The 288,358-nt window shown below is 40.3% G+C and overlaps 1 protein-coding gene across 1 annotated transcript; it reads right to left on the bottom strand.

Annotated features, from left to right (window-relative positions):
* Positions 1-80,141: 80,141 nt before the first annotated feature.
* On the bottom strand, positions 80,142-286,296 carry DISC1 (DISC1 scaffold protein). Its single transcript, XM_074899344.1, has 14 exons — positions 285,624-286,296; positions 264,265-265,247; positions 260,663-260,732; positions 223,489-223,639; positions 220,037-220,166; positions 215,951-216,186; positions 200,191-200,245; positions 195,614-195,716; positions 184,179-184,367; positions 129,112-129,172; positions 106,657-106,900; positions 100,819-100,863; positions 90,841-90,957; positions 80,142-82,882 (listed from the first exon to the last, which is right to left on the bottom strand). Exons 1-14 carry the CDS (start codon positions 286,294-286,296, stop codon positions 82,733-82,735), a joined length of 3,207 nt encoding a protein of 1,068 aa, XP_074755445.1. The 3' UTR covers positions 80,142-82,732.
* Between the last annotated feature and the right edge of the window lie 2,062 nt (positions 286,297-288,358).

Below are 288,358 nucleotides of genomic sequence, written 5' to 3'. Positions count from 1 at the left end.
AGACAGACATTTCATCTGGACCCCTGACAGCAGCAGCCATCAGGACTGGTGGCCGCAGCTGAAAAGTGCGGGGCTGTGTGGGCAGGGGCAGGCAGGCGGGAAGCTTGCCAGGCAGGGAATAACGGCAGCTTGGCTGGGCTAGGGAGAGGGGAGCAGGGCTCCCTTTGCTTCAGAGTGGGGATCACAGGTTTTCTTTGCTGGAGAGATGTGTGACAGGTCAGAGCTGGAGAGAGAGGTTAGGAGTTGGGGTAGGGAGCATCAGGACAGGCCAGAGCAGACAGCAGATGTAAAGAGCAGAAGAAGGGATGAATGCGTACAGAGAAAAGGAAACACAAACTAAAAATGTTACAAACCACTGGTACAGAGAAAGTATTTCAGGGCCTTCTGTTCTTTCTTTTTATAGCAAAAAGGAAAAGGGACAGGCTCTGGAAATAACAAGCCACGTATTCCTGATGGAGGAATCAATTTCCAGCCAGAGAAATCAATTTCCAGCCACAGCCTAATGAAACATGTGGATGTGCTGCTGCAGGAGCTCCCAAATGTCAGGGGTACCACAGGTCTCAAACAGGATCTAGACTTCTGCACAGCAGTCAAGGTGGTTCATGGGGAACTTCTGGCCTTTTAAGGAGCAGCCATGTCAGAAATTTCACAGAAAAGCTTACTGTCGTGGGACTTTCATCTAAACTTGCAGACACAAGAGGCTGAGGTGTTTCATACATACATTTCAGAGGAACATTAGATGTTTGGATACTTATATATATATAGCAGCCTCAGCTGGGCCTTTGCTCTTCTCCAGCAGAACTACTGGGATGAGGAACAGCTTTCACCACTGCAGATATGCAAGGAAAGTAAACAAGATCAGATTCATCAAGCTGTTCCCTTAGCACGTCATGAACTTTAGCTTCAGAATTTCTGAGAAGAGAATTGATCAGTCAGTCTCTTGAAGATAGAAACCCTTAGGTAATTAGGAAGATGGCATTATTCAGAAGCCTTTGCTTTTAGTACCCTTTACTGAACAGTTGGGTTTGGGTAATTATAGTCCCTGGGGGATAGGTTTCAGTGACTGACAGCCCCCAGCGATGCTTAGGCCTCATCATCCTCCCAGCTGCACAGAGAAGTGAAACTGCACACAGAAGCAGTTTTTGTTTGAATTTGCAGCAGCAGGGATTTGTGTGCCTGTGCATGTGTGTATCTGGGCTTTTTTCAGGTTTATCAGTTCCAAATATAAGAGATAGGTTGCGTGCACAACATTTCCCTTACATCAGCACCAACACCATTTTTGAGTCCATGAGCAATTAATGTACTATGATTTTTTAACTGCTTTCTCCTGGTAAGCTGCTCTGAAAATTCACCAAGTGAAGTGCAAAATCGATTAACCTAGATGTATGATGAGTATGGAATATGAACAAAAGGCCAGGCTTTTATTCACCTGTTTAAAGAAAAACATTTACCAAAATTAATGGATGTATGCAATTATGCAAGACTCATGTATATGAGAATATCTGAAACTATTTAGCAATAAAGTCTTTCTCAGCACAGTTTGTAGAGCTAGAAATAAAGTACTACTAGATGATGCTGCTCTGCAGTTTACTAAGGAGAATTTTCATTTTGGGCAGAACCAGCTACATTTCTTGTTCTGAATAGCCCAAGGTATTTCAGTATTTCTGGAATTTTCCATGTCCTTTTTCTGTGAAAGAGCTGGCAGTTTCCGTGTATTTTCTGTTGAGTTATTTCGTGTTCTTTTTCTTTTTAATTCAATCTTAATTCTAAATTTCCGAGATTCCAAATATCTTTCTGACATTAGATATTACCCATCAGGTTACTGATGTGTAAATCTAACCTGAACAGCAAATTAAGTGAGAGGATTGATTAGATTAGCAGCTGTTCATTAGACTATCTTTTCTCATTTTAAACTAACATCTGTGTTTTCTTATGTAAGATTTTATAATATCATAAACAGAGCAGTGTAACTTCTTACCATGAAGAAGTTTTAGATGGATGGATGACAATTAATTGCGATCTGCCTCTGGAGCCATTTTGAGGTTTTATATTTTAGTCTAACCTATGTGATTAAACAGTCATCAAAGTGAGAACCAAGGACTCAGATTCATAAAATAAAGGCAAAAAATGCCTCAGAAATTAAGTCTGTGGAGAGGTGGAAATCTGCTTGTGGAGGTGCTTCGCAGGCTTTTGTTATGTATGGGCCTGGCATAGGGATGCATCAGGCAGAGGCAGCTCTGATCAAGTGAGCTTAAGCCCTGGGAAAAATCCAGCCACATGAGTAAATTATATTAGTTTTAGCAGAGCAACTGGCTGCGAGGGCAGTATAGCACTGTGTGAAAGCATCCTAAAGATGTGCTCCATAACAGCACAGAGATACGGAAGGTGAGGGTTAACATTTTAAGGGAATGAGGAATTTGATCTGAAGATGAGTATTTAAGGTGAAATACTCTTTTGGCAATTAGGGTGAAACACAGCGGCCACACAATAAACTTTACATGTGTGTCAACCCTTCAATCCATACGCAGGGCCCATATTCAGGTTTCTCTCTCTCTGTGATCTTTATGCTTCAGTCAGCCAGCATTCCCTTCCCTGTGCTGCAGAACACCACTTCTTCCCACCCAAGGCAATTTTGTCAGATTAACAGCCATCAGTACTGCCCAACCAAACACCTCGGGGCTTGCTATAGCACCTCCTGACCATGTGACATGGGAACGATGTATTACAGAAAGCTGTAGACAAGCCAAGGGACTTGCATATGCTCAGAGCTCAGCTTCCCACAATACCATTTTCTCTGTATCCATTTATCCCTTAATTAGTGTGATGCCACATGAAAGCCCATACTCTCCTATATTTTCTCTCCTAATTGAAGATGTTCCCAGTGTATTTAAGTCCTTCTTACAAGCACAAGCACAGAAATGCTTGTTTGCATTTTCTCCACTTGAATGGTATAAGCATGAACAAGGGATGCTTGTTTGGAGCCACAACAACAAAGGAGCAGGAATGGATGCTGTAGCAAACGGTCAGTTGCCTTTAGGCTCACAAACATGTTGCAGTTATTTGTACCTGGTGGTTTCTGACTTTCTGAGGCCACCAAACACTAGGTTCATATTATGTTGCAGGTCTAGCTGTAGAAATTTTGTATGCATATGAAGGTTCTTCATGATGTTGTGTATGGTGATGCATGTTGTGGTGCTCAAAAGGTATGGCTGTGGTCATTGGAACCACCAGAAAAGGCAAAGGACATCAGCAAAGAGTCAGAACAAGATATCAGGAGATACTGTGTGGGCAGAGGGTAGGTAGCATGTGTAGCCCCTCATGGGCAGTAGCAGCTGAAACAAAGAAGTGGGTTCCTGTGCAGGTGCTACTGTCTCCAGCTTACAATATCTGTATCTCCTGCTTGAAGAGCTTTATTATATCTTCTGACATCAAACTTTCAGTAAGCTTATAGGACTGATTTGTCTCTCTCATTTTACTTTTTGTCTGGTTTTGTCTCTTTAAAAAAATCCTGCTTTTTGGTCAGAAAACGTAAGACACTTCTTAAATTTGCAGAAGTAGCACAAAGGGAACTGTGAGTACTTTAGCAAGGTTTTGCTATGCAGTTTTAACAGCGACCACACTGAGGTCAGGGTTTGCAGGGAAAACTGCTGCAGAAGGCTGCCATGAAGCAACTGAATGAGGCAAGAGTGCCAGAAACTTAACTAAGGGGCAACCAGAAGGAGGACCTTCATGGCAGGAAGACTGACACATGGCTACCATAGCCCACCACCATTCAAAGGAAGTACCATGGCAGATGTGAGATTCCTAGGTCACTATATGGCTTGGGTATTAGCAGGAACAAGACCCACAGAAGGCCAGTGGAGACTGGACAATGGCAGCAGCTCCAGACCAAAAAACCTGCATGTACTTTCCCTTTGCTCTGTGTTTGAAGGACCCTGGGGTTGAAACATCTTTGTCAGGCAGAGAAAACAAAAACTAACAGTAGTACTGGAGTTTCCCCCCCGCTTTGCTTGCTGTGACAACTGGGAGATGGTGGGATCACTGCTTGGAAAGATGTGAAGCTCTTGTTTCCTGGGTACATCATTTGGCATCTCCTGACTTTTCTCTGGAGAGTGGATCTCTGATCGAGCTGGTGTTGACCTTTGTACTCCTGGGGTTTCATAGCCTCTGCTGATCTTCAGAAGCCTTTCTGTTCCTCCCCTTCAAGGGCAATGGGTTTGCACAACTCTCTCCGCAGAGGCTGGTGACTCCCAGCACCTCTGTCCCAGCCCAGCAGAAGCACCAGGTTTCCAAGCATGCTCCTCCTGTTGGGATGCCACCACCTGGCTACTCACATGCGTGTACAAACAGCAGGGAAGGTGCTTCTGAAACAGAGAGATATGGAGTGGCAGTCTGAGTTTCAGTCAGTTCAGTGTTGCCCACTGAAGCTCACAGCCAAGACCAGAGCAGACACCGCAACACACTGCAGGGTAGGAGAAAAGCTGTGCTTTGTGTCACTAGCTGCAGGAAGTGTGAGGGCTTGCTTGTGACACCGAGGAAGGTGGTGGTGCTCAGCCAAAGCAGGCCTTGAGTGTTAGTGGGCCACAGCCACCATATGTGTAAAATAAAATTTCTATTGGCAAAACTTCCTAGAGCAGGGAAGACTGGAGAGGAGGCAAGCAGAGAGGTAAAGGGGGCGTGGGAGAGAAAGAAGGAGGCAAGACAGTGCAGGAGAGAAAAAAACCTCCAAAACCTAAGTAATCATCCAGGCTACACAGGAGGAGAGAAAGACCGTCTCCAAACTAGAGTCCCACCAGTCTGCCTGGTGTCCTAGATGCCATCTGAACCCACAGCTGGATCCCCTCACCCCTAAGCAGAAGAGATCAGCTCCACCTCCATGCCATCACTTTTCCCTAGGTCAGCAGAAAAGAAGAACTAAATTACTCAGCTGCCAGGCCCTGCCCTGAGTTTGTTGGCTGCTCTGATTGCCATGACACATAGTGGCAAGTGCTCAAGCCTGCTCCTGTTCGAGACAAGCTCCCACTGCTGAGATGACCCAGGACTACATGGTGCGTAAGCTTTGAGGAAGCCCAGTGGATCTCCCTGATGAGTAATTTTGTTCATGTGTTTGTACAATTGCTAGAAAACAACTTTAAACCTCAGTGTGCTGCACTGTCTAGTTTAAGAGGCTTCCCACTTGCATGTAAATTTGGTTGTTTACTTCTGGTTTTCTGTAACCATCCTTTCAACTTATTCCATGTCTACAACAACTAGCTATAGACCAGTGAAAGTTAAGCTCCTAACAATGTTGTACAGCTCATTGGGAATGCATTGCCCCACATGAATCTGACATCCCATTTCAGAATACTAATGCTGAAATGCAGGAATTCTCTTCTGATCAACTATTCCAAGTCCTACCTGACTCCTATTGATAACGTCTGGGATCTAAACCACCAAAAACTGTTATTCATCCCACTGCGTAGACAATGTTTCTACTGACTGTGACTTAGCAGTGCCAGTCAAAACTGAAACCTTAGCTTTTGCTCATGGTCCAGTCACCAGAGGTGGAGCAAGAGCATTTGGGTGCACCTTCAGAAGAAAAAGCCACACTGCACAAAAAGCAGATGCCTTTAGCTCATACAGACATGCAGCAGAACAGGCAGGACCACTAACTCTCCAGCCAAAGTGGGCAATCTCGTTTTACTCATCAGAAGATGGACCAGAAATGTATCCCATTACACTGATTCTTCCTTAGGCTATTGAATCGTGGTGTTTACATACTCTAGTGAATGGTGGATCAAAATGTAGAAGATCAATAAATACAGTGATTTCAACTGACATGGAGACCTGGATAGTGTTCAAAGGATTTTGAAGAACATCTATATATTGAAATAAATAAATGGGCAAGAAAAACAAGGATTTTATTGTTACTAAATGGACTCTAGCTGTTGCTGCTGTCTGCAACAAATGATGGGAACTGTGAAATTAATTTAAAAGACAGTATTTTCCCTGTCTAGATTAAAGCTGCACTATTTCTGTCAACTTTTCTGAGTTTTTTGAGAAGCAAGGAGTTTCTTGTTAATCACATCCTGGAGAAGTGACTTCCCAAGGACCACATACACAATTATCTTAAGCACATTACATTGCATATCCTAGCCCCCAGCCAACTCATCTGTGTATCTAAATGCCATTTTCTGTCCCTCCTGTATAAATCCAGGCCTGGTCAGGCAGAAGCCCTTAACCCTCTCTCTGGTCATTGTCCTGGAGCCCTTTGAGGGCTCATGTGGAGCAGCTGTGGGGCCGCAGCCTTGCTGTGATGTATGCAGGCACCAGTGCAAGCTGGCAGCATGGGGCAGGAACAGACAGAGCTGTGACCCAGCCCCAGCAATGCCAGTCAGTGCTTCAGGGAGCAGTGAGGAAGCAGGTGAAAGCCCCTGGAGAGTCCCAGCAGGGTCTGGTGTTCCTCTAAGGCAGCGGTCCTGCTGTGAGCCGTTGGGAATGGGGGATCCTGGTGCCAGGGCAATGGCCTGCCACACACTGGAAGCAATTTCGATTGCCATGAGCAGCAGGACGCAGGTAAAGTTTAGCTGTCCTAACCCCCCTTTTCTAGGTTCTCAGTGTTACAGGTGCTCTGGCACCACAGTCCCACTCATGCCCCTGCCTTAACACTGTTTGCACAATACCCTGCATTTTACTGGAGCACCTGTGCCTACTTATGCCCCTGTCCATGTTTGCTGCTAGCTCCCCTGCAGCCAGCCTTGCTTCCACCTTCTCAAAGCATAGCCCCATTCCTGTCACCACCAGCCCCTAAATGAGCCTACTGGATCCAAGCTCTACTTCTTTGAAGTGTTCTCCTGTACCATCATGACTATGAGAGCAGCAACTCCTCGTGTGTGCCTCATGCCTGACACATGTCGTCCTTTTCCTCTTCAAAAATAGATTTTTTTTTTCTCCCAAAGTCTTCCTTTATTCTCTCTGCTACTATTTATTCACTTATTCTGTGTTTGGAGAAGGACACAGCAGAGGAATAGAACTGCATTTGAAAGTCTGTGCAGTGTTATGAACTAGACCCAAAGCATATAAGAAATGCCTTCTTCACTTTCTATCATTGAATGGAATCTTTACTAACATTTTTTAGGAGGCATTTAGTATTTCCCATTTTAGTATTTTAGCCTGGTACAAAGACCTTTAGCACCACTTAACTAGAAAAAAAAAGTGAATCAGTCCCTGTGGGAACCATCTTTCTCTGCCTTGTTCCTCCTATCTCCTTGAGTTTCTACACCATAAAATAGTGTCCCTTGCTATGCTTCAGATTCCACACACCAATTCTCCTCCACCATGTTTCAGACAGAAGAAAGGACTCTGAATGCTAAGTTTTAAATTTGAATACTCTCTTCAGCACCGGCAAAGTTGCCATTCTGGTTTTTGTTATATGGAATTGTAGTTAAATGTGTTTGCGCATATATATCTCCCATGTTGTTATGCAAAACTTCAGCAGAAAAGTTTTGCTCTGCTTTTTGTCAATTCTCAAGTCTATTTTAGCATCTAAATTGATGAAAAACCTGATATGATTTAAATAAGATTGACTTGAGTTGGAATCAAGATTATTAACACCACAGACTTTTTCATCTCTTCAGGGATAAAAGGATTTTTCATTTACCTTAGCATCAGTCCAGTCTACAGAAAAAAGATTTTTTTAAAAAAAATTATCTTGCTGCTTCTCTGTTCTAGGTCTTGTTATAATTCTTGTGGTTCGGACTACAGGGAAGCACAAAATCCCTTCACCTTTTCCAATGCTGTCAGTCATTCACCATTACTACTTTTCTGCACAGGCTCCCACAGATTTTGGTCTTTACAGTAAAGGTTCCTTATTAGAAGTTGTGCACATAAGGCACTGTACACATCAGCAGTGTGTACATCAGCAGACACATCTGACCATCAGCTCGATAAAATCCTCCAAAAGAACAGTGCACAAGATTTAAATGAAACTGTGCTGCAATAGGCCAGTCCTGGCAAGATATGGCTGTCTCTTGGCCTTGTATCTGTATGTGCTTGTATACATCACCAGCTCCAGCTGCTGAAGTGAGTAGTGATAAAAGATTTATTTTGAGACAGTACGTTACCTTGAATGTACCAGTCCTGGATACCAGTGACAAATGAATAATGGAAGTACTTTTTCTGCCAGTAGCCTGTATATTTGTCTATTGCAGCTCCTGCCAACAAGTTTCTGAACTACTGTTTGCATATCTAGGGCATGAATTTACATAGAGTATGAATAGATATTATTTACTATGGGTTGTTTTGCAAGTGCAATACATTTTGAACTTTTATGTCTTAAACTGTATTCTTCAGAAACCAGAAAGCAAGCAAGCAAGCAGTCTTTCCTTTGATTTTTAAATTGATGAATGCAAAGCTGATCAGTCCTATAACTCCACAGTAAATCTTCTTTGAGTTTAGAACTTAATATCCTTACACCAGTGGTCTGCCCCTTTTATATGCAAATCAGCAGCTAACTTGCACACAAGAAGGAAGTAACTGCTGTTTCAGAGAGGCTACATTTAGTTTTGTGCTGTTAAACTTTTGTATCAATCCTTTATCATCCAGCCTATGCACTGAATGAAGATCAAAAGGTAAATGACTGGTTAATTAAAGATAAGACATAGATACTGTAGGGTGCTGCTTAACCTGGCTGAGGCTGTATGATGGAGACTGGAGCTATACCCCTTCCTGAGGCCTGGATCATAAGGTGGAGGCAGAAGGGAAAAGATTAAGACCAGCTGAACCTTGGCCTACTTCCCATCTCTTTCTGAAGAGATTTATATCTTGGAGAAAAAAAGAGACAAGTGGTCCTTACTTGAGGGGATAGACGTTGGCAAAGCCAAAGAACAGGTTTGGGAGGCCACTGTGTGCCCAGGCCCCATCCTGTGTAGTCTGCACAAGAACTGCCTGCGCTTCAGTCCTCAATAATTGAGACGGACAGAAACAGGATTTTTAGAAATGAATCTGACATATCACATTCCCTTGGCGATGATCAGTGCCAGGTCACATTGACTGCCACTGTTTCCCTTCCAGACTGGACTTTACCCCAAGGTTATCTCAAGGTTGGAAGGGACCATGCTCCTCACTTCTCCTGGCCTGAAAAGCTGATCTCTGTTCATGTTTGTTTGTGAAATTACTTCCTCCCTGGTTATAGCTGTCCTTGTGGAAGGGTGCCATGTTCATTTTAATTGAAAATTATTGGCTAAAAATCACCATATTGTTTGGGCTCCTGCATTTACTGTTAGCTATCAGTTTGTGTTGTATACCCCTTGATGACTTCACCTCTGACTTCCAAACCTGCAACACTGCCTTTCTGCTTCCTTCTCCTGGGCCATCAGCTTCTAGTTTCTGGTTCGTTTCAATCACACTCTGTCCCTTTCCCAAATGTCTAACCTGAGGCCCCAACATTTTCACTCCTTAACTAAATCCCAAAACAGACCAGAAGCAGCTCCACAGGAGAGAAGCCACAGGCCACCCCACAGGGATGAAGTGGGCAAGTGGCTGTCACCGAGCAGAAATCTTACCCTACATGACTGGGCAGTGCTACAGTCTGGTGAGGAGAATCTACATGAAAATTTGTGTTAAAATCCAATCCTAACCAAGGCTGTCTGCAGTACACGAGTCTTGACTCATCTCAGAAGCTTTTATTACACATTTCTTCATTACTGGGAGAGTTGCTAGGTCAGGGGATCATGAGACGTCTGATTTACTTGCCTAGATCTGCAGAGCTTTCCAGCTGCTGTGCAGCTGTATTGTCTCACGTCCCCTGGATTTTGTTTTTTTGTCTATGGATTTTGATTACACATGAAACAGCACACTATTTAGAAGACAAACACTGACAAAGAAATCAGAACATCAGTGGATCTGACTGTACTACACATTGATTTCAAAATTCAAATTTTATAGTATAGCAGATTTGTGCAGGTCTTTCTTACTCCAGTTAGACTTCCAGTTATAGTGAGCACTGTCAGCTGAAAAGAAACGTGTTAACAGTTCAGCAAATGCTGAATCACAGTGGACACCTTATAACTAGCCTATCTCATTCTAACATACATAAATTGGCTGTTGTCATTTTCCCTGTAGTGTTGAGTGACATAATATACTAACATCAAGACACAACTGTAAGAAATTCCAACTGAGAAGAACACAATCTTACTAAGTGTTAGGTTTGAGGAAGGATTTATAAAACTGCCGCAGCAAATTCATTCAAGATCTTCATTCAATCATTGCTCACAGAGAAAAGCATGTCACCTAATATAGCAATGCCTCAGCCTCCACAGCAGTGCCTGATGGCAGAGAATAACCCTGTCTGCAAGCTACGTATTAGTCACCAGGCACCTTTATATTTGAACTGTAGATCTATGCTCCATTTTTAACAGCAAAGGAGAGAAATAGTAACTGAAAATGAACAATGCTGCATGCATTTTAATCTGCCTGGCACCAAAGACCTCAGCTCAGCTGTAGACTGATAAAAAACCAAGTGTATTTGCTGAGTAAATGTTCTCAATTAGTAGTGCCACCCAGAGCAAAGGAGTGATACTTCAGTATCTGTCTTAGGCCTTCAACATAGTCATCATTGCAGGATTTCAATTTGCAGAGAACTAAGGCACAGAGCAACTAACTACCAAGAACTTGTTTGAGCTGAGGCAAGTTTCAACCCTAAAGCTTGCACTGGTAAGAAGAGGAAAAGAGTTCATATTCAGACCATCTTCCTTAGGTCTCTGATCTAACTTCATTCACTGGCAATGGAGGAAAGTTAATATTTGTTATCTCTGCTTGTCCCATGTAAAAGATGAGGCAAAGTGCTTCTGCGAAGAGACTTCTTCTGTCAGAAGTGCCCTCTTACGCAGTGGCAATGTGGCCTGGCCTACCCCTGTCTCTGACAAAGGATTCTGCACCATCTGCCCTAGAGCAGCTGGCTCACCCGGGCCCAGGGCAGCCAAGGGCTCTGCAGCCCAGCTACCTGGGTCCCCCTCCTCACAGGTCACTACACCAGGTAAGCCCAGGTACCTCCTAAACTACATTTTAAACCAGCTCAATCTTTGGCCTTCCTATTTAAAAATTCAGCACAGAATTTCACTGATCTTATTTCATAAAACCCTTCCCGTTTCTCAACAAAATATATTCCTGACTGGGAATAGGCGATGACCAGGCTCACGTGGTTCCCCTGCCCGCTGCCTCCTCTTGCCCTGCCAGATGCAGAGCGCTGGGTTAGAGGGACCTGACTTTGTGCAAAATGCCAGGGATTGCTGGGAGAGAGCTGATAGTGGCTCCATGATGCCCTACAACAGGACCGCTCACAGATCTCTGGAAAAGGGAGCCTGTCCATTTGCCAGGACTCAGCTGGTGTGTAGGGGCTGCTGGGCCCTGGGTGTTCCCTCCCCAGCCCATCCTGAGGTCCCATGGGGCAGCAGGGTAGGTAGCAGGGACATCCTGGGGGTTGGGACAGCCTGTGACATGTTCTGGAGAGGACAAGGGAAAGCTCTTAGCACCCTTATCTTCTTCGCACATTCATTCAGGGATCTGGCTATAAAGCTGCAGATCTGTGTATCTGTTAATGCATCTGGAGAAAAGAAAAAGATACATTAAATTCCCATTAAACTGACAAAACAGCAGAGGCAGAGCTTCTGCTGAGAGTCTGGAACAAAACTTGAAGATACTTTATCCTCTGTGCAAACAGTAAAATAACAGGCAAGATCCTGATCCCTTCCCCCCTGTTTTACCCAGGGTTGCCACTGGGAAGCTCAGCTGTGCTGCTGCCACCAGTTTACTTCAAGGCAGCGGAGATCTGCATGAGATCCAGAGTGTTTTTAAAGGCTTAAAATAGGCCACAGCTTGGCCAAAAATCTAAATTAAAAATCTGTTTCCAAGGTTTTGGCCAGCAGCTCCAGCCGTCACGGCGGCGGGCTGGAAAGCCAGGCACGCAGCTGTGCATGGCTTCCCACGTCCAGGGCCGGAACATTTTAATTGGGGAAGTGTGGGGAAAACTAAAGGGCCAGGAATCCGTTAAGAAAGAGGAAGGCTTGAGGATTGTGGGAGGGTCTGATGGTTTGCTTTTACAGAAGCAGAGTTGTGGGCTGCTGAGACATCCTGGCCCTGTTGTTAATCAAAGGGAGCATCCTGAAAAAAAGACCCCTGCAGTAACAGACACTGTAGCATCATTTTATTTGCTGCAAGGCTGTCCTCTTTAAAACATATATGGAGTGAATGATGTATAAAGCCTACCTAAGTACTTATACATTTAGTTAATTGTTTGCTCATTCCTTCCCAGTGTTGTGCCCACAGCTGAGCTTAGTCGGCACCAATTAAGTTTTGCCCGCTTCCCAGAGCAGTCAGTTTGGCCTGTTTATTGCTCCTGTCCTCTCCCAAATGCTGCCCTTGAACAGACACTTTCAGGCCAATGTCAGGCTTCAGTATCATACCGGCTGATTCCAGCTAGAGGAAGTGACTCAAAGTAATGTTATGATAAGGGAACAATGTACACAGAGGAACTAAATTCTAAGCAACTGGTTTTGGTTTGCTTTTAGCTCTGAAGTCAGCTGCTGCGTTTCAGACCTAGCAAAGGTGCTATGTGCTAGAAATCGTGTCTAATCTTTTCCAGCCATGACATTTAGTCTAATAAAAGACAGTCTGTGGCAGAAAGTCTCAGAGTTACAGAGAGTAGTAAGGTACCCAGCTCCCACTGCTCCTAAACGCCCCTTCACTGTGGCCGGGTGGCTCTCAGATAAAAGCTCATGGGAAGACATGAGCACAAAACAGGGGTTCTTATTTTGTAGGCAGCTCTAAACAAGCGCCTTGTCTTACCCATGTCCTTGTACTACCATGGTTATAGCAAGACTCTCACTGGTTATTTCAGTTATGTCATCCACTTGCCATTATTCTGGTGAAAAAGGAAGAGAGGACTCACATTTCCACTGCATGACTGCAGCATGGGCAATTAGAAATACCTGTGTACGTATCGGTGGAAATTTCCAAGGGCAATACACAGTGCTTCCACTTTCCTTTCATAACAAACCTATCTCTGGCAGCTTCCAGGATCAAAGATCTGTGTGAAAATCTAAACAGTCAGTTTTTAACTCTCGTATGCTTTTCTTTTAATATTCTCAATAAAAGCAAAAAAGAATCACAAAAAATCTTCAATAAGATGTAAATAATCCTTATAGCATATGAGAACATATGTCTTTAAAAGTGTAGAACTCTTACAATTAATCTGCTTCTCTAAGAAGAATCCCTGAAAAGCAGTAAGTCTGTAAAATGAATACTAGTGCTGAAAAGTAGATCAGTTCAAAACTTATGATTTGATTCATGGAGAATTTAATCTATGTCAGTCCAAATACACACATGCATGCACATGTAAACACACACAAACCTAAATGCTTTTGTTAAAAAAATATTTTTATGACTGAGTTTTTCAACAGAAATATTCTGGATTTCTCCACCAAAGAGCTCTTTTTTAATCAAAGGAAATTGCGGAGATCCTCGACAGTATGAACTGTGTTTGCAACAATCCTTTATTATTAACTCCTGATGGTGCATCTGTTTCATCCTATTCAATAAAGCCTTTTATAGATTTTGATTCTTTCCTTTCCAGGCTAACACTTCTTGCGGTAGGCTCTGGACGTGCACCCTTTTGTTTCCTTGTCCTTCCATGTGCTGTTGCTGTCCTGGAGCCTTCTATCCAGGGACTGCTCTTGTTCCCTGCTGCTTTGGTAAAGTTCAGGCAACCTGGGTTTTTTTCTTAACTTTGCTCTTGACTTTGTGCCCTTAGAAATGTCTCTAGCATTTCACTTTACACCACAGCCCAATTTTGTAAAATCTTCAAAGACCAGTGGGGTTTTCAGCAGTCACATTCACACTTCAGACATATATCTAACTGCCTTCCATCTTCTCTTTAACATTTCTTCTCAGCCATCCACCACTTGATGCCACCTACTTCTTTTGCTGTTTTCACATGCTTACCTTTTCATTAGCTTTAAGAACTCTTCAGGGGAGATAAGGAATTAAAATGATTCTTACTAGTTGTTTAACACCTTTGAAAATCTCTATGTTGCCATTGCACCCCATAAACACTGCCTTTGAGATAAACTGCAGCTATTTCCTCATTATATACCCATCCACATGCGGGAAAACCCAAACTTCCGCCAGTGAAGGTCCACAATATGCACAGGGTAGATCCCCATGTACTCTTGGTGATAAACCCCATGATGAAAAGAAACTTTAGCCCCATCCCTGAAAAATCTTGAACCTTTAAGGGCTCTGCACTTGCAAGTGGATCTTTCTCCAGGAGGCCAAACTCCCTGCAGAAAATACATATGAACTCTCCGCTTGCTGCTTCGCTGATAAAGTTATGAATGTGCTAATTACTGTGGAAAAAACCCCCCATGGTCACACTGTTTGTGTAAGGGCAGATCTTGCTGATACAGAACAGTTCCCACTCAATCCAGTCCTCTTCAATATTGTGAGAGTCATTCGAACATGGCAGAGGTGTCAAAGCCTCATACCCATATCTAAACACAAGTATTTGTCCTGAACTACCTTGCGGTGTCATCTGGGTTGCAACTAATTCTGGGGACTCATCTGGGTCTCTTAGCCAAACCAACCATAGTTTTCCTTCCCTGACCTAGGCTACTGTCCATACATCTCATGCAGGTTTTTGACACAGACACAGGCATGCTGAGTTATCAACTTTTGACAATCGTGAATTGTTACTGTAATTGAAGGCACCTTTCCTACTGTGAGCTGCAGTAAAGGTCTTTGCCACCAGAAAGGAGATTAACTCATATTTACCCAGTTCACAGACAGCCACATCACTTGAATGATGCTCAGTATCTTCACTGAAGGTGATGTGCAAATCAAAGGAGCCATTTACAAAGAACTTACAAAACAGTTCCAAGAGGTTGTTATAAATCTTAAGTCTCTCTCCTAGACAGAGCTGTGCTGGAGATGAATCATCCCAGTTTGATAGAAATGTCTGTCAAAATCACAGCCAAACTAGCTGTTAAAAACCTCTTTTTGCAAACTCCATTCCCTGCCACTGAACTCCAGTCTCCCAGAGGCAATGCTGTTACCCTTTCCTAGTAAAACTGCTTCTTCCTAGCCCACCACTAAATCTCTATCCTGGGAGTCTCTAGGTCAACTGCACCAAAGGAATGGGAGATCACTTCACCAGATCACTGCTCCATGGTCCCACTCTTCCTCCCACCACAGTCTCTTTGGGTGTCCCTGGCCCCAGAAAGAGCTGTTCTTCTTCTGGCAGTGCCCTTTGCATTCAGGTGAGGAGTGGGAACACCCTTTCAGGCAATATGAAAAAAGTGGCCATGCCTGCACATTGTAAAAGTATTTTCCAGAGTTACCAATGCTGACATCAAGTAATGTGTCATGTCATAAACTCTGGTCTTTTTTTGTTACCTTTGATGATGTGTTTTATCCCCTGAACCCTGCTTTACCTCAAGAAACTGTTCCTCAGTAATTCTTTCAAGAGTCATCAATTTCAGTCACAGATGGCGTTCTAGAGGTCAGGAATAAGCTTTAAATACAGTCAATGACTTTCACCATGAGTCCAGTAATTCATGGTCTTAGTTCCTCCTTGGTTCCCTTCACTTCTTCCTCACTACTCCAGCACAAGGTTGAAATCCAACTGCTTTGCACGCGCACTGCATAGACATGGTGCCACCAACTGGGAGCTAGACTTTGGTGAAGAAGGAGATCGCAGAGCTACAGGAAGCACCATCACCAGGCAGGCTCACATGTGGGTCAAGCAGCTCTGACAAAGTGATAAATGGCTAAGACCGTCAAGCAATATGACAGTCTGTGCTAGGGAACTGTGTAGACATTGACGAAAAACAATTTCCAGAGTTTGTGTTCTGCATATCTCTAGGAGCACTCATGTCTTTCTGCAGCATTAGAAGCCAGCCCTCCATGTTCAGACAGAAGGGGACCAAGGACAGGGTGTTTCTAATGACCCATGTGTCACCGATATTTGATATTTGTTGTGGCTGCTCTCAGAACACATCTGTTTTTCAAGTGCATTGCATTCAAGCAGCTTTCTGAAAATGAAAATGTCTACACAGAGGTTTCAGCTTATCCTAGTAAACTCCCCTTTCACAGAGAGGCAGCAATTCTGTGTCTGTGTATGTCAGTCTGTGTCTCTCCCATGTAAATGTGTCCCTCTGGCTCTGACCCCAAGTTTTAGCTGCCACAAGCACCAGGCAATCTTTTCTATGCAGTTTCACAAAGAAACTGTGCTTAAGTATTCCTGTGGGCATCTGATGAATTTGGCAGTATTGAATGGTAAAAATGTTTGTGTTTTATAAAGAGCAGAAAGAAGCCTTAAGGAATATCCTCGCAGGAACTTTTGCTGATGCAGTTTGTTTTATTGCTTCCTAATTGGAAGGAGGCCTTGTTATCAGCATTTATGCCCAATTGCACAGATCGTTTACCTGCTGTGAGGGAGCCACAGCTCTCTGTATTTTAGTCAAAGCTGCTAATACCGTTATTTTCTGAGGACACAGCCAACAAAAATATTAAAGTTGCCTGAGGTTAACATGATGGTACCTCCCCTCAGCTTTGGCCTCCAGCTATAAGAAGCTTTGTGGTTACCCAGGGAAAATCTCCTAGTTCTTCAGAATTTAAACTTTAGTTTAAGTGGAAATAAAAGAGAACAGATTTATGCTTATTTCAAGAATGATGACGGTTTAAAGAGCAGGGCCCTGGTTTTGCTTCCCTAGCCCTTCTGACAACCTCTGCTTAAACTCCAGGTGATTTTTTCTCAGAAGCAGCTCCAAAGGTCTTGGGAAACACTAGGCAGCACACACCAGTATCGGTAATGAGGACCAACAAGAACTGGATTCTATTTCCAGATGTTACCCAACATCTTCAGCAGGGTCCAGAGAGGCCAGGAGCCCTCTGACCTGAGGCTGAGTGGAACACGGTCAAAGAAAAGTCCCTGCCCTGGAGGACAGGTAGATCTCAGACTGCTAGGCAACAATGAACAAGGGTCAGTGATTCACTACATTTCCTTGGAACAACTCAGCTTTATTAAGCCCATTATAAGAAATGAAAGAAGTTATAGAAAGACAGGGAAGAAGGAGCTCATACTCTCAGCAATTGAAACTATAGGAAAAACTGGAAACTCTTGTTTAAAGGGTGTCTTCTCAGAAACCTTTATTTAATTTAACATGAATGCAATAATCAGTTTCTTTTTTTAATGGACAATTCTCAATTAATTGATAATATTTTCCCCAAAGCCCTCAGGAACATTCCTGTGTTTACATATTCAATGCTTATACATGAAATCAGAAATATGTGTTTACTAACCCATTACATTACACTTGCAGAGTGAGGGTATTTTTTTCTATTTTTTTCATTTATCATCGGACTGATTGCAGCTTTTTTTGTTTAATTGAGTACATGTGTGTTGTCTACATCTGTGATGGCAGAGCCCCAAAATGGGATGTGAAATAGGGAAGTGGCTGGAATTCACCAAAGACCACCTCTCATTCTCATGCTTCTGTCTGAAACAGGTGGATCTGGGGGGAGTTATTTTGAGCTTAAGTTAATGCTGACCTCAGCTGAAATAATTTGCCCTCTCGCTCTTCCTCTGATAGAGAGTCAAGAGGGAGTTGTCTGACTGCTGCGTGTGATTGTACACATCTGTCAACAGAATCGGAGATCCAAATGCAGAATGTAGCACTCGGGAATGCTGTGTGGGTTTCCGACACTCCCTGAAGGACATGAGGACCATAAACCAGTGAATGGATTACAATAAGGCATAAAAAGAGCATTTTTATCTGTGACAGATGTAATCCTGCTCCAGCACTGCTTATGTTATTTAAAGGAGAGCGGTCTCTATTTTAGACCAGCTCTCTGAATTTCAAATGAGAAAATAAGTTGTAAGCATTTTTCCATGTGGATAATCATCAGCCTCCTTTGGAATTGGTTAGGCAGAGTTGTTTTGAAGGGGGCTGGCCATTACCTCTCACAGAGCCCTCCTTCCCCATGAGCACAAGGCCAGGGAAGGAACCGCAGGGTTTTGCATAGCTTGCCACCCCGAGCAAGGAAAGGCTTGCTTTGCTGTCCCGGCTTGCCATTCAAAGTCTGCAGCACCACAAGCCAGCCAGGCTGTAAGAGAGTTATGAGGAATAATGTCCCAAAGCCAAGAAGCAGGTGTGAGACATGCTTCTCGCTTGTGCAGACATATGCTCCAAAATGTTGCAACCTTTCCTGCATAATATCTTAATGTATAGTCATTAGGCAGGACTGAGTGGAGAGCACACATATGGAAAATGTCTCTTCTTTCGAGACAGGAGCGTGTACTTTCCCTTTGATGCTGGCACATGCAAGGAAATACTGATACACCAACTCCAAACTGCTGATCACAACCAGATAAGGATACAATCTTGAAGAAGGCAAGAATTTTACCAGCTTTTAGGCTAGAAACACTTTTTTATGGATTATTCCCACAGATGGATTCTGGATGACTGCATCTGGATTTCAGTGCACCAGTAAGACCTACCAGGGAAATAAATTGAAAGACGAAGACTGGAAGTTAAGGCTGTTCTAAGTTCAAGTAACGTGGACATACAACAGTCAGCTCACTCCTTTGGACAACCTCTAACATCCTTACAGCTTTTGAGTCAGGAAGGGAAATGTGCATGTCAAATAGCTGGGCAAGGGGCTGTAGTTTAGCAGAATATTCATATCAATAAATGGCCAGATTCCAACACCTTTGAAGTGCTGGATTATTTTAGTTTTCCCTAAAAGTAGATCCTGACGAACTCCAATGAAATGTAAGATATTCTAGAATCTTTAGTCAGCCAAGAATCAATCAAAGAAGCTGACGCCATGGGAAACAAACCCGCAGAGTAGCTGGTGTCTGAGGTTCAAGGAACTGTTGCATTGCATTACCAGGCAAAAACTGGTAACATTCAAGCAGGACAACATAGTTCTGACACTGGAAAGTCTAATTAAAAGAACCATATTGGTAAAGGGCTGCTTATCTTCAGATTTTTGAAAGATTCAGGCATTAAGTGAGATTAAGAATGATGTGTCTGTTGGCACTGAGGTGAAATTAGGATTTAAGTTTAGGTGAAATTTAAAATTTTGGTGAAATTTTAAATTTTGATTGAACTTTAAAAAAAAAAAAAAAACAAAACAAAAACCAAACCCCACAAGTCCGGGCAACATGGTCTGTAAAATAACTTTTCATGGGAAAAGGGGAAGTTTCAGTTCTTGGGACATTAAAAAAATAGACAAAAACTAGGAAATGAGTTGCAGAAAATGGACATACATTGTCATAGAGATGAATTAGATGAACTGCATGGCACAACTTGCATTTTTTCATCTCTGTCTCTGTTCATCTTTAGCTACAGAGACATATCATACTGGTATAACAATCCAGTGATTTTGTAGACTTGATCTTTTGACACAGACACATAAATATACCTCACCAAATTCCTCTCTCTCAGCCACTGTAGCTTAGATTTTTATAAAGAACACAGTAGTTCTGTTCCCAGCTGGGGAGATGATCAGTGACTTCCAGGTCAGATAAATTCAGCAGAGTCCAACAGCAAAAATAACACACTGACGCAAATCTGTGCACATTTATTCAGCTGCCGTTGAGTCCATGCTCAGGCTCGGTCCATTGCTTGTACTGTCCTTTCCAAATGCTCTGTGTGCATGCAGGGACAGAGACACAGGCACTGGAGTCATGCTGCCTCCAGTTTTCATATTTCTTCCCTACTTTCTTAGCCTTTCACCTCACAGCTCACACCTGGACATTTGAAACCTTGGACTTTCCCTCGGTTGTGCCTGGAGAAGCAGAGAAGATATTACCAAGGAAGCACATAGCTCTTCTACTCTCCAAGGGAGCCAATGGAGACAGAAGTGCATCATTCCTTCCCTTTGCACTTTCCAAAGTCAGGACAACTTGCAAAGATGGAGTTTTCCTCATGTCTACTTATTAAAGATTTGGTTTGTGCAGGATGGGCTATAATTTATGTGTTTTCATGGTAGTGTTAGTTCGGTGTTACTGACTGTGAAGCTTTGATACCTAGTGCAACTATGAAATTTCCGCAATGAAATAGCTCATCCCTACCATACTTGTCAACTGCAGAAGCTACTTCCCAGAGTGTATCTTTAGCAAGTGACACCCCAGTGGCTTGTGGGACAAGGAATTTGCTGAAGAATTTTGTGGATGGTTTTGAAAACAGGAAAAATATGAGAACACTGTTGTTGCTTCAAGGACAGCTGTCAAGCAGGCAATAAAGGAAGATGAATGACACAAACTGGCCATGGAGAATGATCTCTCCCTGTCCCCTGCCACCCATGCAGCATAAAGTACACTTGCATATCTGTCCTTGTTTTCCCCACTATGAGTGTCAATGCACTGAACTCATCCCGTAACACTCTGTTGTTTACAGTACTGGTGCATCTTCCCAGTCCCCGCCAGGGAGGAAAGGCTCACTGGACTTGCCACAGTTTGTTAATGGCACAAAGCATCTGATTTGTTCCAAGCATGAGGACATAATCAGTACAGCCAAGACAAGCTGCAAAATTCTTCTGCTTCTCCCATGACCTGTCATCACCTGCCTTCTAGCCAAGACATGGTTTGGAAGAATCAGTGGGTAAACAGCATGTGGAACAAATTATATCTGGAAAGAGAAGAAATCTGAAGTAGTGCTGCACGCCTTGCTGGCTCTTGTGCAGAGATCTTCTTTGCTGGTCTCTGCAGGCAACTGGTGGACAAGGGCTTTTCCTTTATTGACTACCCTATGCTCTTTGCTTTTATCTCCCAACTGTACCTGCTAATAAGCAAGTGATGATTTTAGCACACATAGCATGAAATCAGGTTTAGCAGGGGGAATAAAAATTAATCTCTCAGAAGGAAAACTCCAAGCCCATGACAAGTTTCCTTTAGTTTATTTTCTGTTTGTTGCTATGTGGTTATATGTAACCTGTGTATATAACACAGTTACATGTAACGCAGGAGGGATCAAACTGTTTTCAGTTGTATGGGTGAAAATAATACGACTTACACTCATATATTTAAGTAATTTATATACCCATATTACAAATGGCACATACAAGCTTCTAAAAACAATTCTCTTTGACTGATGATGTTTCTTTCTTTTATTTTATGAGTGCTGAGCGGTCTTTTTTTAGCTTGGACAGTTAAGACAGAGTTGTTTTGTTTCCTGCTTTTCTAGTTCCCATATGCCAGAGAAAGAGCTGGCTTTGATTTCAAACAATGTAGAAGAACATTTCAGTTCAGAATTATAGCATCAGGATTTTAACTGACATGGTTTTGTTAAATGTTATACATTAAGATCATAGACTCGTCTGCAAAACCTACTTTAAAAACCACTTAACCTATTTAAACAGCTCAATAGTGGCAGTATAATGGAAAAGAGGAAAAGAACAAAAAAGATCTGTGTCTTATTTCTCTTGCCCCTCTGGGCAGGGAATCGTAGTCACAAAGTTTCCCATCACCATCCCACTACTGGGCAATGCTTCCCCCCTCCAAGCACAGCACACCAGGGAAGGGGTCCCGGACTTCCCCCCTGTGCCCTGCTCCACTGCAGGGTGCACCACTGAGACTGCAGGCTGTCAGGGACCAAGTGGATGCCAGGCTAGGTAGGAGAAATGGGATGGGATGGGACGGGACGGGATGGGATGGCATGGGATGGGACGGGATGAAGGACCTGTGTAGGGCTCAGAGGGAAGTGCCAAGCTCCATGCAGCATGTGTCACTCAGGAGGACAAGGCTGGTGGGCAGCTGGTGTAGTCCTGGCCCTGCACCCAAAGGGTTGCGCGTGGGGCTCAAAGGAAGCACGCCTGGTGCAGGAGGAAGGAGGGGACGAGGGAAGAGGGCTCCTCTCCACCACTGTGCAGGTGCTGCACCTCCTGCTTCTCATTTTCTGCATGGATATTTGGGGCCAAATCCTGAAAAGTGGTAGTGTTTTTCCGCAGAGCAGGGATGGGAGCTGGGCCCTCTGTTCCCCCCCAGCTATCAGTTCCCCCCTCCATTCACTTGTAGTGTCCTCACCATGCACTCATTTACAAGGAAAGTTAATTAAGTTGCTCAGAAAAGGTGAAGATGCACTGCTAAGCTGAAGTGCTGGTCTTTCTCGAGATTCAGCTTCTTCCTTGCCCAGTTAGGATTGCAGTGGGAGAGTGACTTGCTCAGCCATGCTCAGTGGTGTGTATGCAATTGTTCCTTAACCTCCCCCTGCCTCCAGGACCACGCAACCGACTAATATTGGATCCCTGGGGAGAACTTGCTCTATGCAGATTTGTCCTTTTAACCTTTTAATGCTCTCCCACTTCAAGCTATTTGTGGCAAGACCCAGACTTAAATTGCTGAACGCAGATGTCACAAATTGCTTTTCAATATGCTCTGGCAATGCCTGGAGCTGCTGACAAGATCTGAAAGGGTGAATTTTAAAAGAACGTTTTAGTTTGGACAAGCTTTAAACTGCTTTCCCCTAGTTCAGCATCTGGTCCCACCTGAGTGATGAACCGACTAGTACAAAGAGAAAATGAAAGTGCTTTCCCAAAGAATGGGCTCATGGCCTGTGAAACTTTGCCAGAAGATGAAAGTAAATGTTATAAAGAAACAAGGAATTCTGAAGAAGGTGGGAAGCCTCCTTCCACAGCAATGTTCAAACAGAGATGAAGAAATATGAAGCAGGGCAGTTTGTAATTGTCTTCCACAGGATTACTGCTGTATCCCTCCCAAGTGGTCCATGGCAGGAACTGCCAAATATGGGGACCTGGGCAAGATGGATGCTCCCTCCAGTTGGTTATGGCATTCCTGTCTCCTGAGGGATCTTTGATGGCTCAGCCACGAGAGAGGCGGCCTTCAGAATGCCACCTGGAAAAGGCACTGTTCCTGCAGCATTACCATCGCCAAAAACAACAAACGAAAAACACGTTTCAGAAAAAACGTACCTCTTTGGTGCTTACCACCAGAGTAGCAGAGAACTGAATGGAAAAATCCTCCCTCCAGCACTGCAACACATTCCTCACAAGTACTGCCACAAAAATTCTCCATCAAATCCTCTGGGCTCTAATGCAGTGAAGACATGTGACAAAAATGCTTGGAGGCAATTACATCTTTATTTGTTTATTATCTTCTTTATAAGTCTGTTCATCCGGGTGTTAATGTCCATGATTGGATATTCAGGCTGTATTCCTCTTTAATTATGGGAATGTCTGAATCTTATTTTACAAATACTGTTTTTCTTACTTCCTCCCCCTATCCTCCTCCTTTCACTCTAATTTCTGGAGATGCCTGGGGTCACTGGTCTGCAGTTAGTGACCAGAAGATTCTACTGTGTTAATTATATTTTATATTTAATTTTTGTACTAATATTGGTATTCGATATAAATCTGCTAAGCATGATTCTAGAGCAGGTGTCTAGATATTTGCCATTCTTTTCCCAAAGTGTGCCTATCTTGTTAATTCCCTCACCATCACAAGCAGACCAGTCCAGACTGGGAAAACACCTTGGTGATAGGGCTGAGTGGGAAAGCCAAAGTTTTTCCCCCCTAGCTGCTGCTGGTTCACTGAGGCTGTGTCTGTGCCACCAAACCCCAACTTGTCCTAAACATGATGGAGAAGAGAAGGTGGAGGACATGTCCACCGGCTTGCCACCTCCCAGTGCTGGCATGGCCTCTGACGACAGGAGAAACAGCATCATAACACCTCTGTGACTTAAGAATTTAGGACCTGCTGGAGGGATTACACTTAATGAGTTTGGGTCACCCAGATCTAGGACTGTGAGAGGGACACAAAGTTATACATCTGCCCATGCCCAGCAGTAAGAGGCAAATGTCTCTGCAGTCACAAATTCCCCAAGTCACCAGAGGGAATATTTGGCTGCTTATCTGCTCAGTTTTCAGAAAGGAGACCCAGATCACCCTGTAGATGCCAGGTCAGGGAAAGGGAGGGCACCCTGGCACACGCACCCTGCACCGCAGATTACAGCTGCACTCAGGCACCATCACCTCAGGGGCCGGAAAGCACTGCAAACTTGAAAGCAAATAGCTCAGCTATGGGGTTCCAAGCAGAAGGAAAGTTGGGGATAAAAGGAGCTGAAAAGAGAATACCTCCACATTCAGGTAGGCTACCGAGCAGAGGAAGGGAGCTGCAGGCTAGCAAAGGCATTGAAGGGAAGGGATCTCCGCAATAAAGTGCATAAATTGCATTGGCATAAGCAAGACAGGTCTCCTTGTCCCTGATATAACCAGGCCTCTATCATTACTTTTTAAATTCAAAATCTCTGTGATAAACACTGGGTAGCACACAGCACTCTGTTTACTGTCGCTTCTCCTGTGAGCAGATTTCTTAATTGTCTCGAGTGATGACTGTATATTGCACTAACGCTCCCAGTTCCCCTGAGACCTCACGCTTGCCTGGCTTTCCTGCAGGGGTTTTCTCAGAGCAGATGGTTTTGCTCTCAGAGGCTGCATTTTTTCTAGCAGGAGGAACTGTTATGGCCCAGCAGCTGAGTGGTCCCCAAGGCAGGTGTGGGACCATCTCTGCAAAGAGCCTTCTGGCAGAAGCAGGGACAGATCATAGCTGGGACTGCTGCCTACCAAGAGAGTGAAGGCCCACAGGACAGAAACAAAGCACAGCAGGCTGGGCACAACCCATTCCTGCAATAGCACATCTGAACCTTCAGCTTATTTTAAACAATATTTTGCAATAACAAAAAATCTTGATGAGTTTCTCACTCCATCCAAGCACTCTGCCTTCCTATCCTTCACAACAGTGCTAGCTAATCAGGCAATTTTTATGTATGGCAATGAACAACCCTTTCCTGTAATGATTTCCTGCTCTTCTGGTGCACTTTGCTTTGTTATATTGGACAGTACTTAGAGAGACCATTATCCCTACTCTGCAAATGAGGAAGATGAGATACAGAAAAGTTATAAGGCTTAGTCATGTTCACAAAAATAGGTAAGAAAGGCCAGAAAATCTAGACAGCTGTATAAGATCACTTATTTTTTCATGGCACCACTACTTCATTACTTGACATGCTGCACTGGCTAGGAGCATTTTATTACTGGTAAGATTCATCTTCTGTCCTTAATTGTTCCTTATAAACTGAGCACTAACAGAGATCCACCAGTCTTGAGAAGGCACTATGCAAATAATTATTTAATCTATTACCAATGCTTATGGCCATTTGGGCTCATACACATTTGTACATCTGACATGAAATCTGCATATGGAAACAGCTTTGCGAACACACAAAGCAGCTGCTTTTGAAGTGTCATATTTTAAGGCATTTTTTCAAATAGCAAATGTCAAAGGAATGCCCCCTCAAACCCCTAAAAAAATTCAAGTGCACATATTTTGACTAATGTCTTGCCAAAGTTTGGTTTTAATTGCAATTTTTTACATTTAATTACCATATATAAGTGCAGAAATGCAAGTCAAACCACAAAAATCCCCCCATTTTATTTCGCACTCATAATAAGTTACAGTAAAATTGTCAAATGCATACATTTTTTAACAAACTTGGAAACCCTCTGTCTTGAGCAGAGACAGTTACATTTCTGCATCAAGGCAACTCTGCAATAAAGCCATTTCCCTGAAAAGCTCCTATTCTTAGACAAGGGGAAGAACTTAGCGAGATGCTGTTTCTCAAAAATAGTAACAATATGTGCTCAGTAAAGCAGCAGGGGTAACCATGAGGGCTTCCGCCAAAAAGATCTGACTTGTATGTGGCAAAGCATTTCCGCCAACATTTTGGAGACAAAGTTTTGGGATTGAGTTCAATCTCTGAGTTCCACAAACTCAAACTTGAAACGCCTTTGGGTGCTGACCATTACAATCCTCCTGGGACTCATTTCAGGAGTGCCAAACATACCTCATTCTTGCTGGCACACTGGGAATTAGAGATACTTTCTGAAGGTTGGGCTGGCAGCATCTCAAAAATCAGTTGCCTCTAATGAGTTGACACCTCTGATGAACTGATCGTGAATTTTTTAAGTCCTTTCAATTATGAAGCTGTTGCCCACCTTACCCTGTCACTGCCTACAAGGTATCTTTCCACTAACTTTAATGGCCTTTAGAGTAGCCCGAGGGAGTGGGTTCTGATGTTAATACAAAACTGCCCTCAGGGATGGAAAGGCACAGCCAGTCTATGAGTACATTAGAGGTTTAACACTTTAGTAGCTTGAAGGCAAAGCTTGCTACGGAAGATTCCATCCCATGGCTCTGTGGTAAAGGGTGTATTATAGAGGGCAGTGGGATGCCAGTGAGGGTTAAACCGATATGAGAATGATCTGAGAAATGATAAAGTGATAAATTGTGAGCCAGGGCCTTTAAAGAGGTACAATATATGCTAACTTAAATACACCCAAGTGAACAGCCACAAAAGTTGTTGTGAAGTGGCTTTTCTCTGACTCCTCCATAGCCCCCTGCCCTTTCTATTTAGGGTGCAGAGTGAAAGCATCACACAAATGTGGACTTTAAACTGATTGTGATGATCAGTGCTCGGCAGCTACAGACAGTTACCCCACCACAAGGAGGCAAAACCCACTGTTAGAGATAGCAGGTAGCACCATGGCTGTAAGCAGGGTGGAGTATGCCATGTGCAGATGGGAAGGTAGTGGCCTTGGTGGCATGCTTGCCTTGGAGCAGTGGCTTGGTCTCCTGCCTGAGACATGGATATAAAAATAGGCATATTTTCCTCAGGGCCTCGCTAGCAGTGGACGAAAAGCTGTGTCAAGCACCAGTGCATTTATTTTTCTCCCCAAGGCTTTGAATGTTTGTTTATTGTCATGGTATGCTGCATGAGAAGAAGTGTAGTCTTCTGGCAACAGGACAAAAACATTGTGGGTAACAGATAAGCAAACTTGCCTGTTCCATCCTCTCCATCCTTTCTGAACAGATGAGCGTGTCTCTAAACCTGTTTCGCTCTCACCATGCATGCAGGAGATGAGGCCAAGACAGCTTTGCTGAAAGGCACTGCACATAGCCTGCAAGATGAGAGGATTTCTCCTCTTGCTCTGCAGCATTTTCATTGAGATTGATGAGAAATGGGTTTGAGCCACAGGGTCTGCCAGAGGTTGCAGTAATTCCTTCCCCTCCCTTCTGAGGCGCAGATCCCCAGCATGTAACACAGCACCCTGAATGGAGAGTAGACCCTTCCCAGGGTGGGTGCCCTCGAAGGACTCATTTGCAACTGCCCTGTCTAGCCTTCCTCTGCCAGCTGTGATTTAATGTGATTTAATGTGACATCTCAATGTTGCCAGCCCCTATCTTTCATTCATAATCTTGTGATAGCTGATGATTTAATCAGTGCATAGCTGTGGAAACAAAGGGTTACCTGAACAGTTGAGAGCTACTTTTTAATTTATTTTTTTTTTTCATAAACACATTTCTGATTTTCACAGGAAAAGAAAACCACAAAACAACCAACAGACTATTTTGAAAAGAATGCAATCTCTTGGTTTGGGTTTTTTTTAAGCATTCTGATTATTTGGGGGAGAGAAAAGGCTGGGTGCCAAGGCAGTTGTAGGGTCAGGAGGAATGCAACTAGAGAGAAAGACCCCTCAGGGTTCTGGGGAGAACTTCAGGGATTTTGAGAAACAAGCCCGTTTCTCATTAACTGTCTTCACACACTGGTTTTATTTATGCTACAGCTATGTTTGTTGACTCATTGGCTATCTAGTCTGGCCAACTGCTTAATCTCAACCTATCGAATGTGGGTTTGTGGAGATGTAGCAGCAGATGGATACCATTGTTCCAGTAAATCTTTTTTACAGTGTTTGCCTTTGTTTATAGTGTGAAGGAAGGGACTCTGAAGGAATCCAGAAAGCCCAAGCTTTCAAAGACTTTGCAGATTACTCATGGAATAGATTTACCACAAATCTGACTGAAACTGGTGGGTTACCCACCATAGCTTCTGTGGCAGTTTATCTAGGGAAGTGCACCACAGGAGGAGGTTTGTGCTGCTGTGCTGCTGGACTCTGTGTTGCATCAGGAGGGATGAAGAAGAACAAGCACAGTGCAGACAGGTTGTCCAGACTACCTGCTCTGTTCAATTTAGACCTTTGTCATTACATCGTAACCAGTTGCTTAGATGTGATTTTTCTACCTCTAAACATTTTGAGACTGGCTGGAGGCATCCATTCTTTGCTCTGAATCCACCATCCATTTCTTTGAGATCTATGCAAAAAAGGCATCAGTGAATAGACAAAGATATATAGATAGATAAATGAGAGCTGATTGCAATCGCTTTAGTATGTTTTTTTCACTCTTCAGACTTCTTAAAGGATTTAAAAACCAAGGAAAGTAAATCAAGCTCTGCAAAAGGAACTGAAATCTCACAGCGGAATGGCATCAGTCTTAGCTCAAACAAGATGTGTTGTAACAACTCCCAGAGAAGCCAGAGAAGATAAGAACTGGAATACTCCCCTCTTTGCAGCCAGGTTCATTCTAGATCTGTGATTCCAGCTCCACAGTCACTGGTGTAGCATGCCCTTGGGGCCACCAGTACAGGAGATGGCACCTGGTCCTGGCCATAACAGCCAAGAACCTGAAGTACAAAACCAAGAAATCTTGTGGCTTTGGAATCCCAATTCCAGAAAGACAAACACAATTTCTGGATGGCGTTCATACGGCCCTAATTCCAGTTAGTATATGTACAGGGAGTGAACTTGTCTTTTTCAATACAAAAGCTGAAGTTGGTATGGCCAAAGCAAAAGGCATTGGACTTCTTGCTTAGAGGCAATAACAGTCTGTAGAAACACTGGGATATCTCCAGCTAATCCCATGCAGACTGCCACATCCGTGATGCAGACAGCCATGAAGCCATGTCCCAAAAGCAGGGTAGGCTGTTGGGAGCTCCCCTGGTCAACAGAAACATGAGTATCTTTGCAGCATGTGGGTCCCCGCACTGCAGAGCATGCCCCATTTCAGCACGTCCCAGCCACTTGTGGGAGCCAAGAAGCTCTCTGTGGCTGCACAAACTGCATCTGCCATGGGCAATGAGCTGGCAGAAGGTGATATCAAAACAGAAAATGCCGTTCAGAGGCCCAGTACTCTTTCTGAGTGGGTTTTCTGCTTATAAGCAGGTCACACAAATTCTACCTCAACATGGCCTCCCTCCAAGAACCTTGGAGGCTCATTTTAGGGAGATTAATGAGTGCTTTTACAAGTTGCTGAACTTGTCTTAGTGTGTCCTCGAGCTGGTCACGTCCTTTAGTTTTGTTGGAACTGAGACAGTTTAGTCCCTCCACCTGTGCTTGCTGAGAGCAACCTCGAGGTGTCCGACAGTACCACCATTGGCTGGTGTTTGTCATTCCCTAATGCAGCTGACACTGTGATACATTTTCTGTCAGGTGAAATTTAGAGGCACATTAACCTGCTTGACAAGAACAGTGAGTCACAAACAGCTCATGAGGAGAAATGTCCACACTGTGGAAAATGTTTCAGGTTTTTTTAGGCTCCAGTTTGATACATTTACTAATTATATTTGCAGTCTCACACATACCCACCCCCACCCCCCAAAAAAACCCCAAAGCATAAAAATACATAACCTTCCTAGAAACACAGCTGACTTTGCTGCCAGAATTTTCTAAACATTTCCGTCTTCTTTAAGTAACCAAAAGCAAAATCAGTTATAAGAGTCTCCATGCCCACTATTCTGCAGCCAATGTCAGAGTTGTTTGTTCTACATCATGAGGGCTACTGGTGGCCAGTGCATCTTCTCCAGAGTCAAATCAAGAGACAAGAAGAAATTACCTTTCCCTGGCTGTGTTTGCATATGTCTGTTTGTCCCGCAGTTTCCTGCGCTCTTGGTGCTTGTGGTGGAGCTGTGTTGCTGTTTGGGGCTGTGCAGGGGCCTGACCTGGCAGCTTTGCTCTTATCAGCTCTGCAGAGCAGGAGGAGAGAGGATGTGGTGCCATGGGGTCCTGGCTGTGGCAGAGTGCAGGGACTCCTGTACAGTTCTTCATCAAGGACCAGCTCTTTCTCAGTTGGTAGATGAGTGAGGCATCACCACTCAGCTGAGCAGGCTTCCTGGTACACAGGTTGCTTCCAGTGGGACCTGAGAGGAGCCTGGGAGTGATTTGAGCATACCAGGCAGCTTGGGAAAAGCAATTGGTACTGGCTATCTCTAGTCATTTGCTTTAGGAAGAGTCATTCCTAGCTGGTGGTGATGGCTATTGTCAGATATGTTTGAAACCAGGGTTAATAGTGCTGCTGGTATCTTTCACTTGAAAGTGACCATAGCTAGAAAGAAATTTTTCTGTCAAAATGTTGGTTTTGCTGGTTCAGTTTCATCTTCTGGCTAGTAGTGTAGCCCAGCCACATTAATCACTTCTTTCCTTCTCGTGCTCTCTCTCACTCTATGTACTTGTATGGCTCGTCACACTCGTATCTGAGGGCCTCTCCCTCAGAGGAATTTAAGAGTAAAAATAACTCTCTATCTCCTTTCCCAGGCTGGAGAACTGCTTCCAGTTTATAGTTTCCTAAAAGAGCATTGCACATACTTTATCCCCAAAGAGCTCTTTTCCTCAGCAGGAGTATGTGATGGAAAAGTTACAGCAAAGAACAGCTGAAGGTAAAGGGAATAGGGAGAATTCCTAGGACCTGGGTCTGGTCCCAGACATGTAACAGAATGTGATTTCTGTTATGTTTGTGTAAGCTTAAATTACACCACAGAAGGAGCAAAGGAAATAGACATTTACCTGCAGTAGTGTACTTCATTCAAGTGCAGGATGTTTTGGGATGGATGCAATAGTTAATGCTGTCGGCCACTATGAAGATGTGAAATGCTATATGTGTGCTAAGTATTATTATTATTAAAGCTGTATTGAATAATGTGGTAAAGATGCTGCAGAGTAATTAAAAAGAAACAATTTCTTCCAGTAGTTTGAGGGAACAAGCACAAAAAGATTAACGCCTCTAATAAAAAATTAGCAAACTGTTAACTGCACTTGCCTTAGGGAGCGAAGTGTTTGCTTCCTGGCAAAAGACCTTCTAGACAGCCACTTCCATTAGATACTTCCAATTAAACTGAACATGTTTCTTTTAGAGATGCTTTATTGCCTGATACTGATGATAACAATTTATATGAAAAGAATTGTCAATCCTAAATACTTGAAAGTACTGCCACGATAAAGGAAGTTATTTGTCTATAAAGCCACCTGGTAAGATCTTGAACAGGAAGATCAGGAGGCATTCCCAGCTACGCTTCCAATGGAAGTGCACTTTGATCAATTTATACAATTTATACCATTTTCTATCTTTACAGTTCTTTTTGCCTTGTTGCCCTGGCTTCCCGGGAAGTAATGTAGGCCTTGATGCTGATCCCATGTACAGTCCCATGTATGCCAAAATTACAAGCCTCTATTGGCATTAGTAGTATGTACAGAGGGGGAAAAATATCATAAAAACTTAATCTGTGTAGCCAGTATTCTGTACTAGCAATGACACACTCTTCAGAGGAAGCTGCAAAGAACTGCTAGTCGGGTGTTTGAAACATTATCTTCAGAGCCACTGAAGAGACAGGCCTCTAGCTCGGATTTTCAGATGATCCTTGGTGAGAAGTTAACAGAACAATTAACAAATGCTTTTGATCACCCATATACAAAAAGGGCCAAAGAACCTTAGAGTACTTGTTTAGAACAAAACATAGCTGGGCTATTACTATTTTATCTATAACAGAAATCCTATTTAGAAAAACGTGCCCTTGTGTGTACTCCTACTTGCTAAGAGAAAGCTTACAGCACATGGAAGAAGAATTTTCCTTAGACTTCTCTGATATGTAAATGTCTGGTAAGTGGCAACATGCATTGTTTATGGCCAAATCCCCAGGTAATTCAAATTTTAAGGATGCATCTGAGCTGACTGATGTGTGTAAGAGTGCATCTGAAATCAAAGACCTCATCCCGGAGAGCTTTGCCATGTATCCCTTTTGGGGAAGGCAAGGAAGCGTCCGCATTATTCTCTGGGAGTTCACAGCAAGCTCACCGAAATGGAATTAAGCCTTTGAAAGCAATCTTAAGCCTGTTACATCTGAGTGGCTGAACTCTGTGTGAGGTTACATACAGAAATAAGTTATTTTGCATTAGCAAAGCAGATGAGATTTTCATATTTTTCTCTTTGTTGTGACCTTGGCTCTGCATAAAATGACAGCCAGGTGAGGCCTCATCGGGGCTTGCTCCTTAGGAAGAAATAGAAAGAAGTGTGTGATAAAACTCTTGATTCCACCATTATCTGGGAGAAGACCCTCACAACCAGCAGTCCCCCATTCCCATGAGTTTTGGCTGTGGGCCAGAACTCTCTTAACCCCTTTTCTCACTTAGATCACTTATAAAATCAGCATAACACAACACATTTTCAGAGTGGACTTGAGCCTTAATTAATGTTGGTTCAGGGGTCTTGAAAAATGAGTTTTTGCTATTTGCTACTGAACTGACTTGGTGCAATAAATAACAGAAATACATTCAAGAGTAAGGTATAGTCTGAAAACTCTCCTCAGGACTTGTCTACAAAAAGCTGTTGGCAATTTATTGCACCAGCAGAAAAAGCAGAGCAGCCTCAGAGTACAAGGGTGGCTGGACTGGCATGAAATTGTTAGTGTACCTGTTTCTCAACAGCAGCTTTTACTGAGGCTCTTAGCACCATGCTTCTGTCTTCCCTCTGCCAGCTCCAGTCATGCTCTGGATAATCCAGGACAGCAAAGGGGGCCCTGGCAGCCAGCTCAGGCACCAATTCTAGTGGTGGGACTTCACTGCACTGAACCACTGGTAATTGCTTTTTTCATATATCTTCATGTCACAAGTATTCCATGCACCTGATCCTTCACCAACAATTAAACCAAAATTCCCACTGAGATCAGAACTCATTCTTGCTTTAGCAAGAATACATTTGTCTAGTGTTTCTGTGTATGAGTATTCCTTAAAGACATTACTACTTGGCTCCATAAAATTAAGCATGCTTGCTAGTTAATAAAAACTGACTCCCTCAAACCATATACTTCTTTAGTTTAGGAATGCTCTGGTATCATTAAATGGTGGGGGACTTGGCTGACATCCAGTGTCTCTCATTTTAGGCGAGCTCTTAAAACACCACACTATTTAAAGTGAAGTTGACTGAACTGCTTCAGCATATTTCATTGGACATTCAGGGTGGGGTTCATCTCACCTAGCATTGCATAATGAAGAGACACAGGATCCACTACACTAAGATCCTAAGGCAGGTCAAGACCCTTCCAGGTCTGTGTGTCTCCATGACAATAGAAAAGAACTAAAAGACTAACCCAGACTATGATGTCTGCTTTTTAGACTGTTTAAGTTACTGTACTCAGAAGGTAAGAAAAATACTGTGTGGTTTCGCAGTTAGCTGACATCAGTCTGAACCCATGTTAGAAGGAGGCAACCTGCCATCTCTCGCTCCCTACCCTGATTTATCCTTCCCCAAAAGGGAGAAGAGGAATCCTTCCTCTTTACTCCCACCTTTTTTCCCCTTAATTCTTTACTTGTAAGATTATTTTAAATGTACCTGATCTGCCTGGATATACAGCCTGACCAAATACTACTGCCATCACCAAGGGCAGTGGCAAGATGAATCTAGGGCTGCTTAAGCCTACCATGAAAATGCACCATCTGTTTGAATCAAAGTTTCATTTTACCTAAAGCTTGTTTATGCAACAAGATTTTTTTAGTTACATCGGTAAAAAAAAAAGTAGAGTTAAGTAACATAGTTTACATCTGATTGGACTTCTTGTGTGATCATTCTTGTTCAGGAATAAGAATGGTAGTTTCTGATTTATCGTAAATTAATTCTAAAATATTATTGACTAAACTGCAGGACAAAAAAAAGAAGGGAAAAAGGAAAAAAAAAAAAGGCAACACAAACAAAACGTTCCAAAGAAATATATTCACAATAGGAATTATTGTAGTAAAACTAAATAAGTTTGAATTCAGTGTATTCATTGAATTCAATGAATTCAAAGTACCTTTGTTTATGCCACTGTAAATTTTCCACGTAGACAAACCCATATAGGGAAGTTACATTTTACATTATAATGAGGTTACAATGTGCTAATCCCCTTGGACTGAAGCAATTATCACCTGCCTGCTAGGTGTTAAATGCTGCATTACAAGGGGATTATTTTCTCTTTTGTTCTGACTGAGGCCTGGTCTACCCACAAATTCACACTGGTTAAACTAATTCAGGAGGGAGTTTGCATTTTGCCTTCTCTGAATCAGTTATGTATTGCATTAATAAAACTGGACTCAATGACAATTCCCTTGATATGTTGTAATTCAAAATAGTAAAATGATTATTTCTGAGCTACCTAGCTATTAACCGTTATTCTCTAGCCTCAGTTATTTGATTTTATTTGTAGCAGATTTTATTTATAGTTCTGCATTTTCTCTTCCACTGACCAGCTTTGAACCTTGCGTTGAAGCACCACGTTCAAATACCATGAACGAGGCAAGTTTGGGACTTTCTCAGTCCTTGGAATGACACACAACAAATGTAGGTGCCATGAGAAGTAGGTCAGCATTTGGCCTCTTTTTTATTCTTCTCACTCTGTGCAGTAAAATAGTTCCCGGGGACAAGCTGGCTGTCAGAGGTGCAGCCTTTTGAACAAGCTATAAACATCTAGCCATTAGTAGAGCTCTTCCAGCTCTCATGTCAGTCTTCACAGCAGTAATGAAAGGTTGCTGCCTTGACTGTCCTGGGTGAGTTCCAGTTACATTATTACGGTTTACATGTCTCATTTTCCTTATAACTTATTTGTATGAAGTACTGATCATAAACCTTTTGTGTAGACATGCATCCAGTTTAGGCACATCTGTCTACCACTTCAGAGCAGATTGTGGTTTAGTGATAGTTGAGTGATCTGTACGTTCGCACACATTGCACCAAACACATCTCATGCCTCGTCTACAGTCTCACTGAACACAGACAAGGAGAGAATACTGACTCCAGTGAGTGCCTCGGATCTCATATCCTGAGCTGGCCCTTTGCTGCTTACTTCAAAGCTGGAAGATGGTTTTTGGCATGAGCCATTGCTCCTCGCTCTGCTGGGTATGTTCATAACGCTGCCAGGCACAGCCCAGACCCACTGCTCTGGGACACAATCTCCTCCTACCTTTCTCTCCACACTTCCTCATGGGTTGCAGGACAGACAGTATTTCTGTAGCCAGGCAGTTACGACTGTGTAGAGTTGTACTGGACTTGTCCAACATATTGAGAACATACTGTATTATTTGGATGAAAGACACCATATAGTACCGATGTCCCCATCATTTGTTATTTGTAATGTATCCAGAGAATCCTTGAAGGCCAATTATATTGTGCCTATTGTTTCAGGAACTTGGAAAAATGTATGCAAATTATCTCAAATAAAAATAGAATTTATTGTGGCTGTGTAAATGCTCTTCATGAGTCTGAGTCCTGCAGACTTTGTCAAGAAGAATGCTGATGCCAGAAATCTTTGTGAAACCATCTTGAAATCCACTTCATTTTCTTACTGGTAAACTCAGTCCCACACTTAGTGCAATTAGTGTAAGACCAGCACATTTAAAAACGTCTTATTTCAAATAAGTCAGTACTCAGCATTTACGTCACATTTTCCTACTGATTCCATGGTGTATACAACCTCGGGATGCTACAGGCGCTGGTTTTCCCCACTGGATGAACAATATGGCAACACTCAGCAAGACTTCCTGACACTGCTGTTCTATGTGGTGACACAAAGGAAAGGCCACCCCAAATTAGACAGCAGATGAAGATGCGTTTGCAGTTGGTTTGTACCAGAGGAGTACTGCAAGCCTCCTGCACTGGCTTGTCTACTATCCTGAGCTGTGGCACAACAAAAACAGGTACATACAAAACCCCAAACAAGCTCCAATGCCTGTGAAGCCCTGAAGGGCGCAGGGTCATTCAGAGGGAATGCAGACAGTGTTTTGAATAGGTGGTTTAGACATAGAAAATGTCTAAAAGAAAAGGGAGAAGGGATTCTGGCTGAACTCTCTGTCATCTTCCAGTGAGCCGCATCATGAAATAAAGCAAAGAGTGTGGCCAGGACTGGGTGTCATCACGGTGTTTATCTATGGTAGGTGTCTGTGAGTGTGCAGCAAAAAGACTGGCCCCATGTCCTACTCTGCCCATGGCAGAGTCCCAAGGAATTATTGCTACTTCTGTGGAGGAGAAGGTGGGAAGAGGGGAGAGGAGTTGCAAACACTGAAAAGAGAAGGGTTACTCAGTTATCATTGCAAGCCCCCAGAATTCTTGTAATGGAGGTCTTTCAGACTCTCCTTCCTAGGAGGGTACAAGCAGTACATATCCTGCCCCTGGGGAGTAACCTGAGCCACCTCTGGCCCAGGGTGAAGAGCAAAGGGAAATGGTCCATCTAAATTAGCCATTGACTGAGCTAAAGTTACTGAAGGCATGTGGCAATATACAGTTGAGAACCAGCAATCCATCTGGATGTCTCCTCCACCTGTACACTTCACTATCACGATTATTTAATTAGGAACTGAGCATCTGGAGGTTTCTCACTTACAAAATAAGAAGGAACGGTTATTGTTTTTTCCACAACTGTCTTGTTACTCAAGTCACATCTGGTCTAAATCTAGTAGGAAGCCAAAACTGGAGCTGTCAGCACTGCTGAAGGATTTTTTCTTCTGCTGATTAATGATGGCAAATGTAACCCTGATGAGATCCCTGCCTATTGTCTCACAATAAAACCCAGAGTCCTATATATCGTGTGCGGCTTCCTGAAGTGCTGCCCACTTGTGCATTAGAGATGTTCTTTGGCAACAAAGCACTTAACCAAATCCTTAACTCAGATAGATAAGAGGGAAGGGAGAGAGTGGAGAAGGAAAGTCATAGAGCCAGCTGTGATGGCGGTGGGATGGAACAGCATCTCTAAGTGATTCACACTCCACTAGTTCAGGTCTTTGCTGGTTTCCCTTCTGCCTGCTCTACGTGTGACACTACCCTGGGAAAACAGACTGGCTCCTGGTGCTCCTGCCAGGAAGAGAAACTAAGAGTGTATGAGGCAGTGGTTATTGCTGGGGCAGCCCTTTTCACAAGGGCAGCCACTGTCCTCATCCTGCCTATTTCTGCAGCGGCAGGAGGAGCAATAAGACTGCTCTTATAGATCCCTACATGCCTGGGGAGCCTTTGGCAAGTGCTGACTCTGCACCCTCCTTGTGTTCCCTGCTTCTCCAGCCATCCCTTAGAGCTGCTCCTTCAGGGACAATCTTTAACTTCAGTTCTTGTAAACTTCATGCAGGCTTTTGAGCCCCCAGCACTACTCAGAGAGAGGCCATTGTGCCTGAAATTGGGACTGCACAGGTGACAATACTCCAAAGGAAGGATTAGGCACCCATAGAAATGTGACTATAACTGTGCAATGAGCCTTTGTCCAGGCATGTGAGAATAATGTGGCAGAAACCCTTGAATGCAGAAGTTCTGCCTCTGTGGTGGAGTCTCAAACTTGAGTGCTGAACGTAAACTCATACTGAAGGGTATTTGAACTTTGTAAGTTTATTTATTGTTCAGGCAAAACTTGTCCTTGCCCTTTTTCCTTCAAAACTTGTAATGATTCAGTGTTCTGCGACTGTAAACCTTCATCTCTTCAGGGTCATAAACTCTCTGTGCTGCTGCAATATTATTGAAAGAAGCAGTTTTCCTTGCTCATGTCATCTCTTGTGCACTTAGGTCTGGGTGAGGTGGCTTGCAGTTAGACAGCAAGGTAAATGATACAACACTAAAACAAGGAGATCATATCTAGCCATTGAGGTAGAAAATGATCTGTTTTGAGACTGAAAATGCTTTTTTTTTTTCTTCAGTATTGACCATTACAAAACAAGGCATGCTGAGGCAGAACCATAACTGCAATTCATATAAATGTCTAGAGTGATAAAATTGCCTTCAGTCAGACAGCAAAGAAGAAAGATTAAATCCTAGGCTGCAGGTGCCCCAAATATTAGTTGAATCAATAACTGGTTTGCATTAAATTTCAAAGGCCTATCATATCACAGTAGGCCTGAATTCAGATCTTTTTTCCCATGTTATTATTCCTCCTGAAGTACCACCCAAATGCCTACATCTAGAGCCCTTTTGCAAGAAGACAGCCCCTAGCCAGAAGGATGTAGATAGTCTTTAAGGACACAGTTTCTCAGAGGTATTGGCTCTTCTGCAGTTGTTACAGGAGCAATGCCATGGACCCTCTTCAATTTTTGCCACAGAAACTGGGAACTTCGATGTGGTGGCCAGCCTTGATCTTCTTAAGCTCTGGCTCAACTGTGTCTGTTCTACACCATTGCACAGCATTTAGATCTGGTCTAGGTTTAAAAGCAGAGAAGCCCGGAGAATGAATGGGGAAATGGCAAGAGATAAGACATTGTTATCACCTTGTCTGGGACTCGCAGGGTTCAGGAGTGCTCCTCTTCAGGAATGCCTGAAGTTTTTCTTTCATTCACGCTTTCAAAAAGGTCCTGCTTCCCTGGTGAGCCCTGAGAAAGCAGATCCTGGAGGGGTCAGCATAGCTTCTATGATCTTGAGTTGCCTTCTCTTCCTGAAAGGGCTGTGTTGGGAAGCAGGGCACCCATACCAGGACCCTTGCTCTATAGATCACCAAACCTTGGCTGAGGATCATGTTGTCATGTCACTGAATTCTGGGTAAGTTTAACTATTAGACAAAATTTAAGGGAAAAGTATTTGCAATAATGCAACAGGATACAAACAGATAAAGTAATAACAATTCCACTGTTAAGATTATACTTACCGGTAAAGATCCTTTGTGGATCTTGTCGCGGATGGAAGTATTGACACAATAATGATTTAGAAAAATAATCTAGATTTATTAATAACTAACAACTATTTGTCAATACAAAATAACTCAGAAAGAAAAGCGACTTATTCAGGTTCTAAAATGACAATATTCACTCTAACTTACTTAACAGTACCTTAATTTATACACATATGTACATGCGCATACACAAACCAGACATATACATACAGAAACAAGGGGGTTTGGGTTTGGTAAAATGAACACAAAAAGGACAAGCACACAGGAACAAGGGTAAGGGTACGTACCCACACACACGCACACCCACTAATAAACAGGTGAAATAGAAGCTAGCTCAAAGAAAATTTCCCTCTCGAGTTTAGAGCAAATACTCACAATGCCTTGGCATTCCTCAACGGGCGATAATTGAGACTCGAGCGGGGGGACTTCACCCTGGCCTTCCATCTGGAGCAGACGACACCTTAAGGGTTTTGGTACCTGAGAGGCGTCCCAGCTCAGGGGAGATGCTGGTCACAGGCCGCTGCGACCCAGGAGAGCTCAAAGGGCCTCTCTGGTGGTCGCAGTTTATAGGATCCAAGATAATTGACTTTTGTCAAATGCTATCTGGTGCCTTCCGGCAGTTGCACAAGAATTTGAATAACATGCAACCCTGTTATTGTTCCATCTGACCACATCCCAGGCACAGGTGTGTCAGGCCATCAGGAGATGATGGGCCATTATAACCTTTTCCAAGCAATTGGGAGGGGCAGGAGACAGACTCCTCAAGGTTATTCAGTCCTTATCTCCATAGATTGGTGTATGGCTCGGGGGAATGTGGATGGAATCACACCTGGCACCAAGCAGCCCAACAAGGACGGCAGGGAGGGGTAGGAATTGCACCACCACAGATCTCAACCATTTTATGTTTTTCTTTTAGCTTATGTTATGCAGCAAAATATCCTTTTGTTGACATAAGATGGAGTTTCTTTGCCAGAGATGGCTTTCACTGCTACTGTCTCCCCTGTTACTTCCCATTCTCCCAAGGGAGGGAAGAGTAGAGGCAAAAGCTAAGACTCTTTTTCTATGCCATCCAAAGCTCAAATACCCCAGTTTTCACATAGCTTACTTGAGAAAACTTTCTTCTGAACATCTGTGATTAGTTTCTGGACTCCACATTGCATCTTATAACAAATTACCTTACTTCTGTCTTCCTTGGTCCTCAAGATCCTTTGATCAACATTTTTGATCTATATCCTAATTAGCAAAATCCTAGCTCTGGAATACTTGTCTTTGCCTTCTGCAAAGTCTTCTGCAGACAACCAAAACATTGTGCCTGCGTAATGATGCCTCACAGTGACGGTCTTCTCACTAAACTTATAACCACTGTTTTTTAGTGACCATCTTGTAAAAAAACAATGCAATACTACAGACGATGTTGAACAATACCGAACACTGCTCTCTACATTTTACAGGGGCATATTTGACAGACACAGTTACAGATACTCTGTGAAAAGCCATCTCAATTTACGCTACAGGTAGGAAAGAAGAAGCCATCTTATTGTCTGCAAATGGATTCTTAAATAAGATGTTACCCCTGACATTGCAGTTAGGCAAGAACTGATTTTTATGTGAATAAGAGTTACTAACAAGATGGCAGAAATTAAAATCTATTAATACTTTTTCAAGTGAGATGTGCAGTCATTGCAGCCCTCCACTCCATGCTCTGACAGCTTCTCTCCTTCTCTTGAATAATCTAATAATAACTTAAGTTTCCACTCCAAACAACCCTCTGAATTAATCATTGGGTCTGTCAAAATCTCAGCTCAATTATTGTCAGCCTGCATTTCTGCAACTAGGAAATTACATTCAAAGTTACTCCAAAGTGGTGTCAGAGTGCAAGAGTTGAATGGAGAAGGGGTAGCTGGGCTTCACTGTGTAACAGCAAAGCATCCTCTCTAGGACACTGCTGAGCTGTTACGCAGTACTTTTTCCAAGGAAAAAAAATAAAATTAATGCAATCAATTTACTTCATGTTTCGCCTTGTCTCAAAAATTATTGAGTCATTAATCTTAGCAATGTCATGGTGTTGTCATTCACTGAATTCAATTAAATAGGAACTCACCATTAGAAATCTGTGTGTTCTTCACATGCATTAATACCTTTCTTGGCCATAATGAGTGCAGTTCTCCTTGTTGAATTAGGGGGAATTTAAAGGAAAGGAGTTAATGAAGATGAATAGGGTAAACTGCTTCAGTATACTGCATCTTGTACACATCTAACCCTGATAGTACTGAGACAAATTTTTCTTATATATGCACAGTCATTAAATGGAAATGGAAGTTCACAAGCTCCATTTCAGGGATCTTATCTCTTGTGCTTTTCCATTCTCTAATTTCTCTTTTCAGTGAGCTTAATGCAGAGTTTCTGGACCAAGAGGCCAGGGTCTTTCATGCACCAGGGCACCCACCTGCCTTCCTCTGTGCATAAAATGGCTTTGTGCCCTTGTGTCATAGTAGCCACTGCTGAAACAGCACAGTATTGCAATGCAGAGGAGTGTTCACCAAAGGAGCCAAGTGCTGATGGTCTGAAGGAAAACTAGCAGGTCTGAAAAGAAATTGGAAAAAACAACATATGTCAAGAGGTTAATTGAGCTGAAGCTAATTTACACTGCATGACCAAGCAAAAGCTTCTGTGATGCCAGACAAGAGTGGAATCAACATGAGAATATCAATGAAACTGCAGTATATTACATCGATAGATCATCAGGAAAAAAAAAAATCTGATCATGTCTGAGGGAACTACCAGAACAAAAAGTAACATAGGAGACGTAGTTTTGTTCACCAGATTGAAATTATGTCACTGGGAATGCTATCATCTGAGTCGGGTACCAGCAAAAGTTGGTACCCAGACTCAGATGAAGAGAAAGCATTGCTGCTGGATACTAGGGAATACCTGGGGAGATCTTGGGGTTGCTTCTATTTTGCACATGAGCGTGGTGCCAGGAATCCCAAGTTACCATTGATTGGTCTTAAGCCACCTTATGACATGGGCTGCAGCTTATTAGCAATAACAAATGTTAGTTTGATCCCCATAGGATGTATAGCTGAAAGATCCCACAGCATTCTCCTGGTGAAACTGTCTGCTCATGGTTTGGATGGGCACATGTTTCACTGGGTAAAAAACTGTCTGGATGGCTGGGCCCAAAGAGTTGTGGTTAATAGAGTTAAATCTGGTTGGCAGCCAGTCACGAGTGGTGTCCCCCAGGGATTGGTTTTGGGGCCACTCCTGTTTAACATCTTTATTGAGGATCTAGACAAGGAGATTGAGTGCACCCTCAGTCAGTTTGCAGATGACACCAAGTTGGGTGGGAGTGTTGATCTGCTCGAGGGTAGGGAGGCTCTGCAGAGAGACCTGGACAGGCTGGAGCCATGGGCTGAGGCCAACTGGAGGAGTTTCAATAAGGCCAAATGCCGGGGGCTGCACTTGGGTCACAACAACCTCCAGCAGCGCTACAGGCTGGGGGAGGAGTGGCTGGAGAGCTGCCAGTCAGAGAGGGACCTGGGGGTGCTGATTGACAGCCGGCTGAACAGGAGCCAGCAGTGTGCCCAGGGGGCCAAGAAGGCCAATGGCATCCTGGCTTGTGTCAGCAATAGCGTGGCCAGCAGGGACAGGGAAGGGATCTGACCCCTGTACTAGGCACTGGTGAGGCCACCCCTCGATTCCTGTGTTCAGTTTTGGGCCCCTCACTACAAAAAGGACATTGAATGACTCGAGCGTGTCCAGAGAAGGGCAACGGAGCTGGTGCAGGGTCTGGAGCACAGGTCGTACGGGGAGCATCTGAGGGAACTGGGGGTGTTTAGTCTGGAGAAGAGGAGGCTGAGGGGAGACCTCATCGCCCTCTACAGCTCCCTGAAAGGAGGGTGCAGAGAGCTGGGGGTGAGTCTCTTGAACCAAGTAATAAGCAATGGGACAAGAGATAATGGCCTCAAGTTGCGCCAGGGAAGGTTTAGACTGGATATGAGGAAGCATTTCTTTCCAGAAGGGGTTGTTAGGCGTTGGAATGGGCTGCCCAGGGAGGTGGTGGAGTCCCCATCCCTGGAGGTGTTGACATAGTGCTGAGGGATATGGTGTAGTTGGGAACTGTCAGTGTTAGGTTAATGGTTGGACTAGGTGATCTTCCATGTCTTTTCCAACCTTGATCATTCTGTGATTCTGTGATAACAGGGCTGCACCTCAGGTAATGAGTCTTGCCTGTCAGCAGAACTAATCAGCTATAGCAATAGCAATAGTATAACGGTATGATGATAAGGCTTCTGGTGTTGGAGCTAGTGTGGATGAGTGTATGTGGTCTACCTGCTGTTACGCAGCACTTGTGCCATCTCACATGCATCAAACTCAGCCTTACCTCCAGTCCTTATGCTTGGAAGTATTATATACAAAATGAGTGCTGGATACCATGTGGAACACTTTCTGACCTGTTTCCCAAAATTACTAATATGAAATAGGGTTGCCACATGTATTGGCTGTACTTCTGTAGTGTCACAGGGATATATAAAGTCAGTGGTAGGCAGTGCAGATGCACATGTTAAAAGAGGGTTCTGGGGTTGATACTGAACTGGAGGAAGAGACAGAGGACACAGGTACACACACGGAGCACATCATGACCAGGTAAACATGGGATACAGACAATGTCTACAAAGTGTTTCAACTCAGTGTGTGATGTTAATGCACCTAAATTACAGGGTGTAGAGTGTGTTAAATCCTCAGGAGAGTGGACTCATTCAGATGTGTATTATATTTCCATTGCAGCATAATCCTCTTTAGAGGATTATTTTATTCCCAGATGAGAACATCCGCATGGAAGTTTAATACAATTTAACTTGTGCTTATTGACATTGTGCCATTAACTGGCTTTCTTTCACTATCCTGAATGGACCTGTGAGACCAAAGTTTGTAGCACTGCAGTTCTGATATTTACAAATGTCTAAAGACCCACCTGCCTTTGGTGTTATGGACTGAAGAGATGAGAGCAAGTTATTGCTCACACTGTGCTCCTGTGATCAAGAGGTATGACTTCAGGGTTGCAAAGGCAGTGTTGTTATTGTCACTGATACTGACCCAGTCCTGTGTTGGGAAAGGATCACCAAGACTTGAGGAGCTTTGGTCTATCCCTGATCAGGTGTAACTATTGGAGTGGTACCCAAGAAGCGATGTATGTCTTAATCTCTGGTGATTTCCTGGCTTCCTAGACCAGACACAGCTTCCTTCAGAGGGCACATTAGTCTCTCACACAGTCTAGCCCTGTATCAGTTACTCAGTGTGTGCTTTGAAGATTCAAAGTGTTTTATCAGGCTTTGTAATAACTCAGAGCACTGATTACTGTTCATACAGTAAACAGTTGTAGTGACTTAACTCCTTACAATTCCCCATCATTTCATTAATGATCCTTTCTTGAAAATAACTCCTTCATAAGAAGAGAATAGGTGTCTGACTTTACAATATCAGTTCACACCACCTTTCTTAGTGCAAGACAGCCTACCAAATTTTGAACATCAGGAGGAAGATGGGTGTCTTGGCAACAGCTTGCATCAGAGCCCACTAAAGTCTCGACTGGCTCGGGTCTATCCACCAGGACTATCCACCAGGTCAGAGTTCTGCTGTCCCAGTGCAGCAAGTGATCAGTGGCTGGTACTCACCAGGAAAATAGTCTTGCAGAGAGCTCTGCACTCTGAAGTCTTTGCTTTATTAAGAGGAGGAGTTCTTTCCCTATTTAAAACAAAATGTTTTAAGAGCATGTGGAGCTAATATTGGTTAACTTCTGCTTCATCAAGTTGTTAAGATGAAATTGGAAAAGTCAGTGAAAATGCTCACAGACCTCTCCCTCAACATATACACTCTTGTATCAACTTTCTTCTTTTTTTTCTACACGATTGTGCTAATTTCATTGCCTTTTTCACTTCTTGTTGGCTATTTTCGGGGACTCTTTCAAAACTGGAAACTGTTGCAAAGTCTTCTGCGTATGGGGGTTTTTTGGCTATGGGGTGATTTATTGTTTGACAGAGTTTTTTTCTATTTTAATAGGGGGAGAAAGTATTTACAGAGAGAATAATGGGGAAAAGCATGCAAGCATCAGGGAATGATTCTGAGACAAGAGCAGAAAAAGAAAAAACAAACATTGAATGTAGCTAAAGGAAAGTTCAGCCATAATTTGCAGTACAACCTGTAGGGAGATGAAAAGGAGATGACAATTTGCTGAGGGACAAAAGTGGTCTTTATTCCGATAGATGAGTTTATTTGTAGTTCATAATTTTGAACAGATTTTTCAAGTAATGGAAATACTAAGTCATGTATATTGTTGTCCTTATCACCTTACACATTTTTTCTGATTTCTGCTCTTGTTTATCATTGATAAAATATCTCCAACTAGGAGAATGACTAGAAGGAAACAATCAACAAATGGCCACATCTTAAAAGTGAACACATGTTTTAGTTTATGTCTTGCACCTTCCCTTGAACTTCTGGGAGGTTCTCAGTTTGCAGCACAACTACCATAGACAACTTTTACTATTACTGAAGCAGCCTTTTTGTACGTGTAACCATTTTAGTTATTTAGCTAATTTACTTTGACTATTAAGTTGCTAACAGTGGCAGGGAACTTCCTCTGTCCTATCCTGGGCCCACTGTGATATTTCAGATGCTGAAGCCAGTAGTCCATGCCCAGCAAAGGGTATCATCTCACCCCAGCATCCCTCGGGCAGGCTCACCCCACACTGCCTTTATGGTGGGAAGCGGCTGGTGTGATGGCTGCTGCCTCTGTCCCACTATGGGACCCCATCTGAGGTGAGGAGCTGGGGAATGAAGTGGGCAAGCTGGGATGGGGAGGTGGAGGGAAGGAAAACTGGCACTGAGTAAAGACAGGGCTGGCAGAGAGAACTGGAGCAGAGCCGGAGAGGGGAGGGATGGTCCCGCAGGTGAGGCGAGGGCACCAGGAAAGAGTGAGGCTTGCCAGGACCTGGGGAGAGGGGAGATGGACTGAAGAAAGGAAGCGTCCTGGGCAAAGGCACCAGCACAAGGAGAAACCCAGGGGCCAGAAGTTGAGGTGGAATGGGATGGAAGGGAAAGTGGATCTGATGGAGGGGAGAAGACTGGGGAAGAGAAAGAAGCCTCATCTGCTGCAGAAATCAGCAGGTACAGGGTGAATTAAACACTAAAGTACAGGCAAGGTTGAAGCAACTGATCACTTCTCTGAAAAATGCAGTTCTGTCCTTTCAATCATCAAAGAGATCCTTTGTTATGCCAGTTAAACCAAATTTGGCATCGGTGATCACTGAAACTGTGTTTCTTTTTCTATTTTTTTGGTGTCTGACTTGAGATGCTGGAGCTCTCCCAGCTGCGGAGGCTGACAATGGACAATGCTAGTGGGTGTGTTTCCTGATCTAAATTGCCAAATATGCCCAAATCATCACACCCTCATTGCTTCAAACGAGGTGCTGAAATCAATGCTACCTTTTGACCTCATCCTTTCTATGCCTCAGCTGTGAAACAGGGAACAGGCAGCCTCCACCCCTCATAGCACTGCTGTGGTGCAAAGTCAGGCACAAAACCAGCCAGTCCCGAGGTGTGAATCAGTCTGCAGGGAGGCGGGTGGCCCCTGGGACATGCCATGAGGCCAGGAGCCTGGCCACAGAGCTGGCAGCAGTACAGCAGAGACGCAGACTGTGCACAGACTGTGTTGTCTTGGCCACAGTGTAAAGGAAGGGGGGTGTCATGGGGCTCGCCAGAAAGGTTGTGCTGGGAAAAGCATCTTGGGAATTGTCAGACCAACATTTTACATGGATTCAAAGACTGTAGTGCCCAGCCGGCAGACGGCCAGATGAGGAAACACCCAGCTTTCTGAGAATAGTTTGTACAGTACGCAGAAAAGTAGGTTTCCTTTGCAGAAAGTTGCATTTGAAACAGAAAATATTGAATATCTACCCATCAAGGGAGAACAGTCCACCATGCATAATCACTGCAATAGGCTCTGTGATAAGAAAAGAGATGTGGGTAAGGTGATTCCAGACATGACGCATTCCTAATTGCCTAATTTTTTGAGCATATAATTTGGCAACCTTAATAACGGTTTTCAGGGTTGCTTTCCCTGTAATGACTGGCATTTGGGAAATTTTCAGCACCTGACTAGGACAAAAGCAGAATATATTCAGCCTCACTTAACAGGACTCTTGCAAATAGTGAGACTTCAGACAAACAATGCCTGCGCTGAGCACAATTAGTTATTTATCACCTTTGGGATGGAATGAAGTTAAAAGTATCAGTATTGCTGAATTCCACATTAAATGATCTAAACTCCTAAAGGAATTATTCTTATTATACTGCAACAGGCTTTAAGCTGCAAAGAATGCTGATGGAAAATGGAGTTCAAAGCTGACATCTTTGGAGACCAAGCAAAAACCAATCTGAAGCATCATCTTATAGAAAAGTAAATGTTTTTCTCCAGATCCTTTTATCCTGTGACCTTTGGTATCTGGCATTAGACATGAAATTTCTTCAGAAAGTTGCGTCTGTCTCACAATAGGGAGAAAGAAAAGGACCAGTAGATGGGAAACCTCTTCTACACAACTAAGGTAACAAATTCTAATTGGAATAGTGTAAATCAGGATAATTTCAGATAAAAAGTAGTTGGGTCAGAGAATCTCTGATCTTCTCCAGCCATTTTGTCTCTGTACAGCACAGGATGGCCAGCTAACTAGTCTTTGTGGCATCTGTATGCACAGTTCCTATTAAATGCAGAAAAAGGAAAAGTGAAGACCCAGCCAGTGTGGCAGCAGTATGAATGTCTTTCAAAATACTCATTGTAGGCAAAGTCAACAAAAGCTGAAAACCGTAAAAAACAGTCAAGTCAGGGGGGAAAATAGACTGGTGTGCTCAGGCCACATACTGAAGTGATGATATTACAATCAGAAAGTAAACAAACCAAAGTTCAGCAGTGAGGTAAAGAAGCCAGTCATCATGACCATGGTATGGCACAGACAGGGAGAGAAAACAAGTCAGAGAAAAAACAAGGAGAAAAACACTCCTCTCACTGTACATTCTTCAGCAGGAATCATGGTGTCACCTCTTTATCAGGTAGCTTCCCAGGAGCCAAGGGTGAGGCACGTATGAGAAGCCCCCAGATTTGTAGGTGAGTGGGGTTATTTCTGAGCGCCTCACTGGGGCACGTAGCTGCTGTAGCTGGGCATTTGTCACCATCTTCCTTCCTGAGCTCCCATTCCAAGAGCAAGGGTTCCAGTTTCAGCCAGTCATAAAATGGGAATGATCCAGCATCACTTTTTTTTTTTTTTTATTTTGAACAATTTATATTTATAGTTTGTGAATAACAGGGAAAACCGAGGATGCTACCATGCCAAACAAAGCAGTCGAAACACTCTGCTCATCTTTCCAGCCTAGAGGAAAATAAATATCATGGCATTTAGTGAAGAAGCAACACAGTTGTAATAATGAAGTACTTGGTTTTTTAAAACAGTGATTGAAAATAACAGGTTCATAAGCAAAATAGGTGGGACCAAACCATTAGGCACACAAACATAGTAACAGTAATTAAGTTTATGTTCCTGGGAGGAAGAGTGTGTCTAATACAGATGACATGCAATTTTTTTCAAACAATAGCAAATTGTTAAAAGGCCTTTAAGTGGAGTAATACAGTACACAAGTGATTCTATCTCTTATTTATTGCCTGGCAAACTGGGTTAAGTTTAATAGATATGAAAGGCTGCAAGAAGCTACATGACCTTCCTTTATGGTTACGTAAGCAGATTTTGACTTTGCAGTAACCTGTGTGCTTCAGCAGAGAACAAGCAAAATTCAGCTTCGATTCCATTTAGAAAGAAAGGGGAAAACCCTAGAAAACCAGTGAAGAATGCTTTCCATATTAGCCCCCTTTGAAATGAAGAAGCCTGGGGCCAGATCCTGAGCTGTTACCAAGGGAGATGGTTTCACTGGCTCCAGCTGACCTCTCAGTTTTCCAAAGGTTGCAGACCCAGCTGTGAGTTTTGCAGCCCATGCCTTTTTTTCAAACTGTATTCAAAGTTCTAAATAAAAGCAAAAGCAGTAACTATAAAGCCCTTTTCCCTGCCTTTTTAGGTGCTTCAATTTCAGTATGAGCAGTGAGATGTATGAATAGTGAAGATCAAAAAAATTAATTTATTTTTCTAAAAGTCAGTGGAAAGATGCTGGTGGCCCATGTGAGGTCTCGTATTGGAAAGCCAGACTGTCTCAGAAGCTGGGTCACAGGGGAATATTTTATTGTTGAAGAGCATATTTTTAGTGAGTCTGAGTCTGTGACTTGCTCTTGAAAAAAACTGAGATGGAAAAGTGGAAAGATGCTCCTGTATTCGTTGCTAACACCTTTGGTTCCCCTGCTACAGATACATGACCACCTAGACTGGCACTTGCATTTGAATGGTGCCTGCAAGTTGCATCCAAGAGCAGAAGCTGGCCTTCTGGAGATTGGGCCATTGTCAGCGTCCCAGTGTCCCACCACCCCTCAGTAAACTGCCAGGGAAGCTCCGTGCTTCCTGAGGGTAAATTTTATCTCTGTAGATTCCTTAGGAAAACTTCCCCTGTTTATGCTCTCATTCAAAGGCACTGAGCTAGAAATACTTAGGCTTCCTCTATAAATTATCAGGACAATTTAAATTACTTTCTGAGAGGAACAAAATCAAGAGTCTGTTTCAATCTTAAATGCTTCTGACCCACATATTCTGTATTCAGTGCAGACTCTTAATTGATAAACATCTATTCCACAGAATCATATCAGAGAGAGATCTGACTGTTCCCATTTTTTTCTTAGCTAATTTCTAATAAAATGTATCGAAGTCATGTGCCGTAGAACTTCTGATTAATGTGTACAGAATAGTTTGCCTCAGTGCCATAAAGAAAACAAAATAAATTACAAAACAACTAAATTAACACTTTAGCTCTTAGCTAAATAAGTAAATGCAATTCCTTAATAACATGGGAACTTCAACATCTCATCCCAACTGCCATAACAACCACCAACACCTGCAACGTTGTTGTGCCTAGTTTCTATAGCAGGGGCCCCTCTATGACCTGGCTAGGGAAAGCCTCCCAGTAGAAAAAAAATCACAATTGACGGATAAACAAAGGCTTTCTCCCTCCTTAATGGTCATGGAGGGGAGAGGGGAATCTGGCGACAGGCTCGCTGCTGTCATGAGTGAGCTAATGTAAATACCTTGACAGGCAGAATCAGAGATTTTGACAGATGTAACATAGCTGCAAAGCAAGTAATAACCGAGTGTTAAACCCCTGTAGCGAGGGCACAGCCCATCTCTGCTGGCATTCTCCTTACCCCTCTCCCCCACCCCTCCTTTGTAAGATCTTCTTTGTATTTTTTAGCTCTTTCTTCCACCTCCTCTCCCCTTTCTTGTTTTTGTGCTTTTTTTCCCCCTCTTGGGATCCAGCAGTTTGGGCCCTGAGATTCTTCACGGTTCATTGGTTTTGCTTTGCAGGGCTTCATTTCTCCGCATCAGACAAAGATTGCGAGGAGGAGAGCAGAGCTATAGAAAGGAGGTTACATCAGGCATGTTGTAGACAGCACTGAAATGTGTTTGTAACCTTGCCAGATGGATGGACAACCCCTGCACAGCAGGGGCTCTCGAACACAGATTCAAAGTCATACATACCAGAGGGTGGGGAAGAGAGGGTTACGAAGGGGTGGGATGTCAAATTTCCATATATTTCCATGAGCTTACTGTCATTTCTGCCTAGCGTGTCACTAGCAGCATATTACAAGGCTTTCCTGCACTAGTCTTGCCTATTAAAAGAGTATGCTGATCTAGATGCTTCATTTACCCCCCAAAACAAACACATACTGTGGAAAGATTGTAGACACTGCCTGGAGCTGGTAGGAAGCATCCCTTGTCATGGTTTGCTTGTTTGTGCTTGTTGCAGTTGCTGTTCTAAGCCATGCAAAACAATTAAGCAACTGTAAACAGGGATATCCCTGTCACTCTTTGAAGGTATCGAGGATTTGATTCAATGTCATCCAGGTACAAAGGCGTGTTGTGTAAATGGGAAGACGCTTGTCACACCGGCAAGTCTTACAGGTGTTACAGTCTGCATCACGGCAGTGCCTGCGGCTGCAGCCCTTGCTGGAAACCCACAGTGCCAAGCTCCATCCAGAAGGCAACAGGGAAAAGCCTGGACTGGGGAGCTTACATTCTAAACACATCTGAACAAGTGGCATAGTTAAAAATATCAAATAAGAGCATTAAACACTGTTTATAAAAGGGGCTTACAGCAATGGCCAGTCCTCGATACTCCCCCTCTGTCAAAGCCCCAGGGAAGAAGCAGCCTAACACATAGCGCATCCCAAACGCAGTCTATCTTGGTGGGCAACCCAAACCCAGTCCTCCATCCCGTTGATTCGTGGAAAAAAGACTCTATAACTTGAATAGAGCTATAAGCAGGTATGTTTACCCATGCGTCAGGGTACAAGGGGATCTCTCCACAAAGGTTGCACACCCAATGCACTTATAGAGTGTGGATATCCATATTCATTGGATTACATCACACAAACATACATATGCATGAGTAATGCTGGGTTAGTTCGAAAGGCTGATGTCAGCAGTTTATGTCATCTTTGCACCTGCGCATTGCCTCCTGGTGGTCATCTTCGGGGGTCTTTGGGAGGAAGGCTCAGAGTCTTTCTCACCTTGTTTTTTTTGCTGGAACATGCACAGATTCTCTTGGCCAATTTCTTGAATAACAAGAGTGTTTTTCAGGCGGTTTATTCCTTCTATCTCATCTAAGAGAACCAACAGAACTTCTACCAACCGTATATGGCTATCTTTACTCGTTACTAAGATTCCGATTAGTTAGAATACACCTGTTGCCCAAGGACAAAACCATAATATTTTGCTGAACATTATAGTTCTTGGTAGATTTTCACAGTGAACTGCTTTGTTTTGATGAACACAGTAGTCCTTGGTAAAATTCCACAGAACAGTCTGGGCAAGCAAGATTCTTAGCAATATTAAAAAATACTATAAGTAATATTATAATTTGGTATAAGTAAGTAAATAAGTTGCTAAGCAGTTTTCTATAAGTAAGTAAATAAGTCTCAAAACAAGTAATCATTTCTCTGTATCACCGTCACCACCATCAGCACTGCTCCACTGAAAACCAAAGGGATAGATCCGTCCAGGGAGCCTTGAGGATGGGATTTTCAAAGCAGGGCTTACTCTAAACATGCATTTTTCCATGTTTCAAAATGTTCTGTAGCAACCAAATCCCAGGCAGACAACTGGACTGCTTTGCAGCCTGCACTGAAGGCTGAGCAATGCCCTGCCTGCCCCAGCAGCTGAGGTTTGCAAGAAACAGACAGAAATCTCCTTTTCCTCCTGCCAAGTCCATGACAGTCTCCTCACAGAGGGCAGGTCTCTTCTGTCCCAAGAAGTCAATGTCAGCAATGCTTCCTATCACCACAGTGACTCACAGCTCCTTCACTGGCCTTTCAAGGTAGAGATTAGGGAACCAGTTTTTCTAATTCTCATTCCCCAGAACAATATAAGGCTTGTCCTAAATCACACCCACCAACCTTAGCCTACAGGCTCTTATGTCGACTGAGCCTTACTGAGTTGTGATGCCCAGAGGGAGATGGTTTAGCCGGTTAGTTGAAATACTCCCTGCGCTTGGAAAGGGTCAGCCAGACTCTCAGCTGCCAAATGCTGCCCTTAACTGGAGACATGTGACAGGAGAATCCAGCCTCACAATACTTGTGCCCAAGCAAGGCAAGGCACTTTTGGAGGAATTCCTGGTTTAGAAAGATTTTAGCAGCTTTTAAGTATCCAAACATAGTATTATATCATGCTTGTTTAGTATCCACTTTAAAATCAGGTCCCTAGCCCAACTCCCTTAATTTAGATACTTACAAAAGGTAAACTGCTTTTGAGATAACTTTTCCTATATTTTGTTTTATGACAGCGACAACTATATGCGAGGGCATGTGTGTGTGGTTTTGGTTTAGCCAAAGTCAGCCAATTCTAAGAGGGAAATAAAAAATTTCTTTCCTCCTGTTATAATAAGACAAAGCCAATTTTTATAAAAATATATAATTTTATTTGGGTTCAATCAATTTAGGGTGGGAAGCAATAGGCAAAGCAGCGCTGGGTGCATGGAGAGCCGCAGCTCTGCCACACGCACACCGAGTTCCAAAAAGCAGCATTTTTTATACTCTTGTGCCATTGTCTTTAACCAATCTCCTCCCGTCAGATAGTTGTCCTGCCCTTTTCCATTGGTCATTTGGGTTGCTAGGGTGCATGTCCTCCTCCTATTGGGTTTTTTGAAAGTCTCGAAGCCTTGGTCTCCTGGCGCGCTTTTCTCCTATTGGATTTTTTAAAAGCCTCATGATTTCATCCTTTTGGCGGGCTTTTCTTCAAACAGCAGTTACATGTCAGCTCTAGGTGGGGTTTCTGAGACAGGGTTACATAGTTCCAATCCGAATGGCCCACTTTACATTTAACTGTTTAACATTCACAGATCATTCAAGTGTACCTACCCACCTTGCCCAGCCTAGCAAATTAGTTACAATAGTTTATTACAGCACCCGCCTTGCTTAACTTAACAAATTAGTTACCATAGTTTATTACACTCCCATTCCATTGCCTATCTTCCTGCTCCTACCACTGCTCCCTGCTCCAGCAGCCGAAGGTCAGAAAATTTTCATAGAACTCACAGAATCTTCAAAAATCAACAAGCTGTCCCCAAAGACAACAGGTTTGGTGGCCTGAGAGGGGTCAGCTGGGCCTCCAGCCTGTTCTGCCGCTGTGTGTGACACCACAGACTCCAGCGTGCTCTGGCATGCTGCAAGCTGCCTAGCTGTTAGACCACTTCAAGGAGCTTAAAATAGGACCTTCCCTTGGAAGCAAAGGCAGTGGCTTGAGAGTGAGCAAGAGCCTAAGGATTCATCCCAGAGAGTCAGAATGAGCCTGGTTTTGCTCTTACACGCAGTGGATTTCTATCCCTTTTCTAAAGGCATTTATTCTGTCCTTGGCACTCTGTAAAACAAGGAGTATCGTGCACCTCAAGTGTCTTCAGATGCCACTGAGAAATTTGTCACCGAACCTTAAAGCTGTTGTTTAATCATTTCGCTGACCGTCAGATTCCTTCTTTTGCTTATAGAAATTTCTGCAGTCTGGTATGTGTTTTCAGGTAAGATCAAGCAGTTTTCAAGCAAAAAGGTCTTTTCAAATCTGCAGTCATGTCTTACTTGAACTCCAGCTGGGCTCCTTTCTGAGTGCAACTTGTTATGATTTACAACACAGCTTCTCTTTCTGTGGCTGTTGTTTTACCGTTTGCGTTTGAGCTTGACTCTGAGCTTCTGCCATCCTGTGCCCTCATCACCTCCTGGTAGGAAGCACTGGGAAATGAGGGCTGCCACCATACCATGCTCAGTCTGGTGTAATGCAGCAAATACATAAAGATGTGACATTATGTTATGTTACATTACAAGCAGAACACTGCAGCCATCTATGCAGAGATACATCCATCAATTGTATGATACCATGCCTGATAGAAGGCTGGTTTACCCAAATATCTGGTGAACACTTGACAGTCTACTGAGACAAGTTACTGTCCAACCACTGCTTCCTACCACCATTCATTGGTTTCATACCAGTCATGAATAAAGGCAACATTTCAGGGAATTACCATTTCTGAGAATTTTTTTACTTCACAGCTCAATATTGTGTGATTTTGCAAGTTCAGTGATCAGTCCAGGATCTCTCTTAATCTACTGTCATAAATGCGAGATGCTTAATCTTTTTTAGTGGCTTTTTTTTTTTTTTTCCCCTTGCCACTTAAAATAAGAAAATTCAACCAAAATAGCTGCCTAGGAAAGGTTAAGTTAAGAATCTTTCAAGCATAGTTTAATTCATCGTTTTTTCCTCTTCCTGATTTCTATATAATAATTAAAAAATCTTTCATCCTATCCCAGTGGGCATCAAGTGTAGAAGTAAACTGTCACATTAATGCTTATAATGAATGCTGCCTAGGAAATGACAACTCTGTCTAGTATGGCTCGTGTGAGAACATTACAGTATTCAGAGTCAGCAAATGTAGACACAATAGCCTAGGTCCATCCCAAATATGAATATAGTAGTGTCAGCAACCTATCTATGTTTAGGGGCTGTGCACAGCTCATTTTCACTGAACACAGAAGTAGTCTGCAGAAAACTATTTGGTCAATTATCTACTATTGCCCTGTTTGGCTGCATGGGCAAGGGAAATAAACCAGACAAAAAATAATTCAGAACACAAACCAGTTAGATATCACTGCAGTAACAAGACGTGTAGGATGACTGTTAACAGTAGCTAATTTCAGAGCTCATAGATAGCATAATCTGTTAATTTGTTTATGGCTGCTATCCAGCTATAGTGGTAAGTGTGGCTGGATGGAAACATACAATAGAAAAAAAATCTACAAAGTTTACACTAAGTTTGGCAGTGTCAGGCAAAAAAAGGGACCCAGTAGAGAGGGCCACAGGCAGGTGCCTGAGAGGACTGCCCAGCACCCAGCTGCTGCTGCCTCCCACTGCTGGGACCAGGGGTGACAATGCAGGAAGCAACATCTCCTTCCATGTACTGGCAGATCCACATCTCATATGAGAGGATTTTTTTTCCCCCCAAATTTTGGTGAATCCTGCCTGAAAAAAAAATCATGGAGTCTAACAATTCGTTCCTTAGGTAAAAATTTAAATCTCTCATTTAGTTATGTGTACAGACAAGCTGGTCACTGGAGAGGGAAACTAAACAGGTTACAAAGACCCAGAATTGGAAGATCACAGCTCCTACTAAAATCACTGGGATTTAGGCACCTATTTTCCTTGGAGGTGATGAATTGAAGTACATCCTGCATCTCCTGCAGTGAAAGGAATTCTAAAAGAGGAACAGGGCTGGAAAGCTTAATTTCTAAAACCAGCAGTGTATCCCATTAAAAAACTCGTCTTACATTTCTTTCAGTGGCTGCTCCACAAATACTCTCAGCAGCTGTTGCGGTGTCTTAGTTGGGATTCCTCTCACCTAACTTTAGTCTTCCCAAGTGAGGCCTCCAATCTGAATTTGATCCCTTGGCCTCCCCTGCAGCTAGGCGGCTCCTCCAGATGGTGATTCAGCACTCCAAAAATTTAATAAGGGGAATTTCTGTGGCTCCGTAGTTGAACTTACTTTAAACAATCAACTGGTTCATAAAGTCCTGCTCTGAGAAAACACCCTTTAACCCATTAAAAATCACTGCATTCTCTTACATGGAGCATGAGACACATGGAAACCTAGATGTAAAATAAAACAATTGCATTTACTCTTTGAGATTTCAACTGCTCTTGTAAATCAGAAATGGTGAACCAGCAGGGAGCTGGCTGGGGATAGCCTCTGAGAGCAGGATGCTGAGCTCCAGAGAACTCCCAGGGACTCCAGAACAAAAATTAGTTAATGGTTTTGGCACTGATTCTGTCTCCAAGAGGTGGCAGGGTGAGAGGCTTTTATTTCAACAATGTTACTTTCAAATTGATGGTGACAAAACCTGAGGTATCCCCCTAGCTAGAACTGCAGTCTTCAGCATTACAGTAAAAATGCCTTTCCCGGGCACAGGGGAGAAAAGGAGCCAAGGAAACTGCTCTCTGGAGCCCACAGCAGCCTCCTGGCACTGCAGAAGCAGCTCTGGGGCAGCCATCAGAGCTGACACAGCTTCCAGGCAGTCTGTAAAGAAATGTAGCCACTTCCCCAAGGAGCTGGTGAAGTCCTTGGTGCTACAGCTTTGTCACATTAGCAGGCTTTACTTAAAAGCAGCTCATCCCTCCAGGTAAAATACAGACCTTCCCAAAACAGGGAGCTCCTTCAGGTGTGGGTAACAAACAGTATCCAGAACATGTAGAACTGAATCCTTGATTACTCAGAGGCATTGAAAAAAAAATGGGATTAAGACAAGCACCAAGACTTTTGGTAGAGTAATAAATGGAGCTATTAACCTAGGCTGCTACTGTTGTCCCCTCTCTAGAAGGTTCTGTTGAGGGTTTTTTTTTTAATACGTTGTGCATGTGGATCGGGGCATTTCTCCTCATTCAAGCCACCTGAAGGAGGTAATTTAATTTGCCAGTGTGGTAGCCAAAGATGTCATTAATCTCATGACTTGCAAACACTAGAGCCTCCATCAGTGGTGAGTGTTCATCAGCTGTGGCTAATGAATGAGGTGCCTCTGTAAGGACCCTTTGGCCACACAGCCTAGGATAAGGGAGTTAGTCTTGCTCTGTGGTGAGGTGGGGCCTGGTTGCCTTTGGGTGTTTACTATAGGTGCTGAGAGCAACAGAAGCAGTTTTCTGGACTGAGCTGCATAGATCTCTGCTAAAAATTACTGGTGAGTGTTGATGTCTACCTGCTAAGACCTTGTGAAGCAGCTTGGCTACAATTAGCAGAGTAGAACATAGTAAGAGCTGATTGCTGAAAGTGTCTGTGTCCTTTTTAATTATAGCTGAGCATTCTTATAGCTATCTGATTGTCAGGGTCCTTTGAAAAGTGTTGTTTTCAGGGGAGGTAGTTGTATATTTGCATGTTAAAGCTTTGGTACTCTGATACCTGAAGATTGCAGCAGAGTTAAATCTGAGAGGTTTTTCTCGACCCTGCTGAGGTCTGGGCACCCCCTCCCCTTTGCTCAGAGGGACTAGTCCCAGCTCTGCTGAAATGGTCCTGTGGGAAGAGCTGCTCTTGCTTTGGCCTGGGGTGACTTCTCCTTTCTCCTCTGAAAAAGAGAACTGTTCCTTTTGAATATTTTTTTAATCTCAGCTTTTAGATCTGTTTCATATGAAGAGCCTGCATCCTCCTGGGATGTGATATTTCCCTTTCTCTCAAACCCTAGCTCCTACGGCCTCTCTAGCTGGTGCTGCTTCCAGAAACCAGCTTTGTCCCTGTTGGCACAGAGGGGTCTCAATCCATTTTTCAGAAAACAAAACTGCCCCCTTGTACCTGGGGGTCTGCCAGCAAAAATCATGTAAGCCCCTGTGCATTGGCTCAGGGCCATGTGGCAGAGGGGTATTTCCAGAAAGGCTTTAATTTGGGAAGGGGAGGCATTGAGCTGCTGGTGTATGACCGCTGTCGCAGCTGTGCTGTGCATATCTCGGCTTTGTGCTGTGGCTTCTACTCTGTTGGTAATTGAATTGAAATCAAAACATAACCATATCTCTCTGATGCTCTGGCTGCTAAATAGCAGTATTGTGAATAAATCAGAGTTACTTCAGAGAATCGCTTTAATGTGGCAGAATTGCAGCAGTCAGGGGATAAAGTTAGATTTAAGGGTATCTGGTAAAGGAGCTGATTGGCATTCAAAGGAAAACTGCTTTTGTTCAGTCTTTTTGCAAGTGGGGGTAAGCATCTCTAGAGGAATTAGCAGTGCTTGAGGGCCAGGGTAACTCCTCATTCCTGCTCTACCCCTGATTTTTACCCTGTGGCTTTATGTAGACAATTTTGCTTCCTGCCATTTTTTTCCTATTTTTAAGAGCACTTTTTTCCTCAGTTCTTAGTGCTGTGTGAGACTGCTCACCTTGCTGTATTAAGAGTTATATGGGCAATAAGGTGGCTCCTCCTCCCTGATTCCAAACTAGCCAGGCTGAAGTGCAGGGAATGGAATTTCTTTATAGCCAAAACTGCAGGGCAATGGTTGGATAGACCTAGTGGGATTTCAAACAATTAATCCCTTGAGATAACCTTCTGTCTTGCCTTCTACTATGATAAATGATGCCACAGCTCAGTATCGCTGCTATTCAGTGCTTCTTTGTGTTGATCTCATGTGCATCCTACTGTCGTTGCTGTTATTCCCATAATGCATCTTTGCCATCTACACCAGCCTTTAATGAAACCATGTTCTACAAGCCTTGAACAAAAGAATTAGCCTACCAAAAGAGGGGGTAAGGGGGAAAAAAGATAGACCAATTTTAAAAACCACTTGAAGGCTGCTGTTACTGGATGGCTTATGAAGGAAACTTGTGCTACAGGCACGATAGGTCGGGCTGAGCAGGGAGGGGTGTTGGCTCTCCTGGCTTACAGCAATGATGATGGGAAACAGGTGAGCATTTGGTGATGAAGCCTGAGTCTCAAGGGTCTCACCTACAAACTTTCTGGCTTCAGACTGCCACAGCCATGCAAACAGTGAACAGGAAGGTGCCTGGAGCAGTACCTGACCCGAGTTCATAAAAACCAGGTTGTCTTCTAGGTATTCTGTTTAAGATGCTAGTTTTTCCAGGAGGTTGAGTGTCTGTGACTTTAATGTAATTGAATTTTCCAGGCTTTAGAACCTCTGGAAACTTTCACCCTAAGTCCATGGGTCAAGGTTTTGGGTTTTTTTTCTTTATTAAACCCATGAATATTTTTTTTTCTCCCGAGTTTGAAATGGGCACAAAGACTGCATGTAACAAGAATTGGCACAGGGAAAGAAGTCAAGGCTCAGCCATGCTGTCTGGGCACTCACATTTTAACGAGCTCTAGTAAATGGTCCTGTGAACAGATAATAAAAATATCTGTTTTTCTAACCTCTTTCGTGATGGCAGAAAAAACAACCCTCAGCTTGAAAATTTGAAAATGTTTTTTCTCAGCTAGCATATGCAAATTAGGATTTTGCAGATTATATCAAGAACTATTCTAGTTTTACCCAGAACTGCCTTCAACTACTCAACAGTCACATTAGCATTGCAAGTCCAAAATAAGATCCGTGGCTAGATGTCCCCCATCAAAAATCATACAATGTCACTTTTTTTATTTTAGAGATGAGACAATTTGATTTATACATTCATCAACAAACATGTGGATAAACAAGTATTTGGTTTCATTTCTGATTTATATTAGTTGAATCCACATAGTTGTATGAAAGAACCTTTCCATGAATGCACATACAAGTTTATTTCAGTTTTGTGATAGGATAGCCTGTAGTTTGAGTTCTTGTTGAAGTATGTTGGTGCTTATCTGATTCAGTCAAGATCAGGACAAATGAATCTACTGTTTCTATAGGACAAATCTATTGCCTCTTATAATTGCCTATATGACAATTTCTGTGTAAAAGGCCTTTATGCTTCACAGGCTGGTTAAAGACACTGAGAATAAGTGTTTGGTTCTTTTCTTTCTTAAACCAAGAACTTTGATCTGTTCTTGATCTTGCTATCCATGACACTAAGGCATTTCTCTCTCTGCCTGTAGATGTTAACCTGTTTGTACTGGAGCATTATATGCTTTAAGTATGCACTGTTGTCCTCAGTGCTATCCTTCAAGTTATAAGGGAAAGGTTTAAGGCAAAAGTGGTAATTATTCGAGTGCTATGTGGGACCAACTACAGAAGTCTTTGCTCCTGGATATTCCTGGCATTCCCCTCACATGAGTAAAGGAGAGGGAGAAAAGTATATAGGGAAGTAAAGTTCTGCCTTGCCAGTTTCCTGTACAACTACAAAGTGATGTGAAAAATAATTTCCAGCACTCTACTCATAGGTCAGCAGTTTCAGAAGCCTTTCCAAAACACCTTGGTTATAGTAGTAGTTGTACACCTTGTATCTCCGCCTCTACTGTTTCAAAAACTCCTGCCTATCAATACAGCCATTTCCCTATGCAAAACTGCCAAACTGGTTTTGTCCTGCCTGTGGAGTTCAATTATTTCAGTTTACAAAGCCAGGCATGAGCTGAGTGAATCTCTGAATTTGTGTGGTGTGAAACTCCCTCTCGAGTTTCATAAACACGATGAATACATTTGGACTGAAATACAGTGGGAGTAACAGGCTGGGGCACTTCCTTACCTGACTATGATAAGTTATTTCCTCATGAGATGCACGGTATTTTGCATAAATCTGGTGATCTCTCACACTTTGTTACCCAGGACATGGTTTACAAGGAATCTAGAATTGCCTTATCAGCACCACGGAAGACTCTTTGATTTTTTTTATTTTTTATTTTTTTTTTTTTTGCTTTGATGGTTTCCATGGCTCTGAGCTACTCACAAGAGGTGGTCTGTGAACTTCCACATTCCAACTCAGCAATGTGTGTCAGGCTCCAAGTGCATCCTGCAGGGTATCTCAGGCTTTCCAAACTCCTGAACATACTGTCAGTGAAGTATCAACAGCCTAGAGAACCATGTGATTGTCAGGGATGTAGAAAGAGCAAGACTAAAGTCTCCGATTTGGGGAGGTTACAGGAGAATCAGGTTCAAAATCTTACTCCAAGGAAGTGCACAATTGCTTGTCTACTAGCTATGGTGGGAAGTAGAGGTGGTTTCTTAATTGCTGGGGGGTGTTTTGTTTTGCTTTCCTTTCCTTGAGTAAGAAGACTAACAAAACATTATTTCCTCAGCAGGGATACAAAAGGAAGGCTTCTTCTCATAGGATAGGGAAAATATTTCCTATCCAATCCCAATATCAACATTCCATTAGTTCAGACAGTACTTCAGATAAGCAGCATCTCTGGGAGGTTGGGAAACTTCTAGGAAAAAATATTTCCCCTTAAAACCAAGTTTCTGGTATTTTTTTGGCTCCTGCTCAAGTTTAGAACTAGTCAAAGATGGTCTCTCCTCTGTGTTCACCCCCTATTCTTGCAGGACCCAAGGGGAGGCAGAAGGTGCACAGCACAGGAAGGGAAAGCTTTGTCGGTCATATTTGTGGTTAACCAGACTTGAAAGGCAGCTCAGACTCAGTCTGAGCTGAACTTTGTTTTGGCCAATAGCTTATTCTGTCAACACCAATTACCTTATCTGAGTCCATCAAAGCAATTTATAGGAGCCTGTATCTAGGTGCTCTTGCTAGTGGAGAAAAGAAAGCCATCAGCTCCCTCAAAGATGATAGGAATTTGGCTCTTGCCTCTGGGTGAGGACAGCAAGTACCAGCAAAGCAGAAAGCTCTCTGAAAGGACAATGAGTAACAGGGAGGAGTGGGGATTACTTGGCAGTTGGGGCATATCGTTTCCTCTGTCCCAGACTTCTCTGGAGCTTCTCAACATGCTGGTTTGCTGCTTGATGCTCCTGTGCCACTGTGGGAACAGCCTACTGTGGCACAGGCTGGGCAGGGTGTCCTCTGGCCCCTGCTGGGTTGCTCAAGCCAGGAAGAGAACAGTCTCTGTAGATGTTCCTGTGTGTAGGTTGGTCAGCATCGGCATCCTATAAACCTGCAAACAAATCCTGTGCCTCAGTGCTTAACTGCTGGGGATTCTCCTTAATAGAAAGCCCTGTTGCTCACAGCATTACCCCAAGGAAATGTGTTTTTTGTTGCTGGTTTCGTTCCCCCCCAACCCCCCTTGGATCTTAGTCCTGCTAGCTTTCCCCCAGATAGCAGCTCCTAGTGCACAGCAACAATGAATGTGGAACACAATAGATGTCATCAAAAAGAGAAGTTGGAGCCTTTGCTGATCTAAGCTGAAGCATTAGATGACAGATGAAAGCTATTAAAACTAGGCCAATTTACATTTGTATTACCAGTGAAATTCAAAATGCTATCTGCTGCCTCTCTCATTCCGTATAAATTGTCGTATGCACCTACCTTGTAAATGACAATACTACTGGTGATGTACATGTTGGTCTTGGTCTTTGGTTGTTGTTTGTTTGCTCTTAATTGGTCACCATGAGCTTTCTCTGCAGTTGTAAGAGGACAAACATCTGCACAGGGTTACTTCTTGGCCTGCTGGCCCTGGCAAAGGAGGACAAAGCCTCTCTCCTCCTTATGCACTAAAGTTTTCTGCCTGTGCTGCACTGTGAAGTACTGGGTGGGAAGGAAGCCCCAGATTATGCAAGGTTGTGCTGGAGAAACAGCCAGGAGGGGCAAATGTGTGGAGGAAGCATTTAGATAGCAGGGAGGTTTTTGATAGTGGGAGCTGAGACTCTGCACATGCTAAAGGTGCAGCATGGTTCTTGAGTTTGTTAGAGGAAAAGCTATGATAGCTATCCCAGGCCCATTGATTAATGTTTGGGCTTTCCTGTCCAGGCTTCTTAATTTATTTCAGGCTAAAGTAAATTTAAAAAGTATAAGCCATACTGGAGTCCTGTAACAATCTTGAACAAATTATGATGCTCCAGAGCAGCAGTTCACAGTAGTGAAAACTGAACCTGTGGACAAAAGCAGAGAGGAAGGGAATGTCCCACAGTCCACCCCACCAGCCTGGGGGGTTGTGTGCCGAGCTCTGGGCCCACACCAGCTGGGGGGACAGGACCACAACAAGGGGTTCCTAACAATCAGGTTATCAAGGCCAGCTGGTGTAATGCCCAAGAACATCAGTTGGTTTGGTGTGAGGCCAGGTACTAGAGGCAGCTCTTCCTCCCATGTGTTTGGGCTCACAGCCCGGGTCTCCAAAGGGCTGCTGCATGCCACTGTGGCCTTTTTGCAAGTGAGAACTCTGGTTTTAGTTTTTGCTTTCCTTTCCTGCCTTCAGGACTCTGCAGCTGCCTCCTAGTGATGATGGTGCAGTGATGCACAGTGTCCCCTCTCCTGGAAAGGGAAATCTCATCCCTCTGGAATGTAGTTCTGGATGAGTTAATTCCTAGCTGGAGCATGTTTACAGGGTGTATTTGGGTTCCTCTGAGCTGGTGACAAAGGAAACCAATCAGGAGATGCTAACGAAGGAGGAAAGGCCTGTCTGCAGCAGGAAACTTTGAGAGGGGAATTTAAGGGCTGAAGAGTCACCTCTGACATGCTGTAAGTCATGTCAGTCTGGCAGTTGTGTGTTTATAGATCTTACATTCTCTTTCTGTTTACATCGGGTTCATCTGAGCTTTGCACCTTGCATGTGAATGGATCTTCAAAGGTTGACATCCTCTCTGAAATTTGTGCTTTAAATTACTCTTGGGGGGAGGGTTAAGAGAAAAAAATCCAAAAAACTTTACTCAACAGTGCTTTTGGTGGGTTTCTAGTGTGCAATTTTAAAACCATTTTTCCCTCATTACTCATTACTTCTTCTCTGTGGTAGCAAAAACATGTAGTACATCAAAATTGTTTACATCCTACCTTGGGTTTGAAATGGTAAAGAGGAGTATGTTCAATAAAACGGCATTCCACAGTACGGACTTAACCATCCAGCCTCCTTAGGAAGATATAATGCTATGGCTTTTGAAAGGATGTGGATCCTTTGAAGTTTTGAACCTGACTCTTACAAAAAAAAGCTAGGTACAATTTCTCATCTGGACAATGTATGAAAATTAACTTACTGGTCCTGTCTTGACTTTGGGTTTGAAGACCCATCTTGTAACCAGTTGTAAAAGCCTTTGAAAGTCCACAGCTGTAGGCACAGTGACGGCTGGCTGAAAGCATGCCACGAACTTGTGAGGAAAGGCAGCAGATGCTGAGCACGCAGTCTGTGTGCAGCCAAGAGCCTGCAACACACCAAGGGAAATTAATTTGTTGCAGATGCTCTATCTGTGACTGAGCCAATGGAGGAAGGGGGAGAGGGTCATATTGCCTCTGACCTGCATGTCACAAATACACTTTTTTTTCTTTCCCCCCTCACCGGCTGCATTTGCTGTGTATGGTTGGGCTGGATGCAAGCTCTCACATGAAACCTACTACTATTCTGTATGGTAAAGAATTAGATATCCCTTGCATCTTTTCTGCTCTCCCCCTCTATCTTCCCCTGATATCTATAGAAGTAAGACTGACTATTCAGTGTTTGAGAGCTAGCAGCTAAATAAGGGAGAAGGTTGCTGGAGTCCTTAAAGCTGTATAACAAGCACGTACTTTGCTAATCTTAGGTGGGCTTTGATGTCAGCATTTCAAAAAAGGCTCCAAAGGATCTCTTGTCACTGTAATGACAATAAAAGAGAAAATATTGGAGATTACTTTTGAGATGGAACAAAAGCCTGTAATTGAAGATCTTTCTGAGGTGCCACAAACAAGTACAACAATACCTGGAATTTCAATCTGAAGGGACTCAAAGTCAGATTAAAAGGTTGCAGGCACTTGCAGAATTTTGCCATCACTAATTCATTGAGTAACTTCTATGAAATAGTTCTTAAAAACTGACATGTTTTCAGTGCGATGCTGGATGGTCAAAAATGGGAGCTTGCACTCCACTTGATTCTGTTCTTTCCAGCTCGTCTGGGGGATGACTCTTCCTGAGACTGTCAAGCATTTTTCTGCCCTGCAGTCATTGTTCCTCCTGAGTCCTGATCCAGGCTGTTGCTAAATTGAACAAACCTGACTCAAAGTATTTATGTAAGCACCTGACCTGAAAGATCATGATCTTCACACCTGCAGCTTCCACAGGAGTTGGTGGGAAGCCTGAGCACTCCTCTTCTTGGAAAACCAGCACAGCCTCTTTCATGACAATGGAAGGAGACAATACAGGAGAAACATAGCTGTTGTCCATTTAAGGGATAGGATCTTGGACTCTTGGACGCTAGTGAGATGCAGCTGAGACAAATCTAATCACAGGTTTTTAGTGCTGTCTGGAGTTGGGGGAGGAGTGCTTTCCTATTCTCTTCGATTTTTGTCTGTGCAGCACCACCTCCATGAATAAAAGATAAGTAGAGTCTTTACTCCAGCCCCCGGGTCATGCTGTTGCATTTGGCAGCCAGGGGTGTGGAGAGTAAGAAGCTGCAATGTAGGACACTTGAAATACTACTGGCTGAGTGAGTTTTGGTTTGTGGATTTTTGTTCTTGTCCATGCAAGATTTAGGAGGTGGTAGCAGCTGAGAATATCAGTGCATTCTGGTGCTCCTGGGTCCATACATGCTACCTGTGCTCTTGGACACGAGTGTTAAGTTCATCATCATGGGAAAAACTACACTGTTCTGGCTTACAGAACTATATGGTTGTCTTGACCTAGCTACCTGGAAAATTGGCATCCAACGCCTGCTTTTCAAAACAGCAAAGTCCTGCCTCAAAGGGGAAAGCAAACGTTTTTCAGGTGTTGGAAGACAGTGAATGGAGATGAGTCTTGAACTGGAAAAGAAGGAGCTCTTCAGAGACCAGAAGCGTTTTCTGTTTGGTTTGCCCTGAATGGCTCAGAGGGCTGGTAACTAATGAGCTGGTACTCAGATGTGGTCCTCACTGATAATGCAGTGTCAGCTGTTTGGGACCTGGCTGCTCAGTGAAGGCAGGCAGGCTGTTTGGTTTCTGTCCCAAATGCACATGTTCACATCAGGAAGAAAAATCGGAATTTGCATTAATTGGCACAGCAGCTGGCCATCTGCATGCAGATTGAGGGTGAGTGGGCCATGAGCACACAGGCTGGGAGAGGACAGGCCCTGAGCTGGGGATGCTGTCTCTGTTGCTGACTGGGCTGAAAGCAGCTGAGAAATCAGGCTGGCACTGAATGGCCATTTAATGGCCATTGAGGCTTGCTGGAGATATGATTCTTCAAGTGAGAACTGAAGCCCAGAGGACAGTGGAGACTAGGAAGGGCTAAACTCTCTCCAGCTGGGACAGTATGTCATAGCCTGTTGAAATTAAGACCTTTCTGCTTGCAGAAATGCCGGTGGTTTAGAAGAAATTTTGTTCCTGTCCGGCATGCCTCAAGAGCCCTGTTCTGAGCTGAGGTTTTAGGACTACTGGTATCTGTGCAACAGAACTGCAGCTCTGTTGTCCCCACATCTGAGCTGTGAGTCTGTGCTAAAGAAACACTCTGCATTGCATAAGCTGTGAGAGAATAAGGCCAGTTGTTACTGGCTCCCTACCTCTATTTCAGGTGAAGCTCATTGCAAGTGAGGAGTTTATTAGCAGGACAGGAAGGTGGGAACACTGTCTGCATTTACAGCCATTGGAGTATGGAGAAAAACTTTAGAGCTGAGCAAGTAACATTTGTGGTTTACTTATTTCCAGTGAATGCATGGCAGTTCTTCCATACATGCAACTCTACCTCATCTCCTAAAATCCATCTGGGAAAATAAATGAATAATTTCTCATCAGGCTACAAGAATTTCAAAGCTCCTCTCCAGGGTTCCTTTGACACTCTTCTGCATACATCTTAATTTCCTGTAACAGTCCTAATCTTCTTCCCATAGGTACCCATGGGAGCCTTGTTATCGACCTCAACTGGAAAAAGGATTGTTTCTCTCCCTCATTATAACTGCCATTAACTGGCATAGTTCTTGTCTGTCTCCATCATAGGAGCCATTAACATAATAGGTCAGAGAAAGTGAGCTCTGCCCATGCCCCTCAAAGGTGTCCCTGCAGTGTGGGGATGGAACGTGTTGGCTGTGTGAGAGGGAGCTGGCCTAGCTTCCCGTCTGCTCTAGGAACACTGAGACCTGGGGCTGTCAGAAAAGGCATCCTTTGCCAGCATTTAAACCCCCATGCACATGTCTGGGAGAGTGATATGGGTGACAGGCTGGAAACTTCCCCCGATTGCTGTTTTTTAATTGCCTGTTCCTGAAGCAGCCTCTGGGGTGAACTGACACTCTGTAGCTTGTTACCTGCATGGCCTCTGTAGGCTTTCTGCAGAGCTGGTGGGTAAAAAAAGATGCTGAATTGCCCTTAGAGCTTGCCTTTCTGCCTTCTCAGAACAACTAGGCACCAGAATTAGGGCGAGCTGCCAATTTAAACAGCGCTCTCCCTCCTGCAGTAGCATGACAGAGGATGCTCAAGTCTCATCTTCCTTTCCAGCACTGGGAATACCCAGATATCAGGGCAGAGCTCAAGTTGAGAGACTGGAAACATATTTGGTGGAGAAAATACAAGGATAGTGAAGTTCCATGTGCTTGTTCTAGGAGCAAGTAACAGGTCCTACAAGGAAGATCCTGGGTTTGCTGTGGCACCTGAAAACGCCACAGGAGTCTTAGCTACTTAAACTAAATGCATGTAGAACCAGAGGTGGGTGTAGTACAGGCTTGTCCAGGTCTTGAACTGGATGCTGGAAGCATTTCAGATGAGTGCCCTCCAGGCAGTTTTGTTCCTTCTGGAAGAGCAGCCCCTTTCCTCCCTGACTGTAGAAGAGGAAAGGAATGCTTGTTCTTCTGTGCCTGTGCTCTCATGTTTGCAGTGGCTTGAGCTAGCCTTTGCATAAGGCATTTGAGGTAGGAGAATAGGGCAAAGACAGTCCTTCTGTCCTGTACGGCCTACTGTCATGGGCTGGCTACAGCCACTTCTGTTATGGTATCTGTCCCAACATCCTGGTCTTGGCAGGTAGATCCACACATGGCACTTAACCTGAGAGGAGCCCGCTTAGCCTGAAACAGGCCTTTAGTTTAAAATTTGACTGGCATTACAGGCCTTGTGGCCTGACATCTGCCCTGAATGTTTTCTTGTGACCATACAGACTAAAAAGATTGTGAATGAAGAGATAAGAAAAATAAACTTCTGTGCCTGGCAGTGTATAGTCTTCAATCCCAACAAATCAAAAGCATCAAACTTCAGTCTGGATAAAGGAAGACTTGGTAATATGCTTTTGGGGGGAAAAAAAAATCAGAAAATGAGATTAGAAAAGTGCTTGTAGCTCTGCGTATGGCCAGTATGCAGAGCTTGTTAAGAGCCATAAAGATCTGTAATTACATTTGTATGGATTATACTAACCATGAATTTGTAATCCATGGGACCTGGCCATGTTGGACTAGAGAAATACAGAATTATCAGACTCCTTATGATGTGCTAGTACATGTCTTGTGGCTTCTCTTAACCCCAGTAGGACCTTTCTAATAAGGTGGTGCTGCCCTCCCACAGTTTGGATTCTGGTTGATAGTGACAATTTTTCTGTCTTTTTGGGAGTGTAGCCTCCATTGTACATTTAGGAGGCACCCTTTAACCCTCACCACCCTTTAAACTTGCCTTAAGGGACAACCTAATCAGAAGCTGATTTAAATATAATCCAGGAATTTATGGAAGTGTTCTTATTTTCGTACTGTGGTGTTGGTTATGCAAATGTAAATGATCTTAAAATCACAGTTTACGCTTGCTCGCCTTTGAGAACAAACTCACCCCATCTTCATCTGTTTGACTTCTAACATTTCTCATTCTCTAGCTTAACACTGCAATTTCAGAGTCCTGGTCCTCACAGGGGATGGCTCAGCTCAGGCTGCTCACTGACATTTCACAGTTTGAATCTTAGCTTTCCCTCTTAGCTTTGGCAATTGCTTGGGTATCCCTGACAGTACTCTTTTAAAAATGTTTTATCTGACATAACTCACTAATGTCTCTGCTGGGACAGAGGAGACACTATTTCATATGCTCATCCAAGCCTTTTCAAACTACAGACGCTATTGAGGAATGTGACTACTTAAATATTCACCTGCAACCTGTACTCGAAGGAGATATAATGTGTTCCAACTTGACCACAATCTACATTATTAAGTGGGACTAAGATAAATTTTAAAATCACCCTCAAGGGATCAGGACATGGGTTAAAGTATAACTGACTCTTCCACTTGAGCATCCTCCATACTTCCTGAAACTGAGGATGCTGGAGAGGCTTGTGATGTGAATATCTAACACCTGTAGTATTGAACACTTCATGCTTAACTGAGGAACAGCAGCAAGATAACATCAGCTGATAACATCAGCTCAATACTTGTCTAGAGGATGTTTTGTGTTAGAGTTTGCATTACTAATGTGCACTGAAGCCAACATGGGGAGGTCACATTCCTGTGGATTCTGCAACCATTACTTGAGGGACCCTTGATCTATTCAATGTGTTTTCTTTAAAGATGTACAAAAACAGACAACGCAGATGAGTTGTGCTGTGGAGTAAATCACAATGCGGAGCCCTTTGGAAAAGTTACATGTTTGTAGGAATGAGTGTTGGGGAATAGAACACATAAAATGCATCTTCTTGCTACTGGGGGCAGTGAAATAGCAATATAGTCATGGAGGGGCAACAAAGCTCACAAGTGAAGTTTGGGAAGTGTTGGAGCAGCAGTAAATGAATTTCTGAACTTCAGTACGCTTGTGAACTGCTAACCTGATGTGACTGCTTCCTGGCACATAAAGCACTTTAAAAAATGCTTCAGCATGTGATGCTGCCATCTGCTATGAGATGGAGGCATCTTCATAGTGGCTAATTACAGGGTTTCTCTCAGCAAGCTTCATGTGTTTCTGTGCAAATGTAGATGGGCCACCAGACTCCCGCAGCCTCCTCAAAGGTCCTTTGTCAAGCTAAAAGTCAGGACCTGATCCAGAGTATGGCCAGCCTTTGTCCATTGTAAACTACCATTATTTGTTGTAAACTATCATTAATTTCAGTGGCACTGGCATGCAATACCTCTAGTGATGGGTACAGGAGGAAGGGAGAGACAGATGTACCTGCACTGTCTCGCATGTCAGACACCCAGCACAGGTACCCTGCTTGGCTTAACGGAACCATGGGTGGACCTGTCTGTGCTTAATGGTCTAACAGTCACACACCCTAATTCAGAGTAAGTGGACTGAGGGGTTTAGAGTGGATATCAGTCTTTTGGTCATGGCTTACTCTAAGATAGCTAATGTTCTCTATCCTGATAAAGTTAAGTAGTATCTTCCCAAAATAAAACATTCCCTTAGTTTTAGTCACACAGTGCGTTTCTGCTGGGCAGAAGATGGTGTCTGTTCCACAATATTATCTATCCATTGCTGACCAGAGAGGTACTGAAGCTTCATTAAGTAGTCTGCAAGCTGGAAATAGAGAGGATGGCAATATGGCCCTGAGGGTGGGGAGTGGGGGGACAGTGAGGAGAAATATCATGTTCGTGTGGAGCATTTGATATTTAAAACTCAGTAGCATTTTCAGAGTAAACTGATATCTGTGGTTCAAAATGGCATGTGAAATGATGCTTTGCCAGCACTCCTGGGGATGTGCATCCTGTTCCCTGGTTCAGTAGGGCTCAATAGAGCTGTTATTTCTTGTCTGCAGACTATTTGGCACCACCACCTGTGACATGGCTACTGAGTGAAAACAGGCTTATAGGCTCTGTGACTCTCACAGAACTACTTTAAAAGTGGTTAAGCATCATCTGACACAGCTATGGATGCACCAGAGCTCTCATACAAAACATGTCTAATGTTAAAATTGTGGCCCAACTCAGTAGGATGTCTGGGATGTACCAGTGGAGTGATTTCCAAGGCAGATACAGGCTTTCCCTTGGTCCTGCCATGTCCCCTTGCCTCTCCTGACAGAGCACCGTGTCGCTACATGCACAGCAGCTCTTCAGCATCATGGAGCAGTGCAAATGGGATGAGCTACGATGTAGGTGGTGGCACACCAATATGTGCCTGGACACTGTCTGCAGCTTCCCTGGCACAAGAACCACGGTGTTTATGTGTTAGATAAGAAAATGTAGACCTACTTTTACCAGTTAATTATCGTGTCAGAATTAGTTAATTAGCCCATGTCATGATGAAAGCAGGGTCTTGTTTGTGCAGATAGGACTGAGTAGTACCAAAGGGCTGAGCGGTGGGTAAGGACAAAATGACCCTGCAGATTAGCTGGGGATAGTGTGGTCTCCAAAGAGAGAATTGCAAGGTCTGCCAGCCAGTCCTGATCATGTTCCTCTTGTCTAGATAGTCCCTGCCCTAACTGCTGCATGAAATATGGTATGTCTGTCCTTGAGCTGACCTTTGCTGATTTCTGCATTCAGTTCTCTTGGTCTCAGCTGGTCAGTGGTGGGACTGTCCCTCCCTTCACCTCTTGGTGTGAAGCTGATGAGAGCCAGTGGTGGAAACAGTGAGCTGTTTACTCCTGCCCCTGAGCAGGTGCCACAGAGGGTTTCTTTGCTGCCTTGTAGTGGGCCGCTGCTTGGCAAGTGCATGTTACTCATTTTGTCAACTGGGCTAGAAGGTATCTAGGGAGTGAGAAAGGTGTCTCTGATGTGGGGCACAGAAGGGAAAGTAGAAGTAGATGGCCTTTCAGCAGGAGCTCCCTGTGAGGACCAGGCAAATGGTGGGGGACCTTTGTTTGTTTGGATTAGCTCCACATGTGCAGACAAGTTTTTATGTCTTGGTCAGTGAACCTGGGTGAAGGAAGCTGTTTGGCTATTTTATACTAGGTTTGAAAGACTGCAGATCCTGTGAGGGAGAAAAGTTACAGTCCTTGGTTTGGCATAAAGCACAAAATTTGTTCCACACACAATAGTCTGGCATGAATAATACTGCTACTAACTCCAGGTGTGTGAGGAGATGGTGGCTGACCTTCTTACCTCACATGCTCTTTTTTACCTCCCCTCCTCTTTGCACCAAGAAGGCTGAGGTTTTTGGGTTGTTTATTATTTATCCTTGTAATGCAAGGAATGGGACATACGCCACCTTCTGCACTGTCTTGCTGTTGACATAGTGATGCTAGTGACTCATGCTGTGGACCAGAGTGGGCAGGCAATACATATGAATATGTAATCAGGGCTACTGAGAAGATGGATCTGTACCCTTTAGTGTAGGTCAATATTTAATTAGGCCAAATTATTATGAAAAAGTAAACATCTTGTTCTTCCCAAATGACCTTTAGCATTGCTGACTACATCTTTCCTTCTCTTTTAAAAGTTGTGCAGCATCATTATGTTAGAATGATTCCCATGCCCTTTTACAAAAGGGACTTTGTTTTAGCTGGGGGGAAAATGTTCACATCATTTTTTGTGTGAGAGGTGGAATAAAAAAGTCTAAATAAGGTAGTATTTTCCTTAGCTAATCCAATGATGGCAGTGCTGCCACCTTGAAATGCTTGATGGGCTCTGAGGTCTTACAAGCCCTTACGTAGAGGGACCCATGAAATAAGCTATGCTAAATTGTGTCCTTTGAAGGGACCTACCTCATTTCTCCTGCCTTGCTGGATGAAAGGTGTCAGACTCATGAGTAATTTGTAGAAAGTCTGCAGTGTCTGGCCTGAGTCTGTTTTCTGTTTATTCCAAGAAGAGCAAGTTCCTATCACTCTCTGAAAGCTTCACATCTGTTCCTGAGCTGGAGAAGCCAGGCTTGTACTTTACTTCTGCAATGTCTACCTTCTGGTGCAAAGTTTCAGTGACAAATGTCATCATTCCTGTTATTTTATAAGCAATAAACAGATGAACTGAGAGGACTGTCTTATACCAGTTTCAAAGGGGAGAGACACACGAGGAGCAGAGTTCAGATGCTGTAGGAATGTGGCTGCAGACATCAGAGCTCTTTATCTAGTTGTCACCTTAGGTTAAGCTTTTCTTAAGCAGGTCAGCCATTACTCCAAAAAGGGCAGTAAATTGTTCTTTGTGCTTAAATCTTATGTTTGGGCCAGCGCTGCTTGTAAAGATGTAATTCAGAAATGAAATGCACTCACTGGCTGCCATTACAAGCATCCTGTGTGAATATCTGTCTAATCTCCGGTTTCTCTAATATTTTAAGAGCAGAATTTGGAAGCCATGTCAGTGGCATGCCTCTTGCCTCTTTTTTTTCTCCTGATATCACTTTATAACTCTTTCTGGAGAACTCTACATGATCCTGTGCTCTGTAATGTTCCCTCCAGCAAAACCTCTTAGAGGATTACTTTGACTTGTGATTAAAAGTGGCAGGGAACACTTGGCAGATCTGAGATTCTCAACAAAGCAGTGCAGCTTGCTTTCTGGGCTTTTCTTGCCTCTTATTTATGTTTAAAAGCTGTCAGTTTGCCTACCAGGCCTGGGAGGGCAGGTGGGTTTTGGCTCAACATTTAGTATGGGAGCGGGTGGGGTAGGAATCTGCATACTGAGGTGAAGGTGGAGTTTTCCTTTCACCAGCAGCTGATGTCAATTCTTTATACCATGTCTCCTGCTAGAGAGGCTGAATATCTGCAAAGAGAAAGCCTGAAAGAGGAGGCAGGGTTTCCAGAGAGCATCAGCAGGTAGAAAGAGCAGCTGAAAATCAGTGTCATGCTCTCAGAGTGGCTGGGGCTGTGGGAAGTGCATGTTGGACTCGCCCATGTGAGTGCTGCCTCCCAAACTCAATCCAGATCCCTCCCAGATCAAGATCTTTTCCAGAGCAATGTTGTTCCTTTATGTGAGCTGTAGTAGAACTTGCCAAGTCCTTTTACCCAAACATAGCATGGGGGAAGTTGTTTCACCTCCTGGTGAGAGTTAGCACCATAACCTCTTGGTCAATGGCTGGGGGTTGGCATTTGATGTTGTATTTGAAGCTCCTGCTGGGTCAACTTTGTTCTCTCTGGGCAAGAACTAAACTGCATTCAGTGACACACAGAGAGATTTACAAGAGCATATGGTTGACATCTTGTCACCGGGTCACAAGGAAGACTTGACCTCTAACAAGTGCTGAATTTTGCAGTTTGTGTAGTCACACAAAGTCTACCTTTTCTTAAAGCGTGTGCTTCATGGAGGATGTCTTGTGAGCATCTGGCTGGGAACCCTGATTGTCAGAAATAGAGACAAATGAATTTCATTGTGGTATTAGTGAAGAAAGACTGACTAGAGAGCTCAGCATGGACAGCCTTTCCATCTAGCATGTGATGTTTTTATAGTAGGGATGTTGGTAACATTTATACTAGAGACTTTGGTTTACATCCTCAAAATCACTGGTGTGCTTAAAAGCCCTGAGGTACAGGGACCTCTGCCCTTTCATTTCACTTTAGTGAGGATAGTGCTGAGCAGCACTACTAAATATTCGAGATAGTTGGGAGTAGCTCATGAAGTATGAGAGGTTCCCCTCTCCTGGTTCGCTAAAGCCCTTTGCAACTAATAACTGAGCTACACAGTAACCACGCAGGAACGCAGGACTCCAATCTAGTGGAGTATAATCAAGTTTGGTACAGCAACGTGCAGAAAGCCTGTGATCACACAGCCAACCTTCAGAAGGGCCAGATGGATAACCGGACTATCCTTGACTCTTGAATTTGTTTTTTATTGTGTCTCCAGGCAGGTGAGTTTGCTTTGCCCTTGCAAAGATGGGAAGAGGTGTATGAACACGTTACTGCAGCTGATGAGCCCCTGTGAGAGCCTAAGCTCAGTAACTCAGGCTTGTGCAGTGCTGATGGGATCCTGCATCTCTTCCTCCTTTGGGGGAACTGCCAGGGCAAGCCCCTGCCTGCCCAAAATGTACCTTTTGCCTCCCACTTCAACCAGTGGAACTAAACTTTCTTGCCTATCTGGTGGTGTTTTGTCAGTGTTTTTTGCAGGACAGGGAGATTTGTAGATGCCTGTGGTGTGTGGTTAGAGACAATGGTTGTGCTCTGTGCCTGGCTGGCCTCAGCCTCTAAAGAGGCAGATGTGTGAGAGACTCGGTTGGAAACAGCTTTCTCAGAACTGGCCTCTGGGGGTCCTTAACCCCTGACAGCCATGCCTGCCTCCCCTGAGCATCAGGCTCTCCACATGCTTCGATCCAAAGGAGTCAGGGTGAAAGCATCTGGGTTCTGTTTATTCCCTTGGACAAAGTGTGTGTGCAAGGAGGCATGTGCGTGCTCAGGCACATCTGCAGAGTGCAGGGGTGAGGACTGCCACAACCACCTGTGTCTCAGAGCTGAGGTGCCAGCCTATGCAGAGGTAGGATGCTGTGCAGGGATATCAAAGAGACGAGCTGAAGTGGAAAACTGACTAGCACTGGGGAAAAAAAATCTAATTACAGTATGAAGTTGGCTTCTTTCTTTTAAATCTGTGCACTGTTTAGGACATGCATAAACCATATGTTTAAGGTGTTAAAGGGATGAATGTGGAGCACATGTGTCTGCCTGAGCCTTCACCTAGGAGTGGATGGGCCAGAGGGAAGGATGAGCATCCTGGGAGCTGCTGAGCATGAGACTTCAGCTGACTTTGCTTAGGTTGCTGTAGAGGACTCTCTGTACACATGAGTTGGGATTATTTTCTTCTATTGATTCAACTCCTAGAGGTAAATGCCACCTCCCATAATAAATGGTCCAGTTGTTACAGTTTTAGAGGCAAAACTTGAAGCTTACCAATATCTGTTGCAAAAGATAAGCAGGCTCTGTTACCAATTTATAGGGAAAGTGAATAAAGAAATCCCTGAATGATTGTCCCCCTGGCCTCAATATATCTTTTGGGAAGAACTTTCTAAAGCCTGAGAACTAAGGCTGCAGAAGAGGAAACATTAACCAGGCCTGGTGATTTATTTATCTTTCAGAAGACCACATTACTGCTTCATTTTTTTTCCACTACAGATGATCTTCTTTATTTTAATAGGATTATTAAGCATTGACATCTAAGCAGACCAAATCAATAGTATATTTCCAATTCAGGATAATAAAAACCATGCACAGTAGAAAGAAGGAAATAAAGCTGGTGATGCCTTACTGTTCCCATGTCATAACCAGGGAACATCACTGTGCTGGAAGAGCTGCTCTGTGTTGCTGCCTTCTGTTCATGATGCTAGGGAGAATTTTCAAGAAGAGTTGGGGGTTTGGTACAGCTGTAGCACATATTCACTCAGTGAATTTGGGGCACTTGATGGGAAGACAAAGAAGAAACGTTTCCCATCAGAATTAATGGACAGAGACTGGTTTCACTTGCTACAGCTCATTATAGAAAATTAGCAATGACAAATCACGTATGGCTGTGAGAGGCAGAGTGCTCTTTTCACCTTTTCCTTCTCATTTAATGAAAACAAGTGGCAATAGGTTGATCAAATGCCAGCACCATGAGCCAAGACAAGCAGTGCCTGATGACTACAGTGCTGGTCGGGTTTCTTTAGGTTTCTTTTGCAGAGGATGTTGCTCAGTGCTGCAAACAGCTGTGTTGTCTCTAAGGCTGGAGTGCACCGCAACTGCTGCAGTGCTGCCTCGGCTTCACGGCCACTGAGTCTGTCACCCCGTCCTGTCTGGTGCTGCACTGTGAAACGTGCCCCAGCTCCATTTAACCTGCCTGCCCCGGAAGGCAGGAAATTTGTCTTGAAAGCCCAGGCTTCTGCCTAGTCAGGCTCTGAACCATTTTGTAATAGCTTCAGTCTTGGCATCCCAGGAAAGATTTACAATAAGCCCTTCTTTAACGTTTGGTTTCGCTTGCCCTTTTGAGCTAAGGTCAAGATCAGAGAGTAGGTAAATAGGCTTTTCCAACTTGCAGAGACCTAGCTGCCCTGCCCTCCAACTCCACCTCTGCAGCTAAACAACACCTTATCAAAGTATTTCTTCTTTCTGTGCCTTTTCTTTTTAAGCCGCTAAGGAAAATGCCTATATTTAAGGTAAAGCACTGTGACTATTCATCAGTCCATATTTATCATGCAAACTATACAAACCCGTGTTGCAGTATTTTCTGAAGCAAGTGTGTTACATCTGGGATGCAGGAGTGCTTTCTTCATAATTTCTGCTTTAAGTTTGAGATAGTTCCCTGCTCCAATGGTCAATTACTCTTCCTGCTAGAAATGTCTGTTGTTGTTGTGGTAGAGGATTCGGCTAGATGAAACAGCCAGTAGGCACTGGAAATCTTTCCCCATGTAAATACTAACAGACATGAGAGGGTCAACTTTGGTCTTTAGTTGGCAAAGTTATTTGTCCAGGCTTTGCTGGTCTTTTGTTGTAAGGAAGTTAGTTTTTCCTAATCTCCAACCATTCCTGTTTCTCTTCTCCTGAAACCTTGTCTGCTTTTACTTTAAGACAGTGGAGTTGGCAGGGCTTTGTAAAGACTTGTCAGTGCTGTGTGTGGATGGCAGTGCTGTGTTCCTACTTTTCAACGTTGCCCATCTAAGTGTTGGAAATAGCCTGGTCAACCAGTCAGCTGCTGCTCCAGGAACTCATGTTATTGAAGGTAAAGGAGTAAACTGTGATCCAAACTCATCAGACAGTAGCTAAGAACAAATAGGTATCATTGCTTGACCTTACTGTACTTGAACCAGGATAAATTAAACAATCCTGGTCCTCTTAAATTTCAAGTCATGGAGGATTCATGAGCAACTTTCTGAAAATACACTTTAAAGCAAAAACAAGAGGAGAAGAAAATTTTAGAAGACCACAGAAATAGTAAGATGAATGCATCCCTATCGCCCCTCCAAAACCCCCAAGGAGTGGAAAAGATTGGCCCTGGTATCTCTAGCCAGATCCCTGTGACACTGCCTCCCAGTACAGTCCTGGAGGAGCTCCTACATGCAGAGCTGTGCCTGGCTCCAGGCTGCTGCTCCTGAGTCTTGCACTGGGGCTGCTCCTACAGACAAGCCTGAGAGTGGCCACAAAGCTCTAGGTTTTGGGATCAAGCTGATACACTTAAAATATTGAGCCTATTTGGCAAGAAAACTCAGAGGTGCTTCCTTTGGTGTTTTACAGTCTCATTGTCAGAGAAGTAATAAATTTGAGGTTGTTTTCTTCTTGTAAATTGGTTTGTCACTGTGGAAAGGTCTCTAATTTTCCATTTCATCAGTAAGATCTATCATGATCTGTCTCCTAGCTGTGACTCTGGTTATTTTAATATTCTCTTTCTCCACTTAGTATTCCCACGTGGCTGCTTATTATAAACTATTTGTTCAACTTTGCAGGCAATTATAAGATGTATTGACTTTGACAATGTCCCAACACCCCCTTCTCTAAGACACTGCTCTTCCAGACAAGAAAACAAGGAGTGACTGAATGCCATGCATGTGAAGAACTCAAACATTTCCTCACTCAACCCCAGATGTTCTTTTCCCAGGCCTCATATGCAAGCCTTCACTAGAAATTTGAGAGGAGTGCTTTACTGTGGCTGCTGGCTTGGCTGTTTTTCGGGTTCAGAAAGAACCTCCTATATTCACAGGCCCTTCTTTATTTTTTTTAATATCTCTCCAGAAACTTGTATTATCTTCCTTAACAGTGCAGAAAAATATCCACATGTGCATAAAATTTTAGAGCTCCTCTGTAGCATGTTAATCTCCGAGACTAAAAAAATCTCTTGGTCCCAGTCTCATTTTTAATAGGATAGTAAACTAAGAGGATACATGAGGATTATTCTAATCTCACCCTGGAGCTCTCTCCAGCACTACTGACTATCTGAGACCCATTATTGAACTGCCTTCTCCAGTGCTCTAGAAAAGATGTGCTTATCTTGATTTAACAAGTAATGATAGCAAAAGCAAAAGCCTGAGCTGTCACGCTTTAGAATAGATTGACTAATTGATGGCAAAAAGAAATATTAGGCTGGATCTTAACAGCCCTTGCGGTGCTGTCCCCTCCTTGCTATCTTTTTTAGTCCGTTGAGAATACGTTTGTGCACTGGGAGTGTATGTGTATTAAACACAACAAACTACTTCTCAAAAGCACATGCAATGGACTGTTCAACATGAGCTCCTTCCTTGTCTTGTAGCTCTTCTCAAGCAGCCCATTGCATGTGCTTTGGAAGAGCAAGGAATCTGGTGAAGGTTCTAGAGCACAAGTCATATTAGGAGCAGCTGAGGGAACTGGGGTGGCTTAGCCTAGAGAAAAGGAGGCTGAGGGAGACCTTATTATGCTCTACAACTTTCTGAAAGGAGGTTGTAGCAAGGTGGGAGTCAGTCTCTTTTCCCAAGCAATAAATGATAGGATGAGAGGAAATGGCCTTAAGTTGCACCAGGGGACATTCAAATTGCATATTAGGAAGAATTCATTCACTGAAAGGGTTATCAAGCATTAGAACAGGCTGCCCAGGGAAGTGGTGGAGTCACCATCTCTGAAGGTGTTTAAAAGATGTGTAGATGTGGTGCTTAGGGACATGGTTTAGTGGTGGACTTGGCAGTGTTAGGTCAACAGTTGGACTTCATGATCTTAAAGATCTTTTCCAACCTAAATGATTCTACGATTCTGTTGCTGTGACTAAGGTTTCCTCACACAAAGCCTACATATCCCTCTATGTGCTCTTCAAACTTTTGAGGACTGGGGTCTTAGATGGGGAAAGCACATGTCCCAGGCAGGAAGGGGGCTTATTGCTGGTGAGATTCATTTTTGCAGGTGGTGGGAGACCAGTCCACCTGGAGGTGACAATCCTAGCAAGCATGTGTGAAACTGGTCCTTGGGACACCACAGGTCCTCTCCTACTTCTCATCATGGCTATGAGGGTGTGTGTGGGGGCATGACTTTGCTGTAGCTGGTACACAGTCATCCTTCCCTCCACCCCTCTCCATAGGTGAGGAACTGAGGGAGGGCCCACAGGAAGGATCTGGCTGCGCAGCAAGACTGGCTGAGTCAAGCCAGGACTCAAGCACAGGTTCTACCTGTTTATATAGCTCACTGCAGGGTATTTTTCTCCCTTTCACACTGAAAATAGCTACATTTTGCTGTGAGACTTTAGTCTTGAATGTGTCTTTAGACTGTTTCTAGAAGGCATCACTTAATTTCCCAAGCAGAGGAATCACTGCTGTCAACAGCACAATAATAGTCACACACATGACTTCTCCTTTCTCCCCACTCCCACCCCTCGATGAAACTTCTAAAATCTTGTACGCTGCACAGAATGCAAACAGGCACTGGGTTTAGTTAAAACATACTTCTCTTTATTTGAGACTTCTATCCACAGATAAAAAAGGCAGATGATACATTACACAGTATACTTTTTTTGTATGCTTATTATTCAGCATGTCTGAGAAAAGGAATGATTACTGGCTCTAACTTCCCACAACAAACAGTGAAGTTAATGGAATAATAAATTAGTAGTAGTCCACATTATGTATAAAATAAATGTTAACAAATACAAATATGACATGAATGATGACTGATTCAGTTTCCCTTCTCAGAAGTTCAGTGTCTTATTAGAGTGGTTGCATAAGTTGAATTTTTATTAAAATGCAGTGGTGCTCTGAAGCTGTGAAACAGAAAAGCCACACAGTTTTGTTTTTTTTTAATTGAATGGGAATGTCTTCAAGAAACCTTGTTAGTGAGAATGAGGGTGCTGTTCTCCTGCACCTATGATGGTTGGTCACTATCCTTGTTGTTGAGCCCTTGCTGCTTCACCCAAGAAGGCAGACTTCAGCTTCAGCTGTGGCTGTTCCTGGCTTTAAGGCGCTTACAGGGCCAATCAACCATTTACACTGCAGACCCTACTTATTCAAAGGATAAAACTCCACACATTCCTCAGTGTGTGGAAGAGGGGGTCATGCAACCTTAGTGTACTGGTCATCATCTCTGGGTGTGTCCTTGTTGTCCTATATAAATGCTCATTTCTGGAAACTCTCTAACCAGGGCCTCTGGTGTCAATGAACAGAGAGGTTCTACAGGTCTTCAGGAAACAGATTAAGAGATCTATCTTGTCAGTGTGCTTTCTTTTCTGTTTACCTGAACCGATGTGGGTTTCCACGAGTGCTTTCTGGCAGCCAGGCTACCATCCCCAGCCAGGGTATCCAGGGGAGCCAGTCCTGTGCATGGGCTGAATGTCAGGGTGCTGCAGGCTGCTTCCTGTGCTTGTCAGGCTGCCTTGAGCTGGAGACAAATGCCTTGTTTGTCTGTCCAGGGGAGTTTCAGAAAGTGCTAAATATACTATGGAGAGGTAGGTATTGAACAGGGACTGTCCAGAAAAACTCGGAGAAAGAAACTTGTCAAGCAGAGCAGCAAGAGATCTCCATTTGAGACTGGGAATGGGAACGGAGTAGCAGAGTCCATGTGAGGTGAAGAGTCAAGAGTCTTTACCACAACACAGATGCTGGTCCATATATTACACAGTGAGAAAAGTCAACCGTGTTCTGAATTACAGGGTTGTAATTCCACCCTGAGGATCTGATGACTACAGAAACCACCTGAGCTCTGCTCCCCTGATTTGACAATTGTATACTCCTGGATGCAATTATAATTCTGTTATGTCTCAGCTGCCTGGCACTTTTTTCCTCCCTCCTTATGCATTTAACATTGAGGTAGAAGTTTCAACTAGTATTAAAACACACAAAGAAAATGAACACAATCTTAGTGGGCTAGTAGTCCAATAACCTTCAAAATTTGCAAAAACCTTCACAATGTGGCTATAAAAAGGAGTGATAGAAGTAGAATAAAAGTCATTCTAAAAAGTCACAAAAATAGCATAGAAGTACAGTACTGAGTTGCAAGATGTTTTCTTCATCTATTTGGTTTAAAAAAGAAAATCAGATTTTTAAAAAAAATTCTCCCTCTGCAACAAACGGCAGAAGAATAAATTTTTTTGTAACATCAGAGAGATATTAGTATCCAAGAAAGCACATGATGAATTCCTAAAGGCACTAACTGTTTCGAACAATGATCTAAATATAGGTCATTTATATTAGTTGGCTTCAGTGGAGCACTGCTTTTATTTCCTATAAAAATACATGCGTAAGTATGTATATATACACATACGTGTCTATTGCAAAAAAATCTTGCATTCCTTCTGAAGTTTATAAGGAAGATCAAAGTAATATAATAGTAGTAATAAACTTTACAAGGAGACTTAAATGACTTATTGTTCATACAATATTTAAATATAAAGAATATAAATCACCAACATAGGTTTTTTTGTGCTTTACAACCCCTGTAATACTAAAGCCTGTTTATATTAGTACCTAAATGAAGCAAGTTAAACTACTGCTATAGGGGCTGCTGTTAGTTACCTCCACTATACTCAATACCACAGAGTAAATGAGGTCCAAATTTCAGTTGAAAGAACTTGGTTAGCTTGAATTTCATCCTATTGATTTAATTATTGGCAGGAATGTGAAAATACATTCAGTGTAAGAAAGCTGTTAAAGCCAAAGGAAAAAAAAAGTTAGTATTCTTACAGCTATTTTTCAAGAAATACTAGATGTTCCAGCTTTAACACTACATTTTTAAATCAGGGAAAAAAATCCATGAGTAAGGAAGACAGATACTGTTTACAAGTCTTCAAGAGAACATTTCACTGACATTAAAGGCAACTTTGCAGACTCACTTGAAATGTATCAATTTGTAATCCACACATTTACAGGGGCTGCTCTGCTCTGAAAGCTGTTTCCCAATCTGTGCCAAAACATGTAAGGCAGTGTAGAATACTTCTGATGATAGACCTCCAGGCTCTGTTTCTCCATAATTGATTTAGTTATTAGTTATGCAGGGAGAGAAGAGATCCCTGAGGCTTGGTAAAACAGTATTCAGTTACTAAAAGCAGCCCTTTGTGAATTAATGTCATCCTACCAGCTTTCTGCTCATTATTCCTTCAAGTCTTGTTTTCCTGGACACCAGCTGTCACAGAGGAAGTCTCCAGCCTTTTCTTCTCCTGCCTCCCTGGCTGGCTGAAGTTGCACCAGCACGGTCTGGAGTGTCTCCTTCACCACCTGGATCTCCCTCTGCAGAGACTGTGCAAGCTTTATTAAGGAACAAATCTATAGGTGATTGGCAGTCCCTCTTTTCTTTCCAAGTTATTAAATAAATTCTTGTTCTGCTGCTCACAACAGATGGCCATGGCTATCTAATTGTAGCTTCAAGTTCTTCCAAATTGTTTGGATTAAATATTAATACATTCCTCACACTTGCTTTCAAAAAAAATCCAGGCAAACTGAAGTTCTCAAATAGCATTATTTAGCACTTTTAAAAAGGGAGGGGATGGGGAATACTGCTTGGATACTATCATGGGAAGGAAGAAAGGAGATGAAGAAATTGTACCATGGAGGCAGCGCCACTAGCTATGAGTTCCCTGCTGGCTGGAGAGTGGACTTTTAAGCCAGAGGTGCAGACCTGGGTGGATCAGGCCCCAGGTGAAGGCAACGGGGCAGTGGGACCAGTTTGAGACATAAGCCAAGTGACCACAGCTTGTGTGGCATTAGCTGGGATGGGAATTGAGGCAAGTAGCAAAATTAGTTTATAGCAGATAAAGTGTTTCTGCTCTACTTACCTCCAGAAGGCTTTAATCTTAGCTGAATTATCAGTATAATTATAGTGCAGAAAACACACATATAAAGCTATATGAGGCTCCACAGTGAATGCTTTGAAAAGTTGAAAAGCAAAGAGATTAGCAGTAACAAGGTCATGCTGTCATGCATTAAAAGGAAAAAGGCCCCCTGAAAAGCATCTAATAATTCAGTAAAAGTATTTCATTTGGTTAAGAGACTTTTCCACACTTTATTTGCTGTTGCCTAGTTCAGGTTTCCGGCAAGGCACTCGGAAAGAAAATGATGGCTAATGGCTCAGCCTTTTAAAAGACCTTCCACTTCCCTCTTTCCCCAGCTCCACAAGGTCAGGGGAAGGTGTCAGGTGGTGGCAACAAGAATATGAGGGGTGCAGCAAAGAACAGACTGGCAGAGAAAGGTAGGGCATGCATGGAGATAGTGCACAAGTTTTTAAGTGTCTGGGCTTCCTAGGCAGTACAGCTTTTTGTTCTGATGACTACTCTCTCCTGGGAATAAGCAGTTTGTACTATCAATACATCAGCCCTTCTGCTGATAATCTTAGGTCAGTGAGACTGTGCAAGGACTGGGTGTAGCTCTGTGAGACAATCAACCTTACCTTCTCTTTCCTAGCTTACACTATGTGGAGAGCAAAGCAAGCTTGAGACAAGTCAGAACCTGCTGAAGCTCTAAACCAGTGACCAAGTCTATGTGAACAAGCCCTAGGGCCCACCCCATCCACACTGAGGCTTCCCATACAGGTATGGCTGAAGGGCAAGGACTCCAAAAGGCTAACCCAAACAGGTCAAGGGAGAGAGAAGTAAGTTCATTTCTAGCAGTAGGCTGTCAAATGATCTCTGAGAGAGCCAGAAACTCACTTCAAGGGAGATGAAACAGGCTGACACTGAAACAACTCAATTTCAAAAATACAATGCACAGGAAGGATAACACACAAGGACAGGCTTATCCTTTACAGAGCTCATCCATTATGAAATGCTGCTTTAGTGGACCATGATGTCAATGCAATGTCAAGAAAAAAAGACACCCTCAGGTTATGTGACTGTAAAAAGTGAGCTGCTACTTTTGAAAAATTGCAATTGGAGAGGACTATGGGAAAGCTATACAAATCACTGCTATTTCAGACAGCCACAGTTACACCTTTGAAAAGCCTTTTGACTGCTTTTGATTCTGTTACCACTTCCTCAGAATTTCATCTTTGTGTATTTACATACATTTACTACGATGTTTTACTCTTAGTACATTCACCAGGAGTACTCAGGCATACTTCTAATGTCTGGACAGCTCTACTAAACTAAAGGGATTCTATCTCTGATTACAAGTAATAGCAGCACACACAAAACTTTAATCCTACAATCTCAAAGCACTGTACAAGGACAAAATAATTATGCTTTGCACCTCCTCTGAAGTAAGAAACATTACTATCCTCTTATAAACAGTCCTGGACTGTCCACCACCATTTAATTATGATGCTCTGCTGAAAATCTAACTGGTAAAAGAGAAATTATTCAGTTTATGAACACTATGAAGCCTCTGAAATTTAATTACTTCTGACGCACAGCTTCTGACTACATGCTGTCATTTGTAATATCCCAAGCAATTACAAAATTCTTTTCAGGTAGAGAAAAAAGCAAAATTAAAATATTTTGCTGCCAGTGGATCAGAAATCTTGAAGGATAGAGGAAAATGAAGGAGATGGGGAAAGAAGCTCTTAACTAAGACAAAGATGGAGCAACAAGAAAGATGACTGCATAGTCTACTTCCAGCAAGTTTCAATAACCTAATAAATAATATCACAACAACTGTAGACCAGTAACTGTCAAATAAGCCTTTATGACTAGACAAAATATATGGTATAAGGTTGAGCATGTAATCTCTCTATACATACAGAGGTTATGTCTGGATGAACAGCTTCATCCATTTTAAAAATGCAAAAAACTTAGTTTTGCATGGGTCCACAGGCAAATGTGTCCTTTATGCTTAAATTCTCTATCCAGTGCTGTAAATAGAGACAGTATTAAAGGCAGGAGCCAAAACAAGTTTCAACTAGGAACATTTTCTAGTTCTGCTCTCTTCCTGTGAAAAACTGACAAAATCTCTCCAATACAGTAAATTGAAGTACTTGGGAACAGCCTTGCACAAACACAATCCATGTTCTGCAACAATGCTGCAGCTCTAATGTTGTCTTGGTTGAAGGTCTTCACCTATTTGACTTCCTCTCTTTAAAAAACTCGAGCATCATGACAGAGTCTATGATTTACAAGGAGATAAAAAGCAGATCTAATAACTGTAGACTTAATTTTTTCAAAAAAATGGGCTCATCAATGTATCTTCTGTTCTCTCAGCACAGATGTTTATGGAAAGGAGACAAAAAGTAGATATTACAAACCAGTTGCCTTCCTCTAGGAAAGGTTAGAAATTAAGAGTATATTGTAATAAGGAAGGCCTTGGAAGGAAAGTCAAGGACTATCACAGAGCTGGGGTAAGGGCCTATGGGATTTTGGAGATTGGAAGAGGAAATTAAGTCTTGAAGAACAAAAACAATCAGAAAGGGTTTTGTTTTGTTTTTTTGTTTGTTTGTTTTTTTTTTTTTTACCTGGTTAACTACTCTGCTTGTTTCTAACAGCTAAACATTACAGTGGCTGGAGAGAGAAGCTCAGCTAGAAATCCCACTACATAACTGCATGTGTCTCACCTAACCCCAGGCACCAGTACGCATGGAGGGGGGCAGCCAGCTGGAAAGGACTTTCAGGTCACGGTGGACAGCAAGCTGAATGTGAGCCAGCAGTGTGTCCTGGGGCAAAGGTGGCCAACAGCTTCCTGGACTGGATTAAGAAAAGCATTGCCAGCATGTGGAGGGAGATGATCTTCCACTCTACTCAGCACTGGTGAGGTCCGATGGGGAGTGCAGGGTCCAGTTATGGGCTCCACAGTACAAGAAAGACACAGACTTCCTGAAGCAAGTCCAGCACAGGGATGGTTTAATGGACTGGAACATCCACTGTACGAGGAGATGCTGAGAGAGCTGGGACTGTTCAACTTGGAGAAGAGAAGGCACAGGGGAATCTTACCAATGTGTATAAACAGCTGAAGAGTGGGAATGAAAAAGAGGGAGCCAGACTCTTTTCACTAGTGTCCACTGATGGAACAAGAAGCCACAGGCAAAAATTCCAAAGTAGGAAATCAAATCTGAATACAAGAATTTTATTTATTTTTTTTTTTTTACTGTGACACTGATCAACACTCAAACATGTTACACAGACAGGGTTGTGGAGTCTCCATCCTTGGAGATTTTCCAAACCTGACTAGACATGATCCTGGACAGTCTGCTCTAGGTGACCCTGCTCAAGCAGGTGGTTGCACCAGATGAGGTCACTCTCAACAAAATGATGCTGTGATTGTGTGTGCCACATGCCAAAGGGCCAGCAAAGAGGCAAGACAATTCAGTGTTTATTTGGAACGACCTGGGGTTTGTCCTCTTAAGTACACTCTGGAGTGAAAGACAGACAAAAGTCCCTATTGCTCCTATATAAGGCCTGTGTGGTCTCACAGCAAGAGAGCAAAACAGCATTTGGAAATCCATCATGTACTCCTTACAAAATACAGGGATATTTGTGGTAGTGAAACCAGATTAGAAATTTCCCATGGCTTCCCTCCATTACTGTCTCCATCCTTCACATCCATGAATGTGTTTCTACAAATTAGCCTGATACTCCTCCCATGTAAAAACCAAAATACTCCCCCAAAAAACAACTAAACAAAAAACTCCAACAGAATGATTGCAACATTTTGAAAAATGCATCACTTCAGTGGTCTGGATACCAGCTGTCTCCAAATCACTTGTTCCAGCAGAAAACGGAAGACAAAGAAGCTGCAACACATGGGAGGAAATACACTGACCTACCTCTATCATGGCACGAACAATACAAGTGGAACCATGTTCTCTCAATGTGATGCACACTGGGAAGGGCTCACCCTCCTGTCATTCAAAATAAAATCAAAAAGGGCACCACTGCCACCTCTCACTCTTGTGGAATCCCAAAATTTCTTACAAGTTCACCCAGGATGAGATTCCTCAGTGAGGTACAGTCAGAGCTAAATTGTACATTCCTGATTCTGTCGAAAACCTACACCGGTGTAAAGGAAGGCTTATATGACAGCCTGCCATATGACAAGGGTGAAGGGTTAGCAAAGCGACCTGCAGTGCCTAATGAACGTTTTAGGCACAAAATTCTATTGTCAAAATAACTTAAATTGCCCATTTTAGGGCAAGGAATGGAAATTACTTTTATAATAGTCCCAGCCAGGTTTTCTTCCAACAAAGGCATTTTCACCAGGAGGAACTATTACAAGCATTCAAATTGTCTATCAAAATGTAACTGCTAATTAAGAACAAAAATGATGGTGAAATTGCAACATAGGCTCCATTTAATTTTACTGGGAATCCCAGGCCTTTACTACCAGGAAAGTAACACCTCTCATCAGCTCTGTAGACACCAGAATGAGTCACCCTTGTCCTTTGGTTTTTCCAGTTAATGATGTGGACTGTTTTCATACACTTGCCAATGACTAACCATAATTGAATGTTTTGTGGGTTTATTTGGTTATACTACATAGATTTTAGCAAATGTGTCATAGTACTACAGAGGAGCTCTTCCTCTCTCCACTGTTTGATGCTTTTTACACAAAAGTACAGTTTAATGTTTGCTGTGAAAGACTTCAGTAATAAATGAGAATCTCAAGTGAGTCTGTGGCTATCCTCAGGACCCAGAAGTATCACTGGATTTCTCGTTTGTTCAGGTCGTGCTAGCAATTACAACAAGCAGCATGGTTGATTTAAGTGTGCTATGCCATCAAAACGTAAAATGAAAAACAATGACATCTGGGATTTTTCTCCTAATACAAACTTAATTATTAATCAAAGCTATGACATACAACACTGGCAAATGGCTCGAGAGCATCACGAATTTATTTTTCTCAGTGGAGTCTTTAAAAGTCTTTTAATAATCAGACGACAGGACTAATTTAAATCTGTGCAGCCCCCAGTTAGATTTTTGACCTAATACAGTTTATAACATTCATGTGTAAGGCAGTTTTCTGGGGGATGAGGAGAAGGGCAAAAAATAACCAGCAAACATGAATTTGTAATTCACTTTCACTACAGTTCCAGATAATTAAGCTTCTGCTTTCAGAAAGTTCTACAGATTTTTAATGAAGACTGTATAATTGTCCAATATTTGGGATAAGCTGTTTTATTTAAAACCAAATAAACTACCATGCAAACAATAGATCCATCTATTAATTATAAATTCTTCTACTGAGACTAATTATTGACACCAGTCCCAGTGCTCATTCCTGCAATATAGGCAAGTTACCAATGAGTGAAAGTTTATTTTATAGGCACTGAGCAGTTTTTATTTAAAAAAACAATCTACAGGTCTGCAGCACTGTGGTAGCTATTTTTCTCATTCCTTTTGGAAGTACAGCACAGCGATTACATGTACCAGATGGTAACATTTTATGCACATTGATCTGGATTACCTCTGAAATAGCAACTGAATGTTAAAGAGGGGTAGCTGAATTGCTGAACTGTTTCCCTGTATGTCCCTGTGTTTTAAACATGGTCTCTTATTTTGTGACTGATGGTCTGGCTAGGACCAGGATATCACACAGTGTGCATTTCTGTATTTAGATTAACATGAGCTGAATTTCATTGATAGAGAATAGATCTGTATCAGACAACTGTGATTTAGAATGGGACTATCTACAACTCTTCACAGACTTTCAACGATTAGATGTTATTTTTTTAACCATTCTTGCAGTTTCAACAGCTACATAGAAAATACAAATACTACTATTTTACATACTTGTAGTGTATTTTCTTCAGGAATTAATAAAACAGTTTTTCAGCTTATTTTCCCTTACCTAGTTAACTATGATCAGACCTGACTGGTTTGAATATGAACTTAAATCCACTGGAAAGAACCCATAACTTCATCCATCAGTGTTCTTCTATTAGGGTCAATAAGAAAAGCTAATTTGAGAGCACATATATCTAAGAGAGGAAGGAATTAGATGCTCCACACACACAACACACACATCCGTATCACTCTGAAAAGAATGCTCACAAACAGCACTGGGGAATCACAACTGCAACTGAGCACACATGCTGTAAATATAATTAAAAGAATATTGCAAACTGGCCTGTGGTAAATACAAGGAAGTAATCTTTCTGTACACTGAAATGCTTAGAAAAGAAAGATTTGAAGTAGTAAAAAATCAGCAATAGGCTTTCTCCTCTCTGATGCACCCCCCTCTAGCACTTCCCCCCCCCCTTTAAAATTTATCATTCCGATACCTTTAAAGAAATCCAAGTTTCCAGAATAGGAATTTTGCAATGAGCTGGCAATAGTGCCCCATTACCTAAAACACAGTGGTATTTTCCACACACTCCATTTATTATCCTTTCTCTAAACTCTCTCCTGCATTTTAGGAGGAACTGAATCCTTCCTAGCACCATCGTCACCTGAACCCACTTTCAGGTGTCTGTAAGGGTTCTTCTGCTAATCTCTCCAACCTGAATTTATTCATCTTTCTTCATTATCCCATTGCCTGACACCTCCACTAAAACCTAACCAAGTACTCTAACTTCCTTAGCTTCACTGGTTCTTGTTCTCTTTTCCCTTTCTTAGAAGAACAAAATGTCTTTTATGGTAAGTTTTTCTATGAAAGTTACAAATGAAACAGTATTCTGTGCTCTTAAATTTTGAAAAATGTCTGTAGATGTAGGCCCAATGAATGCCTTGTAAAAGTTAAGCAATCTTCAATCAGATACTAAATGACAGATGAAGCACAGAAAGAGATAAGGGTGCTTTATAAGACAACATCTCATCTGGTTACTTGCACTGGAGTGTCAGAGGCAGATTAGATGCCACACGATGTGTCTAATGGCCATTTTTTTAAAAGGAAAAAAACCCCAAACTACATGTGACAATATACACAGTCTGAGTCTATAATGTAGCATCCAATTTAGCTAAATCATGTTGGGAAATGCAGGTGCATGGATGCTTGTATCCATGCAGCTTTTTGGTGCACTGGATATTTACTTAGATGAGCATTACAAACAAAAGGATTTTAACAGTAGAACAAAGGCTTTTCAGTGCCTAATCTCAGTTTACAAAGAACTAACTTCTGTTTAAATCAGTTAAAGCTGGATCAGACCACAGTGAAAATGCACTGTAGGAAAACTTGCTACAACAAAAACACCCACTTCATCAAGACAATCAATTCTTCCCTTCTTAATGTATTTAATCTGCATTAAGAACTAGTATTCCATATGAAACCGAAAGGCAAATATTTCCCATATATACTTACGCAGATTGATACATAACTATAGCTATATCAAAAAGGATATGAATAACTCCTTCATCAACTCTACAGGCGGAAGTTTGCAATTGATCTTCCAGATGCACCAATTTCTCACTTATTGCTTCACATTTTTCTCCCAACTCTGCAGAAAATATGAAGAACTCCTACAGGAAGTTGAAAAAGAAAAGAAAGCATGTTTGCTGCTGAGTGCACTTTTCTACATCAAATTTGCATCAAATCAAGGGGAAAATAAAATATTAATAAGGGGATATGATACTTTGCTGTGCTAAGACATTGCCTGAAAACAAATTCCCATTAGAGAGAGACAAAAAGTTGTTACTATATAATAAATTGGTGATTTATATGAAATGGAATGAGCTTGTGGTCTCAGCCAATTTCCCAGCAGAAAAAAGTAATGATCTCACTTTCAGCAGAGGATTAAAGGGGTGTGAAGACGGAACTGCTCTCCCTCTTCACCATTGTCTCACTACAGCAGGGGAGGGAAATCTCATGCTGACTACACCATTGACATTCCTAAATTTTAAGTTTTTCATGTAAATATGATTTACACTTTTAGGCCATTTAAATATTTCAAGCTGCATCACTTTTGGTATCTCTTATAAACACAAAATATACTTAGTTTTTTGAGGAAAAAAACGGCTAGAATACTTAGGCAATTTACTCAATTGATTAGAGAAAATGCATCAAAGTCTTAAGAGATTACAAAATGAAACTACGCTTTTTTACTGTGTAATCATGAAACAAGATTAAATTCTCAAAAATAATGCTTCTTTACTTAGGACTTACACGGAAAAACACTTTTTCTAATTTAAACTGAGTATTGTAAAGCAGTTGCAAAGTGTCCCATAAGTTTGTCTGTTTTCAGATATACTGCAAAACTGTAATTTATATCCTTTATAATTTGTATTGAGTACTTCTTTGAGAAACAACCCAAATAAACTGTGAATACAAGAAAAGGAGGGAAGGGAAAAAAAAATCAAACAATTTGTGCAGCACTGAGACAAGCCTCTCCTCTCCTTCCCAAGGCATCATAGTGCTTTTCTATAGTGAATGACAGGTGTTACTGTAAGGAAAATACTATGGTGCCAAGGTGAAGTTCTGCTGGAGCCGTGTTGAAAAAACTAGTCATTCATCAGATGGAATCCAGAAAACTAGATTGTCTCTAGACATAGTCTATGCACTCGTCCATAAAGCCAGATGCATATGTGGCCATATACAATCATCAGAAAATTTTCCTCCTTTAAAAAAGTACTTGGAGTCCTTTGCACTGATCTGTTGTTACAAGAGCTGCTACCAGCAGTTGTTTAAGAGAAATCAAGCCTTCAATCAAAGGCCTTCCAATGAAATCATGCTAACACTTGTTGGAATACTGCCCACTGTGAAACAATCTGATTTTTGGTTAACACATTTGCCAGACCTCAGTTCTGTGTTGTCCTTACACTGTGTGTCACACAGTGCATACACAGAGTCAAATGTCAGAAGAGCTCTGCTTCTGGCACATCCTCTGCTACAGCACAGAGCTTTGACCTTTCTGCTTTCCTTTGTCTTCTGCCAGACATGGCTATCCAGCAGATCGCATGGGTATGTGACTAGCTGCAGCTCGAATCCTGGACAAGAGAGCTGGTGTTGAGAGGTTATGTTGCAAAGACTCAGCTTACACACAGAGAAGCACCACGTGAGAACCAGCTGGCTGAGTCCCCGGCTCTCTGCAGGAGACCTGAGCACCCGTCTTCAGAGTGGTTACCAAACATTGGAATCTGCAGCAGCACTCCACAAAATTTATAGACGTAAAAATGACCCATTGTTTTTAAAATGAAAACTGGGGAGAAAGGTACACATTCTCCCTGTGGCAACTAGGAATGTCCTCTTCTCAAGAGCAGGGACAGAAGATGAGAAACAAGTCTTCCATCCAGCTGCTAAATCATTATTCAGTACACCAGCAGGACTCCATATGCTGTTAGGGAGTGGGATAACCCAGGCAATTTATATCAATAGAAAGCTTTTAGGGAATCATTCTGTGACATGCATACAAGAACAGATGATAGCTGTCTAACAGAACTTAGGTCTCGGGCTAGAAGAGTCAGTAAACTGCAAAAACCTAGTACTCTGAAAGCACATCTAAAATTGAGACCATCTAGAGAAAGCTCCACCTCTGAACGCTGAGTTTTCTCTTAACAGCTAGTTACACATAAGAAAATCAGGTGTTCACATAACCATCATCTCAAACACAAGAAAAACAAGACAAAAACACTCGGTGCTATACAATCACTGAACGGTTCAGTTAGGAAGAACAGCTTTTAATCCATGCACAAACCCCTAAGTGTTGCTCTGACAGACAAAAAACGTAAGTGAAAATTTCAGACCAGACTCTTTCTACAGACTGTATATTTCAATAAAATGAATTAGTCCTGTACAGATCCTGAAGAACTGGTATCTTATAGTGACACATAAAAAGCAGGTTCTTGCTCTTATACCATCAAGATATTGAATACTTTAGTCTGATCCAGTCACTGCTTTTATCAAGAACTATTACTATATGAAATTTTGGATCACGTTCATGCTGTCAGAAAGGATAACACTTCTAGTCCTGATTTGAAATCATCAGTTACTACAGACAGCAAATAAAATTAAAAAAGTACATTAAAGTACACTCCTGAATACCTATGCCATTAAATATATTTAAATATAAAAAGCATTATAAAGATACACATTACAGTAGGGTGTCCTCTTCCTTTTTTAGGGTACTGTTGATGGCAGGAATGTTTATCCAGATAATCAGTCAGTCAGCACTATCATCAGATGCTGTAAGAGAAGATCCATTGCTAAAACTGCCTTCACATTTCCTGTCTCATATATGCATATACAAGGAGTTCGCTGGGCAGCTAATCTAAATGATAAGCAGAGTGCCTGGATTTGTCTAGCCCTGTTGTGAAGGTCCACAGGGAAAAAAATTTCCCTATTCATTATGTCAGTGAATGTACAGAGTAAAACAGGCCTTTTAGACCTACCCCCTCACTGAACTTCAGGTGGGTTGAAAGATACTGGAGACAAGCTTTAGATACCTGGTTGGCAAAACATGCTCCGAGTGTGACTTAGCACAGATCCTGAAAACCTGAGATAACATATAACTACAGCCTGAAATCCACAGTAGCAATGCAGCTGGATTACACTTACTGGTGTACTGCTACAAAATCTGATTTCATGTCTGACATTTTCTTTTCCCTTTTAAAATAAAACTTTACAGCCAAGTAAAGAAGGTCCCAGGAAGGATGAAGGAATCCAGCAAACAAGCCCCCAAGACCCTAGCACTTAGGTGAATACTCACTCTGCAGCAAAGGTATCTCACAGTGCTTTGCATCAGTACTAACCTGTATTTTGAGGTTCTAAGATTTGGCTAGTAGCTTCTACTGTGCTGCAAATCCAGGCAAGGATTTTATTCATGTACTGGTCTCGTACACATGCTTAGAAATGAGACACTATCGTTTTTAACTCACTGGTTTGAATTCCTTTGTCAACTGAGTACTTAGAGTCTCACTTAAAGTAAAATGTCCATTCCATCTCATGTGAAAAAAATAGCATATTCTTTCTGAATGATCACATTTTGAGCACATAATGAATTGTCTAAAAATGAAATAAAAATCATGTCTACTTTGGAAATTAAGATAAATGAACAATGAGTACCAGGAAAATGTGCTCAATGCAGAATTTTTACAGCAATATGGGAAGGCAGGGAAATTTGAGTAAGTAAAAATTGGATCAAACTTGTTTAAGATCTTTAAAGACCTGAAACCCATTTAATCATAACTATATGGCTATGGTGGCAGTGCAGTGTAACTAAAATAGCTCCGTAAGGTAGAGGTTATATTCTATTAATTTTAAACTCCTAATAGGTATTTTGCAGCTTAATTCTTCTTTAACACACCAGTAATAGTGTATAGCTAAACTACTTTCGTGCCTACATGACACAGCTGCCTTTTTAGTTGAGATGAGAAGTTCTTCCATAGTTTAGACAAGCATCATCTCTCAGAAACTTACTTGCAGGCATCACATAAAAATGCAGTAGGATCATCATATAAATTATTGTTTTCCAGAACATGTATATATATATGATCTTTCTTATTTCAGATTGGAAAGATGTGGTTGTGCAGAGAACTCTTTAGTTTAACATCAAGAAGTGATAAATGAAATGGAAAAAAAAATATATAGTACACTCAAAAATATACAAGAATAATTCTAAATATTCAACCAATTCCACAGCTTCTGCCCCTAGGCCCTCAATTTGAAAAAAGTTTGATAACACAGAGAAGTAGACAGGAAAGATTTCTCTCCGTGCCTTTCATGCCTAGTAATGTCACTCGTAACATTTTTATTTGACATTTGTCTATGTAGGCAGGGAAACCGCTGTCAGTGACACACAAACTATTCAGAAGAGCTCCTGGTTGGAAAGCGGCACTTTACACTGATCAACAACATTTCTGAGAGGAGAGCGGACTCTGCCTCCAGCTCAACATATTAATAAAATACAACTCATCCAAGCTTGTAGGTTATGTCAATGCTACAAGCTGCTGTAAGTCTTAAGACTACTTTGGTTATTTTTGCACTAACAGCACTCTTAGGAAGCAGCGAGGAGAGACTGAAGGAGTCAGGAAAGACTGAGATGCAATATTGCTTTATGGATTTTTCTGTGAACAGGGGATGTAGCAGGTTGGGATTTTTATTTTTTTTTCCCCCCTCTAAATCCTTAAACAGGTGAAAACAGCATAAATGTGGGTGTGATTTGTTGTTTTAAGGTGAAATTCTTCTGCCTCCTCATGCAAAGTAGAAATTCTCCTTCTCTCCCAGAGATGTAAGAGTCTGACGCAAGAAACAGGAAGAACAGACAATGTTCCAGCTGATGCACAGCTGGAGCATCAGCATATTGAATTATGAGCAGAGGGAATGGCTTCCACTTTAGTCTTCTGCATGTCGTTTTACCCTTTTACAAGTTATTTTAGTCACCTATGAGCAACAGCTCCTCAACAGAATTACTCAAGAAAAATATTTGATCAGCTTTACCAGTGCAAACACCTTCCATGCTGTCTTGGATCTAGTTCAGCAGTTTATATAAAGAATTGGTATTGTAGTAGCTAGATTAATCTAACCCTGTTAGGGATTAGAGTCTCTTACAGAGTCTTTGGTGGTTGTGCTGAGAAGCAGGATTCGCAGACATATCCTTAAAATTAATTCTTCCTACAGAGGAGCTTTTGTAAAAAAGCATTGCCTTGCTTCCAACTAGCAATATCATAACGCTAATAAGATAAAAGCCTTAGAAGACCTTCTGTAGAACATCAAAGCCAGATTTCTTTCACCTGTGCTAAATCCCCTCTCTCCCATAATAGTTAAAATCATTCAAAATAAAATAACAACTTTGAAAAGTTGCCCTTGCAGACATGTACTTCACATTATGGCACCAGGTTTAGAACTGTAACGACTTGTTGGCAGAAGTGCTGCATGCTTACCCTCACCCCTTGCAGAAGTTAATGGAAATTGTGAGCACTTGAAACTCCAGCATATCAGGCCAGGACATCTCTTAAATCATTTCTAGAAACAAAATGCAACCATCCATATGTTTGTCCTCCTTGAGCAGATGCTTCAGTCACATGCAGGCTAAGCACACATGCCCTCAAATAATGACCTACATGGCCACAAAGTGTCCAAAGTGCAGGTGGAGGAAGCATTTGTCCCTGCTCTGTGACCCAGATTTCCTGCCCTGTGTGCACTGTACTGGGTAGATGAGGAAGGCAAAGTGGCCACTGAGAGAGAACAGGCCTAATTTCTCGCTCTGAAAACAATGCATGTTACTCATGACCAACACCATGCTAGCATCACGGCCGGGCTGACCAGGAACCAACCAGGGATCACCAAAGCCCACACTGACACTTGGCAGTGCGATCAAGCCCACTGTGACTGTCCTTGGCTGGTGTCTGTTTACACAGTTCTCAGCAGCTGAGAGGGATTTTGAGGGTAGAACCTGCTCCAGGGCTAAACCGCCCTTGCAGTGAGCAAGTTTTCCTACTGCAATCTTCCTTTGCTACAAACCAAGATAGTTACATTTCATTCTACCTTTATATAGCACACAATAACTAACAGTTGTCATCTTTACCATTATTTTTAATGTGATTAAAGACTTTGACTTTCAACCAGACTGGGATTTCTAAACTTATTATTTCTATTCCTTTCCTTCTTTTCTTCAGTGTGTTCCTGTCTTCTACAGAGCGAGGTGCCCAGACCAATGCTGTAGTCCTCTGGAGGCTTTGACATTCTCAGCTAAGCACAGTAATTATTTCTGTCTTACAACTGACATTCCCATTAATGAGGCTGCGAATGACATTTGCCCCTTCTTGCAACAGGATGAAGTTAATGAATCCCACTCTGTTTGTAGTCCACTATAACCCTAGATCCTGCTTCTGCAGTATTGTCATCTTAGCTGCTATTTACCATCTGTATACATAAATCCGACTTTTTTTCTTCCTCAAATGTAATTTGCACCTGTCTTTTAATATATCCCATCTTATTGATTTCAGGCTATTCTTTCAATCTATCAAGAGCATTTGGAATTCTAATCCTAATTGAAATTATGTTGACTGGCACATAAGCTCCTGGCCTACCTCCTTTTTAAAGGCAAATACCAAGTTTGCCTTTTACTGATCCCCTGGGACTTCAGTCTTCGTCTAGGAGTTTTCAAAGAAGCTTGTTAATGGTTTGGATATTGTTTTTCTTGTCTCCTATGCACTCAGAAGAAACTTCATCAGTCTAGCCTGAATTGAGCACACCTTACTTGCCTTAGGATCCTTTACTGTGTTTGTCTCTTTGCTACCTTGTAGTGAATACTAAGAGCATTACGTACATGGACATAGTTTATCATTTTCAGAAAGACCAAAAGCAAAGAAAATAAGGAAGAAAAGTTATTTCTGCCCTCTGCTCTCATTTCATTATTTTCTCATTCACCTTTCTTATTAGAAGACACACATGGTTGTTTTCACCTATCCTTTACATACAGCTTATCCCTGAACTCCCCAACCATTTTGCATGTCTTCTGTTTATAGTAGCTCGGTGTGTTCAGTGGTCTTTTTGGTTCTCTCCTACACTATGCAGTACCCTTTTAGGCTCATCCTTAGGAACATTTTAGTCCTTTCCTTTTTGAAATTCTGTTGGGCCACTGAAGAGTTGCTGACATAAATATGTAGTCTGTTACTGTGTTTGCACCAAAAGAAGATGGTGCTGTTACTATAAACATGATGTCTTCTGGAGGGCACCAAAGATCATCTGCTGATTCCTCCTCCTACAAAGTTTGTCCCACAGAAACTCACCGGTTGCCCTCCTGATTTTGTTTAGGTGAGTTTGCCTTTCATGAAAGTAGTTAATCCATCTTTTCTCAGAAGAAGGATTTCCCAATTACTTTTGCCCTTATCACCTTCCACTTACAGGCTGCTAGCTTGTTCCATCAGCCCGTTTATGTATATTTAGGAGACTGCAGCACTACAACATACTCCTCAGTTTCTCATATGCAACATTTCAGGCATAAAGCTTTCCAAACAGCTGTTTTGCAACTGTGACCTACCTCCTCCCCACCATCACAGGCTTTTCCCACATTCTGTTTGCTTGCACTGATTCCCTTCCCTCCTCTGCAGGGATACAACAACACGTGGGAGTGTTAAATGACTCATCAGAATTACAACCCGATGTTGGCAATTCTTCCCTTCATGTACCTTCCATTACAGCTATGGAGCAGTGCCCTATGCAGAAACAGAGCTCTCCACTGCCTTCCAGCATCCTGCTGGGGTCTGGGTGACAGCAGCCTTCTCATTCTCATCTCTAGTAGAATAAAGATCTTCCCCAAGTGCAGACTTCCTAAAATCAGTGCACACTACTGCATTGGCTCATTTAAAGTGGGACAATGCCAGTTCCTGCTAGGGGAGGATGAGGCTATTTACTGATTCAGCAATAAAAATTCACAGTGGGCCAGGACTTGAAAAAGAAACAAAAGCACCAAACTGCTTACTAGTGTCCACTCACTGCTGTACTAGGAGTCAGCATAGCTGGGTATCATTTATAGGTGGTTCCTAGCACTGTTTGCTCCCACCTTTGCTCCCAAATCACTAGAATGCAACAATCTGGAATGACTAACAGAGTGCTCTCTTGCAGGCAGTGAAGAGACTGACAAGGGTGGATTAGGGGACCAGAGCGTCAAAGGAACATTTAGGCAAAGCCTTGACATGGTACAGGGTGCTGACAGTTTCACAGAGCTTTTATAGAGCTGTCTACAAGTCAACATCAATCCAGCTGTGGCAGTGTGGTAGAGCCCAGCTTTCTAGCAAGTTTCCATTTCTTTATTTGCATCATTGCTCTCTAATCTCTTTATGCATCTATTTTTCCTCAAAATTCAAAAGGCTTGTAAAGTACCTCTGCTTGTGAGGACTCTAGGGTATTAAGCTCTTAGCGAACACTTCTGCAATGGCAGCCCTCTATGCCTGTGAGCTCTGGTGCATTTGTAAACCCAGCACACAGACCACACACTTGTGCTGAGCACACCTCCTGTTAAGCAAAACAACAACTTCTTCAGTCAAGGGCTGGGCTGTACTACAGCTTTCAGTGCAGGCCACTGCTGGACACAAGCATGCAGCTGTCCTCTCATTTGCATTGGTCCAAACCATATACAATTTTCAGTTTTCAGCAAATATTCTGCTGCAGCTGTCACTACCAACGTGCCCACAGTATTTTGCCCTGCTGGCAGTAGGGCTTTTCTCTACCTTTATCCCATGGGACTACTTCCCCCATTTCATGTCATCTGTGGACACAAGCATCTGCACAGTTTTGCTTTAATTCACAGCAAAAGTCACTCATAAGAGAAAGGCTATTTGCATTTTATGCAAAGTTCACCTTCATTCTTAAGGCTTCCTGTTTTTACTTATGCTGAACTCACACACAGCCAAGCAGTCTATCCTAGGCATGCTCTCATGTCACAGTCTCCTTACACACAAGGTCAACAATCTGAGTTTGGTCTTGCAGTTAGATTATCTTTCCTGGAGTATTCTAGCTGCTCCGCAGTCTTTGGACTCACTGGTGGGAATCCAAAGAAATGCATCATCTGAACAGTTATCCCAAACTGCAACTTCATTTATTTATTTATTTATTTATTTAATATTTGCTTGTCACTTGTACTTGACGTGGCGTATGTAAGGTGGCATGTGTGCTGTTAGGGGGTTACTTACCCATGTAATTAATTTGCTGGCTAGATGCAAGACTTGGATACTAAATTTCCTTAATATGTAAGTTGCAGCCCAAGGCATACCAGTATAAAAATGGACCAGACTGAATCAGTACAGATCTTAGAACTAGTATAATTCCCCTTACACATATATTACCTAAACTCTTAGTTCATGTGTATGTAGATTCTCATCACTTACTCTCCTAGGAAACGCCTCTCACGTTGCTCAATTATCCTAGACTTTCTTATAGACTAGGTTCTGTATTTTTTTACACATTATTTATGAAAACAGTGTAAAACGATAAACATCCAGTATTTTTATTTAAATGAAATTCCTCTTACCCTGTATTCTGCTGCAGTATGCTTTTATACTTCATAAGTAAACTCAAAGGCATTTTTAGTGGTACACAAGGAAACAAGTAAAGCATCGTGATTTTGTTCCCTTCCTAAGCATCATTACAGTGCTACAGTGAACGTATTCATCCTGTTGTTGGTATACAGTATGTGCTAGTATGCACTAGCACAGGATTTAACTATAAACTCCCCGAAGTACACAGCCATTTTGCCATTATATTCAATGGAAAAAAAAGAACAGGGCCACTCTAGTTGTGCCTGTATGGCTTTTCTAAGTGCTAACACACTCTCTAGCAATTTTTACCCAAAGGTAACACTATAAAAACAACCATCATTAGTTCTAATTGAGACCCAGAAAAGTCTGTATAATATCACCACTTTATACCACCTAGAAAACACTTACCTCAGATAAATGACCCTCTGCTCCAAATGAAATGTCTTCCGTAACCTGTTAGAGATAAATTATGAAGTATACGGTAGATACATGCTATATAAACAGTAAGATTTCAATATAACTTTTAAGAACCATATAGCACATTAAAAAGTCATATAAGCTGAACAACGCATCATTTTGCTTCACATGCATGAAACATTTAAATTGCATTTATAATGGAGCATGGCAGGCACCCAATATTTAAAGCTAAATTTGACTACATTTTATTAAAGCCTGCCTTTGGCTTTCCAGTTAAAGCCCACAGGAATACTGCTTCAAACTGAAGGACTAACTATAGATTGAAACAAACTTTTCTATCAAGCTCTTACAGATTTATACACCATTCACGACTCTACAGAATTTTTTTTTGGCACAAACCCCAATAGTGACTTTCAGCAGGAGAAACAAGAGACCCCACTGTTGTTTTACACTGGTAACATGTGCTAACTAGTCAGTTCCTCTTTCAAAACTTGCTTCATCTGTGAAGTGTGTAAGAAATTAGCCAACATTTCACTGATTGGCTGAAGAGCAAAGAAATTTGATGTTAACATTATTGGGAAATCATTAATACTTATCACACATAACAGTATTGATAATCTTTAAATAAATTGAGATAGGGATATTGCTTTGGTAGGGCAATGTTTAATATCACAGGTATGTACATGTATACATAAGAAAGGGCAAAATCATTACTCTGCCATACAATCATTATTACTACATACTATTTTCAGTAATCTATCTGAAAAGAGGTTGCTTAGATTTCTTTTACCTGTAATATTTCCTCGCTATATTCTTACTGCAAAATACATGTAAACATTAAGCTTACTGAGATGCTACGATCTCTGACTAGAGAGTTAGCATTTTTATCAGTAGATACTACACAACAGTATCACATGAAGCTAAGGAGCGCCTTACTGCACAGCGCATGTGACTGTACAACAATGATCTGATCACTGTGTACAAGCCAGCTGCCTGTTACTACAGAAATCCTTTCCAGCTTGGATTAATACACAAAACATTCAAACACTGACTTTCACTGATTCTTAATGCTGACATTTAAAACGAAGATTAAATTTAAAGTTTCCAAATTTTTGAAGCTCTACAAATACAATGTTTAATTAAAACCCAAATGAATGCATAGTTTATTTATCTTTCTAAAGGCTTTGTCCTTTACACATTGCACATTTGCCTCCTGAACCACAGGCTATCTCAATGCACAGTAATGAGTTACAGCTTGCCGACAGAAGCTTTCTTGGTATTTGCTATCGCTAAATTCTGGAAAATGTTGTGTCATATCCTGTGATGACTTCTTTTTAATGACAGACACAACATTAAATATTAATTATTATTTTTCCACGATTATCCACTTAGTATCACTTAGAACATTCAGTATCTCAAAAAAAGTAAATCACATTAAGGCTTTGCAATTACAGAACGTCTTCCCGACACCAGAGTACTCTACAGAAGACCCCAAAAGATCATGCCAGATAGAAAAAGTATGCAGAGGTGAGGAAAAGACAGCAGCCCTTACTCTTATCCTCGCTCTCTGCTTTTTTTATGGTGAAAAAGTGACAAATGACCTACAAAGAAATGTGATGGGATAACTACTAAAAATGCTGACTCACAAAAGGTGACACTACTGAATTTGGGGTTTTACCTTGTAAGTTTAATCACCTCAGTTTTCTTGAAATCTAGTAGGTGTTTCTTTCCTTCATAGTGATTAAGAGGGAGCACTGCACAGCATGCCAGATAGCAGAAGAAGAAGAAAAAAGGATAGGTCAGGAACTCAAGCCCGCAGGTGCACACATACTCATGTTCATCAAGATACTTGGTGTTAGGGTGGTCCCTGCACATGTCTCTTTGTTATCATTGGTGTTTCTGAGGTTATGAAAAGGTTTTGCTTACACATACATTATTAACAAGCAAAAAATAAAGCAGGATATCATAAGGAGTGGAACAAGCAGGTGTTAATGTCTGAAGAGAAATGAAATGTTACTGTATATTTTAGAAATCACACAGATACATATCTAACTATCTAATAATAATCATAGTGACTTCCACCTCACTCACACGTCACCTGGGCAAAATAATTTGCAGTCAGTTTAAAAGTAGGGAACATTTCTAGGGTGAAAACTAGAACCCATCTTTAATTCCTCAGAGACTCGGGAGAAAATTAAGCCCAATTAGTCATGAAAAGACAAACTAGAACTGCAATGATGGGGCACCCTAATTTCATCAAGATAGCTACCAGCTGGAGAGTACACGCTTATATGAAAATTCAAGAATCTCTCTCAAATACATTAGACAACAAGTTGACTTTGACATGATTAAGGCTAATAATATTGTCTGTAACTTTGCTTCAGCATTTTTTGAAGATACTGTAATCTAATGAATTATCTGTAATTGAGAGGAGTACATCTTAATTTTTAAGTAACTCAGAGTGTTCCACAGGATGATTTTTACTGGCCACACTTTAATTTAGTTTTGACCAAAAAATTAGTAGTGATGTTTCAACAAGCTGAGCTGACAAAGCGTGTGATTGTCTTCCCTGGGTAACAGTCAGTGTTATAAAGGAAACCTGATTTGCTGGATTATTTTGGGATGTCACAGCCTACCACATAAACAAACTGGAAAAAACAAATCTGTACTGTCTTGGAAAACACAGTTATGAAGACTATAAAGTAACTGTTGACAGTTAATAAACCTGTGCTCACACATGACAGTAAAATATCTGAACTTTCAATTAATTTATACTGTACATATTTTATACCAGAACATGTCATAGTTTATGATCTAGTGAGGATATTTAATTAAAAATGAAAAACAGCCCCTCTGTGAAGCAGTATCTGAGGATCTAAGTGAAGGGTTCTTTCCATTCATCTATTTTGCTTTTCTTATTATTGGTATGTTTCTTATTTGTTTTCTAATGAAACCTATACAGTAAGATACAGTTATATGCAAGAAAACTGGATTTATAGTATACACATCAGCAGAACCAATATCCACTCCACAGTAATACTCAGCCACATACATAAATGACTGTAGAGCTTCATTTATAGCATTTCACTGTAAAGTAAATCAATCACCTAGGATGAAGTGTACCTTCCAAGACACATATGCACAGATACTATTAATTATCCTTTGCTATACTGTTTTGGAGCAAGCAATTCAGTAACCTCTCAATACAAAGAATGCCAGTATTTCCTTCTGCTTCAGTGACCAACAGCTCTCTAGAAATTCCCCAATGGGAAACAGAGGTGACACAGTTGAAGAGAATAGTCATTCCAGAAACATGGCAACCACATCAAGCTACTCCTCTCACAGGGACACCACAGCCTTGTTATAAAATATCAAACTAAGAATTTTGACAAATACATGAACTTTTCTATTAGGTAACCCCGCTTGCTGATAAATGGATAAAAAGAGGTTCACTACTAATGGACAACAGTAAGTTTTTCCATGAAAGTCACATGAATGGCCACGTTGGAGACTAAAAGCCACACCACTATTTACTTTTTGCACAAACATTAAATTATTTTTAAATAAAAAAGAATACAATACCATACGACAGAGCACTTAAACGCTACATAGGTGTTTTTTCTTTCAAACAAGCCTATTTACAAATCAAGACAAATCTCACACTTCAACACATTCAAAACTGGAAGTTAGCATGATTTGTAAGTGATGTGTCAGACTTTGTTTTTATATTCTGTCTTGTGATGAACTACTAGGAGATGTTGGGGTATGTTATGCTATAGCTCTTCTCTAACAGTTTAAATACTGCCTGTCACTCCTACTGAGATCCTATCAGCTTTACTATCTAAAAGTGTACTCATTTGGGTAAAACTTCTGTACCCCAAGATGAGGAAAAAATCCCAGCTCCTGAAAGTATAAAAGCAAGCAGACCAACCCTAATTCCAGAACCAGAATAATCTGTATGTTGGGGTTTTTTATGGTTGCACTGGGTTTCAGCCATCACTGATGCTTAAAGTTGCCTCAATGGTCAAAGCTGCAGGCAGCACTGAGCAGAGGAAGGCTAGTTGAGTAAGCCACGGTAAAACATAGCTGGGTTGCTCAACTCCTCCTAAAAGCTGGAAAATGAATGAATGGTCTTATGCTAACAAAACTTTTTTCTTTCTTTCAAGTTTGTCAATCCTAGGAGTGCTGTGGGAATAGACGTAGGAATACCTCCACAGGTCCTTCACTGATAGGCATTTTCACGTTTATATTTACACATCAGCTTCTGAATGGATTTTGGTACATTCTCAAAATTGAGTTTATTCAGGATACCAGCTAAGGCCAGACCCTAGGCAAAGACATTTATACCACAAAGTTTAAACACCTAGATGAAGAGCTTAAGTTAGGGGAAGTAGTGTCCCTAAGTTCCCTCTGTGGTTGATAAAGACAGATGGGAAACTATCAAAAAGCAAGTTCAAAAGGAGAAGAGAAGCTTAATGGAAGCACTGCAAATATACTTTCCTCTTCCATTAAAGATATGGGGAACCTGTACCTCTTGAGTTCTGCACCTCTCTCCAGAACCAGAAGTCACCTCACTTCAGCTGCCTAGATGTCATTCTAGGATAGCAATGCTGATTTCCAGGGAAAAGATCTGGACTTGCAGGGGTGAAATAGGTCATCATCTACAGCACAAATCTCAAAGAGGGCTACAGAAACAGTCACAAAACCCCAAAACCTCCAGAGCTTCTCAACTGCACTTTTGAAAGGGGAACACAGCTTCCCATAACCAACAGAACTCCTCATATTACTTCAGCAGACTCATCAGGAATATGATAAGAGGGGGGGGAGGTTTGGGGGAAAAGGAAAGGGAAAAAAAAAAACAAACAAACCAAAGCCACAACTGACCATTTCCAATAAAAATGGTCTTTATGTGGAGTCAGACCATAAACGATTTTCCCTAGGAAAAGGCTGCAAGTACTGTTGAAGGCCAATTTGAAAACAGAATTTTACTAACAAGAGGAGATTTTACAGTAAGGTAAGGGCCAGCTTTCTACTAAGTCTCAGCCACTATAAATGCAAAATTAGACATCAGCTTTCAATGTAACACATAGTTCAATGGCTCTTAACATCAGGTGCGACTAAGCACACTTTTAATTTTTGTCAACCAAATACCAAGGTAATAAAAATGACAACTCCCACTGGAGGGTCTTTTTGTCACAGCGGTGCTGTTGGGTGATGAAGCTTTTTAACAGCTTGTTTAACTTGGCAGTGCAGTTATAAGATTATTGGGTACCTGTACATTTTTCAAGACAGGATCGCATTCCAGAGCAGAACATGAAAACTTAGAAGAAATTTGTCAAGCCTTTTAAGCTTCATTATTTTTTTTCTCCATTTAGAATTTGTTGGATGCTGGAAGCCTACCAGCATCTGAGCTAGGAAGTCTTTGACCATTTCACTAGGAAAGGAAAACTTACTCTCTCCCCACTTCAGCTAACATAGATCCAGGCTAAGAAGTCAGCAGAACTAACTCAGAGTGAAACTCATAAGTGAGATGAGGAACAGCAGATAATTTGTGTTAAATACTTAAACATTTTTCCTTCAAATCCTGATGTACATTCCGTATTTATTGCCTGAATAATTTCCACATTTTAAAAAGATTGATGGTGAAAGGAAAAAGGGTTGAAGGGCTTCTGAGAAGCTAATAAGCTATTTTATTCATGTCCCAGATTGGAGGCCAGATGTTAAATTCATACTTAACCTGCCCTGCTGACCCATCACCCAGATTCAACTTCTCTCAAAAGAAAACCAGCAGTATCAACTTGAAATGCAGCTGTAGAATATTTCAGATACCTCTTTTAGCTCACTGTGTTTTGGGCAGGAAACAGTGCCCCATTCTGTGCCCTTTGGAAAGTGACCTTCTTTTCTTTTTTCAGAATCAGATGGGCCATCAGCACTCATCTCCATCTCATCCATTCGGTTCTCCTCTTCCTCCAAAACACAGCAACTGGTTTCTTTCAGTTGAAACCCTCGGATCAACAGCTGACAGGCCTCCAAGTCAGCTTCCCACACTCTTTGGAGCAGCTGGCTCCCGCAGCTGAAATAAAAGCCAAAAGAAAATAAAAACTGCAGTTCAGGGAGAACAGTTGCTATTTCAAGTAACTTTTGGGGTGACTGCTTATTATTAGATAGGAAAATAAAAACAACAAAAAACCCAACAGCAGCTCAAATACTTCCGCAAAGATAACAGAAGCTATTTCATAAACTGAAAAGCAGTGAAATTGTGGCTCTATTACAAATCTGATGCCATAAAAACACCTTCGTGCTAAGATTGTTCCTTCCAACTTCATGGTGTACGCTGCCTACACATGATCTTCTGCTGATCAGACCCAAGTGCAGGGGTCTTGCGGTCACAGCCAGAGCTTCCTTCATGCTACTGGATACACAGGCCTGTCGTCCTAAAAGCAGTCATGTGGTTTTCCTGAATCTGATACAGAAGATCACGTATGAAAAAAATCACACTATTTACTGCATTAAATAAGCTCTAATTTTTTGGAAAACAGGTACACTAAATTTCTTATTAGACTGAAACATGCTTGCTTCAACTCTGGTGAATTAGATTAGATTAAACTATAACACTCTTCCTTTCCTTCAGTTTTTTACTTTGGAGCGTTGCCTTATCTCTCACTAATGTGCTTTAGGTTTTTTTTCTATTTTGTTATCCCACCAAAGAAAAAACAAAAGTATTAGGAAATTCAAAATACTAAAACTTCTTCATACTTTTAATCCATTGATCATCTCTCAGAGATGTCCAAGTACATTACAAATATTTTCATCTGACGTAAATGGGAATTCTAGGCATAGATAGTTTTTCAGAACAACACAATGAACACTAACATCACATTGCTCCTAAGAGATGGGATCGCATCTCCGTTTAATACCTTTTGTCTCTAAGGAACCAAAAGGTTAGGTTGATTCCTAAAATACAACAGATCAGAGGCAGAGCTTGGGATAGGATTCAGAATTGCCAATTCCCATGGCAATACACACTTCCATACAGATGTGAATGCTAGCATCTAATAATGGCAATATTTTTTTTGCAGCACTTTTCAAATTATGTCATTTTCTACATAATTGTAAGCAATTATAAGTGACTAAAAGAAGAAAAATAACTATTTGATTTTAACTTTTCTGACTAAATTAAATACCAGCTTATGAAGGATAAAGGAGCTGCACTGCTTACAATGAATTAATTAATCTAATAAAGTTACATTATTAACTCTACAAACTCTACAAGATGCCAAGCTGAAAAATTCACACAGAAATATTTTGAGAATGAGAGCAAAATTAAGGTCCAAAAGCTGAGCTATTTGATCTGTGCTTAGTCAGTATGTATGCTTATTGAAGGCAGAATACAGCATGAGGTCCACAAATTGGTCTCCCCCAAGGAGTTCAGAGTATCACTAATTAGAAAGGGAAAAAATCTTTACCGGTTTACACTTCTGTGTTCCATCCAGGTAGCATTTCACTTAGCCAGAAAAATAAAATAGCCCCCACTGTTTCTCTACTTGTCAGTCACATCGTCATGGTTACACAAGCAAAACATTTCCTTGCAGACATACATAAGTCCATTTACTTGTTTTTTGAAAAAGTTTGTTTGCAGCTATATATAGCTTATTATTAAAGGCTCAGAAAATACACAAGAGACCTAAATCATAATTTCCAGTGGATAGCTTGTTTTGGCTATTCAGTTTAATGAAGAGCAATATTGACAAAACTAGGGCAGAGATAGTGATGTATGTAGTATTCACAGTGGAGAAGATGAATAGCATATATAAAAGTACAGCGTAACTGTGCCTGGGCTGCTGTTGCTCAGCCATGACTCGGCTCATCGGTCAACATGCTTTTGGTTGCATCTAAGTTTTACACCCATTCTAGTAATCAGCAAATTACTGAACATATTGTTAATGGCTTGCTTTTATTTTAAGGACATCTTTGTTTAATCATTGTATCTGTAAAACTCTGATACATCTTGAACTAAGACACTAAGATGTTACGTTTAACTTTTCATCTGAAATCAGCAAACACACATATACTTAGATATTTTGTACATACCTAAGTCCAAGGACTCTGCATCTTTTAGTCTGTATTTTGAAATTCAGTGCCTAGAAGCATTTTTCAAACACACTTTTTGAACAAATAATACTTGAAAGCTGCAAATAGCTGACACAGAAACACATACAAAAAAATTATTAAAAATTATGTTGTCCCCAGAATGCAAAAAATCTTTAGCCTTTACACCAGGTGTAAAAATCAAGCTCAGCTGAATTTCAGAGTTTGATTTATTCGTGCTTAATCCACACTAAAAGTGCATTTGCAGTCTGCATGAAGCCAAAAGTATATGGATGCCTGTACTGAATACAGTGAGTTTTTTCAGGCATGCAACTTTTCAAAATGACAGATCAAGACTGGATCGGATTTTATATTATTCCTATACTTATAAATATTTTATGATATATCAACCTCTAGGTGTTATACATCTGTATATTACTATCAAAGTGGCATATGTGTCAAGTTCAACAGAGGTGCCAGGAACAGTTTGCTGGAATCCACAACAAAACACTATCCATCAACCACGTATACAGACCCAGCAAAAACAAAGCAAACCTTAATCATCTACTGACTGTGAACTTCCAAGTGTCAGAGTGTTCATGAGTCCAAAGTGCCAGGCTTTGTACAAACACCAAACAGATTACAATGATGGCCCTTTCCTCAGAAAGACTTTTAAGTTTAAAACAAGAAACAAGAGCTAGGATACAGACGAGGATGTTCTAAGAAACACTGAGACATCAGTGGACTGAACATGGCACATTAGTTACAGTACAATAGTTTAATTAATTAGTAACTAACTAGTCTAATCCCTGTCAAGCACACAGGTATCACAGTGAATGAGCATTTTAAGGACTTGCAGGAGGTCAGTGAAACAGGTCAATGGATATCCAAGATCTCCATCCCTCCACTGAGGAATCATGTAAGAAAGGTAAAAGATTCTAGTATAAAAACAAAAATGGGCAATTGATTGATACCAATATAATTTAATATCTGTAGATGGAATTCAGTCTTTTGATATTAAAAAAAAAAAAAAAGAAAAGAAAAAAAGACTGAGTAGGTGGGTAAAAGATTGTAAGAAGCCTTGACACTGAAGGCTAGTAGTTATCTTTGATGTGACAGGACAGAGGGAACCAATGGAGAAAAGAAAACAAAGTGAAATGATCAGACACACAGAATTTGAGAGAGGAGGAGAGAACAGTCATTGCAGTGGCAACAGCACTCTTGAATGCATGAGAATAGGGGCAAGACTGTTTTTGTCAATTCACAGCCAGGGAAATGGATGTTGAAGTGACTGAGATGCAAGACTCAACCCAAGTAATTTTTTAGTTGTATGGATAGCTGGGACAGGTCTTATCTCAAGGATACAACACTGAAAGAATCTACAAGAGCAGGCCTAAGTTGACATAAAGAATGGCTGAGACATCCACAGCAATACAAAAGGACACAGCAGGGAGAATTCTGGTTTAGGTCAAGTTGATGATGATGGAAGAGCTGTCAGAGAAACAGAGCTATTTATGGACAGGAGGAAATTAATGTGGAACGGAGAGGTTTATCTTTGAGTTCTCTTCATAAAGTGGCAATTGAAATTGTAATTTCAGATGCCTTTACAAAGTCTCATGTAGTTTTTTAAGAAACAACACCAGAGACCAGAGGGTACAAAGAAACAAGAGGGTATCTTCAATCTACAAGTAACAGTGGGTGAAATTCATGTCAAGAGTCATATCCAGCAAGGATTCTCTCTCTCTTCCTTGAAGTCCAAAGAACATTGCTCCTCTGTCTTTTCATAAGATTCCCAGAGACATCAATGGGGGTTCTCTATGGGGCTCTCAGCACAACATTATTCTAAAGCTATTTATAGTGCTAACTGGAACTACGAGAACATGACTTTCCTATTGAGGGCCCTGCATACACACAAAAGGCACATTCAGTTCCTGAACGTTACAGCCTAAATGAAAACATGCCTGTGTAAAAATAGCCAAAAATTTTATACTAAACCCTATTTAAAAAAACCCAAAACAAAGTCCCCCAAATTTTCCTCAAAAGCAAATCAGAATCAACATATGGAGGTGTCAGTGCTTGTAAATCTCATCATCTCTAGTTTTTAGGAATGCACCTTGGTGAATCAAAAGTGGTTTATAACATCCTGACCTATGACCTATAATGCTGACAGACATTGCTTATTTTAAGGGAAATCCCCGTAAAAAGCCACATCTTGAAAGCCAAAGAGACTGAAGCTAAAAGGCTACATAGTAAGACATCTATTTAGAAACTGCATTAAAAAAAGCTAACTTACGAGGGGAGGTTAACCATCACTAAGAAGAAATACTGTAGGCAACTTCCTTCTAATAGGTGAGCCACACTAAGGTGCAGATTCAGGAAAGCATGTACTTAACTTTTCCCAGTACCTGGCACATATGTTAACACCGCATTTGCTGACCCTAAAAGGCAGTTTTCTCTGACAAGAAAGCAAACAAAATGCAACAAAAATAGTCTGGCAGAAACAACAGGGATTTTCACTACAACCATTACAATGATTGGAAAGTTTTGAGGCTTGCAGAAAATGGCAATGTGAATCTAAAGACTTTTGCCCTACATTCCAATTCTTTGTTGATCTATTGTACAAACTAGGGAAAGTTTCTCTATATTTTGGTCACTCGCTTCTATTTATATTGCACCACAGGGAAGGAACTAGCTTTTTTTACTCTACATTTAGTTATGGCTTTGTTGCCTTTTCTTAAGGCAACAGCCATGCAGTGAACAAGGGAGGCAAGTAAAAGAAAGTATGAAATAATAATACTTAGAGGAAAGCAGGCAACCATATTGCTTTACTGTTAGGAGAAATCCACCCCTCTGATTTGGTTTATCATATTAATTCAATGTCATGCATTAATAGCCATTCCTATATTTAACAAGTATTTACTAATTCAGGAGTACGTTTTGCTTCTCTCCTTCATAAAAAAGGGTTTTCAGCCTGATCAGTTCTTGATCGTTAAACTTAGCTGTTATACTTTAAGATGCTTACAACCAATCTGTTGAACAAACCAAGGACTACAATGTTCCTCTCAGTGGGTCACCTGAGGCTTTAAGGACAGGGAGGCACATAACCGTGTTTTCCCCATCTGGCTGGTGCGCCACAGCAGACTGATAAGGGAGAAGGTACAGCTAGGGCTCATGAGATCACAGCTCTCAGCTGTGAACATGAAAGAGAGAAGAAAGAACATGCAGGAAAAGGGACAAAGAAAACCTGGACTCTGCCTGAACAAGAAAAACTTTTTCTTCCTTTGCCTGTGAACTAGAAAAATCACCTTTTCTAAACATCTGAAATCAAAACCTTTTGTGTTTTTTTTTTTATTCTTGCAAGTCTCCCTAATCCTATAAATCTCTTCACACAACCCCAATTTTACAATTCAATTCCTTGCATTGTGTCTCTTCTCTCCAATATCCTCAGAAGCTGAAAATGACAGAAATTGACTTCATATTGTTCTGACCATGGGGTTGTCCCTCAGTGCAGGAGACATTCTTCCTACCCTCTTATTTCAAAGCTCACTGATAACGCTTGGTTGCTGTTCAGCACTATTATTGCACTTCTCCATATAAAAAAAAGACTCTCTCCCAGAAGATCAGGAGATTTCACACTCCCCTGGTCAGATGACAACCTACCCTGGAGACTAACTAGAACTCCTACACAAGTCTGAAGCATGCAGTACTTTTCTCTAGCACAAGAAATTTGCTTCTCTGACCTTGCCTTCTCCCTTATAAAACATATAATATCTAGAAAACAAGAAGTAGCTGACCCTCTTTAAATGTGATCTTTGACCTACTAGAGAATACTATGGACCAGAATCATAAGAGCCCAAGAAAGCAATCCTCACAATTCTCATTTAACTTTTAGACTTCTGCATCTAAAAATTTTGCTCTGGGCTGACTTTTCTAATATCTAAATCTTATGAGCCACAGCCAAGTCCTGTGCACAACAGTCCTATCCAAAAGACATCCAGCACACTCAGACAGGACATGATAGCGCAACACAGAGATGTGGACACTACTTTCATGCAGCTGGAAGAATGGGTGAGAGTAGTGGCTCTGCTTTCTACAGCACCCCAGGAGCAGAAGCAAACATGCAGAAAGGGACAGATTTGAGGCAGAGCCCCCAGACCAGACTAGCCCTCAATGTAGTGGCTATGGCATCCTTCTCTCCTACTCAGGGATGTAGATAGCAGGACAGACCTGGAGATGCAGTAGACAGAGTACCTGGAGCCAGGTCTCCTGCGTTTTTGTTGAGTGATCTAATCTCCATTATACTGCTAGGGAATACCCACCACAGTTTTTAAATTATGGTGGGATTAGAAGCTATTGCTTCTTGGCTTTGTGAGAAAAAAAAAAAAATAGCAACAGTTCAATTACCCCCTTGTCCACAGCTGCCAAATTTCAGAAGAGTCCTAGGAGTCCTAGTGGAGAACCCTAAATATAAGCAGACACCTGCTCATCTCCAATACTTAACGCTGTAGACACCCTAGGCCGAGTACAAAAACCACTTACCAAATGGAACTGAAGCATAACAAAACCACTTTAGAAGGAAAAATGCCACACTAGAACACAACCACTCAAACGCTGCACAATCTCCTTCGGGCTGCTGCTGCCTGCTGCATGGGCCTGGCTTCTTTCACATTTCTCCTTACCCCTCTCTGAACTTCCACCGCAGTGACAGTGTATTTGTGCAGGTCTGGCTGAAGGGACAACCTCCACAGGTCTTTATACTCCTTTCAGTTGAAAACTTAACTATTTTCTTCCCTCTATGCTGTTACCAAGCAGGTAACACTGCCATATGACAGATCATGCACAGAATAAATGTATGATGCACTACAGAATTAACTAGCTGAGAACATCTAGATTACATGATTATGTAATTTTTAAACAGTTTTAATTGTATTGTTTTATCCTTGTGCAAAAAGACATTTTCACAGTATGTGAAAATGGATGTAAGTAGTGAAGATGTATGTATATGAAGGAAATAAGCCTTTTTAACTTCTATAAATATTTTCCTTTAAACATTAGTAACATTGAAGCACAATCAATGTACCATGTAACTATTATATATTTCACAGTGTTATAAAATGAGGAACAGAGTTTTCAAATGTGCATGTCAGATTTTCAAAGCCAGGTAAACAAAGGTGAGCTGTGAGTGTAGGCAGTTTCCTACTTTGGATTTGTAGCTGAATGATTTCTATCAGCAGCTGAGATACATCATTGAGAATACAGTCTTCAGTGCAGAGGGTAAGACAAACCATGTGTTACGAGGGAGGGCTGGGAGCAAACCACCGCCCAGGGCCAATGGCAAGTGGGACTAGCATATCTGAGCTCCTTCCAGAATTCCGGTTTTCTCTCTGGTTCCATATATTTTGATTTATTGAAGCATTATGTTTTACAGCAATAATTGTATGTTAACGAAGTGATGAACCAGATGCAAATTGTACCCTCTCCCATAAATTCCACTCTGCTCCCCTTAGCAAAGAAAATCTAAATTATATGTAATGCAACAAAATGTTTCTCACATGAAGAGTCATCACACTCCCACATTAATATTTTACATCAGTTTGGGGCATTTTGTAGATATGTATAATGAGGTTACACCACAAATTCTATACATTGTATAACTAAAAAAAAAAAAGGATAAACTCATTCTATTATGATGGATGGATGCTAAGATTACTATGGAATTTTTCTCAGACCTTTCAAATGCTATTAACTTGAACTGATTTCATAAACAATTCTTAAAAATCTCCTTCCCATTAAGACATTCAGAATTTTTAATAAGAAAGAGTCTAGTAACAAATAAGAAATAATATTTATGTAAAAATACATAGTCCCTTACAGTGACCTCACTAAACAGAAAAAGATAAATATCTGGCAATATTTTCAACCAAATGTTTAAAAAACATTTAAGCCTATCAGCTACACTCATTATCTACAAATTCTTCCATTCAGTAAAACATTACCTACTGCATCTAGGATACTGAAGGATTAGAATCTAAACTGAAATCTAAAAACAATCCAGTAAGGATCATGACAGCTTTCCCTTGCCCATAGAAAAAAACCCTGACATCAGCATTTTAAGGACAGAACTACCACCTTGTATTTTATGTGAAATGTACATATTTTACATCTGCTTTTTCTTTCTTGAAAGGCCTGTTCAGAAACAAGGAGGAAGAACAATTTTTCTAGTGCTTAAAAACAGTAATGGACATTTGATTAGTGTTATTAGAAAACAAGATACCGTACAATACTGAACAGTATTTTTGATGTTTTCTCTTCAATCCTCCAGCCTTTTATTTTACCCAGCAAAAAACTTTAATCATGGCCTGTCATCCTTCTATCAATATTCAATGTCACGGTGTTATACTTAAATTATATCCACTGTAAACACAAAATGGTAGACTGCTGCAGCTGATGGTTTTCACTTTGATTCTTAATGCAAGGTGGATGCGGGAATGGGACTGACATGTTGAATGCAGGAAATTAAGTAATTTACAAGAGAAGAAGGAAGGCACCTTGTAGTAAGAATTTACGAGTCAGTTTTGTCCCTACATTTACTGTGCAGTTTACTTTTACTATATTAGCTAATCTATAATGTAAAAATTTACTACCTGGTTCAGGGCTATTTATTTCTCTTTAAAAAAAAGGAATAGAGTAATGGTCCTCTGCCCCTACCTCCATTAAAACATCAATTACAAATAATCCATTCTAACTTTGATAGATGAGGAGAAAGCTATTAGGGAATTCTTCTTATTAAGCAGTTCACCTAACGCCAGCTTCTCAACCCTAGTTTATCATTCACTTCTTTCATAATCTGATAAAGCACCTTCAAGTTTGGTACTAACTGATAACTCAGTCCACATTCGGCTTGCCTTTGGCTCCTGCAAAAACAGCAAAGCCCCACAACATCATTAAACAGTTGGGTTGCGGTTTTTTTGACTGAATGGGAATTTCTAGAATTAGGTATTTTTTCTGCACTGTTTAATATTTGAACCCAAATCAGATTTAAAGAAGAGGCATAAATTAGGCCATGGTTTGGGAAAACATGCATCTCAGGATCTATGTATTCATCTAAGCTCTGTTCAAACAGTTGGGCTGTTGCACAAGCCTAAATACTTCATGAGCTTGAACCCCACAAAGGATTCAACTTCTAGTGACTTCCTCTGAAACTGAAGCAATGCAGTGGCTCTCCATGTCACAACACCAGTTCTAATCCAAGAAAATAAATTTGTTTCCAAAAGTATGCCACAAGAAGAAAGCACAGCATTTACATTGAGGCCACATTCTCAGCTGCCACAAATCCACACTGCTGCAATAGCAGCAATGGCTATTTATACTGAGAGAAGAATGAGTTCTTATTGCAAAGCAATTAGAATAATGAGCCTGATCTCTTATTGTGTATTACATTCTCTGTCCACAAGTGTTAGGAAGCATACAGAAGGAACTTAAAACTCTCCTGTCATTTTCTTTCACCTCTGTTCTCCGATATAAAATTCAACCATTTATAATACATTCCCCTCTCTGAAAGGATAACAGATTTAGACTTTCAGTGTCAAGTGAATTTGGGAACGTGAATCATCCTCTGTACTACTGAGCAGGAATTAAGCATACATAACAATTAAAAATAACAGGACAAAGAAATGCCCTTTTAGAAGAGATTGGGAGAGATGACATACTGTCATCATGTGGGAATGTACCTTGAAATTCAACCTTTGTAATCAGGAAGACACACCTGGAAAAATGAGAGCGTTGGCCAAATACTGATGTCAACAGCCGTGTGCTTACGGAGTTCCTCTGAAATGTCTGAGGGCATGATATGACCCGCTGTAGCTGCAGGGTCAAACAAGGTCAGGAACCAAATCCTGTTCTGGCTCAAAAAGAGCAAGAGAGAAAGGGCAGGGTCTGTAGATCCTCCCTGTTTGAACCCTGTTAGCTACAACGAACCCTGCACTGCTGTTGACAGCACACTTCAAATTGCCAGGGCCTGCATGTCTTCCCAAACTGGCAGAGTATGTTCCCAGCAGTATGTACATTAAGTCATTAATGTTTTCAAATGCTAGTGGGAAAGACTGTCCCAGTTGCATGCCAGATAGAGCTATCCTACATCTTCATACTCATGCTATGTAGGTGGTGATATTTTATTTATTTTCTACTTGTTTAATTATCATGATGCTTGTATCTAATTGGCTGGTCAGGACTTTGTGCAAAGTATTGTCCAAACACAGGACAGGAGGATTTAGCAGCACTGCTGGACAGCAGGCAGATGATGTCAGACATCCATCCTCATCCTGCTTAATCCTACACCCATTACTATGGTTAATGGCAATCTTGCTCAAGAGAGATGAGAAAGCTTCTGAGAAATGCACAAACTGGTTTCAAGTCTTGTCTTCAGGGATGCACTCAAAACCAGTAGCAGTAGAAAAACACACATCCACCTCTCAACAATTTTCCTGCCAAGTTCAGAAGGGATCAGGATCTTTGTCACTATGTATATGCACCTACATACAGCCACCAAGGGGACCTGGTAAGAGAGCAAAAGCTTAATGCCATGGACACAGAGGTGACAAAAAGCTTTGCACCTCCCTCCCCTCACTGTGGAGTCTTACCTCCACAAGTAAGAGATGTTGAAGTTTGCATGAAATCAGCTCACAAAGAAGACAACAGTAGGGCAGAGCCAGGCAAGGCACAGGTGATGCTGATGGGCAAAGAGAACACAGCCACGATACATTAATCTTTTTCTCAGTAAAATAAGACCAGGAAAAGTCCCGTGAAATTACTGGAAACAGTCTTCTATTTAAGCAGGTATCTTTCTATCAATTTTTCAAACTCAGTCTCTAGGTTCTAGAGTGCCTCTCACCTGACACTACACTCCTACTAAACATCTGCAAACAACGCTAGCACCTCCTCTTGCACATTCTCTCCATTATCTGGATGTGATGATGAAATCACTGTCCTTTAGCTTGCCAGAGTATCCAAAGGTAACTCCTCGACAGCTATAGCACACTGCAAATGTATCCTCATGTTGATGGTCTTGGACCTTACCCTCGAACGTCCTCTGAAAATTCTGGGATGAGGTCAGTGGCTGAACACTCTGAACCACAATAGATCTGTGAGATAGAAATATCTCACAGCCAAAGCATTTTTTCATAGTAGATGGAAAACTATAAAAAGCAAGTGACCAAAGCTCACTGTATCAACCTTCCCTTCATCAATGCAAACATATATTAGCATAGATATCTACAAGAAAAATTATACAGGCTTCTAGATCAAAAAAACCACACAACCTACTCTCAAGGAAGAAGCAGCCACTATGACTGATGTCAGTCGTTAGATATTCACCATTCAGAAAACGGGATCCTTTCTGCATTCACAAGTATCACTGATTAACAAACAATAAAAATTATTAATATGAACTTCAAACTCTTAATAAAATTCATGTCATTCAATCAAATATTAAGAGATGAGAAAACAGGGAAGAGCACAATTAACTGAAAAAAAAAATAAGGAAAACATTACTTCTGGTCCAAAATAGTGAAATCTCAGCACACCAAAGCAGCAGTGATGTAGAATTACTTATTCTTGATGAGGCAAGAGTTTGCAGCAGAGAAGACTACCGTGACACTAATGAGTTTCAGCAAAGTGTTGAACTCTGGCTTTGCAGGCATGGCTGACCAGCATCAGAACAATGCAGCGTAAGAAAAAGGCATACAGAATAAGAAAAGATCCTAACAAAACACGCAATTACTAAACAACTAGAGAGGCTGTGAACTTTCAGCACATTTTCTTTTTAAGCAAGGGCAATACTTTGTTTTTAGAAGGGGAGACCCAGCCTTGCCCTCTGATGATTTTTGCTATGCTAAGTATAAAATGAATGGAAGACAAAGAGCCTGGAGGGAAGGGGGGGAAGTGGGCAAGCTTCTCCATGAATAAGCAGCAAAATCCCCTGTCACCTTGTCTTTGCCAATGCTGCACACTAACTATTGAAGTTAATTCAGTAACTTTGAAAAAGCCCTAGCCTGTATGAAACCTGAATTAATAAGGACAGAGAGTTACTAAAGGCTGTGTGACCGTGTGCTTTGCTTTTTCTAAAGCTTTAAAAGACACTGGAAACTGACCCCAAATCTGACCTCTTTTTTTTTCCCCCCCCCCCCCCTAAAAACATCTAATTTCAATGCTGAGATGAGATTTAAGAACAGAGCTTTCCCCTATTTCTCATAAAACAGTAGAGTCACATGCCACAGTTCCCCCTCCACCCAATTAAAAAGAAAAAAAAGAAATCAATATTTGTGACCCAGCATCCCTGAGCAGGCAAAATGCCAAAAAAAGCAGAAGACAACAACAATTGCTAAGCTTATAATTCTTGTGCACTTCTTCACTACCATCTCATACAGAAGCCAGCAGTCATTAAAACATTTTCAAGACACAATATGTACCAAATATGCACTGGTGCAATACTAACTCTTTACTATGACTCAAAGTGGAGAAGAAAATTCTGTGTTATGTCTCCTTCCCCCAGACAACTGCTGGACCCAAAAGCCTCCCCATCGCATCTGTCCCTTTCTGCAAAAATCGCCCTCCACACCTTCAACCAGCAGATGGTTCCTCAGACATGAAAATAAAAGTCCTCCTCCCCTTGCAGCAAGCATTCATTTTATCACTGCAGACTCAGGTGATCCTTGCTACACCCACAAAAGACGTGGTTCCATCAATGCAATTATCTCCTATCTTGTGGAGGCTACAGACAGAAGCAATAAGGGTTTTTTGTAGGTTTTCTGTGTTTGGTTTTGGGGGTTTTTATATTTTCTCACTTGGTGGAAGAAGTAGATTGCATTCTTTGCCCTCCTCCATTTTTACTGCTTGTGCAGCATGCTTTCATCTATAGATGGGTATAATATTAGTTCTGCCAGTGCTGAAAGACACAAGTTATAGGTTAGGAACCAAGGGTTGTACCTGGGCACGAGATGTGGGTTTATCTATCAAAGGATCTCCACTACCACATGGCACCAGGTCACCCTGAAGATGAAATTCGCATTATGCTGCAGATACATGATTACAAACTCTAACCTGCTGCACTTCCAGAGAGATGATTTCAGTTTCCACCCTCCGTGGGCATTAGCTACACTTTCCACATCCAGAAACAAAAGGAACAGAAAAGATTGTCCCCTTTCCTCCAGACCCAGTTAATCTAGACATCCATTTCCATGAAGTAATACCATCAAATTTCTTATGAGATTATTTAAATTTACTAAGAGCTTCCAAGATACTATACTCCATCAGAACATTGCAATCATTTTCAAATATAGTGCAAGTAAAGACAAGAACATTTAATGAGAACCGACACTGTGGTCATGCAGTCTAAGATATCTTGAAAAATAATCTGCTGTGTTTTAAAGGTGAGAATAGGTTTTCTGTGAATCAAGTGGTTTCTTATATTCCTACTGTCCAACTCCTTCGCCTCTCCCATATACAGAGAAGAGATACCCAAAAATAGGTTTGCTAAGGAATACAATTAGAACAAAAGTAAGAATGTAAAAATTTACAAAGCAGAACAAGTGGAAGAGAAACAGAGAAGCCACAATAAAGGAAAGACGAGAAGATGAATCAAAAAGCCCCCTCTCTAAGAATGCTAATTTTAAGATAGATCAGTTAAAGAACAACAAACAAGAAAGCACACAAACATTCAAAGCAGAGGAAAAAAAAAAGAAATAGAGCAAGAAAGGACACTTAGGTTTTTGTTCTTTGTTAATTGGATTCACCATTGTAAAAATTAAGGTTCCAAAACTATTATAAAAAGAAGCTGTATCTCACAAAATAAGTCTTGGTCAATATAGCAACCAAAAAAAATCACCTGTAATTTATTAGTACACTTCGCAGTTTGGCTCTATATTCACAGCTCCTTTCATTCGTTAATATTTTGGGCAAGTAAACTTCCCTCACTACAATAGTACCAATACAAAAGAGCAGTAGGATCTTATCAATTCTTCCCTCCCCTACAGAAATCTATTTAAAATGCTATTTTTGTTCATGAGTTCCTATTCTCTTGTTACCAGTTACACAGCTGAAGTGATAATCCCTCAATTCATGATATCATAACCTTTCCACAGCAAAGTAAGTGCTGTGACATAAGGCTGGAAAAGAGTATCAGGAAAACATAAGCCTTTAAGAAATAATAATCCTGGTTTTATAACAGTGTCTCTCATGTAGACTGAAGAATAAGGTAACCGAAACAAAGTGAATGTATTGTTCACAACAAGGAGAACTGATTCTCTAAAGTAAAGTGTTTGAATGTCCCCGTGTGGGTTTGCTGACACTGTAATGCTTTTTCAACATTACTGAAACCAGACAAGTGTTTTGGTGGTGGTGGTGGTTGAAGGCTTTTTGGGAACCCATCAGTATGATAAAACTACACAGTATGTTCGAAAAGAGGCTGTTTTACTCTAAAGAACAGCAAACCACCGTTGAAGCAGAATGCCTTCAGATATCATAGAAGCGTGTAAAAATTTCTTTCAGTTTTGCAAATCTGGTAAATTATTTACCATATTCACTTTCAGTGGCATCAACTTGTAACCATGTTCCAAATTTTTAGTATTTAAGATAATCACACTGGGCATAGTCCTGCAAGCCCTTTGTTGCATGGGCAGGAAACTACAATTTCATTGCCATCCAAGGGCACTTTTTCAGGGAGATAAGGATCACTCATTAGCAACAGCTTGAAGTCACAGGCAAATATATTTTGGGAAACTACTCCTATATAGTCAATGTTACATTAAAAAAAAAATACCCCACACACATAGGAATAGTAGAGAAGTTGTAACCAGATGAGAAAGAGCACTATGCATCTGCAAGAACACACAGGCCTTTTGATGTGCTCCGAGACCATCTTAGACCAGTTTTGAAACGATCAGCAGTACGAAACACTGTGCCGTCAGTGTGATACGCCATTCAGAGCATTCATACCCAAAATACTCTGCTCCCAAAAACATTTCTGAAACTTAGTATGTTATAAAGGAGACTCGAGACACATGGTATGTGAGCTAACAGCATGAATAATGAGGGAAGAGAACAACTATTTTAAGACTGTTCATTTTCTTATATACTGAAATGCGATGTGGTGGCAATTAATCTTGACTTGTCCTCTTATGGCATGGGACCCTCAAGACACTGGATGTCCTGAAGGGATGGTGCTCCGTGAAGATGACACGTTCAAATGCATTAAAAACATTGTCTGCATAAGAAAACCACAAGTTTCTGGAACAGAATGCATGCGTGCACTAGCAGCCTGAGCAACCAGGTTGCAGACACATTTGCTCTGAACTAGTCAAGTGACATTTGACGGAAACCCTTAAAAAAAAAAAAATCACAGATGTATGAGATCAGGTAAAACACAGCTTGGGCTCAACATTTGCTTCTTCAGCAAATGCAAGTTGTCCTAATCACACACAATCCCCTTCACACATAAGTGAACAAGGAGGTGTGCAAATGAGCACACCTTACATCAGGGTAAGACTCCACTACATTTCCTGCACTGTGCATCCATGAGTTGAAAAAAAGCCACCATTAACGTGAAAACAAACATTGTCGAACAGAAAATAAACCAAGACAAACAGCAAAAGAGAGCCAATTAAAGAAGAAAGGGTTTGCATACATTTGCAAAGTTACTAGGTGCTATATTATTCAACAATGGCAAAGCACAGTCATTGCAATACTCTCTTACTAGCAGGCATATTTATTCATTTCCCCAGTCTTGCAGAATAACACAGAAAATAGCTCAATAAAACACCTTTGTGTAATTGTCACCAGTTATTCTTGAACAATATTATTCCCTCAAAATAATTTAAGGATTCCTATCTGAGAATTAGCAAAAGCAACTAAAAAGTCTTGGGTTTGTGATGAATGAAAGTCACAGCATAATCTTTTGAGGCTTGGAGAACAGTACAATCATATTAAATTCCATCAGCTCAAGAAATGTCATCTTTACATCAGCTGGTACAAAAAAAACTGTTTCCAGCCTGAGGCAGTTATGATAAGGGATTTAGAAGCCATCACCATGTGGGCCATGAGATATAAAGGAATGCATCACTGCATATAAAGTGTCTGCTGCTCACAATTTCGGAGCTAATATTCTCACAGCTGTGTATGGCTTAGACCAGCTGGGAAGAAGAAAGGGACTAAATGAGTCACTAGAAGAATCTAGCATTTTGGCTAACCTGCATTTAACACTCCTGCAACAGAACTGTTGGTAAGCAAAATAAGATCAGATCATTATCCAGCAAGGGACAGGGCTGTATCCTCTCGAAAGAGCGGTAGAAAAGACACCGTCTTGGGGAGAGGTAGGTAAAGATGGCATTTTAGTCCTATCTGTGCAGTCCTAAGATACTGCTGGCATCTGAAACAGCCCTCAGTTCAACTGAGGCATCACAGGTTACAGAGAATTACCACAGGCCACCTGGCAGTCCCAAGCACACCTGCTCTGCTGTCTATAGGAGAGGGAGAAGCTTTTGGGAAGCCTTACTCAGCAGCCTTAGCACAGCAGTTCTCCTCTAGCAGCCATCAGGCTTTCTACCAATGACATGCAAGACATTAATGGGCCCAAGATGCAATCTTACCCTTACAGAAGAGGAGAGTCTGTAGAGAGCCACACAGGGATCTTTGTCATTAAGACGCTCAATATTTGCAAGCTTGTACTAGTAGGCTTGGATACCACAGGCTGCTCTTCAATAGCACAGTGTCAGACTTCAAACAGGACTCTGGGTGGGTGCAGGAGGCTAAAAAGCTCCAGTTGGATCTCACTGCACTGCAGAAAATCTTTACAGTCTTGAGAAACATTTAAAAGCCTAATTGTTTAATTAGCAATGAAGGCAGCCCCTTCTGAGGTTTCTACTGCTTCAGGGTTCAATTCTTCATGACAGGTCTAGCTCTTATATTCTGAGTGCATGCAGAAGGATGACCGATGATCCCAAGATCTTCAGTTTCTCCTGACTTTTATTTGCTCTCTGCCTCCTTTGCCCTCAAGATGTACTTTCACTTGTGAGATGGCTCCTTCATTGAATATCATATCTATCATTAATTGCTCAGGCTACGGTTCAGGCATAACTTCCATGTTAACATGCAATTCCACTCAGGAAATATTTGGTATGCCAAAAACCCCAGTTCTTAGGGCAAATGTCAAATCATTCACAGCTTACAGAAAAAGAAATCCTCAGATTACAGTCTCTTCAAACCATTCTGCCACATTTACTCCATCTGCTTCAGAGTGCAAGCTTTCACAGATTATCAGTTTCTAATACGTTTCACAAGGGCAATGTATTCCCAATATGTTTCCATAGATATCTAGCAGATGGACTCTTGAAAAATAAAAGCATTGTTATTTCATCCTAAACATCATGAAACTGATTTGCACCATTAATTTGATCTTTGTTTTCTTTGGTATAAAGAAATGTAAAAGAAGTATAGAAAGAAAAGCATAAAGAAAGGTTGGGGTTTTTTTAATAAAGTGGTTTATTTCCCTCTACTACTGCAATAATAGCACAGCACTGTCTCCAAAGGTAAGACTGAGGTGAAGGAACCAAAGCCTTTTGCTTTCATGTTTCAGTGGTGTAATCAAATTCCTGGTTTTGCACAGCACTTTATAATAACTGTATTTACTGTGCAACATTTACTAGCTTCTGCAAGGCCAATGGTCTGAAAGATGATTTTTTTTTTTTTTAATTTTACCTTGTTCCACACATTTGTTTTTGTTTCTCCAACTACCAAATACAGTTCTCACACAGATCAATCTTTCTATGTACACACATTCTCACAACCACCTCTTCAATGGAAGGGAAATAGACTGAGGCTAGGACAGAGATTTAATGAGATACAAGGCACATGTAAAATGTGACAGACACACAATTGCTCACGTCACATGATTTTCATCGAGATATGTAAGAGTTAGCAAGTAGCTCAAAAGCTGATGACTTTTCATGCAGAAATACCTATATCAAAGTTTTCTTACCCATTTAAAAGGCAGGTGATTTTTTTGGCATCTTCAAAAACAAATGAATATTTACAAACTCGAAGTCTAGACTTGGATTCTCACAACACACGTAAGTACCTCAACAAACATAATTTGGTTACATCTCCATTGATTTCAAAGATGCTTATTGGTACCACACACATTTGGCAAAATCTGGCCACTTTTATTTAAGTACTGATTTGGGAGACAGCATTTAAGCACAAAATCCCAACCTAAGTGTTCTGCTCTTATGGCTTTATAGCACTTTCCTGGGCTCAATTCATGACCCTCAACCATTTACATGACTTAAACTCACAGCAAGAACTTGGTGGTTCTTGAAAGAGTTGGATTGTTGAAGCCCACTGTAGTCATGGCAATGATATAAAGTCCCAGCAGAGCCTTCACTTATAGTGTAAAGAAGCAAGATTGAGAAATACACTTTCTATGGAAAATCAAGGGTCCCATAAGAAGATGCTCAGCTGACTTTCAATAAGCTAGATCAGACAACTATAGTGAACTCCTGTACAATCCCTCTTAAATGGCTCAAGTGATGAGCTGAAGTTATCTAAGCAAAAATCCTTGCACTTCAGATATGCATGCAGACAGATGTCTTCACTGAACACAGTTGCATTATCCTAACTCTGACCATTCTAGCACATTTCTGATTTACTAACAAAAGGTAAGCGATTTTCAAGGTCTGCTACAGAAGTGATGGTAATGGTATTTACACTCTCAAAAGAGCAGCTAGTGATTTAATGTATAAACTCTGGAAGTGGCTTAATGGATATTCGTGACTGGAAAAGAGACAGACTACAGGATTATTAAAAATGCTATTTATTTATTCTTTTCTTGAAGGATATTGTCCTCAATAATTGTCAATCCACTGCTCAGAATACAAGGTATATTTTAAAAGGAAAAAACCATATCAAGCAATCTGTATTCTTAATGGGTGATAAGCCTTCTTTGGGGTGAAAGTAATAGACACTGAGCCTATTTCCTTTTTTGTCGATGTGTATTCTCTCTTTTTCTATAGGTGCAAGGCTATTAAAAGAGTACTGTTCTTAATCAAGCACATTAACACTAAACAAGCTATTAAGCTACTTTAGAACAGATGCATTTTGTAGTCTGCAGTCAAAAGTACTGCATTGTTGGGTTTTTTTTAAAAAAAAGCACCACACCAAAAAAAAGAATGATACTTTAGTGAATAAGCTAGGTTCCCCCCACACAACAAAAGGAACAAAACAAAAAAACCCAAAAAAAACCACTAGAGGAATATAGTCCAAACTTTTCTTAAGAAAATAAACAAAAGGGGGGGGGGAAGAACCATATTATAATTGATAAAATTGATACTTTTAAATTTTAAACTTCATTAAAGCTGTTTTGGTCTGAGTTTTCTTCATTAATTCTCTTCTATTATAAAAGTGGTCAAAAATTACATTTCTAACAGTTCTACCTTATTTTGAAGTTGTATCTTAAATTGAAGCGTCTGAATCTTGGTTGTTTCTATTTGAAACTCGCCAGCAAAATTATGTGTTTCATCTGGAGAAAAGCTTTAGAAGCTTATTTGAATTCATGTTGTGCAGACTTGATCCTTTATTGGTTTCAAAGGCATCCAAAAAAGTGCATCCATGATCCAGATGCAAATTTTACCTCTGTCTACAACGCAAGCTTAAAACAGTCTTTAAACTTCCCTTAGAGAGCCTTTCCTTAGGTTATGATATGTAAGTAGTAATCTGATCATCTATGTGAAGACCCCAAAAAAAGAAACAGTCTCTCAAGTTACTTCCTTAAGAGGTTAGGGAAAAAAAAAAAAAAAAGCTTCTCAGGCTCTTGCTTACTTTTTTTAATTACTCAAGCTGTAAAGCAGATGGAGTTAATTACTTAAAGTCCAAAGAACCTTTAAAAAACAAGTATCTATAACCACTTTATTAGCATAAATATAAAGATATTTTAAAGATGTAGTATCTTAAGGACTTATTTCTGGTAAAATCATTAGAGATTCTCTTCCAATATTAAAAGAAATTATTAGCCCTTAATTACTATTTTTAGAATAATACCATTTGTACATATTGCAAAACTATCACTGTTTCAGGACTGAATCTTCACCATCTGGGGCCTTGGCCAGCACTACAGTGGGGTTTGGGGGGGGAGTTTTTTGTTGGGTTTATTTGGTAAGTTTTATGGGGTTTTGTTGTGGGGGGGTTTAACTCTTAAGGACAGGAAGGGAAGTTTTAGAAGCCTGGCAACACCAACAGTCTGTTAGAGACAGGGAAGCTGATGGCAAGCTCTAAAGTGCATGTTAAAAGTCCATGCACCAGTACAACTGCAGCGATATACTTAGACTTCATGCATTTGTGTCTTTAGCAAAGGCTGGGGAAAAAAAACCAACTTATCTCAACAGCAAAACTTTGAAGCCCTTGGCCAGGTTGCAGTAGAGAACCTAGAGTGAAACAGGCCCAGGTCTATGTTGTAGTGAGGAAGGCAAGCCCTGCATACGAAAGCAACAGATAACATTACACTATTCAACAACTCTTAAATCTGGCATGGGAGGTTTGAAATGGTCAACTACAGTTCATAAAAAAACCACTTCCAAAATATAAAGCTGTGCCAAAAAGAGGGTTTAACTTTTAATCCTTCCCCTGAAAGGATACTCCCCACAGAAGCAGGACGAATACCAGCAGTTCAGCCCACAAATAGCAGGAAAAGGAGAAAAAAAGCATGCTGCAAGCTCATTAAGAACACCTATCAAGACACATAAAAATGTGTTGCAATTTAAGAAACTGATGCAGAAAAGTCCAAGAAGACAACTCAAAAATTACACAAAAAAAGCACAAATAAATTTTTAAAAGCCACAGCTGTGAATTCTATATGAAAATTTTTAGAAGGATAAAAAAAGTCTATACAGATTCTCTAAGTATTTAATTAAGATAAATTTACTACTTTCTGGGAGCCTGGTATGTCAGTTAAATCCATACAGCCTAGAAGCATCAGTACATGTTATTATACCTTATATTTTTTAATAAAAAGTATGTTTTTCAAAAAGACAACCCACAAAGTTCTTAAGGCTTGTCTTTCTTACTTATGGATTGGAATATACAGAGTATAAATGTTATTAAGGGGAGTTAGGCAGGGCACACACAGCTTGATCTTTGAGGTCTGTTTCCACCATTTTTCACTCAGCTCTCTAACTTACTTTAAAATTTAGGAGTTATGCAAAATAAATCTTTCTGTATTCAAAAGTATGAGTGAGCAAACCAAAAGATCTAGAACCCTCTCTCTATCAATACAACAAAAGATTAAAAAGGAACCAAATTTATTAATTATACCTGCTCAGTAATAGAAAAGGAAGTGGCACTAATTTGGTGGCTTTTTTTATTTTATTAAGACACAAGCTCCAATTACTTCATATGAAATCTTTTTTCAATATAAATATACTTGTGCAAGGCCAAGTCCACTATAACAGAAGACTACATTACAACAGCAGAGCAACATTTACTAACCATACTTCAAGGAACAGCCTAAAACTTAGGATGATCTAGAGCCCCCTTCACACAGCAACTGAAGGAAATATAAATGCTATTATTTCTTTAAAAAGAAAAAAAAAAAAAAAGAGTATCAAAATAAGTGTATTATGCATTAGGATTCAGGTCTTAAAATATCTCCATTGTTGTCTTGGTTTCTCTTTGCTTTCCACAATCCCCCAAAATGGCATTCTTTCAAAACTGTTACATAAGGAGTCATTTCTTGTTAAAGATGCCCAGAATTGTGGAAAGGGATCCCTTTTCACCCAACACTTAGGGGCTTCTGGGTGTTCAAGAGCTCACACCACGGATTACAGCACCTGCAGGTGGAGCTGGAGTGATGCACACCAACGGCACACATGCTCCCTTCTCTCTGGCCATAGCACCACTGCTCCAGGGTAGTCCTACTCACCAGAGAGCACAGATTCTGTTTTTTACCTGCATCCATGGCAGGCTGGTGACAAAGCTGCTGAACATAGCAATGAACAGAGGTTTTAACAATAACACTTAGGAGATTTCCAACTTTGAACTACTTTTGGTATTATTTTAATGCAAGTTCCAAAACATTCCCTAACACTTTTATGTATGTCAGTGCTGCATTAACAAGCATTTTTGAACTTTCAAAGGTTTCCATGATATTATCCTTACCTATGTAGTTTGTCCTCCAGGATTTCCATGTACTTTTCAGCATTTTCTTTTACACTGGTCACTGCAAAATAAAAGTCAAAGTTAAGTAATGGCATAACTGTACAGTTTTGTTTGTCTGGGTTTTTTTTTAAACCAACTCATCTCTTACCCACAAATTTTACATATATCAGTTAGAAATGAGAATTCCATTCATCTTTTTTTATATCCAAATTACAGTGTGGGTGTCTTCTCCCTTTTTTGTCTTGAAAGTCGATTGTATCTGTATTACATTAATATATCTAGTAATTAATGCATTAACCTCTTGGTTGTGCCAGAAAAATGGTAAGACTAACAAAGGCACAACTTATAGAAGTTTCAATTTGACACACAAAAAAAAAAAGAAAAAAAAGAAAGAAAACCCACACAGCTAGGTCCTCCCCTTTACCTTAAGGAGAAGCAAGCAAGTCTAACTAATTCATCAGTCTATGCACAAAAGTCCTTGAAAATGTTATGAGTCTTGTCTCAAACTTTGTCTGATAGAACTGAAACAGTATAGAATGAAAAGAAATACCACTCAAGATTGTTATGAGATTTGGTGTTTTTAAGTTTTGGCATATTTTGTTTGTTTTAAAAATGGGGACCTAGATATTGCCTGCATATGAGTCCCTAGAACTTCTTAATTCAGAAAAAACTCCAGTAAACTACTTACCATATCACACAATGATAAAGCTGTTCTTTTGGATGACCCTTGGTACTCCATCATGAGTACAAATGAGGAAAAAAGTAAATTCCCTCCAGGAAAATGGAGGCTTTTAGAGGATAATAATTTTCATATTATGATAACTTTTTTCCCCCTCCCTAACAGCTGTTTGCCAACTCCAAGTCTAGTAGGACTGTTAAATCAGTTGGTCACTTTTAAACTCTTAACTCATTGTAAATCAATTAAATATATATTTTATATGAAGATGCATTCTAGAGAGCATCACTGTCTTCAAGGGCGAAGCTTGCTACATGGATCAAGTACCCTGTGAATTTACCCATCTATCTCCCCCTATCTTCCCTGCAATACAGTGCCTCCAAGCACAGCTTACACATATTTCTCATTTTTCTCTTTTATTTTTTGTATCTTTTTGTATTTCATGAAGTAGAATGCCACACACTAAAGACTAATCTGAAAACTCAGCATTAATCAAATGAGCTGTGCTGAAGCTGTGTTCATATACACACAGAGGAGTTCACTAACTGAAATCACTTAGGTAATACCATTAGCAGCAAACATCAGGGTCAATGTAACATTGCCTGCCTGCAAAGGTGGTGTTCACCTGGTCAGACAGCATTCACACATCACTGAAGCAGACTGCATCCTAATTGCAAATATAGGGCACATTTTGCGGTTGATTTACTTATTTACTTTTTGTGAGGTTTTTTGTTTATTTTACAAGAGAGTTTATCAGATTAGCATACCTCCCCTCCCCCCCCCCCAACCCACACAACAACAACAACAACAAAAACCCAAACCAAAAAAACCCTCACAAAACCCACCACAACCCTAGCACTCTGGAAAGCACCACAATTTTGTTCCTTAACATCTTTCATCCAAGTTCACCATCAGAACAGTTTCTGTACACAACACCTTGACCCAGCAGGATTCTAGAAGACTATATTGTATATAAACCGCATTCATTTATACATTTACAGACCCATCTCACCATTAGAAGAGTGGTGGCGAATGTTACGTAAAAGGTTATATAAGGATTTTTGCAATGGAAGTGGAGCCTAAATAAATTTCCTCAGCTTGTAGCAGTTCTGTAACAACTACAGTGCTTAGCGCAAGTTCTGTTTCCTTACCACACTTTTATTCCCACGCTTCTTGCAGAACTGTGGAGAGCCTGCAAGACTGCAAGTCCTCCTTTAATGACACACTACAGCTTTATATGAAATAGCACCACTTTTTCCAAACTCCCTATCCGTCAGTCCCCCATGTGCTGACCCAAGGTCCCATGCATGCTTTGATAGCACACAGCTTAAAGGTGTATGGCTGCTGTACTTCCCCTTCTCTTGCCATTGTCGTAATATTCTTCAACATGAGCTGTTACAACTCAGGGGCTTATTCTTTCAGATAACGAAGTCAGCAGATATTATTAATTTTTGGAGAGGGATGAGAAGAGGTAGAGAATCTGTTTCACACTCACTTTGTTTCTAACCGATATAGTGACTTCTTACGTTACATGAAAGATAAACCTTGCTTTCAATTTCTCCTGCTGTGCTTGTCACTTTTTAATTGGGTATGATCTTGATAGAGTAATTCGCACTTTCACAATTCAGTCCTGCCCCTACATGCAATTTTACAATGCCCTTGAAGCACACAGCTTAATATATCAGCATTATTCAATGACAAAAAGTAATGGACAAGAATACACCACTAGTCAAAAGTAGGTCAGTAAAAAGCTAACACTCATTTGGAAATCACCTCACATCACTAAACCCTACTCTCTCCTGTCAAATGCTTTAAGTACATTAAAAGAAATGCAAACTTTGCTGCTGAAAGAGAAAGCTCCCCAGACTAGCTTTGTCTCCTTGCCTTATTCTGCATGTAATTGGAAGAGCTGTGACCTGGAGATTTTGCTGGAAGGAAAACACCGCTTAAAAATCTGATGGAGGTTACAGCCCTCGTAACAAACTCCAAGCAGCACTGCAACAAATACAGAAATACTTTCAGCCTTTAGATCATCCATTTGAAATAGAAGACAAGAACAAATTAGCAGATTTTTTTTGGTTCTAATTTAATAAATCCATTCACCATCCCATCAAAGCAAAAAAATGCAAACAGGAAGCTGTGCATGCCTTCAGTCTTGCTAAGAAAGTACTAGATGACAGAGGGGGGGAAGAAAAAAAAAGTAATAACAATTTATGAGATTCTTTTCTGCATAAACATGCTTTATTTTACATTTAAGTGAATGGGATTGCTTTTTTCATCAGTTCTCTGGGGATTTACGTGTTTAGCTCATATTGGCCTTGAGGGGAGTTCTTAAAATAAAGAAGTATAAATACTCACAGAACATCAGACATCAGGGTATTTGCTAAGACTAAAAATAGACTTTCCTTGTGAAGCCTTAATTGAAGAAAAGTGATTCAGCATTTCTTTCTCTTATTTTATCATATATCTTTCTTCCTCCTTACAGCAGCAAAGTCTAGTCTTGGAATCAGTCCTGGTCAGCCAGAGCTGAGGGACAGCAGTGAGCTCCTGTGGTGGCCTTTTAGTTGCATAAATCTGCCATTTTAGAAGCTGCATAAATATCTTCCAATAATTAACCTACATAGTGTTATTTTAAAATAACATCACATCTTGTTGTTTCTCATCTGAAAGCAGTCCCAGTGGGGTAGTGCTATTTCTATTACTTACAATTACTTACAAATATCATTTGAGCCTGTATGTGAAGGTGTATCATCATTTTTATTCTTCAGTCTTGGACATCATAAATTGAGCATACAAAGACCTATGGACCACGATGTGTGCTTTGGATTCTATGACAAAGATTTTCAAAACCCTTCTAAAACTGAGTATCGGACTGGAGACACCTTGAACCCAGTGTCCACATGGAAGTTTTCAATGTGGATGCTTGACACCTCAGAAAAAAAAGTCTTTAAAATTAAATTAGATACCTTAAAAAAATTGGTAGCCAATATCACAGCAGTTTTTAATGGCTAGCCTACAGGTGTGTAGTTCTCTATCAGACACACCTTGAGTCCCAGAGATGCAATGTCCAAAGTTAATTTTTGCCTTCCACTCTGAAAGGCGCTTTTTTTTTTCCTTTTTTTTTTTTTTTTTCTTTTTGGGAGGGATGGGTGGACAGTAGGGGTGAACAGTGACACACATTTTTTACACAAAATTAAAGGCTGGAATGGCTGCTAGCAGATCTAGACTCAGCATGAAAAGAACTGCCAGATATTACCTGCCTGCACAACAAACCTGAAGCCTAGATGCAATTAGCCTCTCCAATCCACAAACATTACATTCCTTCTCAAATACTTTATTAGTCAGGTAGAGCAAAACTCCTGCTGGCTTCAATGACATTTTTGCCCATTTTAAGGATCTGGGATGAGATTTGGCTCTTAAGAACAATGTAAAAATAGAAGTAACTCCATGGACACACATTGATCCACGTGGGGTAAGCTCCGAGGGCAGAATTAGGTGTGAACAAGATTGCTTGCCCTGTCACTATTCTGTAGTTTTTGAATGTAGAAATTATTATTAAGAGAAAAGCAAAAGCAGAACATGATGAGTTGAAAATATTTAATCTTTTCTGTTGTGAAAGATGTGCTGCATTAATGTGTGAAGCTGAGGTCTGAAAAACTGCAGAATGGCTTTGAAATATTGAAAGGTTAGCTTGGTAAACCAGTCAAACTTCAGAGATGACACCTCAGCTGCTAAACTACATGTCAAGATGATTTATCAAGCCCCAGTAACAAGATTTTGGATTACAGAATGGTAAGGAATTTTGCATCATGCAGACAGACAGGGGAAAAACCCAAAGAACAAGCTCTGTGTAAAGAACAACAGCCTCTCTCCAGTGCATTATTCCCAGGAAACTCAAGCAGAAAGAACAGAAACAGCCAGGATTAAAGAGAGGAAAATAGGTGTCTTGAAAAAGACATGCAAATACTCCAGAAAAAGCTAACAGTCTGGGTTAAGTCAATCAACCAAATTCTGTACTGGTTCACTGACTGTCTTCCAGTAATAAAGTAAATGTCAAGATATGTAGTTATTATCTGTTTCTTCCAGCAATGTGGTTTGTTCTAAGGAATGTGCTAATCATCTAAACATCATTGCAGGACGGCATAAAGCTAGCCTGACGAAATTACGGCCACCAGAGATGAGGTGGCCAAAATTTAGGAAGATTATAGATTGGCTATTCTGTGACTAGGAAGACTACATAAAGATGAAGTGGCAAGACAAAAATTGGTAACAAACATCTATGAAATTAAATCCACACATTTAAAGACATAACCCAATCTTACTTGACTGAGTTGAAGATACTATCTGCCTAATTGGAGATGATTCGGCAACTCAACCACAAGACCTTTTCCTCCTTCTGAAAACAGCTGGCCTGCAGAAGAGGATACTGTCCTGCCACACAAATGTAAAGCTGTGCTTTGCAGTGACACACAAGCACAGCAGCTCTGCTAGGACTGAGCTGTGCATATTCAGCAGGGGTGCACTGTGCAGGGTTGCTAGACAGCCTCAATCCCTTTGGATGGAAGAGAGTCTGCAGGAACTGCTGGGTGATTTGGTAATGTTGATTTTATCATAATCCCATCCCACGAGAGGACAGGGGGCTTTCAGGAATCTATTGTCAAATGCCACTCCACTGCTTTCACAGCTGTCAGAGGGATGCTGTATGTTGCGTCTTGTCCATAGGAAGATTTCTGCCATCAGCTTCAGCTCTCTCTCCAGCACTAGATGGTCAACTGCTCTGATACCATAGGGTAACTCTTCTCATATATAAAACCAATTAAAGTTCTAGCTTAAGCATCACTGTCTTAAAATTCTTTGCTCACTCTTACATGTAAAATCTTATAGTATACTGCCACTTCATACCCTCAACCTTTGTAAAAATATGGGAAGTAATAAAAATATATGAAGAGTAATAAAGAAATACAAAATTGGCAGAACACAGGACAGCATAGCATTTTCCCACCTATGCTGCCCTGAAACAGGAAAGAGGAAAAGTACAGAGTGAACAGCAGATCTTCCTCAGGAAGTTCCCTCTGGGGTTGTTAATACAGAAGGTCTACTTTTAACTTTCTCTCAAACACGTAGGTACATCCTGAAGAGGAGGAAGCATACAGTCATGCTGGGAGTGGTGGGCATCACAATACCCAAGACACCAGCTTCGTCTCTTTAGGAGACCCAAGAAAGGCCAAGTACCAGCTCATTTGGGGAGATGGCAGTGTTTTACACATAGCAGAAGCAGGCAAAGAACCATGCTCCATCTGCTTTGTCCCTCTGCCTACAAGGCTCCCAACATACATACAGCTGACTTAATTTGTAGGCCTTGGTGCAACAACGAATTTGAGACTGCAATGAGTCAAGTGATACCTTGCCTTTGACATAAAAAATTACAGCTAAACATATACAGTATATAGAAAATACTGACTTTAACAGAGAGGCCATGTCCTGCCCTCAAGTTGGAGGTCAGGGAAGATAGAAGGTTTAAAAAACCTCTGCATGAACAGAAGTTTGACAAAGAAATAAACCTCTGTAATAGACCTTAAAAAAAGAAATGACAGGAGGTACCAGCAGCTCTGCCTATAACAACTTAGAATTCTGTCTCTCTGGGCATGGCACAAAAGGTTTGCAGAGCAGAAAAGCCAGGGGGAAACACACACCACCGTGCATAAAAAGGTACATTGAAAAACAGACATTCCCAGAATTTACCTCCTGAACATTCTTCACTGTATATGGTACTTCTCATCCAAAGAGACAGGTGACCCTTCAAGTTCTGTGATGATTAAATTGCCTAAATTGAAGAGAATTACCATACTTTCACAGGGTTTCTAAGCTTCTTTAAGATTTCTGTAAAATCTGGTGAGCCTGACACAGTAATTCCTCCCGTGCTACACGTGGGAGACAGCAGGGGGAAGGAAGCAAATGACTTTCTAAATACTTTCAGTAAATAATCTACCTTTTAAAAAAAAATCAGCTGAAATCTTACAATTTTTTTATTAAGCAGTATCATAGCAAGCATACTGCTTCTAAATTAAAAGGGCACTAAGGGAAATGTCGGCCCAGCAGTGACCAGAGCACTGAACTTACAGGACAACAGACCTGCCTTGATGCTTTAAGAAGCTATATAAAGTGTAGGGAGGGTTATAAAGTGATTAGTGCAAGACCATCCACCTGTCCAGTCACTGGTCAAGGATCAGCCTGCAGGCCTTCCAACTTAAAACTTCTCTCCTGCACATACCAACTCTGCAGTATCCACAGGCCAGGTGCAGATCCCCTATTACAGGTTTGGTTACTTTTCCACGAGTGATTCAAAAGCTACAAATGTTTAGGGTGCATGAAATAGAGCTTTAAATTGGCTGCAGATGTTAAGAAAACCATTCCTACTACTTCATGTGCTTGGTACCGGATGGCAGTGTTCTCACTGCAGGGAAATCTGAACTCAAATCCAACCTCTCTCTGCTTTACACTGCTGACATAAGCCAGCTTCTCCCAGAAATGTTTTATTCATTACAAACAGGTTTTATTGTATTTAAAATTAGTTAAGACATGGAACCATGCACAATTTTTTTGCTCCAGAATGGCTGCACAGCACCGCTTCTGGAGATGGAGGACTGAGATATGCTGGAGATATGGACTGAGAACATCCTTAGGGGATGAAGGCTCCTAATTCTCCTACAGGCAAGGGCAAGGGTTGAGTCATACTCTCCCATCCCATCACATGGATAGGATTCTCTTGTTTTGCTAGATTCTCTGCAGCCATCCAAGTCACTATGTACCTTAGGATTGATAGTATCATATCCTTTCCAAAAACCATGAGGAAAGTTTCCTTTCACTTTCCATTCCTATTTCCCTTCCATTCTTCACTGAATAATTGGGGAGAAATGAAGGGGAAGGCTGAGGGAGAGAGAGTAATCTGCTTATATTTTCTTCATGTTTTTTCTTACCTGGTTTTCCTCTCTGCCTGTTCGCAACCTATTGCTTTAATCCTCTGCTGACCATCTGTTCAGACACCACCACCGCACCCCCCCAAAAAACCCCGTTTTCTTTTTTCTCATTTCTCCTTGCAAAGCAAAGCCTGAACATCAAGGAGAGACATGTGTCCAGCTTGACCTCTGAGACTGTCAGCAGTCACAAGAGATCATCTGGAAACCATTAAACAAGCTAACAAGGCAACCAGACTTGACATGTGCATAGGCATCAAAAGAGTTTAGACTTCTTACTTGAATTGCCACAAGTTTTTCCTGAAAGTAAGATTTATGTTAACACTGTTAGGTAAAACAAAAAGACCCAGAATTAACCATTTTATACAGCTATCCAAGACAAATAGCAAAGAAAAATTATGCTTTATGCAGGGGCTAAGCTCCATGACAGTAACTGACAACATCTAATGCCTATATTATGAAAAGGAGGAACAGTTCAAATTTTTTTGTCTGAGGAGACAAACTTTAAGACAAATGAAATCTTGATTCAGTTTTGGGCTTAACAGGATACCTTATGGCTAACAAGGCGACATCGTCAGAGGTGGTTCAGCAACATCAAGGCTTCTAAAATACACAGTAGATAGCTAGTTTAATTTCTCCCACGGTGGTTGTTCTGCTGAACTTTCAAGCATTCAGTATTAAACCTAATGTTTTAGTCCCTGAATTGCAACCAAAAAATGATATTAAATGAGTAACCCATTCTGGCTTTTCAATTTAAGGTCACAAAGGGAAGGTGGTCAAAGACTTCTTTAAATCATTCTAACCCCTCCAGAAATTTTATTCCAAAAGGACTTTACAAAATTTCATGCTACTCTTAATATTGCTAATTATCTTTTCTCCAGCTCAACATGTTGGCTAGTCAGGCTATACAAATTAGCAAGAACCCAGGCACCTAGAAAGACAGCCCTCATGCAGAGGATAAAATACATTTTATACTTCAACAAATATAATTATTTAACGCATAAGATGTTTGTGCTCAAAACTTCTTTATGGAACACAAACACAGCACCACAGCACAGCCAAAAAAAATAAATTAGAATTTGCTCCCAAATGCTGCCATATAATCTGGCTACTAAAAGAGATGAAAGGGAGAGATGAGTACAAGCATAAGAGCTTTGAAGTCAACAAAAAAGAAAAGAAGTGTTAAAAAAAGGCCAATGTTACCACTGACAAAGGAAAATGACAAACACTTATCTTCACTCCAGTAGAACAAATGGCTGCTAAGGCATCAGTCCTTCAGATTATTTTAAAGAAAGCAAAGCGGAGCTCAAAGGTATATACCAAAGGTTAGAAGTAATACAAATTGCGATAGCATTGAGAAAGGGGAATATTCAGCATTGCAAGCTATTTTTTAACAACCTTGAAATGACATCAAATAAAGCAGTGACTTTCTGTACCAATGCTTATAAATGATAACTGCAAATAGCTCTAACTTGCGTTTTTGCACTGCTCTTCTCTCCAAGGATCTAGAACAGGTCTTCAAACTATAGAGAAGCAGCAATTTCTCTTTTAAAAAATAGCTGACAATGAGCAGCGATATAGAGAAGCAAAGTGTCCCACATAGACCAATACATTGCAGTTTTCAGAAACCCTTTGTAAACTACTTGGTCACTGTTGGCTATACCAGGCATTTTTTTCTGCAATGCAATTACAGGGCTTCTAAACAAGAAAAAATGTGAAGCTGCACAGCACAGAGGCTGAAATAGAGCCTGTTCTGTAGTCATTCCAGAAATAAGGAATAAAGCAGATAGCCTTAATATGTAACTTTCCTTAATCCCTAATAATCTTTGCCCTGGATGCTGCTGCCTCCTCCTCCTGGCATTATGCAACCTGCACCCAACTGCTTATGAGTTTCGTTAAACACATTGGTAATATTTGGTTATACTTGACATATCAATATAAACATGATGCTTTTGACCATGAACATGCAGTGATGCCTTAAAAGCCTCTACGCTACTAATATACAAAGCTAGAACAGAGATTTACAAAACGTAATTGGAAAAACCACAGCAGCTGAGCAAAACAGATGTAGCTACAAGAATGTATGTGTACAAGTGTTCATACTAATCCTGAGCACCCAAAAGGGCAGTCACAGACACAAGTGCACACTGTTGAGTGGGCATCCTCTGAGCAGCTTTCAAGACAGGATCATTAATTTAACTGGCAGATTTTAAAACATTGCTTACAACATAAAATCTTTATTAGCTTTCTTGTTAACTTCCAAATACAAAACTCTGCTAGACATCTTGAAAGCAACATCTTTAATATCTCTAAACTAAGGTGGTGACAGTGAAGGCATAAGATTTCCCTTAAGATGATAAAGTACATTTTATAAATGAGATACACACACTACTTCCAACTGCACAATAAACAAGGGATTCCAATGACATTCCAAAGGAAGACAAAACCTACTACATTGCAGATTACCATGTAATTTCCACCTTTGTTACTCTGTATTTCATCTCTTTTTTTCCTCAATGCCCTCTTCTGTCACCAGAGTCAGACATAAATCTGCATCTTTCCCTTGTCTGGATAAACTATGAAATATTTGAGCTCCCTGTAACCTTTTTTTGGCTAAAAAAGAGACTTAATTTATACTTTGCTTAGAGAGATGATGACAAAATCAGCCTTATTACTAGTTCAAAATCACTTTCTAGATTGAAGCAGACAGTTTCAGCATCAATAGAAAAATCTTTTATTTGAATTAAACCCTAAGACCTCTGTTTGACAATGTCCATAAAAGGAGGGAATTAAAGACCTCGCCCTTCACATGGAGTGTCAGCACTGCTATATTGTAAGTAGGATGAGTGGATTCATTCTTCAAAGCAGCACAATGCTTTAATGCAGTGGCTTCTTTTATATATATATATATATATATATTTTTTTTTTTTAACTGAAAAGAACCATTTCTGGTGGAGCTGATGCTTTTTCTTGACTTTTGACTACGATTTTCTTTCTTGTACATTTTGTCTGCCATATGACCCTAGCTGTCTCCCTCCCTGACTCCTAAGTCTACATTGTTTGTGTCTCATTTTCTTTTCCATTCTTCTTTTTTCTTTCCACTCCTCTGCCTTTCAAATTCCTCTTTTTCAGTTCTTGTCAACTTTGCTATTTCATTTAAGCTGTAAATCATTCATTACCACAGGGAATTTTACTTTTGGTTTTGCCCTCCATACCAAACTTGCCGTGCTTAAGTTACTGCCAGAAAAGAAAAGTTCTAGCACAATCTAATAAGGACTCCCAAGCTGGTAGTTTGTGGACTCTTTACTGGTCATTCTGGTGATGTTGAAATAATTTCCCAGTGACTGATGTAGACTCCTTCTACAGTAGCTTAATTTACCATTTTCTAATAGAAAATGTTCCTTAGGTATGAATTCACATGCTTATTGATCTAATCTTCATGACCAAATTATTTTTTGAGTGGCTCCTGGGAAGTTTTAATTTCTGAAGTTTTGAAGACATGAGCTAGAAGTCTAACTCTGGTAAAAGTCGAGGTCCATGTCTTCAGGACATCCCAAAACCCACAGCAAGAGCAGTATTATGAGGCTGCTCCAAAAGGTACAGAATTAGGATTTTATGATTCCTCTCTCAACCTTCTCTCCTCACTAAGGTGCAAGAGCAGCAGTAACTCTTACTTCTTCTGGCCAGGAGAAACTAATTAGCTCTTCAGACAACATCCACCCGTTTCTCTTCACTCCTTCATGGAAAAGGTAGCCAAGTAGATGGAATTGTCTCGTAAGCCACCAGCTGAACCACACCAAATTTGATCTGCCATGCCTAGGGAATGAAATTTTCCACCAGTCCCACAGCCTGAACACAGAGGGCATTTCCTGCTCAGGTATCCTGTCTAATTATTGGGCAGTTAACAGTTTAAGAGAGACAATCTGCCCAGGAACAGACCAGAGTAGTGCCAGAAAGAGAAGTAGATCAAGTCAAATAGGGGAAAAAAAAGTAATAATGAAGATCAGGTTGGAAAGTGCTGCTGGAAGAACTGAGCCCAAGGGGAACTCCATTGGTCTCAGATGGTCTGCAGCTGATAAGCACATAATAGCCCACTTCCTAGGGCATTGTTCAAGTCTGAGTAGAGCCAAGTGCTACAGAGCACCAGACTGGACAATATTTTTTTCAACTGAGCTACTACCTCTTTGCTTGGCTGACCGACTGATATGTCAGTTGAACAGTCAGAGATGGCTTGCCTGGCTTTACCCCCACCCCAGTTGATTTCAAAGGTTGGGCCAAAACGCCCACAGTCTAATAGAAGCAGACTTGTACCAGCTTGTACATTTATGCAAAGTTGAAGAACATTCAACAGTTTTCTGAACTTTAAGGTCTCCCATAGATTTTGCTGCTCACACCAGGTAAAGTTGTAGAAATGAGAAACGCTTACACAGCAATACTTCCTCAGTGTTGGACGGCAAGAGACTTTTTCAAAGTGCTGTTTATGCATTTTAGCTGTGAAACTTCCAGTGATATCAGTAGGAGTCACACAGCTAAATCCCCAAGCAACACTTTTGGAAGATGACTTATATTTAAAGGAGGATTAGAAGAAAATACTTCTTACACTATTTTCCATGTAACATTATCAGTCTTAAATTCAGAGAAGTATGGAATCATTTGGGGGAAATACACGATTCACTGGGTATCAATTTTTCCATCCAATTAGGTTGGGCAGCTATGCTGAGTGTTTAACACATACCCATGCTTCCCCCTCCCTTTCCACAGAGTGTATATATTAAACACAAGTTAAGACTTCTGGGTTTTCAACTTTGTTGATTTTTACATTCCTTTTGGGATTTAAAGTACTATTTTGTTTAATTATTTTTCCTCTACTCATCCACAGTATAGAATGACAGCAATAATGAGCTCAGAATCATTGTACAAATCCCAGTAGGAACCATTCGTAGTTTGCTAATAGGACATTATATTTGCATTACCAAGTTCAGTTCAAAGCACATTGTGTAAATTAGCTCTGAGAGTTAGGACCACAAATCTAAAACCAGAACATCAGGTCAATTAGCACAGCTCTAAAGCACATTAGTTTGGGTGAAAACATAAGGGGTATGATTAAAATTCTAGGAAATCCTCTCCCTTCTTGGGCTAAGCGCCTCTCAAAAGAAATCTGGTTTTGTCTCTGGGAGAAACCACAATGCCTTATCTCACAGCAGTGTGGACTGATGTTGGTGACCCCAATACCTGATAAGCAATACTAGCCTGTTCTAAAGAGGGGGCAAAATTAAGTTGCAGGAGATGTGGAAATCCTCAGAACCCCATAGAGACATTGTCTTCCCCATCCAAATTAAAAAGGTGAGTATGAAGAAGACTTGGAGGATCTGGGAATTTAACACAGAATATATTGCTTACGAGAAAATGCAACTAACACAGAAAAGCTATTTAGTTTCTACCACAAGAGATAAACCTAGCACTGCCAAGCCCACAGCCACAGACCAAAACGTCACAGTTTAATAATGAAGAGAGGACACCCACAACAAATTACGGCAGGGAGTTCCCAGTAACAAGTACTGTAGGACTACTTACCTTTTGGACAAATAGCATACATATATATATATACACACACAACTGTGGAAGTAGTTAATGAACTTAATGAACTTCAGAGACCACGTACAGCATCTTTGGATCAAACTTCTGTAACAGAAGCATATAGACACAACAGGAGAAGGGCTATCCTAATGAAGTTCTACCTCAGGACCTCAACTCTGAGGAAGCCAAAGGATGTCAGATAAAAATAAAAGAAAGGGCCAAGGGATACTATTTTGGTCAAGCCAGTTGATTGGTCTAAACCCTCTAGTCCATTCAGATCAGTCTTATCAAGCCATCAAGTCAGAGGCCATACCTCTGAACAGCCAAAGATGACCTTAAAATAAATTCCTTGGATCATTTTGTGGTTAGCTTCTGAAATTTTACCTGAACAACTGCCTCATAAAGCTGCTTATTCTGTAAATGCTGACCCATAACACATCATTATTCTCTGCAGAAATATACTTGAAATAACAGCTAGGTGACTTCACAGATTAAATAATTTTAAACCAAATGATGGGATTTCAGATTACACCACAGAAACCATTCAATAGACAGGTTTCATAGTTGACTGCATAAAAATGGTCATTCCTCATATACTAAAATGGCTATAACTGTGTCACAGAGGAGGATTTAATTATTAATAATTACTTTTTTTGTACTGCATACACACCTGTTTGACAACTGCCTAATGGGTCTATAGGGGTTGAACTTACCAAAGCTTCTGACAAGCCCTGGAAGATATATGCAGAACCAGGTAGAAAGGTATAAAAAAAAGAGATACTGGAGAAGTAATTTGGATGTTTGAGTCCAGTACGTCTGCAAAATGTTTCCAGGTCCATGAACATGACCAGCTACATAGCTGTAACCTCCTCGTGGATGAAGTGGTGAGAATAAAAGGATTTGACTATTTGAGACACTGGGCATGCTTCTGGGTAAAAACCAGCACATAAATACATAACAGATTCCACCCTACCTGCAATGCAAACTGATGTGTGAAACATAAAATAGGCTTTTAGTGCATTATAAATAGCTGGCAAGGACTTACGAATACTCATCTGGGTAAAAAATGCTTTATAAGGAAGACAGTAACACATGAAAGATCAGAAACCATATGTAAATTGGAAGAAAATTAATATATTGTCAGAATGCCAAGAAAAAAAAAGGCATATTTCAGAAAGCAAGCACTATAAGATGCTTACTATTGCATGAAAACTCAGCAGCAAAACAGATGAGCTAGAGTGCCCAGCAAAGTAAAAGCTATTTGGTATAATAAGTGCTTCTGAAACCAGGTAGAGTAACACAAATCAATAGACTGCTTATTATATCTACCTATTCAGTAGCACAGGAAGGCTTAGATTAGCCTTAGAAGGATTAGGTTACAAGCACAAATGAATTTGCAGAGGCAAGGAAGCAACATATTATTGCAAGATGCAATAGGATCTACTGTGAAGAAAATTCTGTCTTTAAAGGACTATTCAGCTGAATTTGAATTCTCCAATTTTTTTTTAAAATCAGCTCATGAGTTATTTTCTTTCCTTATTTCAAATACAGCTGTTCACTGCAATTCGCCGTTCTTTTCTATTGGGTTCTTGATGGCTAATGTTTCTTTGGTCATATTTTATATCTATTAAAGAGGCAGAGAAACTGCCAAATATTTTATTCTGGGAGAAAAAAAATTTAAAATTCTGTCATTCTGCATTTCTATAACCCCAAAGAAACATCAATTAAAAGTTTCTCTTTAACATATTCAGACGGGCAAATGTATGGGAATTTGTGTCAGACTTTTCTTCAAGATGCATCCACTCAGGGTCAGGGCAAGCACAGAGGGGGAATAAAGCTTCTCTGCTTTCCCGGTGTTTCACATGAGACTGTCAGTCTGCTATCACTTCCCTAATGAGTGGCGTAACTATTATTCTTAATTGTGCATTATGACAATTTTCAGCATTTTAAAAACTAAATTACTCAAAGAGAAAGGAGATGTCCGAAGGGAAACCATTTCCTAAGAAAATACATTTGAGCACTAGCAATTAAATACTCACTTTTGAGAAAGTTATGAGGCAGAATTGCTTAATAATGATTCATTTCAAATGATCCCAGAGAACCTCAGATTTAGGGGTTTTTTAATAGCTTCATTCTCCTTGGCCTTCCCCAGAAGATATTTAAACAGGGCACAACACTGCAATCAGCAGCAGGAAGCAAGCACTGCTTCACTAAACCAAAATGGAGCATGTCAGCAAAGGAAGATACAGCTGCCTAACCTTGATTTCTGACATTGCATCTTTGCTCAAAATATATTATTGTGGGAAGTTCTGTGGCATTTGGACAGCTACAATTCTTTGAAAAGCATTAACTTATTGACGTTTTCATTTTTTTTTTTTTAACAGTGTTTTGAATACTTGTTCTCCCTTCAAATCAGACAATCTATAAGAGTTATTGGCCAGCTGAACTGGTCAAACAGACAACAGGGAGCCAGGTACGGTAATTTCAGAAAACTCTGACACTTCCACTCCCACTGCCTGAAGTTATCACCTCTTCCTCCTGGGGTTCTTAACGATTTCTTAAAACCCACCTTCTATGGTTTGAGAAGCTCTCCTCAAAACTTTTTCCATCCTGCCTTCAAGTTACAACTGTAGTCATCCATTTTCTACTTGGAAAACAGGAATTTCTCGTTCATGAAGGTTCAGGACCAGGAGTGCATTATGCAGCTGGCACCCGAGGGGATGGTCTCCAGCTGGGAGCACCCTGGCAAGACTCGAGCCCTACAGAGAGTGAACAGTGCCATCTCCTGACTCACTGCCCTGAGTTCCTGGGGCACGCCAGCCTTCTGGAGTCAGTCAGGCATATAAACATTTACCCAGATTCAGATGGCAGGACAGACCTGCCGAGCTTGCACGGTGCAAGGATGGGCGGAGAGGAAGACAAAATGAAGGAGAATGGAAAGAAACCCTTCTGTAACAGTTTCTGTCACCCCACCATAAAAATCACCTTGTAGTTTAGTAAGAATCATCTTTGATTAACCTTTTACCTCCTGGCCTCCTTAGCTAAGAAATGAGCAACAAAGGCATTAAATGACATTGGATTGCCTGTATTTGATTTGTCCTGTTTTGAGATTTCATCAATTCTGAAAGGTGTTGATGTAAGCTGCTTTCTACCAGAGCACAGGAAATACAAAAAAGATTTAGATTTAACTCATCTCATACATAGCAAAAATTAAAGTCATTATCCTGCTTTGTCAATTATTTGAAGTATATTTGGTTTTTTGACCTAGACTGTCCGAGAAACAGACACTACAGTTTCAGTGTTTACCTGTAGCGCATCTTTTATTTACAGTGATTTCTAGGAAATTAATGCTACTCTTAAGCACATTTTTATGATGGACTTCAGTTTTCCCTGAGGGCAATTTCATCCTGAGAAACAACACAATAATGCAAAGGTTCTTTAGACAGAGAAAAAAATATACAGGCACCCTAATAGGCTATAAATCCTTCCCACAAACTTCTGCTGGTTTTTTAAGACTCTTAAATTATCTCTGGTGTTGTGGATTGGGTAATCATGGCATCCCAGATGTGGGGGAAAGGACCAGATGGACAACAGAGAAAAAAATCCTTCACTGTTCAAAAAAAAAAAAAAAAATCATCTATTTCAGGAAAAAACTTCTTAGAAAAAGCACGGAGGCACCAATGTACTTCAGCTACCACAATGGGAATTCAGCTGATGGGAACCACAACTATTTCAAGATCAAGGACCTTCAGAGTAAAGTGACAGCTTGTATGTCTGGACTGTATTTAAACGCAAATCTCAGCCTCTTGTGCTTTGTCTACTGCAATTGCTGAAACAACATTTCTCATTTTTGCCTAAAACAGTGAGCAGATGAAGTGTCTTCTGGACTAGCCAAGATAGTTAATAGAAGACCGCTTTGGGAATTTTCTCCTGGCAAAAAGAGAGCAGCTCTCAGACTACTGAGGCTTCTGCCCAGCATCAGATGATCCCTACCCAGCAGCCTCCAAATGATGGCTGCATGTCACCTACTCCACGAGGAAGTTCCTGTGCCAAGGAACTGCTCAGCATCCTGCCTTTAAATGAGCATCATTCACTGTTCGATCCAAAAAACCTAAGTGATGTTCTTCATGGAGAGAGAAACTGTTTCACCATTTCAGTTACATGAACAGACCCAGAAAGACATGGGTAGCAGAGACAGGAGCTGATTCCAAGCATTCAGCTGCTCAGTTCGTTGCTCCAAACTGTACAGACCCACAGCCTAAGTCTGTTAAGGCTATTTCTGCAGTTTCACTTCTAAAAGCAGTTTACCAAGGTGAAACTAAATCCCACCCCTCAGCTGTAAAGAAGGATACACTGCATCCTGCCAATGCACATTTCACCACAGGTGATGGGCCAGATCACCATGTCACCTGAAGGACCAAAATGATTCAGAAGCTTGGTAGGGATACCCTCAATACCAGAAACAGTTAGTGTTCAGGGAGACTGCTTTCCAGCCTCCTGCACAGGGATACACCACACCTCACCAAAGGAGACCAAAGACATGCCAACAGTTTGTGGAGGACAGGGCGCCCTAAGTGGCAGGTCTGCCAACCGTTTGTGATTGACAATGCCTACCAAGGGGGCTCTCAAACTCTCCTCAAAGGAAGACTGTAACTTGCAGAGGTCAAAGCAAAAAGTTAATCGGCTGGTATGTTCCACAGAAACAAACTCTCACTCCTCTCATCCTCTCAGCAGGGCTCTGCTTCTGATCTGCTTTTTTCCTCTTTTCTTTTCCACTTCCATTCACCCTTCTTCAAAAGACTGTTAACAAAGGTATTTCATCTATCTGCAGTCACAGCTTTAAGTATCTGCATCAACTGTCTACGTTCCTATAGTGTCAGCATTCACCTTAATCCAGAAACCACACGCAGAACATTTGCAGCTAAGGTGGGCTGGTAGGGAAGGCTGCCTTAGGGGAAGGAGGTATGTCAAGGCCTGTCATAACACAGGAACTGCTGCAGAGACAAGGGTTAGGAGGTACCGGGGGCTTAATTTTGAAACTGATAGATAGCTATTGGAAGAGAAAGGGGAAGACAGCAAAACAGAAATGGGAAAACCCCCCAGCACAAAACAAACTTCCCGGTCTGGTTTGCATGGACATTAAGGACTCTGTGTCTTTGAAAGAATAGCCAATATAAGTAATTTCAGCAAAATCCTGGTTTAGCTGCATTATTTAATATGCTTCCAGCTCAACCCTACTATCCCCCCACATATTTAAAAGGCCAACACATACAAAGACCAATCTCAATGTGAACAGCTGTTTCTAGTGCTGCATCAGCACAATTCATCACAGGCAAGTTAGTTTCCATAGGGCATAACAGGCAACACTCAGTCCAAGAACAAGTCAAATGATATTTCAGTTCAATGCTTTTGTTTAGATTTCTTCCTATTGCTATCATTTTTCACATGTCCCTTTATAATTTTAGCAGAAATTCCTCCACCCCCAAGCACAATGTTTTGAGACTTTCTAATAGAATTAATAAAAAAGAGATCCCTCAAAAAGCCCTTGAAAAACTTACTCCTTTCCTGATCAGCTTTAGCTAAGTTGAAATATTTATTGTTTTATCACTGGAATGAAGAGATAAGAAGAAAAACATAACGTCCTCAAGAATCAATGCAACACAAAACACAAAGAGCAGTGGGGACCCACCTTAGCAAAATCAAGTGTCTTCACAACTGACTTCCCTTAAAAATACCAAAATCTTTAAAAAAAACCCACAAACCAAGTCTGAGATACAAGCTTCAAGCACTTCTATGTTATCTAGGTGTGATATTCCTCACGAGAGACAGAAAGCCCCCTCCTTCCAGAGAAGGCATATGCACACTTGGAGAAATTAAGAAAAAAATCACTTATCCCATTACTCACCCTGACATTCATTTTTAGTAATTTCAGTTACAAATTCTCTCAATGACAGTGTTCCACTATGAACCCTTTTTCCTGGTCATCTGCTGAGATCTGACCTCCAGCTCTTGGGGAGTAAAACTGCAACTCCAAGACCTCCCTTTAATTGCTCTTCCTGAGCAATTAAACCTTGTCTCCAATAATAATGGTTTTTGAGTTCAACAACCTCCCATAGCATTCGTGATGTTACTAAAGCTCTGCTTCAAAATAGCTCCAAAACATCAGCATACTGCATAAAAATAATGACAATTAAAGACAGCATCCTTTCTAAATTGTTGTCAGGAACAAGGAATAAAACTGAATTTCTAAAGAAACAAAATCTTTTCATTCTGGGATTTAAAAGGAGTCTTCTCTTCTCTTCCATGAAGATTGTATCATTTTGACAGAGAACACCAGAACAAATTACCGATGGGGTGAGGCATTGCAGATTGAATCAAAGAGTTCAAATAGATAGTGCTCACAATACTGCCACTGGAAAAAAGAAGCAGAAATCTCTTTGCCTCAATCACAGATCCTTTGTCCACCTGCATAAAACTCCCAGAGTCTGGAAGCCTACTGCTTCAACTCCTGATGAGCATTCATGGTTCACAGTAGGTAACTGGCACAAGAAGATGTAACAAGGATAGAGCAAGGGGTCAGAGGGTTGAACTCCTCCTAATGACAACCCGTGTGGAAGGCAAAGTCAAATACAAAATGAAGTGGTTCTGGGCCTCAACTGGAACACAAGGAAACAGTTCAAATGAGATAGCAAAGATATGGCAATAGTTTTCTTGCATAATACCCTTCATGTTACTCTCATACAAGTAATCATAAGATAGATTTATGTTCATAATAATTTTAAGAAGTAGGAAGTCACCATTTTCTTTACTGAATAACACTGTTCTCTGATGAAACTGAAAAATGTATGAGTCTCAGTACCATTAATCTGTTTTTTTGAAAGAAAAGCACTATTTTATTAATATTACCTTTACTTACAGATGTGTTTTAAATTAAGCAATAAAACACAAAACATGAAGATAAAATTATGCTAGTGTCGTTCAAATATAAATGATTTTTCCACTTAAATGTTTTAGAAGCATCCAGAAAAAGTACAAAGAAAAAATTTCAGGTCAAGTGAGGACAACTTTATGCTTCTTGCTGATAAACAAGCCTTTGCACATATTGCCTCAGAATGTGTTTTATTTAGTTAACACAAACAGCTTTGGTATGGGAATTAGGGACAAAAATCATTGCTTGCTAATCATAGAATAGTTTGGGTTGGAAGGGACCTTAAAGATCATCTAGCTCCAACCCCCCTGCCATGTGCAGGGACACCTTCCACTAGACCAGGTTGCTCAAAGCCCCGTCCAGCCTGGCCTGAACACTGCCAGGGAGGGGGCGGCCACAGCTTCTCTGGGCAACCTGTTCCAATGCCTCACTTTACCCTCCCAGTGAAGAACTGCTTCCTTACATCTAATCTAAATCTACCCTCTTTCAGTTTAAAACTGTTACCCCTCATCCTATCACTACATTCCCTGATGAAGAGTCCCTCCCCACCTTCCCTGTAGCCCCCTTTAGGTACTGGGAGGCTGCTATAAGGTCTCCCAGAGCCTTCTCTTCTCCAGGCTGAACAACCCCAACTCTCAGCCTGTCCTCACAGGGGAGGTGCTCCAGCCTCCTGATCATCTTTGTGACCTCCTCTGGACTTGCTCCACCAGGTCCCTGTCCTTTTTATGTTGAGGGCCCCAAAGCTGAATGCAGTACTCTTGCTTGTTTTCAATTGAGATAAACTAAAAACTGTGATGGGAAGTTTCAAAACAGTACCATTTTCTTGTAGGAAACATATCCGTTTCCATCTAAAAATAATCTTGAAGTTGCACTTAAGCAAGGAGTATTTAATAAAGTTTTTTAGAGACCACATTTTAAAGAAAAAATAACATGCTTTGAGAGTACAGACACACACACAAATAATATCATGGTAATGATTCAAAAGTAAGGCTACTTCAAAAAAGCTAGATTATTCTTCAAGAAAATAAGTAGTATATCAATCAGATTTTCTCATCCTAATTGAGTCATTCACTGTTCTGGACACTATTAATAAATCAGTTTAGCCCAACAGCAGAGGTACATCAATCCGAATTAAATATTTCTGTGAGTTCAAATCACCTTGTCCAGACTCATGCTACTCCAGACTTCAAACACAGGAAAAAGCTTCCAAAAAAAGAAGTCTCACCAATTCAAAAACAGCACTGCAGGGATTTCAGGTTTTAAGGAAATGACAGTTCCTTCTGTATAGTCCTAGAGCCATGAGACTGGGATAAGCATGGTGTTAACCCATGTGATTTCTGACACCATATGCAATGTTGACGTCGCTTGACCTCAAGATATCAGGCTGGAGATGGGGGGGTCAGAAATGGCATTTACATCTTTGTAACAGACTGACTGTGATAAGAAGACAGCGTGAAGGACAGCATACATCTCTCACCAAGATGAACTATTTCATTAGCCTGCGGTCGGAGGCCAAGGTGAGCTGGTTGGTTCTGCTGACCTCAGACATACAAACTGCTCTGAGCACTGTTGGTAGATGCTATCCTCAATCCTTCACCAGCATAAGAGAAATGGATCACCATGGTACATTCACATCTAGGACACAGGAAAAAGGAAATGAGAGGCCTGACTTACATACCTCTGGAAGGCAAAGAAAGTGGACGAAATGTGACAATACCTGCTATACCTGGTGAGGAACCACCTGACTTCACACAGGTTTTTACCAAAGAGAAGAGTAATAAGAGCTTTATTTTTGCGGTTACAGTTGTGATTGCAAATGATTATGCCAGCACAGTGTTTTGAATCAGAAGCACAATATTGCATACCAAGTGTTCTCCAATCACAGCATTTAGAGATAAAACAGGGTTTGTTTTAATGCTACCCTTTAATACCAGAAAGAAAATGCTACACTTTTCCAAAGTAAAAAATGGGTCCTGACAGAGTAAAAGATGGAATAAACCAATACAGGCAGCATACAGATGAAGTAATTTTGTTGTTAAACATTGGTTGCCTGGAAAAATGTACAACTGTATTTTTGAAATATAGATTTAAAGTCAGTATCAAAAGAAAATCAGAATTTCCAGTTCACTGTTTTAGAGCCCTCATAATCCTCTAGTCCTAGTCAAGATACAAAATGTGAGCTCTTTTCTTGCTATGTTACAGTAATGAATGTAGTTTTGTAGTTACTGTACTGAATGCAGTTTTGAAGCATTCACTGTATGCTATAAGAATCTAAGCAGAAGGTAAAACTGGACAAAGAAACCAACCACTGTTATCATGCAACACCTCAGAGCTAAGCAAAGACCTTCCTCCTGCAACTGAAATTAAAGCATCTCTCTCCCTTATTGGTGATCCTCATACTAAAAAAGAATCGTCTCAGTTTATCAGTGTGTAAGAATGCTGGGGAGGTTTTTACTTGCACTATACACTTCTCCGTTATTCAGTTCTTCTGAATCCTAATATTGGCTGAAGGAGATCCAATTAGTATAAAATTCAAATTTATTTCTTTGTAATTATACAGGCCATAAAATCCATTGCTTTCAGGCACACTTTTACACATGCATGAGTGAAGTGCTATCACTCCACCCTCCTTACAGTTCCTTTTCCTTATAGTTGTGGTATCACTGGCCAAGCTACAAAAGCTGAATTTTCACTAAATTGTAAGACAATTCTCATTTCTTCAGAAAAGGAGCTCTATAGTTTTAGTTCAGTTATAATAATTATTATGCAAATCCCTCAACTCTGCATGGTTACCCAGCCTTAGAACTCATTACAGATTCATTAGAAACACAGTTGCTCCATCCTCTCTTTCAGATACTTTGAAATTTAATAATTACCATGAACTAGGGAATAATGTTGCTATATGAACATTATACTCATCACAAAGCTTTTGTGCCAAGCAACATGAACTGACCACCTGATGGAGCAGAAGGAGAAAGAAAACCAAAGAGCTGCTTGACACAGGATTCTTTCATGCTTAATTTGTTATTAATCATACTTCGATTATAGTCACTGTTGCGGGTTGTTTAAAAACATTGAAAAAACTGCTTATTTGAAAAAAATAGCCTGCATTATTTTCCAAGTAATTCCCACTCTGTTCACACATTTTACCAAAAATATTAAGAGAGAAATTAATTACTCTTCACAGAACTGGAGTGTCAGACTAATGTTTGAGGTTTTTTTAAAATAAGAAGACAGTAAGCCAATTGATGGTGAGAGGGCAGACAGCCTGAGACAGGGCAACATCAGCAGCTGTGTTAGTTACTTCTCTAAGGGGTGCAGATGCTGAGGTGAGGGAAGCAACCAGGATACAGGACTGACAAGATGAAATGCAGGACTAGAACATTGTGCCTTGAGTTATGGAAATAAGAATTATGTACTAGCCTAAACAAACAGGAAGTACCTCCAAGATCTTTAAGCACAAAAGGAAACTGCAAAGACATCTCAAAAGTATAAAAAGTTATAATTTGGGTGCTCTTATACTGTTTAAATCTGGAGAAGTACCAAGTTTCATTATTTTTAGGTTATTACTGACTATTAACATTATTGCATGCAGCAACAGTTAAATCTCAAAGGTAAATAAGGAGTGGGTGATTCAAACAAACCTTCAGAGTAAAACTTGTGACGATACAGTCTTTAAAAACGGAGGGGATTTTAATTAGGCATAACTGACAGTGATGAACAACAAAGAGGAAAAACAGATTCCTGCTGTGGACATGAATTCTGCTTAACTAATCAATGTAATCAAATGCTTTAAAATTTTTCACACTGAAGCTGCACACAGCAATTTCCTAGAAGAGGAGTAGGGAAATTTTCATTTAACATAAGGGAAACAACAAAAGGTTCAAAAGAAAAAAAAAAAGCGTGTTACTTTACTTCACTGTCACTGGGGCAGGCAAATACGGTGATGGGCTTCACCTACCACATAGTTTGAACCCCACAACAGCTTCTCTTGTTCCAGATAAATGAAGAAGATTATCACAAAAGGTACTGAAAACCATTACCACAGCAAACTGGAGAAGAAGAAAAGCAACCACGGCAAGTTCACTGCAGAATGCTGACAGCAACGCAAGCTTGGAGATTATATAATGAACTTCTGCAAAACTTCACAGCAAGGCTGTTTTTCAGGCAATACAAATATGCTGAAGACTGGGGGGAAAAAAAAGAAGAGGGAGAAAAGCAGGATGATTCATTCAGTGCTTTTTGTGTGCAAGTGGCGGACTGTACATGTTCACTAAAGGATAACTCAAAACGCATCTATGCCAAGCTGCGCAAGGAGGGAGTGAAAGCAAAAAAACCCCTACTGCTGCTGTTTAAGAGTAACAGAATTGAGGATAAAAATAAAGCAATCAAAAAGAAAACCAAGACATACATACATACAAATAGATATTCTTCTTTTTTTTGTGGAAAAAACAAGGGAGGGTCTGCAAACAATTGCTTGGTGCATGATCAATACAGTGCATGCTGCAGCAGTAAGCATCCCAGTTCTCTCAGTAACTTAGCGAAGCATGTTTCTGCATTAACAATTCAATTCTAATCTCCTCCTCCTCTAATTTCCCCAAAGAGATTCAATAAAGCAACTTCATCTGAAATATGCCATCTAGAACAATGACTAAAAAGGGTACACTAAAAACAAACTAAAATTGCAGTTCAGAGGCTGATCTGACCATTAAATGTAAAGTATGAGAAGATAATTGATACATCCATTTTGAAGTGATAGCAAAGCAGTCACTCACATATTAGAAGTCACTTGATAGCCCGACTACTATAACAATAAACGACCTATCAGATGTGAAGCAAACATTTCATTGAGATCTCCTGACACTGTTTCTCTTCAGGAGTGATTGATCTGAACACACTTCCCTAAGCCACATATTGAGTAGTTAAAACCAGCGGCATAAGTCTTTTAAGTTATAGTTAGGAGGGAAAAAAGCATGGGAGAAAATTCAAGTATGAATCTCTCTTCCATAAAATCTAATGTTAAACTTCAGTGTTTAACAGGAAGCTTGATCTGTTTAGAAACACTCTCCTACAGATCATGACAGCTACTTTTTTAAGAGATCATTTTGTAAGTCCTGATTTTTGCTTTCTTATGGAATTAACTGGCTGAAATTGGTCATTTACCTTCTGACATGCCATCCTTCACTTACAATGGAATTGATATTTCCGCTACACCACTCTTCAGTATCACACACTGGAAGTAAGCAAGGGAATAAGCAGTAGGGATCAGCAGACTTCAACAGAACCACAAGATCAATTTTGCCACAAATCTCATTTAAGTTACCACAAAGAAAAGAATTACAGTTTGCCTCTTCTGGAACACTACAAAATCATTATGTGACAATTCAAATGCTACAATAATAAAGGAGGAAGCAAAAAAACCACCTTAGATTATGATTTTTGATGCAATACTAACAACGTTTTCAGACTTGGAAAGCTGAAACATCAGTTGTTGTCATCTCAAAAAGTGATCCTGTAATGATCCCAAGTCCCAGAAGTCCCCATTTCTTAACTATAAGAACTGCCTGCTTGCCCAGAGGAACAAATGAGAAAGCAGGGAGAGAAGGGACTGGTACTGGAAAGGAACCTCAGCGTCATGCCAACCAACAGAGTGTTTAAAAAAGTTATTCAAAGGTATAGGGGTGAAACATAGCATTCAAAGGAATGAAAACCAGGGTTCAGATTTTCCACAGGATGCCTTATTCACATTTAAAGTGACATAGGTACAAGGGAGTCTAAGCTACACCCACATCCAAAGAGATACTCAGAAGTGCCAAAATTGTTCAGCATACATGACTTCAGCTTCCAAATCATACTGGACCTTTTGAAACCTCTTTGCTCAGTCACTAAGACATGCTTTTGTAAGACATCCCTAGCCAGAACAAAACTCACCTCAGGATAGACGATGTGGTTGTGGTTAAGACAAACCTCCATCTCTCCCCCTTTCTCTCTCTGCCTCCACCACTATAGCTAAGTTTTTTTGCCATGTAGTTTAACTGATTTTATTGAGAACATGGTAACTTTAATTCCCAAGAGAGGTAAAGACAAGCCTTGTGCAGTATATCCTGATATCGAAGTCCTGTGTCTTACATTAGAAGTGTCCTCTTTACAGGGGATGTTTTCTACATTATAATTTTATTTTCTTCCACAATTTTTGCAGTAATTTGTAGATAGGACATTAGTCACATAAGAAATACAATGCTATCTTAGCAAAAATGATAGACAGTGCTGACTCACAGTTGGCAAGAATGGAACAGATCCAAAAGTAATTTACCATTCCTTTGCACTGTAAGTTTTAATGATGTTTCAGTAGAGATTAATGGGCAAAGGTTTTGCTTTAACAACAAACTTGAAAAATATTTTCAAGAAAAAGTCTAGGGGAAACTAACCTTTTGCAAATGTATTCTCTGTGTTATTACTTTTTGTTGATAGTATTTATTTTATGTTTTTAAAAATCTAAGTGTTAAACTGGAATTAAAAACTTATGAAACCTGTAGCACATAGAAGGCAGAAAGCCTTCTATGCAAATTATTTGACACAATACTCTGTTAGGTCTTTCTAACCAAGAGGAGTCAGTTCATGGCAAAATATAAAGGGCTCTTTTTAAACAGTTTCGTCTCTACTAAAATGTAGCCTACATTACACTACAAAATTTACACAAGCTCTCTGATGACACAGAATATATCAACCTGGTAATTTGTTGGTGGTCTAAACCACTCAACACGCCTATGAGTTCACTAACCTCGGAGTTCCATCATCAACTAAAGACTCCTGGGTTTAGTAACCCTGTTTTGGCAAGGGCACAATGCTCAACATCTATCTCGGGTATTAGCCTAGCCAAAATGTTCCACTGCTCATTAGAGAGGAAACAGACATCACCAGGAGATATCACTGTCTGTCCTCTTGGTTGGAGACAAAGAGGACTGGCAGTAAACCCAGGCTCCCTTTCCTTCCCTGGCAGTCTGGGTATTCCCCAACAAAGTGAAATCTGTCAATCTTTATCCCTCCAAGTCATAAGAGAAATTAAATACTGCATATACTTTAAAGGACAACAAATTTTGCTTGGGGTTTTGGAAAAAAATTTTTTTAAAAAATCACTTTGTCTTGTCTTCAGGAGAGGGCTGCAGGCTATGAACTCAAATGGTAAGAAATATTTCCTCGAAGGTCTGGGCTAAATACCTACGCTCTGGAGAGACACAAGGCTGGGGACTCATCTCTCTCCTTAGCCTATCTTACTGGCTAGCTCTAAGCAGTTGCTGCAGATCCCCATCCAAGGCACTAATTGTCCCAAATGCTGCAGAGGATGCCCATACACATGACAGTATGCTGTACCATGCATTGGAGGGTCCGACATCTAGAAGCCAGTAATCTGCCTTGTAGCACCCAGGTCTTTCAGATCAAGTCCTCAAAAACTTATTAAAGACTGGTAGGAAAAGCCACATTACGTTGTCCGTGAGAGACATTAAGAGAGCATTTGCCTGGCACACACTAAGGGCAAAGTAAGACTAAATGATGTAACAGTCTCTCCTGGCCTCAGCCTGTGTAAAAGGATCTTTATCTCAGAGGGGCTGAGAGACTAATTAATTTGTGCTTTAAAAAACCCTTCAGAAACTTGGAAGAACGATCCTACTCTGCTTGCAAAGCATTCATTCTTCTTCAGTTAATTTAATTCAGACTCCTTTTCCCTTAGCATGTATCATTGTATCCCCCAGTAAGATACACTGAATAAAGCAAGAAAGTAGAAGACACTTTACAGTTCAAGGCTAATGATTCCATATATTGCTTCAACATATTGTTTTTATATTCTGTATACACTAGGCTGACTGAAAAACTAAGGAATAAATTAAAACTTCAGACTGTAATGAGGCAAGTGGTTTTGCCTTTTGTTCCTCTCTGTTGTCCTCAACATGCCAGAAGGTTGGGAACAATACATGCCTACTCATCTGTGGCAGGTTATGATCACCCACAACAAAAAAAAAAGAACTAGGTACAGCTGAGAGGCTTAATTTCCTTTCATATTATCAGGAGATTCAGGCTTGCTCCAAATTAGGGTAAATCATTGGGAGTGTCCTCCCATGCCTCCGGCTCAAAACCAGGATCTGCTTCCAACTAGGTACTTGAGAAAGAGTACTAAACACTGAAGAAAAACTATTCTAGATACTGGGATACTAACCCAGACACTGGGAACAAACTATCTCAAAGCAATGTTAACAAGGACCATGGCTTGTCAGTCTGGGGACAAGTCAGATACTCTCCACCAATGCATACATGCTGAATCGAATGGTACAATTTATCCTGACAGTCACCCAAGACCATAGGCCTTGCATGGGAATGCAAGGACCATAGATACAAATCCCACTGCATCAAATACACAACTGGAAAGCAAGCAAAACTACCACGTTATGCTCTGGGACTGTCTTAATCTTGGATTATAACTAGAACAAAGTCTACCTTTAAATTGGTCTTAATCCACACTTCTACTTTTTACCCAATCTTCAAAAGACATGACTCTTTTTGAATAGCAGTCATTAAAACAGTATCATCCAAAACCCACTTACACTGTATGTCAGAATATATACTATATGTTCTGAGAGCACACAACACAAACACTATTTAAACAGTTAAAACCTACCAGAGTTGTATCTTTATTATCTTCATATTTATTTTATTAGAAAATAGTAAGGTAAGTCTCTATAGTGACTTCTAATATATTTATACCAAGCTCAGCTTGAATGAAAGTGACTTCTTGTCAAAAGGTACAAAAAGAACACTGAAAAATGGTATTAATTCACTATATAAATTACTTTCAATGACTGGTGTACATATGAAGGAAGCTAGGTTTAACCAAAATGGTATTTTAAATTGACTGAAAGGAAATATTGCCTCAAATTACATAGTGGACACAACCAGTTCTGGGCCCCTAATTCTTCCAAGATTACAGCCCTGGCAGACGTGTGTGTCCAAACTATTTATTTGCAGATTGGAAGAGGGGAAACAAGTTTCTTACAAGTTTAACTCAGTTCCTCAGTGTTCAATAAACCAGCTACTAATCTGAATCAGTCAAACTGAAACAGAAATTGATCTCGCATCTCCTGTAGGAGAGGCAGGAAAGATAAGGTGATATCAAAAGTTTAGTTACAAACAAACTGGGATTCCAGGTGCTTGGAGTCCAAACTCCCTTCAGATCAGTGGCTGCACTTTCCTGTTAAAATTTTAACTGGACATAGTTCCATTCTGTGCATGAGCAGCTAAATATGAAAAAATGTGTTTAACATGTCATAGCAAGCTTAGTTCTTTGCCGCGTCACAATAGCAAACCCAATTTCAGACCATTTGTTTTCACCTTTGGTTCTAAATTCAGCCTGATTTGTTTGTTGGAGGTCTGTAGCTGGTGGCTGGGATCAGCAGCCTGATGCGGTGCTGTGCTGCACGGGGCACCAGCCTGGAACGCACCACTGGGACGGGCGGCATTTCACCAGCCTCTTCTCCCTCCCTGTTGCCCTTTTATCTTCTTGGATCTTCTGTTACACAGAGGATATGGACCACAGCTGCAATTCCCTCAACACACCTCAAAATAATGAGGGTTTACTGCAGAAGCACCCTTGCTTTATCTTTCCCAAGGCCTCATATCCTGACTGCAACCCTCCCAACCCTTTCCAGTGTGAGGATTTATTTATTTTAATCACAAGCAAATAAGGCACACTTACAGAGCACTGGTTCTTCTAGCTGCCACTTCCCCAGGGACATCTCCACTGCCAGTATATTCAATTTGGTGTTAATAAACCATAATGAGTCAGCAGAAATCGCACCTATCCCAATCATTCCCCCCTTCCCGAGGGTGCCAGCAGATGTTCAAAGGAGAGATCAGCAGCAGGGCACTGCCAATCACCTTGGTGTTATTTTAACCTCACTTGCCTGTTCAGCTTTTACCTGTCTACATTATAAAGAGGGGATAAAAGAAACAAATCTTTTCAGTGAATATAGTTCACTCCTGTGGAGATAAAAATCTAGACAATCCCATTTACACTTGCATGGAAAAACATAAATAATACCGCTTTATCACCTGAAATGATACAAAGCCATTGTCACATCTGAATCAATTGGTCTCCTGTTTGCTACACAATATAGCACAATAAAGCTCAAGGGGTTTTGTCCACATTTGCAGATGCATCAATTCTCAGTGCAGAGACCTGAAAGCCCCCCTCCTCAGAGTTCTGGCACAGGCTCATATGAAATATTGCATTCAGCTCTGGACACCTCATTACGAGAAAGATAACACATTAAAGAGAGTTATTAGAGAAGCAACACAAATGATAAGTAGAGATTGAAGAGATTGATTACATCAAGACATTAAAAGAAAACTGCATAAAGGTTAGCTAAGGAACAACTTTCTGGGGGACACAGTAACAGCCTGTAAATATCTGAAGGATACATACACCAATAAGGCAAATGAATTCTTTAGGATGGCGAAAACTAGATACAATTACGAATAACAAGATGAAATTAAGAAAGGTCTGACTCTTGAGAAAAAAAGAAGGGTAATAGAAGGAAGGCTTTGAGAAGTCTGTCTCCTGGATGACTTAATAGGTCTTTTGTATCTGTACCTCCTGTAACTCCATGATAATAATGATGGAGTGAAAGAAAGGACTCAAACTGTAAAATCCAATTAATTCTTTGCCACTAGGCAAACCATCTTTATCAGTTATTTTGGCTTAGCAATAAGCTTAAGCTTGGCATGATAGATCCTACCTGTCAGTTATTCAGATGTAGCTTTTTGTAAAGTCTTCGGGGAAGCCAAGAGTATTTTTATACTTTCATTAAAACACAGACTACATCCATCAAAGGAGGAAGTTATATTAAAAAGATATGAGGCATTTTCAGACTTATCTGTGCATCTGACCGGTGCCATATTTAGCATTATCTAATCTGTTTTGTGTATCTAACAGACTGCAAACCCTTTGGGGCAGAAATCCCGTCCTCCTCTTTCTTTATATTACACAGTGCTAAGTGTGTTGACAGCGCTCAACAAATAATAGCCAGTTCCAAGGGAGGGAAGAAGTCTGTGCTAGCACACACTGTGCAGTGTTATTTTCAAGGGATGATCCCTTACATTAGTAATAGAGTTGTGAGTCTTCACATACATTCCAGTAGAAGAATAACTCCTGTTTCTCCCAGGAAGAAAAAGAACTTTACAAACACAGAAAATGCCTCAGAACGCTAAAGAAAAATCGATCATTTGGATAGGTCAGAAATTGTCAGGAAGCAGTGACACAGAGGATACAAATTATTTAGAAGGAAATAAAATTATATATTGAGACTAATATTTAACACTTGTGAGGAAGGACTCTCTTTAAAGACACATACAGACAATTTGCATTCATCGTGATACCATCTTTAAAAACAGAGTCAGTCATCCCTTCTCAAATAACAATTCATCACTAGGGGCACATTTAAAACAACCTGTATCAGTGTTCTTCTCTATTTCCCAAGCAAATGATTCATCCAGAGCTCATACTATTTATTGACACTACTTTGGCTCATGCGAAACTCTTGTAGAAGCAGGTCCTGTCTGAGGAGCCAACAAGTCTGCTGCTCTCCATTTTAGTATCTGCCAAAGTTAATTTTTGAAAGAGCATATAGGGACATACATAGTTATATATTGATATGTTATGTTGCTCTTTAAGGTGTTCTGATTGAAACATAACGAGCCACAGACTATTTGTAAGATCAGTAGGAGCAAGTTATTGCTGGCAGCCTGCATGACACACCTGGCTACCCCTCTGACCAACTCCTTTTAATATTGAATATGTAATCTGCATATTAATCTATTACAGACTTCTCATAGTTATAAACTCCAGCTTGGAATCACATATTGCTAACAGCTCTACTCTCCATCACCTTGAACATCTGGTTTTGGGCAGAGGTGCTGCCTGTGCTGTTCTTAGATGAACTTTCTTTTGAGAAGCAATGCTAGTGCCAAATGAAATACTGATGGCCAAAGAAGGGACAGGTTTTGCAGAGATGCTTTGTTTTTTAAATGATCCTAGTTAAGCGTATGAAGCATCTGTTGTGTACTGCTCCCTTTATGCGAAATGGATATTCAGGAAAGTAATTTACATTAAAGTAGTACAGTGAGGGAGATGAACACTCCTACCTCATTCGCCACAGCCTTCAAATGCTGTGTGCATTTACAGAGTTACCAACTTCAGAAACATTTGCACTGTAGCTTTGCTTTCCAAGGATAACATTAGCTAGAAAAATTTCAAATACATGTTCAGAAAACTGCACTTCTCTGGCTCAGTTTAATAATCCTTAATATTCAATCAAATGAATCCCAGGTTTTGATGGAAAACTCATAACTTTTTCTGTCCATAGAAATTTATTTTTGCTGTCAAATTTTCATTTAGTATGAGAACTACACTTTTTTTACAAAAATACTGCAAGACTTTAGTGAGATTGAAAAAATACATTTTTTTTAATCACTTTTTCATTAAACAACTAGTGATCCAAGTTTTTTTTAAAAAAAATCCGAAAAATATATTGGAAGCTATATATAGAAAATTAGATGTGGATCATATTTTTATAATCAAATTAGATGTAGATCATGTTTTAATAATCAAATTAGATGTAGATCATATTTTTATAATCACTTGTGTCATTAAACGGCCTAAATTCTAGTCCAAGACAATGTAACTTGGACTAGGACTTCAGCACTTGGGGTAATTTACTCCACTGGACAAGCCAAGCAAAGGGAGACTCTCGAGACACATGGTGGTATCCCAAGCTAGCTTGCTGACAGCTTCACCACCTCAGTAGTCAAGTAGCACTTGGAGGCAGATACATTTTTTTGAAAAGTCGGGGGCAAAAACGATGACAACGACATATTTTTGTAATACTGTTGAGAAACAAGCTCTAAATAAAGAAGGATCGGAGTGATTTTAAGTATTTTTAATAGCATTTGTCCAATATTAGCTAGAAATTTCATCTACAGTGGTTACGTGGCTGCCAGAAAAATTAGCAACCCAGCTGAAGATTAAAAACTTCTAACCTTACATTAGTTTTGTCAAACCTAATTGAACCTTTCACATTGCTCAGCAACTGATTTAGACATTTGTGGTAACAACGACTCAGAAAGCTACAGACTAAGCTGATCTTCTAAATAATTTTCTTGCTTTTTAAAATACTTTTTTCGGGTGCACCGAAACCCAAAACTGGTAGCATACGGCTACCACAGCAACAAGTAAAGGCATAACTGCAACAAATCCCATCAAACAAATCCGAGACTGGGATTGCATTGGAAAGCCTGTCCTTGCAAGATTCCCAAAGCAATTTTTGTTTCTTTCTTTAGAAATCGGTTAAAGACACAAACAGGATCATCACTGTCTGAATGAGCCGATTATCAGAGGAAAGAAGGGACAAAACAATGCAGGAAGGGAAGGTGGGTGAAGGAAAAGAGAAGTGGCAGCAATTGCATAAGGTACTACAGACAATGTACAACTGAAACTTTCTCCCTATGAAGGCCAATATTATTCTGTTTCTTTCAATTCAGGATCTTTTAGAATTAAACAAGGAAACTGAACATTGCACATGGCTCTCTGGTTTGGAGCTCAAGGGACAGCCCTGCGCCCACCACACTGGATCTGTCTGAAAACCAACATGAAACAGCTGCATTTAACACAAACTCAGTTTTACCACAAGGGAGCCTAAACCAAAACCTACTCATGGTAAAAGGATGTAGTGACCAGCAGCATGGAAAAAAGAGATGCTATCTGTTCTGCTCTGCTGTTCTTCTTTCAAAAACTAGAAGACAATTCAGAGACAGGGGGAAACCAGCAGTGCCCCACACAGTGCCTACAAAACCCCCACTAACACTACTGTTTTGACAGCCTCAGAGACCCTGCACACACAATTTAGCCCTTCCAAGTTCTGAGCTATAACACCAACTTCACAATTAAAGTGACAAAAAACCAGAAATTAATTTGTGTCAATGGAGTTCTCTGGGCAAAACCAAGCATTTTCCACAAGAATTTGCAGCCCTTCAAACTTAGCATGAAAATCAAATCATAATTTTTAGCTTGACTATAACGTTACAATTTAGTATTTTGTATGAACATATTACATTACATGCTAAGATAGATTATAAGACACATTATTTATTGGGCATAAACTCTGGACACCCCATAAACTTCCTCCCCAGAAGCATTTTTGTCATGAAAATCTTTCAAGAGAAGTTTAATTACATTCTGAATTCTAGAAATCTCTGTAAATAGTTTCACAGCTTTAATCTCATCCATATCTGACAGCAAAAGCAGTAACACAACTCTTGGAATGACTTTTCTAAATCTTTACACAAAACTAACCACTTGGGCAAACTATGAAAGAGTGCTGTCTCCACAGCAGCTTCCACAGGAACTTGGCTTTGCATTGTGGTCCTGAAGGATCAAACCGAGCTGAAACAGGGACTTAACACAGTAACCTGCTTACTACAGGTTTTCACAAGAGACTACCAACCTCTTTTTGTATCCCCTTCTAACATTTCCATTCCACTCATACTCAACTCCCTCATTTCACCCTGATGCTAGAAGTTCCCATCGTCTCCACACAAATCCATAGCAAAGTGTTTCAGGGGGTCACATTGTAATTGAGGGTTGATTCTTTTCCTAAACTGATCTTCAAAAATTGATTTCAGTGTGTTCACAGCACAACATTTGAAATTGAGATACAGAAGAACAAATACTGGTTTCTATGATCCTGGTAGAAATTGTGCTGTTTGTCACAGGTCCGTAAGCACACCTACAGATACCTACAGAAACCCCTGCTGAAGCACCTGTTTTCCTCAGGAAAGAACAGTTAGAAACAGGCAAATCTGTAGAATTAGGTTCTGAAAAAAACCCACAGTTTTGCATGGTATTGCTGCATCAATAATTGCACTCTGACCCTGAACAGACATAATTACTTGCATGTACACAGGCAGGGATGTGGATGTACACTTTCCAATAGCCACACATAACACCACAAATTTGGCTTCATATTCCCACCCTCAGTCCAACCTCAGAGTGAACTAGAGACACTGGGACACAACAGGGTAGGGATTTTCAACACGCTAGATTAACTGTATGCATGTACACACATCAAACAAGCACATTTATAGCAGCCTTTTAAGGACAATCGCCTAAACTAATTTCTTTCCACCTAGATAACCTTTCTGGATGGAAGACAAAGATATGTCCCAGCACACACAGACCAAGCGTATTGTACTGAGCAAGACAGATCTGTATTCAAAACTCAACAGAAAAAAGGCTTGATGAGAAGTCCTTTATAAAGAGACTTAAATAACTCATGACACATCACACAAACCCATGGGAAAACAAATTGCTGACTGCAAGGCTTTGGGTTCAAAAAACCACAGAGACTCTAGATCCTATCCACCATTTTGAAATTTTTGAAATTCTCTTACACATCTCCAGGATAGCTAGGTCGTGATGATTTAACTTCTAAGAACTATTCTCATTCTTTCCTTAGTTGTCATTTTGATTGTGCATAAAAGGGGTTCAGAAACCTGTGTTCATTAAAACTGTATACACTTCATCATATACCAGGTGGTGTTCTTCAAAGAAGAACAAGAGAAGGGTCCAGAGAGCAATGCAATCCAACTGCAAGTCCAATGGCAGATTTTTGCACCCTCCATACAACAGAATTAGTAAAGTGAACTCATAAAAAAATAAAATAAAATAAAAAAATAATCTCAGTATGGTCGACTATGAACTTCACATTTTCCTGTTATTGCTAAACAAATGGCTATACACTAGCAGTGAAGGGAAAACAGCTGCATACCTCAACATAACAAATCCAATTCTGAAACAGTAATTCACCTGCAACGTTTGTATTGATTCTCACAGATAATAATATCTCCCCCTAAAACATATTTCACGTTGTCTTCACTCCATTGATCAGGAGTGTTTTATAAATGTTTCGATCAGTCTGATGAGGCTTTTAGCTACACATGCGCATTTTGCAATCTTGTCGAGCTCTGAAAACACACAGATAGTGCGTGTTAAGTAAAAAGAATTTATATTTTTGTTACGGGCTGTTTCTATCTGTATATCCACTACCTTGCTAAGAACATGCTACACTAGATTTATCAGGAGGAATCAGCTGTCTGTGTCTTCTACAAGAGACTAACTATATCAAAAAGAAAGGTTCTTCCCAGCACACACTTTATATGTGTTTCATTTCATTATGCCAATGAACATAAATCGTGACTTCAGGGAACAAGCCTGAGAGAAAATTCAAGTACCATGCTTATCATACAGTGCTGGTTCTCACTGCAATTCCCATCAAGGTCTAAAATACCACAATACATTGAGCTGTAGGAAAGTGGACAGTGACCAACAACTCATTTTACCTAGACCACCAACAACTCAGAAATCTGCCCTAAGCGGTTCCATCAAGATGGAAATCAAGACATAGAAGGGCCTGCCTTTCATTACCAATTACTTGAAGCATTTGGCTGTCCTTCTGAAACTAAACTCAAGAAGCTCAAATCCCACAAGCAACAAAGGAAAATGGCGCTTCCACCTCTGTCAGTAAAAATTATAATGGACAGAAGGCTAATTTTATGCACATAGTGGCTACACAGAAACAAATCTACAGCAGTGTCAATGCACTTGCTTGTTTCCTCCCTGTACTGACATTTGAGGAGATTTGTCCTGTATGAAAAAGCACTTTATGCAGCTCAATCACTCATTACTATACAAACATCTTAAAAATTTGCTTCATTACATGTCACAGCATCACCAGCACTGATCAGTTAATAATTCAGTTTCAAAGCAGCATTCTGGTAATTCGAAGTTAGGTCAGACAATGACCAAATTCGTCTAGTCACTGTTTCAAGAAACATTAATTCTCTCAAAGTGCCTGTTTACAAGTGAGAAGGTGGATCCATCCACCCCAGGAAATCTGGTGCAGAGACAGTGAGGGCTAGAGGCTCAGCTTAACCTCTCTACTCCTCCACCACCTCATTCTGTGAAGAAACCAGTATCCTCGATTGCTCTGAATCAACCCATGCACGGACCTGTACACATAGCTATGCCGTTTCCCAAACCACCATATTTATGATCTGTTTTGCACCATTTGCTTGAGGAAGTTTTAGTCAGAAGTCTCAGCAAAATATTCTGTGATGCTCCAACACGTCAAAAAGCTTAGCAAAATTTTTACAAGAAGTCTTCTCACAGCTCTACTTATTATACAGCCTGTACCATTTCTGTTCAGCATCTAAAAGGAAAAAAATGTCTCACACTTCTTGGTACTCTGTTTTGGAATGGGTATATAGGAAATGCAGAATATCGTTATTCAATATACAGCAGAAGTAGCACAAAACACGTTTGGTATGTTCCCTCTGTGCTCCTATGATGATTTTAAGAGTTTGTTATTAGCGTGATTAACAAGGTTCAGCTCAGTGATATTGCTTTAGCAACACACAAGAGGTCTGTGAGCATACCTGTCTGTGACTCTCTCCCACCCAATTATGTAAGTTGGTCTTTTCCTCTTTCAGAATTAACTCTTTGCTTGTAAGTCCAACTTGAACAAAATTTTGACTTTGTGAGGCATCCTCCTCCATGTGAAACAGCTCCAGCTCTTCCATGCTGCACTACTGCTTTAAAAATTTACCATCAGGAAAGGTGCCGACATAATATCCTAATTCAAATGGTTATTTTCCCCCTTGTTAAATCCTCAAGTGCTTTGAATAAAGCACCAGGGTATAATAGAACGTGAATAAATAATGAAAGATAAAGAAGTGGATTTAAATAAAATATCCCCTATTACCATTCTTAATTCTTATCTATTGTTAAGACGACAGTCATCGAACATTACAGCAAGGTGTGCAGTCAAGAAGAACCTGGACAGAACGAACTGCAATTCAACTCCCGAAATAACAGCCGTAAATCGGGTTTCAAGAGGCCGCCTGGCTACCGAGGAACACCGCGGCCCTGCCCGCTCACCGCCGTCCCGCGCCCATCCCGCGGGATGCCAGGCTGGCGAGGGGAAGCTGAGGGCAGGAGCCTGCGGGTCGCCGCTGGGGAAGGTGAGGGGCTGCGGCTGGAGGGGTCCGCCCCACTCACACACACACAGACACACGCGCGCACACAGACAGAGACACAGACACACGCAGAGACAGAGACACACAGAGAGACACACACAGACACCCACAGGCACACGCACGCAGAGACACGCACGCAGAGACAGGTACACACAGGCACAGGCACGCGCGCACACACAGGCACACACACAACACCCCCCCCCCCCCCGTCCCCCCGCCGCAACCGCGCGGGGCGGCGCGCGGCGTCCCTCGCGGCAACACCGCCCCCTGGCGCCACTAGTGCGACAGAGGAGGCGCCCGGCGCGGCCCGGCCCTGCCGCAACGGCAGTTTGGTCACAGCCCTCTGCCGAGGTCAAAAGGAACATCTGAAGGCAGCACAAACGGTATTACGTGGAAAACGCATAACGTTACAAAGTTTGGGTGGTGGTTTTGTTCTTCTAACATCAAACTTGACATTTGCCGCCTTAATGAGTGCAGAGCTTGCCCCTCGCAGTGTCAGACCCTGCAGCGTACCAAAACAGTGGCCCGGTAACGCACCCACCAAACAAAATTCAGCAAACACAAGGCTTTTTTCTCCAAATTAAAACATTCTGAAAACACTTCCTATTGAAATTAATTCTTTCCCAAACGAGACTAGCCAATAATGATATGCTACCTGTAATTATATTTACGTGATATTTGTAAGATCAAACTTTTAAATGGATCCAAATTCAGAAGTATTGGAAACAGCAGTGCAGAGTGGCTGTTGAGTGCAAGCAATAAATCATATAAATTGCATAATTACAACTTCCCATGGCTCCAGAGACAGTTTGCACTAGGAAAAGCAATGAATGATAAAAAGCAATGAATGAGCGGGATGCATTTTATAACCCCTGAAAGGAGAAAGCTCTACTATGGTAGTAGCCCCTCCCCCAGAGCACATTCAACTGCTGGGGACTCATCCTCCCCTTCCAGCCTTGCCCCTGTCCTGTGGGTCAGTGGGAGCCAGAGAGTTGGACTCAAATCCCAGGATTCAAATCTCAGGAAGAACCAAATCTAGATATTGCACACTGAGACAGCGCTCTAACCATTGGGCCACTGATCACCCACCTTTTCTTTAAGGAGAAAAAAATTGAATTCACCCAATTCTGGAGGTTTGCAAGGGGAGAAGACTTAAACTTTGCTTTTGGCTGAAGGAAATATTTTGTGCATGACTAAATCCAGAGCTTCTTCCAATCTACAATACCTTCTCTTCAAACATACCCTCAGTTTTCATGCCTCCTCCCTGCTGCTGCTTCAATTCTTCCACTGAAGCTTTCTTTTTTTCCCTCCCTCAATTTTCCAGTTCATTAGACAAAATGAAAAATAAATTATTTTCAGTATCCAAATCACAGATACCCCCTCAGGAAAACGGAGGAACAGCCCCTTCCCTTCATCTTCATTGCAGCTGATTTACTACCAGTCACAGCTGAGCCAGTACCATACCCTGCCAGGCAGGGAAGAGCCTTCTTGGTGCTCTCTGATAACGCAGGCACAGAGTAAGTGGCAGACAAGAACTGGCTTCGCGTAACACTTAGTTAAGCTGGCATAGCTGATGATACAAGACTCCAGTGAATGCTACACAGTTTAACTTAATGTTACTTTCTCTCTGCTAGCAAATTGCTCCCGTTTTCCAACCAATTTACAGCCCACATCCCTACTCTGCTGTTATAGCTGTTTACAGTAAATCAGATTTGCCTGTGATTGTTGAAGCAATAACTCTCAGCAAAGGGGGCAGCAAGAACATATTTCAATCTAATAAAATAAATGATGGCAGATTAAGCTCTCTTTTAAAGAATGCCTTATCAAAACCTACAGAGAGACTGTCATTTCACAGAGGCAGGAGGGTGGTTGCCAAAGCTGGGGAGAGTTAAAGAGCTTGCTGTCACTCACACACAGTGTGCCAAAATAACAACAATAATGTGTGAAGAAAGCAATCACCTACAGTAGGAATGGGAAACAAAAGCTAAATGAGTTTTGCCTGTGCTAGTGACCTTTGACTGCTAGACAATCAGATAACTTCTCCCACCTAACTCCTCATTACAGTTATTCTTGACAGCAACTCTTCTATTACTATGCTTGTTACCCTTTTTATAACATTAAAATCTCACAATACTCAGACCCAAACTGTTCCCTGAAGAATACCCTATGTAGTCAAGCAGAATTCTTCATTAAACAATCATTTTAGGTAAGTCGTTTCCAGAAATGTATGTTTTTGCCTTTTTAAACTTTATGGATAATATAATTTCCAGAAATATCTTGGGTATACAAGTTTATGACCAGCTCTACTGTTCAGCAGCAAAACACCATGGAGGAAATCAATAAAGAAAGAAAGAAAAAATAATTCCAAAGCAAAGTCATCTGGGGAAAACTAAAGATAACAACAAAAATAAATTACAGAATAGAAAATGAAATTAACCACAAAGTCTGTTCAAGCAGCTTACTTCAGGAACCATTTGCACCAGAAAAAACTATTAGCAATGAGAGAAAAGCATAATAAATTAAATGAAATTATTTTGCACATACATGGATACAAATAAAAAGTCTACAGAAGATGCAAAAGGTCTGAACAGAGATGAGGAAAGAAAAAATTAAAAAATAAAGGAAAAACACAAGTCAATTGGATTTAAGAATTATGAAGGCTTACAATGAAAGTAACAGAAGTAGGAAGAACAATTAAGGGAAAGAAAGGAAACGTTGTGAAGAACTTAACGACCAGATTTTAGAAGTTAAAGCCTTTTTTCTGCTGCAGAGATGCATGGCATTTAACAGAGATGGAGAAATACTAAAGCACATGCTTTGCAGAATGCTTAACACTAGAGAGTATAAAATAAATATAGGAATGCCAAAGAGAAACTCCGGGGGTTCAGAACTTTTAAAACAACTCCCAAAACCCTAGAGAATTTTAAGAGACAGAGATTTTCTTCCTACTTTATATTTCTTTGAAAGGATGCCTGGTACCCTACCTAGGGGATGCTACAGAAGCACAACTAACTAATAAATGTATATACCCTGATGGTTCTCAGCTGCAGTTCAGAATCGTAGCACTGTGACAAAGTATTCTAACACAGGAAAAGATTCAGGTGTCCTGGTACTTTATCCTGCGAAACTGTACATACATCCTCTTCCATTTAGACCAGTGAATATTGGTTTTCAAGGTCAGGCGGACAGCTTGTAAAATGCTCTACACTTTTAGAATGTTCTGTGTTTTCCTGCAGTCTCCATTTCCCTAACCAATCCACTCATATGCTACATAAGTAACCTCAGCAAGGGTCACCATGAGAGGCAAAATGCAAGCAGCATAAGAATGAGGTAACACCTACATACTGTGCCTTTGAAGAATTAAACAAGTCAGAGAAGATTTGGACATGGTAGCTTTTTTTTAAGAATAAATATATCAGGTAGAGAGAGTGGTCTTGGTGAATTGTGCACTGACCTGGAAAAGGTGTGAAATTGTGCTCCATGTGATTAGGAGCTCAGATGAACAGAACTTCAGTGAATTACTGAATTGCAAGAAAACTATTTCATATAGCATAAGCTGGGCAAGAGAATAAACCATGCAGAGATTGAAAAAAAGTATTGGGAGCTAGTGAATTAAAAATTAAAGAAAAAAAAGGGGAAGGAAGAGAACCAGAAGTTACTACAAAATCCAGTGAATTGTAATACTAACAAAAAATGTTAATAATATTCTGCATTGGGTAAAAAAAAAAAAAAAAAAAAAAGTGTGGTGGTGGTAATACTTCTCTAGTTATCATATTGATAGAACAACAGTTACGGAATGCAAGTCTAACGGATTATTGCATTCACTGATTCTGATCATCTGCAAAACACAGAAAATAAGATTTCTCTGAACTAATTCCAGCTGGAACTAGGTATAAAATAACTAAAACACAGTTACCAGGAATTTACAACAATCTTTGCTGAACTCTAGCAAAAGCTAATTGTCCTGTCAGTTTCTAAAGTTGTCAAGCTTCAATTGCTAGCCATTAGAAGTGATCACTTCTGCTTTTTTCTATCACCATACATATCTTTCCACTATCAAGTTCTGATCTCTGAGCATACAGCTGCAGACTGCCATCAAGTGATCTCAGACTTATGTTCATTAAGCTGAGAAGACCCACTAAGCACATTGAGCCTTCCATGACTAGGCCCATGTCCCAACCCTTTAATCTCCCACAACTGTTCTATAAATTCTCTTTAATTTTTTAAAGTACTGACTTCATTCCATCACTAAGCGCCATCTATGACATTCTGAAAGACAAGAAAACAGAAATACTTTCTAAAATTACAAGTTCTCTCTTTTGTTGACATTAGGGAAATTACACCCAGTGACCCCTCCCCCCCAAAAAAAAAGGAAAAAGGGTTGTGATGAAAAATTAAAAAGACTAGTTCAAATGGCAATCTAAATTTTTTTTTTCTTCCAACTGCTGTCCAAACAAATCCTGTGATCAGTGCAAATATGCTCACATTCCACTCAAAACCAACTCCAGGCAATGGAGAATGGAGAATAGAAGTACAATACTGTCTCTCAGGCTTCCTGCGATGGCAGAACAAAGAGGGCTCCTACCTGCAAATGGTTTTAACCAGCCTCACTGGCAAAAACTATTCAGATACATGGGCTTTATTTTTCAGTTTCCTCTGGTCTGCAACCCATGCTGCAGACATGTTGTTGGCAAAATCTTTTTGAGTATTGGCCAATTCACTCATGAAGCATCTTCAGGCTACAACACTGACACACCATCCACACTTTTTTGGACTGGCGAAAGTCTAAGCCAAATACTTGCAGAAACTGTCAAAAGCTCTGTTCAGCACCAGAAAGTTGCAGAAATAGTTGTGTCCCTCTCTAAGAGGTTTTTTTTTTTTTAAGTTTTCCCAAGACAATCATTACTTCGCACATTAAAAGAAAGCACATAAAGAGCTAAGCTAACAAATATTCACATCTATGTCTTCGTAATGCCATCTAAGGTCCTCAAAAGGAGCATACCATTTTGGATATTTCAGCCAGTGTATAAGGCTTATTTAGAGGGCATCTCTTCCACTGGAATAATATCCTCCCAACTAAGAATATGGCTCACCACTTGTTGGGCTAATGAACGATGGTATGTTACACTGGTACTTACACAGCTTTTTCACGGGTACTGAATAGAAGGAATAAATGTCATACCGGGGTTTTAACATGCAAATTTTTATTTTGATCACTAGATAAGAATTACAGGAACGTTTATATACCCACAAGATTGTATACTGGAAACCTGAAAATATGAGTGTAATACATTTCATTCAGGTCATTCTTTTACTGCAGGAACAAGAATAAATGCTAGAGATGATTCTGTTGTAAATGCCACATTGCAAATGCTCTGACTTGTAAAAAAAAAAATCTCCTAACTACAGAGAAACAGCATCTTAAAATAAAATTTTCATTGCAAAAGTAAAAGTACTATAAGTTTATTGAACTAAAATCAAAGTAATTAGCTTTTAGATTAAAAACTCCAACATAAAATACCTGTTTTTTCTTTAACAAGAGAGGCCTACGAACCGCAAAATGTATCATGTTGTGATAAAACTGAAGGATTTCCTAGTTAAAAGAATTTCTGAACAAGTTCTGCTCTTTTACGTGGACAGCACTTCCAAAGCAAGATGACCGGCATCCAAGCAGCTCAGGTCAGAAATGGACACCACAGCTTCAATATAGCAGAATGGCAGAGGTAAAAACCCCGAACTCTGCTGAAACTGGAGGCAAAACTCTTACTGATATCAATGGATCAGAATTTCTGCCTCCATGTATTTTCAAAATTCTCTCTCAAACAAAACATTTAAAATCAGTAATACAGGAAATCTTCGATTACTGCTGTTTTCTGCAGCATTTCCAAAGGTTCTTAAAGTCAAGCCCACAGAAGACATGGCTGGTGCCTATTTGCTTTTCTCTGGCACAGAGCACAGACAGTTTTTCTCCGTACAATGTTTTATAATACAGGAACTGGGAAAAAAATTACTAGAGAAAATGTTACTATGACTTCTGATCTAGATATAGGATTGTTTATCTGCACAAAAATACACACGGTTTCAGCCTGTTATTTCCAGCTCACATTGTTAATTATATTTCAATGCACCTCACTAGATAAGAGGTATAATCCAGCCAAGAATGTATAAAGGTTGTAGTCCAAATTATGCAATGTGTCTTCCAGCTGATAATTCCAACAGGTAATGAACTGTCTAATCTTCTGCAGCTGGCAAACACTACCTGTTTATCTTTACCCAAGCCTTCAACACACACATTAAATGAAACATATCTTCCACAAATATGAGGGCTGAATCTTCTTTTCAGTTAGCATCATTCAAAGTTTTAATTATATTCTGTCTACTACAATATTTCTGTATAAAGAAATAAATCAGGGTTCAAACAAAAAAGAGAGTAGTCTTTCAAATACCCAGTTTGATGTATTTCTTACATTTCGTACATGATCTCAGCCTATCAGTTGAAATCTGGCAAGCAAATCAGAAGTAATGCTAATCATCAGCACTTGCTACACATTGACCACAGATTTTTGTGCAATTATAAGTGACAAAATCCCTGGTCTTATACTACAGCCTGCTACTACCGTCTCCTGTGCTTATGTATTGAGTCTGCAGACCATAAACTTTGCAACATAACTGTAAGAGAAATAATGGTTACCTCCTCTCCTCATACAAGGAAACCATGGCACAAATAACTGAAATGAGAAAACTCTCTTTGTCCCTGTTCCAGTGAGAAATCAAACTGAAGGATACAGAGTACCAGGTCCTGACTCCAGGCATTAACAATTCCTCGGTTTTCTGCCTTTTACTCCAGTGTATGTTTCCAAGGACAGAGGAAGGAAGAAAATTGTTGGATGAAAACTTTAAATTCCTCAACAGGAGCTACAAGGTACTTAACTCTGCTCTAAATAAGATTTCCATTGCCTCAGAGTAATCAGTTAGGATTTAATGAAAGTACAGAAAAAGACAAAAAGCTTACAGAAAAAAAACCCAAGAATTGTAGATTCATCTTCTCTGGGGAATCATAGTCAGAACAAATAATCTCTCCTTCTTCCATTTAAATTCTCTGTATTTCTACTTTTGTACCTTGGTAAAAGGTGTGAATTGGAAGAGGTTTTCTATTGTTAAACCTTCTTTAGGATAATACATGCAGCATTAAAATAATTTTGGGGACAAAACACAGCTGTTGTAGAAAGAATTACAATTTCAGTGGTTTTATTCTGTTTTTATCATCAGATATTATATACCTCTCCCATTTCTCAATAAATATTTTCCATTACTCCAGATTTGGTTATACATCTGCGCATCTGTGGGTATAAAGCCTGCACCATGCTTGGAACCCTGCAGTGACTAAAGTAACAAACTAGACAGCAGAAAGTCATTTCATTCATTTGAAGTATATAACGTTTCAGTGAAAAGTCAGGCGAGGATGATAACATCCCTATTTTAGAATATCTTAATTACAGAAACCTTCCTTTAGCTTGTATATTTACTACAGTATTTGCAAATACCTCAAGGAAAACCTTAAACCAGTAACAAGAAACAATGAGGCAGAAAGATTTAACTACATCTGACAATCAACAGAAACAAAAACTGGAAAAAAAGCCCTATTTCATGAGGAACGTCTTGTATTCCAAATGGAATGGTATCTCAGGGGTTTATTTTGTTTAGATGTTCATATTCCTACATGCTGTATCTGAATATTGCCAGCCAATATCAAAGCAAAGATGAAAAGTAATGTCTCAGAAAATTATCTGACTTTTCATTCAGTCACTGAGGTGAATTTACCATCAGTGTAAGGAGGTACATTTCTTTACAAATTGCATGCATTTATGCAAGCATAGAATTAGACTTGTGCACTGTAACTCGAGAACACTGCCAAAACTCTTGAATGAAAACTTTTGGGTGGAAATGTATTAATGTGCTAAGCTTTTGAATCAAAATACATACATCTGAAAAAATACCTGTAACTGCAAAGTTAAACAGTATCTTCACTCTAGTTCTGCTGCAGTATAATCCTTTTCTAGGACATCAGTTTTACATCAGTGATCCCAGATGACCCAAATCAACACTTACTTGCTTATAGACCAAAAAAATAAATAAAATCCAAAACATTAACTGAAAGTAAAATGCTGTACTATTTTTATCTTCAATCTGCAGAAAGCCTGAACCTTTGGAAGGATAACTGCCTGAGATTGGTTTCACCGAAGTGCTACTTGAAAACAAACTGACACTATTCCTTAAATACCCTATCCATCTCTATACTCATCGCAAAAGAAAAGTAAATGAAGAAAAGAATCCTAAATAGCCCTTCTGCACATTTTGGCGACCTGAAAATACCATGCCATGTTAACATAACTTGAACAATGTCAGAAAAATATATACCAAGAAAACAAAGCAAAACCCTACAGTATGACCTCGGGAATAAAACCTAGAATGAATATAACTTAAAGAAAACTGAATGCTAGGCCAACTGTTCACTGACTTTTTCAATAAAACCTCGGGTTTTTAAGAGGCCAAACACTGTTTTCGTACTTCCAACCTGTTAATGTTTCAGGATCGAGTTGTCAAATACATGCTGTAATCCCATCCAACAGGTCTTGAGCAAATACATATTGGTGGTACCTATATGAAATGGCAAAACCAATTACCTGAGTGTCTCAGTTACCTCATCTGTGAGACAAGGAAAGCAGTATTTACCTTTCTTTGAAAAGTATTGCAATCCTATCTGTTAAGTATTAACAACATACATCAGCATTCTTCTTGGTCCTTTACTGAGCACCCCACTGTCCTCAGACAGGCTACACCTTTCTTCCTGCCTCTGAGCAGCTCCAGTCAGATGCAACTTTACCTTTCCGTCAAAACTAGAATTCTCTTAAAACAACATGTAGAAATGGCAGCTGTACACCATCAGAAAAAAAGAGAGCTTCACAATGAAATAAAACAGAAAGTACAGTAACATGACAGTAGTATCTGCTCAAATTCCAGAAATGGCAAAACTTAAAGAATGTTTGTTGGTCATCACCCGGCCTAGTGTCATGCTAAAATAGTTATAATTGCACACAGGAACCTGTTCCATTTGTCTGATGAGCAGAAGACACTTTATTTTTTCTTTCTTTTTTAATCCTAGCTTTCTGGCATCTTAGTATCTCATTCCTTCTGAAACTAGCTGTAGTCATTAAAAAGAAATTGTGAAAGTTCAATCTGAGCCCAGTATTTCAGAAGATGCAGCTGCAGAATTAGGATCTAATGAAGAATGATTAAAATCAGTGGTATACACTTCCAAATTTATTCCCAATTCACTCATCTGTGTTGCTTCATATTTATCCTGTTGCAACTCAATCAGCTGAAGCAGCTGAACTAAGAAGTGGAGTAATGCAGAAATCTAGAGCAGAGATGTCAAACCAGCAATAATTTGATATTACACACACCCCAAAAGTTGAATGCACTGTGTAAATAGCTGGCAGTAGCATTTCATATGTAAAGGAAGAAGCTGCCTGGCATACTATCAGACCTTTCTGCTTGCTTGTTTGTTTTACTCCAGCACATTAAAGTGTGTATGTTGCATTACAGGCTTGAGGTTGCCCTTTTCTCATTACAGCAGAAGGCTGTTCAGTAACACGCTTCACCATCGGATTGCACTTCCATGATTCCAGCAGAGCCACTCCATATTTCTGTAGCCCTGCAACTTAGGAAACCTTGATGTCTTTACTGCTTATTCTAGTTAAAGATGAGACGATCATTTTTCCTGAAGAGATCCAGCACAAAACTTCAGACCAAGCTCTATTTCTTGGACCTGGTACATAACCACCTCTATGACTCCAAAACCAGTACCAGGACATTTCAGGAGTAGTTATTTTGTGTGTAATTAGGTCATATTGCTGTCTACAAAGAAAGAATATTACACAGGTATATGAAACATTTCAATAAAGTTAATACCATCAAATCTCAGAAGAAAGAGATAGAGGAGAAGCTCACTTTTGAGCATCAACAGAGAAACGCCCTGATCAAAAGACCCCCACAGATACCAGTTGGCTTTGAACCAAACTGCTGCGTCAGTTCAAGTTGCCTGAACACATATTTCGTATTTCCTGCATTACCGATATTTGCATCTAATTATACAGAATGTCCAGATTAAATTTAATACCTCCATTGCATTTATATAAATGAAACCTCTATTCTCCAAGTGAAAAATCATAAAATAATTTTATATATTTAAATGAACACCACAAGACAAGATGACCTTTATAATCACCCTTTATAAGAAATACAATTACAAGTGATTCAAAACATACGGCAAACCTAATTATGCTAAAACAGACTGGTTCCTAAGCTTTTGAATCCTGACAAAAACTGATCTCTAAAATAAAAATGTATTACACATTTTAGTTAGAGGAAATACTTAGCAGAACTTACTCTTTATGTGTTACTAAATTCTGCAGATATTTATCAAAGGTGGCAATTCCATAACACAAAACCCCCTCAACTACTTACGATTAAATGTTATTTAACAGAGATGATGTTACTAAAAAATGGTTTTAGTTATTTTATATAGATTTTGTGGAAGCATGACTTGGAATTAATACAATTAGTCTGAATTTGATCCTCAAAGCTCAGTAATATTTTGAAATGCAGTGACTACCATTACAGAATTATAAGACCAAAAGATGTATATGGGCGTACTTAACCTGAAAGATCCCAAGCGTTTTAAAAAATGATCCAAGAAAATGAGAATCATGCTCACAATCAATGAAATGCAGACAAGCACGCAATATGCATAACAGTGCAAGTCCAAGCAAATGCAGAAATACCATTTTTTTCAAATGAAACATCAGAGAGAATACTGATGAGCAGAATGCAATTAGTCATGCTGTATTTGGCCATGACAACACAAAAGCAGCTCTGCAAGGTTGGGCTTCTTGTGGTTTCTGTTGTTGTTGTTGTTTTTACCTTTTCTTTTCTTATGTGGTCCTGGCTTTTACATGCTGCCTGACAGAAGGCTGCTGAGTGCTACTTTGGAGAATCCGTTGAATAAAGGATATTACCAGCTGCAGTGCCAGCCCCATTCCTGCATCACCACAGAGGGTTTTATACTTTATGTGAAAGCTAAATAGAGTGAACACTGGCTAAATCTGACAAGATCACTGTTTAAATAGAGATGGCCACAGACACAAGCAATAAGCTGATCCATTTCACCACTCACTTGAACGACAACAAGCATCTCATATAGGTATGACATGCAGAAAGTAATGACCTTGCACAAATTAGAAGTGGACACACAGTGAGACTCAGAACAGCTTCTTCCTCATGGAAACCCATCTGTTACACACTGTGTGGTTCTCCTTTAATGATTTATTTAAGCAGAAGCAATCAAAAGGTTCAGCTTTTCAGTTTAGAATCAGATAATCACTCAGACAGAGAATCAACTGTGGAAACAATACGGAAACCCTATTTGGTGCAGAAAAACAGCACTGATGAAAAAAATTAAAACCTTGACCTGAAAAATCAGTAAAGCAAAACATGGAACTATTTTTGTCATGTCATAGGCAGATATTGAGTTGGTTTTTTTTAAATAATTAAAAGCAGCATAAAGTTTTTAATAATCTTTAGACAGTTTCAAAAAGCATTATAAAAATCAGTTACAAAGAGAAACAGAGAAGCTTTTGTATAACAACTGTTATTAAAAACAAACATTTAAATTAAAAAAAATAAGGGTTTCCTGGTGGGAAGCGCTTTTTATGTGCTTCTATTATTATTATAAGACTTTGAGTGTTGAATTTGTCAGAATAAAAGTGTGTCTTTGAAAGAGAATAAAAATAATTTCTAGTAAATGGTCATTAACAATTTGGTAAGTCACATCCTATACAACTGTATATGAAACACAGAACCTTCTTTTCATAAATATTTCAGTAGGCAAAGCCAGTATTACTTTAAGCAGCACCACTAGTGGTTTCTGCTGTCCACGTGATATTAAGCTTTCAGCTAATTAATTGCATCCTCTGTAACAGCCTTTTTGAACAATGACTGTAAAAAAGACTAGAAGAATTTTTCTCATTCTTTGAAGTACATTCTGACACATTTTATACTTAGATAGCTAAGGCAAAACACATTTTTAGAAAAAGCAAATTTTAAAAAGTGGACTTGCATAGATTTCTGTTCTTTCAGCAATAAAGGCCAAAAATCTATGAGATATTCTGTGCAAGCAGGCACAGTATGTGCACTGAACAAGAGAAAGTAAAACTAAGCATGAAAGAAAATTCCAGCTTCCTAAGAAACCCCTCTGCTACATCTAATTCATTATTTAATAAATGTATGTGTTCAACTCCAGAAGCTTCACTCTACCAGCAGGCTGGTAAGAGCTTTAAGACTTACACAGCAATTTCTAAGACAATAAAACTCAATGATGTCAATGAGAGTTGATCAGCAGAGACTGAAGTATCAGCCTCCAAACAATAGTTTTAAAAAAATGGGTTAAAAAGCTATTTTGATGTGCATGATAGCCTTTATTTTATATTTCCCCTAGAATTTAATTCAGTACAGAAATTGTACTTAACATGACTTGGCAAGCACAACCTAGCAATTAGATTGCGAAATACAGTCCCCCCTAGTTTTGTGCATACATACATTATTTACCAGGTAATGTTCTTCCGAAAGTGTAATAAGGGGCAGAAAAAGGCTGAGAGCAGTCAGAAAAGGAATTCAGTAAATGAGGCAGGAAAACCTGCCCATCAGTACTGGTAATGAGGAGACCAAGACAAGAGGGTAGGTTTCATTTCCAGCCCTGGGTTAAAAATGCCAATCAACCCAAGCCAGGATTTATAAGCGCAATCCAGCAGCTTGGCAGACAGGCAGGTAATTAAGCTTCACTTGTCTCAAACACAGGTTGGGTTGTTTTGGATTGCAAAGAGGTTCTCTTCCTCACCATAACAGAACCTTCTGACTTTATAAGGTAGATCTGCTCAACAGTAAAGTACAAAACCGTCAGTGATTTTTCCAGAACGATGTCGTCTTAGGCTACAGCAATACCTGCAATCTAGAAGAATATAAAATTCACACAGAGTATAACGTGATTTCAAATCTGTTTATTGAACGTGATTGATTAAATCATGATTTAATTAAAGCTAGAGCAATCAGGAAACTCTGATTTACCACCATTTCAGGTAAAATTACACGACCTGTTTGTCCCTGGCTTTCCTATCTGTAAAATGGCAATAACAGTTGATGACTTTTATAGAAGCGTTCTAATGCCCTTAGAAGAAAGTTACTGTCTAATGGGCATATTAGTACTATTCATCCTAAAATGCTAATAAATAGCATTACTTGTCAATGCTTCTATTATCTAATGGGAAAAAAATATTTTTGAGCATCTCCAAAAATATGAAAGGATTTTTGTCAAATTTCCTTTACAGGGAGCATTGACAGCTCTCAGCACAGTAAGCCAAGCCTGATTTTTGCACTACATCTGCAATATCTTTTATACTTGGGCAGCTGGCACAAAGTGAGAAAATTCATTAACATGCTAATGATGTGTCCTATTTAAAATTCCAGCTCTGATTATTGTGTGATTAAGTCTCTTCCCTTGACGTCTGCTTCCTTATATCTGCATTACTGTGAGAAATCAACAATTAATGAAGTAAAAAATAGGTGATCAATTTATACACAAGAGAAAGACAAACATACACACATATTTTAGCATTCCAGTTTCTTTGTTAATGTCTTCCAGACAAAGTGGAATTATCTTCAGTACAAAAAAACCCCACAACCAAACAACGACACAACGTTTCAAAATAAGTTTTTGCTAGATGATGTTGAAATAGACATGTATAGGAATACCTGCGCAGAAAGTTTAAAGGTGCTATATTAAAAAAAGAGGGAGGGCTCCTGATGCAGAGAAAGAAGATTATTCCCTGGCAACAACATAAAAGCAAGAATGAGAGGAAACAACAGCTCCAATTGATCCAACTACTTTCCCTGGAGAAAAATGAAGCATCTCCTTTCTACACTGAAAGACATATAAGCCTACTAATTCATTTAAACTAGCATAAGCCTTCAAAGACAAGAAGACTAAGGGACCTCTTTCTCTATGTTGCTTTTGTTAATCTATGTTTAGTATATTGGTGGAACCATATTTCATAACAAGTTGAGCTAAAGCATAGTACAACTGTGCCGTAAGGAGGAATCACAGGTACATCCCTACTGCACGCCAGGACGTGGATCAGCCAGCCAAGCCCTGATCATTTTTGCTGTTAAAGTTAGCATGGCTAATTTGGCCTGAAGGGCTCCCTTATGAACTCTGAGCAGACATAGTAAAAAAAAAAGCTGGAGGACAGTAATATCCTCAATTAGTAGAGTTAGATGGAAAAAGAATTTCTCTCCCTGGATCATAGCTATAGAGGGAGAAATCAAACTAACCAGGAATGGGCTTCACCAAGCAATGGGACCAACTACTCACACTGATTTAACCCACAGCATAGAGCAGCTGAGCCCATGCTGCACTACTAGTTCAAGCAGGAGAAGCGTTTTAGGAGCCATTTTTCTGTCAGACAGCAGCGGGGCAACACATTCCCTATCACGAGCCCCACACCCCTGCTGCGTCCCTTATGCCAGTGACAGCATTCCCACCACATGCTGGTGGGTCTCACGGGTGAGCTAACACCCTGCTCACATCGGGTTTCTGGTCAGCACTGAGCTGGCTTATGGGATGGGGCAGGAACAGGAGGAAAAGGCAAAACCACTCATTTCAGCCACAACACAGATTTTACTGGCTTAAATGAACCACAAACCCTGAGGCCATGCAGCAAGGCAGCTTGGCTACCCTGACACAAATCACACCTTTCACAGTGCAGACAAAGCCAACACAATTATCTCCAGTTCTTTTAAACAGCAAAAAGAAATGTTAACAAAATCATATTCCAATTCTTTATGCTTTATTCCCCAAACAAGAAAGTACTGTACAAAATAACAACTAGTTTGTAAAAGTGGATGCTGTCTTTAAGATACAATCTGTTTATTTTTTTCTAGAGGGTATCAGAAGGCTTTTATTCAATTAAATGTATTGGTACCGAACTCATGCTAGTGTTCTCAAACCTCAGTGAGTTTCCATTTGTTAAAGGAGAAAACTGTGTATATTACACGCAATGGGGCAGGGATGAGGAAAAGGAAAGATCTCAGATATCGATTTATGTATTTCTGACTAGTATGTGCTTGATAGAGTTTTAATTTACACAAGGATAAATTTCTCCTTTAGTCTACAGAATCGCAATAAATTAAAAGAACAATCCACACAGTAAATATACAATGTTTTGCAACTTACTCTCATAAATTATAATGGAACAGGAGAGATCAGACCAAGAAGACACCTCATTACAGCTACATAAATGTAAAGAGGAAAAAGGAATCTATGAACTGCAACCAATTCTGTTGATTCAGCAACAGTCTTGCACAGGTTTTGTTTAAAACCCTGCTGAAATGCAAAATGCATGTTTATTCTAGGAAGTTTAATTGTCCTAGAAACAAAGGAGCAACAAAATGGACAGATTGAAATGTCAGAACCCTCTTCAACTCACTTGCAAATCCAAACAATGAGGAAGTATTGCCTGATGCGGGTTAGAATCACACAGCTTAGGTAACAATGGACTACTTTGAGGAACCATTTTTAAAATTTTTAACCATCTAGTTTCTAAGAAAGTTCTTATCTAGTAGAGTGTGAGTGTGTGTATATATATATATTCCTCTATGCATCTTGAAAATATTGTCTTTCATGTATTCCATTGCCTACAACAGCTTTGATTCTAGAATAGCTCTTGCCTATCCACTTGCCTATGAAGAAACTTCATATACTTTTAGAGCAAAGGCACTTTCCTCTCTTTAACCAACCTACTGCTCATAAGATCCTGAAAAAAGAAAGACATTTCAAACCCCTAGAGCTTTAAAGTAGCTCTTATATTTATACTTAGCTGTTTAGAGGTAACTATAGTAACTATACATTTGTAGTCAAATAAATGTTATTCAGCCTTTTCATTTAATCAAGCAGTAAGGCCACTTTACCCACTTAACTTCAGGAGAGGGTATAGCAGACAAGAGAATAAGCCAAGTCTAGGAATGTCTTTGCTATTTTATTGTCAGTAGCTTCCCCAGCGATTGCATAGAACTTTCCCAATTCCACCGTGACACCACAACCCAAGCACACTGCTTATAGTTACAGGTGAGCTGTGTTTGGCAAGCTGTTTAACCTCCCTCTCAAGCATAAATTTTACAAAGAAAACTCTTGCCTTCAGAACCAGGCATCCCTTGCACCTCAAATGTTCAGACTCATCACCAAATGTGTTACATATACTAAATATTTAGTTATATATACTAAATATGGTTCTATCGTTACAGTCAACTGCATCAACTGCTTCCACAGAAAAGACTACATATGTTTCTCTGTATCTGAACAAATGCACAGTATCATCATCATTATTACAAACCTGGGCTTAAAAAATAAAGTTTTTGAGAACTGGGCTAAGATAGATCTTCAAAAGTTGTATATTGCTGGGATACCCCTTCTCCCCCTCAGTCTCCCCCACCCTCCAGTGGTAACAGCTGAAAGCATGTTCAGCATACTGCTTAGCTAGGTCCAGGCCAAACTTTCCACAGGAAAACGTTATGCTTTGTGAAATGCAGGATGGCTCATCAAACCCAGTAAACTTCTAGGTGCCTATGACTGAGCAAAAGATGAAAAAGCTTGTGAACTACTTACCGAAGTAAGCTTCTTCTTGTTCAAGTTCTTGTTTCAGTCTGGTGTAATCATCTTTAATTCTCTCTAATTTTCGGACATTTCTGGCACTCAGAACCAACAGCTCATTGAGCAGTCCTTCCAGCCCCTCCTTCTCAGATGTTAATGACCTTATTTCTTCTGTCAGATCCTTCGCAGTACCGAAATTACTTCCTGCATGTTTTGTGGAGACAGGCGGAAGGGGGAGGAAAGGGACAATGAAGCAGACACTTGCAACATCAGTAGGTTACAGAGCAAACAAGGGAAATTAAGCAACTATATCTCCCAACAGCAACTGAAAGACTCAATTTTTTTTTTTTTTTTTTTGGGGGGGGGAAGGAAAAAAAAAACCCTGCTTTGCAAGCATCCATTTCATTAGCATAGTACAAAAATAATCATAATCACAGCACATTTAACCTTATACACACAGAAATATGGGGGGTTTATTATTATTACTGATACAATTTACATTTTGGAGAAAACCTTTTCCCAAGGTCCACACTTCAGAAAATATCATACTGTAATTCATTGATCATTGCAGTGTGATGTGTCAGATCATTTTCCTGTTTTGGAGGACACCTCAACTCACAATAATAGCATCTATTTCAAAAGTAATCTTCTAAACCCTGAAGTATTTCCTCCTTAAGAAAGCGGCACTATGCTGTTCATAACAAGCACCAGAAGGTTGCTTATAAAGGACACGCTGCATTTCTTAAATGGCATGCACCCTATGCAATGACCATCAGGAGATGTTCTTCCGAGAAAAGATATTTAAAACTCCAAACTTTTAACTTCTGGCTCTCCCTGAAGTGTGAAACCTGAGACAGGCAGAATACCTCAGTATCACCAGCTCACATTGCTCTGGAGTTTTTAAAAATGTTTGGCTCCTTTGGTCAGGGATCCAGAGTCAAAAGCTCCATTCCCAACTAGTTTACAGTGTAGCTGAGTAACATTTGCCTAATTAACCTTTCAGAAAACCACTTTTATAAGAACTTGGAGAGGAACATTTCCTTACTTCATACAGAAGTCTTGAGTATAGATGCACAATGGCAGTGAGATGCTCAGCTATTAAATGATTTTTAAATAGCACTAGAACAACTATTACATGATACATTTATATAGCTGTGCCTGTGTCTTTTCAGTGATGCAGCTACTTGTCTGGGAGGAAAAAAAAAAAAACAAAAACAAAAACCAAACACAGAAAACCTACTGTAATCTAAAGAATACTTGACAAAAATAATTTCCATGTAGACTTGACCAATACAAGAGATCTCTAGCACAAGATCTATAACTCCAGCATCATCCTAATTTAGCAAAAATTTGGTGGCATGATCTAATAAGTAAAGGCATCTAGTAAATAAAGGCACTTAGAAAATTAGTCTTGAAGCAAATATTAATGTAAAGCACATACAGTCACACATTCAGATGTCTCATCAGCTTCTGAAGTATGTGCAATGACTTCATAGACTCCTGATATAACTTTATAATACCACCACCTTATTCAGATATAAAGGTCTCCTTTGGCTTTTGTTTCAGGAATATAGTAAGTTGTTGCTTATACACAACAGATCAATTAAAAAGTTTATTTTAGAAAATTAAGACATAATCCAAAACATCAAATCCACATCAGAGCATCCTAAATTGTGGTATTACATTGTTTTTACCTGGTGTCTCAAAAGCATTAGTTACAAAGTCTTAAACAGGAATGTTTTGGCTGCTGTTAGGAGCAAGAATGGAACGCTGTTTGGAATATTGTAAACCACCACCAGCTGCTGAGAGTGGCTTCATTCTTCCAGAGCCTAAGAGTGAACGAAAGCACTTCCAGCAAATAATTACAACCATCCTCCTGGAGGAAAGATGCTGCTGAAAACTCAAGTGGCCATATGAGAACAGGTGTGCCAAAGGGAGATCACACTTTCCAAAACTTTGGAAAAGACTGTATCAAATAAATGAAGCTTAAAAATTGAACACTTCTAAGTATGGTAGCCTTGTTTGGTTTTGGTCTTGTTTTTCTGTTTTTTTTTAAATTTAGTCACAAGGCTATGGTAGTTTAGTCAACCCCTTCTCCTTGCTTAAAGCTGACCTTTTTTTGTTTCTTTTTAAGAGTTCAAAACCCCCTTATTTCTAATTCTCAGCTAAAACCCTGTTTGCCAGTTCTATCTTACAAAGAAATATACAGTTAAATAACTATAAATATGCTTTACAAACAGTAGGATCTTATGGCTTACCAGTGCATTCATTGGGAAACAACAGCACAAATGTTATCTTAATCTGTCACATGTTTCCAAATGGGCAAAACACAGCAGTAAGATAAGCAAGACAACATCACTGGAAAAATAGTAGATATTCAGATGCTTCTAAGGCAAAAAGACTTAAGCAGTGAACCTTTACTTCCCCTGAACTCATCCCAAGGATCAACACACAAGGGCCTTAATAAAACATGAAGGCAAGAGTTTCTTCATTAGAATCTGGAGCCTGCTCTTACATTTCAGAAGTTAGCAATGAAAAAGGTATGATATAACATATGAAAATTTTATAGATATTGAATGGATCTGAATTCCCAGAGGGGAAATTTATATCAAAACTGAGGCTGTGAGGAAATGGCATCAGATATATATACCCAAAAGCCAAAACTACCTGACGCAGCTCCCTCTTACAGCAGAAATGTCTAGAAATCTGCAGTGAAAATTCATCAGAGTGTATACTAACTCATGCCCCACAGGTGCCATCAGTGACCTCAATCACAGCAACCAAAATAACTGATGTATGCTGTAAATGCTGTAAGAAAGTAGATACACAAAATTAATATATAATCCCATAGCTGCCAGTATTAAAAACATGCCCTCCTGGGGTTTTCTGTTTGTTAAGAGACACAGTTACATTGATGCCGTAGAAACACTCTGAAGACATGTGTCAAAATATTTTACTCTGCTAATATCCTGAAAATATTAAAATTCCTCTTTTTGATGATAAAATAAATATTTTGCCTAAGTGAACACAATAACTGTTACTTTGTCAACCACTCCGAGCTATGCTTTATACAGCCATACCACTGGGAGGGTTCTAGTTGGGTGACATTAGATAAATAAAGTCAGTCCTAGCTCTTCCCAGCAAACTCAAAAAAAAAAAAAAAAATCACTGAAGTTAATAGGATTGCTCACTCAGAAAATCTGTACAGAGACAACAAAACTAAGGAATTAATAATCTAAGACCAAAGCTGAATTTCTGGTCTAAACCAAGAAGTGAGGCAGGAATTCTGTGAAGGGGACTGAAGGGCAAACTGCCACTTTTCCCATCCTTCCTCCTGTCTCACAGCGATGCTTACTAGCAATGTGCAATTTTAGCCACTGCATACATCTACTTATAAACATGCTGGGGACAAACTGGCACACCAAATGGGAAAAGCCACAAGTTGAGAAAACTGTTTATAAATGTCGAGGCTAGAAAATCTGTTGCTCTATCAGAATCTTAAATTCATTCCATTTAAACTTGAATAAATACATGGAATCAACAGTGTTTTGATAAAACGGGAGGAAGGGGAAGGGGAAGAATAACCATGTGAAATAAAGTTGGGATTATTACAAAATCTGAAATCATTTCACATGAACTTGGCCAAACTGATTATATTTCTACAAGTAAAACAGTAGTTGTAGTTTCACTTTCCAGCTAATTCAGAGCATCCAGTTCTTTGAAGAGGTTGAATAACGTACTTGCAGTACACTGTCATAAGGAACTGGGTATGTACACTTAACTTTGAGGGGCTTAAGACTGCATTATCTCAAAAGACAGCAATAAAAACCCAGTTTAAATTTCCTCCTTAATCTTTCCCTCTAGGGCTTTCTCCTCATGTACATCCTTCATTCCCTGCTCTTTACCAACAGGTCGGCATGAAGGCCAAAAATACCAGCCAAATCAAGCAAAACAACTCAAATTGGCAATTTGTTGTGGTTTTTTTTTTTTATTATCCTCAGGCACAAAGTAGTTATATAATTGCTTTTACTCACTGTAAATAGAAATATTATATTTACCTTATTTTCCTCTTTTCCCGAAATTGCCCTTATATGGCTTAGTGCCCTGCATACCAAGTATATTTTTTCTATACACAGTTACATGCCACAAACTCACGTCCCTTATAACAGCTCATTGACAGATTTTACTATATTGGGCAGATTGTTGCCCGTTTAGTAGTCTCAAACTAACATATCAGTATTTTGGTATCACTTGCCAGCAACAAATTGACTAAAAATATGGTTTGAAATCAGTCCCATTTTGTAAAAACCAACAAATGTGTTATTATTTAAGCTTTGTTAAATATTTGCCCTTCAAAAATACAAGACAAAGTTAATGGCCCATAAGTTTTTTACTCCCACTTTTTCTCATAATTACACCAGAAACTACATACGTTCACAGTTTCTATTATCCATACTTGAAGCTGAGAGGTATGTCCCATCTCTACTGAAACTATGTTGGTTGTAGTGCAAGCAATTTTTCCATAACAGTAAAGCATACATACTGGACATTGGCTTGAATGTAGTAAAGAATAGGTTGGTCATTATTTATCATTATCTATAAGCTAATTCTTCATAGACTAACACTACCTTTAATAATACATAAGAAAGTTAAAATTTACATTTTAGCTTAGGGCATTTGCCATCATGGTATTTATCAATGGCACTGGAATTCAAGGGTAAAAATCCTCCAGCCTGTGATTAATGAGAATACAAACTGATTCCAACATCAGAAAAGAAACTGAAGAAAATAAATTATCATTCAGCTGCTCACAAAAAAAGAAAAAAGCTAAAAACATGACAGAAATGTAAGATTTTGAAAGTGCTGCCTGTGTGTTTGCACCTCTGAAAAAAACAAATAGCAAATGAGGGACAGTCTATCATCTCCTGAAACATTTTATCAAATTCCAGCATATTTGAATCACAATCATTGTTTTTAAGCAATAATACATGCCAACAATTTTATGAAGCATAATGCAACTGAATGATTGATGTGATCCTGAAAGGTAAAGTAAGAAAATCTATCTAGAAGCCATCAAGAGAGCCCACAGACATATATCCGGAGGAGGAATTCTCTGCCACCGAAAGCCTCTTGTACCCAGACTGAATCAGTCACCACGGAGCAACACAGAAATACAAAATAAAAAGAAAAGAAAAAAAGGGGGCGACAGGGACAAACAACAATAAAATTTTAAACCACTAATATATAACAACTCAAAGGCTCAAATGAAAATTACCCATGAGAAAAGGCACAAAAACCCTGAATAAAAAGGCAGAGGTCTGGAAGATGGCAATTCAGCAGTACTCAGACACAACCTGTTCCAAAGAGCAATAGCTACTGGTGGATGCTCTCAAGTGTCTGCACTGCGGGTGACAAATATAGCCGAGGAGCAGGTTTTTACTTTACCAGTAATTTACTACACGCATTAACCAATAAATGGTTATTGCAAGTCTTGTATAATCCTCTTTCAACATAGTAAAGGATGCCCTACTAAAAGTGACTCCAAGGCTCAAGGGTCACCCAATAGCAGACGTATGCACACAGGCTTCCCTACATAATCATTTCCCCCTCCCTCACAGCTCCCACTCACCATATGCCTTTCAATCTCTGGTTCTTTTACATCTCCTGTCTTTGCCTCCACTCACTATTACTACCACTGGAGAGGAAAGGACATGATGGGAGTAGGGAAACAGCCCAGACCTGATCTCCATGATCTCGATGGCTGCATGAAATCATCAACCTCCTTTCTTACTAACCAGGCCAGGAAAGAAAACCAGAGAACAATCAGGGAGAGAAACATTCAAGCCACCTGGGTTTAGGTACCAAAAGTACATTCATGAGGTTCAGAGATTTGTCACCTTGGCCCTCTGGACAGTCAATGAAAAGAGGGACATCACTGCCCCCTTCTGCAGACTGCACAGGGGTTTTCTCATGTCCTCTCCAGACCACAGCATACCCTTTCCCTGGGGAGAGAGCATCTTCCCTTGACAGCTCTCCCCATCTAACATTTCTCCTTTGAGCATAAAACCCCAGAAAAAGAACTGTCAAAGAGATTACTTGACCTTCTCTCACACTTCAGGGATACAGCTTCAGTAACAGAAGAGAAAAAGAGTAAGTTGTTACATGACTGACTTCTGCAAGGGAAGCAATGATTTTCTGCTGTCTGGTCACATATGCTGGAACTTCAGCTACAACAAATTATCCTTGAAGTTCACCGAAAGCCAGTAACATCCAGCAGTCTCATTTGGAAATGAGATTAAAAGACAAATAGCATAGCTGTCTGAGGTCTGCGTGACTGTTTGAGAGCTTGTTTAGAGGGGCTCTCTGGCATTATTTTTTTAAATGGGTTAATCAGCTTGCCAGTACATCACTTGCACCAATACACAAGTGGCAAATTTTACTTCATGGAGCATAAAGTGACTGTTTTGGGAAGGCATGCCAATACACAGCATTGCATACTAGAGCCAGACATTGCGATACAGGCACGAAGAAGAATTAATCTCAATATGCCTCTAAACCATCAACCCAGACCTCTGCTGGAAGCAAGAATTTGAAAGTAGGGAAGCAGCTATGTCACCTGACAGGACACAGATCCCTACTGGTCTCCAATTCACCAAAAAACCCTAAGCCTTCATGAGAAGGCACAAAGAGGCATTGGTATTTTTGCCTCTAAGACTAGCCAAATTCTCCAACTGTTACCAAACAACAGTTCTCAGAAACAGGAAAGATGTAAAAAACAGGAGTACCGTTGCCTTTCAGTGAAAGACAAATTAAGAGCTGTATGTAGCATGCCTGGGGAAGTTCTCAACATCACATCAAGAACTTTATGCCCATACTTATTTCTGCATGAAATGAAAGAATATAGCACAGGCATGAAAACAAGACATCCACCTTACCAAAGCACACAGATATACGTCTGAAGGTGTCCTTCAGCCTGCACTGGCATTTTCCAGCCTGACTGCTCTGTCCCCTCTCTAACACACTCATTCCCAACAGGAATGCTTAGCACCAAAGCTGGAAGTCTGGGGGCTTGTTGCAGTTGCTTTCTGAGCTATTCAGAACTTGCCCTAAATGAGCATCAAAGAGCAGACAAAGGCAACAGCCCTAGCATTAAGTTTTGTGAAAATATGGTATCTAGTATTTATGTCATGCTATTTATAAACTACACTTCTACCTTGACATAAAAAGAAAACCCTTTTCACTGTACTGCTGGAAATCATCCCAGAACAGTATTTCCAAGCAGCTCCCACTTGCAGGTATTTAATGAGAGACAGTTCTAATTATAGGATGATGACACATGATCTCTTACTGGTATAGACAGTTTTAAGATCAGAATATTTTTTTTTAACTACTTACAAGTCACCTCATTCTAACTTCTGTGTTTGGATCTAATTTGTACTTTCAAAGATATAAGGTAAATTAATGACATGCACCTCAGATAACTACATAATGAATTCAGTATTTCATTCATGTCTGCTTAGTTCCCTACTAGCCACCTGCTGGCTGTCTAGTCCCATGCTATTACACATTCTCAAGAGGAAAAAAAATTCATATACAGTCTATGAAGACATTGTAAAATATAGCCAACGACCTCTTTTATTCAAATACAGGAAACTGATGTAAGTATGACTAAAAATTCATTTTAGTTTACATTCTCCCTCCTATTCCCAAATTATTTTCTCACTAAGGATAAAAAGAGAAACACACCATTTCTCACATATTATTTGCTCTCCTGCAAAACAGCCCAAAGTAGGAAAACATAATTTAATAGTATTTCTACTGTTACATTCACACTTGCTTACGTATCATCCTATTTGAATTTTCTTACTGGTTTAGGATTATTTCATCTGCAATTTACTCCCCTCCCCCAGATTTCATGATAAGCAGTCACATGATCCTAACAGAAAGAAGAGTATCATGTACCGCCATGTTCTTCCCATAACTGATTACAAATTTTTTGTAAGCATATTAAGAGCTAACATAAGAAGAAACTGTTATTATAATCACATGCATGTTTCTAAGCACTAACATTAAGGTATTTTGTTTCAATTTAAAAAAAAAACAAACTACCAGATGCTAAACCCTAAGATTTCATCGATAAGTATTTACAAATGTGTATGTCAACAGTAACATCTCATGCAATCAGGAGTACTTATTAGCTATAATTAGCTAAAGCTACTGACTTTAAAAATGTGAATAATATAGTAAGATTCTACTAATTATGTTTGGAGAAAAATTCTGGACTAGCATCTCAGGAGTATTAACTTCAAGTTATTTATCACAACTGGCAAATGCCAATCAGAAGTAAAGGAGTTGTTGATATAAAGGATCTGAATTGTAAATGTTCACAGAAATACCTCTTGAATATAAGTCTGGGAGCTTTTTTTGGTATGAAATCTCACTGGGATTTAATTAATCTACTGTATTTTTTCTACGGCCTTCAATAATCCAAAGATTCACAAACCTTCATTCTTTCTCCTCCAAATTTAATTTTACATTTCTCCCAATGACAAAATAATAGGAAGGAAAAACACTTACATATGTAGCCTTGATTCGTGTCTTTAGAGTATCATTTATTATACAGTCTCAATATCCAAAATATTGTATTGACAGGACTAATAGAATTGTTATGCTTACATTGCATTATTGTAGTAGTTTTCCCCTCAAAACAATACCAGCTCTATTATTGTATTTTCTGGTGTAAATACACCACTACTGTACATCAGTGTGTTTGGAATAGAAAGTACAGTTCATGTAGAAGATTAATGTTGTCTGAAGCTATCAAGGTAGCCGTTAAAAGCTGAGGTATATATCATGCTTTCCAAGTCATCACACGTAAGCTCTGGAAACTAATGCATCACTTCACTATATTCTTAAATTCATCTAATTTAACTTTTGGGATACATGAATCCAGATGTGTTTAACTGCATTTAGTTTCTTTTTTGCTTTGACACTGTTCCAAAAATCACTTAACTCTGCTTCCTCAAGGAAAATGCTATGTTAATCAAAAATGATGAAACATCTGTTTAGAGAAAACAGTTTTCTCAATATCCATTAATACTGTTGTCTGCAGAAATTGAATGAATGAACGATCTGACTGCTACAGTAAAAAAAATCGGAAATAACATTTATCCCTACCTGATGCTTCCAGACTAAATGAAAAACTTAATGTAACTTCTGTACATTCACTGTAACTTCCTCCAAATTTCACACTATTCCAAGGCTGTCCTTAAATAATTGGATATTACCCAATTGAAGATTCTCCCACCGTCTAACGATTTAATATATCCAGGCCATTCACTAACATTCTGTTGGCTGCCTAACAGTTCAGGGGATACATACATACAGTATCTTGCTTAAATCTTAACCAGTATTTAAAAGGTTAAGACCTACTTGTTAACTATGCCTTATTTAAGAGGTGTCATTCCATTTATGCCTAACACAGGAATACACAGAAACTGAATAATTCAGACTTCTCTATGTTATCCACTCCTCACTGTTTTCACCTTGTTAAGAAAAAAAAAAGCTATTTTTATCTCTTCCTTCCTCTTTCCAGTTTTGCATTTACCAAATCTTTTCTTCCTGACTTGCTTCTCTGCTAGCTGCAATTCATTCTGCATCCTGGCCTTTCTCATTTTATTTCTTCATGCTCTAAGACAAAAAATTATTTATTTTTTTTTTTTTTAACTTTCAGGTCTTCAGAGCACCATTTTTTTTGATTCTTATGTTTCCCCTGCATCCTCTGCATGTTACTCTGCACTTCACATAAGCAAGTGCCATCACATCAACTAAATGTATCCGTATCTTACAATGAGGTAAAGAAATTACAGTATCCACTGTCACCAAATTACATTTCATCCTTAATTTTCAACCAGTTCCCTTCAGAATTTTGCCTCAGTAACAATTTAGGATTGTATTATTCACAGTCATTAAAATTCCCTGAAGTAAGGGTTTTTCAGAGTAAGAATAAAAAAAAGAAACAGTGCTTCTTATCAGTACTACAAAATAGCACTGATACTTCTTAAAAAGCATAGAAAGGCAATCAGAGTCACAGTACTATGAATACAGTTTCTAGAAACATCAGCATTAAATTGCCTGTTGAATTTATTCCTGAAACAAGCAACCTCCTTTAAGAGCTAACAAGTATAAAATATTGTTATGAATGTTTTGGAAATCATCCTCAAGTTGTCATTTACTCTCTCAAAGTCAGACTGAGGTACATCTTTTCTGGCCAACTGCTTCCTGTTGGTAGCATGAAGCATTGCAAGTCCAGTTTGTGGGCTATTTTGTTCTCAAGAAAGTCATAAAATGGTTGCGGAAAACTTTGACCCCATTTCTGAAAGCAAGAAAATTACCTACGTTCAAACAGCCCACAGGCAGAGAAGGATGATTGCTCCACTTACCTCTTGCAGGTGGATACAGAGAAATAGAGAGGGTTTCCATTTCAAAAAGGTGTTACGAGAAGCAAGGAAATTGGGCATGCTCAGCACTGATACAAGATCTGGTCCTTAATTTCCTTTAGGATTTTGCTCAAGCCTGACGTTATACACTTTTGGCAAACAAACCATGTGAAACTGCACAAGGTTTCATTTTAAAATAATTCATGTGTGTTGTAGTAGATTCTTGTATCTAATTGAGAAGGTAAAACTGTCTAGCCTTTTTTAACTTGTGCCCAAGTCCACATTCCTTCCTATTCAGCTGCCTCTGAGGCAGGTGTCTAGCAAAGAGACACCTACTTACACGTCTGCAAACAATTTGCTGAATTAGGAAACCCACCTCTTCAAACTTAAGGGATAGAACCATGCTCTGCCTTTTTGCCTTGGTCAACACTGCAGTAATCCCAAGTAAGTGGCATGTAAAGCTGTTATGTATCAGACTCTGTAATCACATTTCAGTGTTTTACTGGTTGTAAATAACATGCACGAGTGCACCAAGGACCAAATTGCTCTTTTGCTGCCTACATTAGTTGTTTAATGATCTGAACAGCAGAAGCTGCCAATTATTGTATTCCCTTTTAAAGTGTCATTTAAAGCCACACTTGTAATTATTATACCTTTGTTGTAAATTTACGGTCTTAGCTAGAAAGCTCTCGGCATTTAACTTGTAAGGTCCAGGAACAGCTATTGATAGTTACTTATCAATTTCACCTATGGAAAAATATCATGTTCTTTGCATGCTTACTGCCTACCACACAGCATTCACTTTGCCAGTACTTCCTAGCCACGGAGAGGGGCCTGAAGTACCTTACACAAGGCATGACACAGCCTGATTCAGCCAGACTTGCCACGCCTTCAAGGGATCTAGACATGTGCACATCAATGGCTTTTCTTAGGAAGTCTCAGCTATGAAAAGGTCAACAACTGCTTGAACACACCGCTCAATGTTAGTCATTCTCATCACTTAAAACTTACCTGAAACAGCCAGCATTTTGGCCTCAAGTAGAGCTGGTAGTTGAGTCTCAATATCACTCACTTTCCTCCTCAAAGTACTGCAGAGTTTCTGACTCGTGCAAACCTAGATTGAGGCAGACAGCCATGATATATAATTCATTCATGTAAAAGTATAAGGCAATTTAAACGAGGCTTCAAATGTTCTTCGTTTACAGACACGACATAACATCCTACAGCAAGGTGAAGAAAGCTTAATAAAAAGTGATGTCTTTACAGAAATACCCAACATAAATCAAAACTTCCAGGCTTAGCCACACATACTATTATAAAAATTGGGAACAGTATTAGCATTAGCTACCTTCACGACAGAGGATGTTTCACTACTAGATGCTGAGACTGCACAGAGAAGAACGGCCATGCTACAAATTTTGTACAATTTCAGCATTAACAGTGATGCCTGAAGCATAAATAAGCCAACGTTTGGAGTTCAAGATGGCATAACACAGAACGTACAGCAGTTTTTATACAAAATATAACATGCCGCACAACTGGAAAGAGGCAAAGCAGCCATCATTAATTATCTGCAGAGGCAATAAATAAGGCTACGGCAGCTCCATACTGTACTTTGTTTCACGATCAGGAGACACAGCTGACTGGGGTTCAGGTTTCTGACTTTTCCTATCTCTCTTTTTAATCTTTTTAACTGGAAGTTCCTTCAGCAATGAATCAGGACTGGTATTAAAAACATGGAGAGAGACAGGAGAAAAAAAAAATAAAGGAAGTGCAACTATTTCTGTACTTTACATTTAAGTGTACATTATCACTTCAGAAGGACCTTATACAGCATATGCAATTTACACAACTCCCAGATAATCAAAATTGTTGGTTCTCCATATTGCATCATTTGTGAAGGAAAGCAAATGAACAAACAAAAAAATCTCTCATCAAGCTAAGGCAAATCTTGTTTTGAAGGCAGCCATCAAACACTTGCTTAAAATTGTAGCTGACACTTGAGAAAACATTGCATTCATTGGAACCAAGGGTAAAGCAACAGTCAAGAGAGGCACAGGCCAGTTGTGAAGAAATGAGATGTGAAATGAAATCTCCAGAGGAAAGTTTCCCCACCCCCCTTGACTTCCTCCCCCCACCTCAAAAACAAGTGTATATGCCATACTTATTAATAGAAGCATAGCTATCACTTCATTTTTTAAGAGTAAAAACCTTACAGCTCTAATGGCTTATCTGTTTGTACAATTAAAGTACAATAATTCAGATATGACACTAACTCTAAATCCTTTTAAATGGATAATACCCTCTTGCTTCAGCTGAAAGAATCTCTTAACTATAAATGGGTCATATTTTTTTTTCCTCGAGACAACAGAACTATCCTCCAAGCAGTAACTGTTACTATCTAAAGACTTTAGAGTCTTCCCATTAATTTAAAAAAAACCCCATATATCTCATCACTTCTGCACCTACTACAATTTTTCAGTTCTGAGATACTTCATTTTATTTTGGTACCCTCTTCTAAGAGGCTTACCTACTAATTCACTTGAAATGTTTTAAAAAACGCAAACCTGTCAGAGGTGAATAAACATGCCCAAAGAACCCAAAGGTCATTTCTGTCTCACATCCCCAAAATAAATCTGAAAGTTTTTAATAATTTCATCCTAAGCAGCACTCTCTTTAGGAGTACTGAATGGTTCAGTGAATTGCAATCAGATGGGGAATCTTTCAGCTCCAGGAAAAGTATATGAATATATCCCATGCTGGTAGTAACTTAAAGTCATTACCAGTAGACAGCTGTTTGGCAATTATGCAAAATAAGCTGGGAGGTTTAATCAGTTTCTAGTGAGCACTGTCCACTTTGTAAGCACTACCATCAGAATGAAGCTCACTGGCACTCTCTATTAATGGAGCAAATGCAGGGAACAGAGGCTGAAAGGAAGTTCCTCTAGCTGGCAGAGATAATTCTCCTAGAACATGAAATAAGTACGTTAGCAAGACTCTGCCTGTATCTATGTCACATGCATTCTGTAGATAAATGAACAACATTAATCTTCAGTGCTATCATATGGCATAGTTCAACAAAACTAAATGAGCAACTGGGAAAGGCAAAATAATATAATGTCCTCTAAACTAATAGCACTTCTTCGACGTTACTACTCTACAAGCTCCAATTCTTTTAATTTTTTCTAATTATTTTATCTTAATAACAGCTAGCATTATTCATTACAGTAGCTTCTTCAGCCATTGAGGAAAGGTTATTTCTTTACTAACAAAGATGATGAATATTCACAAAGCTCCTCCTTTGCTCTCGGGGAATGCACCATCCTCCCCTAACCAGCCTGATCACAAGCACCTGTGCCTGTGGCCCCAGCAATGACCTTTCCCTGTCCACAGTGACCAGCTCTGCTGCAGTCCATGGGGACCAATGGGCTCCAAGTCCAAAAAAACTTCCTTTCAGTTTCAGAAAAATTCTTCACAGTCAAATATTACTGTTATCTATTTTAAAACCCTCTTCAGTGGCCTGTGGTTTTGTGGTTTTTTTAAAGCAGACTTTCAAAAAATAAAAGGTTTCTGTTTAGGAATATACCTTACAAATCTGTGTTCAGACACACAAACATTATTCAAAACAGCAGTCTATCTGAAACCAGCAGGATGCTGGCTAGCAAAGATATGTGGAATCAAGATGAAAAGCTGCAAAATATCAAAAGCACATTTGCCAATTGTCATCCCCTTCCATCTTGCCAGTGTTATGATGTTAATCTATAGCAGCAGAAACAGGGACAAGAACACTGACTAAAGAACTGAAATTTACTCTTCCTCCAACCATCTCAAGAAAAAATAAATTTTGAGTAACCTTCACATTTCTTTACAACAGCACCTTGGAAAAGATAGAAAAATTCTCTTTACACTGCCTGAAGGAATGCTCACCTGGATCTTCCAAACAACACAATCTTGCTATTAGCAAAAGTAAGTATTAATTTCTGAAGGAAGGACTAAATCTTAGCTTTTGCAGCTTTAGCTGAACACAACACAGATGTGGCAGAAAAGGACGTATAAATACTAATGGCACAGGGAGGAAGAATAGACCTCTGACAAAGTGGTGTTTTTCCCATACAATGAAAAGGTTTAAAAAACTAGCTCTATTCAGTCTGAGAATAATAGGATAAGTCAATCTAAATAAATAAAATAATGAATGATTTGGAGGAGTCTCATTACATGCTTCCTATTTATCTTCTCTAATAAATAAAAGCCATCACATATGAACATATGAAATTAAAATAGTATTTTTATCTATTGAATTTTTAAAGAACTAAACAGGCTGTGGAATTCTACCTTGCAGACTTCTCAACTGTCACCCAGTGTTTCAGCTCTTATTGAAAAAGTGTTTAGATGCTACAGTTATAAAATAAAACTTCAAGAGGGACACGTTTTCTGGGAAGAGGGCAAAAATCCGTAACTTCAGTCTTAGCTTGCAGATAGCTTCAGATAATCCCTCTGAGGTACTGAATGTCTCATTCATTTTAGTAGATGAGCGATAGGTCAACTACAATTCCTTGGTACTTTATTCATAGTCGTTTAAAAAATACAGGGAGGAGCATCAAGTTATAGTTGTCTATACTAGTTTTTCCCAAGATGTGTGCATAAGCAAGGAACAGAGAAGAATGAGCTCAAAATAAAGGAGGAGAGAATGAGGGAGGGGTATTGAGATGCAGTCTAAACAGTCTTTTTAACAAGTGCACACTAAAAGCACTGGTCAAAATGACTAGGAAGATATGAAGGATAAAATTTTCATTCCTTATGGCGAGTCATATCAGAGAAAGAACATCAAAAATAACCTTATTTCAGAGTATAAATTCATTACTGATCGAAAGCCAGAAATATTTTCCACTCCCTGTTCCATATAGACCTATATGAATTAGCTATCACAAATGGAACTCTTTTTCTAGAGCACTCCTGGAGCAAAGATGCTCTATGGCTCACTGTGCCATTCTGAAATAAAAACTTTAGTATTCTCCTTCTTGGAAGGATGCTATGAGAAATAAGAAAATTAAAGGAAAAGCATTAACATCTCTGGTTAGAAACAAAAGGTATGCTAAGTATGCCACATCACTTTTCTTTGTATTTTTAAAGGGGGATAAGAATTAGACTGCTAGTTTGTTATTAGTGAAAGGTCAGGGAAAAGCGGTACTTCATTTATGCTCTTCCTTCACATCAAGGAAATCAGCTAGGAAAGTAAGAGGATCTGAGTTAAGAGTAAAAACATTCACCTGTGACCAGAGTTCACTTTCATTTCATGAAGCTAAGGAGTCTGTTCCAAAATGGAGACCAGTGAGAAAACTGATCACTAGCAAACATAAGCCAAGAAACAATAAACTACTCCATCTGCTTCCTTAAGCATAATCTCTGTGGCCTGTTCAAATATAAACTGGGGTGTTTTTGGAGTGTATGTTTAAAAATATTTACATGCAAAATCTGTTTAGAAGAAACGCCACAAAAAATTTTTTTAAAACACAGACAATTTATTAACACGCAAGCTATTATCTGCTTCTCTAAATATTCTGAAGAACTGAAAACTGATGTGTACTTACTTTGGCAGTAGTTTCTTTAATGGACATGCTGAATGATTGTTCTTTTTCCTGAAGGCTAGAAGAGATTAAAATAAAATAAAATAAAGTTGACCTTCTCTGCTCATCACTGCCTGCTACACAAGACACTTTTTCAAATGGAAGCACATAGGCTTTAAGATGACTCATACTAACACAAAAGAGCCAATACAAAGATAAAATCTATGTATTTTGTTTCAGTGTTGCTAGTGACTAATCAACATTTATTCAACCCAATTTCTACACACTTAATCCTATTTGTTTGCAAAACTGTTTGTACCCTAGCGTTACAGTTCTTAATTAATGAGTTTATATGCATTTTACTTACCATCTAAAACACAATTATGATTATTATAACCATAATATCTCAGAAGTTCCCTGCAGTGTCCAGGACTGGTGCTTTGCTAGACTACCATCCAAACAGCTAACACAAAGTTGTTTCTGACACAAAGAGTTTGCAGTTAACTATCCTCTTATAACCCCATTTCCAACTCTGCCAGGAGAAGTTCAACTGCAGTCACTTGTTCTCACTGTAATTTTACATGAAATATCACTACTCTGTTTAGTTTAATAAAAACCTACAAAATATTTGTACCAAACTGATTCAACAGTGGGCTGAAATTGAGGCATCATCCATGCTTACATAAAAAAATTCAAGGTTTTCTTCCACATATAAAAACAGATAGGTTTACTACTTGGATATTACTGAACATAACGTAAACCTGTGTCTTTGGTGCTTGTAAATAAATTAATAAATAACATTTTTAACATAAATTCAACAATCTAAGTCAAATCAAACATTAGGAGTTAGCACAGAGATTATTTTCACAACTTTAACACCTCCCTCCCTCCTACTTAGCAGGCATACACTTTTTATACAGTGTTCAATTACTTTATCACACACCATTTTCTTTTCTGTCAGACACCTCAATTCACTGTACATGACAGTCAGCACTCCCCACCAGCAGCACTTCAATTCTTCCTTTTAGGTGCATTATAAAAATTGTACTACTTTTATGACCTACCACTGATATTCTTCCCGAATAAAGAACTATTAATTTATTTCTGAGATTTTCTTTAGTGTTTGGCACTGAAGTATCCAAACATTTCAGAAACATCACAGGACTTATTTCAGTGATACTCTTGCAAGATAAGGCAGTATTGTATTCACTTTACAGGTGGAAGAAACACAAGTCACTGTTATTCAGAAAGCACACATTAAGGCTGAGTGCCCATTTTGACATGCACACAGTCCCTGCTGCCTACCTCTATGCATTTCAGTTTTCTTTTGAGAACTTATTCCTTCGTATTTTTCAAGCACAGCACTTACAAAGACCTGTTTCAAGAGTCAGCATTTAGATAAGTCTGAACCCCAAAATACATGATGTTGAACTTGCACTCAGTTACTGACCACCTACAAAAAGTCTGGCTGGACCACCTCGCCCAGCTGCACACAGGAGTGAGACAGCCTCAGAGGCAGACTTCAGCTGCCCGGCATATTATTTAATCACATTAGCGAGACAGCTATTTGCACTGCTTTCCCTAACACCCCGCTTCATGGAGCACACACCTTTTCAATCTACAGCCCAGCAAAGGCCAGTCACCTCTTTACCACCACAGCACATGGGTGTCCCTCCAGCTCCAGATGAGGCAGTCCCCTCAGAAATAACTCATGACAGTGTAAGTCAATGTCTCTGTGTGGCAACAAACAGAAATGCAGCTGGCTGGCTAGCTACATAAAAGTGGTTTAACAACATTTCCCACATAGCAGTCTCCAATTTCTCCCTTTTCTACAGCAATATATGGGCAAACCACAAAATATTACATGTGTAATGATGCCATTATTAGCTTTCTGCCTGCCTCTGGGCATGCCAGAGGGATGAACTATTTATCCATTTCTTTTCTCAGGCTCTGGAGCTCCCAGTGACTTTCAGCATCTCCCAATCAGCATCTGAGCTGGTCAGGTTATGTAAAAAAGCTGGGCTTTGTGTACAATAGGGACACAATAGGGAGCAGCAAGGCTGTGGTGTGTTATTGAATGAATAATGGGTGACTGACCCAATTGTTCTGAAACGACCTTATAAAATTCAACTGTAAAGACCCAGGCCATGATAAAATGTAAAGTGCAGTTATAGCCAGAAGAACAACAGTATAAAGATGGCACCTCTATTTAACAAATCTCTTCCATGTGCCTTTCCTCCTATCTGTTTACTTTCCTCACAGAAAGCACACACATCCCCACCCCCAGGTTCATACAACATTTCACTCTTCTGCAAAACTCACTCAGTTAACAGAAGAGAGATCAATTTTTAATTTCTTTTTAAAACATACATCTAAACAGCATTACAAACTAAGGCCCAGTTGTAGTATCTGCATTCCTAACAAGGATGCACAAGCCCATGCAGTCTTTCAGGTCCAGGTGCTGAGTGGGAGAAAACACCCTCTTCATATCCAGATTTCTTTTTTATGAGCATCTATCAAATCACTGAAAAATAAATAAGGAATCACACACTGCCATTTTAATGACTGCAGAACGATAGTTTTAAGAGAATTTTGCAGAACTACAGTTTAAAGAGAATTTTATATTAATCTGACACATATCAATAAAGAATATCATTAGTAAACCATCATTTTGATTCAAGCTAGTGATAGCCACATTAACCACAGACTCGAATCTAAAGAATCCTTTTGTTACAGTTACAGCATTCATGCAGACTCTTAACAAGTGTATCTGTATTATTTATGGCATGAATTTCACAGTAGTATCCTGCTTCGAAACCTTGTTAGCCTTCAGAGAGATACCACAGGAATCCCTTTATCCCTTTCAGAGATTAGCCTATCATACAATCAAAAAAGCCCATCAAAACCATGTAGGAACCAGCCATAGTTACCAACTATGAACAGCTTTTAACTAAGTTTATTCCCAGGTTGTTTTCTTCTACCACAAAACGGGCTCACAGAGAAGCCACTCACAAGCTTTCCAATTAACTGACAAGCTAATGACCTGCAAGAGAAACCAGGCAGTCAATACCGACTCATTCTACTGACAAAGGGCTTTAACAGCCATGATCTGTTGCATGTGACTTGAACCAGAAATAGTATTTTCTTTTACCACCACCCTGGAGCATCATATATCATTTTAAGAGGGGTATTATGTCTGCTTAAAAGTTGCTTTACTTACGACTACCAGGGAAAATAGCTTTAAAAAGAGCTCACTGGAATAACACTGAACTCTTGCCTATGAAGATGTCCAGAGTTTTGACTCATTGGTATTCTTCTCTTGCAGAACAGCTAATCAAGAATTTGACTGCTTGTCCTCACAGCCTCTGAAATCTATTATAAGAACTATTTAGAAGTTACTTCTCAAATTCAATATAAGCTAACTCATCACAGAGAAAGCAAAAGTTCTTGACCTAGCTGATGGAAGGACTAGAATAAGACAGGAATTCAATTAAGGCAAATTTAACTGACTAAATGCAGGAAAAGAAAGGTTTTTAACACTTGCAGAACTGACCGCAATCCATACATCATGTGTAATTTCTTTATTCACACAGATGGCCATGTAGGCCTATCATTTAAATGGCTTGCAGTGGATTTACACACATTAGGATCCATAATGAGAAGAGGAATGTAGACTTGCTGCATCCTAGGGCATCCCTGTATACATGCTAGACCAGAACAGGAAAGCAAGGAGCTGAGGAATTACCCTTTCTGCGTGATGAATGAAATATTATCTACTTTGGCAAAACACAGACTTCAGCTGGAAAACTGCAGAAGGATGTGGGAATGCTGCATATGCAGGAACTGAGGCTGACTTGGCATATAGTAACAGGTTACTGAAAAATTTTAAGATCCCAATACTTCAAGCAAGCCAGTGCCTTTTAAGTATCTCAGTGACCTTAAAGAAAAATAGGTACCAAATATGTTGAATTGAATAACACTGTTGGAACCTGCTGAGACAATGGTGTTCATAATCAGAAAAGGTGTGCTGGTAAAATAAAGAAAGCCAATTCAATGCAATAAGGGACAGAAGGAAGACTGAGAATCAAGTGGTCTGGTTCACACATCCCTTGCTCTATCACAGGCTTCCTACATGACCACAGAGGACATTAAACATCATGATGTAACAGACAATGTTTTAAAAGCCTTTTAAATAATATTCTGAGAAGTTATGATTTACATGCAGGAATTACAGATGCAATGGAAGCGGCTTTGTTCAGAGGAAGGCTGACTAGCACAATACTGGGAAGAATGGCTTTCTACTAAAGGAAGGCATGTTTCTGAAAGTCTTTCCTTCCCCTTTGCTAGTATATTTCCCTTTGCATACCAGGCTATTGTGTATTTATGTTTTGTTTCCTAAGAAAATATTCAAAGAGTGAAAATGGGCAGAAAGCAAGTCATGCTGTTTTCTACATTAAAGGTATATAAATATACATACTGCTTAAACAGAAACAGTTCCTGTGTTAAGGACAAAATCATATATACAGTGACAAAAAAAAAAAAAGTAGTCAGAATGCAGTTTCTATAACTGCACAATAGAACATACCACACACGTGGAATCAGTGCTAAATAAATAAATAAATAATGTACTGACAATTCTTATATACATACAGAAACTAAGCAGCCATGTCTAATCTCTGTCTGAAGAGACTGAAAGACAAAAGAATGCCCTTTTAAACAGCAAATATTCTTCCTTACATTTCTGTCACCTAAAAGATTATTCCAGATCCTGTTATTTCACTATTCTCCATACAACAATACAGTGCTTAAGCAAAAAACCCTGCTTTCATTTCTTAAAACAAAGCCCAAGTCAGAACAATTTAAAATTACGCATATTTGAATTTCTAATTCAAGAGCAATGGCCTAGAAGCCTACGCTTGGATTGTATGCATATGAGAAAGCATGATGAGCTGAACCTCAATTCATATGAATATGTATTCCCTCCTAGATAAAATGATTATTGAAGAGTATTTTCTTGATTATCAGCACATTTAAACAGTTTACAGTATGTCTGAATTTGGCTCAGAGTAATGAGACTGCCTGCAAAGGATAACCTCACTCTAAAGGTCACAGCGTGCAGAGAGCATGACTTTTCCAACTTTAAGTCTTCTAACACAATTCCTTCTCTGATTCTGAAGTCACAAGAAGCTGTACTTTTTTAGAAGATGAAAATATATAAACCAGACCCTACACTTGTAATCTTGCTTTTAACAGCAAACAGAAGCTGACCTTCCAAAAAAGCCTTTGTCCAGTCCTTTGGAAAAGAAATCAGAAGTGCTACTTGTGTAACATTTGGTGTAAACTTCTGCTATAGTGTACATCAAGGCAAAAATCCACCAAAAATCTTAAGTCTAGGGACTTCACTGGGCCTCTAAGGAAGAAATCCACAAGCAAATCCACAAAATGAAATAAAACAATCGATAACTGTCTTGCACTTTTACTTTCCCTTGATGTGCATATCTCCGCTTTGAAGATAAATCAGAAAAAAAGCGCTTTTGAACAAAACTATACTTAACAAGAGACAGCTTTAAGCTAGACATGTATAACTAGGACTAAAAGAAAAAATAAGAAAACATACTTGTACCCAAAGTTTTCTTGGATAAAAATCAAAAGATTCATTACTACAGATACCACATGCAGTTTTTTACCAGGACAAGTCCTACAAGTGTGTTGCCAGTCCTACACTTCTGCTCTATTAAGAACATTCAGAGCTAGATTGCATTAAATGCACTACAGTGAAACAGCACTTTTTGTTTTCTTTTTAAACTCTCCACCACAAAGCTCAATTCTACCTAATCAAGGAAAACATCGGATAACAAGATTTTCATTCTGTGATCTGTTCATAAGCCTGGGTGAGCTACATATCTGGATATTAACATACCAATAAAGCAATTTTTCAGTCAAGCATGTAAGTTCCTTTTCATCTTCATGCAACGATCCACGGGACTTCAAACAATGAGATTTTCACAGTAGCATATCTCTGTGTTGGGAAGCAAAATCATCCTTTAAATGTAAGTCGGGGTTTTCCAAATAAACTCTGATTTTTACCGAGATAATGTGGCCCACAGAAAACTTCTGTAAGATGACAGAGCTAGTTAAACAATGATAAAACCGTAAAATTTCTGCTGAAATGATGTGGTGAAAATGCAATTTCTCTATCTAAACCTGTCAGTGCTCTTGAGGCATGGACTTTGACACTAAATAGAAGGAGAGAAAATCTGTGTTTAATTCATACTGAAAATGAAATTTGTGGCAGTTGCAAGGACTACTCACCTGAATTAGAAGTAAAATGCAAAGTGTCACCTTGGAAAGCTTCCAACCTCAAAAATTAATCTGATCTGAGACAACAACTGTCAAGAGATGTACTTTAAGGTACAGAAGCATTGGACCTTCTGCATGTTTCAATCTACAGAGTTCTCCAAGGAATGAGAACCCCAAACTATGCACCTATCTCTGAACCATCAGAGAGATGATTTTGCTCCAGCAATTTGCTCTTCTAGCTATCATTTGCAGAGAAGTATTTTTTCATTGCTTTCTGTCAAGGATTGCTTCGATATATGGGCTCCCTCACTCAGAATTTATCAAGAGGCAGAACTAGAAGTACAGTTTCCCAATGTCTTTGTATAACCTCAGCTTACCAGTAAGGTTTCCCATTGACTCATGGGTTGCTCGGAGACTGCACTTGTCTTTGTCAGCTCTTGAAGAGTTATACTAAGTGGACTACAATAACTCAACATCCAGCCCAGAAACTCTTACATATACAAGAACTCTAAACTGAGACAACCCTGACTTGCTGCGGTGCTGCCAGACACTAGCCCCAATTATGGGAAGCTTGCAGAAAAATCAGGGCAGTAGATGATACTTCACCACTTTTTGTAAGATTAGAATTTTTTTTTTTTTTTTAATGCCCGCAATAGGAAGACTGAGGCAGCATCTCAGTCTACACAGTATGGTAGCTGGTTTTTTTTAGCTAAAAACACTCCAACACACCAGTTCACAGTCACTTGAAAGATACTGCTGGCATCTTTAATGATGATTCCAAGCTGAATTTTCATTACCATGTCTTAAGAAATCTTCTGGTCTATAATACACCATTCATACAGTCTAACTGGCTGTCTCTTTCAACCAACCATTCACATGGTGCTGTATTTCCCACCACTCTTCTTCTGTCAGCTGCTGCCACAAAGCGTCTGTGGCAGTTGTTGCTCCAGCTGCTACCTGAAACAGGAGCATGAGTCTGAAAACAAAGGCACAAACAGCTATCTGCAGCAGCAGTTCATCACATCCAAACACTTTCCCCAGATTTTATGATGTGTTAAAAGAGATCCCCATACTTCTGCTACATCTGTCTGGAGTGCACAAAAAACAGAGCTAGCCCACAGCAGCTGCAATTATTCTCCTAAGAATAACATCCCTTGTACTTCACTGACTGAAAGGGTCTGTCCCTGGATATTACTGTTAGCTGTTTCTTTTTATTATATACAAATGAATTCAGTATCATACATTGATTGGGACAGCTGGTCATTTTTCCCTAAAGAGAAATAAATCTCATCATATGCATACCCAGAGGAATCAGCACATATGTGGCCTGGACTTTATAGGCTGCTACATCCCACTGGATGCTGCTCAGGCAAGCAGAGGGAACCAGATGCTCAGAGTGAGGAAAACCAGATTCCTCATTACACTGCACACGTGGGTACTCAAGCAGGTAGCACTCATCTTTCTGCCGGGACTTTTCCCTTCTACAATGCTGCCTGGAAGGACAAAAAACCGTCTCCAAGATTGTTCCAAAATACTTCAGGTTGCTAGCAGTGGCTCTGTCCTCCAAGTTGCAAGACTTGCTCTCTGCTTTCCCTGCTGTGTTTCCAACATCTCCTGTTCCTCCCAAGGAAGGCCAGTGCCTAAGGTACAAGAGCAGACTTCACAGAAGCCCTTTTTCCTCCCTACAGCAGGGGTTCCAGTCAGCCCTGGTGGGATCAGAGTCCCTATGAACTGCTGAGCCACAGAACAAAGGACTTGGCTCAGACACCAGCAAGTCAGTCAAGAAGTCCTTTGGCCACAATTTCAAACTCTGGCAACTCTTTCCTCATTACTTTTGTTTGCAACTTTGCAGGAGGCAAATTCACTTCACCTGCTGAAGCATAGACATTGCATGGCATCCCAGGCTTTCAGTACAAATTTTCTTCTAGAGTTGCTCCCACAAGTGAGGAAAAAAAGCAATCAAAGCCACTTGCCCAAGGAGTCTATCCCCTTCAATCCTAGGCAGAGAACAAAGGAATGAAATTAATCTTAGGTAGACAAAATGGAGAGCAAAACGCCTATCTACAAAAAGAAAGCTGAACCTCCTAATCTGTCAGATCACAAAGGAAGAGGCAGACCTCTTCTTTCACCTATGACTCATTTTAGCCTCTCACAAAAGCCTGAAGTCAACTTCTTTGAGAAAGCGAAGATGATGGCCTCCTCAAACACAAACCCACCTGTGGGACTTGCTGAAAATGAGACAATCCTGTTATCAAAGCTCAGGTTGGGTTATGACATTTGACATGAAATTTGGAGTTTCTCCCTTAAAAAGGCCCTTGTGGGAGAAAAAGCTGGCTGTGCAGCCAGTCAGTGAGTGGGCAGGAGGTCCAGGGAATTTCCAGGGCAGAGTCCTCCCCAGGTGCCCAGGAACATCCTCTCTGGCTCTGCTCCTCCGCTATAAGCCCACTGCTACAGGTTTTATGAAGCCGTAGTGCACAGAACAAAATGGATCAATGGATCACTAAACAAAAGAACTACAATTAAAAAACAGGGCAGCATACCATCTTCGTTATACCTCGCTATAGTTGCAGCAGTGGTGTCGGCTATATTTTAAGAACCTCAGAATTGTATTTTGATTCATATCATGTAGCATAGACAGAGACATACTTCCTACCACAGAAAACAGTTTTAAAATTCTGTGTTAAGCTTCAAAAAAAACCCAAAAAAACCCCAGAGCTGCATGAAAGGACCCTAAGTCAAGGCAGTAAGGCAAATACTTAAGGTGACCTGTGCATCATCCTCGTGTCATGGAAGATGATTTATCACTGAATGAAATTAAGTCACCACGAGCAGGCCTGGGGGGGGAACTGAAGTTGTCAGAAGTCTTGAAGACTCCCATGCCTAGACCTTATGATTGGGACAGAAGTGAGCAGGAAAAGCATTTTCTGGGGCTGTGCAGCACTTCTTCATTTGGTGTATTTCATATGCAAACACCGTTTTTCAATTCCTGAAGACCTACCAAGCTAAAATAACTGAATTAGTGAGGTGACCGAGAGCTCTTCTTCACTCCTATTACTCAGTGATGATGCCCTAGCTGTGGTGACCACCATACAAGTAACTTGTTTTGTCTGAGCATCTAACAGCTCAAGACACTCATTTCATCATATTTATAAGAAAAAAACAAAGAGGGGGAAGCTCTCTTCTCTCACCTATCTATTTTACTTAGTTTCATTCCTTTTTAATATTATCCTTTCTATGGATATTTGATATTTTGCAGAAACACCATGTGGACAGATAGTACGGTGTGGGTGTGACAGACAGAGAGATTTTTAAGAAGGGGAAAAAGAAGAAAGATTGCTATACAAAGCAGGGAACGGCACAGAGGAAGAAGCCCAGAAGCTTTATCCTGTCACAAAGCACAGGAGCAAGAACCTTACACAGATCAAACACACACACACACAAATGCATGCTTACACCACCATCGGTGAAATGTAACTGTTATATGGGAAGGCAAGTGGCTATTAGTGACAACTGACAGCAGGAGAGGGAAACTGGTCATCAGGGCAGAAAGCCGTTCTGCCAAGGGAGCACCATGGGATTGCTGACATCCTACCAGGGCAGAGACATGATGATGCAGCGCATGAAAATCACTCACCAAGTGAAAGACCCTGAAGTAAATTAAGTTGCATGAGAAGGTGAAAGCAACAGTGACTTGCTGAAAACAGCTCCATGTATAGCCAGACCCAGTATCAGCTAAAACCTCCCCAGCACCAAATAAGGCCACAAGTAGTTATATAATGATGCAGCGTGCTTAGAGGTCTACTAAAGCATCAGGGTCTTCATGGTCCAACTCATAACACAGCATAGGAGTCTCTCCTGAAAACAGCCATGAAGATCTTTTTAAAAAAATAAAAGTTTAGATTATTTTGCCTCTAACTTACATACCAACATCCCCTTCTACTTGTAATTAAATACTACTAGGATTGTGAAATCAGGAAAAAGTGCAGAAAATAAAAAAGCTCCAAACAACCCAAAAACCTAAAAAAACCCAAAATTAAAGACTCAAGAGTATCTGGCATTTAACATACAATTCAGTCCTCTGCTGTCCCACACACAGGCCCAGCAAAGAGTCAGGAACATTAGCAGCCTGTTGCACTGTAGTAGAAATCTTTTGATGCTATAAAGCCATTTCATCCTTCTGCTCTTTGTATTTGTGCCACCCTTCTGTTCCCAAAGGATATTTTTGATATGCATGAATTTTCACGGAAATAGCCAAAGAAAACCTCAAACCACATATTTAAAAAGGACTTTTCCTGGATAGACTGCATGTTATCTAGCAAACAAGTATCTTTTCGAAAGGATAGGATGCAATTTGCTTTGCTTCTAAATAAAATTCTTTAATGCTAAGATTTTTGTTGAAAGGCTAATGTGAATAAACATGGCTGCATTCAGAGTTTTTCAGTAATTTCACGTAGCTTGCTAACCACTAATTTGACTAGAAATTTCATGTGCACATATAAGGACAACAAAATTTGTACAAAGCAGTCTCTCCTAATGACTGTACATGACAGCCCATTCTGAATGCCCCTTTTCCTAAGTTAATATGTGAAACTATGTATAAGTACTTTTTTCCAACTCTTCCCAAGTAAACCAACTTCTCTTAAAAAAAAAAAAAACAACCCACACCACTTTTCCACCACTTTTTCTGCCTTTATCAGGCTTTGGCCTCAACTGAAGTTGCTGAATGCTCTGAGTATATTCCAACTAATAAGGTTTTTAACCCCCTGAGCATTTGTATTTCACTTTGAATTAATCTTTGTCAGATGAGCTCCAGGCATCACTAAAACAGAGGGAACTGGTTGCATAAAACTTCAAGTTCAGTTCACTGTGCCACTGGCCATGACAGTACTACAATAACTAATACACAGAATAGAGAATTTCCCTATCTTCAGAAGATCCCACACACACTGGAACAAATTCCTACTAATTAAAATTTGTTCTATGGGAAGGGTGAAAGAAGAGATGGAGTATTCAAATATTTTGAAAGATATTTAATTGAATTTCTTTTTTTCAGCCAGCACTCAGTGCCCAGACAATAGTCCAGATGGAACCATATAATTTATTTTAAGGATGACATGTTGTACAGTCACATGCATCTGTAAATATGCATAAAACCAAAAGAGAAAATGCTAAATGAAACTAAATATGAACAGAAGTGTAACAGGCTTCTCCAGTTTTCAATGTGAAATAAAAAGAAAAGGAAACAACAGGTACTGAAGAGAATCAGTCAAACAGTTAACATGGTCTTATTTTATAATTGGAAGATTCAAGTTACACTGCTTTAAAAAATGTATTTCTGAAATTGTGTCCTCTTCAGCAGAGGGTACAGAAATCATATATTTTGTTACCTTTTGCAATCTCCAGGAGAAAGTACTTCACACAAACATTCAGACCTATTTTCAGTATGTCGCCGTCAGTTAAAACACAGACGTGTTGTGGTGCACACACCACCAGCTGCTCACACCTTTTAAAAACATCTCCATGCAACCCCATGCAAGTGAACTGACCTTTTCCCCTACCATTTGCTTGTTTTATAATAATGATTACACCTTTTAGTTTACCAAGGGCGATTAGGCCAGTCTGGATGAGCAACCACATTCTGTGGTCTCAATCTTGATGAGAATCCCTGTCAAAACATAAGCTAACATATTTGTTTGCACATTAACCAGCCAGGTTTTAACCTTGGCTTCCAACAGCCCACAAGAAAGGGCCCAAGGTAGCATGTTTAACATTCTTCAAACTCAAAGCATGCTATAGTTACCAACAAAGGCTTTTTGTTTTCAGAAAGTCCACCACATACCAAAGATAAACAAGACAAAGGATTATTAATCTTCCTGCAAATAACAACATTTGACAAGAAAAATAAGCTTAGAAACAATGCTCAGCCCAGTGTTACACTGACTTGCTCTTTTGCTTCTGCACACTTCTATCTGGGCAATTACTCTTCATTTAAGATGTTCTCTCACGTTCCCTGAAGTTTGCTGTAATAAGTTGCTATTTGATAGCATTTAGACCATGAAAAGCAAAATAATTTGTGTTTTATAGTGAGCAAGCCACTCGATACACTTCATTATAGCACAGATTGTCTTAAGAGATGCTTCACATCAGCCCTGTGTTATTCCAGTGCTAAATGCAATTCATGTATCCAATAAATAATTATGCAAAATCACATTATAGCAGTACTTTATGACTAGCACAATGCAGTTAGAACATATAGTACCTTGCAACCCAATAGCCATGAGCTTGTAATTTACAGCCCATCATTATCGAACAACTGTCTACATAAGCACTGATATATATACATGAGTAATAGCTATATTTCTTGTGCAGATAGCCCTAACTTCAGAAGACTTTTTTTTCTCTGCAAAGATTCATAAAATAAAGTGTACATTTCCAGAAAAATCTCTTTCATGTTAAATATCCCAAGACTTTGGAATTTAATATGCTGAGCTGGCTTCATCAAGTATTTTAACCTGTTACCTAATGTACAATTGCCTTTCACAAGAAGTACAGATTTAGGATAAGGTAATGCAAGTTGCAACGATGGAAATTCTGGCTGGATGTGAGACAAAAAAAAAAGTTCACAGCAAAGGCAGTGAAATGTAGGATGCCTAGCAAGGCTGCAAAATCTATATCCTTGGAGATACGCAAAACTCAGACAGATAGGGCCCTGAGCAACCTGATCTTACTTGGAAATTGTGGCCCTGCTTTGAGCAGAAGTTTGACAAGATGATCTCCTAAATTATTCTATAATTGTATGACAGTGTAGGAGATACCCATAGGCACAAAGAATGTATATCCACATCAGACATCTCACTATTTGCTTGCTACTTTTTTATCTTACAGAAGGAGAGACCAGAACATGACTGGATGCAGACGTAAGATCACTGTATCTGAGGTATGACGGACTGCACAGCTTTAAAAGAAAGACACCCATCACTTTGCTCAGTTTAACAGTGAGCGTAACTCTCACTGTTAAATAACTGCCACCATTGCAGAGGCATTTTCTTTCCCTCAGCCCTTCTGGATATAAAGTGTCAGAACACATGCTGGAAATGTGCCTGCTGACCATCACGCAAGCGCAGCTGTGGGATGCTTTCAGCTACCTAAAGTAGCAAGTGGTTTGGGGGAAGAGATTTGAGAATGAAAGGCAAGTATAGGGCCACATGATAAAGTCAAGCGGTTGAGTCACACAGCTGGACTGGAGATTTCAGTCTGTGCTCCCAGGACAGCTTGTGCATTTTTCAGTAGAACAGCACGCATAGCATATACAACAGCTAGGCAGATTTTGAATGGGATGTACCAGACCAAGAAGCTGCATCATGTAGACAAAACACCTACAAGACATTTTTAATTCAGAGAGTCACTACCTCCTGCAGTGAGAAGTTGCTGAATAGACAGTGAGTTATCCCTGTTTTTTTGAAAGGTTACATCAGCCAGGTTGTGACATATTCCTATCAGCATACTTTGCTTGTAAGTTGGGAAGAAGAAAAAAAAAATTAAAAATCTAGCACTTCATTGATGAACAACTATGACCACCAGGTCTGTCTCTCACCTCAGCTGAGTACTACAACCATTAATCCTCTCCACTCTCACTCTTCCAGAGTCAGATCTCCTCTTGCCTGTTAGCCTTTTGGCCTGTTGCCAAATTTCTTCTCCTGCAGTCCCAGATACATTAAGGCTCATTTTAAGAACTATGATGGAGCACATTCCCTGACAAGACAGTGAAATTCTTGATAGGTAAGAGCTTGCTCTAAAGCTGTAGGTTCTGATCTAATCAGGCTGCAGAGAACCTAAGTCCAAGCTTCCACATTCTGAACTGAGGACTCTAGCTTCCACATGACCATGCCATAGGTGGACATCTACATCATTGCCTTTAGTCCTGCTCAGAAAAGGCTTTGGGGTTTGACAAGAGCACCCAACTATAATCTGATATAGGAGCTTTATACTGTTTCTTAGGCTGTCACAGATGTATGCCTAAGTGTGCTTACCTACTCCAGCTATGGTAAACAGAGCAGAAGCAAATGATCATTGGCCCCAGTGACACAAAGTTGGTCAACAAACAAAACTAAAACAGAAAAGCTCCATTCAAGGCATCTGTCAAAAATGAACAGAAAGGAAATAAAATTAATTCTAAATCTTCATTGAAGTTCTGAACCCTCTTTGAATAATGAATGCCTGTTTCCCCTCAAGTTATTTGTGGTGCTAGTGAGCGAAGAACTCCGAGCAAGTTCATCCTGAACTAATTTAACTAATCTTTAAATAATTTCCCAAAGAACTAAGTGCAAGTCAAATATTGCATCAGCAGTGTGAGAGAAAAAAAACACAACTGAATATTCTTTTGTAAGCAAATTCAAAACTAAGAAAAATCAAATCAAAGCACGGGTTCTCAGACAGACTGCTTGAGACCTTTTATTCCTCAATCTCAGAAACACAGGTATAAGATACTATTAAAACAAACTAAACTTAATTCAAGAAATTATTTCCAATAACCTAATTTAAAATTTTAAACAAACCTCAAAAGTGAGGACTATGTCCTCTACAAAATGTTCTGCTGACTTAAAAAAAAAAAAATCTGTATAAATTAGCACACATGAGCAGTAATTTCTCATGAATGTTAATATAACCAAACTAAATCCAATAAACATGAAGGGAGAGAAAAAATTGCAAGCAACATAGTTATTGCTTATCTGGAAGAAGCGCAGGTTAGGATAAACAGGAATTTTATTTTGTCCTGGTGACACAACAGCAGTAACAATTTCAAAGTTCCATCACCGACGTCCCCATTGACTGCCAGTACAGTTTAGGCCCTGAGCACTTCTATTGCTTTTGTAAATAAAAATGAGGTTATTTCCAAAAGGTTACCACGAGTAGCTACTTCTCCATTTAAAGGAACCATATGCTATGTATTTAACTGGAGGAGTCCCAAAAGTCTCCATACTGCATCCCTTCCCCCACTACCTCAAGCCCACTGTCTGAGTCTAACACTCATCACATCGGACCTTATGATGATTGGAAGTTTACTGAAGCAAGAAGCATCTCTAGTATTTATTTGGATGGAGCTTAGTACACACTTCCAGGCTGTGAGAAATATGTTGTAATTACTGCATTACCAAGCTGGGGAAAAAGTTCCACCAGTTAATAAGAAGTGGTTTAAACTGATGATGGGTATTAACAGTTGATGGATACATATGCTTTCTGTAGGTGGCTCTTTACCATAAAAAATATGAAGTGCAAGACCTTCAAATAACTACAAAGTCTTCCTTCCTGAGGAAGTATATTAATATTAGAACTTTTAAAAGTTTCTAAGGACAGACGTTGAAGTGTCTAAATCCAGCTAATTAGCTGGCACAATTACAAAGAAAACAACTGACAGTCAATTCAACAGTACATTGGGGAAGATACAAGATTCTTCATCACTTAAAACATACTGAAATTTAAATACCTCTTTATTGCCCCTGGAAGATCCAGATTGAACGGAATTTGATAGGAAGATGCTAAAGTGTCATCCACAGCCTTGCTTATTTCCTGTAATTCTCTCAAAGAAATGCATCCAAGTAAAGCAGTCAGTTCACAATCTGGTGACTGAATAAGCCTATCTTGTTCTTCAATTTCTTTTCTTAGCTGTTGATCTTTTGCTTCTAATATGGCCAGTCTTGCTCGGAGGTCTTCAATTTCTTTCTGCATAGAACAGAAACCCGAGTTTACTATGAACCCTGTTAAAGAAACCGCTCTGCCCCTAGGAAAATGCAGTACAAGTCTCAGAAGTAGCATGAATTAAGGTTGTCCAATTTAGCACAACAGTCAATAGGAAGACATTCTTTCTGTTGACACAAAAAAATTCTTGTATCTGTTGTATTTAGAAACTCTAGTGTTTCCACAATCTGAAACTCTGCACTTGCATTTCAACAACAAATTTCAGGTTCTTTTTCTAACACCGTCAGTCACCTTTTACCTTTAAGATACACAGGTTTTTCCCAAGTTAAAAACTTCCCCCAAAAACCCCAAAATCTCAGTTCAGCCATGACAACAGAATCTTGCTACAGGCTGGCAGCTAAAGTGATGAACCATCTATCTGTCTTCCTGCAAATATCCCTGCAATGGATTCTCTAGGCTTCCAATCCAACATCAGGAACAGGATGCAAGTCGTGAATCACCGACTAGCTGGTCAGTCCTTTTGGTTTTTAATATTTAATTTTAATTTAAAGCACAAAATCCCCTTAAAATGACCAGAGCTTCAACCTCAATTGCACTTGTCTTGCCAGCACTTCAAACCCCATGCATTATGATACTAAATGTTTCTTGCAGGAGCACGTTCTAATTTTTCCTTGAAGACCCAACAGAGAGCTTCCACCCAGAAAGGAGCACTTCGTGAAGGAGTCTGGGTTGCTGAGTTATTTAATATATGGTCCTTGGGTCATTTGTACCAGAATTCAAAAAGTGAGTAAAAAAATCAACCAAACAAAAAAATCAAAGGAGAACTACTTGCTATCAAAGTAGCTGAATACCATACTGGAGAATTTTATTCTATTCCTACTTTTATTACAGTCTCTGTAAAATGCAAGCCACTTAAACTATTATCTCCACACACAGCCACAGTCTGAATGTTTACCATTTTCCATACAACCAACAAAAAGGGTCTCTGAAGTACTACCTATAAACTGACAACAGAAATAAAATTCAGGCCAGCTAAAAAGAAGAATGAAAATTTAAAAAAAAAAAAAAGAAAAAAAACCAAACATTTTTCAGGTAGATAACTAGAAACTACACAACTGACATGAAAAATGACCATATAGCTTTTTATGGCAATTCACTCTCTAACTGTAAAATGGCAATAAGAATATCTCTTCACCCAAAATGATGCAACAGAGATAAAATTAAGTGGTTTTGAATCACTTGGATGCCATGTTGATTAAATCTGTAAAAAGAGCTCATTCACAAATTAATAAATCTGCATCTAAAAGGGGGTTTGAGTGGCATACAGTAAAAGGGTTCCAGAGCCCAATATTGAGTAATGAAGATAAAATAGTATTCTGAATACCTGAAGAAGCACCCTTCATCTTCAGCGATCTTTCAGGAAAAATGACATGCTCACATAATTAAAGACTCTCATAAAACATACATACTATGCACAGATAACTGACTGCATTGGCATTTTCTTGCTTTTTGAGTGCTTCATTTTGAAACTTAACAATATTTTAATGTTTTCAATGTAATTTAACTTTAATTCAATAATGCTCATTTTGTCAACAAACGTATTTTCAGGTTTGCTGCACTGCAACAAGCTCCCTGAGTATCACTTAAAAGAGGAAGAAACAGTCCTTGCATGTTAAAAGGTTGACTGGCTCAAAAATTTCAACTTATATTAGTGCTGCGCACTAGATTCATCAATTATTTTCCTCCTTTTTCAGTTTTAGGTTTAGCAACAAAGGAACAGAGTGGCCCATGTTTCAACCCACCGGCATTTGTCAAGGACAGAAAGGTCAGCAGGCCAAAAACATCAGTTTTGTTTCTTTCAGTCTCAAATTAGGCTTTTAGTGCGCACAAAGAACAATTCTGTCTCTGTGTTACTGGTTTGGGAATACTGCCAAATTCTTAATAGGCCCTACTTAATACAAAGACCTTCATATTCTGTGAAAATGTAGTAATTGCAATCACTGCAGTTATCATCCTACATGGGAACAGAAAAGGAGATGAACAGAATTTGGTTTTACGAATACACTTTTAGTACTGAAATGTTGTTACAACATAAATAGATACCAGAAGCACACAATCTGCATTCACAGAGAGAAAGCTGTTCTGCTTGGGAATAGTTCACAGGCATTCTTGGGAGAATGGAAGCTTTAGTCAGTAAACTGGAATTCTCCCGCGTTCTTTTCCAGAAATGCCAAGAAGCCTTTAATGTGCTCTTGGTCAGCCTCCAGGGACAGATAAAAAGGACTTAAAGTCTCAGTATGGAGCAGCAGATGATATTCAGCTCACTAAACATAAACTGGACTTCTACTTTGTGGATTTGAGTTTAAACTGAGATTTCCATCATGACAGCTAATCAGTACTGATTGTAAACCTCCAGCTTCACTTATAGGCTGGTATTCTCCATGATGTACAGACTGCAGTAGAAACATTAATATGTAAATTTTAGACACTGTCACAGGCTCTCAAATCCCTGAAGACAAATGCAGAACCAACAAGAGAGAGGGTAGAAGGGAAGTAAAGTAGGGATGAGGAAAAAAAATAAAATAATGATGATTTCAGATCAAGTGATATTTTGGACAGGACCAATCCTTAAGGGATGCTGGGAACCACCAAGCATCACAGGTCAGCCTTCTCCAAAACCTTGAATTCATAATAATTTTGATCAAATGCTCATAAACAGTATGCCTGTACAATGATGTCATTAATCTGTCCCTAATATAACTACATAGGAATAAAGATTCATCGGAGCAAATATAAAAACGTTAGCTGGCATGGAATCTTAAGGACACCAGTTTTCAGTTGAATACCTTGCGGCGACTAGCTGGATGTCTAGATTATCAAAAATAGTTCTCTGGACACTGATAATGTTGAATTACACTATGTGTCCTCTTATATGCATGATGAAATAAATCTAAACAATACAAAGGTGATGACTAGGATAGAAAAGCCATTTCCTCATCTAAGATTTTGCAATGGCCATCTAAAATGCATTTCTCTATCTCTTTCTGGTTTTATATATACATTTATGTGTATGCAAACACACAGATGATTATACTATTGGATACACCAAAGGAAGAAAAGTATCAAAAATAATGATATATTTCAAGACAAGATCACAGACAAAAAAAACAAAACCACAAACCTACTAGCTCTCCAAGAAGTCACATTGCTGAGTGTGACTGACAAGGTTTAAAAGGAGGTGGAACAAAGGCTTGTACTAGACAGCAACTGAGAATTTTGAAGGACAGTGAAAAGAAAGAGCTAAATTTTGCTTAAAAGGCTTGCAGATTTAAAATTGGACAGAAGCCATCTTAAAAACATTCAATTTGCCAAATTACCACATTGTGACATCACGTGTCAGTGTAAAGTTATTGTTGGCAAATGCTGACTGCTCCACGATGATTCCTTCATCCTTATGAAATGCATCAATCATCTTTCAGGAACAAAAGCTGGTAAATCTTGTATTTATAGTCAATTCTAACCAGAAATTGATAAAACTTTTTGTCTTTGAACAAAAACTTCTGAAGATTAGTGAAATATTATAATGGCAAATTAGAACATAGAGTACATTTAAAAAGATAATGAGGAAGGTTAGAGCACACACACAAGCCACCGAGCCTTCCAGTTCTGCTTCTCCATAATGAGATTAACACAACTCCTGTGGCTGCCATCTCCAATCATCACTTAGATTATCAACTGGACTACAGCCAAGGCTCTAATTGCTGCACAGAAGCAAATTTACTATTACAATAAATTTATTTAATTCTGTGTGATGGCTTACAAGCTTTTCCACACACAGCACTGGTTCTTATAGACAACTTTGTAGTCCTGTTACCTGTAACCATTTTTTTTCTTGAAAAAGTTGGTTTCGTTTTGTGGCTGAAACCTGCATCCTCTCCTGGTAAGCAGATCTCAAAAGTCTGTGGTCGTTTTCATGCCAATGCTGTGTTTCTTCATGTCTAATCCTTTGAAAAAAATAACAAAAGCTAAAAATCAGCGTTATCACTGAGTATTGACATGTCAAAGATTAAATAGATCAGAATGCTACATGTTACCATCAGAGTCATAACATTCCATCACCAGAATGATTACATCTTAAATGGATAGAGTTAGAGAACAAGAGATTTTTCCTTGGCATAACTTCCTTTATTATCTCAAACATTTACACTGTTTTTACAACACGCTGAAGAAGGAAAAAGGAAAACTTGTATAGCTTCAGGCTTCCCCCAGCTTTTTCATATTTCAGAAATTTATCCATCACTGCCTTGAAAGAGACAAAACTAAGGCATGTAATTTCTATCAATACAGAGAAAAATCTCTTAGACAGAAGTTTAGAAACTTGCCAAAGCCGTTTTTGCAGCTTCTGTCAGCTTTTGGAGACTACATTAGAGATCATCTGGAGTGTTTGCTCCATGATGCCAAATTTTACTTTACTTGCACAGCGAGTTCCTTCAAAATCACAGGCAGTGGGATTCCTCACAATGGTCAGTACAACCCTCAGCTCTAAGTCTTTGCACGATTGGACCCCAAGGCAATCAAGTGCATTACATTAAGTGTCAAGTCTATAACCAACCTCTCAAAATGCACTTGCTACAACACAAATCTATTTTGTGCATAAGGGCACGCACACTTGCAAGACCAATTGCATTTGTATTCATCTCTAGAGACAAGTGTGTGGATTTCACACAATTTTCTCTAGAGACAAAGGTTTGTACAGATGCATTTCAGCATCTTGTTTTAAAAAATAATCTGTCTCAAACAAAGAATGTTTTTGAAGCATGATTCCCCATCATAATATTGCAAAGCAAATACATCCATGCCACATACAAACCATGCATCACAAGTCTGGTTTAAGCATGATTAATCACACAGTGATGATCTCCATGCACAGTTGTTTAACAAGTGTGTAGGACAAGAGGTTCCTATCTCTTTTGCAGGACTATCAGAAGACAATGCATGCTTAACTCTCTTCTCTATGGTTGAAGAAAACCCTGGCACTAAAATAAATTGAATTAATACTTAAACAAAATAGACATAATGACAGTATAACTGTATTCTGTAATAACAAAATAGATCAAAGAGACACCTGTATTATGAGGTGCTAGGTCATCATTGTGTATGTGCCCTATGATCATTATTGATTGCTGTGGCTCCAGCTAACCACACTTCCCAGCAGTTCTGAAGCCGCCTTCTTTTAGTAAGGGCTGCATCTTTCCAAGAGCAGTATGCAATAGAAATTTCTGAGTTACTGGTCAAAATTTAGGAAACATTCCACAACAAACATAGCTATTCTCAGAACCACCTTGGAAATCCCATATACATCTGCCTAGTTATAATGAGGAAACAGAAACAAAATCTCTCTGATCTCACCAAACCTCGGTGATTGCGTGAACGCAGTACTGTTCCTAAGCTAAATATAACCAAACCTGTCTCCTACCACCTGCCCCCAATATCCTGTGTCAATACAGAATGCATTCACCTAAAAACTCATCTCATGATTTAATCAAGTAAAACAAAACCAGGGCATGAATTTCAGTCTTGCATATTAAATGAACAACCTGACATACACACTTTTTATTTAAAACATTCTTTATCTGCAAAAAGATGAGATTGGCTTAACTACAGTAAAACTGCAGTGATCTGGTCTTCTGGGGTTAGTCTGATCATCTTTTTAATTTTCCAGGTGAAATTAGAAATCTTTGGTATATCAGGGTTTTTTCCCATTCAAAATTAAAATAAAAACTGAAGCCTACAAATTTTCCTTGAAGAAGGGGTCTTGTCTTCCACCCTGTACTACCTAAAAATACTGTTGGAACAGAAAAATTTTAAACACCCCTACTGAAAACAAAGTGTACCCTTGCTGCATCAGCAAAAGGGTCAGACCACAGACAAAGCGGTGTGAAAGGCTACAAGAATCAAGCAAGAAAAAGAAAGGGTGTCACAACAACAGTCAAACTCAAGCACAATGAAAGGAGTGTGCACAAGACAAAAGTGAAGAGGATATTCATCTGACCCTGAAGAATGGCACTGCTCTCAGACCTGTGCAAAGAGAAGAGTTACAGATATAATCATCCAAAGAACAGGAACACTTTCATAAATTATATATATGATATATATTTTATCTAAATATATGTAACATATACATTATATAGGAAAAAATAAGCAAGACTATATGTTTCAAGGATGCTTCACTGACTCAATTTCTATGACACTGAAGAGAACACCACCTCTAAAGCCAAAATCATTATTACAAGTTGTTGCATAGAGCAAACATATCTCAATGACAAAATACAAAATGTTGCATCCAAATTTTTAAGGAATGGTAAAACAGCTTCTTAGGGCCTCAGAAAGTAGAAGGAAACAGCTCTGAGGAAGTGCAGTTTGTTTTAAACCTGCTTCATTACTAAATACTATAAATAGAGGCTAAAAATACCCTTAAAAGTCTCAACTTTTGCCATAAAATTCTGTTATCTGTACTGATTTTATCTAATTTTCATGTATATCAAAGATCACAACCAAATGTATTGACTAGTATACTGCAGCCCTTATATACACACAAGCTGGCAGAAAACAAAAAGATTTTCTTCTTTCATTTGTGCTACTGCATTTGAGAATAGCTTCCAATATTTCTGAAGAATCCTCTTACTTTAACAACAGTAACCAGTAGCATAGCTGAAGAAAGACCTAGAAAAAGAGGCACAACTTTTTCAGCCCAAGCTAACTACCTCCCTTGGGTCATCCAACACATCTCACATTCCCCCAATCTTTGAAGTAGTTATCCCTTCAAGAGAAGGCTGAGAATTTATTTTTGTGACTTTGTTCAGTGCTGAGCACATTACTGCCACCTAACAAGTGACGCATAAAAGGAAGATCCCAAAGCTCTATGCATATCAGAAAAGAATCTGTTTTTACTTTATATTTAAATATCCTTTCATTGCCTGAAAAGGAGCATCAGAATTAACTCCACGGGGAACCGTTGCTCAAGCTGCCTTGCTGTTGTATGCTCAAGCTGCCGTGTCAAGGATTTAATCCTATTCCCACTCAACATCAGTGAAAAAAAGTTCTATTTACTTCACGAGTTCATAATGATCAATGTTTTTCAGGGGAATTCTGAAAGAATTGTAAAAAGAAAAAGAAGGGGGGGCAGGGGAGATTTTCATAAACAAGCTCCATATTAATATGTCAGAAGGTCCTTAAAACTCTTCATTAATATAATTCATAAATTGTATTCCATGTTTTGAGAAAAACAAAAGCATCATTTTACGTATTAAGGAATCACAAACTTACCGATGATCAGCAGCCCAGCGCAATGCTGCTTGAACTTGGGTAATGAATCTATCCAAAAAACTGCTAATTGAAGGATGCCTTGAAGGAAGCTGAAATTTTAAAGAATTTTTCTCTTTCTCCAGTTCTTCCAGTTTGCGTCTAAATTTATCAGCTAGAAATCAAATATTAAAAAAAATATATATATTACATAACAGTGACAAAAAGTTTCCATTTTACCTGAAGAAAAAAGGTCGATCAACAAAAAATAAAATCCACCTCACAGATGGTTCTTCCCCTTTTGATAAAATACATCGGTCTGTTTTGCTCCAGGATGAATTACTAAGACTACAATGGAAAACATCAGATAACCAGGATGCTAAGCTACTTTCTTCTATGACAAGGACAAAACTGCAGGCTTCCCAGCACTTTCACAGAGTTTTAATTTGGTAAGGCTCCAAAGAATTGGCTCAAAGTTATCATCTGTGCTCTTTTCCTAGAGTAACAGCTCTGAATTCAATTCTAAGAAAACTCCTATTCTTCATTGCTCCAGTTTTAAAACCATCTTAGATAGTAGTTATACATTTAAAGTCTGATTTTTTAAAAAATTGCATTGTTATTAGGACAAAAACTGAAGAATCATGTCTGATATTTCAGCAATACAGTTCAGGAGAAAATGCACTTGCAATTACAGCAATTAAACAATTCTTTTACGCCAGGCTCACCTGATTTATGCTTACTTTATCATCCAACAAAAAGATTTACTTTCAACTTTAAATAAAAATAACAGTGGTCCTTAAGAGTTCTTTGACTATCATAACTATAAATTTCTTAGAGCAAACATTTCTCTGTATAACTTGGTTTTTACTTTGTTTTCTTTCCTCGTATCGAAAACAAAGGAACATAGTTCCAATTACAAATTATTATTTCTGGTACATATATTCTCTATTTTCTATAGTTCCAGTACACTAGGAAAATCACATACATGACAGATAACAAGCCTGGCTGGTCCAAGCCAGAACACCTTTGATGATACATTAGTCAAATCAGAGAGTTTTGAGCTAGCTCACAAATGGAAAACCTTTACAGTTCAGTACTTTCCTCATGACCTCGCTGCCTCCAATTTTGCATGATTAGAATTCCTTCCCTTCTAACATTTTCAATACAGCATGTTACTATCAGAATAACATCCATCTGTGCATGCTTTATACTGCTTATTTTCTTTCTTTATTCTCAAAGGGGTTTTAAGAAGAGAGGTTGTTTACATTTGCTGGTTTAGTGAAATGATCGATTTTTTACAATAATCTATGATTAGTATTGATCTCCCTTCTGCTCTTGTGCCGATAGGGTGGAACAAAGACACAGGACATACTGATGAGACTAGATCTTCTCCCTGGACCAGCAGACTGCTCCAGGGTAGTTCAACTCATGTTGTTGTTGTTATTATTATGGTGCAAAACACTACCAAAAGGCTCTAGCTGAAATGATCACCATCTGAGTTACTGCAGGGTACAGGTCTTGCCCCAGCAACCACAAAACACATATGCATACTCTTCCTGCGAAGGAGAAACACCTTTTCAGCAGTGGACATGAACCACATTTGCCACATGTTTCTCAGGGACCACAATTGAACAGATTGGTCCTATCCCTATCACCATGAGGAAACTGGAATTTGGGCCCAGATGAGATTCCCAAGCCCATACTTTGACCAGAGAAACATATCAATATTCACATCTCATGTGGAATTTCAAACACAGCCATCAAAAATATCACTGTTACAAACACAAAAGTAAGGGTTGGATTGTGACCAATGACCACTGAATCCTAAACATGTGGGAACACATCCTTTTACTCAAACCATTCACCACTGGGTTTCCTGTGTTACCTCAGTGGGAGTTGTGGCAACTCTTTACAGCCATTTAACAACATTGGCATTGTTCTTCAACATAATTGTGCATGCTCACACTGTGTTTGTCTGTCCAGTTGTTTCATCGTTCTACTTCTACCCATCCTGGCTCTAGAAACGGGCTGTTTTGGGGAAGGAAAACACATGAGGGAATTCACATGCCACTTCAGTCTCTCTAATTCTTGGCTGCATCCTGCTTTATACATTCCAGTCTACACAGTATTCAATTAGTTTCTACTAAAAGACATTTCTAAATAAGTTGTTCCACTGGCATTTTATAAGTACTATTGCTGGCCATATCCCCTTGTTATCTCTCAGCACTAATTTTTTTTTTTTTTTTATCCTTTCAGCATTGCAGTTAGGGGTTACGTCTCAAGATTGACTCCAGTACCACTTAGCTGAACACTGAGACCCCTCAGCTTGACCGAGCTGCATGGAGAGACCAGGGCACCTCAGTGCCAGCTGCTGAGCAGGAAACCATGCAAATCAGCTCATCTTAGTTCAGCTTTCAGCACTGCAGCTTAAGAGAGATCTGGATCAAGCAGAAGTAATGGAAACAGTCAGAAGTCTAGCAAATAGGACATGTGAAAGAGAGGGCAATAAGAAGGGTTCTTCAGTCTAGTGGAGGTAAAGACTTGAGAGGAGTAACTTCCAGTATTATTAGGCACCAGGAAGCTGCAAAGAAAGCAGTAATACAATGCTCTTCACCTCTCCTCAGAATCTGAGTCCTTGGTAACAAACCTGAGTTGCAGCAAAGGAGATGAGGAAAAACATATATAGTAAAGCACTAAAACGAAGTGCTTCGGACAGACAGGAAATCTCCGGCAGCGCTGCTTTTCAGGTCAGACAAACATCTCTCAGGAATAGCTCTAGCATAGTTTTTAAGGTCAAGGCCAGCAAGATCAATTGTGTTCTCTTGAGATCCCTTCCCACCATATTTTCTAGGATTTTTCAGCCAAGAAGCAGACACAGAAGGCCTTTGCTATTCATAAGGCATCAGATTCAAAGACATCCCTTTCTTTTGCCTTCATTTTAGTCTTTTAAGCATGTTATTCCAACACAGAAAAGACCTTCACAGAACCCCAGAGCTCACCAATGGGTTGAGACACTGAAAGAAACCAAACACACTCAGACACATCCATCCCATGCAAAGGCTTAATACTTAGTTGTTCTGTCCCATACTTCACCTCAAAGTAAGTTATTTAACACACAGCTTACATGCAAAAAGCAATCCCCCATTTGATGAGTTTCTTAAATGAAGGAACTTCAGTGTATTTAATACATACTGTTTTATAGAAAAGCATTTGGAATAAGGCTTAATTCTCTTTACCAGCCTTTTATTTCACTGTATTTTGTTGCTAGCTTGCTGCCTTGCAGCAGTCCTACTGATACCTAGACAAAGCTTCTACTACAGTGCAAACCACAAAAATTAACCCTTAAATTACCCTCCATCCCAATCTGTTACCACCTGGTGCACTTCAGACACCCCACTCAATTTAAAGCCGAGCCAGAGTACAGGCCTGGAAGATGCTAACTGCTGTACTCGATTAAACAGACAGCAGTCAGAGAACTGCATTGTCTCCAAACATCATGTTTTGTAATAGCTTGAGCAAAGGAAACAATTTTCAAAATTTTTAACTGACCATATGAGAACATATGGCTCCTTCTCTAATTTTTACATATTCTGATACTGGTTTTATTCCACTTTATCAGAACTATTTATCATCATTTAAGAAAAACATCACAGTAAGGGTAGAACTTTATTTGCCACATACTACACGTATTTACATTTATTTACGTCTGTTCTTTGCTGATCAATTGTGCTATTTTACAAATTGCTGGACATTAAGAAATTGTTTCTTCAGCTAATTCAACTAAAGAAGGCCATTTGAACCTGCCCCACAAATCCTGTAAACAAACCCCTTCCCCTCTTTCCCTCCCTTCTCCCTAAAATGTGAAAGATCTAAACCAGGATCTGTGTAGGGTTTACATGCGTAAATCATACACTGCAGCCCTAAAATTCTTTTTCTTACTTGCTAGATAATTCCAGAGCCAGGTAACCTCCCCAGCATTCACTTTCTGAAAAACTTGAAGCTTCCAAGATGACTGAAGGGTTTTTGTATACTCAGTATCAAGGATAGTTACCTATTCTGTAAGAACTAAAGAAGTTCCAGGTTCAGATCTGAAGAGCCCTCCAGCAGCCTGTCTTCAACCACACACAGTAGCAGGCATTTAGAGAGGAGGCTAAGAACCAGGGTACAAAGTGCCCATTTACCTCGATACTGTTCCTGAGCCTCTAATGTCTGTCAGCTGAAAGACTTCCTGAGCAAGACACTACTCCTAGATCACTTCACTGATACGAGGGAAAAAGGAATTAAAAAAAAAAGTAAAATAAAGTCACCAACAGGTAGACATCTATCCACCAGAAACTTCTCTTTTCTCAGGTTATCTATCCTTTTGGTCTCCAAAATATACTATAACAGAGAATTTCAAAATGGAATTATGAATTATTTAAACACATATCCCATTTGGTAATCTTAAAAGTAAAATCTGATGATCTTATTAGGTGTTTGCTTTCTTTTTTTTCCACTCTAAATAAAAGAAAACATTCCTTCTTCACTTTCCTTGCACATTAATAACTCAAGCATCATCATGTTCAAATTGCACTACTCACTTTCCAGGACAGAGGGACTTATATTAGCTAAAGCAGTGCTACAGAGGCTAGAAAGTGAGGAGTCTAATGCTGAGCTTGAATACGTGACTGAAATGAAGCTGGAGAACAGAGTAATAATCAAGGTATCTACAGCCCAATTACTAGCATTCGCTCCTACAAAACTACTTGCAGGAGAACATGAAGACCAATATCCAGATATGACACGTAAGGACATATACTGTGGTGAAAACTGAAGGTATTACAAGCAACTGGAATATGTGTGTGCTCTTAATTTAAGGATAAAATAATTAACCATTTCACAGTACCAAAAAAATACACACAAGATATTCAATTCCTTGCAAGTTCTAACACAGTCAATATGTTTAAAAGGGAGGTTAAGACTACATTTGGATATTTGAGCAGTGTACTGGGTCTGGATGAGCTGGAATTAATTGTTTTTCCCCTACAGCAGCCCTCATGGTGCTGTGTTTTATGCTGGGAGCTGGTAGGGTGTTGATAGCACCCTGGTGTTGTGGCTACTGCTGAGTGGTGCTTACACAGCACCAAGGCTCTTTCTGACATTTCACCCCCAGTGGGATGGGGTGGGCAAGATCTTGGGAGGGGACACAGCCAGGACAGCTGACCCAAACTGACCAAAGGGATATTCCATACCATATGACGTCTGCTCAGTATAAAGCTGGGAGAAAGGAGGAAGGGGGTGGGGTCACCCTTGGTCCTCCAAGGCAACCGCTACGTGTATCGGAGCCCTGCCTCCTGAGAAGGCCCGACATCGCCTGATCACGGGAAGTAGAGAATAAATCTGTTTTCTTTTTTTGCTTCTGCGTGCGGACCTTTACTTCGCTTTACTTATATTAAAACTGCTTTTGTTTTACCCACAAGGGTTAGTCTATCTTATTTTCTTTCCCCTCTTTGCCCTGTTGAGAAAACAAGGGGAAAGCGGGGGAAGTGATAGAGCGACTTGGTGGGTACCTGGCATTTAGCCAAGGTCAAACCACCACAAGCAGCTAACCTTTATCACATGCTGTCTGGTCACTGGTACAGAGCAAAACCTTTTCTACCTTCCATTCATCCCTGCATATGGAAACCAGCAAAATAAACCCAGTGCAGAATTAAAGAGCACACCCAGGCAAGTCTGGCTCCATAAAGGCATGGGGCTGGGGACTGACACTGGAAGAGCTCACTGAAGCGACAGGAGCAGCAGCTGTACCCCAGAGCTACGACTACCCTAGTCATAGGGGACTAAACGGAACACATCTATAGAGCCAAACAGTTCAGTACTGAGGCCCCAACATCTGCAGTTCAGAAGGTCTTATTTCAGACCAGGTTTAGCATAATTGCATGGACCAAAGGCCAGTTTGTAGTTGGAGACCCTTGGGTACATCTCTAGAGCACATCTTCAGACTTCGTTCCACCTGAAAGAAAACCAGTCCATGCACTCCAAGATTGCTATACAATGCAAAGCAAAGCACGGTCAATGGGACAATTGGGAGATTCCCTTCAAAGGCTTGCACACCTAATCTGAACTAAAATGCTATTTGGGCCAGGGTCCTTGGAATACTTCCAGCAGTCTAGCTCCTGAAAGGCCAGTAAGCAGAGGTTAAAGCTTTCCAGACAAGGCTATAACCCCTTGTATACCCACAGTCAAACGTTCATGTTCAGTTCATAAAAGGCTAGAGCAAAACACAAATAAATTAGCCCCTTATCTGCTGTCCTGGTTCAGCTAGGACAGGGTTACGTTTCCCCAGCAGGGAGAAAGGATCTCTAGCCGGGTTATTCACACCATGCTGACGTCAGGTCCTGCGCGGCAGCACGGGAAGCTTTCCTTGGTGGCTTTGGTTGCGGGAAGCACACGCGGCAGGCTGGATGTGTTCACTGCGGTATTTCTCTGTATATCTTTTGTCTTGTTTACTGTAATTACTGTTTATTGTTATTATTGATATTATTGTTGTTCAGATTGTTTATTACACTGTTGTATTAAATTTCTCCTTATTTCAACCCCGGGGTTTGTGCCCTACTCGGTCCAAGGGTGGGGGAGGGACAATGGCAATGTGATCTCTGGTCCTGGCAGGGCCTAAACCACCACATCCGCCACTTAATTTTTTTCCACTCCAACCAAAAAGGCAACTTTGTGAAATTCAGCATTCCAGCTGTGCTCCTGAACTATCAAGACTACCTTGAGGAACAGCCGAGCAAAACGCCTGGCTGCTGCACACCCTTTAGAGTCAGGAGGTTCAAAACCTGTAGAGAGTGCTACAACTCCATAATTCTTTATTTTATGTGTGTTCCTGTTATTTGCCACTCTTAGTACAGATGACAAACTCTTCTAATTCCTGCTTTACCCTACTGAGATGCTAGATTGATGTTTGCTTCCAATTCTGATGCTATTTAAAGTGAAAAGACTAGTAACCTGAAGAGTACAGGAGAATACATCTCCTGAATTCCCAGCCAGACTCAAGGCAGCATAGCCAAAACACACAGCAATGACCTGATGTCAGGTCCGATGCCACAAGCTTCCCCTGCTGCAGGCAGCAACAACTGTCTACTGTCTCCCCACTTCTTTTTCCTTCCAGGCAATGAGACTCCAGTATACATAAATTGGATGGGGGAGGAAAGTGAAGGAATCCTGGTACTCAAAACAGCCCCCGCGAGGGAAGCAATGGAGAACAGCGTCTGAAGGATTTCTTACAAGCAGGCTCTCTGCCTCCCAGCAAGCTCTGCATTTCCCCTCCATCAATCCATCCCAGTTACAAGCCAGGAAAATGCTGCCTCCTTAAAACATATATAACATTTCAGAATTTAATGTACTGAATGTCAGTGTTGCAGCAGAGTTGGGAAGTCTGAAAGCTTTAAAAAAATACAAGAACACATTTCAGCTGTTACACTACTTATAAAAAGAAGCTTGACACATTGGCAGATATTGATTTTTCCCTCCCCTCGAACTCATATTGAGTTTAAGAGCATTCATTTAGGCTTTGAACAAAAAGATAAACTCTCAGAAGTTTCACAGATGCTTCCTCCGAAGCACAACACCAAGTTTCCCAACTACAGTTTACATCTTAACACTGAAAAGTCTATGCTGTATATGAAACTTCTATCCAGAAGGGTGCTACTACAAGCCTGATGTACTTTCAGCATAAAATTTGACCAGTCCCCCTATTTCATAGGGCATCCATAGCAGCAACACTGCTGACAGATTGTCACTCAGATCTGTAACATGTTCTCTGTCTCTTAGTAATAAATTAAATGAAGCAGTGATTTGGGCACAAGCTGTAGAACTCAGCAGGTTTTCTGAGCATGTAGGTAGAGTCACTTTCAATATCAGCAGGAAGAAGAGAGCAAGAAGCCACAAAGCCAGAAAGGTTCTTCCAGCATGCCTCTGGGAAAGGAGGGGGGCGAGAGCCCAGCACAAAATGTCCGAGTCCTGACCCGGGTGATTAATCTCTTAAATTACTTGGCCAGCATTAGAAAAATCTTGGGTTTTAATATTTCTTTCTTGTCATCACCTGCAATGATGTAGGCTGAACTATCCTCACAGTTGTTCTTTCTGAGCTGAGCTTAAGGCACATCAGGATTATCTGCATAAACATACATCACAATTTACTGTAACATGACTATCCTGCAAGCAAAGTAGTTATTATTTGCTGCTACCATCTCACAGAGGAGCCTCCAATGGAGGCTAGAACCTAATCGTACTAGGCTTGGACAACAGAAAAAAAATTCCTACTCCAACAAATTTACAATCAACAAAGCAAATGACAGGCAAAGAGACAAATGGAGAGAACAAAGCATCAGACACACAGTAGGGGTGAAAATGATGCATAATACTTCCAGTATACCAGAAGCATCTTAATCTCCACTGCTCTTAATCTGATACTCCTGAAAAACATTTTTACAGTATTTTGAACAGCAACATTTTTAATAGTAAGAGCTTTATAAGTATTTTACATTGCAGCAAAAACTAGCCACTTCCATAATCTTCTAAATGCTGGAGTAAATTACATTTTTTCAAGTGCCTGACATGCATAACAGTTGCTGAAATAGCGGATGGTCTTCTGTTTGTGACAACCCCTTACTCATCTCTAAGTGCACTAAAACAAAGGTACAGTTCTATAGTGTCTATCCCACATAGACCTTATGTCCAGATTTGATGCATTTGTACATTCTTTCAAACAGCACAAGGGTTTTAATGCATAGGCATTTTGAGACATCATTTCTGTTTTAGTCAAGTCACAATAAAAAATAATCTGTGCCCTGTTGACTGTTTGCTTTTCATATTCTTTTGTAAACATCAAATTTCCACTGAAATCACTGAGATGCCTACATTTCCAGTATGACTTTACAGTAAAAATAATTTACAATAACATCAAAAGATACATTAAACGAAAAAACAAGCTGATTGCTAGTGCACTTTATTTGATATCAACATTCTTTTGTAAGCAGTGCTGACAGTACTGTCACTACATATGAAATTGTACAGAAGAAAAACACGTATCCCTGATTCCAGGCTGAATCTGCATTTTTTAAAAAGGCTATGCAGCACAATGGCATAGATCCCTATTCTGAATTAAATTCTACTCTTAAAAAGATCCCTCAGGACAAGGTAGCTAGCAGAAATCAGTGCAAAGCTCCTTGGCTTGCAGTACAGCACCTTCTTTCATTGGAGATGGTAGAGGAAGAGCTTTGGTAAAGCTAAAGGTTTCCAATCAGCACAGTTCATATACATGAACAACAGTCAGCTATATATTAACATCAACTGAGGACAGTTCAGTCCCAGTTCACTATGTCCCTTTCCTTCCTCCAGGTATCTCTAAGCTAACATCTGCCTTTCTTCACTGCTTCTGAATAAATGCCATAGATTGACTAGAAGACAGGCCAGTAGATTAACGGTGAAACATTGCAATACTCTACCACTAATTGCATTATATTGTGAGATACTAGTCCTTTTTATAAAGCAAGTTCTAAACAACAAGAAATTTAAAAGTCTGATGGACTATATCTGGGCTTTTATATCAAGGATTTTATGACTAAAGACACAGTCAGATTATGTTGAGATTTTTTTGTACCAGACTCTATTTAAGCACATATTGTGAATCTAAAGTGCTTTGTTCCAGCTGTCAAACAAAGAAAAGGTTCCTTTGTTATTGCCTAACCTGAATATATTGAGAATACTATCCTAAAGCATACTGTTTGAAAGATTTTAATTTTTATTTTTTGTGATAGAAGTCCAAAGCTAATATAAATAATGTGTTCCGCAAAGGTTTATCTTCATACTTTTAAAAGCCATGCTGTAAAAATGCACAAAGCAGCACGAAGCATAGGCTATGAAGCACCAATAGACAGGTGCAGAGTTCCTTTAAGTTGAAGTTTTTAAAATCTATTTTCTTTCAATGTGGCACATATTAAATTGTGCAATGTTCCCCAAAGGACTATAATACGTGAAGAAATCAGCTTGCAGTTCTGTTTAAGCCACCTGCTATAGATCAGAACTACAAAAAACAAAGCACAATTAGACAATATCATCTTATTTCTGTGGAAAGGCAAGCTGATAAAAAGGTATCAAATATTCTTTCTTATAGAATGGATATTTCACACAACGAACTATGAAGATATTATAAACATGTGCACATAACCCTAAATCAATTGCTCTGAAAACTGCAGCAGAGAACTCTGTAAGAAAACTTGAAGCTTTGCTCTAGAAACAAAAGGGGAGCAAGAAGATAAAGGAAGTCTCTGTGTGGTAGATGAACTGAAAACAATACATCCATTCATTATAAATGACTACCTGAATGTCAGAATTTTGCTTTTGGATAAAGAAAATCTTTTTTCTTCCTCTCTTGCTCACTGCGTTCTCCTTCATGAGTTCCCACAATAGTTCTCAATGTTTTCTTATAATGCAGGTCTCCACTCTCACATTTAGTAGTCTACATAATCTCAAATATATATATATGTATATATGAATGACTTCCTCTTTCATTGTTCCTTCCCTACCCCCAGTGCTGTTCAAGAATTAAAAACTTTACCCTCAAATTAAGCTGATACCCTTCCCAAGCACTCTGGATCCGCAGATGCAAAACCAAAAACCGTCTAAAAACTACCAAAGATGATAGCTTAGTTCAGACTAGCCACATTTCCAATTTCCACCATCCATCACTGTTCTAGCACCCAGAAGTTACACTGTTCAACTTCATCCAGAAAAGCCCATATTCTAAGAAAGCAAGCGGTAAGAGAGAACCCTTTACAACATTTTTAATTTGTTCTCAGTCTATTTTGTCTGCTGTAAGTCAAAATCAATTCACAAATTTTAAAAATTTATTAGAATCATAGAATGGTGTGGGTTGGAAGGGACCTTTAAAGGTCATCTAGTCCAACCCTTCTGCAGTGAGCAGGGACATCTTCAACTAGATCAGGTTGCTCAGAGCCCCATCCAACGTTTCCAGGGATGAAGCATATACCACCTCTCCAGGAAACCTGTCCCACTGTTTCACCACTCACATCATAAAAAATTTCTTCTTGATGTCTAGTCTGATCCACTAATTTCCACCAGGCTCAAGGAGTCTGAATTCAATGGCAAAGGAAATAATTTAAACACAAAATATTTGCTGACTGTTAATATCTGGTGACTTATTTCCTGCCCTTCCCTTTGAACTTGGCCTCACAAACCAATTCCCTCTCCTCAGTAACTCACAGGCACCCTTAAACCCCAGTTTCTCCCCAGTCTGTTTCTCTGCCCCTTCATCCTCTTCCCTTCCTACACCCTCAACCTCAACTAGCAACTGCTTCTTCAGTCTCCTTTCTTTCCTGAAAGTGATTTGGGTTCCTCCCGGATTTCTGCAGGACTTCAGATTACACTGCCAGATTTACACAGAGGCCTCCATCAAACTCGCATTTTCCCTCACCACACTCCAGACTGTGAACAAAGGTTAGAACAAAGTTTACTTTTGGTGGGCCACAGGCACACAAAAAAATCACAAAATAAAGTTTTTTAGCTATTTGACCTACATGCACAGCTTATGTGGCTTACATATACAAATACTGAGCTCTTGTCTCTTTCCTAACTACCATCTTGAACATTGCTTTCCCAAGACCGCTTTTGGTTCCAAAGCATACATGGGGTAAACATAAAACAATTTAAATAATTTTGGACAGTGACAATTGTAGTTGAATCTTGCAACTCTGGAAGGAAAAAAAAAAAAAATCAAATGTAAAAGCTGTAAAAAACGTGGGTTTTTTCCTGGAAATTGTACCTCAAGCACACTTTGTCCAATTGATTCCCAATTTTAAAACATTCGGTATCTCCTGACATTTGCTAAATGGCACCAAATTGTTTAAAAAAAAAAAAACAAAAACAATTCAGAAAGTCTGCGGGGTTCAGAGCACCGTGCAAAGTAAGCTTCTCTACAGAAACAGGTTCTCAAGCTGACTAAAACAAAGCTGCATCTCACTGCAATAACCTCAGAGGTGGCACTTCCTCTGCTACCACGTTGTACTTCATGTCAGCAGCTTTGCAGCAGTGTAACATATTGCACTGAAGTCACCACCTTCCGCCAAAGCACTGCCCTGAAACAAAGGCTTCTCCCACTCCACACACGTGTTACAGCCCTCACACTACCTACTTACTGCTGTGAACTGTTCTGCCTTATGAAAATAAGACCTTCCCTTTACAGGCACAGAAATCCAAGGGATACATACACACTGCTCCAAGCAGTCTTTAGCTTTAAATTTTTTTTAAGTCTTCCAAATCAGATTCTTACACATTATGTTGCTCAGCAATCATGTTTTCACAAGTAGCATAGACCAGGTGCCTATCAGCAAACAAAGGTCCCAAGTATCCCTCTCAGATAATGACTCCATACTGGAACTGGTATGCTTTTCACAGACTGCTGTCCATTTAGACCCAACTAAAAATTAAAAAACAAACAAACAAACAAACAAAAAAACCCCCACCAGCTCAGCAGGTTCTTACTCCAAAAATTGCTTTGGTTTGCTGAGCTATTTCCCCTTTCATTGCCTGCAAGTCTCTGTTAGGGAAGATGAGCAGATATAACACTTGAAACAGTAGCTGTGTGTTCTGCATGTGAGGAACAAAGCCTTGAAACACGGAGATCTCCACCACACCACCATCATTTATAATTGACCCAGACCATACGGTAGGACAACAGGGTGCAAAGAGAGCTGGCAACTCAGGGGCACCACCTCTCTAAATCAGATCTATACGGACACATCATGGTAGTGGTCGAGTCAACACACTCACCCCATTCAACCCATTACAGAGGCTTCCAGACATGATGACAGTGGCAATTTTGACAAGCTTAGTCTTGGAGCTGCCCAAATTCCACTGCCGGGAAAAAGAACAAAACAACTACATACAAGGCAGTCAACCATCTACACTGTGTGGGGCAGTGTACAGACAAAACGCTTGGATGACTCGCTCAAAAGTCCATCCTACAAACAAAGCATTGTGAGAGCATCTCATAATTCTGTTTCCCCATCCTCATCCATCCACCAGTACTTTTAACAGAATTTCTTGTGGAATTAACAGCTCAAGAGTATTATAGGAAGAAAACGACAATTAGAAGTTGTTTGATTTCCCTGTAGGGAGCTCACAAAACAATCTATCCATCTGCTTTGCACTGGAAAGACTGACACGAACACATGAAAGGAATTAACATACAAAATCTCACCAACATAAGTAAATTTTCCTTATTGTTGGTTCCCATAAGGCTCTCAAAACACTGAATGCTAATCAAAATATCACAGGAACCTGCAAATCTTAAGCATAGCATTAGAAAAAATAAAAGAAAAATACAGGCATAATCAAGACAGCCCATCTAAAAAGAGTAATTTTTCTTAGCCCACAGGTTGTTATTATGCATCTACACATACTTACATATTCGGGGGGGGGGGGGGGGAAGCAAGCAGTAGGAATATACAGCACGGTTTCATGGAAAGGGTTCTGCCCATGGCTGTGCCAGGTGGCTTCAAGTCACGCTCTGCATATTCTCTTCCAAGCACCGATTCTACAGTGCTGCATTACAGGATCTCAGATGAATAACCCCACTTCTTTCAGCTTCTAAGTCCTCTATCTGTAAAAATGTAGATAGTAACAACTGCTCCATAGGGGCCTCATTAAGCTTAATTAACACCTGTGTGAGATCTTCAGATTAAAGTATTGCTGTAATTACAAAATCTGAACTGCTTCTTGCATAAGAAAGCTTGTATTATCCCTTTCATAATTTGACCTTTTCTTAAAAGTTAGTGCCCTTTTGTTCTCTTACAGGGCTCTGTTCCCTATAAAAAGACTACTGCTTCCTGGAGTCACCTCTTATTTTTCTAATTTCAGAAGCAGATAAAGCCCAGCTTCTCTTTCCTATTTGAACAATAGAGAACCTGGAGTCTTTTTTTTTTTTTTTTTTAAATATCACTGTTCCCCTACCTTCCTCCCTTTCACACACACACTCTACTTTTTTCACGTTTATGATATTCTTTTCATTCTAGCTCTGTGACTGTCCCCACTGGCCCAGCACAGAGCTCCTGAAGTTTTTCATACATAAGAATTACCCCTCAAGCACACAGGGCAGCAGGCAGAGCTGCACAGGAGAATGTCAGCAGAGGTCAGTGGGGAGAAGACCAAAAGGCTCCCTAGGCAAGTTCCACAGCCCTTTAACTCTGCTTTGGTCCCCTTCAGCAAAGCAGCTACGAATGAGAAAACGTCCCACCCACGACCAAATGCGGTCAGAGGCCTGGCTGGACTGCATTCACAAAGGAACACCTGAGCCCACCCAACAGCCACTGCCAAACAGCCCGACCTCCTCCAGCACGCAGATCCACAGAAGAGCCTCTCCCATGTCCAACCTAAGTGGAGCACAGCAGTGTCAAGGTACCTTCACTAGTCTCCATGCTTCACACTAAGAGACTTTAAAATTTTAAATACAGGCTCACTGCCTTCTTCCAGTGCCCATGAAGTTTCACTGTCTCCAGCAGCCTCTCCACCTGCTCATCAGAGCCTCCTCAGGACAGAAGTCAAAGCTGCCAGACCAGTACCTGTGTTGACTGAGAGCCAGGTGAGAATTGGAGCCAGGAGGGAAGGGGGGGGGGGGGAGCAAAGTGAGACTTGGATGGGACTTGGCCTGTAGAGACAAGGGTGGGAGCACCTGCTAGAAGCCAATTTCAGGGAGAGAGGTTTGGCTGCTGCCACACTCTCCAGAAGGGGTTCAGAAAAGCTGGTGCTCCAGAAAGGACGAGGGATTTTCCATTTTAATATGACCCACATACAAAAGACAGGACATCTTTTTAAGTGTGATCCTGCTGTAGGCCCCAGAATTGCAGCTCACCAGACACAGGTTCTGCTTCCAGCCCTGCTGCTGAGCTTTCTACACATCTCCTGCAAGCACATAAAATAAAGACATTAAAGCCTACTATCTTCTATAGCATGTGTTAACTACAAATGCAAACACTGCAAAAAATAAGTTCTCATTAGAATAGAGCTTCACAATAACTAATCTCTACTTCGTTCATGAGTTACAATTAAATAGTCTTGCTGCAGTAATGAATTTTGCTATGAATTTCACTCTATGTCAGTACACCTACACCACCTGGTTTGCCACAGCAAAATAACATGTCTATTCAGCCTCCTACCTTGACTCTGTCCAGCAGCATCCTCTTCTATTGTTTGAGCAGATTGTCTTTGAAATAACAAGTAAGGATTACATTAAGGTGTTTAATCAGCAACCTCTATGAAAGTTTTTTCCTTCCAAATTCCTCTTGCAAATGCTGAAGATAGCTGAGTTGCTTTCCCCTCCCACACCCATTCAGCTCCTTTTTACTTTACCTCAACTGGACAGCTTGAGAAGAACTGTGGTAAAATATGTAGATCAGACAGATGGTATTTGCTGCTCTTTTATCAATCCTGCTGTTCAATAGTTTTAAAAAGCCATGGTAATTACTTGAATAGCTCAGATAGATCCTGGGTTCTGCTACAACCTTGTCTTACCCATTTTGTAAGTGGAATTATTTTATTTATGGGAAGCATCAGAACCCTCAACCAGAGCAGAAAAAGATACTGGATTATAACAAGACACCCAAAATAACTGACTGCTGTTCTTTGCTTTTAAATTTCTCCTCAAAAAGCACAATCCTCTGCCTGCTTTATTTTGACAGATCTGAAGAGCAACTGACCTCTGGGCTTCCCAGCAGAAGCAGTGGGGCAGGGACAGTCTGGACCCCTTTTGCAGCTCTCTCTACACTATCCACCCTCACCCTAGCCTGTGGTCATAGCTCCCCATTCCTCCCCACAGCCAGAAATTCTTTCTTCCCAGACTTATATATGACCGTTATTTCTTTAATATATTAATAAATAACCAAAGAAGCTACTCATACATATATATTCATCTTTGGGTGGAGTGTATAAATATTTACATATACACACACACATTCTCCCACCCTCTTGGGAGACATGTCTTCTTCATCATATACCGAAAACTGTTTGACTTTTATTCCTCTTCTTTTTATGGACAGAGATGTTAAGACAAGAATCATAGAATCATTCAGGTTGGAAAAGACCCTTGGGATCAGCGAGTCCAACAATCAGCCCTACTCTACAAAGTTCTCCCCTACACCATATCCCCCAACATCTATCTTAAACACATCCAGGGATGGTGACTCCACCACTTCCCTGGGCAGCCTATTCCACTGTCTGACCACTACTACTGTGAAAAGTTTTTTCCTAATGTCCAGTCTAAACCTCCCCTGTTGGAGTTTAAAGATATTCCCCCTTGTTCTGCCACTAATCACCTATAAGAAGAGACCATCGCCAACCTCTCTACAATGTCCTTTCAAATAGCTGTAGAGAGTGGTGAGGTCTCCTCTTAGCCCTCTAACTAACTTCCTCAAACTAAACAGTCCCAACTCCCTCATAGGATTTGTTCTTCAGGCCTTTCACCAACTTCACTGCCCTCCTCTGCGCTTGCTCCAGCACCTTGATATCCCTCTTGTATTGAGGTGCCCAAAACTGGACACAATACTCCAGGTGTGGCCTCACCAGTGCAGCGTGCAGGGGAAAGAAGCAAGGTTAAAATACAGAAAACCATTGTTACTTGGTTCCATAATAAAGAGAGGAAAAAAGTTAAAACAATACACATTTTACTCTGAAATATCACTATTTGATTACTGTTTTGCTAGAATCTCGGTTAATTGGTGTTCAAATTGCAATTTAGGCAGCAGTCATTTTTAAGCAAGTTGTTCCTCAGTGATGGAAGACAGGCAAATAACTTTTGTTATGTTATTTACTAGAGGCTCCACATTTCACCACATATCTTCTTCCAAACAATAAGCTCCTGTCAAGTTAGTGTTCCATCAAATCTGTCAATTGCAACTCATTTGGTGCTACAGGACAAGCCGACACATTACATAAAGGTCAAGTGGAAAAATGTCCCTTCCACTACATGAATGTCATAAATTGGTAAAGGTCACTCTATCCAATAATTGCTACTACAGAAAATAACTTTATTGTAATCTACATGATAGAGGAAAAAAAGCAATTCAAGCCTTTAATTTTTTTCTAAGACATAAGAAACTAACATTACAGTCATTTTCTTGCAGCCTATACAGTCTAATGAGAACAGCTTAACCTACAGGCTCTGTAGCTTTCACAAGTGCATCAATTATAATACCTGAAGTTACCTGAGGACAACTTTTCCATAAAAACATGAAAATTAAAATGTCAGCATTTATTGATAGTAACACCTTACAACTCTGAAGCTCCAATCGTGATAGGAGCTCAGTGGGCTTTACAGTCTTTAATTAAAACTCTGAAGACTGTAGTTTGGCAAGGGATGATATACCTATGTTATGAAGAGTTCATCTGAAGCAGATTGAAGTAGCTTGCCTACAGTGAAAATAGCAAAAAGCAAATATGATCATGTAGTCTAAAACAAACAAACAAACCAACCTCACACACCTAAACAACAAACCACCCCGAAAAAATAAAAATCACAAAAGGAAATCTGTTGTGGGTTGTTTTTTTTTTTTTCTTTTAGCTCCCTATTCCTGTATAATAATTCATTCTCTCTCATCGGAGAATTTTTCTGCTTCTCCAAAAAGTGTCACACTACCATTTGGAACATCACACTGTGTTATAAAATGTAAAACTAATGTATACAAATACAGAAGTTAATACTAGGCTACTTTAATGCTGGAGCTGAAATCCTAAGGCTAAGTGAGCAGCAACCTAACTTACACAGACATATGACCCTGGTCACCCAAAAAAGCCTGGGTTGTGTTGTGCAATGCTGGAAGAGAAGGGGAAGAAAGATGTTCATGTTCACATCATCTCACTACATCAATCCAAAAGCGATTCATATACTACTCAGCGTAGTCTCAGTTTCCATTATTAATGAAAGATTAAAAATTGAACATTAGCACATAAGATTCAGACCCTGTATCATTAAGACAAGTTTGGAAGAAATTTTGCAGTTACTGGCAAGAGTAGTAGAAGTATCTTTCTTACACAGTGGACTCTAAAAGCAAAAAAAAAAAAACCAAGGACCTTTCTCACCAGTGTGCAATCAATGCTCTGATTGTAAGCACTGGGCTTCTGGATTTGCTGCAAAGCTTACATCTGGGAAATCCAGGTCTTATCAGACTTCCCAGATGCCAACTGAATATAACCTAAAACTGTGTGCATCCTAAGCAAGTTTTAGATTAAATCAAGAAGAAACAAATTTTGTTAAAGAAACAAAAAGTTAACCAGAGACAGCTGCAACTGTGTCTCTAAGATACAGAATAAACATTAACTATCTGAATGTCTCCAGAACGAGGCTAATGGGAATTTTAACTTTAGCAAGATTAGTAAGAGAATTGGGCCATCCTGTCAATAAGTACTGTAAGAGCTACAGTACAGGTATCTGAAGCCACATACCTCTCTTTCAAAGCATTATTGCTCCATTAAAAAAAAAAAAAGAAAAAAAAAATATCTGGCACAGCACAATAACACATAACTCCTTTCATAGGTTTTCACTTCTGCAGGGAAGGGGAGGCTGGAAGCTGGCCAAGGGACAGGGTGGCATTCTTCACAGACCTCTTCACTGCCACATGCAAGAATGCAAGTGATGTTTGTTTTGCCCTCTGGCATGTTTCCTAAGCGTGTCAAATTCAACTAGTTATTCAAAGATACTCAATAACAACAGTATCAAGACCTTAGAAAGCCATAATGTTTTTTTCAGTGACAAGCACTATGAATGATGGCAGAATCGCAATGTTAGGTTGCAAGTAGCTGCAATAAAGCACATCCAGAAGAAAACAAAAGTAGCCTCAAAGATCTTTCTTTTCTAGCTGTTCACCAATAGACAGGAAACACAATTTTAAAGCCTTTTACTTTTAGGCTAACAAAGCACCGTGTTTGATGAATGCCGCTTGAGATGTGGATGCTTTAACTGTAACTGCATTAACACAACACAATATATCCCTCCCATTCTGGAGAATGCTACTTATGTTTACTTGGAAACTTCATCAAATAGATGCATTGCTGTGTAAATAAAATTTGCCCTTGGTCAGCTGTCTCCTACCTGAAGAGGTGAAAGCTTAAAAATCCATTATCTAAAGAATCTGATATTCACTGAAGTCAGTGGGATTCTCAGGTGTGCAGCCTATTTGCAGGCTGGAGTGGTTACACGGGCTTAGGTTGCAGAAGAAAAATGTGGGGTTTTTTTAATGAAGGGACCAGAAAGAAAAGTTTACAGATGATACCTTATACCTTTCTAAGCACAGTCCAGCAGCATGTAAGTACCTACACCAAAACATGGGCATGCTACACCAGCAGAAGAAACAAAGACAGTCTTGAAGTGACAAAAATTGCCAGACTGTCAGACTCAGGTCTATCCAGCACAGGATCCTGCCTGCAGCAGTGACAACTGGATGTTTCAACATTTCAAAGGATGGAGAGAAAGGCCTACAGGGCAGCCTGCCAGCCTCTGGAACACTGCACATGCTTCTGGTGACGGGAAATCCTGTGGATTTCTTCAGCAAGCTCCAAGAATTACCAGGCTGTGATACTCTATACTTAATGCAATTATGCTATGAAGAACGTTAAGAAATAAACCCTCAAACAAAATTCCATTTGCGCCAAGTTTCCAAAACCTTTTCCAGAAATACTTTTTAAAACAGATTAAGCAGAAAGTGCAATCAGGTACAATAGGTAACGTGTCAAATAGATGAAAGAGTATAATTTTTTTAAAAAAAGTAATAAAGTATTTCTGTGAAGTTTTAAAGAAAGGAAAAGTCTGAATGTTATTCTTCCAGAAAACTCCTATAGAATGTTTCTCTCCATACAACTACCTTATCTCCTACATTATACCCTGTTACTGAGCTTCACTGATGATCAAAAGCCTTTTTTCTTTTTTCAAATAAATTCTACACAAGTTCTCCCTGACACTGCTCAATTTGCACTGTCATCATTCTAATTTATATTCACCTTCTTCCTCCACTGTTATTAGAAAAGAGAATTAACATGAAACACCTGAAGAATTAGAAATAAAATCTTTTAAGAAATAGCAAAATCTTTTGTCCAATTCAGACATTCCTGATCACTCCATTCAGTTTCACAAATCTTCCTTTGGGAACCAAACCAACCATCATTTGTCCTTATACTTAATCTGACCCTTTAAATTACTTATTTTCTGAAGAAAGGATTAAGATACTTAGATATTAAGACATCCTCTAGCACTCTGGCTTCTTCTCCTTTCCTAGCATGCCTTTATTTTCTTCACATATAAGCAAGACTGATTTACTTACCTAAATCCGCTAACAGTGAGACCTAGCTGTGAAACAAGCAGAGATTTCCTCAAATTCTGTCAAAAAGGATTGAAATGGGATTAAAACCTTCTTGGTGGCTGGCCATGAGGCTCTCAGCAGGGCAGGGTGTGAAGCTCACCCGATGTGGTTAGAGCAAGGGGTGATTCCAGCTGAACCCCAGACCTGCAGGCTGCCAGCATGCCTGCTACCACATAGGGACTAAGGAAGCAATCTGACCACCAGCCGCTTTAGCTCCAGGCAGCAGCTTGGAAAGGAAGAAATAAAGATATGGGAGAGCTTCGGGAGCCAGGTCAGCAGAGATGTCCTATGATAGCTCAGTATGGGTGCTTCACTCCCCAGTACTAAAGGTAGCCTGTGAATTTCCAGGAGATACTGAGGGCAGGCAGCGTGACTGCATGGAATGAACAGAAACAGGAGAAGGAAGGAAAAAAGGCAGCAGTGATGCAAATGATAGGAAGCTGGTGCAGGGTCTGGAGCACAGGTCATACAAGTAGCAGCTGAGGGAACTGGGGGTGTTTAGTCTGGAGAAGAGGAGGCTGAGGGGAGACCTCATCGCCCTCTACAACAACCTGAAAGGAGGGTGCAGAGAGCTGGGGATGAGACTCTTGAACCAATAATCAATGGGACAAGAGGCAACGGCCTCAAGTTATGCCAGGGAAGGTTTAGACTGGATATTAGGAAGCATTTCTTTCCAGAAGCAGTTGTTAGGCATTGGAATGGGCTGCCCAGGGAGGTGGTAGAGTCCCCATCCCTGGAGGTGTTTAAGAGTAGAGTCGACATAGCGCTTAGGGACATGCTCTAGTTGGGAACAGTCAGTGTTAGGTTAATGGTTGGACTAGATATCTTCAAGGTCTTTTCCAACCTAGATGATTCTGTGATTCTGTGTGATAAATAAGGTGCAAATGTTGCCAGTTGCAGTAGAGGGTATTGCAGGCAGTGGGCAGAGAGGTTTCAAGGAATGTGTTCTGAGGTGAGAGATTAGACTGGGAAAAAACAGAAAGCAAAACAGATATGGTTCAATGTAAATATTTGCTTTAAAAAGAAAAAAAAAAAATTTAAAAAAAACCCCACACAACAAAAACCCCATACCACACACAGCAATCCCACCATTCTTCCAAAATGGGAAGCTCTGACAAGCCCAAGGACAAAAGTTATAGGCAAAGAGCAAGCCAGAAGTACAGTTCTGTTCTCTCCCTCCCAAGAGACCAGGACAGCAAAAGGTAAATTTAACCCAGGCTCACTCCCTGTTACACATTCCTGCCAGAATTCTTCTGCAATCACAGACAGAGGTCTGAAGCCTCAAGAAGGGACAAGGAACTTTGTTAGGAGCTGAGGATGACCTTGTAGAATCCAATCCAAGACATTCACTGCCAGCAGAAAAACAACATGCAGAAACACACACTGCCACCACCCAAATCCTTTTTACCAGTTTCCAAAGAGCACAGGTTCAAACCACCAGCACCTCATTTTGATGCATACAGACACACTGCGTGAGGCTCCCTCCCATACTAAAGAGCACAGTGGCTTGACCTTCAGCTCCCTTCATACATGCACTGTCCTCCCTCAGGCTCCTGGGGGGCTGCTGCAAATAAAGGAATTGCAGGAAAACACCACCTGCTAAGAAAAGGTCAGTAGCTTTCCAGACTGGTGAAAATTAACTCATTGAGAGAAAGGGACAAGGAAGATGCACCTTGTCATCATGCCCCTAATCTTGGCTTCAGATTACAGGGAGGCAGCAGAGTGACTATTTTCCACCAGCTGGGAGCCTGCAGCCCAGAGGACAGTTACAACCACTGAAATGCAGCACTGCAGCAGCCTGGTAACAGCCACTACTACCCCCAAGAGACCACAGTTAGCAGGTTAGGAGCAAATTCAAGCCTTGCTCACCAGCTGACAAGAAGGAACAGCAGCAGCAAAGGCTACAAAGCCTGCTGGCTGAATAAATATGTAAGAAGGGCACAGGAGAGGAAGAACCTGTAACTCAGGGGAGAAGACAAAGGACTTGCCAAGCATCTTCCTAAAACACAAAGTGGAGGGAAGAAAAGTTACTGCTAGGAGATATCCTAATGTAAGATGAGAGCATGGGAACAGAGGACATCAGAGAGGGAGACATGGGAGAGCAAGCTTCTTTCCTTACAGTCACTAAAGTTCCTCATACTGTGTGCACAGGATGCACTCTTCTTCATGCACAATTCCCATGCCTGAAAGACTGGAAATCTTTGTTTTTAAAATAGCATCTGCTGGGGCTGAATTTGCACAGTAGGAGCCTCGGAAACTCCTCATGGCCAAAGTTAAGGCAGTAAAGAAAATAGCCTTTTGTTAGCCCTTTCACGAGAAAGGAACCCCAAGCAGCGTATTTTTGAATGAACAAGTGCAAAACTCAAGAGTACAGAATCCACCTAGGGACAGCAGTTCTGACAGATCCGTATTTCCCACAGGGGCTACCCTGGTAATTAACACTCCCTTTTCCATTATGGTCATTCCTACAGATTTCAGTAACAAGCTGCTGCCTATGCTTGGAAGCAGCATAGCAATACGGAAGGAAGAAGCTATTTAAATATCGATTAAAAAAACAAGCATGGCAAGAGCATCAACTGCACAAAGACCATGCACAGGCAGTGAGGCACTGAACACATCATAGTACTGCTAAACATATCCCAAATCTACAGGATATTTCTCAAACAGGTAATCGAGGCCAAATTGGCCTCCTCACACTGATAGCAGGAAGCAGGACAGTTCATGAATTTTGTGAGAGTTGGCAGTGATGAAATAATCATTCAACTTTTTAACCTTACCTTGAGCTCCCAAAAAAGAACATTCTCTGAGTAGAAATAAGCCTTGCCACAGCTTCATCCTAACCTTCAAAAGAAATCTGCAGCAATTAGTTAATCTTAGCTGAGCAGAATATTAACATCAAGGAAGATCCAGCCTTTCTGTATCTCTTCTCTAAAATGGTTTGGGTTGCTTTAAACCCCTTGGCACAGCAGGGGCAATTGGTATTTTTTGAGACCTTTAGCCAGCCCTGGCATCTTCCATCTACTTGCTTGGAAGCCAAGATGATACATTTGTGCACTATACATCACTTCAAAAAGAACTCCAACTGACAAGAGTCAATTGGCCTACAGATGAGAATTGAAAAAAGGATCTAGTATTTCACACTGTTTTCTTGATTTCACAAAAGGTTATCCAATATACTTTGGTATAGGTAGCTTTTCCGGTTGCCTACCACGGCTGTATAAATGCTTTCTTTACTTTCCCAAGGGTACTTCAAGAAATTCTGGGCTACAGGTAATATTTAGCAATATTTCTTTTAGGCAGGCATTGGAGATATTAGGAACAATGTGTACTGTTGCTTTACATGACAGCTAAATCTTGAACACTAAGAATGGACTTTGGTAATTTTAGGCAGACATACAGTATATCTTTGTAAGGATGGAGAAAAGGAAATTAAGATAACGTAAAAAAACATGAGAAAGATGACATTTTTAGAACTAATAGGCATCAACTATACATACCTGAACAACCAATCAAACAACTCTTTAGATCTTGCTACAGACAAAGAAATATGAACCTCACAGGCTTACATGAAAGAAATTTTAAAAAACCACATCTATCTTGGCTAAGAACACCCCAGCTTCTAGGCTCCCTGCTCTAGCAGTGGGGAAGGTACACAAGTCACTGACCTGCCCACATCTGTTATAGAAGGACGTAACTTGGGTAAAGCGCAGAGAAGGCTGAGCAGCATGCTGAACTCCAGAGCAGGGAATTGGGAGCACAAAAGTTCACTCTTCTAACAGAAATAGAGGAAAGGGAGAGCCAGGAAAGCTTTTGGGAGCAAGGAGCGTAAGGTTCTCTTAAGAGCTAATTTTCCATCCCTTCTAACTTCTGAAATAAAAATTGATTTTGTAGGCAACCATTCAGTTCATTATTAGTTGCTCTTAACAGCATTCCCTCTGAAAGACAGAGGCACTTCGTAAGAAAGTTTCTTTTAAGCAGTTATACCCTATAAAATTAAAGCAATGAAAAAAGGGCTTCTAGACAAATTAAAGTAGGCACAGCATGTGAGGCAGACTGGGCCTCAAAATCCAGAGACAGGAGACACAACGGTGTTGCCTGAGCACAAAGGTGGCCAGGAAATGTGTCTGACACCACTAATTTTCACAATGAGAATGATCAACTATCAGAATAATCTCCCTAGCAAAGTGGTGGATTCCCCAACATTGGACACTTAAGATTCAGCTGGACAGGGTGCCAGGCCATCTTGTCTAGACCGTGCTTCTGCCAAGAAAGACTGGACCAGGTTGATCCCTGAGGCCTCCCCTTCCAATTCTAAGATTCTATGAATAGCACAGTCCCTAGAGGAGCATACATGGAGGTACAAGAAACCTCTCACCACAGGCTTGTTGAAGTCAAAGTCCCAAGTTTGCTTCCTTAAAGTTACAAACCAGGGCATGCTTGCCTAGCAGAACCAGGCCTGCTGCATTATTCTTCTGAATGATTCCAGTCCTTACACAACCTACACCTCCTGTAGTCATCACATAACTGAGCTCTGTCTTGGATAGGAACAGAATTGATTATTTTTCCTCATCTGAGCAAAAGCAGCATTTTTTAGGACACTTCAATCAGCAAAGAAAGCTTCATTTCACTTTTTTTGACATTTTTTTCCTGCACTCAACAAATATGTGTGCCACAAGAGAAGAAAGCAAGTCAAATACAGCTCAACTGCTTTGCTGCCCACACCATCTCTGAGTAACTCCCATCTGTTTACACCGGGGAGGCACTGGCCATTCACAAGCAGACATGCAGCCTTGCCTTCTCCTTGCTCAATTTAAAAGAAAAGATAATTTTTCCTTTTTTTTTTTTTTCTTCCCCAAGAGAAGTAATAGCAATAAAATAGTTTTGCTGAGCGTGTAAGGCTGCCCCTAAATATTCAGACTGAATGGGTCAGTCAGTACAACACTTATATGTAAGCAGAGCATAAGTATTTTGAAAGCAGGAGTAGGGAAGAGAGAAACACCTCTTGTATACAGTAACAGGCAGGTTCAACCAACAAGCTAAGTGGCACATAAATGAAAAAAAAAAAAAAAGACATTTGATAATAGCACAAATACAGTATATGGCATGAGAAATGAAGATAATTTGTTCCTTTGCCAGATTTCTCTCTTCTTCCTTATTTGGGCCTGCGTGATTGTTTTTGAAAATGTCCAAAAGAAGAAACATAAGAGTAATTTAAATGAAATAACAGCATTCTCCTGGATCCTGTGTATTCTTTGTTGCAAGTCCTGGGAGTTACAGGTGGAAAAAAAAAAAAAGGCAACTGAGACAGGAAATACAAAACTAAGAAGACATATCCAGGCAGACATGAACAGACTTGTGATGGCAGAATAATTAATATCGGAAAGCTATTCCAGTGGCAGTGCTCTGAAGGCACAGTGCTCTGAAACAGAATTAAATTTTAATTCTAGAATAAGTCTACTTCAGTTCCCCCCCACTCCCAGCAATATTTCTCATTTTTTCTCCTCCTCATCTTCTTCATCATTTCTTTCCCTGGAAGATCTTGTGATCTTGTCATTTTATACAATATTATGAAAAATTTTTAAATTTGTATTTTATTAAAAAAAAACCAAAACAACACACTTGTACATCTTGCCTCTTCTTGCCCTAGGTCCTGTGAGGCTGTTGAAGCCTGCCTGAGACTGGGGAGATTTCAGCTCTTGCTCACAAGTGTTTTCTCCATCAAGGAAAGGTCAAAATATTTCAAACCAACACCCCCTGCACTTCAATATGAATTTTGTTTTGATTTTAATTACTGCTGTGCACCTAAAAGAGCTGAGCTTTTTTGTTTTATTCCTTTTGTTTGTTCTTTGAAAGGACAAAACAGCAGATTCTCAGTGAACCTGGACAACAAAGCATGACATTTCGCCTATGAATATAGAGTAGCAGATAACTTGTACACGTTCAGAGAAAGTCAGGATCAGCATAGCACCCTTAAGCCACCAGAGATACTTTCTTAAATCTGTAAACACAAGACTCAGTCTTGTGCTATTGAGCCTTCTACTTCCAGTTCACCACTTTGACTTTTGCTCAGATTAAGGATTGAGAAATTGTTCCCCTTGAACAGTATTTGATAGATAAAGATTTTTCAGCAATAAAACCCCACTAGTAGGCTTGGCACTACATTATGGTGTACAGCAGGAACCTTTTCTCTCTGTATTCCTATATGCTCATCATTAAAAGAGTCATTTCATTTCAGATGTCTTCCACCGAGAACATTCTCGCTGTTGCTCAGGTTTCATACTGAAAAGAGCATAGGTTCAGCCCTGTGCAGAGCAGCAGCCAAAAGGCATTCCACTATACCACCAGAGTATTTTTCAGTACCCTTGAGACTAAGCAGGTGGAAGTCAAAACGTGGGGGGGAAAAAACAAAACACAAACAAAAACCAAACAACTCCCCCCCAAAAAACAAACCCAAAAAACCCCAACTTTCTTTGGTAAAACATCTGAATGTCATTTAGGGTGCAGAACCACAGTGTCAGCCACTTGGGCTCTAACAAATAGGAAGTCACGTACATGGAAGTTTATGCAGGCCTGATTCATTACAGTTTTAAATCCTCTTGAACTCTTCTTTGCCTCCACAAAATCCAACCGTACTGATGATTTCCTACAAGTCAACTTCATCCCTTCCCTTCCTGAAGCCTAGCTGTGACACCTCCTTGTTAATTTAGACCTCATTTAGAGATGGAAATAAGTTGCTACCTCCATCCAGTGCTGAGCTATGCATAGGAATTCACTCAAGCCACAGATGTAAATTTAATGTTAAACCATGATACCTGGCTAAAAACTTCCCTCTCCTCCCATAATCCTAATCAAATCCTGCCATCTCTTCCAGTGCACACATGTCCACAAACCTATAGCTCTCACCTAGAGCCCCTCTCCTGTTTTCCAATGAAGGCCTTGATGCTCAAATCTACCCTGAGTTTGCTCAATGCCAGACCCAACCAAAGCATGATCAAACCACGCAATGCTGTAACATAGCCAACACAGACTGAGAAGACTGTGCATCAACAGACCAACGGATTGTAAGATTACTGAGAAGAAACCAAACATAGTTTATGTAGTACCACAAGACCCTACTGCCTCTGCCATTTCTCTCCATTATTTTAGTATTCCATTAGCAATCAGTTAATATCCTGATCCACAAGCTGTCATCAGTCTTACAGATGAAATTGCTCTGGTGAGCTGGCAACAAAGCAATTTTTTCCCCTAAGAATTGATGCATGTAGGGACTTGAATACATACAATTCAAGTTCACAGGGACTGTATGTGATGTGAAAGATGGAGATGCACAATGGGAACATCAGTATGGTCAGCTGAAAGAAATGACAACTTTTTGGAAGGGATTGCCATTCTTAAAAGCGCTCAACTGCTTCACCTGAGACTGAAGGTTTTATGCAAGTCTTCTACTGGAAGCATTCTTGTTGCCTCCTTCTGAATGGTTACATTTTCGTGACCTTTCTGAATTGATTCAGAATAAAGCCAATTAAGGGTGAAGGACAGAAAAGTGCAATGCTGAGTATGCAGTCTCACAGAGAACTCTTAGAACAGCAATCCATTCCAGAAAGCAAGCACCACCTCCACCTGCTGAGGCTGATGGTCCTCTTTCTGCAACTGTATCTGCCATATCATCTACACTGTCCCTCTGAATGTATGCTGGATGTCAAAAGCCCCCCTTATAGTTATTTATGGGGAAAAATAATGTATTGCTTTCCATCACATTGCTAAATGACATACTGTTTGAAAATACATTGTCACTGGATAATACAGTATGTCTGTACATACTTAGAAGGTTGCCTTGCATTTTTCCTGAAAAATTAATTATGTATTAGTGAAATTCTTATCTCAAGCTATAAACACAACATGAGAGAAGAAAGTTTCATTGGTGAAATATGAAAACAGCAAACCACCTTTAATATTTCTTTCAGAAAAAAAAAATACATGAGAGAATTTCATATGCATTTGACAACACAAGAAAAATTCACTTACAGGTTGTATTGTTTGGGGTTTTTTTTTTTAACAATACACTTTACTTTAAAACTATAAAACCCTTCAAACTAAAAATAATTTACTCTAAAAACAGATAAAGTAGAATTAAGTTCCAAGAATTAGACTGATAGTCACATCCCTATCCATATGCCTTTTTCTAATGCCATGATTAATTTCAAAAGATGAACAATTCTAAAAGTGACAGATCATTGGTATGACTGCATGGTTGATCTTCACCTCTGTAAGGAAAACTAAAGTCAAACCATTGAATAATACCACCTTTTCCACCTGTGCTTTCAAAAGAAATACTGCAGCCAAATTTTGTACTCTTAATCTACAAATGTTTTCGTTTTAGTTCTTAGAATTTAAATGATCTTACTACTAAATAATTAACTTTAAAAAAATGTTTTCCAAGACACCTACTAGCTGAAAAAAAAAAAAAAGGAAAAAATAGTTTCCCCAGTACTTGCTACACCCAAGAACTTGATCTGCTAATAATAATTCATTCAGAAGTCTCTAAAAATGTTTTTCATTCCAACAGCATTTCTTTTACAGTTATTGGTATGCACAATGAGAAGTTCCAAATCACTTGCTTTTGAATTCCCAGTTTTCTAATAAGTGCTTAGCATTTCTTTTTCATAAAAAGAAACCCTTCCTAGTTAGCAAATTGTTACCTGCGTGTTCTCTTAGTTATTCAGATGTATGAAGCAGGTAAAACTCAGAGAGGGCCTGCAGAACTATGAACACACCCCAGCATGGGAAGTTGGGTCTGGGCATGTGGACAGGGAGGACAGGAGGGAAGCCTCACGAGAAGGGAGAAGTTAATTGACTTAAGGCAATTGCACTTTGCTGAGGAGTTTGGCAACTGATGGAAGGTCTGCAGAGATGTCCAACAAAAGCATCAAATCAAGGAATTTGACCAGACACCACCCAGCAGTCAGCATTATCATTTCTCCACAGAGGACTCATATTGGAAGAATTTAGTGCTTGCTTTCAAATGGTAGTCACAGTCATTCAGCATCTATTTAATCCCCAGTTAGACAGAAATTGCATCCAGAAGTTTCTGTCCATGTCTGGTCATTTATTAAAGAGACAACAATTCAAAAGAGCAGGTGTCCCCCCATTCCCTTAAAATGTTTATAATCCTAAGCATAAGACAAGGGCAGCAAAATCAATTTGTATTTGTGGGTTGAATTCATAGTCATACTGTCTCCAATGGTCACACTGCAAATGAAAGACAATTGTCTTATCTGGAGTTAATATTTCTAAAAAGCAAGGGAAAGATAAAGTCTGTCCTGAATATAAAATTGGGCTGCATGATTTTGCAAGTGCAAAGTAGGCAGATGGGCTGGGTAGCAGGAGAGCCATGTCACTCACTCAGTGGGTACTGTCCAGATAGCACATCAACACTTCTCCCAAGTTACAAGCATCAGAGCTTTATGCTTCAAAGTGCAATTCAGCAAGCAAGCTCTTAAATTATCCATAATAGCTTATTTTGTTCGGATTTTTTCATTGCTTGTTTGTTTGTAAAAGACCAGCCAGGCTGTCTGGGAACAGCTTGGCTGCATCATGGACTGAGAAATAGGGCCCAACTATCATAGGAGGGGTAGCCCGCAGTGTCAGTTTTAGACAGCAGATGGCCGGGAGTACAGAAAGCTTCCAAGCACATGGTATGCCAAAACTTCAGCAATTTTCTTTTTGTCAAGCAGCTTCCAGAAACACAAGATGTAGCTGAACCTCTTCACGCTGGCCAAGATTAAAATAAGAGAGCATAGTAGAATCCCACAAAATACTACCACTTCCTAAAAATATTTAGGCTGCACAGTCTAAGCGAGATACTGCATGACTACAGCAGCTTCCTCTCCAATATTGGCTAAGGAATTAAAGATGCAGAAAACATGACTGCATTTTCAATGTGTGGGCATAAGCGGACCAACACCAAGATCGTGTTCTCCCTCAAAGACACACCTTGACATGACGGAAACTGAACAACTGGGCTAAAGAGAAGATTCACATCAAAAGAATTTCAAGAATTTGCTGGAGATGCATGTGCTACACATGTTTGTAATGAGTAAACACAAGTGAAAGTGCCCAGAAATGTATACCAGACCTACCTTTTACAAACATTGGCCATTACTATATTCTTTTAGTATTAAAAAAAAAACCAACTAAACACCTGACAGTTTTCCAGCTGTCTACCTGACAGTGAGATAAGAAGTTTCATACCTTTAAATTGTGACTGGTTCCACTCCTGTCCCCATTCTGTGATTAAAAAAAAAAACAAACAAAAAAACCCACACAAAATCCCAAAACAAACACAACAAACAACAATAGCAACTGGGACTGGGTAAGCCCAACATAGACTGCATAAAAAGAAACAGTGATGACATTACTGCTCCTAGTAGACAGAAGCCAAGACCAAGCATATGAACAATAGCATCTTGGTCTACAGTTTCAGCTAGCACCAAACAATAAATCGATATGGATGAAAAAATTTCTATCTTTTAATTTCAGACTGGTGTTTTAGAGAAACACAGACAAGGTGGGAGAGTTGCAAGGTTTGCGCTGCCTCTGGTTTTTTGCAAGTAAAACTGATTTATGCTTCACATAAGCATGCACTTGCCTTAACTACCCAAACCCTTTTGTGGAGGTTATCCGAGTTTGTCAGAAAAAGAAAAGATAAACAAGAACGATGCAAGGAAGATTTGGTTTTGAGAATTTGTACAAGTCCTTCCCCCCATCCTCTTAACAGCTTTATGGGAAAGTTATAAAAATGAAAAATGAAACCCAAAGAGACTTTCCCACACATTTCAGGAAGCTTCTACAAGCTTGTGATAAAACAAGGCTCTGACAGTACAGCACAACAGAAAGCCCTATTTGTCCCATCCATCCCAAACCCATTTCCAACTCAGTGCCTGCAACTGCAAGTTACAAGCTTGCAGTAAGTCTCCTGTGTCACAGAAACCCTGGTCTTCCAGCATTCACCACCTTTTATTTAATCAGTAGCCTCACATATACAGCTTCATTCAATATACAGCTGGGTTTAAGGTACATGCCATCCTGAAACAAGTACAATCAAAAGTAACATGTTCTCTGAGAGTTATTTCTAGATACATCTTCTCTCAGATTCACTGTCCTTCCTCAGAAAGAAGCTAACCTGCCTTCATTCGTGTCCTCTTCTAACAACCATCTGTCAAGTCAGCATTTTAGTTCAAAATATAAGTAGTACAGTAAAGCAAGGATTCTATCCAACCCTCATCTGCAAATAGCTCTTCCAGAAAAGAAAAAAACCAAAACACATCACCCACCTGCTTGAAGACAAAATTGGGTTCAAATGTTTAAGAGCTATTACTAGAAATAGCACTTTAAGCTAGAAAAATATTTTTCCAGTTTAAACTGCAAAAAAAAATTTGGAAAGATCAAACAACTATACATCTGGCCAGGAGTTTGGGGTTACTGCATAATGTCAGTATTTGCAAGTACCACCATAAGAAGTGCCCAAGACCTCCCCCTGAATACCATTTAACAAATGACATTTTCAACCCAGACATTACTTAACATTATACTCTATTGTCTTCTCTCTCTGCAGTTGCCTTAAAACAAATATCAGGCTCAAGTGAGCAACAGCACCTTTTTTAGTGTAAATGTACAGGAGGCTAACTGCTACAGTCTTTCCTTTCCCTTCCTATACTTGTGATTAACAGAAGATGCGAGAAATGGGACTCCAACTCCTACATAGCACAGGGTTCTGTCCTTGATGTCCTGAAGATCCTGAGACATGGAAAGGACAATTGGCATGAAGAGGTCTCAAAGAGCACTAGCAAAGAGGAAAAAAAAACAAACCAAAAACCAACCCACATGCAAACACTTCTGCAGAGCATACAGTGCGCAAGCTCATGGCAGCTCACGAATTCATATAGCTCAAGCTTTGAGACCTCAGCTAAAATAACTGAAGGCTCATATGATATTAAATGTACCTACAGCATTAATTTTATTGTTGAGATAGGATAGATTTTTACCATGACAAGTGTAAATGTTTCTGTATTCTAGCTGCCATGTTGGACTCAAGAGTTGCTCTTATCTACTCAGCGACCTTCACTGAAGAACCCTATCTCTGAATATGAACTGTTTGCACAGGGAAGTTACCATTCCCCACAAGTTGCAAGCAGTGAATCCGTAACACTCACATTCCTGCACGCAAGAATTAAGGAAAAAAAAAAAAAAATCAGTAGTTCTGCAGAAACTTGATTATGAGTAACAAGATGGCACATAAACCGCTAGTGGAGTTCAGCAGCAAGACTCAGTCCTGACATTTAGTTACCAATCCATTTGTCTCTTGCACTAGGCAAGGCTGAGGAGTTCAAGAACCAAAGAACAGGAAAACGGTTTTTAAGGGTTTGGGCAATAGATTTGTACTGAGCAAAATACACTTGCTTCTACTACAAGCACAACTCCCACAGCCACAAAAATACACTGCTTTTTTTTTTTTTTTAACCTCCTGTATTCAGCACTGTATTTAACCTTGGAGCTGTCAAGCTCCATCACGAATAATGAGCCATGACAACACTCCAAGTGATCCTTGGAGAACAGACCAATTTTTACTATATGCTACACAAGGCAAAATACTGTTATCATATTCCCACGGTACTGTACCTGCTTTAAAAATATACAGTAATGTGGCCATCAAGAGGAGACCACAAGCAAATACAGATAAAATAAGCTACTTCCCCAATATTTCATTGCCTACAAACACAGAACAAGCAATATAACACATAAGATCCTAACAGTTCCTATTTAAAATTAAACCAGGACTGAGAAGATTTGTCTCACTGAACATGCATTTCACGCCATTTCAAAGCTGAAGAACATCCGCATTTGAAAGAGTCCAAGGTGGCTACAGTATGAAGAGGGAGCACCCTGCAGGTCTCTCAGCACTGTGCTGGATGACCTCTAGCAGATGAGAACAAATATGGGACAGGAGGGCAGCCTCTGCCCCAAGCAGCCCACCCAACACTCTAAGACGAAACATACCCCTCCCACCATACAGACAGCATTGCCAGTAAGTATAGGAAGAAACTGTAGTTGCTGGAATGACTGATTGAAACTCTTCTACAGCAACACCCTAACCATGCCATGACAGGTCTTTAAGAAGACACAGCACAGGTAAACAAGCAATAGCAAACACCATTTCTGCTGTGCACCTCCCAAGCTCAAGGGGAGGAGGAAGACAAAGCAAATAGATTCATCTAAAGAAAGTAAAAACTAGGAAAAAACAAGCTGAAGATTTAAACAGGCACTGACTTCTCTCTTAAACAACAAGGAGGGTTGTGGTTCCAAATATCCCTCAAAAAAACCCACCCCACATCACCTGTTCAGGAAATAAATGCTAATTGATTAACATGAACCTGGAAAACACACATGATCTCCAACAGACCCAAGCAGCAGCATCTGTTCTGTGTTTCTGTAAAGAGGAAAAAAAAATATATCCTTATTCCTCACCTATTTGCAACAAGGTATTTGTTTGTGACTTTGTAGTGAGAAAAACTTGCCTTTACTTCTGTGCCATTTTGTAGCCTCGTTGTCACAACTGAAAACAGTGCATCACTTTCCCCTCTCTGTAGGGGCACCACTTTACTTGCACTTCTGTTTCAAAAGTTACTCTGAACCATCAGAGCTTTCAAAAAGCTCTGGAGAGCAGGAAAGCAGCAACATCAGATAGTAAACACTTGCCCTTCCTTAAGCTGCCAAGTCTGCAGTGTCAGACAGCAGAAACCAGTCCTGAGCACTTAGAAGAGTTTTAAGTACTAACACATCTCCCTCCCACTGAACTGCTCTTAAAAACCAAGCCCCCTCCTGCAAGACTGGATGGCTCTTAGAGAGCCAAAGTCAGAAGATTTCGGGTTCTCATCTATGGTTGAACGAGCCAAAGTCAGAAGATTTCGGGTTCTCATCTATGGTTGAAGCTGGAGAAGAGCCTCTACTGCTGAAGTGATAAGAGTTACACACAATAACGTATTCATTGACAATTTAGTTTTCCATTCGGGGGTATGGGTCACCTGCTCTCCTTCCCCTCTACTCATCTCTTCCATGTACAGGGCATTTTGCAGCTACCCACATCATACTAGATCTCCCCTTCCCCTGCAGCACTCCAAATCAGCAAGACCTGAGCTATCCCCACACACAACACTGCCACGATCTCCAGTTCAAAACAGTTCTGCTTTTAACAGAGGACTTGCTCTATACTCAAAGAAATACCCCAAATTACAGGGACAGTAATTTTCTTTTTAGCATTATAGTTAAAATGTCCTCAACCCTCCACATACACTGTGTCAGTTTCTCCAACTCCCTGATAATATATTTCCATTTATGCCCCACATCACAGCTCTGCACATTTAGCAATTCCATTCCCTGCTAGCAATATTTGGCAATAAGATCCCTTTAAGAAGGCTAATTACAGATTTCACTTGAACAGAAATTGGTACTGGGCCAATCTGTAAGCTCTTTAAAAAGCTTTCAAACTTCACTTCACAGCAGGCAAGACTTTGTTCTACACCAGGAGCAGCAACATAGCTCTAAAAGCAAAGGTGGAAAGCCTGCCACAGTGAGAGAAGGAGGGAAGGTCACAGCTCTAACTCTTCTTGCAGCACTGCATTTTCTCCATGTGAGTCTTTCCCTGCAGATACACTGCCCCTGTTTCACAAAAGAAAAAATAAAGAAGCCAGTTCAGACACCACAAAAATAACAAAAAAGTAGTCACAAAAAACCGCCCAGCTAACAGTTGCATCAGAAGAGGAACAAAGACTAGTATGACAGAAAGTGGGTCAAGGACTCAAAAACTAGGAATTGATAAAATTAAGGATGCATGGTCACATGCATGCATGAAGCATGACATTTTCTGAGAACATTTGTGTGAAGCTGGAATTCCAGTTTTCAAAAGGATCAAGGAAGCCAAGGCAAAGCCTCTCAAGAACCTCAGCATCTAGTCCAATACCAGGACAAATTTTTTCTGCCTATATATGCCAGACTTATCACAGAAAACAACAATCCCACCTGTGGATGTTCCTCTCCACCTCTGTACTGCTGCCACTTTCGCTCTCTGTAAACTGTGCCCACAACACCTGGTGAAGTCATAGATCAGCCAAGACCATTTTTCTGAGAGGAATCAATGAAAGACTCTGCAAACCACCTCTGTGCTACCTGCATGATAACTAGGGTGGAAACTGAAAAGCGTAATTGATAAAATGATGGTCAACTTGATAAAATGATGGTCAACAGAAAGATGGTCCTGTTTTGAAGATACAAGACTAGCACCCCCGAAAACTACACCTGAGCTTTCTGTGCAAGGTTAGACAAATCATCATTTTCCACTGTGGTCAACAAGTATGTAGCATCACATTCAGATGTCACACCTGATATACTGAAATACTGCTGTTGGAGTGGCTGACTGCCCAGAGAATCCCAGCTGGAGTCCACGGGAACCACGCACACTGAGTACACAGCTGTCGGGAAGTCTCCAACTGGGAACTCAACCCACAGGCACGTAAAAAAGAAGAGTTATGAGTGTTACACATGTAAAGCATACACATCAAGAATGTCTATTTGACAGAGATTAAACCCATGAATATCTGTAACATCCTCAGCTTTTTCACATACCTGAAGGCCTTCCCCACTGGGAGATGCCACACTAAAAGAATGACTTGTGACAGTAGCAGACTTTTCTCCTATATATAGGCAAGCCTTTAAGAGGCAAACAGAACCGCTGCTACAAAAGGGCTACACACCTACTCCCTAGACACTATTAAAACACATTTTAATTGTCTTGAGGGACACCTTTGAGGGCAGGGAAAAAGAGCCATCGTACAACTGCACAACTTCACACATTAATTTTGAAAGGCAAACCACAAGTCTGACCACTTTCCAGGCCCTAAAAGCTGAGAATAAAAAAGTGGCAGCAAAGGAACTATTTTTTTCTAGCCTTATTCTCTGAAGTACACATGTGTATTTTACTAAAACAATGCAGGCCTTCCCAACTGAAGGTAGATCTAGTGGGAAGAATTTAATCTAGAACCTCAAGACTATCAAAATACGAGTATCAACACAGACTACCATAACAGGAAACAATAAGAAATCCAAGATCTATATTAATAGATGCTCTAATTATTAACAAGCGTACACACAGAGCTTATCAGAAGTGCCAAGGCATTTGAAAGAAAAAGCACTGTTCAAATACAGATACTTGCCAGAAGCTGTATCACCACCACATTCTCTAGCTGGTTTTGATTCAACCCAGTGGACATCAAGTTAATCCCACAGGACAGTATCATTCACTTTTATAATAGCTACTGACCTCATTTCTGTGTTTGAGCCCTGCTGTAGTGTCATGACTAAATGTGGCAAGAAACAAATCACACTCTGTCAGCAGCCAATGCCTGTCCCTTCTCCTTTCAAAGCTTTCATTCATTTCTGCATTTTTTAAAGTCATGCTGCTTCAAAACAGCTGATCCAGATGGTAGATATTTGGATTTCAACCTTCCCACATGGTGATGTGGCTCAAGAATATAAAAACTGTTGCTACCTGCTGCTGACCTACTTCTTTCTTTAATTTGTTTCCTGCTATATGACAGAATAAACAATACAGTTCATTGAACTAGTCTTCCATACCTACCCAGTGCTATGTAGCAAATATACAATAAACTTGATAAAGGAATGAAGGAGAAGGTAAAAAAAAGCAGCATAATGCAGTGGGGGGTAGGGGGAGCAACTCTCACCTCTATCATAGTTATCTTCCTCTATTGCTTTTTCCTGGAGCCTCTGAAGCCGTAAGATCAAGGATTTTATCTATGCAAAGAGAAAGAAGTTAATTACGCAGAAGTTGCATTCTAAAATGTTTAGACTATTAACCTCAACATAACGTAAATTTAATGGATTACCACATCACTAGAATGGCCCAATTTTGAGAGTTAACCCTAACATTTGTTAAGTGGACAGATCTATTTGGAAGTCAGTTGAACTGCAGCTAATTAAGCCAAGCATGGCTTTAGTCCAAACACAGAGAATAACAAACAATATTTCTTGAAAAGCAAAAGAGCTCATGTGATTGTAGGATATTTTTCACCCTTTGAATAAATCAAAGGATTATTAGAGGATTCTGTCAGCACGACATCTTCTTCTGATCACACTGTACTCAACTGTGTGTTCTCAAGCCCATTTATAAACTTTTTTTTCCTCTATGAGTTTTGCACAGAACAAATCCAGAATTTCCATATACAAACAACATTTCCTCTCTAAGTAAAAAGAGAAATACAGTATTAATATCTTGGAACAGGTATACCTATTATGGCTCAGAAAATATAATTTATGCTTATCTATATAACATTGAAGTTTGCAATTTCAGAAATGTTCACACTGCAAACGCTAGATGGGGGAAAAAAAAAAAAAAACAAAACACCACACCAAAACACCAAGAATACCCATACTAATACTACATACAGAGTGCCCTTTCACACCCAAAAAGAAATTCTTACCATAATGAAGTTATATTTCAGAAGTTACTGCTTCTCTTTGTTAACGTGAAAGGGTGGGGACCAAAGCTCTAAATTTACTAAAAATTTGTAAGGCTAGGTGCCCATTCAAAGGCCATTAAAAGTTTTTACTGCTAGAAGAATTTTGTTAGAACGTCCTCTCCTCACTGACATGCCAGCCACAGCCCAACATGGCTACAGTTAAAAGACTGAAAAGTCTTATTAAATTTATACATGGCCTTTACCAAACAAGCCATCATCAGAACTGAAAAAAGGTAAGCCTGAAAAAAGAAGCAGCATATATTCTCATAGCCTAAAGCCTGAAAGTGATTGGGAAAGCATTTTCCAAAACAAGAAAATCCATGCTTTAGACATTCCGCATTTACAAAAGATACGACTCCTCCCTGAAACTCTTTCATATTTAAATCCCTATATTTAAACTCTAAATTGCATAGAGAAAAATAGGTGCAGCCAGCCAATAACTTAACAGAAACATGCAGTTATGACTGCGGAATCAACACACAAATTAGGCAAGACATTCAAATTAATAGTATCTGTCATATGGTATGTGAAAGTGGACTAGTGAGAAAAGAACTATAAAAAATAAAGCCAGAAACGAATCAAAAAATGCTTGATTAATAATAATAGGCTGTAGGATGCCCTAGAGGAAAAAGAAAAACATAAAACAACATTGTATATACTCTCTTTTCCTCAAGGCATTATTTTACTTTATTTTTCACAATCTGAAACTCCAATCTTTTTTCTCTGAGGTTGATGAAGAATGTGTAACATATTGAAGGGAGGAGCTCTGAATCCTCACCATAAATTATTTCCTGTATTTTATGCCACACTTTTGATAGAGTTTTAAAAAAGCCTGCAGTAGGAATGAATCAAATGACACTTTTTTCATATATATGATGTATAACAACCATCTATACTGAGAGTACAGCTTTGCTGCTGTTTGCAGCATTTATTCCATCATGCACTCACAGTGGCAGGTCATTTAAAGCCTGCTTGAGTACCACAGTCCGGGCATGCCCACAGCAAACTGACTGATGCTGTCACAGTAAAATGCTTTCTATTTGCAGGCTGGTAAGACATTTCGGGCTTAACTAATCAAAGAGCTGCTTCAGCGTGGCATGTCCTATATCTGTGCCATGTGATGACCTTTTTTTTTTTTAATAAGTGCAGAAAAAGCCTATTTTAACCCACTAGTATTGTCTCCTTTTCTTCACTACAGTTGCCTTTGTTCCTTTCTGAAAAGTTTGAGACTTGCTTATTATCATTACAATAGGAAGGTGCTTCAAATTAAACATACACGACTGGCTAACCAAGGGCAAAGACATCTGAGGGCACAAATCCCCAATTCTCCTTTCAATGAATACAGAAATTAAAGATAGCAGTATTTCTTTTGTGCCTATCAAATAAGCATACTGAAAAGACAGAAAAATAATTTCTTATTTTTATTATATTATACATTTCCAAATTTGCAGCGAATTAATTTCCTAAACCATTCCAGACTATGGGCACATTTTCATTCCAGGCATGATGACAAAGAAACTGCTCCTTGTCATGTGTGAAGTCTGTAAATAAGAGAGCCTAGTTTAAGTCCTACATGCATCCTCTGAAAAGTTAATATGAGAGATCATTGTCAGGTCAGACATCATGAAGAGTAAAGTAAGAAAAAAAATTTCTCAACTTTCTGTCTTACCCAGACAGGAGGGCTATTCAAAGTGTCCCCAGAGCAGGTTGTTTCATCAGGCCTAAAGTGCATCTCAGCAGCTATGTCTGAGCTGAGAAGTCACAAGAACCTGGGATTCTGAAAAGCATCCCAGAAACTCAGAGGACTAGTGAGACACTAAAAAAAAAAAAAACAAAAACACAAACCAAACCAACCCACAAACCAGAAAACCCCACAAAAACATGCCAGTACCCACTTAGTACTGAAACTAATCTGTAAAATCCATCATGTCCACATTAATCTCTGGATTACTACTTCCTGCATGCACAACAAAGCCAATATTGGGCTCCTTATTGCAGGTAAGCTCAGAATGGTTTTCTACTGATGCCCACACCACGATCCCAAAAACTGCATTACAAAATATAACTGATACTTCTTAAAAGTTTCCCCACCCTTCTACCACAAACATCACAGTGAATGAGACTGCCTGTACACATAGTAGGTATACATGCAGGTATACACATGTGCAAAAAGACTCCTGACTCAACAGCCCAGTATGCCTCTGGAGTTGAGGGAGAAAAAAAAGGTTCAATGCCCAGTTGGATTTCAAGCAGGAACTTGACCCCCATTTTGTGTGGGGAAAGTACTCATCTATTAGACTACAGGCTACTCTCGTACCCATGCCTCACTGCAAGAAATCTTTAAACTTATGAATTTCCAGTTACAAAGTTTAGTGTTGTTAAATCATGGTGCTTCAAGAAAAGAGTTCTTACCACCCCTAAATTTTGTACTACTTATAGTCCAAACTGCAGACAAAAAGGCCACCTGTGAAAGAAAATGGTATTTGTTGGATTCAGAAACCAGTGTGCAATACATTAGAACTGAGAGGATCACAGTTTCAGTAGAACGGGGTACTGTTTCAGTAGAGTATCAGTTTCGGTAGAATAGGGCCCTGCAACAACATCACCTTTTTTTTTAAAGAACCAAAAAGAAAACAAAACCGGTTGTCTCACTTTTATCATGCAGCGTGCTACTGTAAACCTCTATGAACAAATGCCACAAAATCCATTAATATCCCAACTCCTACATCAACTGTGACTTTGGCACTATAAATACAAATGTTTTGAGGACCAGGGGGAGGAATCAAAGATGAAGTGAGATTACTAACCTTTAATGTACTGCGGTTGCCAAGCAGGCAGTCTTGTAGCACTGGTTCATATTTTTTCATCAAAGTATCCCAGTTATGGTCACTAACAGTAAAGCTGCTTTCATAGCCTGAGGTGACGGAAGAGCCAGCAGATGCTGCATCCGAGGAATCCGTAGAATACGAAAACGTTGCATCTGCATCCGAGAGAGACACAGACTCACAGTCTTGGAGTTTATCATTTGCTGTAGTTTCATTTTCATACTCCAAATCCTCACTGGGCCTGGAGAAACAATGCAAAGCTCCCAAATGCTCATGAGTTTGCGCCATCTCTTCTGGCTTCTGCAAATTTCCTGCAGTGCTGGGATGCAGAACATACTCAGCTTCCTTGATGGTTGACTTGCCTTCAGCATCACTTATTCCAGAGGCTGAGTTCAGGGAGAGCTGTATGAAGCTGAAACTTGAACTAAAGCTATCGTGTGCACCGACAGAACAAGAAACGTCTCTGTTTTGATATTCACAGTTGTTATTCACTTCTGTCTGATCCAAAGCATACATGTTTGGGGGCTTGCTCACTTCAGTGCTGTGGTTTTTCTGCCATGTACAGCATACAGCAGAAATATCTTTGCTTGTTTCTGCAGCAGGGTAAGCTCCTATCACTGTGTTTTCTGACCGTGGACTCTTGCAACATGAAAGATTTTTGCAGTGTCCTGGCATATTTCCAGTAGTGGCCAACGTTGTTACCCCATTAGCAGGAACTATGGTACTACTCACTGCACTACAGCGTAAGAATTCAGAGTTATTTTGGAATCGTCTGCGTAGAGAGCAGTTCTCAAAGTCTCCACTCTGCTGCTTGCCGTGTTTGAGCTCTTCTGGGCTGAACGGTTTGCAGGCACCCAGGGACTGAAACTCTATCTGTTGCTGAGCTTCTGGCCTCATGTATCCAGGTCTTTTTGCCAGTTTCTTTTTACGAAGAGAGCCTGCAGGCATTAAGTGCTCCTGACCATCTGGGAGAGGGGAAAAAAAGTCATTAAAGTGTTTCTGCAGTTTTCTAGGCTTAAGGTACTGTAGCATCTGAAAATGTTTCAGGAATTTCAAACAGTGCATCACTTTCAATTTCACAAAAAAAAAAAAAAAGATACTGCAGATAGATGAGAACACTGTGTGTACTCATTCACTTACTAAAGAGCTTGCACCTGCTTTTAAGTGAACTAGCATTAACATAATCACATCCATCAGGACACAAACCTGGGTACATGAATCACATCATCTTCCCTATTCATAGCACTGATCTGGGAGCTTCATCCTTAATTTGCTTAGCAGCACACTAAAGCACAGACTTTGTTTCAATTTCTCTGATCCAGAATGACTTTCAGACTTAGAAGCACATCCTGGAGGAGAAGACTGAATCTGCTCCAGAAAGATGAGAACCATACTCACAAAGAAATTGTGTGCCTAATCTGTTGTAGCTCACGTCCATTTTTTTGTGTTTATATCCATATTTTATTAGTATGAGCAAGTGATTCAGATTTTGCTTCCAGAACAGATGCAACTCTGTTACACTCCATGGCTGCAGATGTCAGTCTAATGAGGTATTTTATAAATTGTCATTTAGATTTACTGTACTACCTATTATCCAAAATGTAAAGTTAAAGAAAAATTTTGCAGACAGGACCATCAGTCCTAGAAAACTAATGCCACCATATGCTTGGTAGCATTACTTCAGTATTAATATCATTAAGAAAGGGCCTCTGCTCATTAGATCAATTTCCCTTTATATACCTTACTTATATAGATGAAAAGATGTGTTGTTTGCAGAGCAGAATAAAAATGAAACAAAATAAAAAAACACAACAAACATAAAAGTGGGAGATCAGAAAGTGGTAACTTGTCTTTGTTTTCTTCTGTACATTTCTATTAAAAAAAAAATTATGGGTGAAAGATTACATGGTGACTAATTTCAGTTTCTTATGGATTTACCACTAGTCAAAAGGTATTCCATTCATCTGTCTTGCACACAATCAATGGAAATACAAGCTCTGCACCATCATCCATTCTGTAACACAAAAACATATTGACCAGACCTCTTTGCCACAATCACTGTTCAAAGGGATCTAGTGACTAGCTGAATTACACCCTCAATTAGCTGCCCTCTACTCAGAAACAGAATCAATTGCCAGAATCTCAGGTGTTAGAAGTATTCTCATCACCCACACAGAGCTCTTCCAAAAACACAATTTTCAGATTTTTTTTTTCATTTACATGTAATCTATTTAGTGTTCATCTCTAATCACAACCCTTTGTCAATTTTTACATTGATACATGTGCACATAATCTAAACTCCTCAGCAGCTCCTAACACAGGTCTCGTACACACCTCACTACAATGACATCCTGTACAAAAATTTAAGCATTAGACCAAAACCTCCCAGGAGAATTTTCCCAACATTCACTACATTCTCTCCAAATAACCTTCAACAAAAGCAATTTATACATTTCCCACATACTAGAATAGTGGCACATCTCACCAAGGGACTGCAGTTAAGCTTCTGTATTCTGCTTCCTATCACCATAAATTAGAATACCCCAGCTGTCTCTTACATTCTCTTTTGTCAGAGAAAAAAGCATCACAGAAATCACAAATAAAAAGGTCACGGAGTCCATCAGCCTGTCTACTATAAAAAGACAGTGAAATGCTGTACTGGGAGTAATTTCATTGAAGTCTTAACAAATAGAAACTGCTCTTGGAGTAAGAGAACAGAAATTGCAACAAAGTGTTCTTTAGAATTCTTTTAGTTTATACACAAAATAAAAGCCTAAATTTGCCTTCAACAGAAGAAATCAGACGTGAAGAAAAAAAATTGTTCTAAGACTGGATATACTTTATCTCCATTACAAAGGCTAGTCACAGGCCTCATCTGTAAAAATGGAAAAGGTTCTTTGGGTAATTAAAATAAGTTTAAAATTGATCTCACCAAATCACTATGAATTTCTAAAGCAGACATAATTACAGCTCTTTAAACACCAAATTTAAACTAAGCTTATGTAAGTAAGGTTTAAATTAGCCAAAGGTTAGATACTTGCACAAAGTGAACTGGATGCAAATCTAAAAATTATTGAACCAAAGTGATACAATTCCAGTAGCCTGAACTAGTCCACACAAAACCCATGCATCTCTGCACTCCTCTCAACATTTGCTGGTAACCCTCTAGAGAGGTTTACCATTCAGGTCCTTCATAGACTCCAGGTCTGCCTTCTGGCGAGTCCAACAGCACTAGTCCCTCACCTGGCTACCAGAGCGACACCACTGCCTGAATCATATTCAATATTATTATTGAATCATATTCAATATTATCATATTCAATAGCTGTTCAGAGGACACTATGAGGAGAGGGCTGCAGGTCCTTAGCCTCAGGGAGCTGCACCAAGCACAAGGCAAAGGAGTGGATGTGCAGGAGCTATGGACACACACACGACCAATATGATCAAGCAATGCCCATTTATTGAAGGTAAGCAAGCCCTTTTATAGGTTTCTCCTGTGCATGCGAATGGTACGTGGTACAATCCTTATGATTGGACAGTTAGCTTTGTCCATGCGCTTCAAGCCTTCTCACGATTGGATAATAAGCGCCACACTCAATGTCTTTCTCCGCCCAACCCATCTCCTGGAGTTGGTTGCTGAGTTCTTTGTTCTATGTCCTTGTCATGTCCTTGCCGAGGCGTGCACACGTGTAGGATTGCTCACATGTCCATTATCCCCCAAGAGGGATGGACACAGAGCTGGGACCAACACCTCAGCACAAACACCCAGGCTTTCCCCAGAGGATAAGGGAGGGAGGAGGTGGCCACAGCCTGACCCCCAGCTCCAGCTAGAGATCAGTTACAGTGCCCTCAGCCATCACAAAATCCAGCCAGGATGTTACTAGGGCCTTGCGTATACCATCTGTGTGCTGTTTACCCTTCTGCCATGTCCCTCTTCTGAAGATTAGAATAATTTCAGTTGTTTATCATCACATATCTGAAATTTAATTACAAAGACTTTCTTTTTCTTCATAGCTTTACAACCACAGTTTGCTTTGTCTGTGCATCTGTAAGGGACCATGTTACCCGTCTCAAACATTGCTGCTGCACCACCACCATTTCCTGGCCTCGGTATCCTGTTGCCATGAAGGAGTATGCTCTGAAGGAGACCAATTGTCCCCGACGGGACCACAACATCGGCCTGAAGTTAAATCAGGATGAGGAAGATGTGCAAGCTGGCACAGGACCACAGGGTGGCATGTATTACAGTGAGCTCCGTGGAAATGCGTGGACTCTTTGGAGAGATCGTGGGGACTGGGACAATAAAAGGACTGTGTACTCCTCTTTGGGGAGCACTGAGCACTATTCACTCTTGTCATCTCATCCTGACTCGGAGCTGGGACTTTGGTGGAGTCTGGAGCACCATAACCTGCACTGAGACCGAGCCAATAGGACATTGCTGGATTCGTGGTGGTGGTAATTAGCCTCACTGCATCTCTACCGTTTGCTTGCTTAGGGATTCTGACTTTTCCTTTCTTTTCTCTCTGTCCTACCGCTATTACTAATTGTTATGGAAAATAAAGTTTACAAGGTTCTATGGCATCTGACCTCGTTTATGTCTTAATCTCGCTCTTGGGATCGTTTAGGAACCCTCCCCAATATTGGATCAGGGCAGCATCAGATACAGAAACTACATTGAACCAATCCAGCTAGTTTGTTAAAAAAAGGCCTCAAATTTTTCTTATAAATCCCTCAGTTTCAAGCATGTCAAATAACTGATGGTTATTAACTACAAGACTATCAAAATGGTACCTTGGAACACTGTGAAACAACTGCAGGTAATTAAAAAACCCTACATTATAGCGCGCCATGCATTATGAGACATGCACTTAGAAAAAGAGAAAAGTCACAAATGGAAAAAGCCTTTCAGTTGTAATATTACAAATCAACATTAAAAAAAAAAGTGTTACAAACCTAGATGATGATGCAACATACATTCTAATGTCAGATTATGTGCAATTGCTTCAAATCCAAATTATCAAAGCCCAGAAATACCTTAATTATAACAGCTCTTTCACCATAACAACATTTCCTGATGACCAACATTTCATAAAAAACTAACAGCTCAGAGCCAGAGCACAGGAAAAACAAATAAAACTAAAAATGCTGTAAAGCAAGACATGACCAGCAATGCTGTTCACATCTTAGTTGCACCAGTAAGATGAAAGAGGGAGAGGTGAAGCCAAGAGTTTCCCACTGATGGAAAGAGCACATTCTCTTGTACATGGCCTGGTGCAAAAGGACAGTAGAACAGTCTCTCATTTATTTTAGATAGTCAGTCTTTGTTTCCAGCTACAAAAGCTGCAGTTCAGTTTTCTGATCAAATGCCCTAGTAGCACCTATGGACAGACTACCTTTTTGAAAAGCCCACTAGGATTTTACAGCTTAGTACAGAAACTCTGAAGTGATTACCTCCTCACCCCTGCTTTAAACACATAAACACAGAACGCTTGCAAGCTCATTAAGTTCTTCCTGAAAGTAACTGAGAAATTATATATGCAGTTCTAAAGAGAGCTCGACTATCTGAATACACCTATATTACACATAGTTGATTTTTATTAGAATAATACCTTCAGAGCATTTGTGGGCGGTAACCATGGTGTGGAGGAAAAAATACTAGGTCATATTTAAAGCCAACCATCAAAGCACTGCTCCAAGCAATTTCAGTAGTGCTGCTTCTGTCAAGGAAGCTTTAAACACCTGCATTAAACTGTACATGAACATGAGAATATTTAGAATTTACAGACACACAAACATTTAATCTATCAGCAACAAAAGTGAACCATTCTCAGGGATTGATCAATCTGACTTGACAATAACCATTACTGTTCAGTTCCTATGTCACAGAAATATGTAAAATGTTCCTAATCAGTTATATTTTGACTCATTTGATGAATTTTAAAGATACCACTAAATATTCAAACTAAGATGGCACTGATCTCAGTACAGTCCGTATTAAAACAAACCAGCACCATCTCTTTATGCAAATAAGCTTTCAAAGACAGGTACTTTTGAATATTTTTGTAACTTAAAATGCAAAGGACTCAGTTAGCTTTTTCATCTTACTCATTGAATGTTAACTGTACTTCGATTTATCTAGCATTTTATAAAGTGTATCTATAGAAGAGAAGCAATGGCTAAGCTGTATTATATTTGATACCATTTACAAATTATTTCATCACTAAGGGTTCCTGTGATTTCTAAGGTTGCAGGCTGGGTTCATTTATTCAACTATTAAATTTTCAAGATGTCACACAGAAAATATTATCTGAAGTCATTAAATGCATGTTAGTTTCTGTTCTTCATTAAAAAATACTTCAGAGTTGTGCATTTTACGAGGTGAGTGTGGTCTTCCTTAGCCAGTGTTTAAACAATTGTATTTTTATTGACACACTCCCATAATGTGCATGTCACTGAGTTGTTACATTTGAGCCGCTTACCTCCCTAATGCAACAACTCATTTTAAGCCATTTGATGAAATTGCAGCACCTCTCTCTAGAGTAAGAATCACTTAGCCGATACCAGTTTTAATATGCCCATCATTTTTTCCCCCCCTCAAGAAAAAGAAGTGTTTTAAATCTGGTTTTACCAGTAAACTGGTAAATATCAAAACACTTCCCATGTCAGTAACAATCACCTGTTTACTCAGGGGGAATAAGAGAAGCATCCTTTTCCTTAATTACATATTATAATTGTGTTTGATACTACTAACACTTTAAAACACATCTGCATCCATGAGTATTCAGCAGTGCATTGACTACACACAAAAGCAGGCTTTTTACTCAAGAAAGTGCAGTGCCTTGTTGAATCAGGGCCTAAGCACCTTGATGTGACAAAAAGAACAGAAATATGCCTTTCTAATCTTTTCAGATTTAAAAATATAATAAGTATCCAGCTTATCCATGAAAGCATGCAGTTGCACGGGGAAGGCTTATTTGATAACTAATAACACCCTATGGCTGGCAACCTGAGACCCAAGGCTTGGCTATTACAGAAAATTGCATTCCTCCAAGCTGAATGAAAATTACACCAACCAATTTCTCTACTGCAGTGTTACAAGGAAACTCATTTTGTTGGCCAGAAAAGCAAGTGACCAAATTCACTCTAGAACAGACAGGTGACACCATGCTGTCTCAAAAAAGCAGGATCACTTAAATAGCAAAAAAATTACATTTCTGCTCTTTTCATCTTTGTTTTCATGCAGTCAGCTGCTGTTACAGAAGTCCAAGCAAAAAAAAGCCAGGGAAGCCCAAGACCTCTGCAATAAACTTCAGCTTAATCCTGTTACATACACTTCTCACACATCTCATTCTCCAGCTCTTAACTACATCTCACATTCAAAATTCATCTCTAGTTGATGAGCTTCAACCTAATCAGTCTCCAAACCTCCCTACACAGCTCACTTATATATGTCACCCACCTCAGTGCTATCAGCCCAGGCTATCTGGATCTACCGAACTCACATGACCAGCTGCCTAACATAAGTTACTTTTTCAGGCTCTCCAGTCACCCCTTATCCTGCAACCAGCTCTGCAATCCATCCCATAGACCACCTGATGGACCATGAAACACCCTGGGGGAGAACACAAGCAGGTCTTGGAAAACAAGACAATACCAGAACTGGGCACATTTAACACACTCAGTAACAGAAGACACTTAACTTCCCCACAAATATTCATCCCAAATTGTTTTAAACCTGTGAGTAGAATTCTTTTTAACTTATAGTTAAATAATTGAGAATGATTTATTCACTTTCCAAAGAGGCAAGAGGACACATAAGTTGCAAGCCTACAGAGGACACTCACAATAGAGAAACAAAGCTTATTTCAGGAGTTTTGGGTTTTTTAAGGTTTATTGTTTTTCTTCCTGGGGAAAAAACCCTTTTGTTCCCAGTTTCAGTGCAAAAGTCTGTGGAGGCCGTCCATACAAATGTCTCAAGTGGAGAGAACATTCCGGTTCTTTCAGTCAAGACCTGAAAAAAAAGCTTTAAATATTACACACAAATAGGGGAGTGAGGATTTTGCATAGCAATTGTGAAGTTTAGTTAGGACATAAATTAATTTGCAAACAGCACTTAATGGGTTTGCAGTCATATCCCATGAAAGTATTTCACCAAACATGTATGTAACTATGAAATTAGTACACAGCAGTCCTTTTCAAGAATGGTCTATTTAACACACCACACTTTGCCTTCATCACTCTGTCTACGGAGTGACAGCGTGGATTCCCACTACTTCTGCTCAGTCAGATCATCTACAGCAAGACTCTAATATAAAACTCATCAGGGGGGAAGGGAGGGAGGAATTAAAAAAAAAAAAAGTGAAGTGTGAGAGCACATTGACAGCAGTCAATTTCTAATTCAAGCACAGTTTGAGTGCTCCAGCTTGGAGATTTGAATTTTTAATTTCACCAAGAGAGTGGGTTCCAAATTAAGCATCTGATGCACAGTCAGTCTGAAACCAGAATTGAGTTTACTGAAATAGAAAGTAATTTTCTCTTAACAGCTCAGTAGTGATCACATATAATGAAAATAAAACAACGTGGCAGTTCCTATATTGCCAAGGGTGAGGAGTCAGAATGCTTTTAGCTTTACAATTTAATATCAGAGTCCCAGGACAAATGCTCCTCCTTTGCCTGCTGAAGGAAATTTACCTTACAGCCCCAGTCAGGCTGTCAGGACACAATGTCAGTGCAGTCTAGACAACAATGGAGATGAAATGGAGCTCCAGACATCAGGAAACCTGAGCAATAACTTCCCACAAAAAACACAGCGCCTCATGATGCAGCTTAAATACAAGATACTGCAAAAGTCAGGCATGTACACAAACTGCAGTTACAGCAATGCATGGGACACAGAGCCCACCTGTAGCAAGGAGGCATGCAAATGAGCAGCACTGGTCCCTCATGGTGCTCCCCTGAAAAGAAAATCTCAGGGCTTTACATGAACCCCTGCAACTCTACATGCTCCCACAAAATTCCCACTCAGGTATTCTCTGCTCTTTGCAGTAGTGATTGTATGGATTGTGCTTTTGTTGGCTGACAATAAATAACCACTCCAAGGGGTGAGATGAAGGTTCTCAGCTGAGCCCACGAGGCACAGGCTGCAGCACTGCTCTCCTATCCTCAACAGCTACACAGACAACTTCACTTAATGCAAGTTTTTAATCAGGTCAGCAGATTACTCACCAGTCTGCAGACGTTACAGCCTGTGAGGGGTCAACCTTTGTGCTCCAGCAAGCCGAGTGCAGTTCCCTTGAAAACCTACACTGGTAAGCAGGAAAGATGCACAGGATATCCCTTTTGAGATCTTTGGTGAGAATATAGCTCAGCCTTTATAACCCTTACCCAAGGCTGTAGACAGACAAAACAAGTTGAAAGTTTGTTTTATTGGGTCTGAGAATACAAAAGTGAAGACATCAGCTATGTCCTTTTCCTCTAGCACAGAGGAGAAAAGTAGATGGTTCAGTGAAATTCTGATATCATGAACAAACTATGGAAGTAGTACTATAGCAGATATTGCTGAAACTGCAGCAGAATACTAACCATGGGCAAGAATGCCTTTCTTCTAGCAGAAATGACAGTTCCATCTAAATAAGGTGGGACAGGAATCATTCTGTCTAGAGCAAGTTAGATATCTAAAAAAAAACACCACAAAAAAATTAACATTCCAGGAAAGAACATTAATTTGTCTCTAGAAAGTAACTGCATTGAATTACACAATTTAGCAGATGTGCCAGCACAGAGTGATGATGACAATTAATAAGGAGGATGAGAAGACCTCAAGAAAGGGCTGGAGAGCTCACCCACCAGCACTGGACAGCTAGCAGTCTTATCCCCAGATACAAGCCCCAGCATTAGTCACCGAACTTGGCATTTCCTACCCACATCACTAGGTGTTGCAGGAACACTGCCTCTGTAACCAGACTCCCGGGGTGACAACTCCCACAAGATCTGAGCAACTGCCTACTCGGCTCCAGACAGGAGCTGAAAGTTACCCCATTCACCTCACACAGTGACTGGAGACTAAAGACTCAACAGGACCAAAGCCCTGTCTTCATGCACATTCAAAAGCTGTGCCCACTAGAGGCAGACAAAGATGAGGGGACACAGTCAAGCAGCAGGCAGTCAGACCCCAGGCTGAGGGAGCGACATGATCACCACTGACAGATCTCCTTTGATTGTCATTTACTCATCTTTGCCTCCATACCAACTCTGCCAATACCAGTGCTGCACATGCTTTCCACCATTCCCATCAAGCCCCGCCTTCTTTTCCACCAATTTTCATTGCATTTCGCTTCTTGGTTCCCAATTAGTTCTCACAAACCAATTTTTCATTTCTCTTCAAGTAAGTGAAAAAGACAATTGAACCAGAAATCATCCCAACTGTTGCTCTGGACCCTTGACTGAACTCTGCATGGGTCACACTTAACACTACACAGGGATAACCATCTGCAGAGCTCCCAGACAACGTTCAAAGACACACAGAAATACTGTCTTCTCCAATACCACTCTTCAGTACCACCTCTTTGGTCCTTTTTGCTTTACCCTTTTTGTCACACCCCCAACATGCACAAGCCTTCCTCAGCCCCCTAACAGCATTTCCCTCACAACATCAAACAAGCACATCTCAACTTACTTCCAAAAATCTTCCTCAGGTGAGCTTCCAGACCCTCCAGCTCCCCAGTCCCCTCAGACTACCCCATCTCTCCCCAGGTGGAGAGCCTTCCTGCTGCACACTCTCCATCAGCAGGGCTCATAAGTTCCTAGGCTTCTCCAGGTGCATTTAAAAGGAATCTGACCCCACTTCAGCCATGTCTGCTTATTTCATTGCTTACCTCCACATGCTCAGCCTTCTGGCTAGCAGGACATCAGCCAGTTTTCAGGGCTCCTGTTACCTGTTTCCCAGCACATGCACAGTTTGTATGAGCATCCAAATCAAACCTCACTCTAAAGGCACACTGGCTCCTTTCATCCCCTTTGAGATCATCTCAATAAAAACACTCTTCTAAGAGCTTCTTTCCCCTGACTGTAAATCACTGCTATTCACATCTAGGAAATCAAGACAATTACCTGCCACAGTTTACTCTGACAATCTCCCTGGACTAACATATATTAGCTAATAATATGGGTTACACTTATTAACATATGCCTATGATGCTCAACAAAAGCGCAGATTTTTGCCAGAGGTTTTTTTTAACTTATTTCTGTCACATACTATTTGTAATTCACTGAAGTATTCCTACCTAAGTACAAGACCATAGGATCTGCCACCTTTTGCTGAACCTTACCTGTCTGCTTTTATTACCCAAGTAAACTAAAGCACAGTATTAATCTTCAAAGAAATTGTACCCTTACATGAGACAGCTTGAAGACTTTTCTTGGATGCCAAGGCCTATCTGAGATATTGTAATGAAACAAAGTCTTAAGCAAAATACTTCAAATTAAAAAATAATGAGAAGTAAATGCAAAAATCAGACTGACCTTTCAAAAATATTCTCTATATTAAAAAATATTGTCTTGAATAAGCCAATTAAGCAGTTTTTCAGGTCAACATACTCTGGATTCAGCTTAGCATTTTAAATGGATAAAAAAATGGTGCAGATTGTACCATATGGTGTTAAACATGCACACCTGAAAAGATCTGCTTCAGTAACAAAAAGCTTGGCAGAGGAAAACTTTGAGTGTCATTCAAATTGTTTTCCAGAATAAATATAGTTAACTCATTATTTCCAATACTTTTTTTTATTACTTGCTTTAGAAAACCTAAATTCAGAATCCAGGATTAGCAGGGTCCTGTGCAAAGTAGCTCACGTTTGCCTATCCCTTTCAGTTGTATGGGACGGGCCCCTGAGTAGTACTAATGTAGAAGCAGCAGGGGATTTCTTCCCCTGCTTCTTTCAGGTTTATGCACAGTACTCCTGACAAGTATTATTATTAAGTAGCAGCAGACAGAATTGCTGTACCTTCAAGGAGCGATTGATCCCATCAGTCCTGAGGTACAGCAGTAATCTGATGCATCAGTTTGTGGCTGAAGCAGACCAGGTGAGATTCTACACAACTCACCCACGTCACAAAGCACACCCAAGACAGAACTAAGGACTTACACAGGACTCCTGAAAGACAGCTAGGAGAGAAAAAAAAAAAAAAAAAAAAAAAGCTTTTTTGCTATGAGAATACACCTAAGGCTTTGCACTTTTAGAACTCCTGTCTTCATGGAGAAGATGGGAGATTTTAAAAGCAGCGTTTAGATAGAATTTTATCTTAATATTCTCAGAACTACAAAATCTTGGAGTCACTGGTACCCCTCGAGGCAGATCCTGCGCTAATGCTATTCTGTGTGGGACTCTGTACAGTGAAGTTTCATTGGAAACTTCAGGTTTAACTTACATTTTTACCAGAAATTTGAAGCAAATACAAACATCATGTTTAAATGACTCCTTAACTTACCTATAACATGACTTGCACCTGCCTATGTTTTTGTACTCCAAATCTGAAAACGTCTATTCTAATCCACAGATCTGATACAGGAAAGTATATTTATAAAATATCCATGTCAAGTAAGTCTACTAGGATAGCCCACAGGCACAAAAAATTCATTGACGGGCTCTTTTATCTCCTGAGTGAAACAGTGCTACCTTTAAGCTGGAAGCCTTTAAAATCCTCTCTTGACTAGGGGAAAAGGAAAACTCACAGTATTTTGAAGGTACTTGCAAAAGTTTCACAACTTAAAAAGCATCCTCTCCCTCCAACCCTCAGTGAGCAGGAGAATCTTGCATGAATAATTTTACAGAAACAAAGAGGTACCAATAAAACTGTGAGAGATACTGAGAAAACACATGGATTTTCATTTCTGTACAATAAAAAGTGTTATAGTGCTTTACTGAACAAAAACATATGAAATGTCTTAAACTTAAATCACCTTGAAGTCTGAGTCATAAGCAAGGACTTCTGTACCAGAGAAAACCATGAATGCAGAACTGAGGAAATCTTTAAGGTTAGAATGCCCTCTTTGGGTTTAAAGATATATTTGCAGCAACAGTAAATTTCAGCAAACACAGTGCTATTTTATGCTATAGGAAGGAAAGTAAATAAAAAAATGCCGTGTGCTACTCTAAAACTTTTAAAGGTGTTATAAATGACATCTAATTACCCTCTACTAGCAATGATGTTCCTAAATGCCACATACCAATCGTGAGGATTAACAGTAACCCATACACAGGGGCAGGACATGAAAGAGATGAGCCTAACAAGAGAGGTTCAGACTGGATACAAAGAAAAAGTTTTTCACTGTGAGGGCAGCCAAGTAGTGGAGCAGGCTGCCCAGAGAGGTTGGGCAGTCCTTAGAGGTTTTCAGGACCCAACAAGATAAAGCCCCAAACAATTGGTGTAACCTCAGAGTCAGCCCTGCTTTGAGCAGGGAGTTGGCCCAGAGGCCTCCTGAGGTGCCCTCCAACCCAAACTATTCTATCATACCTCTAAGCTTTAAATACATGTCTCAGGATTTGCAGTATTCCACAAGTTATCTATATACACAACAAATTCAAGTGTTTCATCTGTGAAGATGCATCCAACTTCACAAGAAAACAATTTATCCGATTTAACTTCACAGAGGAGGGAGTCACAAGGAAGTGAGTAAACATTAGTTTCATCACATCCTGGAAGCTGGAAACAGCTGACTTTCTGTGAACAAAATTAAGAACAAAGTTCAGTACTTGAAATAAATAGGTTCTCAACCAGCATTTAAGCATCCAGAATGCATGCACATAGAGAGAAATCACAAGCTTCAATGATGGTCAGTGCCTTAAGCAAGACAGACACAATAAGGCATAATAACACAGAAACTCCTATTGTTCCACAGCAGCAGACCTTTAGTAGTTAGCTGGTGATTAAATGATGCTCATAAGCATCACTTAAATGTCACTTTGGTCTACTGCAGTTATTTCACAAAATGTTTATTACTGAGGCTTTTCTATTGGCTGTACAAACATTGGAGAGCATTTCTCTCAAGGCATTATTTAGCTTGCTATATTAAAAACTACTTTGATACCTTTTCCTAGGCTGCTTGACAATTGGAGGACAAGTTGGAGACATCTGCAAGACTCTAACTGTCTGAAGACACTTGCCTTTCAAAAACATAATCCCGTACATGGTGCTAAGGGCATTACGCACACACACAAAAAATCTAACATCACCTCTGAACAGCTGCAACAAAACCTGTCTCTCACTAATTTCCTGGCAAAGGAAGGAGGAAGACCACCTCTGCCCAGGGTATACTGCCTCTACCCTATCTAGTCCTTGAAGACTAATTATAACACAGGCATGGAAAAAGGCAAGCCTGAATACTCTGCCACACAGCTGTATCAGGCAGCCATAACCGTGCCACAGATGTAAAAGTTCTATACAAGTGAGTGCACAAATACAGTTATTTCTGTATCTCCTCTTCTCTTTCTTGGTTTTATTTGGAATTTGAGGGATTTATGGGGCTGGTCTCTTTCTTATTCCACTACTTCACAATGTTGGTGCTTACAATGTGTACACAGGCTGCTACACAGAATTTCTTAGATAACCTTAAGATGTCCTCTGCATTGTCTTTACCTGGTCTGCTCGGGTTTTTATTATTACTACTATTATTATTTCCTACTTAGCTCTTTGAATTATAATCCTTAATTAATCCAAATAATCCAATAACCCCCAAATCTTTAAAACTTCTCTCATATTTTATATCTCGATTTGCAAGTCATTAGAGATCATTTTAGACAGCTAACGTGTAAAACAATTGCTCCTAAGGAGAGACCTGAAAGAAAGACAACATTCCTTGTACTTCCCATGTAGCTTGCACTGAACAGTCATACTGGCCTTTCAAGACGAAAAACACAACCAATCTAAACTTGCTAGGACCACACTTGAAGCCTAAGCTTCCAATTTAGTGCCTAGCCAGCGCACAGAGAGTTTCACTGAGTCTTGGCAGCGCAGAAAGCAGTAACATAAGAAGTGTGTGTGTCCACATCCAGTAGAAAGGTCTGGACCCTCATCAAGAAATTCAGTGCCACACCAAGCTTACCAGACACACAGCAAAAGTGTTGCTGCACACCATTATCACTAGTTACAACAGAGCTAAATTATTTTTAAATTATTTTAAATTGAATTATTTAAATTATTTTAAAGTGAATAGCGTGAATATACACAAGCTATTCAAACCAAAGATAAAAAACCTTACTAACCATGCTCTAAGGAATAAACAGAAGGTCCCGAAGAACAACAGGGCAAGCCAGCAGATTTCACAAGGGCAGTCAGAAGCCCTATGGATTGTTCTTCCTAAACCATCAACTCTAGTTATTAGTTCCCAGTCCTACCTCTTAGAAAAAAAGAAGGTAACAAATCCCCTTCTAGAAAAACTAAGCATTGTAACTATACTCAACGTAGGCAAAGAACAACTCCTTGGCTAAGATGAAATGGTTCCTAACTTGGCCCTGGAGCAGACCATCCCATGGAAAATTCTGTCACTGGCAAAAGCTGGCACTGTAGCAAGAAAACTCTCAATCTCCTAACAGAACAAATACTATACTGCTAGTGCTCACTGCATAGAAAGGAAGAAGTGGGAGCTGGTCTTTTCTTACCTTACAGCAACCCGAGACTCCCTGGCAAAGCAGGATTTTCCCCCCACCTTCATTCTCAGAGGAAGCAGAGAGCCAGCATTGATGCACTGCTCAAAGGGAACCTGAGCAGCTCTTCTCATCGCCAAGCCTGCATAAGACCTTGGCGGACCACAAGCATGGGAACACTACAGCAGCTGTCTCACCGTGATCACATTCAGGTTTCCCAGGGAAAGGGAAAATGCAATACCTGATGATTATTAACTAGTTTGGGAACAAAACCGCATGGAGGATCAGCCACATTAGTGCTGCACTCCAGGCAAGGGCAACCAGGCCCTTGTCACAGAATTTCAACATGGGCCTCCTTAAGATTTTCACCACACTAAGCAAATAAAAAATGTACTGCTCTCCTAAACAAGGGCTACAGCAGGATGGGAGCAAGGTTTCAGCATGGTGCCCTAACAAAACAGTGCTGCCCCACCACAGCAGCAGCACAGCCTGGGACTGTCCAGGGTGTCTGAGATTATCTCATGCCCCTAAGACTCCACACCACTGCTGATGCAGAGATGTCAGTACCCCTTCTGTGTCACTGCCACTGGGGACACAGCAACCACAAAGATGTTAAAATTAAGGAAATCTTGCTACAGCAATGTAAAACACCACCAAACTCAGCAGCTGTCTGTCCCATTCTCCTGAGATTGGTGCACCTATCGCTCCTCAAGAGCAGAGCTAGGAATGCAACACGTCCACAGCTCAGCTCCCACTGATCACAGCCTGAGCTATTAGTGCAAATACTGACAGATTAATGTACTGCTCAATAAATGGGAACAGCCAAGCCCCAGCAAACAGCTGTGCTGCCCATTCCCCCCATCACCCAGGTCTCCATGGGCCATTAACAACAGGAAGCACCTGGACCTTAGCCCAGCGCATGAAATTCAACCTCGTCCCTACCTCAGTAAGCATCCCTGGCCAAAACCCTAACAGAGAAGGGAAAGCTCTTGTCCGTAAAGCCATGCTTTCCGACAATGGGGAAAAACAAGTCCTTCCTGATACAATCAGCTTAGCCCTCACAACAAAAAGTCAGATATTTTACAGGGCTGCGGCTGCCTGGATTTACTACACTGAACAGGCATGGTGATGCTCCTTCCTTAGAACCTCGGGGTGTTACCCTGAAGTAAAACACTTGTGTGTGTGGGAAGGAAAACAACCACAGGAATTAGACAGCCATAATGCAAGAAAAAATCCTGCAGCTATAAGTGTTTGGCCTCACAAATAGTCTTCACCAGCACCATTTCAGCTGCCTGTATATCTGCAGCAGTGATAATCCATAAAACTAAGCTGGTATGTTAGTGGAAAGGATGCTTACAGTGGAAATATGGGGAAAAAAACACTTTCAGTATCCCACTAAAACAGCAAGCAAGCAGCTTACTAGAAGGAAAAAAACTATCCTTCTACTTCCCAAGCTCTCTGAAGACTTTATGTCTTTCCAAAAACAAAACAAAAAGACTCAAAGAATGGCTTTCCTTAATGCTCAAAACATACTTTTCAGACCCAAAGGCCTGACTGCCAACTGAAACTCAAAGTGATGCCACATAGATGAGCTGAGCTTGGGACTCCTCTGCTCACCCCATCAATCAGCAAAGTTGTGAAGCCATTGTCAAACTTCCTTATCTACAGGTACATTGAAAATATCACTATCATTTGATTCCAAATTTTCACTATTAATATGCAGAATTTAGCAAGGTATTGAAAAGCTACACTGATGCTGCATGCCTCACCATACACAGATCCAGAGATTTGCAAAACAATTCTGAAAATCTAGTATCACCTCCCAGTTCCTGCCTCTCCCACAGATACTGACCTTTCATTTGTACTCAGTTTTGCAATACTCACTATCAAGCCCTTGACTTTTCGCTCTACAGGTTGCCTCAGGGTCACTCTACTAAGAGATTTTCCCCTGTAACAGTTTCCTGCCCCACTGACCTCTCAGCCCAACAAAATAAACCTTCCAACAAGAGCCCACTAAACCCCTCCAAACAACCAGCCTTTCTGCCATTGCAGAGAACAGGGAAAGTTCACAAACATTGCATTGACTCTGCTCTTAGTTTCAAGCAGGCACTTCACCCACACAGCTCTTTCCCAAGGAGATTTTATCATCTGAGCATATATTCACTGTGTTTAGCAAATTACTGTTACATTTGCAGTTCTGACTTAGGTGCTGTTTGATCTGATCAATAAATACAGGTAATGCACACACCTTCAAAAGGAAAGAAGCCTAGCTAAGCACTATTAAGAAAATGCATTTCCCACCATCCATCCTAATTCTGAGTACACAGCTGTTTATGCAGTAACTATTTACTTTTTAAGGTAAAAATCTAAATTTTTTTTTACACTTGTTACAAATAAACATATTGACAGAATGCAAAAAGAGCAAAGTAACTAGACAATTTACTCTGACACCAGGGTCACACAACTAACACCTATTCGTAAGGCAGCAAGAGAAAGGAAGAGGAAGAGGTGAGAAAGAATAGAAAGTGCCACCAAACATACTCATTAGCCAGCAGGGTCCCAACTAGTAATTTATCACACAGAGATAGTTAAGAGATGTGCTGGAAGGAAGCATGGCTATAAGATGAAGGAGGGTCTGAAACAGATAGAGCAACATTGTACAGGATGTACAGAGGGAAGGCAGAATCCAAACTCTGCGTGCCCCAAAGAATTGTGCTGAACAAAGAAACCCTACTTGAGGCAAGCTCATGATCTCACCCCTCTGCCTGCTGGCTTCAGATCAGTCATTAAGCCACTTTACATTCTCTACATCAATAAATAGGGAAGTAACTCCATGTCAATAGCTAATTCAATTTCCATACAGAAAACTCATGTTTAACAAACAAAGTACTTTGATAGCAGATCTCAGCTTCCATGGCAGCAGCAGCTAGGAGGCTCGATAAAGAAATTTCTCCCTGAAAGCATTTTTCAGGTAAGCAGTTGATGGAATCTGTGCCTACAGGCTAGAAGAGAAGAAAAAAATTAAATGGAGTGTTAGATAGTTAACATTACACAGATTTAAGTAAACAACTCCAAATAAGGATACTACCATGCTTGACATAAGCACAGTAGCCTTTGTTTAGTGCCAGAGGGCCAAGATTTTCCTCCTGTGACTGCTGATTTACAAAGGGCACATTCATCCCAAATACATAAGGGTTTTGCAGCAGTTTTCCTTCAAGAATATTGAATAGTATTACAACATACCCTGGGCTCAATCCTAATCTAAGTGACACAGCATGAAAGGGCTGCTCTCTGGAAAAAGACACAAGATACTAAGGATGAACTTGGAAATCACTATAGCAACTCTGCAGGTTCCTTTCTGTTCACCTTTGAGGTAGATACACCAAAAGAGGTAAGAAAACACCTTTCCACAAGAGTCATTAATTTGCATTATGGCCAAAACCAGAGGAGGCCACAGCCTGTCTGCCGCTCAATTAGAAATAAGGTTTGCTCAAGGAAACTCAGTGCTGAAACAGAAAAAAATCATAACTCCTTCCATAACTTCCATAGCTCAGAAGGTGTTACACACTCCAGTAAATCTCATTTCAAAGGTCAGGTGGTTCAGTAGCTGTCAGAGGCCCAAGTTATGGTGAGCAAAAAAAGCCTAAGCAAGTGTGCCTAATTTGTGAACAAAGTCAGAATTAACCTTTACGGTTTTCACTTTTCTGACTACAAAATATTGTTTGCAGTGCTTTCTGTCTTCCTGTTCATCACTATTAATTTATCCTGGTACTAATAAATCCTCTTTTCTTACATGGCCCCACTACAATTCTAGCAGCAGCAGCAGCTTCTGCCCAAACTTCTGACTTCAATTTACCGAAAAGGTTGATTTATCTAAATTGAAAGAGGGAGGAAGCCAGCAGGAATACAACATTTGCCTCTGACCACTCTTTAAAGTGCTGCTGCACTGTAATCACCAGTATCGTGTATATGAATGTTACTTTCACCACTCAATCTCAAACAACTATAGAGAAAATGGGTAACTTTGACAGTATAAGCACTAGAAGTAAGAAAAAAAGACATAGTTGGACATGGACTTAATCTTAAGTGTACACTGTTCATAAGAATTTGGGGGTTCATTTACATTCCCTTGACCCACCATGACCACAACATTTTAAGTAACCACAAACCTCTAAGCTCAACTTTTTTCTTTTTAAATCAAATATTTATTTTAGACATCCCTACTTTTCAGTTTCATAAGTACCTAAAAGCCCTATCTAGTAAAACTCTACTGTAGCTTCTACTGGAAAACCACCGTCAATGCCTTCCTAGAAAGAACCACAACTTTTTAACTTCAGCAACGAGATGGGAGAATACCCATACAACATAATTAAAGGGACTTTAGTATATGAACAACAAGATAAGTTTAATAAAGTAGAACTTCTCCCCTTTTCATGAGCTACTGTATGGCAAATTGCAAATTAGCGAGTAAATGAACAAATATGAAAGGACAAGTGCAGAGATAACACATCTCAGTGTACCTTGTTCACTTCTTTGAAAAAATCTCATTTACTTTTAATTACCAGTAGTGCTTGCTGTTCCGCAGCATATTTTGTAAAAGCCTTTAATATAAAAGCACTTCACTGCAGAGCTCTTAAACCACTACTCAGAAGCATAGCAAAAAGTTACTCAAGCACTTGTACACAAAGATTAGCACGGATTACCAAAACATGAATGAGCTGTCTTCTATTAAAAACATTGGCAAGGACAAACTGAAGTGTTTGCAGAAAGTCTTGCTGGACTAACGGAGCTCGCATATCCAAAACAACCCAAAAGGCAGCGGACGCATCGGGTGAGCAACAGGCCTTTCTTCCCAGCTCTCCTGAGAAAGGTGAAGCATCTGCTTCTAGAATTTCCGCGGGGCTCCAGCCTTTCACCAGCACCAGTGTCACTAACTCGGGCAGCCCCAGCTCGGGCCAGCTGATGGCTGCTGCTCTGAGGGAAGACGAAGAGGGCAGGCAGCTCGTCCGCACTAGAGGTCACGGTCTTATAAAACCCAGTTATTCATAAAAGTGTACACACAGAGCTTCTCCGGTAAGATGGCAGTTTCCTTTTTCTTCTTTTAAGACAAGCTTGGAGGTATTATACGGGTGACTTTTCTAAGCGCACCGTTACTTCCCTCTTTGCAGTTGATTATTTAAAAAAAATAAATTATACATCTTCGTATCGATATAACTGCTTTTACACTGGCTGAGATGAAATGAAAAGATTTTTGGAGTTTAAAATAATGATGTTATTTCAGTGTTGTAATGCTGTTCCTTAAACTCTGCTTACTTTGAAACAAATGCCAACTGGACACTTAAAAATAATTCCAAAACTTTCAGACTGTGAAATGAAAGACACCGATTTTTTCACCTAAAAAACCCCCTAAATTCCCCCGTACTCCACACGACTTGCCGGCCCTCCCAGCCTGAAGGCCAGCGTCCAACCGAGCCGCCCAGCCCCTCCAGCCTCACTCCCCGAGACCCCTGGTTCGTTCACGGGCTTCGCCCGGCGCCTCGCACCCGTTACCGGCTCTCTGACCGGGCACCTGCCCCGGCGGCGTGAGGGGGGGAGAGGGAGGGGTAACTGCGGGCCCTCTCCCTCTCCCCTCCTCACGCCGCGGGCCCGGCCCGCCCTCCCCCTCAGCAGCCGCCGGGCCCTCAGGCCGCCCCCCGCTCACCTGAGCTCGCCGCCTCCCCCCCGCCGCCGCGGCGCCGCCTGTCGGTACCGCCCGGCCGAGGCTGGGGCCGCCACATCCCGACATCCTCCCCCGGCCCCCCCGCCCGCCACCGTCCACTCCCTGGCCGCCTCACCGGGGCGGAAAGCGGCGGCGGCGCCGGCCACTCCCAGCCGGGGGCGGGCCGCAGGCAGCTCCGCCGCCCTGGGGAAGCAGAGGGCGGCGGGCGGGCGCGCCTTGGCGGCGGTTGCGGGGAGGGAGGAGCGGGGCTCTCGGGGCTGTCCTCAACGCAAAGACCCGGGCGTGGAGCCGTGCACAGGCCCGGAGAGCGAGGGTGCGTCAGGTCAAGGGGGGTCCCGGCCCGTGCAGTGGTCTCAGGCTGCCTGGTCTCTGTTCCCCCAGGTCTGCAGGACACCGGCAGTAACTTGGGAGGGAAGCGGAGGCGACTACGGCCCCGCTCCCTATCGCCGTCGGCGTGAAGGGACCAGCGCACCAGAAGAGTTGCTTCTGCCAGACGTACGGAGGCGTGCGGCCTCCTTCCCCGTGTCCTGGGGAGCTGCAGCCCCAGCACCACCGGGATAGCGCTGTAACCAAGTGCATATACCAAATAAACTATTGGCAAACGACTTGTTTTCAGATTTAGCCATACTGTGCGTTGCTTGGGTCTTACAGCCATGATGTTCATGAGCCCTACTCTGGCACTGCGTTGTGTGTCAGATACTCGCTGAATTCAGCAAGGCATGCATACAGTTAGAGAGTATGGTATTCTTTGGCTTTAAGTTGAAAGTGCTCCTTATGTGTTTTCATTACTTCTGTATGGCTTTACGTCTCTTGATGTCAAACGTGGAGTTTTTCATTTTATTGCAAGGTGCTATCATTTTTATATATATGAACGTGTTTATGCTGGGATAGAGGCAATTTTCTTCACAGTACCTCGTGTAGGGCTCTGTTTTGAATTTGTGGCCAGTGTTAATAACACCGGGACGATTAGTTACTGCTGAGCAGTACTTACACTGGCCTCAAGGCCTTCTTTGCTTCTCATGCTCGGCTGCCAGTGAGTAGCCTGGGGGTACGCAAGAAGCTGGGAGGGGACACAGCTGGGACAGCTGCCCCCAAAGACCAAAGGGATATCCCAGCCCATATGTCCATATGACACCATGCCCAGAAGTAAATGTTGGGGAAAAGGAGGAGGAAGGGAGGACGTTCAAAGTTATGCTGTTTGTCTTCCCAAGTAACCATTACACGTGATGGACCCCTGCTTTCCCAGAGATGGCTGAACACCGACCTGCTGATGGGACGTGGTTAATTAATTCCTTACTTTGCTTTGCTTGTGCATGCAGCTTTTGCTTTGCTATTAAACTGTCTATACCTCAACCCACGAGTTTTCTCACACACCTTTCTGATTCTCTCCCCTGTCCTACCCGGAGGGGAGGGCAGGAGGAGTGAACAATCAGCTGCCTGAGGCTTAGCTGCCTACCAAAGTTAACCCCCAGCAATATACACCAAAAAATTTGAAGTCCTTTTTCTAAGATCGCTGTACTTTCCCTGAGTCTGTCCCCTTGAACTTATATATCATTGCAACAATATGAGTTTCTGCTAAAATCCCATCTCCTATTTTGTGTTATAGATCATTTTAGTCCTCCATCACTTCCTGTGTATTTTCTCCCTATTTAACACATGCATCACTTTTGCTATCCCTAGTATTTCTCTAATGACAGTCAGTTTTAATTCTATTAATACCCATAATTATGAGCTTTATATAAGCTTATGACTGTCCACTGACTACAGCTTTATAACTTTGCTAAAGTAACACCTGCTTCAATCATAGATCATTATATCCACTATATTAGCCATGTAGATGAAATCAGCATTTTTCAAGATGACCTCCATCCATCCTAGTCTTCAAGAATACTTCTGCATTCTCAGATGCAGCAAATGCTATTGTAATTGCCATCTGTGCACAGGGAAGTTTTCATAACATTCAGAAAAGTTGCTAAAAAAAAAAAGCCCAGGGTTTATCTAACAACTGACAGCTTACTGATGTTCTCTGGTTTCAGTCCATTTATTAAGAAATACAGGACATGCTAAGGGAGTTTTGACCTCATGTCCCACTCTGTGCCCTTCCTGACTTGTGAGAGAAAACAGCAAGCAGCTGTGCCTCGCACGCCAAAAATAGCCACGCATCCTTCTCCTTCTTCCTTCAGCCTCGCTGTAGCGCATCTGATTCAGATGATGTCAGTGCTAGCCCCATCACTCAGAGAGAAATTTGTTGTAAAAGGGCAGCTGTACTGGTGCAGACAAAGGGCCTGTCTAGCTCAGCCTTGCCCCCAACTCAAACCCAGGGCAGTTGCCTCAGCAAGAGTAGGAACAAGGCAGTGCACACACCACTTCCTCTTTGGACTCTCCCACCCTCTGACTAATGTCTGCTTAGGGTTTTCCTCAGGTCAGTTTGTCGAGTCAGTAACCTACAGTGGCTCTCACGCTCTCCAGGTGCTTGCCCAGCCTCCCCTTGAGCCCGCTCAGCTTTGGGCCCATGCAGCATCCACCGCTGACAGGTTCCCCAGGTCTCACTCATGACACAGGGCACCAGCACCTGGTGCTTGCTTTGGTACTGGCTGTGTATTGCTGCCTTTGAGAGCTGCCAGATTTTTGTGCTTGAAGAAACAGAGATTTTTCCCGATGCGTCTGTGCCTCTGATGATTTCGTATATGTTATCACATCATGTGATCCCTTTTCCA

Source organism: Athene noctua, chromosome 1 (genome assembly GCF_965140245.1).
Source record: "Athene noctua chromosome 1, bAthNoc1.hap1.1, whole genome shotgun sequence".
In the NCBI taxonomy this organism is placed as follows: Eukaryota; Metazoa; Chordata; class Aves; order Strigiformes; family Strigidae; genus Athene; species Athene noctua.
This window is presented reverse-complemented; position numbering and strand designations above follow the sequence as displayed.

Excerpts from the sequence above, each read along its gene's own strand:
- DISC1 (XM_074899344.1), bottom strand. The coding sequence starts at position 286,296 with ATGGCTGTAAGACCCAAGCAACGCACAGTATGGCTAAATCTGAAAACA. Across the intron at positions 220,167-223,488 it reads CGCTGGGCTGCTGATCATCG|GATTAGACATGAAGAAACAC; the intron begins GTAAGTTTGTGA and ends TTTTTTTCAAAG. Across the intron at positions 129,173-184,178 it reads ACAAGAAGAAGCTTACTTCG|TGACCAGTGTAAAAGAAAAT; the intron begins GTAAGTAGTTCA and ends TTTATTTTGCAG.